The following is a 252,430-nucleotide window of genomic DNA, read 5'->3' as shown; positions in this document are numbered from 1 at the left end:
CGGCCGGGTTCTAGGAGCAGCCGGTGGGGACCTCGGGGGAGGCGACAGGGCCCAACCTCCTACCCGCCTCCGACGCCGGGCTGGGGACCCTGGAGGGGCGCCTCGGTCGGCTCCTGGCCAGGAACGCGGAGCCTGCCGCTGGGTGTTAGGTTCACCTTCAGTCTCTTCCGCCCCGCACTTGCTCGGAAAGTCGTCGTGAGACAGGGACCCGGGAAAACCCAGCCGCGAGGGGCCTGGGGGGAGGGGGGGCCGGGCTTCCTACCGACCCGGGTCTGCGGGGCTGCTCCCGGAGGCGCCTGCAGAGGCGGGATCCCCATCCCAGGCTCGGAAGAAGAACCGAGGCCGACAGAAACCTGTGCTTACTCGAATTCTTTTTTCCAAAACTGGACCAATCTTTGGTTTAAAACCTTCTTGAGTGCTACAGAGGAGGCGCCACTCTGCAATCTCTCCTTGAGTTTTAGAATAAATCATGAGATTCGTTTGCGGGTAACGACTATCTTGTTAATATCCCAGAACACAGAAACAGCAACCTAAATCGATTTATATCTATTTTTGAAAAACTAAAGTTGCTTTAATGAAATCCAGCTTTTGGGGAGAGTGAAACCGTCTAGCTCAGCCAGAAAAATTCAATTAGAAAGTTTTTTTTCTCCATGCAAATGTAGAAGCAAGGCTGAAAGGGGCCCTCAGCCCGGCCCCAGGGCCAGGCCTGGTGTCTGCTGCGGGATCAGCTCTTTCTATATTCCAAGATGGATTGCCCCTTACTAATGTAATAAAGATGTTCTGAGTTGATTGAAGATAATTGCATCATTAAAGCATTTTCTTTGAAGGTCTCTCTCCTGGTAGTTTATCTTTAGCAGGCCACTCACGGGAGTGTTTGAAGAAGAATTTTAATAAGGATGACAGCCAGCTGCCCCAGCCTGCCCCACATCCGCTCAGGACTCTGGAAAGGTGGTGTCTGGGTGGATGAGTGGGTGCCCGAGCTGTGGCCTGGTTGGCAAAAGGGAAGGGTGGGGTGTCAGGGCCAGGCATAGGTGCCAACCTTCGTCAGTCGTGCCCTTTCTTGTGGGTGTCTGAATTAGTGTCTGACCCTCCTGAAGAGAGCAAGGCTGGGCCGGTGCTGACCAAGCCCCTATCTGGCATGGCACCACAGGGAAGTAGAGGAGGGAGGAAGGATGCAGGTGGGGCAGAGCCCCTGGGAGGGAAACGGGGGTTGGCCATGCGAACACAAACGCAATGCTCAGCACAAACAGCCTTCGGCACACCAGTATCTCCAGCCCCTGGGGATGGGGGGCTGGTCAGAAGAGGCCCTGGGAGGTGGGGCATGGGGTGGTAGGGGTGAGAAGGGACCCCACTTCTGTCATATGGTGGCTTTGGGCTCAAAAACCCATGTCCCACGTGGAAAGGGATCCTAGACTCTGTCCCTGGCTACCAGGTGGGACAAAGAGCAGGGCCCAGGAGCAGGCCAGCCAGGTGTGTTGTGTGGACAGGGGGCTGGGCACAGCTGGTCCTTCTTGAGGCGTGTAGATGCTCAGGCTGGTGCCCATCCCCATCTCAGGTGTGCTCCTGAAATGATGGCAAACCCTTTCTTCTTTTCTAATATAGCATTCAGTACTATGAATTTCCCCCTAGGTACGGCTTTAGTGGCATCCCACAGTTTTGATATGTTTCCATTTTCACTCAATTCTAAATATGAATTTCCCTTTTGATTTCCTCTTTGACCCTGAATTAGAGTGTATTTACTTGGGAATTTTCCAGGGATGTTTCTGTATTGATTTTTAGTTTACTTCCATGTCAGAGAACACACTTTGTCTCACATAAGTCCTTTTACAGTTTTTGAGACTTGTGTTATGGCCCCAAATATAGCCTGCATTAGTCAATGATCTGTTGTCCTTGAAAAAAATGTGGATTCTTCTGGTGCTGGGGAGCGGGGGCGGGCAGTCAGTAAGTGTCACTTGGGTCAAGTTGGTCGATATGCACCTGTCACTGTATCATTGCTGATTTTCTGCCTACTTGTTCCATCAATTATTGAGAGAGGGGTATTGGAATCTCTAATAGTAACTGTGAGTTTGTTTATTTCTCTTTACGGTTCTATTTGTTTTTACTTCCTTTATTATTAGGTTCATAAATGTTTAAAAATGTTATGCCCTCTTGACAAACTGACTCCTTTATCAATATGAAGTAGTCTTTATTTCTTTAATTTCTTGGTTCTGAAGTCAACTATGTCTAATATTAGAATAGAGACTCCAGTTTCCTTTTGACCATGTTAGCATGGTTTCTCTTTTTAATGTTTTTACTTTAAACATAGTTGTATCTTTATCTTTAAAGAGTTCTTCATGCCCTGGCTAGTGTGGCTCAGTTGGTTGAGTGTCATCCCTTGCACCAAAAGGTCGCTAGTTCAAGTCCCAGTCAAGGCACTTGCCCAGGTAATGGGTTCTTTCCTGGGTCGGAGTTCATGTGGGAGGCAACCACTGGATGTTTCTCTCTCACATCAGTGTTTCTCTCTCTCTCCCTCTCCCCTCCTCTCTCTCTAAAAATTGGGTATTTAGACTACTTACATTTGTATACTTATTGATATGGTTAGGTTTAAATCCGTGACCTTTATTTTATAAATTCCCATCTGTTCTCTGTTCAGTCTTTTGTCTTTTTTTTTTTAATCAATTGAATATTTTTTATTATTCCAACATATCTCCTTCATTGACTTATTTAGCTTTAATTCTTTTATTATTATTTTAGTGGCTGCTTTAGGGTTGACAGTATACATCTTCAGTTTTATCACACTTTGTATATAGTACAAGAACTTTACAGTAGTATCTGGGGTCCCCATCTCTCCCTCCAGAGCCTGATGCTATTGTCAGAATTTTTACTTCTATATGGTATAAATCTCTGATTGATATGGTATCAATATGGTATCAATATGGTACCAATATTCTATATGGTATCAATCACTGATTGATGTCATTTGTTTAAATGGTCAGTTATCTTTTAAAGAGATTTTTTTAAAAAGTCTTTTCTATTTCTCCATGTAGTTACCATTTTTGGTGCATTTGCATCACTCGGAGCAGAAGCCATAGGGAGGCCAGCAAGGCAGTGCTAAGGGTCCATTCTGAGGGCAAGCCATGCAAAGCAGCCTTGGTACAGGCCTTGACTTGGGAGGAGGAAAGGGAAAGCTGGAACAAAGAGAGGTGTTGAGGGCAGGGGCCAGGGCCATGGTACTCAGAGGAGGGGCCAGGGGACTCACAGGGAGGGTCCACAGTGGTCAAGGAGGAGAATCCAGGGCGCTCAGAGCCACCAGGTGGAAGCCTGAGACGCTGTCAGTGTCTCTCCATCAACACCCTCCCAGGAGTTAAAAGGGCCCACCCAGAGAGGATGAAAGGGCCTGTGTTATTCTGGCCGTTTTTGGAAAACGCAATGCACATGGAAGGTCTCTCTGGGGAAGAGCCCTTTGACAGCACCCTCTGGCTGAGGAGGGACTTGTGGGAGCAGCAGGGAAAGGTGAAGATGCAGGGCAGCAGGAGGCCCTATGGTGGAGGGTAGGCGTGGGGGGAAGGTGGGAACTGGGGCGAGAGGGTGGGTCCTGGGCTGTGGGTCAGGGTTTTATTCTGGAAGCACATGGAGGGACTGGGGTGCGCTGGGGCCCCTCTTGCCTCCAAGTCACCCGCAAGCCTACCAGGAGGACTCTGGGAAGTTCATGGACGTATGTCGATGGCACTTGGGCAGAGGGATGATGTGGCCACGTGGAGAAAGTGGCAGCCTGGAGGTTGGTGTCCCAGCCAGGAGTCCTGAGGCAGCCTCCACCTTTGGGAAGAGGGAAGGCAGAAGGCAGACCTCAGTAGTTCGAGGCCTTACTGCTTTTCTTGGCGCTGCAGGAAGAAGTGGCCCAAACTGGTTGTTGCCAGGTACCAGGCTTACCCCTACCCCCAGCCATCTCACTGTTAAAGGGACCTGCCCTCGAGGACCGTGGATGAATGCGCCCCGAATGGGTGCCCGCTCAGTAGTATGGGTTGGGAAGGCAGACACTCCAAACCCCACCTGAGGAAGAGACAGAGGGGTCTTCCTGGGCCACTGCTCCCCACCCGAAGGCCTTCTCCCAGCCCCGCCTGGAGCACCCCAGCACCTTCACTCGCATCCAAGCTTCTGCTGTGGTGCCTGGCTCCTTTAACCATGGCTGGGGGTGTCATCTGGGGGAAGCAGGGCTCTCCCAGGCTTGCCCACAGTGTGGGAGGAGTGTTCAAAGGGACTGAATAAACAGGCAGTACCTAGGGGACAATGGGCAGCTTGGTCTCCAGGCGGGGAGGGACCTGTGGAATCCCAGTCTGCCTGGGCTCTGGAGGGGAAGGCAGGGCTGGGGCCTGGGGACACGGTGCTTTGTGCTCAGGGTTAATGAGCTGGAAAATACAATTGGGCATCCCGGGCTGTGAAAATCGCTTTGGGGCAGCGGATCACTTAGCTGCTAGGAGAACCCAGAATTGATTTCCTTTGTCCCGAGGGCCAGCACATCCTTGCAGAGGCTGCAGCCCCCCAGGGCCTCCTCTGGGAAGACCTCAAAGAGCTCAGGCTTCGAAGAACTCTGCCTTGGCCAGGAACCCCGGAACAAGAAGGCTCTAAAAGCAGACAAAACAGCAGACGCCTTCCTCCTGCCTCTCCATTTTCTGCACTCCCCCCACCCTGTCCCCGCTTTTGTAAACTGGAATAACATACCCCTGAAGGCAGGGCCTGTGGGAAGGACAGCCCTGGGACCCTGGACCAGGCTCCGAAAGGCTCCTCTGCTCCTGTTTCAGCCCCTAGAGATGGACACTGTGGCCTGGCCCCTTCCCCAGGAGGTCAGCTGGGCCAGGCCCACCCACGGCCCCAGGAGAAGGGTGGTCACTTGCCACTCAGCCCCTGCGTTGCCCAAACACCATATTCACTACACGATGAATGTCCCGGGCCCATGGTGGGGCGGGAGGTGCTGTTCTGGACAAATCGCAGGAAAGGTCCTTAACGGGGTCACAGAGTCATGGACATGTCACCGATTTCTGAGCAGAAAGTGCCTGACACTTCTGTGCTTATTTGTTCTCACCCAACGTTCTGCTTCGACATTGAAGACGTTCTTGAGGGCTGGCTCTTGCGGACGAACATGTTCTGTAAAACAGTCTGACTCAGGGCAGCTGGCCTCAGAATTTTTGTTACAGGCTTCCTGGTGGCCTAGAGGGATGGGCCAGCCAGCTGAGCTGGGGAGGGGAGGTCCAAGGTGCTTCACCTCTCTCGGCTGCAGAGCAGCTGTGCCCCAGGGCCATGCCATGGAGGGGCCACCACAGGCAGTCAACTCAGACCTTCACGTGGAGTCCAGAAGATCTGTCGGTCATTTCCTAGGTGGGCCTGGAGTTCAGAGCTGAAACCTTGGCTCCAGACCCCCACTCCTGTGGTTTCCAGAAGCCCAGAGAAGCTAGAAGTGGTTTAAGGAAGGCCTGTGAATCCCAGGGGAGTGGTCTCAAGACAGAGGGGTATGGAGGGGCTCTGGCCTCAGCAGGGCGGGCCCTGGAGTAAGACACAGGAGGACAGTGCCACCCTCAGAATTCCATACCTACCGGAAACCGGAAGAGAAGAACCCCCACAGCCTGAGGGCTGACACAGCCCCTTCTTGAATTCTCCTCATTGCTAGTCACTGACTTTAAAAACCATGTTGTTTCAAAACAAATGCCGCCTCAACTCCTCTAATGTTCATTTCCTCCAAAGGTTTTCTGTTTCCTTCTCCCTCCATCCCCAGGGACAATCTTTGTGTTCCCCGGGAATGAGCAACATCAGACTGTGAGAAGCCTGAGGTTGGGGAGATGCCTGGGAGCCGCTGCTTAGGGCTGCCCATCCACCCACCGTCCTGGGCCAAAAGCAGGCCGGCCCAGCTCCACACACTGGAGGATCTAGCTGCTGAGGCCTGTGGGCATGAATTGGCGTGTGAGAGGTGCCCACGTTTCAGGCCCTCACCCGCCCTGAGCACTCCCTGCATTGCCCGGCATGTGCTATCTCTGGTCTCTCCCACTTCCTGGAGCTCAGAGCTGAGCACAAGGGCTGGTTGTACATGGGACTCAAAAGAAGCGACAAGGGGGGTCCGAGGTGGTGCATGCAGCCTCCAGACCTGAAGCTCAAGTTGCATTCCTGGTTCATCCTGGCTCTGCTCAGAGGCTGTGACACCTGACCTGCCATCTTAACCTCTCTGGGCCTCAGTTTCCTGTCCAGTCTCCCCCACATAAGCAGAAGCAAACTTACAAAGCAATCCAGTAGTCTGGTCAGCAAGGTCCCTGCCCACTTCCCTCCCATCTCCCCCTTCCCCCCATCAGCCAGGCCCAGAGGCCCTGAGGAGGATGGGTAGCCAAAAACAGATGGTTGCAGGTGGGCTCACGGAGAAGAAGCAGGTGCTACTCGGTCCTACCGCTCAAAGCAGGGAAGGGTGTAGCCATCCCTGTCCTGGGTCTGGTGCCAATGGTTCTGGCTCTGGCTGCCTGGGCTTTGAGGGGAGACGGTACCGATGGCTGGTCTCTGGGTCAGATGACGAACAACAGGCTCTCTGCCCACTGAGAAATGTGGATTCTGCAAAAGTGCCCTCAGCCCTCCCTGACCCACCTTACAGCAGGGATAGCGCCCAGCCAGGATAGGCAGGCAGGAGGCCACTCAAATTGCTGAGCCTCTGTGGGAGGCTTGTAATCCTGCCTAATCCTGTTGGGCCTCAGATCCCTGCGAGGGAAGGAAGACCACACATGTGGCCTCACAATGATGCAGCCTGGCCATGGCCACAGGCCAGGGCAGTTGCTCTCACTCAGCCCTGAGCCCCTTGGGGTCCTGGGGGTCTGGGTCCAGGACTGGCACACAAGGCATCGAGCTGACAGGCCAGCTCTCTGCGGCTCATGCTCAGCCTGGTCGAGGTCCAGGACCTCCAGGCTCCAGAGCTGGGGCCTCCACCTTGGGCGGGTGGGCCAGGACCAGATGGGAGATCTTGGGGCTGCCCTGGAGTTTCATTCACACTGGACACTCGGGAAGTCCATGAAAAGAAGTGTGTCTCTGAGCTGATGGCCTTAGTTCCTGAAAATGGCTAAGTTGGAAGCCGTAACTTGGTATGGGAGCCAAATAGGCCAGCCCTAGAGGGGGCAGCCTCCTCAGCACACCCCTTACCACCTGGGCCCATGCCTGGTCATGGGGACGGTGACCTCAGGCCACTTAGGCCTTGTCCACCCTCTACAGTGGCTGCTGGGTAAGTGCCTCCACCTCTCCAGGGACAGAGTAAATGAGGGTGGCACTGGGCAGCAGGTCACCTCAGCACAATCCCCACATTCGGGAAATGATAGGTTGGGGGAACCCAGAGAGTGAAATCTGAGCAGAGACTCTAATGTCAGGAGTGTTGCAGGGACAGAGGCTGGGCCAGGAAGGCCATGCGGAAGGAGAAGATGAGGCCGGAGGGAAAGCAGGATCACAGGGTCATGAAAACCATGGTTCGGACTTTGAGTTTTGTTCTAAACGTGTGTGTGTGTGTGTGTGTGTGTGTGTGTGTGTGTGTGTGTGTGTCAGCATCGCTCTGGTGCTCTCATCAGAGGACTGTTATCTGCTCTTGCCCAACAGATCACTCCAGCAGTTGACAGTGTCCGCCTGTCCTCAGGGACTGCTGAGACCTGACCCAGAGCCCACCCCCTCCCTCAGTGGGTGGGAGGAGGGGGCTGCAATCAGGAGTTCTGCAGGGAGTAGGGGCCAATTAGGGCCTGTGGAATTCCTCTTGATCAAAGAGAACAGGCAGTGGTGTGTGTCTGCAGATGGTTCATGGCCCAAGGCTGGTTACTTTGAAAACAATCTAAGATACAGGGACATTAACAATCAAGTATCTAATTTAATTCTGGTTTAAAAGACCACTTAAGACTGAGCAGCTGAGTGAACTGTGGGTCTGCCCGCCCACTGTTTTATCCCCAGTCCTGGGGGCAGGAGGCTGCTGGTGGGTGTCTGGGCTGGAGATGGGGACAGGGCCCAGACCCCAGATGGGGCGGGGTGACAGGCACCTAGTGGGGGAAGCTCACCGCCAGCATGGAAGGCGGCACCTGTCTGCCTGGAGTGTTTGGGCCCCAGGTGCCATCATGCGTCCCAGACCCCTAACCCACACGTGTGGTGTCTGTGCAGCTGGGGCCCGGCAGCCAGCAGCATTTATACTGTGCATGTTGGGCCAACCAGGGACTGGGCCCTGCCTAACGCCCAGGTTCTGGATCATTCTTTACTCCCTTGATGGATCCCATTCCTTGTGTCCCTGTTAAACTGTTGCCCCTTGGCCTGGCACCAAGTCACTGGACCAACTCTGGGACACGTGTGAAATCCTGGAGGTGCCCATCCAACCAGAAGCTGGCAGCAAGGAGCCCGGGATGCCGGAGTTGTAGGGCCAAGGCAGAGGGCTCCCTGTATTCTGGGTCCACAGTGCTCCAAAGGGCACGGCGCCGGGACAGGATGGGGTGGTTATGGGATGCAGAGGGCCCAGCTCAGGCAGCAAGCTGAGGCTGGGTCCCAGATACCCGAGGGGTGAGCACGAGTTTAGGTGCCCCTCCCCAGGGGGCTCTCCCCGCTCCCTGGGTACCCAGTGAGGACACTTTGGTGAGTAGCATTTCCACTGCCCTGCCTCTCCCCAGAGCCCCGGAGCAGCCTTCCTGCTCCTCCTTCAGGGTGTGGGGTGGTGCTGGGCTGTGGGAGGCGGGAAGTCCCGCAGGTCCAGCACCTCTGGGTCTATTAACTGTGATAGAGGGGTGGGGGAAGTTGCTCTCCCCTCCCCCAGGCTCAGGTTAGAGCCTCAGCCCTCTTGCCTGCCAGTCTTTCCCCAGGGCAGTCTCAGGGGCAAAAGGAAAGCCAGGCTCCCTGCTTCAGGGCGCTGTGGCCACAAGGGCTTGGAGGCCCACATTCTCCTTTGTGGGTTCCCAACAGGCAGTTCAGGTTTGGGCCAGGTCCGGGATGGCCCCGGGCAACGCTCCTCCGCTTCCCGAGGGAGGCCGGACTTGGAGACCGTCGGCATCCCGCCAGGAGCGCCCTGGAGTGCGGGGCTAAGGGTAGCCCCGGCCAGGCCCGGGTCACGGCCGGGCACAGGGCCGGGCTCCACCTCGGGGTGGACCCGCCACACTCGAGCGCACCGCCGCCTGGCTGGGACCGTCGGCTCCCGGCCCGCGACCGCGGCCCCTTTGTCATGCACATGAGGGCTCCGCGGCTGAGAAAGGGTCCCCTTCAAACGCGGAGTCACCGATGAAGAGCACTTTTCTTTCCCAGCCTGCGGGCTTGGCACAAGCCTGCTGTTTCCAAGTGGCCTCTCATTCATTGTCCCCCTAGGTGCCCCGCCGACAGCCCCTGGCAGCTGCTGTGCTTTCAAAGGCTCTATAGAGCCTCGCTGCAGGTGAGCCCTCCTGCCAGGGGGCTCCCCGTCAAAGGCTCTTTGAGACGTCACCGGGGAGCGGGCTCTGAGCGTGTCGCCGCTCGCAGCGCCGGCACAATGGATGCGCCACTCAACGGGCGACCCGGCGCGCCCCGCCCGCGCGTGCTCCCGTGGGGAGGGCCGCAGTCCCGGTGGAAGGCGCCGGGCCCCCCCGTCCTCCTGCGGTCTCCCCTCCCCCAGCCCGGCCTCGCCCCTCCCCACCTCGCTGCCCCGCCTCTCGGGCCTGGTCCCCGACACTCCCTCCCCCCTCCCGCCCCGGCATCCCGCCGCCCGCCCGGAGTAATTGCTCCTTTGAAGCCCCAGCCGACGTCGCGGCGCCCAGAGCGCTCCCACCCTGCGCCCGGGGCTGCCGTCCGGCCGCTCGGTTTCAGCTCCTTTTCATCCTTTCCTTTTCAACTTTATTAAAACCAGCCCGGGGTCCAGGGCTGCAGCTCTGCTCAGCTGGGCTGCTCGCTGGAGGGGCCGGCCGGGCAGGGGCGGGGACCGGGCGGGGGCGGGGCCGTGGCTGGGGAGGCGGGGCCTAAGCTCTTGGAGGATGCCCCGCCCATCCCGGGCTCCTCCTATTCCGCGAGTTGGGGCGCGGCCCCGGGACCCCATATGACCAGATGACCCTCCCCGGACTCACTGTCCAGAAGCAGCGTGAGAGCTCAGTGCTCTGATCCTCCGGGCTGTTTTGTTCTTAGTGTTTATTGAAACGAGAAGGGGAAGGCGAGAGAGAATTCCGAGAGCTGTTGTGGAAAGTGCCACCCCGCCCCCCCCCCCCCCCCACCACACACACACCTCAATCGTCCTGGGTGGGATCTCAGACTCCAGAGGCTGTGCGGGGCCCACCTGGAGGGGGTGGGTGCCGTTGGACCTTTGTCCCTGGGACTTGAGCGGGTGGCTGAAGGGGATACAGCTCCTCTCCCCCCAGCACCCAGCTCTGCCCTCTGGGGTGAGGCCTGTTCAGCAGAGATGGGGAGGGGGGAGGTCGGAGGGGTGGCACTTGCTGTCTGCACACGTGTTCTTGGGAAATCTGTTCACCTGGAACAGGTCAGCTCTTCCTGCAAGTGCGCTCCTCGTTACAGGAGCCTGAGGATGGCCCAGTGTGGGAGGGGTGGGGACCCTATAGCTTCCACGGAGAAGGACTGATCTGGCCACCTCTGGAGAGGCCCAGGTGAGGGGCCAGACTGAGCAGGTGCTGCTACTGGATGGGCAAGGGTTGGCTGCTCAGACCTGTAGCTTGTCCTAGAGCAGTGGTTCTCAACCTTCTGGCCCTTTAAATACAGTTCCTCATGTTGTGACCCAACCATAACATTATTTTCATTGCTACTTCATAACTGTCATGTTGCTACTGTTATGAATCGTAATGTAAATATCTGATATTCAGGATGGTCTTAGGCAACCCCTGTGAAAGGGTCGTTCGCCCGACAAAGGGGTTGCGACCCACAGGTTGAGGACCCCTGTCCTAGAGAGCTCCCATCCTGACCGCCACCTTGCTCTCCCTCCCGTGGGCAGGGCAGCCACAGACAGTCACAGGGGACACTCCTTGCTTGCCAGGGCCCTTGCCCGGGAGCACATCCAGGTTGTGTGGCCTGGCAGCACCAGGACTAAGTGTGCAAGCAGCACTGGGGGGATTCTAGGCCCTTGGCCTCCAGCCCACAGGAATTCCTTTCTGCAAAGCGAGGGCAGCTCTCAACAACTCTGTTGCCCCTCCCCCCCCCCCAGGAGACAGTCAGAGAATGAGGGTTCCTCCAGGCCAGTCCTGAGGCCCTGCCACCCTTTCCTCTGAGCATCATGGGACCCTGTCCCTGCTCCCTCTGTAGCCTCTAAACCAGCCGTGGGCAAACTACGGCCCGCTGGCCGGATCCTGCCCGTTTGAAATGAATAAAACTAAAAGAAAAAAAAAAGACCGTACCCTTTTATGTAATGATGTTTACTTTGAATTTATATTAGTTCACACAAACACTCCATCCATGCTTTTGTTCCGGCCCTCCGGTCCAGTTTAAGAACCCATTGTGGCCCTGGAGTCAAAAAGTTTGCCCACGGCTGCTCTAAACCCTGCTAAAGCAGGGGGTGCTGCCCATGTGTCAGCCCCTCATTCCTGGGGCTCCAGGCTGCCCAAGGGCCACCAAACTCGGGCTCTTCCTCACCAGGTGAGGGCATGTGGCTGAGGGCCTGTTCCCCTCCCGCCCCCTCAGTGATCAGAGAGGATGCAGCCCACATGGGATCACCTCCAATTTCACAGGAGACTCACGTGCCACATCTGTGTGTCTCCAGCGGAAGTAACTTCACTTATGTTGAATAAATTATTTCCTTTGAAGGGTAGCGAGATCAAGTTGCCTGCTATGGACACCGGCCAGTGCCATCCTTGGCAGCCCCAGCACCCTGAGCTGGAAGGTCCACGCAGCCCCAGAGCCAGGTGTTCTCCTGGAGCCAGGTGGGCATGGTGTTGCTCTGGCTCTAGTGGGACATTTCAGCTGGTTGTGGGCTGTGACCCTAAGGCCCTGACTTCCGAGAGCACATTCCCTGGGCAGGGGGGCTGTCCCTGGGTGGGGGGATGCCCACAAAGCCTATCCCACCCTCGTGTCCGGCTGGGCCCACGTTACAGGTGGTGGATGTGTTTTGAGTCGCTGGCATGGGGAAGGGGCAGAAACATCACGCCATGGGGCGGTGGGCACTGGGCCTCACAGAGGGCATGGAGCAGCCAGGCTCTTGGCAGGGCTGCGCTTGGTGTTTGCAGCTGACACGCCCCCAGGCAGAGTCCCGTCAGGACTGGCGGGGATTCTGCCCCAGGAGCTTCAGTACCAGTGTCCCCTCCAGCAGCTGCCCCAGCCTGGCTTGTGGGGCTCTGGCCTTTTCTCCAACTTTTCTTTTTCTTTCTTAAATATATTGATTTCAGAAAGGAAGGGAGAGGGAGAGGGAGATAGAAACATCAATGATGAGAAAGAATCACTGATTGGCTGCCTCCTGCACACCCCACACTGAGGAATGAGCCCGCAACCAGGCATGTGCCCTGACCGGCAATGGAAATGTGACCTCGTGGTTCAGAGGTCGATGCTCAACCGTGAAGCCACACCAGTCAGACTCTTCAGTTTTTCTTTTCTTTCTTTCTTTTTTTTTAAAAAAATATATTTTATTGATTTCACAGAGAGGAATGGAGAGGGATAGAGAGTTAGAAACATCTATGAGGGAGAAACATCCACCAGCTGCCTCCTGCACGCCCCCTACTGGGATCGAACTCGCAACCAAGGTACATGCCCTTGACCGGAATCGAACCCAGGACCCTTTAGTCCACGGTCGATGCTCTATCCATTGAGCCCAACTGGTTAAGGCTTCAGTTTTTCTAAAGTTGCACTCAGACTCATGGGGTCCTGCTCTGGTCGGTACCAGCCTGCCCAGGGGTGCATCAGGACAGTGCTGGGGCCCACAGACAAGGAACCCCTCATGTCCTTCCTGTCCTCTGACCTCAGGGTTGGCCCTGGCCTGTCCCCCTATCTGTCCTACACTTGGGCACGGTGCCACAGGTGTCCTCATGGCACCTTGGTAGGGCAGTAGACATCCTTGAATCCTTGGCGAGTCTTCCCCAGGAGAAAGACCAAGGACCAGTGCCGAGAGGGACACCCCAATCATGGGAATCTCTCTGTTGCCCAGGGCTCCTTCTGTGCCCCCAGGGCTGTGGCTAGGGAGGACACCCAGCCCAATGCCCAGCGTCCCTGCTTGGCTGAAAGCTGACTTGTGCTTCCCGGCTCGCCAGGAAATGCCAGACCTGGGGCTAGGGGCAGATCCCACTGTGGCCTTGAAAACAGAGAGGAAGTGAGTGTCCAGCTCCCCACAGCGAGGAGGGAAGAAAAATCCACCCACAGGAATTCCAGAAAGTGAGAGGCAGCGCTGAGTGGGGCGGGGCTGGGGGAGGGGGGAGGGACAGGCTGGGGCCAGACACAGACACAGTGTCCACCTCATGGGGCCCAGCCAGTCAGGGCCAGTGAGCTGGGGCGCAGCACCCATGCTGGGGAGAGGGTGAGATACTGGGGGCCTAACTCCGAGGCTGAACCTGGGATCCGGAAGCAGAGAGCGGTAGGGCACCAGCAGAGGGAATGGAGGCTTGGCTGAGGGGGTGAACCTGGGGACAGAGCACGTGGTGTGGCTGCAGCCCTGGAAGTGAGGAGTGTGAAGGAGGAGGGGCCATGGCACCCTGGGAGCCCAGGGGGAGCCAGTTCTGGGTCCTGTAGGCCAGTGGGGTCCCAGTACCTACCCCCTGCAGCTCCTGTGGCTGTCCAGACACTGTCCAAAGAGGCTCAGAGGGCCGCGGGCTGAGGTCATGCAGTCCAGCCTTAATGAGGAGGGGTGACCACCAACCTCGGGAGGGAGTGGTCAAGCGAGATTCAAGGCCAAGATGGAGCAGGACAGACAGGCTGGTTGGTGGCTGGCCATGCCCGTGGGGGTGGTGTTTCCCAGGTCCCCAGGGCCAGGGGAGGCAGAGAATTGCAACCCCAGCAGAAACAGAAAGCCCCGTCCCAGGGAGACGGAGCCCTCTTGGCTCCGTTTTAAGAAAACACGGAAAGGCTCAGAGGGACTGGCTGCTCGACTCCAGCAGGTGGCACTTCCTCTCCCTGGATTCCAGCAGCATCAGCAAGATCAGCATCTCCCAGGCCCTGCGTGTGACCAGCGATCAGCGGTGGCGCGCAAGGCTCTGGTTACCAGAGGGCTCCACTAACTTCTTCCTCATGTGCCATCTTGGGGTTTTTTTTTCCAGTTGAGATGTCATATACCCATAAGATTTACCCTTTTATTTTTTTTTCTAAAATATATCTTATTGATTTTTTACAGAGAAGAAGAGAGCGGGATAGAGAGTTAGAAACATCGATGAGAGAAGAAACATCGATCAGCTGCCTCCTGCACGCCCCCCAGTAGGGATGTGCCCGCAACCAAGGTACATGCCCTTGACTGGAATCGAACCTGGGACCCTTTAGTCCGCAGGCCGACGCTCTATCCACTGAGCCAAACCGGTTCGGCCATTTACCCTTTTAAAGTGTACATTTCAGCGGCTCTTACAAGGCTCTAACTCCAGAATACTTTCGTCATCTTCATAAGAACCCCCATCCCCAGCAGCTGTCACTCCACATCCCCTCCCCCAGCCCCTGGTGACCATGAATCTGCTTCTGTCTTCGCGGACTTGCCTGTTCTGGACGTTTCCTGTAAATGGAATCGGACGCTGTGCTGTTTGGTGTCTGGTTGCTTCCAGGGCCCCCCACACGCACGCACGCACAGCAGGTGTCCGGACTCCCAGCTATTGCGCGGTGTGGCTTTTCCACATTTTGTTTGCCCTGCAGCAGCTGGTAGGCCTCGGGATTGATCCCACTTTCTGGCCATGGTGAGTAATACGTCATCTTATTTTGTGAGCAGGGTCGTAGAACAGAATGTCTTCGGGACCCTGTAGAACACTGTGGGCCGAGCCACCCTTCTGTCCTAGTCCTTCCTTCTGCAGACCCCCTCCCCGTAGCTTCCCAGCCCCCGCCCCTCCACCAGCCCTGCCTCCACCCTGACTCTGAGACCTGGGAGTAAAGGGGGAATCTCACTTCCCATGCCCAGCAAGGAGGGAGGTTCCCCAATTCTGGGGCCTGGCTCCCCACGACCCCGTGCTTCCAGCTGCCCCTTACCTGGCCCCAGCTCCTCGTCCAGCCCTGACTACTATGCACCCTCTGAGACGGGCCCGTATGCTCTTGGACAAATGTCCATTTTACTTCCTATTTTTCCGTTTCTGTGTTCAAGGGACGTCTCTTGTAAAAGCATGTAGCTGAATTTTACTTGTTCGCCAATCTGAGCATCTCTCTGTTGTAACTCATATATTAAATACCTTTGATATTTAATATAATTGCTGATCTATTGGGATTTAGCTGTGGGATCCTTTTTGTGCTTTCTGTGTGCTCCACTGTGTCTTTGCTTATTTTTCTCTCCTCCTCTGCTTTTCTTTAGATACTTTAAAAAAATAATTATTTCCCTGCCAGTGGCTTGAAAGTTGAACACTATTTCTATTGTTTATTTCTGTTTGGGATAGGTTGTGTTTTATGAAAATACAGGTCAATTTTTTAAAGTAATTCTGAAGAAGTTGTTAGCAGCTACTTTTTCAAATATTGCTATTTCCCTACTTTCTCCCCCTCTAGAGCGCCAACAAAAATAGGCCTGGTCTTCTCACTGCGATCTATTGGTCTCCTAACCTCCTTACATCTTCCATCTTTTATCTCTGTCCCCCATGCTGCATTATGGACCATTTCTTCAGCTGTACCTTTCACATCCCCATTTTTTTTTTCTCCAGCTGTATTTAATGGTTTTTTAACTGTCCTAGTGTTTAATTTTCAGTAAATATATTTTCGTTATTTCTAAAAATTATTTTATTCTTTTTCAAATTTGCCTGCCTTTTTAAAAATGCATTTGACCCTATTTTGTATTTTCAGTTCTTTTATTTCTCAAGATTTTAAACACAAGTATTTCTTCTGTAAAACCTCTAATTTCACTTTCTAAAGATTGTTGAGTCGGCTGTTCCTGCTGAATTTCGTTTCCTGTTTATATATTCTGTAGCGTTGGCTGTGAGTTCACATCTGGATGGCTTTGTGGTGGAATCCTGTGCAGTGAGTGGTTGGAGGGCCACACTCTTCTAGAAGGGACGTGGGCTGCTCCTGTCAGGGACCTAGGACCGCTTGCTTGCTGAGCCACACAGTAAATTACAACCCAGCCCTCCACATAGGTCCACTGTGAATGCAGCCCCCAGACCTGGACTGAAGCCGACAGGATAGCTTGCCGTGGGCCTTTGCTGCGTGGATTTTCTTTCCAGCCCAGCTCCCCCCTGGAAGTACCACCTTTTGGGAATTCAGCTTCCGGCAATGGCTTCAGTCCCAGCATCTTCTGACCTCCCAGAACCACTGGAAGCAGCTCTTGGCAGCTGAGACAGCAAAGCAGCCTGGCATCTCCATTCAGGTTTCGGCTTCAGGCTCACGTCCCTTTGGGTCGAAAGATGTCTGTCTGTGCACCTGTGTAACCAGCCAGACTTTCCAATAGTCACCCCCAAGCACGTGGCCCATCACTGCCTCCATCTCACTCCCCCACCCTCAGGTTCCCTTCCCCCTCCTCATCACTCCTGTTTCCTGTTAAGGTATTTTGCTTGTTTGTTTGTTTTTTGGTTAATCCTCATCTGAGGATATCTTTCCATTGATTTTTATTTTTATTTTTTAAAAATATATGTTTATTGATTTTAGAGAGTAAGGGAGAGATAGAGAGATAGAAACATCAATGATGAGAATCATTGATTGGCTGCCTCCTGCACGCCCCCTACTGGGGATCAAGCCCACAACCTAGGCATGTCCCCTTGGCTGGAATCAAACCTAGGACCCTTCAGTCTGCAGGCCGAAGCTCTTACCACTGAGTCAAACCAGCTAGGGCTCCATTGGTTTTTAGAGAGAGTGGAAGGGAAGGGGCGAGACAGAGAGAAACATCAAGGTGAGAGAGACACATCAATTGGTTGCCGAGCAGGGCCAGGGATCCAGCCTGCAACCGAGGTACATGCCCTTGACCAGTATCACACCCAGGACCCTTCAGTCTGAGGGCCAACGCTCTATCCACTGAGCCAAACTGGCCAGGGCTAAGGTATTTTTATTATGGAAAGTTTCAAACATACACAAAAGCACACAAACTCATGTGTGTTAGGATGGATGTGGGGATGGTTGCCCTAACCCGACAATGCCTACCCCTCTCACTCGCAGCAGGACGGGACTTGTCCCAGATCATGGGACTCATGAGGGAGGGGAGTCAGAGGGGACGGCCTCGCTCCGGGGCTTTCTGTTCATTTCAAAATGGGGCCGTGGGCCTCTGCTCCACGGCCTGGGCCTTCCCACCAGTGGGCCTGCCAGGCCAGGTACCCAGCACACAAGGGTGATGTGTTGGCTCCAAATGAACCCATGAAGAGCTGGTCCCCACCACAGGCCCTCTGGCTGCAGGGTTCACTCAGCACCTGGAGGCCCCTGGCCCTGCAAACCCAGCTGCCTGGTTCGTATCTGCATAACCGCTGGGTGAGGGGCTTCCAGGATGTCCCCATGTCTGTGCCACCAGGACCAAGGGCCCAGAGCTTCCCCAGACTCTGTCCCTGGGACCAGGTGGGTCTACCAGATCCATAGTGGAGAGGGCCCACAAGGTGCTCACCTGCAGCCTTGCGCCTCACTAAGCCATGGATGTGCACCCACCCTGAAGCCTGTGAGTTATGCCCCAGCCACCCTCCCCTTGGAGCAAAGAGCAGCGACGCCCTTCCCTGACGTCACCCCTGCCCCCCTCCCAGCTGGCCTGCTTCCCTCCCTTCCTCCCTGGATGCCTGCAGGCATAATCCACCTCGGACCCCCATCAGCCTCTGCAGAACAGATGAGGAAACTGAGGCAGGGCCCAGAGGGACACAGGTGGCCAGTCCCTTGGGTGTGTTAACGTAAAAAAACCATTGAAACCTGTAAAGAATTTTTGTGAGTTTATTTGAGCCAAACTGTCGACATATGCCGGGAAGCAGAACCTCAACGAATTGAGATAGTGCTCTGGAGAATGGCAGGGTTACATCTGTATTTATACATGAAATTCATTGGTGACAGATTTAAGGAGGTGGGATTAAGCGAAGCGGGGAAACCTCTGTGATAGGATAAAAAGTAAAATGGACACATACTTAGGTGGGTGCAGGAACAATTAACATGATGATGAAGGAATTTGTGGTATCTGTCCTGGGACCCAGCACACCTGGTTGTGCCCCAGGGGCTCCATAAAAAGGGAAGTCATAAGTTACCCAGACATCCCAAGGGTATGTTATCTTAGATGCCAAAAGACAGATAGGCTCAGTTACGGTAAAGGTTGGCCCTATCAGTGAAGATATCGGCTTAGGCTGCCCACCATCACTGCTTTTAGTTAAGGTTTAATTTCAGACCATCCTTTGTGGTTACTTTAGATCTCTGGTCTGCAAAACTGCCATGCAGGCCTCTCCTGAGCTTGTCAGGTCAGCATGTGGCCCCTTTCGTCCACAGGTGACTCAGCAGAATTGGTGAAGAGGCCAGTTACAAGCTGTGGATGGGTTTGGGGGAGCCACTAGGAGGGGCATAGGTTCCAGGCTGCTTGCTGCCTGGCCTTGGACCCCAGAGTATGGCTGTTTGGGGAGGGTCACCCAGAATCTTCCCTTGTTGGATGCAGCCAGGCCTGGGGACACAGAGGGTGATTCTCACTCTGATCCTGGCTGGACGTGCTCCGCTGAACCCAACCAGGAGCTCCCGGCTCCCAGCGGCCCTTCCTGTGCCTGCCTCCCGCTGGAGGAACTCGAGCTCTGGTGCCCTGGGAACGCCCAGCATCAGCTGCTGACAGATTCTGAGAGCTCCTGGCCACTTCGCCTCAGATTCCCTGGGGCTGAGGCAGACTTTCGTCTTCTCCCAGACTCCTCCCCTTCCCAGGCGGGCCCCTCCCATGGCCCACTTCCTCTTTCATTTCCCACTCTTAGTTCTAGAAGAGAGGTTTCTGGAAAGCGTAGTTCACAAACTGCCTTCTGTCTGGGACAGCTCTGCAGGAGGGCCCCTGGCTGCCCACTAGCTCTCTGAGGACTGAAGTGACAGGTGGGCAGTGCTGCTGCCTGAGAGCCTGAGACATTTCCGTGCCTGATTTGGTGAGATTCCTGTGTGGAGGGCTGCGGGGTGCCAAGGGCTGGGACATGGGTGAGGAGCACCTGCTCTTACTGTTCGGTGAGATGAATGGCAAAGGGAGGGCTTTCCGACCATGTCCCTCAGAGCCTTGCTCACGTGATGCTCACCTCCCACCTCTTGGAAGGGACAGGGCATGTGGGCTCGCTGAGCAGAAAGGGTGGCGTGGAGGCCTCTTGCAAAGACTCCTGCTGTGCTGCGCTGTGCTGTGCTGTGCTGTGCTGTGCTGTGCTGTGCTGTGCTCTGCTGTGCTGTGCTGCGCTGTGCTGTGCTGTGCTCTGCTGTGCTGTGCTGTGCTCTGCTGTGCTGTGCTGTGCTCTGCTGTGCTGTGCTGTGCTGTGCTATGAGGCAGTGGTCGGCAAACGGCTGCTCGCGAGCCACGTGTGGCTCTTTGGCCCCTTGAGTGTGGCTCTTCCACAAAATTCAAGGTGCGGGCGCACACGTACAGTGCGATTGAAACTTCGTGGCCCATGCGCAGAAGTCGGTTTTCGGCTTGGGTGAGTCTATTTTGAAGAAGTGGCGTTAGAAGAAGTGGGGGGTGAACATATAGAGAGGATGAACGAAAGGAGACAGACGAAACGAGTATACAAGATGAGTGTGGATGGGAGAGTTGGAAAGGGTCGTCCTCAGAGACTGTACCTCAATCAGATTGAGAACGTTTTTAGCAAAGGCCAGCTTAGGAGTACCCTAAAAAAGTTAATAACAATGTACCTACCTATATAGTTTAAGTTTAAAAAATTTAGCTCTCAAAAGAAATTTCAATCCTTGTACTGTTGATATTTGGCTCTGTTGACTAATGAGTTTGCTGACCACTGGGCTAAGGAATGAGTCCCTTCCTCATCCCATGCAGGAGCCTTCCTTCTGGCGGCCAGGTAGAACAGGTGGGGCTCAGGGACCCTGGGGAAGTGGGGAATGGGCAGATGGGCTTCCTCCTCCTTTGCTTCCCAGAGGGGCCGGTGAGAGGGTATGGGGCCCTTACAGGGCCGGCTGAGCATTCCTCATGACTCCATGCTGCTCGCCTAAGTGGGGAAGGTTCTCAGCTGGGGACCACCAGGCAGAGTGAGGTCATTTCCAGCTGGTGCCTGCGGAGCTGGCTCTGAAGCCAGGACCACTGGCTGGGTCCACTGATCAAGCCCCCAGCGGTGAGTCCTGGGGAGACAGCAGACAGACCCCAACTAAGGCAGTTCAAGCTCAGCCCTCGACTCACAGGGTTTGAGCTGCAGAATCTCTGTTTAAGGGTCTTGAGCTGTGTAGAGAAAGTTCTAGTGCTTTCTGGAAGGTGTGACTGCTCTTCCCAGAGCAAGTGCTGTAGAGGAGGTCCCGTCTCAGTCGCTTGGGCTCCTCAACAGCCACAGACAGGGCGGCTTACGCAACAACATTCATTTCTCAGTCAGAGGCTGGAGGGCTGAGCTCCGGGTGCCCACATGGGCGGGTTCTGGCAAGGCCCACCTCCTGGTTCCTGGCTGTGTCCTCACAGGGAGGCGGGTAAGAGAGCTCCCTGGGGCCTCTTTTACAGGGCACTAACCCCATTCTGAGGGCCCCATCCCAGGATCTAATAAACTTCCAGAGGCCTACCTCCTACCACCATCGGGAGTTAGGATTTCAACATACAAATTTGGTGGGGGACACAAACATTCTGTCTATAGCAACCTCCCAGGACCTCATGAGCCACATCGGAGGAAAAAGAAAGGACTGGAAAGTGTGGCTTCTGTGTGCCCTACCCCTTTCAAAGTCAAATGTCTTGTGGACATGAGTGAAGACACCAGGTGAGAACAGCAGAGGCTACCACCTCAAAGCTGCTTGGGGCTGGGGCCAGCGTTAGGGCCAGCGTTAGGGCATCACAGGTATTGTTTGTGGCTTCCCAGGCTGCTTGCTGCAGGCTGTGGACCTGGTTGCACCTTTATGGATGGTTGGCCTTGTCTTTCTGCATAATGAGTCTGCCCTGATCTCTTGCAGCCAGGGGTGGTTTTCTCTGTGGGAGAACAAAAGCAGCTCAGGGGCAGCGCCTATGGATTCCAGTTCCATGGATTCCAGTTCGGAGGAGAAAGGTGCAGCCATGGCCATCCCCCCGCTGAAGCCCAGCGAGAAGTTCCACCTGTTTGTCAGTTACAGCAGCATGGATGCCACGTGGACACATGGGCTCATCGGCCGCCTGGAAGCCGACCACGCGGGGCTGCGGGTCTGCCTGCACGAGCGGGACTTCACCCCAGGCAGGAACATCCTGGAGAACATGGCTGAGTGCATCCATCAGAGCCAGAAGGTGCTGCTGGTGCTGAGCCAGGACTTTGTGCAGAGCAGGTGGTGCCTCCTCGAGGCCGACCTGTCACTCTTTGGCTACTGCCTGGAGAGGAAGCCGGTCATCCCCGTCCTGCTGCGGCCCTGCCAGGTCCCGCTGCACCTCAGCCACCTGACCTACCTGGAGGCCGTGGACAGCCGTTTCTACAGCAAGGTGGTGCGGCTCCTGTGCACACCCAGCCGCTGCATGGCGCGATCCCTGCCCGGCCCGCGCCCGGTCCCTTCTTTCTACAGCGGGAAGACCCTCCTGACCCTGAACTGTGTCAACAGGGACAGGCTGCCCTCGTGGAAGGTGGGGACCTTCAGCACCCTGAGCGTCCCAGACCCCTTGGAGGAGGTGTTGCCGGACGCCGAGGTGTACAAGCACGCTGTGGGCATCCTGAATGGGGTACAGTCCCCCAGGTCCTGCCTCCGGTATCTGGGTTGCAGGATCCTGCTCAGCATCTTCCTCCTTCTTCTCTCCTTGTTGTTGATCTTGCTCTTCGTGGTTTTCGGGCTCGAGCTCATAAAACCGGGTCTGCGGTTCCTGCTAATCACCACCAATGTGTTCTGCTGTCTCCTCAGCATAGTCTTAGCAGTTAACAGTCTGTGCTGGTTCAGAAGGTTTTCTAGGAGGAAGATGCAGGAGCTGGGCCTCAGGGTGGGGGAGGCCAACCTGCTGCTGGCACCGCACTCGGTGCTCATGGGCTGCCAGACCCTGAACCAGCTGTCCTTCGTGTTTGTGCAGCTGGAGGACTGCAGGCGGACCTTCCTCCAGGCCCCCGAGGGCGAGGCCCTGTTCCGGGAGGCCCTGCTGCACTTCTCCTGTGCCTACGCGTGCTGCCTGGTGCAGAAACACTTCCCCCACTGCGAGGACACCGCCGCCGCCCGGGGCCACCTGGAGCCCGGCCTGTGTTTCTGCCAGTACGTCTCTGTGCAGCTGGAGAGAGGTTAACCCCATGTGGCGGTGGGAGGACCTGTGGAAGGGCCTTGTGTGGACATCCAGCCGCCCCGTGGCCGGTGCTGTGGATGTGGCCGCCGTGAGGCCTGGCTGGCGCGCTGCCTCTCACCTCTGGTTAGTTGTGCCAAGCAGGGCAGCCTGCACTGCCTGCTCTGAGGGCAGAGGTGACTGCTCTGTCCCAACAGACTGGGGAGGGGGACTTTGGTCAAACCACCTGAGAGACCCTTAGGGCTGGCCTGCACCTCTCTAGATGTCCAGGGGCCAGAGCAGAACGCAGCTCCTCCAGGCACCTGCCCCTCGTTCTGAGACACGGAGATGAGAACAGGTCAATCCCTAGGGACTTGGAAACACACACACACACACACACACACACACACACACACACACGCTGCGCTCCAGCCTTCAGTGCTGAGAGCTTGCAGGGTGCTTGCCACAGCCATCGTTGGCTGGAAATGGGAGACCTGGGTTGTACTGGGCATGGTCAGATTTGCGTCTGTGGCCGTTGATTCCAGACCGGTGAGCCCTTTCTGCTCTGCATGGCCCCAGGTTCTGAAATAAAGACCCCAGCCTGTCTTCATCCTCCCTTCTGGGGAGGGTGTGCAGGGGCTGCAGCAGCACCTCCCAGAACCGTGGCCAAGCATGGCGGTGCAGCATACTCATCCTCGCTGCTGCTGCCAGTTATCACACAGGAACAGGGCAGCGTCCCCGGGAGGTAACTAGGAACTGGTTCTGGACGTTGGGGACAAAGCAGGGAGCAGCAGCAGGCTGAGCCCTCCCTGAGCTGCGCCCCCCGGAGAGTGAGATCCCCACACCTTACGCTTCACACCTCTCCCCAAGACCCCTCTCTGTTCTGGCCCAAGCACAGGCAGGACCTTGGAGGTGATGGTTGGCCCCAGGGTAACATGGGCAGGCTACCCTCTGTGAAAGAGCAGTTGGCAGGTGATGACCTGCCAGACTTAAAGTCTGGTGCTGGGCAGATTCCCTGGCAACCTGCGGAGCCTTGGGTGGGCCCTGGCCAGATGCTACGCTGGTGAGAGTAGCTCATTGGTTCTGTGGTTTCGCTGCCTGCTTGGCCCTAAACTGACCCTCACCCCCTCCCACAGGCCCAGGCCCAGGCCCAGGCCCAGGCAATAGCTGCAGAGTCACAAATGTCGTTCCTCATTTAACGTCCCACTGCCCTGGGCGTGACCTTCCTGTGGGACTGGGCATGTGGACTCTCAGCTTGACACCGACATGTGACCTGCCCAGTCCCACAGGAACCTGCAGTTCTGGGAGGTGCTGAGCACCGTGGCACAGGCCTGGGGTCACCTCATGAACTGGCCTCCTTCAGATCACCCCCTCCAGAGTCCCAGGCTCCTCTTTCTTCCTGCAGCTCCTTCCCAGGCGCCTGGCAGGGGAGCCTGCTCTGTGACCTGACAAGCTGGCGTGTGTCTCTGGGACAGCAACCTCGGTGAGGGGCTGTGATGACTGACCTGAGAGGGGGCTCCACCTCCTGGATCCCATCCCTGTGTCCCCAGGCCCGGCTTTAGTGAGTGTTTGCCTGATGAAGAAGGGCATGTAACCTTGAAACGACCTTGAGGACATCTGAGGGTTATGCTTGTGATTTCCTGAGAAGGGCTGGAGGATGTGACAGGAAATAGGGAAGCAGAGCGGGAGGCGGCCAGGGGAGGTCAGCTTGTAGAGGACCAATAGGTTGCACACAGTCTGACCCACAAAAGGATGACCCCAAGGCCCTGGTTCCCCCTGTGCCACTGTCCCCAGCGTGGTCTCTCTCTCTCTGAGGGTCCAGGTCTCTTCTCAGATGAATACATGGAAATTCACATTTTCCTTGAAACCGTTCCCATTATCATCGGGGCCCTTGCCAGGGAGCCCATCGACCTGGCACACACTGTATGTGTAAAAATTGTGTTTGACTTTTGGCATTTTATCTGACACGATTAAAGCCTCACCAGCTGTTATACCTTCTTCAAGAGACTCCTTTGGGCTGTGAGCTGGACTCAAGGTCCCGGATACCACACCACGCACCTCACCGATGAGACCCACAGTCAGCAAATTGCGTGTCTCAGTGTTGACTCCTCTGAGGGCCACACCTGGGACAGGACTGTGGGCAGGTGGCTGATCTGGCTTGGGGTCCTGTGGGGGCATGTCATCCGGGTCACTCCTGCAGGCCAGCTGACAGAAGCCAGCTCGGGGTTCTATTCAAGGGCGCCTGACTTGTGAGTTTTTAGAAGAGGTTTCTGTTAAATATGAACGTGAACAAATGTAAAGGATGCCTGGAGGCTGCAGGGACCCCTGGGTTGCAAACTGGAGCCTGACTCTGATTGCAGGGGGCTCAGCAGGCCCTCCCTCCCCCCGCAAACTCTGACCCTGGTCACACTCAGGTCCGGCAGAGCGCCAGCAGGGACACTGCCTGCCCTCCGGAGGGACACTAGGGTATCGTGCCAACGGTGACGGGTGACACGCACCAGAAAGGCATGGAGCTCTGCTCTCTGCCTCCGGCGAGGCTCACCAGAAGTCATGGGAGCCTTGCAAATGCATGTTTGCTACTGAAAACCTGTGAAACTCTTAAGAGGATGTGGCATCCATTACTTGTTTTTTTTTTGTTTGTTTGTTTTTTTAAATATATTTTATTGATTTTTTACAGAGAGGAAGGGAGAGAGATAGAGAGTTAGAAACATCGATGAGAGAGAAACATCGATCAGCTGCCTCCTGCACATCTCCTACTGGGGATGTGCCCGCAACCCAGGTACATGCCCCTGACCGGAATCGAACCTGGGACCTTTCAGTCCGCAGGCCGATGCTCTATCCACTGAGCCAAACCGGTTTCGGCCACGACTTGTTTTAACTTGAATTTTGTCTCAGGGATCTTGGGGTTTGGTTTTAGGATGTGAGAGAGCATTTCAGTTTAAGATCTGATGAGACGGCGAGTCGCGTGCACAGCCACAGAGGTTTTGTAAGATAGGTTTGGCGGTCTGCAAATTGCAGGGTCAGAGCACTCAGGAAGATCAGGTCTGAGCATTTATGATGAACATTTAAAATACTAGGAAATCTAATCGATCAAGCTTGTCAAGAATGTGTAATGTCTTAAAACTGTTAGAGAAATTGATTATATCGAGTATATGAGTTAGGAGAATATTCATTAAGAGTAAGTAAAGACATACACGAATACAAAAGTTACTAGATTTATAAAGGAGCTTTTAAATTGAGCTTTAAAACTTGAGAAAAGCTGTTTTTAAATTTATATTTATAAATTTTTATAATTGTATAAATTAAAAAAATTTAATGCAGGGTCTAGGAACTTGACCCTGAAGATAAATCTCCAAGAATAAAAAATATATATGTGGCCCCAGCCAGGTGGGTCAGTTGGCTGGAGTGTTGTCCTGTACACCGAAAGGCTTTGGATTCGATTCCCGGTCAGGGCATATACCTAGATGACAGGTTCGATCCCTGGTGGAGCTGGTATGGGAGGCTACTGATGGATGTTTCTCTCATCAGTGTATCTCTCTCACATCGATGGTTTTCTCTCTCCCCCTTCCTCTACCTCTGGAACCAATGGGAAAATACCCTCAAGTGAGCATTTTTTAAAAAGTATAAATTACTCATTGAAGCATTGTTTTTATTGCAAAATATTATAAACAACCTAAAGGCCAAGTGCAGGAGTTTATGTTAATGAGATAACTCAAGATGGGGCAGATAGCGTCCGGATCGGGGCTCAGGGAGGGCTGGTCTCCAGAAGACCAATGCATGAGAACGTAGGCACCTCTCTTTGGGGAGAGGGCTGGATACTGGGTTATGAAAGCTCTTGAGCAAGGAGATTTGGATGCCAGAGAGGGCACAGCAACACTTCCAGGGATGCAAACCCTAAAACACAGCTTCTCCGGCTGATTGTGACCGGGTATCGCACAAGTCAAGGTCAGCCTACAGTGTCTGCTCACTTCAGACCTGCCCAGGTCATGACAGCCTGAGCTGTCCCAGATGGAAGGGTGAGACAACACAACATGGGTCCTGGGTTGGATCCTGGGTCAGGTGTGTGTGTGTGTGTGTGTGTGTGTGTGTGTGTGTGTGTGTGTTGGTTTTGTGGGAGGGGGGTGTGGGTGTTTGCTACAAAGAACATTATTGAGACGATTAACAAACTATTAATAAGGTATGTAGATTAGATATGATTGTTTCAAAGCTAAATTCCTGATTTTGATAATTGCATGGAGTGATGTAAAAATATGCCCTTGTTTTAAGGAAATCCACATTGAGGTATTTAAGGGTAAAGAAGTAGTTGCCTCTCAACTGACTCAGAAAAAACTTTGGATAAATGAAAGCTAGAGAAATGATACAGGCCAGATAGATAGAAGGGTAGATGAATGGGTTGATAGATAATGATGGATAGACTGAGGGATGGATGGATGGATGGATGGATGGATAGATAGGAGTCCAGCGATTAAGGACACTGTGCATAGCCAAGCCTCTCCTGACCTCCCAGAACCACCCTCCTCCTCACACCCCAAGTTTGTTCCCACTCCACTACCCACCTGGCCTCCGTTGTGCCACGGTTTCCCTCACAGCCCACTTCCTGGACACTACCCACTGTTCCTAGGCTGCCCGGACCCCCCACCCCCCCTTGCCACCCAGGCCTGGAGGCTCCCTTGGGTGCAGGTGAAGTTATTGTACTGTAGCCGCCCAGAGAGACCACAAGCCCTGTGTACAGGTGGCTTTGACCCCAGGCCCACCGCGCAGGGGCCCCCTCTCTCCAGGTGCAGGTCCCAGCTCATCATCCCACCTAGTTCTTCGGGGGTCCTTCTGCTGGTGGGGACATGGGGGGGGGGGGCTCAGCCACATGGGGGTGGGGACAGGAGAAGGGCGGAGCGACCGAGGATGCTCAGGGTAACCAGGAGGCCAGGTGGGTGTGAATCTTTATTTAGAGAAAAGCGACAGAGCTGGAGGCTCCTGGCGGCAGGCGGCAGCGGGGGTCCTGGGAACAGGGGCACGACCACGTGGTGGGACAGCATCTGGCGGGGCGGTCACGGGTGCCGCGGGCGGGGGCGCTGCGGAGAAGGGCGGAGGGGTGAGACCACCCATTTCCGTGGGGACCCCCCCTCTCCCGCCACGGGTTCACCTGCCCCGCCCTGGCCCCCCTGCCCCCCCACGGGCGCGCAGACGCTGTCACAGCAGCCGCATGTGGGGGGCGGGGGGCAGCACCCCAGGGTAAGGCTGGCAGGCAGAGTGGGTCCCGCATGGGGTGGGGGTGCAGGGAGGAGGTCCCTGGCTCTGAGTGGTGGCCGGAGCCAGAGCCCCCGTCCGGCGGCTCACCTACTGGGCTTCGTGGCTCCGGGCGCGGAGGCCGTCACTGCGGGGCCGGGGCCGGGGGCGGGACGCTCCCCTCCGCCTTCAGCGCCGCCTCCTTCTCGGCGCCCGCCGCCAGCTTCCCGGGGGCCTCGGTGGTCGCCGGGCCCGCCTGGGTGGGCGCCTTGGGCGCCTCCTTGAAGGCGGGATGGATCTTCCTCCAGACCACGGGGGGCTCGGTGCCCTGCTTGCGGCTCAGCGGGTAGGCCCCCATGGCCGCCAGGATGCTGCGGTGGCGCTCGGGGCCCATCTCCGCGTAGTACATCTCCAGGGACAGCGGGGTGCACATCTTGTGCTGCTGCAGGGGGCAGGAGGGGGGCGGGGCGCGGCGGGTCAGGGGGCGGGGCTGCTCTTGGGCTCAGGTGTGCACACGGGGGGGGGGGGGCGGGGGGGGAGCTCCCCTGTATGACACCGACCACGAAGCACGAAGCGGCAGCCACATTGTGCGCCACAGGAGGGGTGGGTCTGGACCTCTAGGCCTTCCTGTCCTGCTCTGGAGCAGCTCAGTAATACTGCGCACAATCGCCAGAGATACATTTGTTTCTGCCCTAATTTCCAGCCACCCAAGTTAGCCTCCAATTCAGAAGTGGGGGCTCCATGGAGCGTCAACCCCTCTCAGAAAGGGGGTGGTGGCCCGTCCCCAGGAGTGAAGGGGAGGGGCTCCGCGAGCACACCCCAGCCCACCCCCACCCAGAGCACATGGAGGGAATCCCAGCCAGTGAGGGACAGGGAACCCCTGGGAATGCAGACAGGCCTCCCAGGCTCCAGGAACGCCGGGGTTAGGGTGAAAGTAGATTTCACTACTGAAAAATTAGAGGCGTTAGGAAAATACACTAAAAAGGCTAAAAACCCTTACTAAAGTTAAGAGAGAGAAAAGAGGAGGGAGGAAGTATTTGCCAACTGTGGGAGAAGGTTAATGTCATATCACATAGAAGGCCCCGCACAGGTCAGCGCGGGAGAGAGCAGCACCTCTGGTGCAGAGCAGATGCTGACCCAGGAGGGCTGCCTGGCCAGCTCACCTCTGTCCCTGCACCTCCTCCCTGAGGTTTACGTTGTTCTTACTCACAGGACCACAACGTCTCTTGCTAAGACACCTTTTCCTTGAATCTTTCAAAAGAGGATTTGAATGTTTTCTGGGAAGGTAACCGGAGCACAAGGTGCTAGGAGATCCTAATCCCACAGGAGCAGGACACGCCCTGGGCTCCCCCGGGGGTACCCGTCCCCATGCTTCCCCTGGACCCCCAGGGCCCCTCCCTGGTACTCTGCCTGGGGACCCCCTCCCCACTCTGGGCCCAGCTTGCCTGCCTTACCCGAACCAGGAAGCCATCCGGGCAGGTGAACTGGTCGTACCAGAGGGCCTTGTACATGATCAGGAGGCAGCCCATGAGCGCCATGACAAAGGCCAGCATACGTGCTGGGGGCATCTGCAGGTGAGGGAGAGGAGAGGAACCCATGGGCGGCGGGGGCGGGAAGGGGGCACGGAACCCAGCCTGGGCTCCTGGGACAGTCCTCATGATGGGGCTGCGAACCCAGCTGAGCCCCACAACCGACCCTGCTAGCCCGTGCGGGGGAGGCTTTCCTTCTCAGAAACAATAGGGGGAAGGGGCAGGTTTTACTATGGAAACATGAAAGGCTTTAGAAATAGTACAGGGAAAAGGAGAGAAATCATTATTCGTAAAATTAATAATGCTAAAAAAAAAGGGTGGGAGAAAGTATTTGCCAGAGTCCCTATCAGGAAGAGCGACTGTCTATAGAGAGATTCCTGGTCGGGCACATACATGCCCAGGGTGCAGGCTCGATCCCCAGTGTGGGGTTTGCAGGAGGCAGCCGATCAATGATTCTCTCACTGATACTTCTATCTCTCTCTCTCCTTCTTCCTTCCTCTCTAAATTCAATTAAAAAATTTTTTTAAAAAGAAAGGAGGAGACAAATGACCTGCAGGGAAGGCGGCTGCACACATTGCCCACAGTGGCTGTCACCCACTGTGCAGCCGGAGGGAGGCTTTGGGTCCCACTGGCCACAGGTCAGTCTGGCATTGCTCAGCCTCAAGTCCCTCAGCACCCCCACCCCTAAGCACCCAGCCTTCGTTCCCACCCCACCGTGCCTCTGAATGGGCGCTTTCTTGTCCAACTTCCCTGACAGCAGCAGCCTGAGAAAGGGGGCCCAGCCCTGGGTGCTCAGGGCCTGTGGCTGCCTCAGCACCTTGATCCTAATCTGACTCTCCACGGGACTGACCCCCCCCAGAAGCACTGGGTGGCAAGGGTTCGGTTACCCCGCGTCCTTCCTCTGGGTTGGGGGAGGCCAGCTTCTGGGCCTCTATGTCTGGGAACTTCTTCAGCTGTTCTGTGGAGGGCAGTCCATATTCCGTCTGTGTCTTGATGACCACCTGTGCAAAGAGATGACCCAGGAGGACCCTGAGCTGGGAGGGCTAGGAAGGGATGGGGCAGGGGCTCAGCGGCCCAGCAGTGGTGTGGGTCCTGATCATCTGCCAGGACTGTCCAGTGCCTGGGCTCCAGTGACTACAAGCTGAGGCCAGGGCAAAGTGGGTGCTGCAAGTCTGCTGGGTCTGTGGCAGCCATGAGGCCTGGCCAGACCATGGACGGAGCCCCTCTGTCTGCTGGCTGCCTTCAGCTCCAAAGGTCCCACCTCTTCCCACCAGGCGCTTCCCCTTCAGTGGCCCCACAGCTTGCCTCCCCTTCCAGGGAGTCACCCTGATTCCTCTTCTGGGTCCCAAAGGACTGAGGGCCCTTCCATAGAGGGCACAGGCAAGGTGCGGTCCCATGCTCTGTGTGTTCCTAGGAGCAAGGACTGGGCCTTCCCAAGTTGTCCACTGAGAACTGGGTCCAGAACCGAAGTAGATGTAATGGAAGCCCAGAGCGCTGGAGAACTGCCCTCAGCCAATGCCTGGGGTGGGGGTGGGGGGCTGTCCTCATGGTCCCCAGCCAATAGCTGACAGATATGGGTACAGATGGCCACCTCGCCCCCAGTTAGGACAACTCTTGGTGTCACTCATACTCCGGAGTTCACATGGGATCAGGCAGGGCTACGCTGAGCTCTGCTTCTCACAGATTCCCACTGAAACCTCCCTCTCCACCAGCCACTGTCCCCAGGACCCCATCTCTGGCTTGATCCAAGACACAGTGTGCCCAGCAGGACAAGGTGGGAATTTTGCTTGCTGAGTCCCCGCTGGGCAGCATTATGGGCTGGGTGCTGTCTTCTAAATGGTGCGTGAATCTTTAGTCACTTGTGGCCAAGTTACCCCGTTTACAGATGAGGACAGGGTGGCTCTGGGGGATGAGGGAGCTGATTGCATGTGGCCCTGGGTTCCTACCCAGCTGGCCCTTCCTCTGCCTGCCCTCCTGCACGTTGGAGGAGGCCATATCCAAATAAATCTCTCTCTGCACCCCTATGTTCCCAGCGCAGGCTGAGAAGGATCCCCCACTGGCCCAGGTCACTCACCTGGTCAGAGAATGGTGGCTGGAGCTGGCTGACATCCAGGGGGCTGATCAGAGGGACGCTGTCCATGGTAACCCCATCCTGGTACCCGAGGTCTCTGCCGAACTTCCCGAAGCTGAAGCCCAGCTTCACCATGGTGGATGGTGGTCCTTGTCCTGTCCAGAGGCAGACACAGGGTCACTGCACACTGGCCACCTAGCAGATGTCCACCCAGCAGGCCCTGGACAGAGAGGGTTCAGAGAGGACTGGCGCCAATGCTCCTCATACCAGAGCTGGGGTGGGCTGTGACTGGCCAGGCCAAACTCCCTTCCCGGCCCCTGGGCCCCCTCGGGGCCCCACAACCGTGCAGGGATGGCACCTCAGACCAGTGACTGTCCAGACACACAAGGGCAACAGAGTCTTCCACTGGCTCACCTGCTAGAGGACAGTCTAAAGGCAGTAACTCCGGTCAACAGAAAACAATCTCCGATAGAAGCCTGAGGGTAGGGTGGCCAGACTTAGCAAATACAGGACACCGGTTAAATCTGAATTTCAGACAAAAAGGATTCTTCTTCTCTTTCTCCTTCCTCTCCTCCTCCTCCTCCTCCTCCTCCTCCTCCTCCTCCTCCTCCTCCTCTTCCACTTTTAGTATAAGTACATCCCATGCAATATAGGACATACTGATTCTAAAAAGTTATTTGTTGTCTATTTGAAATTCAAATTTAACTGGGCATCCTGTGTTTTAACTGGCAACCCTCCTAAAGATGCAAGAAGTAACAAGATCTACAGAAGAGGACGTCGGTGAACGCTAGCTGGGAGGACAGAGTAGCAGTGGTGTACGCAGGGCTGGGCCACCTGGAAAGCGGGCATCCCTGACAAGAGGAGAGAGTCAGGAGGATGAGCGGGAGATGGAGACAAAAGGCCCTTTGCCATGAGCTCTGTAAATCATGGTGCTAGAGGACTTAGCCACACTGTGGGGCAGGGAAAAGGAAGAAGAGGAAAGGCCTGGACAAGAGAAGGTCAAACACGCATTATTCACAGGCAAACCATCTCTTGTGAATAGAAAACCCAAGAGAATCTACAGGTAAATTATGAAGATTGAAAAGTGAGTTCAGTGTGGCTCAGTGATTGAGTGTAGACCTCATGAACCAAGAAGTCTTTGGTTCAATTCCCAGTTAGGGCACATGCCTGGGTTGTGGGCTCAATCTTCAGCATGGGGAGTGCAGGAGGCAGCCGATTGATGTATCATCTATGTTTCTATCTCTCCCTTTCTCTCTAAAATCACTATAAACATATTTTTAAAAAGAGCTCAGCAAGCTGATGGACTTAAGGTATTCAGAAATCAATTATATTTCTATATATCAGTGACAAAAAATTAGAAAATGCTTTTTTTTTGAAAGATTCCTTAAACAGTATCAGAAATAGCAACTGCTCAGGAATAGGTCTAACAAGAGGTGAGAAGGATCTCCATGTAGAAAACCATCACCACTCCCAAACACTCTCCCTGTAACAGCCCCACCAGCGCCGGTACCCACCAGGGCCTCAGGTGACCACTGTCTCATGCCCCGGCGAGTTCCAGGTGTGGGCAGGCTGGGTGGGAACAGAGGAGGAGGCCTGTCCAGGCAGAGAGGCAGATAGATGCCGGGCAAGGAGGCCAGGGCTGTGCGGAGCTTGTGTGGCGGCGGGGGAGGGGGTGGGCAGTCAGGAACCGCCACTGTAATGTGGACTGAAAGCCGCAGGCTAGGCAGAGAGAGGCCGCCCCCATCATGGACTCTAAGGCACTCTCTTGGGGGTGTGCGCCTAGCCCAGGGCCCTTACGGATCCTCACAGCGCCCCCAACGCCCACCCCCAGGCTGGGGGCGGGGCCCGGCCGAGGCTTAGCCCTGGAGGGCGCGGGGCACCTGGGACCTGGCCCAGGCGGGCGGGTGGGCGGGCGGGCGTTTGTCAGGCGGCCCCTGCAGACGACGTCGTCGGCGCTCAGTGACGCAGAGGTGGTCGGGCAGCCATCAGAGTAAATATAAAGAGGCCCAGTGCGAGGAAGAAATAGAACCCCCGCCGCGAAGACCACTGGAGATGCAGATGGGGGGGGGGGGTGGGAGGTGGGGCGGCGAGTGCCCAGGGCTTGAGGGGAGGTGGGGGGGCAGGGGTGCGCCACCCCGGGAAGGAGACTGGAGGCCTTCACGTAGTGGACGCCCCACGTGGCTCAAAAACCCCGGCCTGCGGCTGAGAATTGAGCGCGGTCTGTGTCAGGTTGGCGACCGTGCCCGCTGGAAGGCCGAGGGTCCCCCCGCCCCCCCCCCTCCCGCGCCCATAAGAAGCTCCGCTTCTGGGGTCGGTCCCCTTTGAGCCAAACGTAAGGTCCAACGCAGCTTGACGTCCCCATTACATCATTACATCATCGCGGGTTTCCACAGCAACGAGGCGAGCTTTTGATGCCTGGTCTTCAGGAGAAGCTATTGGGGGCCCTTGGGAGCTTTCGCGTCTAGTTCCAGGCCCCGTGCCCCGGGGCAGAATGCTGGGGGAGGGGCTGGCTGCGTGTAGGTACCCCCTCCCCCCAACACCACGCCATTCCTTCGCTGTCATGGGACCTACTGGGCGGGGGGTGGGGGGGTGGGGGGGGAGGGGGCACATTCACATGACGGACACAGAAGTCCACGGAACCGGGGGGGGGGGTCGTTTCTATCCTCCCGCCCGCTCCGCTCCTTCTACACGCGGGGTAATTGTGTCTTCTCCGGGGGCCGCCTGCTCCCCACCCGCTGCTGGCTCCTGGGAGGATGGGGGGGGGGGCGGTGCAGCCTCCTCTCCGAGGCTTGGGGAGGGGGTATAGGATGAGCGGCAAGTCTGTGCTGATGGGTGGATGGATGCGGGTGGCCACGGGCTCTTAGGTGAGAGCCCACGAAGCTCGGATACAGGTCACGTCACCGACTCGCTTTCGCACCCCCCACCGGGATGCTGCGTCAGGAGGCGCGCGCCCCTGCGCACGGGCACCAGCCTCTGCGCGCCTCGGGCTGCAACTGCGTAGCGCAGGGGCCTGCGATCTTAGCTGGAACCCAGCAGCGCCCCCCCCCCCACCCCCTGCCGCCCCCCCGCCCAGCCGCCCTCCTGCCCCTCACCCTGCAGGCCGAGCGTGGGGTTGGCTCCTGCTTCAAGGGCAGGTTGACTTTGGGCTAGCAGCCCAGCCCTGAGGGCCCAGGAGCGGGGAGGGGTACGGTGGGGTGGGGAGACCTAGGGCTGCACCCGGCCTTGGCTTCCCACGTCCCAGTCCGTCACCTGTGGCCCGCACCCAGAGCTGCCGCGGCAGGTGGTTCCCGAGACTCCCCTCCCTGCTCCTGGCCCCACGCAGCCAGCCCACCCCCTCCCGAAGCCCGATGCGTTTCTCGGTGCTGGGGCGCGACGCTCCTTGGTCAACCCCTTACTCCCCTTTCCCTACCCCTTACCCCCTTACCCCCCCCCCAGACAGACTGGGGTCCTGGAACTGCCCACCCCCACCCCATCTCAGGATGGCCCCCCACCCCATCTCAGGATGGCCGCAACCACTGACTCAGATTTGCGGGGCTGGAGCCGGTCACGGGGAGGGGCTGCGGTCACCATGGCGGGGCTGATGTCCAGTCGTCCTAACCCACCCGAGCTTCCCCGCTCCGCTGAGGACGGGGGATGTGCGAGGCTAGACACCGCGGCCCTTCTGGACGGTCCAGGCCGCAGTTCGCCCCGCCGCCCCCCCAGTCCGGGTCAGCGCAGACCCCACAGGAGGACCCCGTCCGCCACGGGGCTCCCCTCCATACACTCCTCCTGCACACGCACCTGCACACCCGCACACCCCCGCCTACCGCCGCCCTCACCCCCACCCCCGGGCTCCATAGGGATAAATGTGGAAATGGCTCACAAGCGGCTCCAACGCGCTGCTGCGGCAGAATGCGGTCTCCGGAGGAGGATGCGGTTCCAGACGCTTCGCAGCCGCAGTCGGGGTGGGGCGGGGGAGGGGCCGAGCCCCAGACCGAGGCTGCTGTTGCTGGGGAGACGCAAGCTGGGGGAGGGGAGCCCGGAGCCTGCCCCCCACCCGGGCTGCACCGGGCACCGCAGCCTCACACCCCCTCCGACGTGTGCGCGCACACACACCTCACGCAGGGCACAGCGCTCTGGCCAGCGGAGGCCTGACTGCTCCTGCACCTGGGCGTGTCGGGGCTCTCAGTCCTGGCTTCCTCAGGCTCTCAGACTCTCCCTCCCGCCTGCCTTGGTCAACTGGGTTGAGGTCCAGCTGGGCATGGCCCCCACCCACTCGGAGGAGGGCCTCCTTCTCCTGTTTCAGCGTCTGGAGCTCGGGGCAGTCCGCTTTCCTTGGGCAAACCAGTCACTCCTGGTCACTGTTGCCCCGGCACCTGCTCGGTGCTGGCAGAGAAGGCGCTCAGCAGGTGTTTGGTGAGTGTCATGGGAGACGTGACCCCCCTCCCCCAAGGGCTCAGCCCCGCTCACAGCTGGAGGACAGCGACGGCAGCAGCTGGATCAGCACTCCAGCCCTCTCGCTGTTGAATACCGTCCCATGTTCAGATGGGCCTCCTTTTATCCACCCATCCACACAGGCCTCTGGACCATTCCTGGTTTTGTCTGTTCGTGTTGCATGGATGCTCTTGGAGTCCTTGTGCGGACACAGCTTCATTCCTCTTGGGTGGGTACCTAGGAGTGGAGTTGCGAGGTAGGATGGTAGTTCACATTTCACTTTTAAAGAAAATGCTAAAATAAAATTTTTTTCCAAAGTGCCTGCACCATGGTACATCCACCAGCCATGTATGAGGCTTCAGTTTCTCCACATGCCCTCCTCAGCACTTGCTACTGTCTGTCTTTTTTAAAAAAAATTATAGTCACCTCTATGAGTTTGCTAGTCCCACCCCCTGACCTCAGAGGAGGGGAGAGGGGCTGGAAGTTGAACCCATCACCAGGGCTAAGGATTCCATCAATCATGCCTATGTAATGAAGCCTCCATCAAAACCCGAAAGGACGGGGTTCGGAGAGCTTCCAGGTTGGTGAACACATGGAGATTTGGGGGGACGTTGCCCCAGACCTTGCCTATGCATCTCTTCCATCTGGCTGTTCCTGAGTTGTATCCTTTTATAGTAAACCAGTGATCCAGTGAGTAAAACGTATCTGGGTTCTCTGAACTGTTCTGGCAATTTGGTCCAACTTAAGCAGGGGGTCATGAGAACCTCCAACCTATAGATGATCGGTCATTGTTATTGGTGACCAGATTCATTAAAGGCCTCGGTGCCAATACAAAATGGGCAAGCATTCATGTCACCAAAGAATTGAACCTAACACCTTTCAGTGCATGGGACCACACCCAACCAACTGAGCTGCAATGGCCTGGGTGATGTCCAAATATATTTCATTGTACATTTGAAATGTGTAGTTTACCATTGGTCAATCAAACGTCAATAAAACTGTTTAAAGAAAGGCCCTTGTGTGTCTGGCAGTGGCCAGGGGTCTGAGGTTGAGCCCTTGCAGTGATGGGTCCAAGACAGAGTCCCTTCCCCAGTCTGAACCCCAGATCTTCACTCAATGGCTTGCCAGCCCCTCAGGCTCTCTGAGAGGTCAGGACACCAGCCCCCACATGGGAGCCTCTGCCAAGCCCTGAGGGACAGAGACCCAGGAGCCCCCAGTCATCCAGCTCCCACAGTCACATGGCTGTAGGAAGGTCTGGAGGAAGAGGGACCTCAGGGACACTGGAGTCTGGGCCAATGGCTGGCGGGAATTTCTTCCAACCTGAGACCCAGTCTGGCATCTCGCCAGGTGCCATCAGAGCCTCACAGACTCCCCTTCAGGCCAGCCCTCTGCCTGGGCAGCCCCTACCCTCCCATCCTTTGTACCACCCCGCCCTGATTTCCTAGGACAGCTCAGGCTTCTTTAGTCAGTAGGCACTCAACCACTGGGCTGAGGGAACACAGGCATGGGGCCCAGCTGACACCCCAGGCAGCTCAAGCCCTCCACCCAGGGCCATCCTACCCCCATCCCACCAGCACCACCTCCAGACCAGCCCTGCCACCTGCCCTCCTACCTTGGGGCCTGAAGAAAGGGCCTTGGTCCCCTCTCTAAGGGCCACCCCAATGTCTGCAGCTGGAGGAACTGATGCATAAGCCTCCACTCCACTCAGGGCCACCTGAGTAGCAGCTGTACCTACCTCCAGGCGTCCTGCAGTGTGTGGTCACCATAGCCCCCCACCCAGGTCCCCAGGTCCTTAGGTTGCAAGAGGGTGTCTACCTGTGTGACCTCTGGTCTCACACCCAGGAACTCACCGAGTCAAGAGGCCCAGACCTACTGGGAGGTGGTGGCCTACTTCCCATCTGAGGCTCCATCTCAGGCAGCTGGGGGCTGCTCTCGGGAGCCAGCAGCCTCTCTGTGCTCTGCCTTTGTGAGTGAGAGTGGTACTGTTGCTTAAAACTTTGGACTGAACATTGACACTTTTCCATCATATTTCTTTAAAAAAATTTTTTTTAATTGATTTTAAAAAGAGAGGAAGGGAGAGGTAGAGAGATCGAAACATTGATGAGAGAGAAACTTCAATCAGCCACTTCTGCATGCACCCATTGGGGATTGAGCCCGAAACCCAGGCATGTGCCCCGACTGGGAATAGAACCAGTGACCTCTTGGTTCAATCACTGAGCCACACCAGCTGGGCTCCATCATTTTTCAGATAGAGAGAATCCCAGCCAGTCAGCAGCCCCCCAAGGACCTGCCGGTCACACGCCTGGCTGGGTGAGGTCTGCGTGCTGCCAGGAGGGCAGGGCCTGCTGGTAGTGTTGTCGGGCTCAGGGGTCCTGATTCCTCACCCGTCTAGATCAGGGCTTCGGGGGCCAGCACCCCCTTCTTGAGGATGAGGTTTCCGTAGAGGGCTGTCTCCCTGCACAAGGAGCTGAGCTGAGCCCAGAGCCGAGCCAGGGTGCCCAGATCCCTGCTGTGCACCACCGCTGGACAGCTCAGTGACCCCATTCCCTGGGGACCATCTGTCTCAGGGGGGCAGGGGCTGAACAGAGGGTAGGGGAGCTCTGGAGTAGGGAGAGGGAAGGCCTCACACTCAGCCCAGACCCAGTTGGACCCACGCAACCCATCAGGACCCAGTGGATCCAGCCAAAACTCACCCAGTTGCTACAATAGCAAAGGCCTTCTTGGCTTGCTGATAAAACTCAAACCTCTCTATCTTCTCAAGGGGGCTCTGGAAGGCAAACCAATGTGATTGAGGGACCCTGCCCAGAAACCTCATGGGCCCAGCAGGGGCATCAGGAGGCATGGTCTCTCTGAGCTTCATTTCTGGTTCTCCAGGCCAGGGTCCCAAGGATGCTCGGCCTCCTACCTGCAAGGACCAGGCACTGGGGGGTGGGGTGGGTTGGGGGTGGAAGGGAGGCAGGCTGTGGTGGGTGAGATGCCTGCTGTGCTTGGTGGCCGCTTGCCTGGGACCCCCTGAGCCCCTCTGATCTGCCCCAGGGGTGGGGTATGGGAGCCACTGTCGAGGACAGGAGACCCAGATGTCCTCTCTTCAGGTAGGTCCTACCCAAGACCTGCCTGTGTGGGTGGTCCCGGGAGGACAGGCTCGACCCCTTGCAGGGTGGCATGGCATCGGGGGTGTCACACAAAATCAGACCAGGCCTCTGACCACAAGATGGGGGCCTGTGGTGCCCTACTTGCCCTGGCTCCACTTGGAGAGGCTGGGGTGGGTAAGGGCCCTAGGCAGACAGGTCAGGATCCTGGGAAAACATAGGAAGCTGGGGGCTGGAGGGTGGTCCCACGGTCACGCTCCCACTGTGGGTGAATAGGCGCTCACACAACCATGGGGCAGAGTTTGGGGCCTGTCCTTCCTTCCTCCCAGGCCTCCAAGGAAGCGTAGAGGGTCCCAACCCCGTTCTCGGTGGGGGCAGCAGGCTCACCGAGCAGCCAGCCTCCAAGAGGATGGACTGGTAGCTCTTCCACACCGGGGTCTGGAGGCCCCTCTCCTTGTCACTGGATACCAGCTCCATGACAGCAGCCTGGGACAGAGGGGCCAGTCTGTCTCCGGGTGCCTCCAGGCCCCCCTTGTTGGGTGATGGTTAGGGCTCTTCTGATCAGGGTTAGAACCCTTTGAGGACACATCCTCCCCCCAACCCCCCAAAGGCAGGTGTGCCCTCTGAGGTCTGGAAAAGGGGCCCTCACCGGACTCTCCACATAGGTGTCCAGTGGCAGCAGCTTCAGCACGGCCTCCAGGAGCTGCGGGATGCCCAGGCCTGAGGGCAGAGTGCTGGCCTCAGACTCCAGCCCTCCGAACCCAGGTGTCCACAGCGCCACCTGGTGACTGGGCCTGGCCACACGGTCTCACTCAACCATCAGGGACAGACTTGGGCCCAGGATAGAGGGGCCACAGGCCAACTGCTGCCCCCCTGGTGACACTCATGGAGGTCACACTGGTGTCTCCTCACCCTGGCCGCTGCACCTGTCACTGTCTAGCACTGGGCCAGCCCTGACTATCCCCTTCACCCTGCACCATGCAGGTTGTTGGGGGTACCCTCAAAACCTATCCACCAGGAGGAGCGCCCTGCCATCTCCTTGACCCCAGAGGCTGGGAGTTGCCACCTTTAGCCTGTGACAAAGACAGTGGGGTCTGGGAAGAGGCCTCTTTTGCCCAAGGTGCCCCCAAACCTGTCCCACTTGGCTCCCAGGCCCGTGCTCTCCCATAAAGTGAGTTTCTGATTGTTAAAGTAACGCATGCTCATTGTACAAAATTGGGAAATACAGAAGCCTATGAAAAGGAACCAGCTGTAATCTTACCACATAAAGGGAACCTGCTGCCATCGAAGTTCACCTTCTTCTGCACGATTAGACTTTTCTGCCTGCTTTCCACTCTGAATCCTAATTGCTTGTTCTCCACTAATGCGCACGGTGTGTGTGTGTCACTTTTGGTGGCTGCACTGTGATTTACTTGAACGCCCCTTATGTTCCAGCTTTTCCCACGGCCCACCTGGTCCCACCCTCCTCGGGAAGGAGAGCACCTGGTCACCTGGCCCAGGATCTAGCCAAGGCCGGCTGGTTCAGCTCCCTGAGTGGGGAGTGGTAGCCAAGGCAATGGGTCAGGATGGGGCCCTCACCCCAAGGCCCCCCTACTCAGTACTGCTGGTTCTGCTCCTACCATCCTCTCTGGAATCTGGCTCAAGGTCCCTCCCAGCCTCACCTCCCATCCACCGTGAGGGCCAGAGGCTCTCTGAGTATGCGGACACCTGGGGCCTGTGAGGTCAGGTCACCAGTACTGGGATTTTTGCATCAGGGTAAAGGCTGAAAACCTGACTGACTTGGGGGAGGAGGGGGCCCCACTGCTCAGTCAGCCAACACGATGCCTAGCCTCCATTCCCCCATTTTCAAGAAGTCACCAAGGGGTGTCAGAAATGGAGCAGGAGGCCCAGGTCACCTCTGGGGGCTGGGGGCTGCAGGGAGCACCTTGAGGGTCCTGGCACACGGGTCACCGTGGGTGCTTGGGGAATGGGTGGAGGTGGGGGCAGAGCTGTAGCACCTGGGGAGCTGGAGCCAGGACCCCCCACCTTTCCGGCCCCGCCTTGCAGGAGGTGGCCTGCTCACCATCTGCGCGGATCTCCTCTGGGCCACACTTGCAGATGGAGGACGTGGGGAAGTTCATGTCTGCAAGAACTGAACGGCAGCTGGGTTAGACATCCTGGGGGCCACATGGGTGTTATGTTACACCATCTCCGCTAGCCTCCCCGCCCTTTCCCAACAGGGAAATCCAAGGGCCAGGGAGGAGAGGGAGTTACCAGGTGAAGGAGAAACTGTACAGGTGTTAGCAGGATGAGGGCGGAGCTTGGACCTGCAGCCTGCACCCTGAATCCCGCCCACAGCCCAGGAAAAGAGAAAGAGCCCCACACACCGGGACGTGACCCCTCCGGGGCCACATGGGGAGAGGTCGGGAGCATGAGCAGCACACAGGGCCTGAGGCCCCTCCCCACCCCTTACACTCGGCTGCGGGAGCGACCAGCCCGCCCCGACTTAACCCTGTCCAGGCCAAGGGCACTCGTCCTCGTGACCGCCTGGGGCCAACCAAAGCCTGGGCTGCGGCCTGGGCCAGCCGGAGCCTCGGGAGGGGGTGGAGTCCTGCTCCGAGGAGGGACAGGGCCGCCAAAGCAGTGCCTCCACCTCCGGACCGGTCTTCCGGGCATGGGGACAGTCTGGGCCAGGACCCCGGAGGGAGTCCCCACCCCAGCCCCGGCGCCTCCCCTGACTTCTGCCGCGAGGGTGGGGCTCCAGATCCTGAGGCTCGGCCCCCACGCCAACTCACTCACCGATGGTGTCCCCGTGCCCCATCCGCGCCAGGGCGTAAAGCAGCTCTGGGGACAGAAGCGCCGGGATGCCCTTCAGCACCACCATGCTCGCAGGAGGAAGGGGTGTGGCCGTGGGCGGGGCCTGCACGGAGGGGCGGGGCCTGCACGGAGGGGCGGGGCCGCTGGAGCTGAAAGAGGATGGGGCTGCGCCCGGGTGTGTGGTGTGGGACCCAGCCCAAAAGGCACCCTTCAGGGCCTCGCATCCCTGGCCAGTTCAAGACCCCGACACCCGCGTGTGTTTCTGGTCGGGGCTCCCTGCCCCCTCCCATCCCCGGTGTCCTGGGGTAGGAAGACCCCGTGGTGGACTTACTCCCTGGGCCTGCCCTGGAGAGGACCCCAAGGGCTGTGTACTGGGAGCACCTGGATGGGGCTCTCCCAGCACCGCCCACCAGCTGAGAGCCACTGTGGCCACTGTGGCCTGTCTGGATTCCTGACCCACTTAGACTGTCAAAGAATAACTGACTTAGGGCTAAGCCTCTAAATTTAGGGACCATTTGTTATGCAGCAATAGCTGACCAATGCAGGTGGCTCCTGTGCCCTGCTGACACTGCCCTTGGCCTCCAGCCTGTGTCTGCTCTCCCAGCCCCCTCCCCCCACTCAGACTGTGGGGCAGACAGCAGCACAGGCCCCTGAGTGCACCGGCCTAGTCACACCCTCACATAAGAACCCACCACCAAACTCAATGCTCAGCCTGAAGATGGGCGCCTGCTTAGCTCTAGTGGGCCTCAGCCCGCCCTGCTCTGGCTCCTCAGCCCTCATCTTGCAGGGCTGCCCTGCTTACCTACCCACCTACCTGCCCTGCAGCCCAGAGGCCAGCCCAGGCCAGGCTGTCTCCCATCAGAGCCCGCCATCCTCCACTTTGTTCCCAAATGGACACTGGGCTGTGCGGCCAGTGCTCTGGCCACAGCCCTCAGCTGTGTGGTGACACAAGATGCTCAGAGCCTGGCAGCTCCTGGGAAAGATCTGTGTGTACATCAAAGACAACGAAGCCACAGGGAAACCCTGAAGGAAACTCCACGTCTTACAGCTTGGCTCTGGGAGCCCGCTGGCTGAGGGAGCCCGGTGGGAAACCCAGTCTGGCGTCCGGCAGTGCCCTGAACACACAGCCCTGGCCGGGTGGTGCAGAGGGTGGCAATCAGCAGGGCCAGCAGCCGATTCCACCCAGGGTGAGGGTTGTACCTGAGCAGTTTCTACTCTAAGTTTAAGTGGGGAGACTTACAGTCAACATTCGCCAAAGCTTTATCTTTTCAGTAGAAATAGATGAGGGAAAAGCTGATTTTATATAGATGAGAAGGAAAAGTTTCCATTTCAGAAATAAACCAAACCCCTAAAACAACCTGAGGCCAGAGGTCACTTAACTCAAGAGGGAGTGGAAGCTCACGCTGGGGTTTGTGGTCCGTCAGGCACAGTAGAGCACATGGCCACACACTATAGTCTCCTGACAGCCCGAGGTCCCCACATACCCCAAGCCCCGGGCCAGCATGAAGCCTGAGAGAAGGTCCCATTCCACCAGGCCTGGGGGGTGGGGGGTGGACTCCTTTTCCTGCAAGTTCTGGAACCCAAATAAGCCTGTGGTGACAGACTTCTGAAATAGGCTGGCTCAGTGTGAACCATTCTTGGCTTCCGACTGAGCACGGCGAAGACAAGGGTGTGAGGTCTCAACAAGATCCTCAGAACCGGCACCACTCCACTCTGGGGACCCGCAGCTCAAAATCAAAGTATGGAGGCCACTGCCCAAAGCATGTGCAAAGTAAACCAGTGAACGAACAGTTCTCTCAATTTTATTCTGTAATTTACTTATTTATTTTTTAAAATTTTTATTGATTTCAGAGAGGAAGGGAGAGGGAGACAGAAACATCAATGATGAGAGAGAATCATTGATTGGCTACTTCCTGCATGCCCCACAGTGGGGACTGAACCCACAACCCGGGCACGTGCCCAGTCCTCCTGGTTCATAGGTCGACGCTTAACCACTGAGCCATGCCGGCCGGGTGGTTTTCTCAATGTTAAGGCTCCATCCCTGGATACTCGGCTTGTCTACTCACATCTAGGATAGGTGGCACGTCACACAGCAGATCCCTGGCCACACATTCAGCTTCAATGAGTGAGTATTTCCACATCTACCTTCATGCAGAACACCCTGCCTCCGGGCCCGCTGTCCCAGGGCCGGCCCACTGTAAGCAGCTCCCCTTGTACCTACTTCTGTAATCAGCACGCGTCAAAGCGTAAAGACCCGAGGCTTCTCTGAAAAGAATGTCTCTGTTCTCAGCACCGGGAAGCGGGCTGATCACAAAGACACCACCACCTCCTTCTCAAACTGCTCCCTTCTGAAGCCTGATCTGGATTTCGGATCACAGCACAGAACAGACCTGGTGGAGACTGAAGAGCTAATACCTGCCAGGCAGACAGTCTGCACAGCACGTCAAACTCTTGTTCTGACCGGTGCCCCACTTGGCTGCATAAATACAACCAAAACACAGGGCATGTGATCTAAGGCAGTCAGACAGCTGAAGCTTTCAGATCGTTTCAATTCTTTCTCAAATGCAGGTGGGTTTCTCCTTGGTGTTCAGCTCCATCCCAGCCCCAGGCCATGACCCACACATGAAGTGACCTCAGCCATGGGGCCAGACTGGGGGGCACGTGGCAGCCAGCAGGGCCGCACTCGCTGGGCCTGTCTATTACGTTGCTTTGCTTTGTGCCCCCACATGGAAAGCCAGCAGGGTCCCTCACCGTGGAGGGTCTAAGGATGTTCTGGGGCTCCCAGGAAGCCCTCCCAGGTGGCAGGACATGGGTTTCCTTCCCGGGCCCCAGGACTTGTTCCTCTCCCACTGGACGTTTACGCGAGAGCCTGGTTTAGGATGGAGGGTCCAGAGTTCTGAGCGGGGCTGTGATGTGGGAATTAAACGGCGGACATCCAGAGGGAGCAGGTGGCTTCCTATAACTAGGGTCACCCGGTTACCCAGTGTCCGATGTGCTTGCTGACACTGCACAGTGACCCAGGGGATGCAGCCGCCCGCCCCAAGAATGAGGCCAGCAGAGGGAATTTAGTGCGTAGACTGTCTCCCCCAGCAAATGGCACTAAGTGTGACAGCCGCCACTCACATTTCTGTTCGGGCACCTCCTACACCACGCATGCAGCAGCTCTGATCCAGGCCGGGGAATGGGATCCCGATGCAAGTCCTGACATCAGGCTTGGAGACTCAGCCAGCCCAGCACTGAGAACAGGCCCTGCTGACCCACAGCCCGAGTTCCCTCACGCGCAGCCCTGCAACGTGCAGGCTCCTTCTCACAATCTCAGACATGCTCCACTCAAGTGCAAGGTTTCCTGCTCACAGTGTTATCCATGATCGTTCCGACAGCAAGAAACGATGCAGTCTACATACTCAACACCTGGGAAAGCGTAAATTACAACATACCAACATCATAAAAACATTCCAGGGCCATTTAAAAGAACGCTAGTAGGAATACTGTTCCGCAATGAAAAGAAACTATTACATGTTATGGCCTTGATGGACGTTGAAAACATTATACTAAATTCAGAAAGCAGTGTAGAGGGTGCCAGGGGCTGGTGGGGTGGGGAAAAGGGAGCTGGAGTTCATGGAGATAGTCTGTTTGGGTTGATGAAACAGTTTGGAGGTGGATGGTGGTGATGGCTGCAGGACTCTGTGAACACACTTAATGCCACTGAAATGTACATTTTGAAATGGTTAAAAATCCCCAGCAGCTTGTATGGCCGGAACATATTTTACCACAATTAAAAAAGAATTCTAGCCCGGCCGGCATGGCTCAGTGGTTGAGCATCAATCTATGAACCAGGAGGTCATGGTTCGATTCCCAGTCAAGGCACAAGCCTGGGTTGCAGGCTTGATCCCGTGTGGGGTGTGCAGGAGGCGGCCGATGAATGATTCTCTCTCATCATTGATATTCCTATCTCTCTCCCTTTCCCTTCCTCTCAGTAATACATAAAAACATATTTAAAAAGAAAAAGAGAAGATACTCAGGTCAGAATGCGAACAGTCTCCAGACACCGATTCTCACAACTCCACACCGTTGGAGAGAAAGTGCACGCACCTACACTGCTCTTTAAAAGAGAGGGTTTATTTGTTCTAAAATAATTTGTCCTCTTTCAATGGAGGTTTTAAGGCAAAGGCGGCAGCTCTTACTGGTCTTTGAAGTTGGCCTTTCTCTTCTCCACAAATGCAGTCATCCCTTCTTTCCGGTCCTCCTGGGGAAAGGGAATAAAGCAGAGCTGGACGTCACGTGTCCTAGTGGGTCAGGCGCAGGGCTCTCCACACTCACAGGCGGGGGTCCTGCAGCAGGACCACCTGGAAGCCTGGGAATGGTCCGATTCCCTGAGCGAGTAGGGCTGGCCTGGGAATGGGTATTTTTACATACCTCCTCCCCTCACGCCCAGGTGATGCTCTCTCAGGAACCACGAACCTCTGTGTCAAATAAACTCTCATCTACAGAGAACCTCAGATGCACGCTATTTGGGTCATTCACCAAATCATCTGAATTCAGCAGTACCCTGGGTGTCATGAGGCAGGAATCCAGACTCTACCTCTGCCTCTTTTCCTGTGTGTACACGTGTGTATACACACATCTGCACTTCCTCAAGAGCCAAAGCCATTTTTTATCTTTCTTTCATAAAAAACCTATATATGACCTTCTGATAATAGAAGAGGTAAATCTGTATTAGAAGAATGATTTCCTTTGTCACTGGCAGAAATCCTAGAAAACATTGTCCTAAACCCCATTTCAAGTGACTGGAGTGATAGGAAATCATGGGTAAATGGACTGCATTTAAGGGCCACCAGGAAGTCCTTTTGTGACAGGAAATGGCCTTGCTCTGTCCGTCCTTCTGAACTCCCACTCACGATGGAGCCCCTGACCTAGCTACGGACGCTAGCAGCTCCGACCAAAGGGGAGTGGGGTTGGCTGATGAAGTCTACGAGGACATTCCCAGCAGCTTGTGTGGCTGGAACACGTGTGATTCTTTACTTGAATGTTGTTTACTCACAGTAGCAAAAGTTGAATAGAAGATTTTCTTTTCCAACTTATTTCCCTCTGTTAATGTCATTTCAAAAGCTGAAAAAGAAAACCCGGATGTTACGAAGTGAGATGCTGGAGCTGGGAGTGCTTTTCTGTGGTGGCAGGAAACAGTCTCCAGAGCCCCATGCACTTGCACCTGATGTAGAAATTGGCCTGGGAAGGCCTGACCACCCCAGCTCAGTGCCTCTCCCAGAAGAGAAGGTGAGAAACTGCATGAAAGGTGGGATGCAAACGGTCCAGGTGTGAGGCAGCCCATGAAACTGTTTTAAAAGTCTCAAAGGTCCTGGCCAGGTAGCTCCGTCAGAGAGAATGGAGCGCAGGGCGACAGCAGCGTGTGGCCGGGAGTCTCCGCCCCTTGGGCCAAGCCTCAGGCTATTTGCACAGCCCCTGACCACTGAGGAGCAGTCTCTCCACCCAGCTCCCAGGAAACGGAGTTCCTCAGAAGCTGACATCAGGCCTCCCCCCTGCACAGCCACCACCTGTGTCTGTCTGTCCCCCAGGATGACATATTCTTGGTCTCAGTACCAACGGGAGCTCAGAACAGAATTTGTGAGCGAGCAACTAGAAACAAAAACTCTACAAAGAGCCAAATTCAAAATACTGAGAATCCCAACAATTTTGTCCAGGATGGGCACCTAATTCAGAGCCAAACTGCTGAAGCCGCATAAGTCCTGGTGGCCTCTCCTTCCCCCGGCGCAGCCCTACCTGCATTCACCTACCTGCATTCACTGATTCTTTGGCCATCGCTGTTATAATTTTAGAATTGCTGGCAATTTTTTCTGCGCACTGGATGGCTTCATCCACCAGTTTCTCAACAGGAAAAATTTTGCTTACAAGACCTAAAGCACAGAAAGGTGAACAACATGAGGAAGCGGCTCTGGTTATGTGTCGACACTTTGAGAGCAGAGGTCTTTTGGGCTGTTAACAAGGAGCTGCAACAACACAGGGAGGGTTCCACCTCATCCCCTCACTGGGGCGATGCTGCGGGCTGCATGCGTGGTCACTCGACTCTGACAGACCACGTCACGGAGCAGCGGGAACAGGGTGCGCTGCCAGGTCTCAGAGAATCCCCATTGCTTACACTGAGCTCGGGAAATGAATGGTTTAACACCATTCTGTAACTGTGCATATGCTTCAGCTACTCTTTTTACATATGGGGTGTCCATACAGGCAGCGGTCCCTTGGGTTGTCAGGACCCCTGAAAGCACTGTGCTGATCGCCCACAGGGGCACCTGCAGGAAACTCTCCCCCCTCCACTCCTCATGGGGGACCCCAGCCTGTACCTGCTTGCTTGGCATCCTGGGCTGAGATCCGGTCACCAGTGAGGACCATCTCCATGGCCAGAGACTTTCCAACAGCTCGGGTCAGCCTCTGGGTGCCCCCCGCACCTGCAGGGGCAGAAGGCTGTGGGTCTCAGCGGGCTGTGGCCAGTATAAGCCAACATGCACAGACACAAGTTCTGAGGGGCTGAAGATGGGTCTGTCAGGTGGGGCGAGGCAGCCAGCAGGGGGGAGGCAGGAGACCCGAGGAAGCCTGGGAGGCCTCCTTTCCATGCTCAGTGCCCCCCTCCACCTGGCACCCCAGTGCCTACATAAGCACCTCATACAGGAGTCAGACTCCAGACAGATGCACAGAGCTCGCAGCTTCCGGCCTCAGACCTGGCTGGGGGGAGGCCTCTGATCTGACCTGCTCCCCTCAAGGTCTGGGCCTAGAGCAGGGCTCCCGCCTCCTGGGGCACTCTGAATGTGCCCCTCTCCCCCAGCGTTCTGCGGGTGTCCAGCCTATGGAGCTCCCCTCCACGTGCCACCGACCCTCCACCAGCTGGAAAGAGAGCAGTCTGCCAGTCACCTGCTCCATGGTGAACCCCAGGCACCAGGGCGAGTCAGGGGACCACCTGAGGGAGACAGCACAGTGCAGCAGACTCCGGCCTTGGGAGCTGGGACAGGAAGAGCCCCCTGGCCGCAGAGCTCATGTGGGCTGCCCTTGCCCTTAGCCAATGGGACACACTTTCCTGTCCACCCAGCTGGCTCAGGAGATGCCCTGGGCAGAGACATGTGGGGCAGAGACCTTGTGGGGACATAGGCCCGGAATCTTGACCAGGTGGACTGCAGGGGCAGAGGTTGCACTGTTTGCCCATTGCTCCTGCCGACCTCCGTGTGGGGGGGGTCTGATTTCCTGTGCTGCTGAACTTGGATGAGGCCATAAACTTGCTCTGGTCACTGGAACATGAGCAGCTGTGACATGTGTGACCTCCGGGCACAAGCTCTCAGGGCTGGCCCTCAGTCACCATCTTCCAAGCTTCTAACCTACAAGGACTGTAAGCCAGGGTGTGGTCTGCCTTCTTAACAGCATCTGACACGGATGTGGCCATCACCAAAAGAGCTGGCATAGTTCCGTGACCCCCATGGCCATCTCTGAGTGCTGCTGTGACCACTTACACTTAGTGAGTTGGGGGGCAGAGGGCGCAATAGGCAGACACAGGCAGCCACCCGTCCAGTGCTCACACGACAACCCCACGTCCCTCGTCATGTGCAAGCCACATGCTCTGCCTGTTCCTGGAAAAGTCCTCAAGTCCCTAAGAGGTGGGCAGACTCTGGGGAGTGACCTGAAGAAGAGCTTATGCTGGAGATGTCACTCTGCTTTACCTGGGATGGTTCCCAGTAGGATTTCCGGCTGTGCAAACTGGGCTTTCTCTCCAGCATAAATGATGTCACACATCATAGCAAGTTCACAGCCGCCACCAAGCTGCAAAACATGAGGTGTCATCAGGGGAGTTCAATCACAAAATCACTCTATTTTCTTACTTAAATATTCTATTAAAATGAAACACAGCCTTGGCCAGTGTGGCTCAGTTAGTTGGACGTAGTCCCATGTACCAAAAGGTTGCAGGTTCGGTTCCCAGTCGGGGCACAGGCCCGGATTTCAGGCTCAATCCCCAGTAAGGGGTGTGTATGAGGCAGATTGCTATTCCTCTCTCTCTCCCTGTCTCTCTAAAATCAATAAAAACATATTTTAAAAAATAAATTAAATAAGTAATTTTTCTAAAAAAAAAAAAAAAAAGAAAGAACGAAAACAGTCTGGGGTATAGCAAAGATTAACACAGCGGTGCAAAGTTGTTAAGTGTTCCCAAGAAGCTGTAATAATAAAAGTGTAATATGCAAATCGACCGAACGGCCGAACAGTGGAACAACCGTCCTGATGACCTTCTGGATGAAGCCAGGGCTGCGAGGGCGGCCAAGACAGCCAGGGCTGTGAAGGCCTATTCTTGCACGAATTTCATGCATCGGGACTCTAGTTTCTTATAAAATGGCTGAGGCGGCCCAACTCTTTCTGTAAATGGCCAAACAGCAAACACTTTCGGCTTTGTGGGTCCTAAGATCTCTCTGAGAGGCTTGAAGGCAAACCAATGGGCATGGCTGTTCCAATACGCTTTAACCGCTGCCCCTGGCTTACCCCAAGGGAGCTTTATTAAACAGTCACAAAGTGAAATGCTCTCATCACTTCTCTTCAGGCTCTGACCAGCCCAGCATCTCTGAGCAGTCGACACGCCTGCAGGAGACCTCAATGCACCAAACAGAGGACACAGAGCTTTCAATGGTAGTTAAAGAGGTTCGTTTATAGGTGCAGTGCAGGTCGGAAAGTCATCACAACTGTACAAAAAGCCAACACTATGCCTTTAACATAGGAGAGGGGAGGAACATTACAGGGAGTCACAGGGGTCGTCATGAACACTGGGGGAGAGGGGGCGCTGACAAGAGCAGATCCTGAAACACCTCCCCTCCTTACAGTCCTTGGCTCTTTGGCATTGAGTGGGAAAGGCCTCCTGGCCGGGGAACTAGACTTAGGCCTTTTCAAAATGAAACCGGTTACATGTCACACTCACAAGGACAGTTCCATAAGGAATTCTGAGCGAGAGGGAGAGTCGGGCTGACACTCACAGCGTAACCATTGACAGCAGCGATGACTGGCTTCTTGACCCGGGCGAGATGGTCCCAGTGGCTCAAGAACCCAGTGGAGTAACAGTCCTGGAATCGCTGGTTCTGCATCTCTTTGATGTCGGCTCCAGCTGGTGGAAGTGAGGCCACAGTTACCAGAGTGCAGAGACCCCAAGAGGCAGCTACGGAGTGTCCACTGTGAGCAGGCACTGGGGCCCCTGGGGAGACCTGGCTTGCGCAGTGATGGACGGTGGCAAATCGCTGTGATACGTGAGGGGAGCCGGGGCAAGAAACAGACTCAAGGTGGACTCAGAGAAGGCTGGGCTTATTCATTGGTCACTTGAGCCCTCAACACACGACACCTGACTATGGAGGACCGGAATAAAGGTACTCCGCTGGCAGAGCACGCCTGAGTGTTAAACATACCGAGCAGCTCAGCCAAGCAGTTCCCCGGCCCATTTCCATTTTACATGTAAATCAACCCCAAGTTGTCTGAGCTTTTCCGACCCTACCTCAGAGGTGTAAGTCTGTCTGCAACACCGCACCATGGGCGTGATCACGGTCGGACCCCCACCTCGTACACCTGGGTGACCTGCCACCACGCTGCCCACCGCACCTGCAAACGCCTTCTCCCCGCCCGTGAGGACGATGGCCCCCACGGCTGGGTCCTTCTCGAAGGCCTCCAGCGCCTGGTTGAGCTCCTTGATCAGGCCGTTGCAGAGCGCATTGAGTGCTTTGGGGCGGTTCAGTTGGATCAGCCCCACGCTTTGGTTCTTCCCCTTCTTTTCTGTGATGATGTACTCAAAGTTAGCCCCTGGGACAAAGAGAAGAAAGGAGACTTCTATTCATATAGTGTGGGGAGCGGCTATAGGGTCAAGCCTCGGGCTGACCTGTGGCAGAGCCACATACAGGTCCCAGCTTGGAGGGCAGAGCCCTTTTAGCACAATTACTAGCAAGCTTGACCTTAACGTCCTCCCTTGTTCCTAGGTAGCTAATGGGCTGTGAGGGGTGCAGCAAGTGCTGCCAAAACAAGGCTTGAGTAATGAAATAGTCATGAAACTCCCCTTGCTTTGCTTTGTGTGCTCTGACTATAAAGTAAAGCTTCAGCTTACAGGCTGTCACTGTTTCCTCATCCAGGCAGTGGTCCACTTGGCCCCAACTGGAATCTCTTGTCAGGCTTCTCTAATCCTTCACCCGCCCCTCCTCAGGTTCACCCCTGGCCTCAGGTTCACCCCTGGCTGTGCTGGATGGAGGTTCAATACAGGCATCAAACAGGGTGGATGTGTCCCCGTCAGTGGACACAGTGACCTGGACAGACTTGAGGGCCCCCTGACCGTCCCTGGTGGCTGCAGCACCCAGCTCTCAGCCACATGGGTGGCCGTCCCACCACGCTGCTTCCACTGACGTTTGAATCTTAAGTTAAAAAAACAACAACAAAAACCCCAGCAATGAACAGCCCGCAGCAGCCTTCCTTCTGAAGGCCTCCGCCAGCACGAGAGACTTGTGATTCTGCAGAAACAAGGGAAGGAGGAATCCGTGTTTTCAACCAGTGCCAACTAGGTGACGGGACTTGGGCTGTGAACTGGACAGAGCTCTGGCCTTGCTGAGTGGACCGTCTGGAGGGAGGCACGCACAGGCACGGGTGACTCCCACCCCAAAACTGTCCGCCCAGACGTGGGGGTCAGCATTGACCTGGAGAGGAAGAGGGTTGACCTGGGGCGGCAAAGGCGTGGGTGTGTGTGTCTGCACGTAGGGGTGGCCGCTTTCGTGAACGGGATCACAGTCCCTGCCCCGGGGGCGTGCTGGGGAGAAACTGGAATAACAGGTCACCTGTCGGGGGACCTGGAAACGGTTGCTGATTACAGCCAGGGTGCAGGAGGGTCAAGGAGAACTCAGGGTAACGCCGACACGACTCGGTATTTGGGTCGTGAACTGGATACAGGGGTGAAGGGAAAGGACCGGGCAGGACTGAACACGCGACCACTGCGATGCCCGCGGCGCTCCCTGCACAGCCCCTTAGAGTCAGGCAAACCCGCGGACTCCCACATCCCACATCCGGCTCCAAACACGACGTGGCCCCGACCGATCCCCAGGGCTCAGCGAGCTCGGCGCGGCGGCGGCGGCCCCACCCGCACTCACCCGAGGCGAAGGGGCGCAGCGCCGCGCGGCCGGGCCGGGGGAGCAGCGGGCCGCGGGCCCGGAGCAGCAGGGCACGCACCGCGGCCATGGCGCTCAGGGGACGACTCGCCCCGCCCCCGGCGCCGCCCCCGGCCGAGCCATTCAGGGGACGCCCCGCCTACAGGCCGTCCCACCACGCTGAGCCATTCAGGGGACGCCCCGCCCACAGGCCGTCCCACCATAGCCCGGCATCGCGAGACCGCGTACGTATCGCGAGATTAGTCCGGGAGACGGGGGCGTGGCCACGAGCCGGAGGGAAGGACAGAAGGGTCTGGGGCGGGGCCGAGGGTCTGGGGGCGGAAGTTGGGTCGGTGGTGTCACACCCCCGCCCGGGCCGGCTGCAGTCTGACTCTGAGCGGTTGGAAGTAGCCCTGAGACCTGTGAGCGCGGACCCATGGTACCTTGGTGGCCTTTCCGCGCGTGGACCCCGCGCCTGCCCAGGGCCGTGCCCCTCCCCGCCTGGAGGCCGCCCGCCCGAGCCCGGCGGGGTCTAAGCGTCCTCGGGGGACCTCGGCGACTCCAGCTGACCTAGGCTCCGGACGCCCGGCGTGGCCCGCGGCTGCTGTCCGGCGCCGCGGCCTCCACCTGGCGGCGTCGCCTCCTTGCTTGTCTTGGGCAGAGGTGGGTGCTAGCTTGGCCCTCGGCCCTTGCCCCACCATATTCCCGGTGCCTGAGGGCCAGCCACACCTGGTTCCCAGGAGGCCCGGACTTTGAGCTGCACACAAGCTGTCAGGCAAAGAAATCCAGCCATATTAGGGAATGAATAGGCTCTCGAGCGCCCTCCTTACAGCAGGGACACAACCTGTGAGCCTGAAATCTGCTCTCGGGCTCAATAGCTCAGGCTCCCACACTTCCCTTCTTATACCCAACGTCCTCCATGAAGAGCGGCCGATGGTAGAAACCAGGTGAATTTGCTGTGCGGAGAGCTGAGTGTTGAGACAAGGAAAAGACAGACATTCCTTTTCTTGTTCCTCTGCCTGCCTGTCTGGTGGCCCGAGGTACTCATGAAGTAGGGAGTTATTCACAGCAGTTGCACAAGGTGACTGAGAAACATTAATGCATATCACTCTGAAATGTATGTATTTATAGGTGTAAATGGAGCAGGCATGAAGCGCAATGCCGATTTTTTAAATAAATTTTTATTAATTTTGGAGAGGAAAGGAGAGTGTGAGAGAGAGAGAAACATCAATGATGAGAGAGAACCATTGATCCGCTGCCTCCTACATGCTCCCCACTGGGGACCAAGCCGGCAACCCAGGCATGCACCTTTGACTGGAATCGAACCCGGGACCCTTCAGTCTACAGGCCGATGCTCTATCCACTGAGCCAAACCGGCTAGGGCAATGTTGATTCTTTTTAAAAAATATATATTTTTATCTGTAATACTCTCAACAATAAAGATTAAAAAATATATTTTATTTTATTTATTTTTTAAAAAATATATTTTATTGATTTTTTACAGAGAGGAAGGGAGAGAGATAGAGAGTTAGAAACATCGATGAGAGAGAAACATCGACCAGCTGCCTCCTGCACATCCCCCACTGGGGATATGCCCGCAACCCAGGTACATGCCCTTGACCGGAATCGAACCCGGGACCCCTCAGTCCGCAGGCCGACGCTCTATCCACTGAGCCAAACCAGTCTCGGCTAAAAAATATATTTTAATTGATTTTAAAGAGAGGAAGGGAGAGGGATAGAGAGAGAAACATCAATCAGCTGCCTCCTGCACACCCCCAAGTGGGGATTGAGCCCGAAATTCAGGCCATGTGCCCTGATCAGGAATCAAACCATGACTTCCTGGTTCATGGGCCAATGTCAACCACTGACCCACACCAGTTGATTCTTTTTTTTTTTTTTTTTTACAGTGCTGATTCTTTACATTGGCAACTAAATAGCTATTGAATACTAGATTATGAAAAGTTTTATTTTTACAAATATAAGCTTTAATTAAATTTTAATAATGAAAATTATTTATTTAAATAACACTTGGAATGCAATAACAAGAAGACAAACTCATTAAAAATGGGTAACATATTGAACAAACATTTCTCTAATAAAGACATACCAAAGGCTAATAAGCACACGAAAAGATGCTCAACATGATTAGTCATTAGGGAAACACAAATCAAAACCATGAGGGACTGCTTCAAACCCAGCAGGATGGCTAAAAAGACAGACAATGTTACGTGTTGGTGAGGGTGTGGAGAGACTGGGATCTCCATGCACTGCCAGTGGGAATGTAAATGATGCAGGCGCTTTGGAAAAGTGTGGCAGTTCCTCAGAAGTGAAAGATAGTGCACCATATGACCCAGCAATCCCATCCCTACATAACCTTCAGAGAAGTGAACACATATGTCTACACAAAAATTCGTACGTGAATGCTCGTAGCATTATTTGTAACAGCTGAAAAGTGGAGGAAAATTGTCCATCAATTCATGAATGAATACACAAAATGTGAGATAGCCATACAATGAGTGGTACGTGAGAATATACAGTGGAATGTTATTTGGCAATAAAAAGAAATGGAGTGTGCTGATACATGCTACGTGCTCTGATGTGGATGAACCTTGAAAACATGATGTTGAGTGAAAGAAGCCACAACGTGCACGGCTCCATTTACATGAAATGTCCAGAGCAGGCAGATCCACAGAGACAGGAACTGGGCTATGGGTGCCGGAGGCGGAGCGCTGTGACAGTGTCGTGTTTCTTTTCGGGGTGATGGAAATGGTCCAGGCCTGATAGCGGGGGTTGTTACACAGCTCTACAGATATACTGTGAAATGGTGAACCGTACACGTTCAGTGGGTGCGATGTATGATATGTGACTTCTGATCCGTTGACCAAAAAAAAAAAAAGGGCAGGCTGATTTGGTTCAGCCCAATGGCAGTGTCGGCGAGTCCGCAGGCTCCATGGCCAGAGGTGGCCCCGGCGTCAGGAAGGCCCCGCCCCCCGGCCCGCCCGCTTATCTGCTCCTCGCCGCGGAGGGAACGCGCAGGGACGGCCCGGGACCGCGCGATGGAGCCGAGCGGCGGCGACGAGGGGGACCCGGGCCGCGGGCCGCGGGTGCTGGTGGTGGGCGGCGGCATCGCGGGGCTGGGAGCGGCGCAGAGGCTCTGCCGCTACCCGGCCTTCCGGCACCTGCGGGTCCTGGAGGCCACAGCCCGCGCTGGAGGCCGCATCCGCTCGGAGCGCAGCTTCGGTAACGGCCTCTCCCCGAACTCCCTTCCCGAGCTCATGCCCAGATCCCAACCGGTGCCGCCGCCTGGCCGGCCTGCGCCCTGGCTTAACCGACCCGGAAGCCTTCCCTGCCCCCTAAGTGAACCCCCGCCGCGCCCCAGTTAATCAACCAAAGTTCACTGGTCCCCGAAACTCAGCTGCCCGTGGCTGGCAGGGCGGTCCCTGCGGGGAGGGAACCCCATGACTGTACCCACCGCAGCCTGTGCTCGGTCCCAGGTCATCCCTCCGGTGTGCTCCCCAGGCTGGTGCAGGCCAGCACACCCCCTCCTCTGGGGTCCCCCTCAAACTAGGTCGGGCCAGGCCCTTCGGTGAGGGACTCTGGTCCTCAGGGACACGAGGCCCTGGGGCTGGTTTTCAGAGCATTTTGGGGAAGGGCAGAGCTGGCTGAGGTCCAGGAGAAGGGCTCAGGGTTCACCTTCGCGGGGACAGAACCTCAAGGTGCCATCTGTGTCCCCTCGCAGGTGGTGTGGTGGAGGTAGGCGCTCACTGGATCCATGGGCCCTCTCAGGGCAACCCCGTCTTCCAGCTGGCTGCCAAGTACGGGCTGTTGGGGGACAAGGAGCTGTCAGAGGAGAACCAGAGGATCGATACCGGAGGTCACGTGGCGCTGCCCTCGGTGTCCTATGCCAGCTCCGGGGAAAGTGTGAGCCTCGGGCTGGTGGTGGAGATGGGCCATCTGTACTACCGCCTCATCGACCAGTCCCGGGAGTTCCTGCACGCGCCCGAGGCCCCCGTGCCCAGTGTGGGGGAGTTCCTCAGGAAGGAGATCCGTCAGCACTTGGCCAGCTGGACAGAGGATGAGGAGACCAAGAAGCTCAAGCTGGCCATTCTGAAGAACTTCTTAAACATAGAGTGCTGTGTGAGTGGCACCCACAGCATGGACCTGGTGGCCCTCGCACCCTTTGGGGAGTACACCGTGCTGCCGGGGCTGGACTGCACTTTTCCTGGGTATGTGTATGCCACACCCACCCAGCCCTCCATGCTCCCCATGCCCGCTCCACGCTCCCCAGCCCCCCTCCATGCGCCCACCCAGGCCCCCTTCACCCACCCAGGTCCCCTCCATGCTCCCCAGGCCCCCTCCATGTACCTCTGGTGAAGCTTTGGGAGGCAGGGGAGTGGTGGGAGGGTCAAGGGGGACTTTTGTCTTCTCTTTTCATTATTATTTTTAAAAATATATCGTTATTGATTTCAGAGATGAAGAGAGAGATAGAAACATTAATGAGAGAGAATCATTGATTGGCTGCCTCCTGCATGCCTCCTATGGGGGATTGAGCCCGTAACCCGGGCGTGTGCCCTTGACCAGAATCGAACCTGGGACCCTTCAGTCTGCATGCCAACGCTCTATCCACACAACCCAGGGCTTTCTCTTTTTAGAAAGCTGGTCATTTGTTTCCCCAATTTTTCTCATTTAAGAAAAGGGAAATAATGATTTTTAAGAAAAAGTGATTAAAAGAAGGAAATGCATCTTGTAATGCTTTCTTCCTCCCATGTTTACGAGGCCCCTCAGGTGCTCAGCACTGTGTGAGGGGTCCTTCCCTGGAGGGGAGTGGTGGGAGGGTTAAGAGGGACTCAGTCTGGCCCCGGGCACTAGTGAGACATTCCCACTGGGCTCTCCCAGGTGTCCTCCCAGGCCCCATGCACAGGGAAGGGCCTTTGTGCAGAACCAGAGCACTGGGCAGGCAGCAGGGACCTTGTTCACTACCTTGGAACTTTGCCCATTTCGTCCTCCCATTAGCCGGGAGGCAGGTATTAACATTCCTGTGGTGGATCAGAAACCACAGGGCGGAGCCTGGCTGGAGGCCCCCAGGCCCTCCCTGACCCTTCCCAGCCTCCTCTGTGGAGCCTGAGTGGGGACAGAGCTGCTGTAGCTTCTTGGAGGGCTGTTCTTGTCTCCCCTCCAAGCTGGTCCTCTCATCAGTGCCAACACCCTTTCTCCCCCAGGGGCTACCAAGGACTCACAAACTGCATCCTGGCCTCCTTGCCCCAGGACGTGATGGTTTTTAACAAGCCTGTGAAGACTATTCACTGGAATGGGTCCTTCCAAGAAGCTGAGTCTCCTGGGGAGAAGTTTCCAGTGTTGGTGGAGTGTGAGGATGGAGACTGCTTCCCAGCACATCACGTGGTCCTTACTGTGCCCTTAGGTAAGGTCACCATCCAGTCAGGGTTTCCTCCCTTCTCAGCCCCAGGTGCCCTGGCCTCTGGCTCTCTCCCTTGGCGCTGGGGTTTTGCCTGGCTGCTAAGCTCACATTCTCATTCTAAGCCTTGGATAGAATGACCCTGTGGTGTTTTATAGCAATCCCAGGCTTTGGGAATAGGAGTGTCACAGAGAAAAGGGAAGTCAGCTGTTCTCATCCTTTGGAGGTCTTTTCTGGAAAGGTTGGGGGATCTCCTGATGGAGGTTCACCTGGGAGACAGCATGAAAGCCAAGCCTCAAAGTTAGGTCCAGCCATCATCAAGGAAGGAGTTAAGTACATAATCTGTTTAATTCTAGAGCTGATGCTTTCGACAGAGACTCTGAGTAGGAGTGTGCAATTTGGTAAAAGGTGGAGATGATTGAAATCAAAGTTTTGCCAGAGTTGTCTCATTTACCCCTGAGGCAGCCTGAGAACTTACCTGGCCCCATCTCCTGTTTGACAGATGTCAACAGAGATAAGTCAGTTGCCCAAGTTCACAAAGCTAGCAAGAGCCAGAGCTGACTTAAAATCTCCTCCATCTCCTACAAGTGGAATCTCGTTCTGCTGCTCCATTTGCCTCTTCTCTCCTCTCTCCCTTCCTTTCTTTTTTTTGTTCTTTCTTTCATTCCCCCCTTTGTTCATTCATAGTTGCTGGTGCTTACTGAGCCCTTGCTGTGATCAGTAGGAGCATTGTTACGACTGTCCATACTGGTCACAGGGAGCCAGGCCTGTACCACACTTGTTCTTTACAGCCACATAGAATTTTCTTCTATGCAGGTGCCATTGCTTAATATTACTTAACTAGAAGCCCGTTGCATGAAGATTCGCACAATAGGCCTTCCTTACCCTGACTGCTGGCACCAGTTTACCTCTGGCACCCGGGACCCAGGCCTTTGGTCCGGCTGCAGCAGTGAGGCTTGGCTTCAGTCTTCAGTCTTCACTCCGGCCGGAGCCTCCAGTCTTCGCTCCGCGCCTGCGTAAGCAAATTAACCGCCATCTTTGTTGGATTAATTTGCATAGTCGCTCTGATTAGCTGGTGGGCGTAGCGGAGTGACACCAATTTGCATGTTTCTCTTTTATTAGTGTAGACTAGAGCCTGATGCACAAAATTTGTGCAAGGGTCTTGGCCCTCATAGCCACAGCGGCTGCCTAGGCCCTCCTAGCCCCAGCTTCTTCCAGAAGGTCTTTCCACTGTTTGGGCCATCTGGCCTAATTAGCATATTATGCTTTTATTATTATAGATATGGATGGAAATTTAGGTTACTTTTATTTTTTCTGTTTCACACAATGTTTTACATGTGTGTTTAAGAATGCTTGTGCAGCCCAGCCAGCATGGCTCAGTGGTTGAGCATCGACCTATGAACCAGGAGGTCACGGTTTGATTCCCTGTCAGGGCATATGCCTGGGTTGTGGCTCAATCCCCAGTGTGAGGTGTGCAGGAGGCAGCCCATCAATGATTCTCTCTCATCATTGATGTTTCTATCTCTCTCTCCCTCTCCCTTCCTCTTTGACATCAATATATATATATATATATATATATATATGAAAGAACACTATATGGATATTTCTGTAGGACCTGAGTTGAAGATCTGGACAGGTGGGGATGGCTGTGGAGGGTGTGGCGACCCCTTCTGGTCCTCCCCACCCCCTGCCTCACTTCCTGTGGGTTGTCCATCCTTTTCTCATTGACTAGCGAGTTATGTGCATCTTAAGGGATTGGCTTCCACAGTGGCTGATTTTTCCTGTTTTGTTTGACTTGGCTACATTAATTTTTTCGTCTGGCAGATTGTGTTTATGTGGCCTCTGAAAAGGCCTGTGCTGTGCCTCTTACTGCTTCTCCCCACGATCCTGGGCGCTGTGTTTTCCAGGGGGTGAGAGGCAGAAGGGTCAGACACGAGCCTCCATCCCTACAGAGGCCTCTCTCTGACTCTTCTGCGGGCTCAGGGTGAGTTTCTGTGGTTGCTGATTCCAGTTACGGATATTTCTGTGGTGTAAGTCGAGTCCAATGATAAATTCCAGGTTTTCTTAAAGAACATCTGGACACCTTCTTCCAGCCGCCACTGCCCGCTGAGAAGGCAGAAGGGATCAGGAAAATGGGCTTTGGGACCAACAATAAGATCTTCCTGGAGTTTGAAGAGCCCTTCTGGGAGCCGGACTGCGAGCACATCCAGGTGGTGTGGGAGGACACATCGCCCCTGGAGGACACCGCTCCCCCGCTGCAGGACGCCTGGGTCAAGAAGCTGATTGGCTTTTTGGTCCTGCCTTCCTTTGAGTATGTCTGCTCCCATTTCTCTGAGGAAGCCTGCGTGCTGAGAGGGCTGGCTCCTCGGCGTCGTTTGGGTTGATTCACTGTGAGGTGTCTGGAGGGTTTCATGGTGGGGAGCCTGAGGGTTCCCCAAGGGCTGATGATAGATAGACCGCCTGGGCCTAATCCCTGTGGGACAGATGGGCACACTGTGTGGCTTGTCAGCATTGCTGAGGCGCAGAATGTGCTGGTGGATGGCAGGCATGTTTAGTCAGTAAGAAAGTATTTGCTGAAATACAAGCTGGGGCTTGTAGGTCACAGAAGAAGTCTGAAATGTGGACATGTCTGTAACTGGGAGGCAGTGCTTAAACCCAATGCAGTCATTGAACAAAGCATCCTTGTAAGTCATGGGATCAGAGAGCCTCACTTGAAGGGCTAAGTCGTGTGTCCCAGACATGCAGCATAAGCAAAGCAACGCGTGTGGGCTTGGTGCTCACTCAGAAATCAGAACAGGAATCATTAGGGAGGGAGGGACTGATTTTTCCAGCAAAGCCCAACATGGGTTGTCTCAGTGGTGTGTTCTCCGCGTAGGTCTTCCCATGTCCTCTGTGGGTTCATCGCTGGACTTGAGTCCGAGTTCATGGAGACACTGTCAGATGAGGAGGTGCTTCTGTCTCTGACACGCATGCTTCGCCGGGTGACAGGTACTGACCATGGCCATGGCTCTGCCTTGTGCTCCTTGTTGGATGACCTCTAAAGGGGAACCAAACTTCCTAACAGTGAAGAACTGAGTTTGCCTCTGAGCCTCCAGGGACGATCCTTCCTTATATTGGTGGGGTCACTTATCTGAGTTCTTGTTCCTGAGCAACTGAGATGGCTTTGCAAACACTTTTCACTTCCCTTTTCTAAAATATGCCACCAAAATAAATACAGCAGCCCTTAACCAGGGCTTTAAAGATGAGACATGGAGGCTCAGACAGCGCAGTGACCACATGGTCACGTGGGGTGAGGATGCAATGATGGCGTCCCCAGTCGGACAGAGTGGGTAAGACTGGGAGAGCCTCTTATTCATACACTTTGTGGCTTGGTTTTCTTCCTGGGCAATTTCTTTCATTTTAAACTGTTCAGTCTTGAAAATGAAGGCCCAATTGCAGGCTTGTGGGAGGAGTCCCGGTTCACGTGTGGCATCTCTGTGGTTCAGGGAATCCACAGCTTCCTGCGCCCAAGAGTGTGCTGAGGTCTCGCTGGCACAGCGCCCCCTACTCCAGAGGCTCCTACAGCTACGTGGCCGTGGGCAGCACCGGGGATGACATTGACCTGCTGGCTCAGCCCCTCCCTGCGGACAGAGAGAAGGCCCAGGTATGGTGTGGCCCCTGGATGGGAAGGCACCGGGGTCCTGCTGAGCACAAGAGAGTGTGGGTGGGGCTGGGGCCCCTGAGACTCAGAATCCCTTTGCTTTGTATTTTCATTGATTTCAGAGAGGAAGAGAGAGACAGAAACATCAATGATGAGAGAGAATCATTGCCTCCTGCACACCCTACTCTGGTGGTCAAGGCCACAACCCGGGCATGTGCCTTGACTGGGAATCAAACCGTGACCTCCTGGTTCATAGGTCAACGCTCAACCACTGGGCCATGCCAGTCAGGAGAATCCCTTTTCTTTTTGGAAATCAAGAATACTTTTAAAATGTATTATCTTCATCAGAATTCTACACATACATAGCCGCAGGGCACATGCTCGTGTGGCTTCCCAGGGCTCCAGTACAGACGTCCCAGTGGAATGGGCGCTGCATCACCTCCTGTGACCACGCTCAGAAGTCAGAAGGCACCATTCTGGGGCAGGACATGGGCCCCACCTTTCTGTAGGAGTCTCCTAGTTTGGGTATAAAATCGTGGTTTGAGAGTCATGCCCCTCAGGGTTTAGAACATTTTCCACTGTTGCTGTTGGGAAGTCCAAAGCCACGTGGAGACCTTTCTTCCTTGTGTCCCGTGCTCCAAACTCTTAGGAAGCTTAAAAGAGCATTAGGCTCCAACACCCACGGAGTCCAGAGGCACGCCACCCTTGGCAGGCATCCACTCCCTTCACATGGCTTGTCTTGAGCCCCTCAGTCAGCTGGGAAGTTCTTGTGAATCATCTCATCTTCTCTCTGCTTTCTTTTCTTTTCTAAGATTTCTGTTGTTTGAATGGTAGACTTCTGGACTGGTCCTCAAATATTCTTATCTTTTTCTCTCCTAATTTCTATCTCTGTTTTTCGGTCTGCATGTTGGGGGATGTTCTCCGCATTGTCTCCCAGGCCCTCTGTTGCATTTTCCATTTTGTGATCATGTTTAATCCTGAATGTTTGCCGTTTGAGCCCTGTTTCCGTGAGAAGCACCCACTCTTGTTTTGTGGCCACATCAGGGTGTGGGGTTAGGTGAAGAGCAAAGCCACCGCCTCATCATCAGCTCTGTAGCCACAAGTGGAAGGCATAGGGCCTGTTGCTGGGCCCCAGCACCCCATTCTAACCCCACCCTTCTCTGCAGCTCCAGGTACTGTTTGCAGGAGAAGCCACACATCGGACGTTTTACTCGACCACACACGGGGCTCTGCTCTCTGGCTGGAGGGAGGCTGACCGGCTCATCGCTCAGCTGGACCCCCAGGCGCAGCTGCACGGTCCCAGGCTCTGAGCCAGCCCTTTCCCCCCTTGCCGGGGGAGGCTGCCACCATCCTTTCCTCTGTTCAGCCTGGCTGGAGACTTGGGATGTATTGTTACGGGTCATTGCTCTCATTTTTCACGACTGTCACTGGGTCTGGCCATGGCTGAGCTGGAGCTGGGGTGGGGGGGAGTCTTCCTGGAGAAGTGAGACACAGGTGTGACCAGCTGCTGGTGGGTGGCTCACATAAAGCGTGTCAAAACCTCTGTGTCCAGAGTCGTCCTTACGCCTCAGGGCTCCAGCATCTGTGGCTTCTGCCTTCAACTTGCGCCAGGCCCAGTCATTGCAGGGCCCCTGGACTCTGGGTGCTGTGGTTGCCCCTTGTTCTGGGCATCTTCAGGTGTTTCTGAGGGCCAGCAAGTGGGGAGATGGGAGGGCACAGGAGGCACCCCATCCTGAGGGTTTCTGGAGGAAGTGAACAAACAATGAGGCCTCAAGAGTGCGGAGGGTCAGGGTAGCCGGTGTGTGAGGTGAGGGAGGAGAGCGCTAGGGGTGCACTGGGCGATGTCGGGGTGTGTTGGCATACCAGGGGTGGGCAAACTTTTTGACTCAAGGGCCACAATGGGTTCTTAAACTGGACCGGAGGGCCGGAACAAAAGCATGGATGGAGTGTTTGTGTGAACTAATATAAATTCAAAGTAAACATCATTACATAAAAGGGTACGGTCTTTTTTTTTTTTAGTTTTATTCATTTCAAACGGGCCGAATCAGGCCCACGGGCCGTAGTTTGCCCACGGCTGGCATAGCCCCTTATCCTTCCTGTCTTGGGTCAGATTGCCCCTCCAAAGGGTCTTCCTGCCCCTTGCCCAGGAGTTGTATGTGTGCCAGTGCTTTGTGTCACTGGAGTGGTTTTGCTTGGACCGCTTCCAATCAAAGCTGTGCAAGAAGCCCAGACTTCAGCAGGGGTTTGTTTGCGTTTCACCGCCCTAGGCTAAGAAAGGTTGCAGCTCCAATCGGATGCATAAATCTGTATCGTTAACGCCCACAGTTGCATCAAGGCATGAGGCCTGGGGAGGTATTTCTGTATCCCAAGAGGCAAAGGCAGGATGCAGGCTGCTTCCTGGGTGGGAGGCGGCTCAGTGAGAAGGACTGGGGGCTGAGTCCCCACCGGTTCTGACTCATCCGGAGGCTCACTCAGCGGGGAGGCCACCTGGCAGGACTTGTCTCTGGTGGTGGGCACTTGTCTCAGCCCCAGGAACCTTTAACGCTGCGTGTTAGGAACTTTAAGACCATCAAGACCACCGTGAAGATGTTTTCATGTTGAGAATCTGAGCATGTTGAAGTTTAGGAGCTCGTTTCAAAAATCCCGTTAGAGAAGTAGTTTTGTAACTCGGTGTGCGATTGAGTAGTTGCTGGGACCCAACTACGTCACACGGACAGTGAGGACTCACTGTCTAACTCAGCCGTGGGCAAACTACGGCCCACGGGCCGGATCCGGCCCATTTGAAATGAATAAAACTATTGAAAAAAAAGACCGTACCCTTTTATGTAATGATGTTTACTTTGAATTTATATTAGTTCACACAAACACTCCATCCATGCTTTTGTTCCAGCCCTCCGGTCCAGTTTAAGAACCCATCGTGGCCCTTGAGTCAAAAAGTTTGCCCTAACTCATTGTATAGCTGCAGTCAGTTTTTGCAGAGGGTTTGTTTGCCATATTAAAACCTGGAGTACTTGGGGGAGGCGGGAAAGGAGGATAATACATTTACACGGTAAATCTGAAAATACTTGAAAATTTTAACCAGGTTTGTAAACAGGACCCAAATGAGAACGCTAAAACCCCGCCCCGCGCGTGGCCCCGCCCCCCTAGGTCCCGGCCGCCACTGGAGGCAGCGTTGTACGCACGCGCGGGTCGCCCTGGGGCACTCGAACGCCGGAACCTTCGAGGACCGGAACCTTCGGCGGGGGTTGCTGGCCCAGCGGAGAGGTCCGTCGCGGGAGCGGCCCCCCGCGCTGTGCGGCGTACGGGGACGCGACGCGATGAGGCTGGCCCCGCGCGCACTGTGCAGCGCCGCCGGGGCCGTCTGGCGGGAGCGCTTCCCTTTGGAGGGTCACGATGTGGCGCGCTGGTTCCCGGGCCACATGGCCAAAGGTGAGGTCCCGGCAGGAGGGGGCGGCGTCCCCGGTGCCCGGCTGCTCTGGGGTCGCCGCGAGCGCGTCGGCGGGGGTGACCTGATCCCTGACTCCCAGCAGGGCCCTTCTGAAGCCTCAGTTTCCACATCTGTTCTTAAAATGAAGCAATATTCCTGGATATTATGTTGAGGACCAAAGGAACTAGGAGTAGGAGAGGACTTCCCAGGTGCTTTCACTGCGGCACCTTAAAACGTGGTCATTTCTTGTCTTCTGCCTTAACCTGCGGGAGTTTCTTAGCGTTTGTCAAAATGTGGCCCTAAGAGACGCCTGGGACCCGCCCAGCTCTTCTCTGTGCCCTGCTTGCCACTGGCCTTCCTGCTCCGGCCCTCGGAGTCACTCAGATTCACCCTAAACAGTGACCCGGTGCCCGCCACGCCAGGCTCCTGCCGAACGCCGTGCGCGTGTGCCCCGAGTGACGCGCGGAGTTGGGGGGGCGGGGAGGTTTGAGGCCGCCGCTGCTGCTGAACTTGAGGAAAGCCCAGCACAGGGTTACCCGTCGTCATTACTGGCCCACATCACTCAGACGTTCTTCTCGGGCGCTTGGGGGGTCGTTGTGGGCCCATCAGCTAAAGGTCGTGGCGCCCCGAAAGGCCGCGCGGACCCCTCGCCTTAGGTGCTCTGCTTTCCAGGGCTGAAGAAGATGCAGAGCAGCCTGAAGCTGGTGGACTGCATCGTCGAGGTCCATGATGCCCGGATATCCTTTGCTGGCTGTGATCCTGGAACTTCCATTAACAAATACACAGTTAGTCTCCATTCTTGGTGGGAGCTCCAAAAGCTCTTGAAATGTCCTAGGGATGAGAGAGACGAAGGCCTCCGTTACGTTAATGAGGCGACGTTTGGAAAGCTCCTCAGGACGGGTTGGTTCCTGGGGACCCACTGTCACTGCTAACCCCTGGCCCCTCGGAGCGGAGAGGGGCTGGGGGTGGACTTGATCTGCCGTGGCGGGTGCTCCCATCAGTCTCGCCTGAGCAATGACGCTGCCATAAAATCCAAAGGATGAGGTTCGGAGGCCTTCCGGGTTGGTGGACACATGGAGATTTGGGGAGAGTGGTGCTCCCAGAGAAGACGTGGGGGTCCCCGTGGGGGGAACCCTGTCTCCTCAGTGGGCGCCGGAGGAGGCAGCGATGGTTTGGGACACACTAGTTAACTTCATTTTCTGAGTGATCAGATTCGCATTTTGAACGTTTGGACCTTGACAGCCTAGCAGTGGTCTAGTTTTAAGACCTCCCACTGAGCTTTGTTTTTGTCGCCGTCATTCCCACTTGAGAAGCCACCTCGGGAGAGCCACTGCCGGCCTGCGGCCCCTTCTCTATGGGAAGCGTGTCCGTGGCTCCGTGGCTCCGTGGCTGGGAGGGGAGGGCAGCACGCGGCCGGCCTCACAGCTCCGGGAAGAGGAGGCTGGGTGTGCGCTCGCCCTGAGACGGCGTCAGTTCCTTCTAAAGATTTCCTTCTGAGGTGGTGCCGTCTGGGCAACAAGACAAAATCAATTAATCGGCTGGTAAAAGCTCTGAAGGAATTTTTGCCTTAATTTGGCCACATCCCGCTTTCGGGCCGCAACCCTCTGTTTCAGGAAACCCTCGGGATTAAGCCTCACTTGCTCGTCCTCAACAAAATGGACTTGGCGGATCTGAAGGAGAAGCAGGTAAGGCCCTCCGCTGCCTGGGCCCTGGCTCGCTGGGCCCTGATGACAGTCACCACTGACAGCCTTGCGTTTGCTGGCCAGGCAGGCTTACCTGGGCACTCCGCCCTGCGTCTGCGGGCTTCCTCTAACGTTTAATTTATGGTCGAACCATTCGTGTGTGTCTCCCGGGGAAGTGGCCGGGATGTGCTGCCGGAGCCCAGTGCCCACAGGTGACTCTGAGCACGTGAAATGCGGCTCTTGTGGCTGCAGAATTGACTTTCGCATGATTTCATTTTAATTAGTTTAAATTTCAGTGGCCATAAGAGGCTGTTGGCCACAGGCCTGGACAGCACTGGCCTGGTGGCCTCCTGTGATGGCTGCTTTCCCCCAGGTGTCCACATGCACCAATTCCAGGGCCGTCCAGACCCCCGCCTGGCCTGCAGATCGCCTCCCGCCCACTGTGTGATCTGAAGGTGGGGAAGGCCCAGAGTAGAGAATGGATTCTCCAAAGCCAGGCAGAACCCGGGGACACAAGTGATCAATTGGAGGACATTTCCCTTGGGTCCCAGAGGTAGAGAAACGTGGTGATTCTGGAATGCCCTTCCCTTTCCTTGCTCTGTTGTCAAATCCTTTGCAGAGTATGTGTTAGAGTCTTTTGAATTCCATTTGTTTTCAAGTTGTTAATGGTGCAGAGATTTTCCTTTCACTGCAGCCTCAGGAATGCATTCCAGGTTTCTTGGTACGTTGGAGTTATTTAAACCCCAACCCCAGCCTCCATAGTTTTCCAGGAAACCTTCACATGCTGAGCCACATGTCCCCTGACTCCCACCCACTGCACAACCCAGGAGCCCACCTCTGATCAGTTCAGTCCGTCCTGTTGTGCGAGGCTCATAGCTTCACGGCTTTCCGTGGCTTCATCAGTGAAACGTCAGTCTTATCAGCGAATGCTTCTGCCCCTCGATGCTGATTTTGTTGTGCTGGCCGCACTGAGGTTACCTAACAGGACACAGCGGTGGTTCACCTCGTTGGGAGGCAGCAGGAGTGTTTGCTCTCAGGTCCTGCTTCCCCGAGGTCTTGGAGGGGAGAGGGAGGGGGGAGGGGCTCCCCGTGGTGGTCCTCAGTGCAGTGGGTGGGAACATCGTGCGAATTTATACACTTCAGAGTGGCTTCACGTATGTCTGTTTTGGCTGTTTCTTCATCTGCATCATTATACGAGTAACTGAAATGCATAACTAAGATTAACTGAATTAGTGACTTTTTTGTTCATCTAAACATCAATCATGTTTAGGTCAATAGCTGACCAAACAGTACCATGTTGGTTTTAACAAGTATGATTTATATGCTGATTTCACTTAATGTTAAGACCAGTGAACTCATATTAGCCTGAGTTTACTTTTGGGCTTTTAAAGTATTCCATATACTTTGTAACCAGATTGGGTTCAAACCTTAAAGTGGATTTCACTTTGTGAAAGCTTGTTAAAATACACAGGAGTGACGAAAATACTAAGGGAAAATGAAACTGTATTATTTCAGTGCCGGATGTGGCTTCAGAATAACCTAGGTCAGCCTCATTTTATAAGAAGGTCCTGGGGTCCCAAGAAGGCAGGACGCTCACCTCCGGTGGAGCCTAGAGCCCTCAGACTGAGACCGGCTCTTCCCTCCTGTCCTTTCACGGAGCCAGCTGCTCTGGGCCGTGATGGGGCCAGGCTGTCCTCTCAAGTCCCCTCACAGTCCGTACTGCCCTCAATCCCCCCTGTGTCCTCAGATCCTCAGACCTTAGGGTGTTATGCCACCCCTATTTTTACTTAGTATTTAAAATAGAAATATCTCTTTCAGAAAATTATACGACACTTGGAAAGAGAAGGCCTAAAAAATGTCATTTTTACCAACTGTATCAAGGATGAAAACATCAAGCAGGTGGGCTTTTCTGTTTACACTCAAATGCTTCTGCTGAAGGACTGTGAGAAAACACTGCAAAATGTTCTATGCTTTCATAGGAGGAGAGTTTTGGAGGCAGTCCACAGATTGGCTGGGACTCCCGGGGCACACTTGTCTCCTGGTGCCCAGAGCAGATGGGCCTGGACAGTCCGATGGTCTGAAAGGGCAGAGTCAGGCTGTAAAATATGCTCCTGCTTATAAGTAGGAAGGGCCTTTGGGAAGTCTAGCACCTTATTTGTGCCAGTTGTGTTTGGAGAATTTCACTGGCTGGTGTACATCTTTGTTACAAGGAGTTGGCACCCTCCTGGGATGGGACAGGACAGGGCACAGGTAGTCCCCTGCATAGGGGAGTCAAATCCGTGCCGTGGATAGAGCCTGAGTGTGCCACCTCCAGAAACCAAGGGAGAAGCCGGTTTCCCTGTGAAAGTGCCTGTGTGGTTGTTGCAGGTCATCCCGAAGGTCACGGAATTGATTGGAAACAGCTACCGCTACCACCGAGGAGAGGTTGGTTGATGGGCCAGTGCTGGCCCTGGGACAGTCCCTTCTGCTTAGGAGCCCGAGGCTCACCTGCTAAACACAGTGGGCCAGACTGAGCCCTTGGCATAAACATGAGCCTCTCGCCTCACTGCTGCCCTGCAGGAAGGGTTGGGGGCTGTCAGGGTGGGCAGGCCTTCCTTCCCCCTTAGCTGGCCTAGGCTGCTGGGTCCTGTGGCGTGGGCTGTTGGGGTTCCCGGTGGGGGTCTGGGTGTGTCCCTGATAGCCACTGTTCTGCTCTGCAGAATGTGGAGTTCTGCATCATGGTGATTGGAGTCCCCAACGTGGGCAAGTCCTCACTCATCAACTCGCTCAGGAGACAGCACCTCAGGAAAGGTACTGCCAGCCACATCGGCTGAGGTTGCGACGCCCTCATCACTCCTTCAGAGCAGCTGCTCTTGTCCTGAGATGAAACTCAGCCCATAAGGCCTTGGGCACAGTCCTCAGCTTGTCCCTTTCCACCAAAAGGACCCACTTAGCAGCCTGCTTGTGGTTACACGGTGAGAGCGTCCTCCCGTGACATTTCACACTTAATTTGTTCTCTCTGCTTGATACATGGGTGACTATTCTAAACTTTGATGATTTTGCCTTTTTATTTAAGTTTTTTTAAAAAAATATATCTTTATTGATTTCCGAGAGGAAGGGAGAGGGAAAGAGAGATAGAAACATCCATGGTGAGAGAGAATCATTGATAGGCTGCTTCCTGCACGTCCCACACTGGGGATGAAGCCCACAACCCAGGCATGTGCCCTTGACCAGAATCGAACCTGGGACCCTTCAGTCCGCAGGCTGACACTCTATCCACTGAGCCAAACCAATCAGGGCTTCATTTAAGTTTTTGATCCATTGTGCCCAACGTGTTACACAGCCCATAGGGTCTGTTGTCAGGCGGGGGTGTCGGGAGCCTGCTTGAGGATCACATCCGGGAGCTCCTGGCTATCTCCCTGCTTCATGCATGTTCTCTGATTTCGAGGCACACAGGAGGGTCCACAGCACTCTAACTGTGCCTGCCCCTTTTTCCTTAAGTATTTGGAAGATTAAAACGGTGTCTGCATTGGCATCACCCCGTCAGTGTCAGCGTGTGGTCTTTATTAGCTCTGTTTCCAGTGTACAACCCGAAGGCTGTAAACTGCACTGCACTGGGATTGACAGGCGCTGCTTCGGGTACTCTTTGGAGGATGGTCATAGTCATCTATTTTTTAAAGTTCCTTTTTCTTTAATTGTGGCTTAAAAAATCGGTGGCATTAAGTTGTATAACTCAACACTCCACTCTCTCCCAGCCCTGGGAACCTGGAATCTCCTTGCTGTCTCTGGGTCTGTGAATGTAGCACCTGTGACTGATGTCACTGAGCATAATGGCCTCCAGGTCCATCCACGTTGTGGCAGGTGCCAGCCCTCATATATTTTAAGGCGGAATAATACTGCGTTGTGTGGATGGACCACATTTGCTAACCATCCACCAGTGGACACACATGTCCCTTTACCCTCCAGTTGATTTGGCAGAGGGTGCAGAGTCTGCTTGGGACACACCCTGAACTGGGCCCCAAAGCACAGGCTGGCCCTTGGTCGGGTCATCCTCACAGACGGCCTACCCTGAGCAGTGCTGGGGGCAGTGCCGTAGGGCAGATTAGGAGGGTGCAGGGTCAAGTTTGGGAGGGAGGGAGATGACCGCTGAAAGGAGCAGCTGTGGTCTGACCTTCACAGTCAGGTCCTTGCCCCTTTCCCTCTACAGGTCTTGGAGCACCTGTGCAGGCAATGGGGAGGCATTGCTGGAACCTGGTTGAAAAGGTCATTGCCATGAGCTGGTTTGGGGCAGAGCCCTGAACTCAGGTTCATTTGGGCCTTTGCAGGTTTCCATGTGCTTCATTGCTTGTTCTGTACCTGATACGCCAGGTGTGTTAAATGTATATTGACAGCCCTGTTTCTCCTGCAGGAAAAGCCACCAGGGTGGGCAGCGAGCCTGGGATCACTAGAGCTGTGATGTCCAAAATTCAGGTAGGTCTTCGGCTCCTGGGCCCAGAGCTCCACACACACAGATGCCTGTCACCCCCTGAGGGCTTGCGAGGTGGCGTGCTCCTCTCTGACCTTTCCCTCAATCTCCATTCCCACGAGTGCTCGCCACGGGCCAGGCGCTGCACCCACCTCCCACCAGACCGATGGGGAGGGCACACTTGTCCCTGTTCACAGATAAGCAGACTGAGGCACAGAGGTGTGCGTCTCGTGCCCAAGGTCAGAACGTAGTCAGGGCAGAGCCGAGCTGCGTTACCTCTCTGCACATTCCCTTCCTCCTGGGAGGAAAAGATGGGGCTGTGGGGGCTCTTGCTGTTATCTCCAAATTAAATGGGAGCTTGTGAAAACGACCCCATCAGGGTAGGTTCATTCGGGAGTCTCCCGCTTGAGGGCTTATCCAACAGGCCTGGTGGGAGGGCTGCTTGACACTTCCTGAGTGGTGAGCCAACTGCCCTCTGCGCCCACAGGTGAGTGAGCGGCCGCTGATGTTCCTGCTGGACACTCCTGGAGTGCTGGATCCTCGGATTGAGAGTGTGGAGACGGGCCTAAAGCTGGCCCTATGTGGTGAGCCACCCTCAGGGTCCCACCTGTGGCCCCGTGTAGCCCCAGCCCGGTGGTTGTGCCACACTAACCTGCTGGCCGCACTGTCCCTTGTACAGCCGGGCAGAATGGTCAGGCCTGGGCATGGCCTTCTCCTTGCAGCCTCTGGCTGAGACCGAGAGCGTGCACTCACCCTCACTGCCTGTTTCCAGGAACCGTGTTGGACCACCTGGTTGGGGAGGAGACTCTGGCCGACTACCTTCTCTACACCCTCAACAGGCACCAGCTCTTTGGGTGAGTGCCGGGTGCAGGGCAGGCCAGCCCATCCTCTCTCCTACGCTAGCATTGTTTCCCAAGTGGCACGGTCAGGGTATTGCAGACAAACAACAGTTTGGGCATCATTTGAAGCAGTGGTCGCCAACTGGTGGTCCATGGGCCACTGGTGGTCCGTGAGGTCCGAAAGGTTGGCGACTGCTGAGTTAGCCCTTTGAGTGCCAGCCAATATCCTAGGAACTATGTTAAAATTGCCAAGGCATTTTTGCTGATTCTACAGCAGTTTAGGAAAAAAATTATGAATCGCAAGTACCTGTAAAAAATTAGGCAGATAAGTGCCAGTGGTCAATTTTAGAACTACAAACATTCGGCATCATAAGTATTATCTGCACTTAGGTGCCATCTGTCAATAAAGAGTGAACTGCTAACATCTAATAGTGACACTGCAGGAGGAGCAGGACAGCGCTCCCTGCACTTTTGGTGAAAGACAGGAGTGCGATCACACTCCCCGGCACTCTAGGGGTTAGCAGGGGGGGCAAACTTTTTGACTCGAGGGCCACAATGGGTTCTTAAACTGGACCGGAGGGCCAGAACAAAAGCATGGATGGAGTGTTTGTGTGAACTAATATAAATTCAAAGTAAACATCATTACATAAAAGGGTACGGTCTTTTTTTTCAATAGTTTAATTCATTTCAAATGGGCCGGATCCGGCCCGCGGGCCGTAGTTTGCCCACGGCTGGGTTAGAGTGTATCGAGTGGGATGCGTTTGATACAGACACAGCTGTGAAGCTGCTTTGTAATTCCTCCTCATACCTTGTCACCTACACTGACACCAGTCACCCACACTCACGAAGGTCCCTGTGGAGCCAGATGTGACCTCACAGGCCGCCCTGGCTCCTGCTGGCTGACGGTTGCTCTATTTAGGTACGTGCAGCACTATGGCCTGGGCGAGGCCTGCGATGACGTGGCAAGTGTGCTGAAGCGTGTGGCCATAAAGCTGGGGAAGACGCAGAAGGTGAAGGTGCTCACGGGCACAGGTGAGACTCGGGGCTTAGGGGGCCTGTCCTTGGAGCAGGCCTGGCTGTCCAGGGAGGACACTGGGGGACTTGAAGCTGTTGTGGGAGCGAAGGTTCTTGTCCAGCCTCCCTGCTGGGTGCACTCCATGTTCACCCTTTCCCCTGCAGCCTCCAGAGGCTCGCTCTGTTTTATTTATTTATTTTTAAATATATTTTATTGATTTTTTTACAGAGAGGAAGGGAGAGGGACAGAGAGTTAGAAACATCAATGAGAGAGAAACATCGATCAGCTGCCTCCTGCACACCTCCTACTGGGGATGTGCCCGCAACCCAAGGTACATGCCCTTGACCGGAATCGAACCTGGGACCCTTTATCCGCAGGCTGACGCTCTATCCACTGAGCCAAACCGGTTAGGGCTGTTTTATTTATTTTTTAATTTAATATATTTGTATTGATTTCCGAGAGGAAGGGAGAGGGAGAGAGAGATAGAAACATCAGTGAGAGAGAACCATTGATTGGCTGCCTGCTGCACACCCCACACTGGGGATGGAGCCCGCAACCTGGGCATGTGCCCTGACCAGGAATTGAACCGTGACCTCCTGGGTCAAAGGTTGACTCAGCTCAACCCCTGAGTGACACCAGCCGGGCTCTCTGTTTTCTTTTTGGGTGGGTCCTGGTGCCTGAGCTCCGCAGGGTCGCTGCTCCTGAGGGCAGGCTGGGTGGGACCCTGCATGGGAGCCCCTTCCTCACCAGACCCCCTTGCCTTCCCCAGGCGACGTGAACGTCATCCAGCCCAACTACTCTGCAGCGGCCCGTGACTTCCTCCGGGCCTTCCGCAGTGGGCTGCTGGGCCCCGTGATGCTGGACCGGGACGTCCTGCAGAGCTCCCCCCCCACAGACCCCAGCCAGGCTCCAGGCCCCCGCGACATGTAGTGCCCCAGACCTTCATGCCTGGGTTTTGACACTCAGGGCTTCCTCTTCCGAAAGCTCTATGCCAGTCACTACACTAAGGTCTCTGCTCCAGGAAGGGGCTGCGCCCTCCTGCTCCACAGCCAGGCCAGCTCCTGGTTCCAGGGGACAGTGCCTGGGGTGTGGACGTCAGGCACCGACGTCCCTGAGCAGTCCTGCGTGCCTGGCCTGGCGAGGACATTCACTCCTGCTCACTTCTCGTATGGAGAAGCGGACATTGTCCCGGAAGGAGTGAAGCTATAATCTAATTTAAATGTTTTAAACTAAAAGCCTCATCTCTGTTGTTGGCCCAGTCACCCTCAGCACCTTGAGTGCTTGTGTCAGGGCCCCTGTCACCAGGGAGAAGTGGGAGGCGAGCTGGTTAGCAGCTGAGGGATGTGGAGTCACCTGATGCAGTGTCCTGGGTTCTGCAATGAGGAGGCGCTGTTGCCAGGACAGTGTTTATTTCATGACGCTATTGCAATGTGCACACAAATGTGGACAGGAGGGTCCAGTACTCGTGGCAGAACCCAAGGACTAGCCTGTCCCCTCGGTAACAGTACTGGCCGGGAGGGTCTCTGGTATGGTCAGCGGGGACCTAGGGCTCCCACTGCTTCTAAGCACCTTCTAGCTGACGGACAATGGCACTTCCCAGGTGCCTCCCAGCATTTGTCATTGCACCTGAAGGGGTCCACGGGGCAGGAAAAGAACAGAGGAAGAATGGGTGGGGTGCGGGGAGCAGATTCCCTGGTCAGTAGCCCCGGCTGCTCTGTCAGGGTGGCCTGACCTTCCTATAGGTCTCACTACCCATGTGGGTTCCCTTCTAGTTCCCACTATTCATGTGGGTTCCCCCCAGGTCCCACTACCCACGTGGGTTTCCCACATTCCACAAACCCTGGTTAACCCCGAGGTGGTCCACCCTGAGCACCCTCTGCCTCCTGCGGGAACCCTGAGGGATTCAGATTCGGGGCCGCATCAAACGCCAGACGCGCTCCCAGGGTTGGGGATGAAATGCGCTCTTGACTGGAGTGTGGCATCTCGATTCCAGAGCGAGCTGATGGCTCAGTCCTGGTGGTCATCTGAGTGGCTGAGTGCAGCCACACTGGGCCCACATGTCGGGCCCTTGGGGAGAAAGCTCGGCCCTGTGCAAGATGACTTTCCTGCTCCCTGCCGATAAAGTAGCAGGACGGTCACGCTGCCTCTGAGGCCCTGGGCAGGGCTTGGCCACAGCTCACTGGTCTTTGGTAGCATCGAGCTTGGTCTGGAATGGAAGGAGGAGCGTCTGGGCTCGCTGCACCCCAAGAATACTGGCAGTGTGGACACAGGAGGCTGCTGAGGCTTCCTCCTGCAGCTTCGTGTTTTGGAGAAAAACACTTGGTCCGAGTCCTGTGGAAAGCCTAGAGGCCCCTGGCCCCTGACCAGAGCCAGCTGTGGGAGGCCGAGGAGGCCGCCGCGGCCGCCACCGCCCCTCCGCGTGCGCCTCTCGTGCGTGCTGTCTGTCACTGAGTCCAAAGGCCCTGGGGTCCAGGGGACGAGGGCGCACTCTGGGAGGCTCTTGCTGAGCACCGGGAGGGTGAGGTCCCCAGGAGCCAGCCTGGGAGCTGCCCTGCCTCGGGGTGCGGTGGTGGTAGAGCTGGAGTACAAGAGCTGCTCCCCCAGGGCTGAATTCACAGATGCACCAGAGGCTAAGGGTTGGCCTTATACTTAGGGGTGTTGGGTGCCATAGGCAAACCCTGTGTTCCCTTAGAAGCTCCTCGACATCAGCCCTGTGGCCCTACCTTCAGAATGTCTGGAGTGTTTAGACACCCCGAGATGGTAGAGGAGCTCTGCCTCCTGGGTGCTTCCTTCTACTGAGGGAGGCTCTCATGCCTTGCTGGGTCCTGGGGCCCAGCCACCTCCGCCTTCCTCCAGGTACTGCCCATGGTCATGTGACTAGAGCTCCCAGCCTCCTCCATTTGCACCACAGCCTCACCTTGGAGGGGGTGCTGCCCGCTGAGGGTTGCTACTGCCTACTTGCTACCTGTCTGCCTAGAACACAGCGAACCAGGCAGGGGAGGGCTCTTCAGTGGGAGTGGCAGTTGCAGTCCCTGAGCACAGGCCAAGGCTCTGGGTCCGGGATTTGAACCTGAAGTTCAAAGGGAATGGAAAGATCTTGATGTTTAAACAAAATGTTTTTTCCAAAGTAGGTCCCAAGAAGAGTCAAGTGACTTGTTTCAAGTCAGAGCATAGTGGCTCCAAGGGAGTCCCTGGCAGTGGGTCCCAGAGCATCTGCACAAGGTGCCGGGGGGCAGGGGAGCCCGTGGGCACGGTGTCCTCCTGGGAACTGTCCACAGAACCACGAGTGGGCAAGCCTGCCTCTGAGATCCACGGAGGGTCAGCACCTGACATTCTCCATGCATCAGTCTGTGAGCAGGAACCTCTTCCCTTCTCCAAATCAATTCCTTTGGTCCATTGTGACAGCTTCTGGGGGGGAGGCCACCACAATCCTCTGTGCACTTCCGCCTGGTGGTCGGCACTGTCCACACCCCTCGAGTGTCCAGGGTGGGTTCCAAGGAGACGGAGTGGCTGGAACAGCCTGGTCTTGGCGCCTGTCTTTGAGGCAGCTCTGGAGAGATGGCAGGCAGCTGGCCCAGACGGTACAGGAGCCACGGGACACCTGCCTTTCTGGGGGAACCCCCTGACCTGTAAATGGTGGGTGAGGCATCCTGGAGCTGATGGTGGGGAGGCTCTGGAGGGGCTTGGGCAGGATGGTGAACAGGAGGTGGCGCCTGGGTCTCAGGGAAGAGAGGATGCAGCTTCTGCTGGGACTGGCAGGCATTACCCACACAGCCTTTCTGGACACCGGGACCGTGGGCTGTGGGCTGCGGCCTGCGGGGAGGGTGCGGGCTGGGGGGCCGATTTGGCTCTGAGCCCTGCCATGCCTAGGGCTGCAGCAGCCCCAGGGCGCTGAGGGCCCCACCCAGCAGCAGGCAGAGGTGCAGGCTGCACGTAGGCCCCGCATCCGACGTCCATGCCCAGTAGCTGTAGACAGCGGTCCTGTTGCCTCCGGATGCAGTGTCCTCGTCCCCCAGGTCACTCTCCCAGGGCCCCAGGGCCCTCCTCCAGCCTGAGCCCGAGGAGGCCGCCGCCGCCGCCCCCGCCGCCGCCGCTGCCGCCACCGCCCCCACGCGCAGAGAGGACCCAGCGTAGCGGGGCGCCGGCCTCACGCGCACCCTGGGGACTCCGCGTGTGCCTCCGCGTGCGCCTCCACGCGCGCTGCCGCGGGCCCCTCCTCGGCCACCCTTGGTCTCGCCGCTGTCGCAGAGGAAGGCGGCGGCTAGCAGCAGAGCCCAGCACGTCGCTGCCATCCAGTTCATTCTCGTGGGGCAAAACCTGTGGACGACGGAGGAAAGGCCCTCAGCTTCCGCGGACAGGGGGCTGGTGCCGGGGGCGGGGACCCACTCCCCTCTCAGGCTGGTAGACTGATGAGGGGCTTGGAGGCCTAGGATTCGGGACTCAGGCCTGGGGAGGGGTCTTGTTCAGTAACCTGCGAGGGGTCAGCGCCTGGGGTGCAGTGGGGGCAAAGCGGGGGTGGTGAGCACCGCGCGGTGGTGTCGGGAGGCCGGCGCGGCTCTCCATCCTGGGCGGCTCCGGAGGACCCACCAGGCCCGCGCTGCGGCGGGGGGAAGAGGGGGAGATTGTGCTTGGTGGCCGCAGTCCGAGGGCCCCCAAGGACCCAGATCGGGGTCTGGAGCAAGGACCCGTGCGCCTCTGCCTGGCTCTCCGGGACCCTTCCCGGCTGCGCGCAACCGTGGCGAGGCCGGAGTCTGGGGAACGCGCGACTGGTGACGCGGACTGACTCCACCCCCCAGGCCGGCACCTAGGGGATCGGTCCCTTCCCCCAACCCCGGCCCCGCACTCCACCCCTCCTCCGACTGCCTGGCCCCACAGCCGGGACGGGACCGGGACCAGGACCGGGACAGGACGCCGGCCGGTTCCTGGCGCAGCGATCTGGGCTCGACCCTCTTCCCGGACCCGCCGGTCCCTCCATCCCTGGTCCCGCGGGCACCCGCCCGGCCTTACCCTCCACGGGGCTCAGTCGGAACTGCGGCCGAGGTGGCGGCTCCAGGGGCTGCAGGCGAGAGGAAAGCCGCGGGCTGTGGGGGAGATCCTTCGCCCGAGCGGGGCGCTGGAGCCCGGATCCGTGCGAGGCCGCCGCCCTAGGATTGGGGGCGGGCAGACGCCGAGGCTCGGCTGGTCCCTCGGGAGAACGGAAGGGAGGAGAGAGAGGCGGCTCTAGGAGCGCGCAGCCCCCTCCCTTCCCAGCACCACCCTCCTCGCTGCACCCCGTCCTCCTTCCCACCCACCCCTGCCTCCCTCAGCTGTCCCCATCCATCCCCCTCTCCACCCCCGCGTGCACTGTGCCCACATCTGTCCTCACTTCACCCCCTCCTGTCCACCTTTCCACCCTCCACCCCATTCCTACCCACTTCACATCCTCATCTTCATCCCTGTCCCAGGGGGAGTCCCTGACACACGGACCTATTGCCATGGCAACCTGAGCTCAAGCTCCTGGTGACCAGGCCCCCAGCGGCTGCCTCGCCAGCACAGCAGGCCCAGGTCTGGGATATGGCCCCTCCTCCGCCTGCAGTGAGCATCGGGTAGATCCGTGGGGGTGGCCACTCCATGGCAAGGTCACCTGTAACCCCACTGCCCAAGCCAACAGGCTTCCAGGTGCTTCCAGGTGATCAGGGGCACTTCCTGAAATGGTGCTGTCTTGCCTTTGGTCCCCTTTCCCCTCCCACCTTGGACAGTAGGTCTTCACCCAGCCACTCCACTGGCCAGGCGCTTAGCAGTGGGTGCAGGGACCTCCTCGGCTGCACACAGTTGTTTATGTGGTTGGCGTCTCTCAGCTCCATCAGGTCCTCATGACTCCAAAGGCTAAGAACCACCGCTCCACAAGCTCCTGGCCACTCTCCCTTCCTTTCTCTCTTTCTTTCTCTCTTTCTTTCTCTCTTTCTTTCTCTCTTTCTTTCTTTCTTTCTTTCTTTCTTTCTTTCTTTCTTTCCTTCTTCCTTTTGTTAATCCTCACCCGAGGATATTTTTGCATTGAATTTTTATTTTTATTTTTTAAAATATATTTTATTGATTTTTTACAGAGAGGAAGGGAGAGAGAGATAGTTAGAAACATCGATGAGAGAGAAACATTGATCAGCTGCCTCCCGCACGCCCCCCACTGGGGATGTGCCCGCAACCAAGGTACATGCCCTTGACCGGAATCGAACCTGGGACCCTTCAGTCCGCAGGCCGACGCTCTATCCACTGAGCCAAATCGGTTTCGGCATGCATTGAGTTTTAGAGAGAGTAGAAGGGAGGGGGAGAGAGAGAGAAACATCAATGTGACAGAGACATCGATTGGTTGCCTCCTGCACACACCCCCACCCAGGGCTGAGATGGAGCCTGAACCAACATACATGCTCTTGACAGGAATCGAATGTGGGACCCTTCCGTCCACAGGCCAGCGCTCTATCCACTGAGCCAAACCAGCGAGAGCAAATCCCACAGTTTTTGAGATGCTGTGTTTTCATATTCATTTTAAAACATTTTCTTATTTAACTAATAGATTATTTAGAAGTGCATTGTTTCCAAATATTTGGAGATTTCCCAGAGATCTTAATCTTTTAGTGATTTCTATTTTAATTCTATTCTGGTCAGCATACATGCTTTGTATTGCTTTTAATTCTTTTAAATTAGACTTAGTTTATGGCCTAGAATATGGGTCTCCCTCGGTCCCTGTGCTCTTCTGTGCTGGGGGAGTGCCAGTCAGTCAAGTGAGTTCGCCTGTATCCTCCCGACTTCCCACTTGTTTTATCTCCCTGGGTCTTGTACACACGCTTGTTTTTGAGTTTGTTTCTGGAAAGTCCCACACCTGCTGCCACCCTGCCCTTTCATCGGTATAGATGTGCCAGCTCCCCGTTGATTGCGCTGATCCTGTAAGAGAAGAATCACCTGCTTGCAGCGCACTCTCGGGTGTTACCTTCCTCCCTCCTGACGGGATTTTCTGTTTGTTTTTACTTCTTCCAGACGCAGGGTGGTGCTAGTTGTCCAGACGCGTGTGACTCCGGACTCCCAAGTGATTTGGAAGTACTTTTTCTGATCTAAAGGCCTCTCTCGTGGAACATTGGTCTCGTCACAGCGGCTGGGACTCTCGGAGCCGGGTTAGCTCCAGGTCTATCTAACAGGAGGCCCCTCGGATTAGTGGTTGGTGTTTTCGGGGAACCCAGCATCTGTGGACAGTCCTCCTGCTTCCCAGGGCCCTGTTTCCCCAACCATCTCAGACACCTTCCCACAGACCCAGCTTCCCGTTGGCCAGAGCTTCCCCCCCTGGTCCAGGCGTGAAGATTAAGGCCCTTTTCTCAGGTCGCTCCTACAGATTCCTCAGCACCTCAGTGAGCGCCCCAGACCTGGGACCCGGGAGGCCCTAACTCCCAGGTCAGCGTGCCCAGCCCCTGCAGGGCCCCCCTCCGTGCCTGCAGCGGAACCGCCACAGCTTCCCCACAGGCTTCCTTAACTGCACCCCCTTCTCGGAAAACAAGCCAGGGCAGGGGCACCACTTCCTGCCTTTTCTGCAGAGATCTTATCTTTATCCGCACACCTCCTGGGGCCTCCTGCCAAAGCCGCAGGGCTGGCCTCCTCCCAGGAGGACCCTTCCCCTTCTTTCTCTCCAGCCTCCTGTCTTCTAAACGAAAGGGAAGGAAACCCCACCCCACAGCCTCCCGCTCTCTGCCCCCCCACCCCCGCCTCCCCCCCTGCTCACGCCTACTGGCAGGATGCCCCCAAGCCCCTGTGACTGGCCCTGGAGGGGCTCAGACTGTCCCTGCTGCCCTTCCATCCACACTCCAGCCACCGTCATCCTAACCCGCGTGGGGCCTCCCAGTCCTGCTGTATTGACTGGATGGTCAGTTTGCATTTCCATGTAAACTGTAGAATCATTTTTTAAAAAATGTATTTTTATTGATTTCAGAGAGGAAGGGAGAGGAAGAGAGAGATAGAAACATCAACGATGAGAGAGAATCATCGATCAGATGTCTTCCGCACGCCCCCCCACCCCCGACCCCCCCAATGGGGATCAAGCCCGAAACCCGGCCATGTGCCCTGAGCGGGAATCGAACCGCAATCTCCTGGTTCATGGGTGGATATTCAACCACTGAGCCATATGGGCTGGGCGATCCTTAACATTTTTGTTGCCTTTGTAATAACTGGCTATTTAAAAGAATTCTCCACGTAGAAAAACAAGTGACTTTCATTCATTGACTGTGTCCAGAAGCATGCTAAACTTTCTTGTGAATTCTACTAACTATGTGCAGATTCTTCTGGATTTTTTACAACCCCAGTGGCATTGTCTGGGAGTGATGAGGACTTCACCCTCCTTTCCAACCCTACGACTTCTCTCCCTGGGTCTTGTACACACACTTCACCCTCCTTTCCAACCCTACAGTCACAAGCACTTATCATTTGGGAAGTTTGCAGCCATATTTCTTAACTTGCTGCCCTGGCGAAGGCCTCCAAGGCAAAGCCCAGGTGAGCGTGGGCCCGGCTGGTTCTGACGTCAGAAAGTAGGGCACTTGCTGTGGTTTATGTTGTGATGATATCTGTTATCAGATTAAGGAAGTTCTCTGCTATTTCTGCGGCAGGCAGCTAGACAGACATGAGCAGAGCAAGGACGCTGGGCAGGTCCAGAAGGTCACGGGTGGGAAGCCCAGGTGCCTAGCAATGGACAATCCGCCGTAGGGGAGGATCCTGCCCCCAGGTGACTTTTCCTCCCCTGGCATATCACAGGTCACGAGGTTGGGACCCCCTGGCCTTTTCTCCAGAGATGAACATCTAGGCCTCAGCTCCATGTCAGCTCCAGGCCCCAAGAAGCAACAAAACCCGTCGCTGCTGGTGTCAGGACCAGTGGCTTTGGATAATGGCCCCCTGCCCTGGTGCCGCCAATCGATCAGTGGAGACCACAACGCTGAACGGACACACCTGGAAAGCTACCAAATATTCTATTGAGACAGTGGTTCTCAGCCTTGGCTGCACATTAGAATCACCTGGGAATGTTTTTAAAATCCTGATTTCTGGGCCTCATCCTCCAGAAATTCTGTTTCTTAGCTACTAATGTTGTGGCCCCACCCCATAAATAAACAGAATTTCCGCAGGATGAGGCCTGGAACTCAGGATTTTAAAAAGATTCCCAGGTGGTTCTAATGTGCAGCCAAGGTTGAGAACCACTGTATTAAGATCTTTCCCTGGAACCGCTCCTAAAAGCTCCGCCCTTAAAACCCTTAGGAGGAGGACCCAGTGCCCACCCCCCTCCCCGCCACAGGAGCACACCCCTGCCTTTTCCTTTCCCTTACCACCACCTCCCTCCACTCACCAGGCACTTTATCCTTAGCTTCCTCACTTCCAAGCTCCAAGGGCCCTTCCTTTATCTCTAGAATATAATCACGGTTGGTAAATGTTCCATGTGTGCAGGAAACACATGTACAGTCTACTCTTGCGATGCCGTGTTCTGTGAATGGCGGTGATGTTCCTTTCTCTGAGCTCCCTGCTGCTTTTCTGTCCAGCAGGTCTACCGACTGCCGTGAGTGGGCCTGTGCACGTGTCTGTTCCTCCCTTCAGCTCTACCCGTTACTGCTTCATGTACTTCAGGGGTCCTCAAACTTAAAACAGGGGGCCAGTTCACTGTCCCTCAGACCGTTGGAGGGCCGGACTATAGTTTAAAAAAAAACTATGAACAAATTCCTATGCACACAGCGGTGGCAAAAACACCCGGCGGGTGGGATAAAAGTTTTCGGCGGGCCGCATGTGGCCCGCGGGCCGTAGTTTGAGGACCCCTGATGTCTTTGGATGCTCTGTGGTTTGGTGCATTCACATTTAGGCTTGTTCTACCTTTTTCGGGTGGATTGGTCTTTTAAGCATTAGATAATGTCCCCCTTTCTCTCGAGTAATTTTCTCTTATCTGAGATCTCTTTCTGATATCAATATAGCTTGTAAATTAATGTTTACAAGAGATATCTTTTTCTACTTTATTTTCAACCTACCTCTGTTGTGTTTGAAAAGAGTTTTTTATAAACAACACATATTTGGGTCATGGCTTTATTATTTTTCTGTATGCACTTTGCCAATATCTGTCTTTTGAGTTATATGTTCAGACCATTTACATTGAAGTATTATTGACATGCTGGGGCTTACGTCTAGCTTTTGATTTTTGTTTTAGATTTGTCCCCACTGCTTCTCATGCCTCTGTTGTTTTTTCCGTCTCCCTGTGAGTTCTATTTTAATGTATTTATGTTTTTGAGTTTTGTGCAATTTTCTTATTGATTGCCCTAGATGTTAAATACATACGTAACTTATCACAACCTAAGAGTACTTACAATTTACTAGTTCAAGTGGAATATAGAAACCTTACTTACATTTAGGTTCTTTACCCTCCCACTTTAAAAATACAGTTGTCCTAAATACTTCCTCTGTGTACATTGAACACCACTTCAGGTAGTAGTATAGCTTTTGCTTCAAACATAACATTTTTTTTTCCAAATAATACACAGTGGAATATTACTCTCAGGTGTATAATACAGCAGTTTGATATTTACATAGCTTACAATGTGATCACCCCACAAAGTCTGGTCAGTTTTTGTCACTGTGCAAACTTATCACAATGTTATAAATTTCTACATTTCTTAAAAACAAACAGAAAACACGAAATACTGTCATCATCGTTGCAATTATTACCGTGACCATTTCTATTACTACCTATGGGTTAACCCAGTCAAGTTTTTCTGCCCATAAAGGTACCCACTTGACAGAAAATGACATGGAGGGGGCATGCTTTGCTTTGGGGAAATTCCTAAATCCTTCTGGGAACCGCTGGCACCCTGGTGAGCCCAGGTGATATGTCAAAGTCCACTGGACAGCCTTCCTCAGCACAGGAGAGGGGGAGGGGGGTGGAGTCTGTGGGGGGGGGGGGAGAGATCTCATTCAATGGAGAAACTCACAAAGCGAAGGACAGTCTATCACAGTGGTTCTCAACCTTCTGGCCCTTTAAATACAGCTCCTCATGTTGTGACCCAACCATAAAATTATTTTCGTTGCTACTTCATAACCGTAATGTTGCTACTGTTATGAACCGTCATGTAAATATGTGATATGCAGGATGGTCTTAGGCGACCCCTGTGAAAGGGTCGTTCGACCGCCAAAGGGGTCGCGACCCACAGGTTGGGAACTGCTGGCAGGTTCACTCTGCTCTTACCCACTGCATCGCTGCCTCCCTTCTTGGAAGCCCCGTCTCAGTGCTGGCACTTTCTTTCTGCTTGGAGGCCTTTGTCGAACCATTACGTACAGGTGTGCCTACCAGCAACACGCTCTCTTAGTTTCCCTCCGTGTGAGGGTGTCCTTGTTTCCCTGCATTGCTGATGTCTGTGCGGTGGTTTCACAGACACAGGGTGAGGCTTGGCACACTTTCTTTCAGCTCTTCCACCTGGCGTTCCTCCGCCTGCTGCCTCCGCGCAGATGAGAAATGAGCAGTCGTGCACGTTGGTTTTCCCTTGTCGATAACGTGTCCTTTTGCTCTGGCTGTTTTTAGGATTCTTTTCTTTGTCTTTCGTTTTCAAAAGATTAGTTCTGATGTGTTTTGATGGGAATGTCTTTGGGTTTTATCCTGTTTGGAGTTCGCTCAGCTTCTTGAATCTGTAAGTTTATGTCTTCCACCAAATTTGGGAAGTTTTCAGCCATATTTAAAATTTTTTTTTTTAGTCTCTCTCTTCTCCTTTTCAGATCTCCAGTAATAGAAATATAAGAACTTTTGCTACTGTCCCAGAGGTCTCTACTGCTCTATTATTTTTTCCTATTTTTCTCTCTGTTGTTTACACTGAGTAAATTCTATTGGTTTGTCTTCAAGTTCACTGACGCTGTCCTTCGTCAGTAAAATTTCCATTTTACTAGTGAGTCTATTCAGTGAATTAAAAACACACTGAAACAAGCATGAAGCAAGCAGTGGCGCTGGTAAATGCAACAGGTATAGGACGGTTTCCACGATTGCTCAACCCGATTCTTCAAACTTCACCTGAAGGCTGAGAGCAGTTTCAGTGAAGAAGAGGAAGGAAAACGTGAAGCTGCATTTTTTTTCTAGACAAGATCCTCACCTAGTTCTTGACACAATATCATTCCTTTTAGAACAGGCAGCATATCGCCATGGGAAGCCAGCAGCTTTGCAGCAGCAGGTAGACAACATTCATCTTAGACAAGACAACGCAGAAGCATTTGCCAGTGCTTGGTCTTCCACGGGCTGAGAAACAGTTAAAAAATTCAGGCAGAGCAGTCTCGCTTCCCACAAGCTAGCGACTGCCGACTGCCTGCCAGATGGCAGCTCGATCCTCAGAGGGCTCCCTCTGCCCCAGCAGAACAAAACCTCCTCACGCTGGGGCACAGCCAGGGTGCGAGAGGAGGATGAAGAGGGTCTGGAGGGAGTTCCTGTGGCATCCAGTCACAAGGAGCCGTCGGATTTCTGTAACAAGCGAGAGGCCATCCAGCAGAGCTGGGCTCCCTTCCCTGATGTTCTCAAAGACTGGTTTCCCCGTCACACTCCTGCCACCTCATTGTCTTGCTTTGAAGATAGACGGCCAGGCTGTGTTTCTGAAGGAGTCAGCAGTGTTCTTCTTGTAAATTAAGTGGCTCATCACTTCTGAGACTAATAATAGCCAAGGGGAATCATTTTCTGAGGACTGGTTTCTAATAGAGAGGGTGTCACAAAGAAATGGATGCATATGCCGACTGCCATTTTAATTCCAGTGGGTTAAATCTGAAAAGAAAGAAACATCAGTTGAGCTATCAGCTATTAAAGTGTGTATATGTTTGCGGGGGGCACCCTGTATATTCTCTAATTCCATGAGCCAGTAGCAAGCAATTGTTAAGAACACTTTTGCTTAAAAAAAGAAAAGAAAAAGTATTTTTTTTACTGTCCTATTTTTGCTTTATTATCTAACTAGTTTATTTTTTATATATTTGAGGACAATACAGGTGTCAAGGAGGGTCCATGGATACAAGGTATAAAGTATACCTTAGAATACAGAACTTCAGTAATTACATTAATAAAAATAAGAAAGCAGCCACCTGCAATCAAACACATTACAGTATTTTTCTTTTAAATATAATGAGTATATTTTGTTTTGGAAATAATACAGGAAAGAAGTGAAAAATAGAGCTAGTAGTAATATATCAGATAATCCGTGTGAGTTTCTCTGTGCACTTTTTTTAAAAATATATTTTTATTGATTTCAGAGAGGAAGGGAGAGGGAAAGAGAGATAGAAACATCAATGATGAGAGAGAATCATTTGATTGGCTGCTTCCTGCACATCCCCCACTGGGAATAAATCCCGAAACCCAGGCATGTATGTGCCCTTGGCTGGAATCGAACCTGGGACCCTTCAGTCTGCAGGCTGACGCTCCATCCACTGAGCCAAACCAGCTAGGGCTCTCTGTGCACTTTTGTTTTTTCTCTGAGTGTAGTGATTTAATTATAGTCCAGGACTTTGTATGCTTTTCTTTGTACTGCAGATTAATAATGATTCACTTTGTAGTGTGGGAGTCAGATTCAGATCATGGATTAAAAGAATTATAATGAGCACTAAGTGTGTATCCTTAAAATTTCAAAAGAGGTAACTTTTACATTCTCTTTCTGTAAATATGTTAATTTCAGTCAATAAAATTTTTGTCTTAGCATTACTTAAAAAATAACAGCTTTATTATGATATGATTCATATGCCACAAAATGAATCTTTTATTTCGTTTTTTAAAATATATTTTTATTGATTTCAGAGAGGAAGGGAGAGAGAGAAACATCAATGACAAGAAAGACTCATTGATTGGCTGCTTCCTGCCTGCCCCACACTGGGATTGAGCTCACAACCTGGGCATGTGCCCTGATTGGGAATCAAACTGTGACCTCCTGGTTCTGAGGTAGATAGATGCTCAACCACTGAGCCACACCGTCAGGCTATGTTGGATGCTGTTCTGAAATCTTTTTTTTTTTTTTAAGCTTTTTTAAAAAAATATATTTTATTGATTTTTTACAGAGAGGAAGGGAGAGGGATAGAGAGTTAGAAACATCGATGAGAGAGAAGCATTGATCAGCTGCCTCCTGCACACTCCCTACTGGGGATGTGCCTGCAACCAAGGTACATGCCCTTGACCGGAATCGAACCTGGGACCCTTCAGTCCGCAGGCCGACGCTCTATCCACTGAGCCAAACTGGTTAGGGCATGTTCTGAAATCTTGTCAGATAATTCCAACATCGAGTTCACCTTGGCACTGCCATCAGCTGATTGTCCTTCATCATCAAATTGTGTGCTTTGTGTGGTGAGGGATTTTCACGTGTATCCTGGGCATTTTGGTTATGGTGTTGGGGAGACTCCTGATTCTTTTCAAATGTTCTGTTTCAGCAGCTGGTCACCTGTTTCAGCTGAGGGTATAGGGTTTGGCCTTCTTTTGTGGACTTTGGTTCCAATGACAGTTTAGTTTACAAAGCCCCTGCAGAACTCCCCGGGCCCGTCTCGCTGTCCTGGTGCTGCAGCCCCCGCTCAGTCCCGGCGGGTCCCCAGGAGCCCGGGGTCGCTGGTCACTGTCTATGGGGTGGTTTTCCTGCTGCTGTCGCTGCGGGCAGACAGGACCACTGGCCTGATCATGGGTCTGGGGGAAGCCGCCCCGTCAGCAGTTCCCAGCAGGAGAGGAAACCCACAGCTGGGCCCTCTGCGCATGCCTGGCGATGCTCAGAGCTGCCGAGGCCATTGGCTGCTCTGCTCACAGACCGAGAGCAGGAGCCACAGATAAGCCCTGGAAAGGCTCTCGCCGTCTCCACTGGTCCGGGAGGCCACTGGCAGCCCCCACGCCTGTACATTTGACTCTGGGCTCCATCCCTGCCATTGCCCCAGCCCAGTGGCCAGAGCTGGCTGACGCCCTGGGGGCGGAGGGGCCATGAGGGCAGCTCTCTGGGCCTTGGGAGTCGGGCCCCTTCTCCTCACTCTCCGGGCAGTCCCCATTGGTGAGTTTCTTCTTCCTTCATCCACGGAACCTTCTGGAGGCAGCGGCTCTGTAGATGCCGAGGTGCTGAGTGTGAGGACCCCCTGCTCTGACCAGCTGCCGGGGTCTCGCTCAGCTCGGAGGGGGTGGGAGATCCTGAGGTAGGAGGGTATGTGGACTCCAACTTTCAGAGCAGGTCCCATCCCAGGGTGAACCCAGGGCCTCCCGTCCCACTGCTCAGAGCCTAGGGTGTGGGCTGGGTCAGAGCCTGGATGAAATGAGGGAACATGGTGGGGTCTGGTCTCAATGACTAGACTGACAGGAGGTGCGATGGGTCCAACAGGGGGCTGTTCCACCCCCTGTGCCCTGGAGCAGGGCTGGGAGGCGGGGGTGGGGGACGTTGCTACCCCTGGCGGTGAGGCTGAGCATCGGGCATGGTGCTGGGACATGGAGGACAGCTATAGCCCCAGGGAGACGCCACACCAGGCTGGGGGCACAGGGGTGTGGGAGCTGCCGGTCCAGAGGCCAAGAGGCAGAGTCCTGGGCAGGAAGCTGCAGAGAGGAGCCTGCATGCAGCCCTGAAGGAACAGCATGGAGAGGACGGAGGTGAGGCCGAGCCCCTGCGGGACCTGCCTACAGTAGCGTGGGTGCGTGTGCATGTATGCGTGTGAGAGAAGAATGTGAGCGTGTGTGCATATGCATGTGAGTGTGCATTCATGTGAGTGTGCATTCGTGTGAGTGTTCGCGTGTGAGTGTGTGTCAGGGCAGGGAGGCAGGAGAGGGTAGCAGCATTCGGTACCCTGGAAGCTGACGGAAGAAAACGTCACTGCCCAGGCTGACCCGGGGTCCAGCGAGGAGAGGACTACACAGCTGGACAGAGGGGGCACCCAGGTGGTGGGGTGGGAATCTGGTGGCAGGGAGGTGGGGGCGGGGGAATGGCACCAGGGGCCCTGTTGTGTGTTAGGGACGCGGGCACTGGTACAGTTCACAGGCTGGGAGGCCGGGAGGAGGCGCGGGTGGAGCAGTGCCCCGATGGCTGAAGGCCCCAGCGGGAGGTGGGAGGGCCTGCTTCCTCCGGGCCCCGCGGGCAGCCCTGGTGGTGGTCTGGGGTGACCCAGGCTGGGACGAGGTGGGCCCCCTCTCAGGAGTCCTGGGGCCGCTGTTTTATTTCCCTGCACCAGCCCAGGACTGGGGCTGACGGTGGAGGGTCAGGGGCTGTGATGAGGTGGGGGTTGCCAGGGGCTGAGGAAAAGACCAGGGTGCGAGGCCTAGGAAGGGTGTGGCTGGGGGCAAGCTTCCGGGTCACTCTTCTAATCTGGCTCTACCGGCAGCAAGGCCTTGGGGGTGGCCCCGGGCAAATGCAGAGGCATCATCACTGGGCTCACCCTCCACCTCCCCTCCCCTGGCACCCAGTGGTCTGGCCCGCTGAGGCTGGCCTGTCCCTCCGCAGGCGGACCGGGCAACCTGAAACTGGCGAACAGATACAGTGAGTGTGACGGATTGGTGCTGGTCCAGCACGAGGGTGTGTGGGGACACGTGTGCAACCAGGAGTGGACGCTGGCGGAGGCATCGGTGGTCTGCAGGCAGCTGGGCTGCGGCCAGGCTGTGGGGGCCCCCAAGTATGTCCCGCTGCCCCATGAGAGGCGGCAGCCCGTGCTCCACAACGTGTCCTGCAGGGGGGACGAGTCCTCCCTGTGGGAGTGCAGCCTCGGGGCGTGGACGCAGACCCAGTGCCCCCACGAGTGGATGGTGGTGGCGCTGTGCACCAGTAAGTCAGTGCTGGGACCGTGGGCGAGGGGAGGAGGAGGGAGGGGGGGAGTCAGGGGAGGGGGGATGGGAGGAGAGGCAGGCAGGTCTGTGGCTCTCTGGGTGGGCTCCTTTTGGGCACAGGAGCCCGCCTGGCCCCTCTAGCCAGGCCCAGTCTCATCTCCATTCCATGTCCTTGCGAGGCCCTGTTCTAGGTGCTGGGCATGCAGCTGGGGATAACCCGCACCTTCCCGCGGGGCAGAGCTGGGCTCCCGGGGAGAGACAGGGAAAACCAACGACCCAGTAAAGCAGCAGCTGGAATGAGGAGCAGGGGTCGGACAGAGGGGTGGGGGGTTGGGGGGGTGGGGGGGACCGCCCGGTCTTCTAGACACTTGAGGAGGCTGAGGGGCCCACGTGGGTATCTAATCAGGATTTCTCACCCAGAGGCAGGGTGTCTGTCTGTGGGCACTTAGGGTCCCGCCTCTGACGCAGCCCCACTGCTCGGGTTGTGGGGTGCAGGCGCCCTTTTCAAAAACGAGTAGGTTGTCAGGAGCATGACAGCAGCGCATCACACCAGGCGCGGCCCCTCTGAGGGGGTCCTTCTGAGCGAGGGGCCCTGTGTGACTGCCTGGTCGGAAGGGGCCCCCTCAGCCCAGCACTGACACCCGAGGAAGGAGCAGGGCCCGCCTCTGGGGCTGGGACCCCAGGCAGGTGGAGAGCCTAGGAGCTGCCCTGCCCGAGTGGAAATGTCTGTGGGGGCGGCCGCAGCCCCCCCTGAGGCGGGGACAGCAGCGGCTGCCCCTTCTGAGTGTGGCTCGTGCTTTCCAGACGGTACTTTCCGGGAGATCCGGCTGGTGAAGGGCCGAAGCCCCTGCTCCGGGCTCCCCGAGATCCGGAACCTGAACGGCATTGACCGCCTCTGTGGCCTGCATGAGACGGAAGCCACAGTCTTCTGCCAGGAGCTGGGGTGCGGCCCCGCGCTGCAGGCTTCCCGCCAAGACGCAGGCCCTGGCGGGAAGTACATGACGTGCCAGGGCACGGAGCCCACCATCCGAAACTGCAGACTCAACAACAACCTCCGCAGCGGCTGCGACTTCCAGCAAGACGCAGAGGTGGTCTGTTCAGGTGAGGCCACCCCCGCCCCTGCCCCCTTCCCCTCGCGGGCACCTGTGCTGCTTGCTGCGCAGAGGAAGTGGAGCAGGTGGGGGGGGAGAGGGGGGAGAGAAGAGGAAAGCGCTGAGTCAGAGGTGAGAGGGCATTGCCCACATCCACCCCAGAGTAGGGGCAGGCTGAGGCAGTGCCCTGTGGCCTGAGGGCCTTGACGTTGCCTCCAAGATTGGACAGGGCCTTGATGCCACCACCTGGGCAGGCGCAGGCTGTGACATGCATGGGCGCCTGCAGCAGGTATCTCTAACCTCTGTCCTGGGGGAAGCACCCAGGGACCCTGCTTTGTACTGCGTGCAGGGCGCACCGGCCTCTGGCTGTCAGTCTGTCCACTGCTTGGCGGACGCACTGCCTGGATACAGAGGACCTCCTCTGGCCGGAGCGCCCTGGGGTCCAGGGAGATGGCTCCAGGTGAGCTGTTTACCTGAGAACACCGGCTCCTGACGGAGAATTTGTCTCCTCCCCCAGGACACATTGAGGCCCGGCTGGTGGGCGGCGAGCACCCCTGTGCTGGGCGCCTGGAGGTGAGGCGTGGCCTGACCTGGGGCACCGTCTGCGACCAGGACCTGGACCAGGCCACAGCCCACGTGGCGTGTCGGGAGCTGCAGTGTGGCATGGCCGCGTCCACACCCCCGGGCGCGCACTTCGGCCAGGGCTCTGGGTCCGTGTGGACGGAGGCCTTCCGCTGTGCAGGCAACGAGTCCCTGCTGTTCCACTGCCCTCGGGCACCAGGGCACCAGTGTGGGCACAGCCAGGACGCCGGGCTCAGGTGCTCAGGTGAGGCCAGGAGAGTTGGCTCTGAGGCTCCCCTGCCTACTTTCCCGCCAGCCTTCCTCTGGGATTCCTCCTGGGTGTTCCAACCCAGCGCACAGAGATGCCTCCAGCCAGGAGGGTGTCCTGTTCCGATTAGAGGAAGTGGCTGCTGTGGGTTGAGGGAAGGAGAGGAGAGGGGGGTGGGGGCCTGGTCCTAGAGGAATGTTCTACCCCGGCCCCCCCCAGGGCAGGCCACGAAGTGTGGGCTTCTCTGCACAGATGTGTGAGCCAGTGCTGAGCCTGGGGAATAGGGGGAGCTGGTCAGAGCCAGGCGACAGCTCGGTGGCCACCACACGGGGTGCAAAGAAAGAAATTGCCCTTTGCTGGGTGTCCGGGTCAAAGGGAGCCTGACACCCCGTCCCCACAGAGTTCCGGCTGGTCAACGGCAGCAGCAGCTGTGAGGGGCGCGTGGAGCTCCAGGTTCAGGGGGCCTGGGCACCCCTCTGTGCCGCCCACTGGGACCTGGCAGACGCCACCGTCCTCTGCCACCAGCTCAACTGTGGCAGTGCCCTGGCCGCACCCCAAGGAGGTCACTTTGGGCACGGAAGCGCTCCCCCCTGGCCCGACAGGTTTCACTGTGCGGGGACAGAGCCCTATTTGTGGAATTGCCCGGTGAGCACCCTGGGCGCCCCCGCCTGTGCCCCGGGAAACGCGGCCTCCGTGGTCTGCTCAGGTGGGTCAGCACCAGCCATGGGCAGAGGGGCTGGGAGTGGATGGGGCTGAGGCGGGGGGCGGTCCTCTCCCCTTTCCAGGCCCAGGGTGTCGCCCCTGCCCCTGCCCCTGCCCCTGCCCCTGGCAGCCCCTCCCACGGCCCGCCTCTCTCCCCAGGTCTCCGCCACGCCCTGCGGCTGCGGGATGGGCAGAGCCGCTGTGACGGCCGCGTGGAGGCGTCCCTGGACGGCGTGTGGGGCCGCGTCCTGGACGACGCGTGGGACGTGCGCGGCGCGGGCGTGGTGTGCCGGCAGCTGGGGTGCGGAGAGGCGGAGCGGGCCTACGATGCGGCCGCCCCGGGGCGCGGGGCCGGCGTGGGGCTGAGCCGCGTGCGCTGTCTGGGCAGCGAGGCCCGCCTGGCCCAGTGCAACGTGTCCGCGTCGCGGCTGGTGCCGGCGGGGACCTGGCGGGACGCGGGCGTGGTGTGCGCTGGTGAGTGAGGCCCGGCCCGCGCATCCGTCCGCCCGGAGCCGGAGCTGGGCCGCGCTGACCGGGTGTGTCCGCAGGGAGCCGCCGCGTGCGCCTGGCCGCGGGGCCGGGCCGCTGTGCGGGGCGCGTGGAGGTGCTGCACGGGGGCGCGTGGGGCACCGTGTGCGACGACGGCTGGGACCTGCGGGACGCGCACGTGGTGTGCAGGCAGCTGGGCTGCGGCCACGCGCTGGGCGCCCCGGGGGCGGCGCACTTCGGGTCCGGGTCCGGGCGCATCTGGATGGACGAGCTGGGCTGCGAGGGCAACGAGTCTGCGCTGTGGCGGTGCCCGTCGCGGGGCTGGGGCCAGCACGACTGCGGGCACAAGGAGGACGCCGGCGTCTTCTGCTCAGGTCAGTCCCGGGAGCTGAGTTCTCTGGGCAGCGGGTATCTGAGGGTCGTGGTGTCTTCGTGGTAACAGCGCGCACTGGCTCTGCGGGCTCGCTCCTGTGTCCAGGGCCTCCGCCCTTCCCCGCAAGGAGAACTCCACAGTGGATGCTCGGTGTCCTCCGGCCCCGGCGACGCTGCAGGGCCAACACCTTTCCCTGTTGGCGGGCGGGGCCTGGGGTGGGGGGTGCGTGGGGGTGCGGCGGGGAGGGGCGCCTGCTCCTGTGGTGCCGGTGGTCCTGGAACTGCAGTGCCTGCGGTTTCCCCCCTTCTCAGAAGGTCACCTCACACTCCGTCCGAGTCCCCCTGTGCCAGCGTCTTTGGGTGTATACTTAACGGGCTGCAGGACTTTTTCCGGACTATCTTTAAGGCTTTTAGTTCACACACATCTGAGGCTCTTTATGGGGCTCTTGTCTGGGTGTGATGGTGGTTGAGGGAGGAATTTTGCCGCTGACTGGGGGCGTGAGCCTGGAGACGCCTGGGGAGGGGTTGGGTGTCCAAGTGTGATCTCTTCTTATTGCTTTTGGTTCCTATTTTGCTTTAGGAAAGTTTTCCTAAACTATGTTTAGAAGATTACATCTATTTCCATCATTCTGTTGTGTGTTTTTTAATTATTATTTCAGAGAGAGGAAAGGAAAGGGAGAGCTAGATAGAGACATCAGTGATGAGAGAGATCCTCCCTCCCCCTACTGGGGACCAAGCCTACAACCCAGGCACGTGCCCTGACTGGGAATCGAACCATTGACCTCCTGGTTCATAGGTCAATGCTCAACCAGTGCGCCACGCTGGCCAGGCTGTCATTGTGTTTTTCATGTCCTTACAGTTCTTCCTCTGACTGGTGGACTCCCCAGGCAGCTGCTGCTGCTGGGGACCAGCTTGGCAGGGGCGGGGGATGCTCTGTTCCTGATAGGACCGAGCCTGGCAGCAGGGCTCCACAGCAAGAGGCCCAGGCGTGAAACAGCACAGTCACTCCTGCCCACTCACTCCGTTGGCCAGAGCCTGGAGGCCAGACTGGGTGGGCAGGGAATAGGCTCATTCATTGCAAGGAGCGTGGACACAGGCAGATCTGTGACCACCTCTGTAATGTGTCACGGATGTGTTTCCTTCCCGTGTTTTCTCTAAGCCTATTTTAATCAGTTATGACTGTCACATGCAATTCATACCCAACTTTCTTCATTGATCCTGGTATATAGATATATAGGCCCTCATAACAATTTTAAAGGATTGTCTAATACTCTGATATGTGGCAATATTTAGTCCCCCTGTTGGAATTACACTGGCCAATGGTATTATGACGGTCCTTGGACACTGGCCAGCCTGGACTGGTGCTGTGTCCCAATGCTCCGGGCTAATTCCTTTTTTCTTTTTTTAAATTTTTATAGTCACTGCTAAATGGGTCATCTTATGCAAAAATATTATTTTGTATTTCAAATAATTTCCAAGGTTGGGTTTCTAGACAATCAGCTGGCACACCTGCTAAGACGTTACAGCTTGGGCGTCACGCTGGTGACCTGTGCTTAACTGCTGGCTGCTTCCTTAGGTGGGAGATGGCTGTGGGGGTGCGGGGTCGATGCCAGGGCCCCTCTGGTCCGATGGCTTTGAGCGGCATTGGTCTCAGTGCTGGGGCCCCTCCTTCAGAGACTTCCCCTGGCCTGACTGTTCTTGTCTTGCAGAGTCCGTGGCCCTGAGGCTGCAAGGAGGCACCCAGCACTGTGCTGGGTGGCTGGAGGTGTTCTACAACGGCACATGGGGCGCCGTGTGCGGTAACTCCCTGAAGGAGAACTCCTTGTCCATCATTTGCAAGCAGCTGGGCTGTGGGGAGCAGGGCTGGCTGGAGAACAGGCCCGTCCTCACTGGCTTGGGCATCTCCTGGGTGGACAACATTGAGTGCCGCAGGCTGCAAAACTCTACGCTGTGGCAGTGCCCCTCAGCCCAGTGGCATCCGCACTCCTGTGCCCACGGAGAAGAGATCTGGATCACCTGTACAGGTGGGCCCCTGGCGGTCTCTGGCGGGTCTGGTCACCCTCAGGGGCTGCCACTGGCCCATGGCTGCGGGCCCGGGCATCACTGGGGCTTCACAGACTTCATTCTGAAGCTTTTCGGGGCATTTACTCTGGGACGGCCCCTGTTTAATCCAATAGGATTATCAGCGAAAACGACGCAGGACCCCGGGGAGACCCTCAACTGCTCAGCCACCCGCAGCTGCCCAGGTACTCCCCTGCCCCTCTGCCTGCCAGGCCGCACCCAGCCCCGCCCTGCAGTGACCACAGCCCCCTTTTCCAGAGGAAGGCTCGGTGCGCGTGAGCGGGGGCGAGGACAGCTGCTCCGGCCGCGTGGAGCTCTGGCACGAGGGCTCCTGGGGCACCGTGTGCGACGATGCCTGGGACCTGGCGGACGCGGAGGTCGTGTGCCGCCAGCTGGGCTGTGGCGGGGCCATCAGCGCCCTGGCCGGGGCCGCCTTTGGTCCGGGCTCAGGGCCTGTGTGGCTGGACGAGGTGGGGTGCCGGGGCAGCGAGGCGTCCCTGTGGGGCTGCCCAGCGGAGCCGTGGGGACGTGCGGACTGCGGGCACAAGGAGGACGCGGGCGTGCGCTGCTCCCGTGAGTGGGCAGGAGGCGGGGGGGGGGTAGTTGGGGGCTGGGAAGGGGGTCTCAGGAGAGCTCCTCTGGCATGTCCCCCCACTGTGGGTGCTCCCAGGGCCCCGAGGCTGCCCCTGTGCTAGGTCGCTCTGAGGGGTGGGGCCCAGGCTGCCTCTGTGGGAGTTCAAAGACATGACAGGCTCAGGCTGAGTGGGGTGGGGGCGCTGCTCAGAGGGCCTGGGCTGCTCAGGGCTATGGCCGCCTCTTCTTACTCGCCCCAAGGTCTGGCCCGTTTCTCCTGCAGGTGACAGAGGGACCACGGTCCGCCCACCAGCATCAGGTAGGCGTGCTCTTCCCCACCCTCAGTCCACACGCTCCGGTCTGACCCTGACCCAGAGGAGCTTGCAATGGGGTTACAAGGAGGGGCGCCCTGGAGTCTCCTGTGGGCACCTGTGCCGCAGTCTGGGGGTGCTGAGGTCATCAGGGGCAGGGCCGCAGTGCCGGAGACGCCCTGTGGTTGGAGGAACACGGCTGCCCGTCCTTGCCAGCCGGGTGGAGAGACGTGAGGAGGGACAGCAGGCCTGGGCCCTGCCCCAGCTACTTCTGGGGTCTTTCCCTTGCCAGCTGGAGGTTTTGGCCCTCGTGTGTGCTGTAGCCTCTTAGAAACGTGGCTCTGTCCAAAGCACAGGTGAGGGCAGTGGCTATCAGGACTGTAGGAGCTGCCCTTCTGCCCCTCCCTTCTGTGCCCTCCCCCTTGGCCCTGAGCTGTGTGACCCCCTCAGGGCCAACTCTGGGGGAGGAGCAGGACAAAGCCCATCTCGCCTCTGGGTGCCCCGCCCCCCACTCAGGTGGTCCAGGCCAGAGGTCACAATTCCCCAGGCAGTGCAAGCGCTCAGGGAAGACCCGCCTCTCACTGTCCCTACAGGCCCTGCCTTGGCCCCACTGCCTTCCCTCAAGGCTGGGACCCTGCCCATGATCTTCTGCTTCGTTCTGGGAACCCTCCTGGGCTGCGTCTCCCTGATCCTGGGGGTGCAGTGGTACCGCAGAGGAGCCTGCAGAGGTAGGTGGTAGGCATGGCCTATGAGGGTGACACAGGGCCTGGGGATGGGAGGGCTGGGTGTCACCCGATCTCCCCTGTGATGACTTGTCGGGGACCCACGACTTGTCGGGGACAGGGGGCTCTGGGCGCTGCTCTGCTTCTGAGAGGAGCTGGGTGAGAAGATTCGTGGTCCTAGGGCTGCCTGGGGTGGGACAGGCTCGAGGGTTCCCTATTCCTGGGTCACCTGAATAGCTGGGGAGCTCTCTGGTCTTGGGTGCCCACAGAAGGGTGTGTTCCTTGTGCTCCTGATGGGCACCGAGGCAGGAGGAGCTGAGGGGCCGAGGGTCCCACCCTGCGGGGGGCCGGCAGCTGTGGCCTTGACAGCAGCAGTGTCAGGACTGCAGGTGTGGGTGTGGCCTTTGCAGGTTTTGGAATGTTGGGGACTCGGCCCTCAGAAGTTGTTTATGAGGACATTGGAGCTGTCCCCATGGGGGAGAAGGTTGAAGGGTCCAGTGTGCCCCAGGACCTGCTGCCGGAAGAGGACTATGACGATGCCTGGGAGCCCGAGCCAGGCCCTGAGGAGCCGGAGGAGGAGCCAGAGGAGCTGGAGGAGGAGCCGGAGGAGCCGGAGGAGGGGACGGCCCTGAGCTCCGTGGGTGTGCACCTGTGCGCCGCGGCGTCCGCTGTGCTTGTCCTGCTGTACTGCTCCTATGTCCACGGCTCTGCCCTGGCCAGCGCCTACATTTAAAGATCCCAGGAGCCCCCTCTCTGTGTCTGTAACCCTCACTGCTGTCGGGCTTGGGCTTTGATACGCGGCTGTCCCTTCAGAGTTGCTTGTTACCCTGGAATCTTATGAGCAGACGTGGCGTTTAGGGAGGGCCCTAGATTTTTATTTGGGCATCTTTTCATGGCTGTGCACAGAGTCCTTCCAGAACCCTGTTCCCAATCAGCTTTGGGGGGAGCAGATGGTGGGAGGAGACACGTGTGAGCACCGCTTTACTCTCACCCCCACTCACTGTCCATCCTTGTCTGCCCCTCTGGCTTTGAGGTGCAATGACCAACCAGGGCCCAGACGTCCTGGAGGCTCTGAGGAATTGCTGAGAACACCATGCATGTCTCTCCCCTTAAGTACAGGTGGACTCCGCACCCTCTGGGCCCCAGAGGGCAGGCTGGGACGGAAAACCGCGGTGGCCCCGGCTGCAGGATGCGATGCCCAGGAGCTGGCCATCGGGGACACCAGCAAGACTCCTGGGGGCTTTCATGTTTCTCATTTCTAAAAAAGATGCTATTAAACTCCCTTTGAACGCATTCACCCATCCATTTGTTCACCTCAGAACATGCCCCAGACATCCACCGTGGCCAGGTTCTGTTTTCGACCCCCCAACCCTCTGCCTCGCTCTGGCCTGATATGGGCTCTGAGTGTTTTCAACTCTCCTCACCCACAGCCTTTTGCCCGAAGGTTCTACAGGGTGTGGGGTGGGCTCCCTGTGAACCAGCTCCTGGCCACTCTACTCTCGCCTGCAGACAGCCCTCCCCCTGGCTCAGGTGCTGTGCCAGGGTCCCCAGCACCCAGAGCTGTCCTGCCCTGATGACCCACCAAGCCCTTTGTGACCACACCTCCCTGACCACACCTCACACACCCTCTGTGGGAAGTGTTTCTCTGTGTCCTCTTCCCTGTGTGGGTCTGGGATAGGTTCACACATGACCACATATCTGACCTCTGCTGACTCACTCTCCCACGTAAATGTCTTGGGAAGGACCAGGTTAAATCATCCTGTGAGTCCCTCATCTATAGGGTCTCCCAGTGATGGCAGCAATTACCGCCCACCTCTCAGGGTTCCCTTAAGGGTCTGGCCAGCCGGCTGGGGGTTCTCTCTGAGCACTGCCTCCCACCCCCTGTTCTCCCCCTGTGCCCACCCCCTGGGCTGTGAGAGAGGCACAGCTTGTGCTCTCCAGGACCACTGTGCTGCAGACAATGAAAGTCCCTTCTGGACAGGAAGCCCAGTGAAGGAGATGGGGTGATGTCCACAGAGGTTGGACGGGGCCTCTGGGTTGAAGTGGGTGAGGAAGGCTAGTTGCCGGGCCCTGGGAATGTGGCAGGAACAGCTCCTGACAGAGCCTTGGGGCGACAAGGAGTGTCCTGGATGTCTGAGCTCACCTTGCACCTCTGTGCACACCCACAGGAGCCTCCCTCTGGCCTCAAGAGGTGGCCAGCCTGGCTCGCGGTGAATGCAAGGTGTTCCCGAGGTCCGAGCTGGGTGCTGGGCCAAGTGCATGGCCAGGCTGCGGTGTGGGAGGGGCGGAGCCTCAGCACAGAGGGTCCTGCCCACAGGGTCCGCCTCCCTCTCGGGAAGGGGCGGAGGACCGAGCTGCCCTCTCTTAAACTGCTTCTCTGGCAAATCTTTTGGAAAATAATTTTCACTGAGGATATTCTGGTTAGAAAATAATACACATGATTATAATTTTTTTAAATATCTCTTTATTGATTTCAGAGAGGAAGGGAGAGGGCAAGAGATAGAAACATCATTGATGAGAGAGAATCATGGATCAGCTGCCTCCTGCATGCCCCCTAGTGGGGATCAAACCTGTGACCCAGGCATGTGACCTTGACTGGAATCGAACCTGGGACCCTTCAGGCCGCAGGCCAACGCTCTATCCACTGATCCAAACTGGCCAGGGCATGATTATAAATTTTAAAATTCATGGAACCAAGGAAGAAAATGAACTGCCCGCCCCCCCGACACACACAACCATGCACACACACACACACACACACACACACACAACCATGCACAATAAAATAAACAAAAAGAAAATGAAAACCATTCTCTCTGGAATGAATACATCCACTCTCCTTGGTTTGTATCCATTGAGAACTTTTCTTTGAACAGAGGCACAGATATAAGCATGAGCTACAGCGATGCATCGGGCGCACATTAGTGCTTCCTGTGCGTTTCCCACCGGAAACACGCGCTAACATACGCACTCGTCAACCGTCATGTGAAAGGGCTTCCCAGCCTTCCTATCTACGCGTCTGCCGTCGAGTGCTCTTCCAGGGCTGCCTCCTCGCAGACAGGTGTCTGCCTCCCTTCCTGCTGCTGGTCGCAGGTCACGCACGTTCCTGAAGGTTTTGGTCCAATTGCTGGGTGCTGATGACACACTGAATGATCCGTGTTCATCCACACGCCTTTTGTGTGAGGCAGAGAGAGGTGCGTCTCCCACGGCGCCAGCTCCTGGCTCCAAGGTGGTTGGTCGCCCGCCCATCTCTCACCTGGCCCTGCAGGAAGTCCAGCCCCGGCCTCGCCACGTGCTGCGGGGCTGCTGGGCTCAGGCCTGGTGTCTGAGCCTCTGCTCCACGTGACAGATGGTGGCACTGATACGGGGGAGGCGGGCGGGGCTCACGGGCTTCCTTCTCAGACGGCTCAGCACTGAGCAGGAGTCCACCGCCTGCGCCCGTGCGGAGCACACCTCCCGGGCCTGAGGGGGCTCAGCAGCAGAGGTGCCCAGGGATGGCATCGTCCCCTCTGCGGCTGTGGCCCCTCCTCCTGGCCTGCTGGACCCTCCCTGCGGGTGAGTGCTGCTGTCCTGAGGGCTGGGGGCTCGGAGGACGGCCTGTCAAGGGAGGGGACACTGTCACGTGGTGTGTGCATCCCGGGAGCTCGGCTGGGGCCTGGGGTGGGGCTGGGTGCAGGCCAGTGAGGATGGCCCGTGAACGTGGGAAAAGCCACGGGGCAAGGCCACTCCTTTTTGTTACCATTTTCTTTCATAAATGTCACCTACCCCGAGCGTGAGAGAACGAGGAAATTGAAGTGAAGGGTACAGATGAGGAGGGAAGGCGAAAATTCGATTGCAAATTTTTGAAAATTCTGGACAAAACGTTCTCGAGCGGGCCACGCACGACCTCCACCTCCCTGTGTTCTGTCCCAAGGCCCCGCGGCGGAGTCCGTGGCCCTGCTGAGAGGCGGGAACCGCTGCGAGGGCCTGGTGCGGGTCCAGCTGGGCGGCCGGCGGGGCCCGGTGTGTGGGGACCACTGGGGCCTGCAGGAGGCGGCGGTCGTCTGCCGGCAGCTGGACTGCGGCGGGGCCCACGTGGCGCCCACCTACGTGATGTGGCCCCAGGAGAGGCAGCCCTCCTTGCTGCAGGGCGTGAGGTGCCAGGGCTCGGAGGCCTCGCTCTGGGACTGCGCCCCGGGGTCGTGGGAGAAGCCGGAGGGCTGCGCGTGTGAGTGCATCGGCGCGGTCCACTGCACAGGTAGGAGGAGGGGGCAGGTCGGAGGCAGCCCCTGGGTGGAAGCCCAGGACCCAGGACTGTGGCCCTCAGGCCCGCGTGGCATTGTCCTGGCCCCATAGGAGCAGGGCCCGGGATGGCCCAGGTGGGGGGCACTGTGCTTCCCAGCTGCGGGTTGCACACCCAGGGCAGCCCTTTCGGGGTTCATTTGCCTCCTCCCGCCAATGGTCAAGCATTGGGCCCCAGGGGGACCACACGAGAGAAAAGGGAGCCTGTTTCCCTCTCCCACTGGCCCCTCTGCTCTGGCGGGGCTCCCAGGGCGCCCAAGTCCCGGAAGCTGGAGTGCTTGGAGCTCAGTCCTGCCGTCCCTGTTGGAGGCCTTCGGGCAGCAGGAGGGGGAGCAGCCGCCCCTCCTGAGGGATCCTGGGTGGGAAAGAATTGCCTCTGCAGAGAAACCCAGGGCTCTGCCTCCCCGGAAGGCCAAACCCTCCGTCCGGGAGCCGCTGTGTGCAGAGTGGGGTGCGCGCCCCAGGCCGGTGGGGCGCAGGTGAGCAGCAGGCGGGTCCTGTGCTTCTGCAGGTGGGGAGCTGGCGAAAGTGGGGCTCAGCGGCGGAGGCAGCCCCTGCGCAGGGACCTTTGAGATCAGATTGCCTGGAAGCCCTGGTATGACGTGCGGTTTGCACGTGGAGGAGGCGAGTGTCTTCTGCAGGAGTCTGGGGTGTGGCCCCGTGCTCCAGGCGTCCAGACCCCACCTCACCGGGGGCTCTGGGGGCTGGGGACCTAAGATCGTGACCTGCCGGGGAACAGAGTCCAGCATCTTCAACTGCAGGTTCAATATGAACTCTCAGGACCAGTGCAACCTGCCGACAGATGCGCAGGTCGTGTGTTCAGGTAAGGACGCGTGGTCTGTGAGGGAGGCATCCTTTCATAGCTGTGTTCGGGGGACTGAAGGGGACAGCCACTGACTAGAGAGGCGGGGTGGGGGGTGGGGGTTTGTCCACGCCCTGCCACCAGCCTGCATCCCTGCCCTGGGAGGTACTGGGTGCAGCTAGTGCTGGGGTTTAAACTGACCAAGTGACTAAAGTGCTGGCCGGACCCAGAATCCAAGTCAGGGGAGGGTGTGTGTGGCGGGGTGGGGGGCAGACGTGGGAGCCCTGAGCCCTTCGAGTGCATGGGCATGGGGGCTGTGCTCACTTACCCCGGCTTGGTGGAGCCCCAGGGGGTGGGAAATGAATGTTTGCTGTCAGAATAGGAGTGAGATGCCAAGGGATGGGAGGGTCCTCCCTGCCTGTAGGTCCCATGTACCCCTGTGCCCCTCAGAGCTGGCCCAGCAGGTGGTTCTGGTCCTCCTGTCCTTCCTCCCCCTGGGACTGGAGGGCGGGAAGGCCTGCAAAGCTCCAGCCCTGCCCCTGAGCGGCTGTTTCAGCCCAGTGTCTGCCCCCAGGACACATTGAGGCCCGGCTGGCAGACGGTGAGCACCCCTGTGCTGGGCGCCTGGAGGTGAGGCGTGGCCTGACCTGGGGCACCATCTGCGAAGAGGACCTGGACCAGGCCACAGCCCACGTGGCGTGTCGGGAGCTGCAGTGTGGCTCAGCTCTGTCCACACCCCGGGCCGCGCACTTTGGCCAGGGTTCTGGGTCCGTGTGGACGGAGGCCTTCCGCTGTGCGGGCAACGAGTCCCTGCTGTTCCACTGCCCTCGGGCGCCTGGGCACCAGTGTGGGCACAGCCAGGACGCCGGGCTCAGGTGCTCGGGGGAAAGTAAGTTTTTATGTGATTGTAAGGGGAATTGTCTCTTATTTTCCTTTCGGATTGTTTGTTGCCAGTCTATAGCAATACAACTAAAGTTTGTGTATTGATCCTGTACCCTCAACTTCCCTGAATGTATTAGCTTGAATCGTTCAATGTGGAGTCTGTAGGATTTTCTGTATAGATCATGTCTCTCAGGCCCTGATCACTATGAACCTCAGCAGATAGGTTTATTCCTCCGCTCCATCCTGAATGCCTTTTACGTCTTTTCTTGCCTAATTGTTCTGGCTGGAACTTTCAAGATAAAGTGGAACAGCAGTGGTGAGAGGAGTGCTGACCTGGGGAGAGGGGGAGGCGGGGGGGGGGGTGTCGTTTTCAGCTTCTCACCATTGAGTATGCTAGCTGCGGGTTTTTCATAAATGCCCTTCATCATGCTGAGGAATGTTCCCTTCTTTTCCTAGTTCATTGAGTGTTTTTATCATAGAATCTGTTGGATTTTGTCAGATGCCTTTTCTGCATCAATTGAGATGCTCATGCTTTGTTTAGTTTTTTTAAAAAAAATATGTTTTTATTGATTTTTAGAGAGAAGGGAGAGGGAGAGAGAGAGAGAAACACTGATGAGAGAGAAACATCCATTGGCTGCCTCCTTCACGCCCCACCCTGGGGATCAGGCCTACAACCCAGGTATGTGCCCTGTCTCGGAATCAGTGGTAACCTCCTGGTTCATAGGTAGATGTTTAACCGCTGAGCCACACCAGCCAGGCTCCATTCATTTTATTTTTAAAGTCAATAAATTCTCTTTAGTTCCTTTTAAAATAATTGATATCTCTTTATTGAAATTCCATATATCATGAGATTTCATTAAACTGGTTTTCTTCAGCTCTCTGAGCACATTTAAGACACTTATTTAAGGTCTTTCTCTAGTAAGTATAATGATTTAGTTTCCTCAGGGACAGTTTCTGTGTGTGTTTTTTCCATGTGAATGTGTCATAGTTTCTTGATACTTTGCATGAAGGAGACATTGCTAAATTACTATAGTATGGTTACTTTAAAAATCAGATTCTCCCACCCACTGTTTGTTGCTACAAATTGCTGTGGGTCATAGTTGCTTGTTTAGTGACTTTTTACACCCTTTGTGTAAAGTCTCTACTCTTTCTCGTGTGTGACCAATGAGGTCTCTTCTTATTTTATTTTATTTTTTTGTTATCTTAGTGGTGATAGCAATTTGACAGAGATTTTCTTAAATGCAAAACAAACAAATAAAACATAAAATTCATCCAGTCTTTGCATATTAGCTCTTTGTTGGAGCATAGCTTCAAGGCTGGGGCAGGCCATTTTTTCAACTCTGCTTTAGCATTCCTTCCTGCCTGGCAGAGCCAGACTTGCCAAGTTTTTGCTTCATTAAGTGTTTCTTAGTTGTAAGTTTTTGATTAGATACTAGAGCTTCAAAAAAGTTGGTTATAACAGTTTTACAAGCCTAAACATTATTTATTTGTGTTTCAAAATTCATCTTTATTGTTGAAAGTATTACAGAGTCCCCCCCCCCCATTGACCCCCTCCCGCTGGTTCCACCCTCTCCCCAGGCCGTCACCCACGATTGTCTGTGTCCATGGGTTATGCATACATGCATATAAGTTCTTTGGTTCATCTCTTCCCGTGCGCCCCCCCTCCCCACCTCTCTCTGAGATTTATCAGTGTGTTGCATGCTTCCATGTCCCTGAATAAGCCTAAACATTACTTAGAGGAGAGGTGCAGTTTGGGGGTTCCCTCCTCTGCCATGTCTCGGGCTTTCCTTCCCAATTCCAGGGTGCAGCGTAGGTTGAGGTTCTAGTGATCAGGGCCTGAGAGCACGGCCGTGATGCTCTGCTGCTCCGGGGTCCTGGCGGGTCAGTAGAAGCAGCAGCTGTGCAGAGAGCGGGGTCTGCCTCAGTGTCCCCTTCCTGCCTGCACGGAGGCAGCACTCCACCACTTGGCTGCTCACTGGGATCCTGTTTCTGCTTGCACGTCAGGCTCCTGGAGAAGCTGATTTTGCCTGTTTCCCCAGGTTAACCATCACTGCAGTGGAGGGTGCTCCATCTTGGCGTTCTCTATCTGCCATTGACAGCGATGGCACTCCCCAAAGATGTTTGCTTGCTCCCAGCTGTCCTTCCCCGGTGCGGGGGTGGCTGTGTTGAACGAAGCCTGCACTAAGGAAGGGTCTGCAGGGTCGGGAGCAATGCTGACACCCTCTTCCCTCAAACCCCCCCACCCTAGGGTTCCGGCTGGTCAACGGCAGCAGCAGCTGCGAGGGGCGCGTGGAGCTCCAGGTTCAGGGGGCCTGGGCACCCCTCTGTGCCGCCCACTGGGACCTGGCAGACGCCACCGTCCTCTGCCACCAGCTCAACTGTGGCAGTGCCCTGGCCGCACCCCAAGGAGGTCACTTTGGGCACGGAAGCGCTCCCCCCTGGCCCGACAGGTTTCACTGTGCGGGGACAGAGCCCTATTTGTGGAATTGCCCGGTGAGCACCCTGGGCGCCCCCGCCTGTGCCCCGGGAAACGCGGCCTCCGTGGTCTGCTCAGGTGGGTCAGCACCAGCCATGGGCAGAGGGGCTGGGAGTGGATGGGGCTGAGGCGGGGGGCGGTCCTCTCCCCTTTCCAGGCCCAGGGTGCCGCCCCTGCCCCTGCCCCTGCCCCTGCCCCTGGCAGCCCCTCCCACGGCCCGCCTCTCTCCCCAGGTCTCCGCCACGCCCTGCGGCTGCGGGATGGGCAGAGCCGCTGTGACGGCCGCGTGGAGGTGTCCCTGGACGGCGTGTGGGGCCGCGTCCTGGACGACGCGTGGGACGTGCGCGGCGCGGGCGTGGTGTGCCGGCAGCTGGGGTGCGGAGAGGCGGAGCGGGCCTACGATGCGGCCGCCCCGGGGCGCGGGGCCGGCGTGGGGCTGAGCCGCGTGCGCTGTCTGGGCAGCGAGGCCCGCCTGGCCCAGTGCAACGTGTCCGCGTCGCGGCTGGTGCCGGCGGGGACCTGGCGGGACGCGGGCGTGGTGTGCGCTGGTGAGTGAGGCCCCGGCCCGCGCATCCGTCCGCCCGGAGCCGGAGCCGGGCCGCGCTGACCGGGTGTGTCCGCAGGGAGCCGCCGCGTGCGCCTGGCCGCGGGGCCGGGCCGCTGTGCGGGGCGCGTGGAGGTGCTGCACGGGGGCGCGTGGGGCACCGTGTGCGACGACGGCTGGGACCTTCGAGACGCGCACGTGGTGTGCAGGCAGCTGGGCTGCGGCCACGCGCTGGGCGCCCCGGGGGCGGCGCACTTCGGGTCCGGGTCCGGGCGCATCTGGATGGACGAGCTGGGCTGCGAGGGCAACGAGTCTGCGCTGTGGCGGTGCCCGTCGGGGGGCTGGGGCCAGCACGACTGCGGGCACAAGGAGGACGCCGGCGTCTTCTGCTCAGGTCGGTGAGCCCCCCGGCCCGCGGCCCCCTGCACGGCGGGCGGGCGGGCGGGTTCTCGCGGAGCCTCTCCCCCTGCAGGGCTCACAGACCTGAGGCTGCGGGACGGCAGCGGGCCCTGCGCCGGGCGCCTGGAGGTGTTCTACAACGGCTCCTGGGGGGGCGTGTGCCGGCCGCTGAGCCCTGCCTCCCTGGGCGTCCTGTGTGGCCAGCTGGGCTGTGGGCCGCAGGGACAGCTCCAGGCGGCGGCGGGGACCGGGAAGGCCCCCGGGACGCTCTGGGTGGCCTCCATTCAGTGCCGGCACAGGCACGACCTGTCCCTGTGGCAGTGCCCGTCAGCCCCCTGGGACCAGCATTCGTGCTCCAGCCAGGAGGAGGCCTGGGTGGTGTGTGCAGGTGAGGGAGCCGCGCGCGCGCGCGCGCGTGTGTGTGTGTGTGTGTGTGTGTGTGTCGGGGGAAGGGGGTGGGGGGGGTGGGGGTGTGTGTGTGGGGGGGACGGTCTGTAAGGATCGAGCCCCAGGGCTGGCCCGACATGGATTCCCTGCAGCGGTCATGGCGCAGCCCCTTTGCTCTAAGGCAGTGGTTCTCAACCTGGGGGTCGAAGGACCCTTTCACAGGGGTCGCCTAAGACCATCGGAAAACACGTATATAATTACATGTTGTTTCTGTGATGAATCACTATGCTTTAATTATGTTCAATTTGTCACAATGAAAATACATCCTGCATATCAGATATTTACATGACGATTCATAACAGTAGCAAAATTACAGTTATGAAGTAGCAACGAAAGTAATTTTATGGTCGGGGGGTCACCACACCATGAGGAACTGTATTAAAGGGTCGAGGCGTTAGGAAGGTTGAGTCTAAGGGATGACGCTACCACCCTCACTTTGCCTTATAGTCCCGGGTGTGCTGGTCCAGCACCGGGAGAGTCCTTGCCCTGAGGGTCTGAGCTGGCGGGTCATCCGGAGTCTTCTGAGACCTCCTGACTCCCCCGCAGTGGGGAGCAGGACCCCTGGGTGCGCAGCTTCCCGTAGGGAAACGTGCTGCAGGGAGAAGCCCAGGCCAGTGTGGGGAATCCTCACCCTGCGTGCCTACCCCTCGGCTAAATGTATAGAGTCTATACTATAGACCTTTCCTCATCTGAGGCAGGCATTCCGGGTGCTGGGAGGAGAACAAGGAAAAGTATTTCACAGAATTTGAAACTGCCAACCTTGCAAATATCCGATGGGTCCTACTTTCCTACACAGAAAAGGCAGGAGGAACTCCTCCGGACCCCGGGGAGACCCTCAACTGCTCAGCCACCCGCAGCTGCCCAGGTACTCCCCTGCCCCTCTGCCTGCCAGGCCGCACCCAGCCCCGCCCTGCAGTGACCACAGCCCCCTTTTCCAGAGGAAGGCTCTGTGCGCGTGAGCGGGGGCGAGGACAGCTGCTCCGGCCGCGTGGAGCTCTGGCACGAGGGCTCCTGGGGCACCGTGTGCGACGATGCCTGGGACCTGGCGGACGCGGAGGTCGTGTGCCGCCAGCTGGGCTGTGGCGGGGCCATCCGCGCCCTGGCCGGGGCCGCCTTTGGTCTGGGCTCAGGGCCTGTGTGGCTGGACGAGGTGGGGTGCCGGGGCAGCGAGGCGTCCCTGTGGGGCTGCCCAGCGGAGCCGTGGGGACGTGCGGACTGCGGGCACAAGGAGGACGCGGGCGTGCACTGCTCCCGTGAGTGGGCTGGCGTGTGATGGGAAGTTTCCTCGCTGGGTTCTCTTGGGAAGAAGCTGAATTGCTGTGGTTTCTGCTAACATTTGGGGGACATCTCTTGTTTTTTACCCCCAACTCATGTCTACTCCGGGGGAGTTGGGGTACCTTGTGTCAAGTGCAGTGTGGCAGCCTCATTCTGTTTGCAGAGAACAAAAATGACCACAGCGATCCCCACTGTGCGTGTCTCCCTGAGCAGGAGTAGCTAGCTCCCTGCGCCATGCCAGGGGGGCGGGGGGTGGGGGGCTGCTCAGGAGCTTCTGTTTTGGACCCATGATAGTCACTGTTTTAGAGCGGAAACCTCAAGCCCTCACCAGCACACACCAGTCAATCATGGGGTGCTTTGCCCAGCAGATGCCCCCTCAGCAATTCAGAAGCACATGGTGGCCCCTGCGGGTGAGGGTGTGGGCCCTGGGGGCTGCCTTCTCCCCCTCAGCCACCATGAACCGCTCGTGGTCTCTCCTCCACAGAGCCTGGCCCTGCTCCCCTGAGGAACCCAGAGCCCTGCCCGATGCTCAGGGCGGTCGGCACCGTCCTGGGAGCGCTTCTTGGTCTTCTCTTTCTGGGCCTCCTGGGCCTCCTGATCCTGCTACGAGTCACACAAGCCAAGCAGAGCGGTATGTGCACCCACCGGGGCCCGATGGCCAGCATGGCAGAAACCAGCGGAAACTGAACACTGGTGTTGGGGTCCCTGACGTGGGGTTTCACTTCGAGTGAGTGGCCTTTCTTGGCCAAACAGAGTGACTTAGAAATTAGTCAGCCTCAGGCCCTGCTGAGAGCGGCTGGTGGCCAGGGGTGGGAGGGCACGGAGGGCCTGGTCCCATCACTGTAGCCTCCCAGGCCCTGCCCAAAGCATCCTGCCTTTCTGCTGCCGGAGTGGGGTTCCCCCCTGAAAGTCCTGCCCCCGCCCCCAGCCCACGGACTCATCCATACCCGGGGGTCTGAGTGTGACCCTGCTCCACTCCTCCGCAGGCCTGGGAAGTCCGGAGGTGTCTCCTGGAGAGCCCACCTATGATGTCATCGGGGAACTGCCTCTCGCAGGGCTGTACGAGGAAATCGAGGAGGAGCCCCAGGGTGAGGAGGATCAGGGTGTCTGTGCTCCCAGCTCCAGAAGCCAGGTGGGGGGGTCCAGCAGGTGGGAACCTTGGGGAGGGGGTGTGCTTGTGCTCTGAGTGGCTGGAGCTCGCAGCCTCAGTGTCCTCACCTGGAGGATGAGCGTGACAGAGCCAGTCATGTGCTGTGACCGGATGGTTGAGGCGCCCCCGTATCCAGATGCCTGGAGGTCTCTGTCAGGTGGTGTTTTTTGGTTTTGTTTTTATATTTTTATTGATTTCAGAGAGGAAGGGAGAGGGAGAGAGAAATAGAAACATCCATTGATCTGATTGTGCCTCCTGCACACCCCACACTGGGGATGGAGCCCGCAACCCGGGCATGGGCCCTGGCCAGGAATCGAACTGTGACCTCCTGGTTCAGAGGTCAATGCTCAACCGCTGAGCCACGCCGGCCGGGCTGTCAAGTGTTTCTGGTGACATTGCTAAGCTTTCCTAACAAGAGGGACGTCATCAGGCCAGGCCCCTGGTGATGAATCAGACGTGGCTTCTGGGGGATCCGTGACCCGGCGCCTCGCGTGCCTGTTTCAGAAGGGGCAGCGAGCCTCACGGACGGACAGTCTGGGTCGGAGGAGGGTTACGACGAGGCTGCGTTTCCTCTGGAGGAGATGACGCTGTGAAGACCTGGAGGTAGAGCTGCCGCTGACAGAGTGGAAAGCACAGTTCGTGGTTCCCCTTTACGATGGTGTTGATTCCAGGACACACAGGAGCATTTTGGGGACTGTCCTCAAGCCTCTAGGTGAACCCCCCGTCTCCTCTCACCCCTGTCCCCTCGCCCCCATTCCTTCTGGGAGACACACGCCTGCGGGCTTTCTGTGCATCCACGACACAAACACAAACGCCTGTAGAAATCCATAGTTATGTTCGCCATTTCTTTAACGACATCCGTGGTGAGCCCTGGTTGGTGTGCTCAGTGGTTAGAGCATTGACCCTCGCACCTGGGTTGCAGGCTCAATCCCTGGGCCTGGTGGAGGCGTATGCGGGAGGCAACCAATCAATGTGTCTCACATCCATATTTCTCTCTCTCTCTCTCTCTCCCCCCCCCCCGCCTCAGCCCCCCATTTCACTCTCTCTCTAAAAAAAAAGAAAAAAATCAATGGAAAAACATCCTTGGGTGAGGATTAACCAAAAAAAAAAAAACCCCCCAAAACAAACTTATTTGGCAACATCTTCAGGTACCACCCACTGGAGGGCTCTGTGTCACTGGGCAGGCATCTGCTTTCCTTTTTTTTTTTTTTAATCCTCATCTGAGGATATGTTTATTGATTTTCGAGAGAGTAAGGGGGAAAGAGAGAGAGAAACATTGATCCGTCACCTTCAGTACTTGCCCAATCAGGTACTGACCCTGCAACTTAGGCACGTGCCCGAATTGGGAATTGAACCCGCAACCTTTGTGGTGTATGGGACATCGCTCCAACCCACTGAGCCACCTGGCTGGGGCTGCTGCTGCTTTTTTCTTGTAAACTCTCCTTAATTAGGTCCAAAGTGTCCTGTAGCTTTTCTACATGTGTAATCATGTCATCTGTGAACAATGACGGACCCTTTCCTTTCCTTTAACCTCTTCTTGTTGTGCCTTATTTCAAGGGCCAGGCCCTCGGCCCCATATCGAATGTGGCAGCACAGTGGCCACCCGCCTCCCGATTTCCTTTCACCATTAAGTACAGTATTGGATGTGTTTTTGTGGTCAATGCCACTTATCAGAGGAAGGGAAATCAGCCTGTTGCCAGTTTCCTAAGGGTTTTGGTTTTTATCATGAAGTGCTGACTTTAATGCTTGTGCATCTGTTAAGATTATCCATGATTTCCTCCCCTTTGTGGTCATTGTGGTGAGCTGCATCGATTGGTTTTCAAATGTTAATCCAACCTTGGGTTAAGCAAACTAACCTCTGTCATGACATATTTCTTACTCATTATCTCTATTACAGGAATCAGTTTGGCAATATGTTGGATCAATATTTAGAAGAGGGCTTGATGTGTAATTTTCCTTTTCTGTAAATGCTTCTGTCTCATTTCTTTTGGCATGAGGATAATTTAGGTCTCATAAAAATTAGGAGGTTTCCCTCTTTTAAGAAGTAATTGTGAAATTTTGTGTGGCCCTTGTTTTATATCTTCCTTAAATGCTTGGAAGAATTTGACAGTGAAGCCATCTGGGCTGGGCCTAGAAGTTTCTTTTCTGGGGAATTTTCCTTTTCAGATTTAATTTTTAAAACTGTAGATAATTGAATTATTTGTGCTTTCTCTTTCTTCTTAGATCTTGTTTGTGAATTTCTTTTTATCGATGAACTGACAATATTATCTACATTTTAAATTTATTGACATAAAGTTATTGATAATATCTTTGTACTATCTTTTAAATGTCTACAATACATATACTTATGTGCCTTTTTTCAATGTCGATAGTGGTACTTTGTGACTGCTCTGTTATTCTTTTTTTTTGTTGTTATTCTTGATCAGTGTTGCTAGGGGTTAACCATTTCACTAGCATCTTCAAGGCCTTAGGAAACATGTGCCTTTGACTTCCTTCATTTCTTTAAATTGAACATCTGATTTCAGTTTCACTTGTTTCTGCTCTGATCTGTATAATCTTTTTCTTTCTACTTATTGTAGCTTTTTGGTAGTGATATTTAGACCACTTATTTTCCACATTTCTTCTTTTTAATGTGTACATGTAAATTTATAAACTTTCCTTGTAATGTCGCTTCAGTTACATACCAAGAGTTATAGGCTGTATGTTTGTTTTAACAGCTTTGAGGTTAAATTAGCATACAATAAACTTCATATATTTACAGTATGTAAATGGCGATAAGTCTTGACACACGTGTACATTCAGGAAGCCATCACAGCAATCTTGGGAGTGGACTGGTCCTCAAAGATTTTTCCTGTCCTTTTGTATGTCTCTCTCCACCCCCACAGCTAATCATTGTTCAACTTTTTGTCACTGTAGTTTGTACTTTGGGGAATTTATATAAGTGGAATTAATACAGAGGTACTCTTCTGGGTGTTGGGGGGACCAGCTGGCTTTTGTTCACTTGGCATAATTATTGTGTTTAGCAAGTTTCCTTAGAAAATTTTGTTAATAAAGTTTGCAGCTAAATGTATAAGAGATATTGGTATTAAGTTTTCTCGTTATGTCTTTCTCTGGTTTTAATACAAGGTTGACACTGACCTCACAGAATGAGTTGGGCAGTATTCTTTCTTGTTTAATTTTACGAAAAAGTTTGTGTTGAATTGGTTTTATCTATTTCTTAAATTTTTGGTAGATTTTACCAGTGAAGCCATCTAGGCCTGGAGTTTTGTTTGCAGGAATGTTTTTAACTACAATTTCAATTTTTAGTGGATATAAGCTCACTGATGTAGGGGGGAGGCGGATTGGGAGATGGTGGAAGAGGCCATAGAGGGGATAAATGGTGATGAAGAAAAAAAAGACTATTCATGTAATTTATTCCTTTTTGTATAAGCTTCATTAGATTGTACCTTTCAAGGAATTTGTCCATTTTGTGTATGTTTCTGAGTTTATACAGGTATAAAGTAGTTCATAATATTCCCAATTGTCCTTTAATATCTGTGCACTGTGAGTTGATAATAATACATCAATATTCACTCATTAATGACACAAACATGCCGTACTGATAGACGGTGCTAATGATAAAGGAAACTGGGTGTGAGCCTCAGCTGTACTTTTCGTGTGGTCTGCTCAATTTTTATGCAAATCTAGAAATGATCTCAGCAGTAGTCTATTTAAAATAAAAGCCCGTCTTTCCTGCAGGGACTGGCTGTCTGCGACACATTGAGGGGAGAGACCTTTGGCAAGCCAGTGGTCAGTGAGCTCACGCTGCCCCCCCGGGGCCCTGAGGGCCCTGGCCCTTCCCTTCTCTGTGCCCTTCAGGGTGCTGGCTGTGCTCAGCCGGGACTGTGCTCACAAGGGTCCCTGTTTACCTGTGGGAGGGAGTCCCTGCTCCCAGCACCTCAGCGTCCACCCCAAGGGGACAGACTGTGCTTTAAGATCAAAAGCAAATGAAGGAGTCAGCACTGCATCTCATTTTCCGCCAGAGTAAGAATTCCCTGCGTCTTCTCCTGAAAATGTCAACGTCTTATATTTAGACAGGAGACGATCCGGGGCATGCCATTACATTCCAATCTTGCCTTTTGGACAATCATCCCTGATTGTCTTCTAGGTGTTTCTGAAAAGACAAATCTGTTTTTGTCTTGACCTATTTTATTGTGGGGAAAAAAAAAAAGTGATACCAGAATCGCTTTGCTATGCCTTTTACTTCCGTTTGAAATGGCAGAACCCCCAGGACCTCCGCACACTGCTCATCTGCGGCCTATCTGAGCCAAAGATCAGCAGGAGGGGGAACCAGCAGTGTGGTCTGGGCTCCAAGTAGGTCAGGTTCTTTAAGAGAAGCCTGGCCCAGCAGGGAGCCTGCACCCGAGCCAGGCCCAGTCCTGCTCCAGGAGGCCTGGGTGGGTCCCGGGAGGCGGGTGCCAGGAGGTGGTGGTGTACAGGCCTGCGAGTTGGGTGGAGGGTTAATCAGGGACAGGGGGCTGCACTGAGCTGAGTCTGTGCCTTTCTTCCCTGAACCGCAGCTCCTGGCCCCGCCTGACCCTCACTGGGGACAAGCTTCCCACCTAGCCCAGGAGCAGAGGATGAGGTTAGAACCAGGAGCCAGGATGCTCCATACTCCGCCTCATGGGAGTCTTACCTCCTCGAGGAAACGGCCTAGAGTGGGCCAGGCAAGAAGGGGCAGCTGTGGTTTCCACTAATGGGCTGTGGCCAAGGATGACCTTCCCAAAAGAGCTGGAGGAAGGGACAGGGAGAGAGAGAGAGAGCGTGAGAGAAACCTCAGTCAGCTGCCTCTTGCATGCCCCCTACAGGAGATCCCACAACCCAGGCATGTGCCCCGACCTGGAATTGAACTGGTGCCTCTCTGTGAAATGGATGGTGCTCAACCAACTGAGCCACACTAGCTGGGGCTAAAAGATTGATCATTTTAAAGTATCTATTTATTTTTAAAAACATAGCACAAATACTGTGGAAAGATGGCCCAAAGAGTTGAATAAAATCATTGCAACACATACAACTGACAAAGGACCACGAAGCAATACGAAGCATTCCCGTAAGCACTGGACAACAGAAACCCCGCCGGCCGACGAGGAGAGCCCAACAGAATCAGACACTTCATAGAAGAGGCTACAAGCATAGAAGGAGATTCTGCGCTTCATTCATCATCAGGGCGATGCAAATTGGGGCCGCAATTAAATACCATTTTATACTCACCAGATGGGAAAAAATAAGAAATCTATTAGTATTAAGTGTTGGAGAGGCTGTAAATCAACAGGACCACTTTGACACACTTTGAAAGACCGTCTATTTTTCAGTTTGCAGCTGGCATCTCCTATGGCACCTTGGTGAGCTGCAGCCACCAGCCAGAAGTCAGGAGGGCTCCTTCTTCAACCCGAGGGGCTAACCTTGCACACAGTGAAGTGCTGCTTGCTCCCTGTTCTTGCTCAACAGCTCAGAGAGGGAGGCCGCTCTGAGCTCAGGTCAGAGTACACCTGGGTCACCTCCAGTCCCTTTGATTCGGGAACATTTGTTCCTGGGCCAAGCTGGCTTTGGACACTGCGATACTGTGTGTTATCTGCTTTTGTGTTACTTGGAAAAGATTTTTGGTTTTTGTCAAGGTCATTATTTTTTTTTCTTTCTTTCTTTTTTTTTTTTTTAGTGAGAGATTCCATCTAGAAGGAGTACCTTAGGGGAGGGGGCATTGCACTCTTTATTTCTATTAGTTACACTGTGCTTTTAATACATTACAGACCCTGTAGAGTGGGTGCAGTCCTTGGTGAAGTAAAGGGGCAGGGAAAACTTCAGAGAAAAGCACAGCAAAATACTAGTGTTCTGGAAGAACTGCAATAATAAATTAGAGATTAGGATGAGATAATAAGTAGTCAATATACCCATAGCTCTCCCAATATTCTCTCTTGATGTTCTCACCATCTTTTAATCTAGATAAACATGTACACATGGTTATGCTGGGTGAGGTGAGAGTAGTATACAGGTGTGACAACTCATCCGAGAGGTTTTTGAGCCTGAGTCTGAGAGACAACTGTTCAATTGGCTTTGTGGAGAAATCCAAGAAGATGAGGTCAGAGGAATGGGATGGAAAACACACACATGGTGCAACTTCTTCACTAAGTTAGGCAACCTGCTCTCTGGAAAAGGACCATTAAGCCAAGACATTCTTCAAGACCGAGGCTGACCAGAGATGCCTTTTAGCCCACAGGGAGTTATCCTGTTATTCTTTCAGAGTTTGAGAAGGCTTCTCAGGAGCTAGGAACACATTACCTTATTCCCTGTCTCTTCTCCCCAATTTTGTCGGAATATTTCTGAATATTAGAGACATGGAAAAAAATGACATATTCTCCTTTTCTCTCTCCTCATGTAGGGATTTCACAATTGAACTACAGGGGGCCTGTAGAATTCTTTCTCTCTCAGTGATCAACAAGAGGTAAATGTGAGTGCTTTCACCTCAACAAGTGGTCTTAGTTGAATCTACCAGAGAAAAGAAGGTGATTGAAACTCGCCTCTTCTCCTCCCTCCCTCCTCCCCAGAGGCGAGGGCTTCGGGAGGAGCGCCACTGGGGAGGAGGGAGGGAAGGAGGCGCCACCTCTTCGGAAGGGGGGCCATAGCTCCTGCCCTGGCTGGGCCCCTTGACTAGAGGGCAGAGGTAAATGAGCCCCTGTTCCCTCTTCCTGTTCCTTCCTCACCAGCCTCACCCCTATGGTGGGCTTTTTAAGAGGATTTCAACGGGTTGTGGGGAGGGAAGAGAAGGAAGGATGGACGGGGTTGGGGGCCTGTGGACCTCCTATCCCTTGGCCCCCTTCCCTCGCCCCAGACCGCCCTTCTCCAACCCACCCTCCCTTCCTGTCTCCCTTGTAAATAGATCCAGCCCAGCCCATCCCCTCTCCTCTTTCCTGGCCCCCAGGTGTAAATAGATTGTTGTAATTTTTTTCTTAAAGAAAACGTTGATTGGCACCGTCCAACCTGGCTCCTCCCCCTCCTACAGCTGTGTTCCCCTCCTGTCCTCTGCCCTAAGGTCTCCTCCCTCCTCTCCCCACCCTGGAGGGCTAGGTTAGGGATGGTGGGGGGGATCCTGACGTCTTAGTTTCCACAGTAAGGTTTGCCTGTGTACAGACCTCCGTTCAATAAATTATTGGCATGAAACCTGAAAAAACCTGCTGCTGGGGAGGAGGGAGGGAGGAGGAGGAAGAGCCAAGGTCATTATTTTAAACCCGATGTGCATTACACTTTATTTACTTGTCTGGGTCAATTCTATTTGGGGTTCTCAACCCTTTTACCAAACAAAAGAAGAGGACATTTCCTGGAATGACATTTCCTGGAATGACATTCCTGAGCGTGTTGTCAACTCCATCTCCACTCTGCGCCCTTCTTGCTACCCCCAGCCTTTTGGCTGCCTAGGGAAGTAATGCTCTCCCAGGCTTTCCTGTGTGGTCTGAGGACTTAGGGCTACTGAATTGCCTCCTGAAGAACTTCTGGGATAGTTACACTGCCTCCTTGTGAGTGTAAAGAAAGGGAAACCACTGTGTCTACCTGACAGAAAATACCTTTACCCCTGAGGGGAACTCGGCCCTGGGGAGGAGGGCACGGAGCCTGCGGGGAAGGGCTCCATGTATCTCCCGCATGTGCCTCTCCTCTAACCCGGGCTGTCTGCATGGCGCCTGGCTGAGCATAGAGTTTACACGCTTAGGAGCAGGGATCCAAGGGAGATGAGATGTCAGGTGGAAGTAACAGAGGAAGACATTGTAAAGTGAGTATTTCAGGGCAGATAATTGGTAAGGTGGCTATAAATAGCTAAATCCAATTTATAAGACAGGAGAAAATATCTGTGAGCAAATCTAAAACGAATATTCTAAAACTAAGATTCCTGAGAGTGGAGTGGTATGTTGCACGGAGAGTTACGCCTTATGTTAATAGTATATAGTGTTACATTACAATATAATCTACATAGATACATCAGGTTGTTTTGTTTTTTTAAAACATCACTATCAAATTAAAGTAGCATACCTGGAAATATCTATTTAACGCACACACACACAAACGCACACAAGATAATAGAGCAATAAAAGACCAAAAAAGGCACACCCAAAACTAATAGCCATCAAATGAGATGCAAGACAAAAGGCCTAGCTTCTAAAGGAAGTGCTCGCCGGTGTCGGCCAACGTCTTCCCAAGACATGTTTCCTGTGCTTAGAGTTTGATGTAGTTTGGGCGTCCGACCGCATTATGGCCGGAGGACCTAGAATCGCGGGCCCGGCCTCTGCCCACAGCTGCACCTGGGAGGTCCATGCTCACCAGCGCCTGCCCTCCCTCCCTCGGCGCCGAGCACACTCAGGTGAGCTGCGCGGGTGCAGCTATTCTTAGCCAATGGGAGCCCCAGGCTCTGCTGCGCCTCACACACATCCTGTCTCCACCGGTGAGAGCTGAATTCCAGCCTGAGCCAGGCAGCCTCTGGTTCTCCCTCCAGCAGCAACAGGAGGGACCAGCGAAAAGGAGACATGCTCCGTGGACCACACAGGTGTCTGCCCAGGCAGGCCTCACCGACAGAAGAGAGCAGAGGGGTCAGGCGGCTCTCCATCCTGGGCTCTCGCAGGCCGATGCTCTCTCCACTGAGCCAATCCAGGCAGGGCCGGCCTTGTGTTTTTTAGGTGAATGGCTCTAATCACACGCACCCAAAGCTCTCCCAGAAAGGGGGCGCTGGGCCTGGGGAAGGAGGCAGAGTGACACGGAAGATCTAAGGAGCGTGGAGGTATAGTGTTCCCAGACAAGCCAAGGTAAGACGTCACCAACACATCTACCCAAGTTAACTCGTTGGCTTACAGAAAATCCGATAAAAATTCTAATGTAACCTTTAAATAATTTGATTAAATGATTTTCTTTTTTTTTTTTTTTTCCTTTTTTTCTTTTTTTTTTATTCTGGGATTTATTTACCTTCTATGGCTGTCACTGGAACTGAGAACAGGCTTTAGCTCTGAGGCTCGGCTGCTGAAAGCAGGTCTCTGGCTTTGTTTAGCCTCTATAATTGAAACACTGTTGCAGCTCCAGCTCTGAGGCCAGCTGGCTGAAAGCAGGTTTCTGGGGTTTGTTTAGCTTCTATAATTTCAACATTGTTTCTTGGAGTGCAGCTCAGAGGCCGGTGATTAAATGATTTTCAAGAATAATTATCTCCTAATTGTTTATCATAAAAATATACCTTTTTAATAATGAGATGAACTTTTTCCAATTGGGTCAACTCTCCCCACCCCACCCCACCCCACCCCATCCCATCCCCGCCTTTTACTCCACTGATTTTTCCAATTGATCGGACCAAGTGGAATAGAATTCAGGTGGTGAATTTCCATCTCTGGCCTATGAGTTTGGCTGCCGGTGACTGAGGTACTGTCGGAGGCTGCCAGACAAGCCTTCTGATCAGAGGTTAAGAGAATCGAGCCTGAGATCAGGCACTCTGCCATGGAGACAGCACAAAACCGATGTTGTGTAAACCCCGGCCCAGACACTCACAGGCAAACATTATCCCAATCCTCCCTGCCCAGCTAGTGTCAAAGGGGAGGACAGTTTGTCCAATGCTTTCCCTTCCCACAGCCAGTTAGCAGCTGGACCGCAGGGCACTGCTCTCTGCAAGGTTTACTTTGGCGGGCTTACGTTTTGTGCGCACTAGCAAGAAAGGCTGTTTCGGGGACCCTTCCTCATTTCAGTGCTAAAACACGCAGTCCTGGGTGGAGACTTAGCATGCTTAGGAGACATGCAGTGCATGACGAAGCATGTAGTTCCACTGCTCAGGCTCCGGAGTCCCCATCTCTACATACTCTATGTTACACTTAGATGTCTTTCCTGCCTCATCATCTGTAAAACTGTCCCCAGCTTTTGTTTGGGAGCAACGTGTCTTTCTTCCTTAACGCTGTCTCCCTCGGCGCTGGAGCTGTCTGTCAGAAACCTCTCACCGGAGCGCCACTTTGTGGTGAACTCTCTGGATTTCTATCCCAAGAACTTGGGCTGGTTCGATGGTGGAGACCTGGCATGGAGCCCTGGTTCGATCCTGGCCAGTGCACCAGGCTCGCTATCAGCTTCTGGTGAACTTTAGATTTCTATCCTGGGAGATCACAGGAACCCGGGCGCCAGGAGCAACCCCACGTTCTGACCTGTGGGCTGGGGCGTCCGGAAGCTGCGTTTACTGATGTGGATGAAAAGTGGGCTCCTAATAAACCCACTGAGAGGAGCCTCACTGGTGACCGATCATCGATTCCTAGCTGGGTAGGTCATGTGGGCAGGCCATACCGCGGGTCTATAGCTTCTTTGTTGTGGTTTATCTTTGCTTTTTTTTGTGTTTTTTTTTTAGATTTATCTTTATTGTTTGAAAGCATTACAGATATCCCCCTTTTTCCCCCCATGGGCCCCCTAACCATCCCCCCAGCCTTCACCACAGTGTTGTCTGTGTCCATGGGTTATGCATATATGCATGTAAGTTCTTTGGTTAATCCAGTGGTTCTCAACCTGTGGGTCGCGACGCCTTTGGGGGTCGAACGACCCTTTCACAGGGCTCACCTAAGACCATCGGAAAACACATATATAATTACATATTTTGTGATGAATCACTATGCTTTAATTATGTTCAATTTGTAACAATGAAAATACATCCTGCATATCAGATATTTACATGATGATTCATAACAGTAGCAACATTACAGTTATGAAGTAGCAACGAAAATAATTTTATGGTTGGGGATCACCACCACATGAGGAACTGTATTAAAGGATTGCGGCATTAGGAAGGTTGAGAAGCACTGGTTAATCTTTCCCCACCCACCCACCCCTGCCTTCCCTCTGAAACTCTTTTAAAAATATATATATTTTTTATTGATTTCAGAGAGGAAGGGAGAGGGAGATAGAAACATCAATGATGAAAGAGGATCATTGATTGGCTGCCTCCTGCATGCCGGCCCCCCCCCCGCCCCCCCCCCATCCCCCCCGGAACTGAGCCCTCAACCCAGGCATGTGTCCTGACCAGGGAATTTGTCCTGACGGGGAATCAAACTGTAACCTCTTGTAATCGAACCTGGCTCATAGATCGACGTTCAACCACTGAGCTGTGCTGGCCGGGCCGTCAGAGACTCTTTTGCTTTAAGTAGCTTTCCCACTGTTTCTGTGCATCCTGAAGCCTTGGAAATGCCAGAGATCCTCCTTTCAGGGTCTCAAAGGAGCACGTGATTTTGTTAGCGATCTTGTAATCTCCCACCTGAATTTAATCTTCGTTCTGTTCCTTCCTTCCTTCCAAATGCACGAAAGAAGCTGCAAACTCATTCGTGAAAGCATTCTTCTCAGTCTGTTGAGATCTTGCTTCCGGGCTTATCCTGTTTGGCTCAAATAAATTTTATAAAAATTCTCTACAGCTTTGGACGTTCTTTTTGTTGTGGTGGTGACGGTGTTTTTGTTTTTGTGAATCCTCACTCAAGGATATTTTTTCCATTGATTTTTAGATAGAGTGGAAGAGAGGGGGTGGGGAGAGAGAGAGAGAGAGACAGACAGACAGACAATGATGTGAGAAGAGAGATCCCTAGATTAGTTGCCTCCTGCACACGCCCCCAGGGGCCTAGGAATGAACCTGCAACCCAGGTACATGCCCTTGACCGGGAATTGAACCCTCAGGCCAATGCTCTAACCACTGAAAAACACTGGCTAGGACAACTTGGACATTCTTTTTTTAAAAATGATTTTATTGATTTCAGAGAGAGGAGGGGAGAGGGGGAAAGGGATAGAAACAGCATCGATGAGAATCCTTAATTGGCTGATACCCACACACTGCCTACTGGGGGATCACGCCCACAACCCAGGCACGTGCTCTGACCAGAATCAAAACACGACCTCTGCTGGGACAGGATTCCCCTAGGTAAGCCTCCCCCCCGATTGAGAACCCCACACTCGGGGCGGTTAGGACTCCATCAGGGTACTGCAGACCCCCCTATAGAGGATAAGTAGGGTAAGAAGGTGGATAGTACAGAACTTAGATTGAGAAGATGTGCCATACTGAGTCCAAAGAAAGAAGACTCTGTATTGATCTTTTAACACATATGCTTGCTAGCAGAGGAATTAAGGTTACTCCCAGTCAGATAGAACGTTTTACACAAGAAGTATGTCCATGCTTTTCTGAGGAAGGAAAGGTAAATGTAAAGGCATGGGAGGAGGTAGGCCCAAGGAGCCTTATCCTTAACCCCACTGCAGCCTTTCCACCCCGGGAAAGTGCAGGATTGGCAAGCTCTCCCTGGGGTGATAGATCAGGACTCAGGTAATAGCGGAAAGCGCCAATCCTACTCTTAAAATGGATACAAGAGAGCATTTGGGGTTTTTCTTTTTAATGCCTGCTTTTAACAAATAAAAAAGGGGGAATTTGCCGGGAGCCGGTCCATCCTTGCTGCTTGACACAGTCGCTACAGGGAAGAAACATCTGCACAGCGTATGTTTCAAGGGACCTGGCATATATGGCATACTGTTCTTAATATGTTTGTTCACCTTCTTGGCACTATGTGTTTTAACCAAGGTCACCTCTCCGAGAAAGGTTGTTTCCCCAGGTAGGGATTTTCCCCTGAAGTTAGGGAGGGAATAAAACCCTTAACTAAGTGCCAGGCGGGTAATCACTTTAACTACGAACAATCACGCTTAAGCTACATAATCTTTACTCCCTGGAATGGAGATTAGAAACGCCCTAACCCTTGGAATAGAGATTGATAGGATTGGGATCAACTGGTATAAATACAGATGTAACAAGACAACAGGACACAGAAACTGGAGACAGAACCTAGAGACAGAACCTAGAGACAGAACCTAGCGAGAGAACATGGAAAAGATCCTGGACAGAAACTGGCCACAGAACCTAGAGATAGAACCTAGTGAGAGAACCTGGCTGAAGAACCTAGAGACAGAACCTGGCTACAGAACCTGGATAGAACATGACAAGAGAACCTGACTAGAACCTGGTGACTGAACCTGGCTGGAGAACCTGGACAGAACCTGGCTGGAGAACCTAGCGAGGGAACATGGCTACAGAACCTGGCTGGAGAACCTAGCAAGAGAACATGGACACAGAACCTGGCTGGAGATCCTAACCAGAACTTCGCTGGAGATCCTGACCAGAACTTCGCTGGAAATCCTGACCAGAACTTGGCTAGAGATCCTGGCTAGTCTGCTGATCAACTGAACGCTGTCTCTGTGTCATTCCTTCTTCGCCGACTCCGTCCACACCTTTGGGGACCCCTGGACCTGCTGGGGTTGGACCCCGGCAGAACTCCTGGTTCATTGGTCATGGCTCAACCACTGACCCACACCACCCCGCGGTTTGGATGTTCTTAAGTCAACACTGGGATTGGTGCAAGTGCCAGCAACCAGTGTCAACAGAGCGTGGATGGGGCTTCTTGGAAGCAATCACTACAGAAATCAGACTCTGAAAGGCTGGCCAACAGCAGCTAATAATAAACTAATATCTTGGGCCAGAGGAGAAGGAAGGTGGCATTGGCTGGCCAGTCCCCCTCCTTCTCGAGGGTGAGTTATAAAAGCATTGCCTTTCCACAGAAGTGCTCCAGAGCTTGGCAGAGACCACGGCAGGTGCCATGACTGCCCTGGGTATCACAGTCGCCCTGCTGGTGTGGGTGACAGCTCTGCTGTGCGCCTTCCTCTGGAAGCAGATGTACAGTAGCAGGAAATTGCCCCCAGGCCCTTTCCCACTGCCCATTGTTGGGAATGTTCTTCAGTTGGAACTCAAGAATATACCAAAATCCTTCACCAGGGTAAGAGAAATATTGTTGACTTGGGGGAGGAGAATTTGGGAATTAGATGTAATACGTGTGCATTCAACTCATTGTCAGACAAATTGTTCCGAATTAACTGAATTAACAGTAGTGTCCAAGAGCAATATTCAAAATATTTAGCTGATGGTAGAACTTGGGCACAGAGCACTCAAAGGGGGATCGGCCGTAGATAGCCTGGAGGCCCCTGCCTGAGCCGAGTGTTCACTGCCTCCGTCATTGGCTGGCGTGGTGAGGCCACCACCATACATGGTGTCATGCATTCACACCAGGTGCACAAGGGCTGGTGTCAACTTGGAGTTCTTTGTAGATGCCAAAGACAGAGTGAAAAGTGAATTGCTTGCCCGACCAGCCTGGGACCTCCTCCCATGATTGTGGTGAACAGTGGATGAGCTAACAGATCTGAAAACTAAACGAGTTGATAAACCTACTAAATGAGTTAGTAAAAGTATGCCACACGGCACAGGGCAGGTTTGGAAAATGTGTGAGGCGCAGCAGAGCCTGTGGCTCCCAGGTTTGGTTCCGGTCAGGGGCATGTGCCTTGGTTGCAGGCACATCCCTGGTGGGGAGTGTGCAGGAGGCAGCTGGTCCATGTTTCTCTCTTATCAATGTTTCTAGCTCTCTATCTCTCTCCCTTCCTCTCTGTAAAAAATCAATGAAATATATTTAAAAAAAATACAACTAAAAGACAGAACGGACATCATTCAGAACCACAGGAAGGCTGGCTGAGTGGAAATTCTACAACTAGAAGGAAAGAGAAAAGCATACCAGGAATCAGAGGAGGCGTAGTGCGGAAGTAAAATACTAAGGTACAGAGGCACACAAGGAGCGGGCTGGCAGCTGAGGGCACAGTTGTTGTTTTCAATCGGGAGGGAGTCTCAGGCTCTGAGCTCCAGTTCCGGGCGAGTCTCTGGGGACCCAGACTAATACGGGAGAAGCGGGACTGTCTGGCATCTGTCGGAACTCGAGGGCAGCTTTCTCTCAGAGGGGCTTGCAGTGATTGCCGAGACAGGGAGAAGCAGCGGGGCCTCTGAGAGCAGCCATAACTGCTAGCCCCGCCCTGTTGATCCCGTGGGACCCGCCCCGCCCAAGCCCTGCAGGGAGGCTTTTGCTGGATAGCCTAAGGCAGAGGCTAGATTAGCACCTCCCTAGAGATCCAGGAGCCAGTGTACCCAGAGGTCAGAGTGGGACCATCCAGTTTGCAGCTCCGTGGAACCATAAAGGACACACTCAGGGGGCAGACTCAGTGAGCACCAAAGCCCCATTGAAGCAAGTCTTGCCCCGGAGGGGTGTCTCCAACACAGAAGTTCTCCCACTGCAGACACAGCTGATTCTCACAGCCAATTGGCCTGGAGGTCAATTCCTCCCAGTGATACCTACAACAATCAAGGCTTAACTACAACAAGACTTTGCACAAAGACCACAAGGGGGTGCACCAAGAGTGTCCTCCTCAGGTAATTGGGGAGGCTGAACCACAGGGCCCTAGAGGACACTTAGCACAGAAAACCACTTTATCAACACAGGGAAGCATAAAAAATGCGGAGACAAAGAAAAAGGACACAAATGACAGAAATGGAGGAAAGCAAACTACTGGATATAGAGTTCAAAACCACACTTTGAAGGTTTTTCAAGAATTTTCTAGAAACTGCTGATAAACTCAATGAGACCTACAAGAAATCTAGTGAGACCCTCGAGGTTGTGATAAACGACCAACTAGAAATTCAGCATACACTAACTGAAATGGAGGATATTATACAGACTCCCAACAGCAGACTAGAGGATCACAAGAATCAAGTCAATGATTTGAAATATGAAAAAGCAAAAAATACCCAACCAGAAAAGCAAAATGAAAAAACAATCCAAAAATATGAAGATAGTGTAAGGAGCCTCTGGGACAGCTTCAAGCGTACCAACATCCGAATTATAGGGGTGCCAGAAGAAGAGAGAGAGCAAGATATTGAAAACCTATCTGAAGAAATAATGACAGAAAACTTCCCCTACCTGGTGAAAGAAATAGACTTACAAGTCCAGGAAGCGCAGAGAACCCCAAACAAAAGGAATCGAAAGAGGACCACACCAAGACACATCATAATTAAAATGCCAAGAGCAAAAGACAAAGAGAGAATCTTAAAAGCAGCAAGAGAAAGACAGTCAGTTACCTACAAGGGAGTACCCATTCGACTGTCAGCTGATTTCAACAGAAACTTTGCAGGCCAGAAGGGAGTGGCAAGAAATATTCAAAGTGATGAATACCAAGAACCTACAACCAAGATTACTTTATCCAGCAAAGCTATCATTCAGAATTGAAGGTCAGATAAAGAGCTTCACAGATAAGAAAAAGCTAAAGGAGTTCATCACTACCAAACCAGTATTAGATGAAATGCTGAAAGGTATCCTTTAAGAAGAGGAAGAAGAAGAAAAAGGTAAAGATACAAATTATGAACAACAAATACACATCTATCAACAAGTGAATCTGAAAATCAAGTGAATAATCTGATGATTATAATAATCAAGTGAATAATCTGGTGATTATAATAGACTTGAGGGCATAGAAAGGGAGTGGACTGGCTATTCTTGGGGGGGGGGGGAAGGGGTGAGGGGGATTCGGGAAGAGACTGGACAAAAATCGTGCACCTATGGATGAGGACAGTAGGTGGGGAGTGAGGGAGGAGGGTGGGGTGGGAGCTGGGAGGAGGGGAGTTATGGGGGGAAAAAAGAGGAACAAATGTAATAATCTGAACAATAAAGATTTAATTAATAATAATAAAAAAAGAGAGAGGTGTTGCTGGTGCTTTACGCACCACGGGGGGTGGGCTCCCAGGGGTTAAGATGGTGCGGGCTCTGGGTCCCGCTGCAGTGCCCTGAGGCCCGTGGCCTTGACTGGACACAGCCAACTGTGAAGGTGACCGGGCAGCTGTGGGCAAAGTGGCCTCAGGGGAGGGACTGGAGCAGCAGACCCCTAGGGAAGGACGGCCAGGTGGGGATGGCTCAATGGGCAGCTGTACTGGAACCTGTGGGGCGCTGTTTCTCTCTTTTCCATGTCCCGCATGGAAAAGGAAACAGTCCATTTGCTGAGTGGAGGAGCTGGGGATTAAGAAATTAAAGAAAGACCAGGATGCAGAAATAGATTTTAAGCTGGGGCCAGGTGGGCGCCATCCTCTCTGATGGAGAGGCGGCAAAAAGCGGGCTGAGCCACACAGCAGGTTTATTTTAAAGGCCTAGATTTACACATCTAGTTCCGCCCCTGCCTGATTAACATGTCCAGCCTTACTGGGGAAGCATGTTCCCAGGGCGTGGCTCTGCCTATGCTCTGAGTTCAGCTGACAATAATTATAAGAAAATGCCTAGGTGCCTCCCAGGCGGCCCTCTACAGAACCAGACTTCCCCGCGAAGAAAGCCATGTGGGGAGGGTCTTCCCACATCAGGCTGGACGTAGACAGGCTCTCCCCAGGTCCCCCTGGGTCCTCATGGTCCACAGCCATGACTTTGGGGGTCCGTTGGAAGCACAGCGCTCCCGTCCCTCACTCCCCGCCTGCGGGTCTCGCAGCTGGCAGAGCGCTTTGGGCCGGTGTTCACCGTGTACCTGGGCTCCAACCGCGTCGTGGTCCTGCACGGCTACCAGGCAGTCAAGGAGGTCCTGCTCCAGCACAAGAACGAGTTTTCCGGCCGAGGCGAATACCACGCGTACCGCGCCCACAAGAACCAAGGTACCTCCAGCTGCTCTTCTCACGATGCCCCGGGGCTGGGGGGCGGGGCAGGTGCTTGGTGCCTGGCGGCAGGCGGGTGCTTGGTGCCTGGCGGCAGGCGGGTGCTTGGGGCCTGGCGGCAGGCGGGTGCTTGGGGCCTGGCGGGGGCTGAAGCCACAGTAACATAACAAGAAACAGTGAAGTCAGAAAGGTCAAGAGATGCCAGTCCATTGGGGGATGGTTGGTCCATTCACTCAGTCGGCACACAGCGGGCATCTTCACGAAAGCGGCTGTGACCAGGGCCTGCAGCACCCTGACAGCGGGACAGACTTTTATTTTATTTTACTTTAAAATATATGTTTTATTGATGTCAGAGAGGAAGGGAGTGGGGGGAGAGAGAAACATCAATGATGAGAGAGACTCATCCATCTCCGCGGCCTCTTGCACGCCCCCTCCTGGGGGTGGAGCCCAGGCACGTGCCCAGAAGGGTGACCTCCTGGTTCATAACTTGACGCTCAACCACTGAGCCACGCCAGCTGAGCTATTTTATTTTATTATTTTATTTATTATTATATTATTTAACTTATTTTATCATTTTATTTTATTTTTAAATTTATTTTATTATTTTATTTTGTTTTGTTATTTTAATTTATTATTTTATCCCCCTCGGACCCCGCCTCCCCGCACCCCGCCCTCCCAGGGCAGGGCCCCTGCGCGGAGGGGGCCGCGCTGGAGTCGTCCCCACGTGCGCGGAGCCTGTGACTCTGTGGCCCGCGCTTAGGGAGGGCACTGTGAAGCCACAGCGATGCGAGGGGAGGCGCTGGTGGAGTGAGGGTGACCATCAACGAAAAGAGCGGCTTTGCAGGGATTCCGCCCCGGGCAGGAAGGGGTGTCGCGGGGAATGTCCCTCGCGGAAAAGGAAAGGCACAGTGAGTTGCGGGGGTGCACAGACGACCGGGGACGACATGGATCCAGGGATGCCCTTGCTAACCTCCGGACGCTTGCGTTTCACTCTTTAAAGTTAGTCCCTACCCAGCCAGCCCGGCTCAGTGGTTGAGCATCGACCCAGGAACCAGGAGGTCCCGGTCCTAATACCCTTCCGGACACATGCCGGGTTGCGGGCTCGATCCTCGCTAGGGGGCGTGCAGGAGGCAGCCGATCCCCGATTCTCATCATGGGTGTTTCTATCTCTCCCTCTCCCTTCTCTCTGAAATCAATTAAAAAATATATGTGTTTTTAAAAATTAATCCCCACTGTACACTTGACACATGACACAGGTGCGACCGGGTCGGGCAGTCGCCGGCCGAGATGGGCAGGGGAGCCCGCGCGTCCTCCGCTGCCCCCTGGCGCCGGGTCTGGGCGTTGGCGGGAACTCCTCGCTGTCCCTCTTCCGCAGGAATTACTTTCAATAACGGCCCGACCTGGAAGGAAACCCGGCGGTCCGCCCTGACCATCCTGCGGGACTTCGGGATGGGGAAGGAGGGCAACGAGGCCCGCATCCAGAGGGAGATCCCCTTCCTGCTGGACGCCCTCCGGAAGACCAACGGTGCGGATGGCCGCCCTGGCCAGGGCCACGGGGTCACGGGGTCACGGGGTCACGGGACAGCCCTGCAGCAGCTGGGCGCACAGGGCCACCTTCATCCTGACTCGCGGGGTCCTCTGTGCATCGCAGGGGGAGCAGCAGTGGTGGTCACGTGTGTGACTGTTACACCCGAATCGCTGAGAAGGAAAGAAACCCGAATAGGTCCTAGCATCCCTATCTTCCGAGAATTGCCCTGTTTTTAGGGCGGCTCCTCGCAGGAGACGGCCTGGCGGTCTCCCTCTCACAATCCCCGTTTTCCAGGCCAGCCCTTCGACCCCACCTTTGTGGTGGGCTACGCGCCCTGCAATGTCATCGCCGACATCCTCTTCCGCAAGCGCTTCGACTACGAGGACCGGACCAGTCTGAGGCTGCAGACCTTGTTTAACGAGAACTTGTACCTGATCAGCACCCCCTGGCTGCTGGTGAGGCCCCTGCCTTCCTTTTTCACTCCTTAGTCGGCGCCCATCTTCAGTTACATCGATTCCATTGGGAAAAGGAGAGGGGAAGCTCGGGTTGTACGGACAGGCAGGCCTGCAAAAGCCAGGGCTCCTGTCCGGAGTATTCCTTCCGGAGGCGTCCGTGGGCCCAGCGCTGCCTTTGCGGACACTCCCCGTTTCACTCTTTCAAATTAGTTCCCACTGGACGCGTGCGCTGTGTTCACATCCCCCACAGCAGAAGCACCGCCTAACAGAGGGGTGCCCAAATAATACCGTGGGCCCAAGGATCACCAATACAATGGTAGCAGCCATACGTTTAGGCTTGGAGGAAATAAGCCCAGTACACAAAATGGTGTTGCATGGGGGGGGGGGGGAGGGAATTATATATATATATAAAGAAATTCTCTCCTTTCTCTTTATTGTTCTAGCTTCATAATAGTTTTTCAAGCTTGCTAAACTACCTGCCTGGAAGCCATAGAAAAGTAATGAAAAACGTGTCTGAACTAAAAGACTATGCTTTCGCCAGACTGAAGGAGCACCAGCAGTCGCTGGCCCCCAGCTGCCCCCGGGACTTCACGGACTGCCTGCTCATGGAGATGGAGAAGGTACCCTCCCCCAGGCCCCGGGAGCTGAGTGCTTGGTGTTCCCAGGTGGTTGGGGGGGGGGGGGTCAGATTTATATTATAACCTGCACTGCTGGTGCCCAGACTGCCCACACTGGGTACATTCTGATGCTTTTGGTTTTACACAAACGCACTGGCTTCGATGTGGCTGCACACCAGATCTGCTCCCACACAGCCAGCCTGCCTGGCTGCCTTCCACACCACACAACCGTCCCCTGTGGTCTTATTTGGGGAAGCTGTCAGGGGCTGTGGAACACACTCTGAGACCCCTCCCATCAGCTCCCTCCAGACCATGCTTCCTTTTTTTTTTTTAATTGATTTTTAGAGAGAGAGGGAGGAAAAGAGAGGGGGAGAGAGAAAGAGAGAGAGAGGAACATGGTTGTAATAGCGAAACATTGATCTGCTGCCTCCTGCATGCCCCCATAGGGAATCAAGTCCAAAACCTAGGCACAGGCCCTAACTGGGAATTGAACCAGCAACCTTCCGGTGCATAGGACAATGCCCAGCCAACTGAGCCACACCTGCTTCTTGTCATAACCGTGTCTCCTCTGGGGAGAGGCCCTCAGCGTTCCTGGTCAGCATGTGAACTCCCAATTGTGCATGACTTCAGGGGGCTCCAGGCCTAGCCAGCATCTATCTTCCTGACAGCTTCTTAGGACCCCCAACCCACATAGGTCACATTCACCTCTGTCCTTTGAAGTCACTGTGGTTCTAGACCAGCAAGTGACTTCCCTGGATAATGGCCCCAGGTTATCTGAGAATCTCCTCCATCGATTGGACCCCTCTCATTGCCGTTCCAGGTGTTTGGCTCCCCTGCCTCCTGGGACCCAAAGGTGCTGGGTCGTAGCAGAGGCCCCACAGCTCAGCCCTGGGTGGAAGGAGGTCATGGCACAGGATCAGCTACATTGCTGGTCCTCGCCCTGGGAAAGCCCTCGGTGCTATAAAAAGCAGAGCCCCACGGCCTGGGCCAGGAGCCCTGCCCCTCACCTTTCTGGCTGGCCGTGTGCACACCCGCCCCTTCCTCCCTGGGAGCTGGCAGGACTGTGACTTCTGTGCTGCTCAGGGGCGCAAGGGTCTCTTTCTCATTCTCCTGAAGGCGTCCCTTTACCTGTCTGTCCCTGACATCCACAGGAAAAATACAAAGCAGAGCCAGGGTACAACTTGGACAACATTGCCGCGACCGTGGCCGACCTGTTCTTTGCAGGGACAGTGACCACCAGCGCCACTCTGAAATACGGGCTCCTGGTGCTCATGAAACACCCAGAGGTGGAAGGTATGTAAAGGGCAGGCAAGGAGCCCCGGGCCGTGTGGCTGTCTGACCTGGGCAGTCAGCCTACCGCATTAGGCATCAGCTTTGTCTGCAAGTGGCGCTGCTTGTTAACCCTTGCAGGACATCAGACACGTTCTTTGAGGGGACATGTCCTTGTGCATGACAGCCGCCTGGCACTCTTGAACACACATCCTTCCTTACCCACTGACAGCCGGATCACGGGAAAGGAGAGCCAGCACCAGGTTGGGAAAATTCGATGCCATCTGCATTCTGCTCCATAGTAGGACCTGTGTATGACCCTGAAAATAATGTCTGCATTGCCTACCCGCCCTGAGGAAGACCTGGCCTTCTGGGCAGAGCAGGGATGAGGAGGAATGCGAATCAGAAGAAAGAAGCCCGAGGGAGGAGCTTCCCAAGACTGCCCGCTGCCTTCGAATCCCTTCACTCCTTGTAGGTGCGACTCCGGGTGCCTGGAGGAGAAGACGTGGCTTCCAGTGTGGAAACACCTACACGGGCATGACTTTGTGCATTTAACATTTACTAAGTATCAGCACACGATCTGTATTGTTTACGTGTTTTACATTTTTCTTCTGGTAAAACACTGGATGTAATTTTTCAGTTCATGCTACATATTGTGAAGGCCCACGGGAAACCTCAGACCCAGGGAGGCCAAGCAACTTGCCAAAGGTTGCCGCTACCTCTGCCGAGAAAAACGGGGACTTCAGACCCCTGCTTCCAAGGACTTCTCCAAGGAGTAGACGTGCATGTCTGTCTTCATTCTGCCATTCACTGTCAGACTTCTTAGAAGTCATTAACACAGAGATTCCACTCCCAATAGAGATTTCCAAGTCCACTTTGTTAGTCTCTATTTCTGACATAAAGACAAGAGCTGGGTTCGTCCTGATCAGATGAGAGAATGGACGCTAACAAGGAACTAAGTGGTAGTGGAGGTCAGGCCTGCAACCCCAGCCCCCTTGCCAAGGCGGAGCCCAGGGCCTCAGGCCCTGCCCGTGACTGTGGTGGCGCCTTCAAACCTGACAACCCTGCTGGTAGCAGAGAGGCTGGTGATCTTGGCATCAATGCCCATTACCACAACGACATCAGCAGCAGCAAGGCGCCAGCAGCTTCAGCGGCATTAAGAACAGCAAGGGCTGCCCCTCTGGCAGAGGCAGTGGAGGGGGCAGTGCCACCTCTCAAACGTGAAGCAACTCAGATAAGAGAAACCAAAAACGTGTGCTGTAGCGCCACCTACTGGAAGAAAGAACAAGGTCTCTAATCACCGACCTGTTGAATCTTGGAATTAAAGTAAACAACGCCTTACCTAAATAAGAAAACTGTTTGCTACTCCAAATTCACTGGCAGAGGAACCACTCGTCAAACACCATGAGAATGAGAATTCTCCAGAAGTCAAACTTTAAGTCACAGAAGATTGTAACCGAATTGATAGCAAATTCAAAATAGCTGGCATGAAGAAACAGCAAGCTTTGAGAAAACTCAGAAGAACCATTTAACATGCTCCCGAGTAAAATTAATGAACAGAAACACACGTTACCCAAGAGACTGGAACTCTACAAAAGAGCCAAACAGATATCCTGGAGCCGAAGAACTCAATACATGAGGTGAAGACTCATCAGCAAGCCCCGGAAATAGGGCAGACCACAGGGGAGAGAAGACAGAAATCCAGAAATGATCACGTGAAAGAGGAGAGAGACTTAAGATTTTAAAAATGAAGAAACTATCTGACTCACTAAAAAAAAAAAGGAACATCTTCTTATCTTGGTATCCCAGATAAGAAGAGAGTAAAAAGGGAACAGAGAACTTATTTAAAGAAACAATAGCTGAGAACTTCCCAAACCTGATGAAGGAGCTGGGCATACAAGTATAGGAAGCTATTAAACAACTAGTTACCTCAACACAACGAGTACTTCTCCAAAACATTATATTAAAACTGTCAAAAGTTAACGACATAGAATTTTAAAGGCACCGGGGGGGGGGGGGGTGAGATAGTAACCTACAAAGGTACCCCCCATTAGGCTATCTGCAGATATCTCAGCAGAACTCCACAGGCCAGAAGTGAGTAAAATACATATTCAAAATACTGAAAAATACATATTAAAAATACATATTCAAAATACTGAAAAATAAACACTGCAAGCCAGGAAGATTCTATCCAGCACAGGTATTCTTCAGATATGAAGGAGATAAAGGCCTTCCCGGACCAACAAAAGCTGGGGAGCTCACCATCACTAGACCTGCATTATAAGAAATGTAAAGAACTCTTCTCCCTGAGATGAAACTACACACAACTTCAGTAAGGTGAGAAGAGACAGACGGAATCAGAAAATTGCAAAGCTATTTCAGAGTGGGGTGTTTAACACTAAATTACAGCATGACGGTTAAAGGGGGAAACGCATTAAAAATAACTATAGCTATTTCAATTTGGTAACAAGCTCACAACATAAAATGGGATAGTTTGTGGCAACAAAAAACATGAAAGAGGAGATGGAAAAGGACGAGATCTGTATAGTTAAGTAGTGTTAGGAAAAGTGAATAGCCACATGCAAAAGAATGAAACTAGATCACTACATTACACCATACACAAAAATTAGGTCAAAATGGATTGAAGATCTGAGCCTAAGACCTGAAGCCATAACATATGAAGAAGAAAGCATGTACTAAGCTCTTTGATATCAGTCTTAGTGATGTTTTTATGGATTTAACTCCAAAGGGAAGGGAAACAAAAGTGAAAATAAATAGAACATCAAACTAAAAAGCTTCTGCACAGTACAAAATGAAAGGCAAAAAACAGAATGGGAAAAGATATTGGCAAATCACATACATAAGGTGTTAATATCCCCTGGGTTAGGGGCTAATTGTATGGTGATGGATGGTGATGAGCACAATATAGTACATACAGATGTTGAGTTTTAACACTGTACACCTGAAATTTGTATATATAATGCTACAAACCAATGTTACCTCAATAATAACTAAAAAAAGAGTGGATGCCAAAACATGCTGTAGACTAGAACCTGACGAGCTTAGCTCTCACTGACATTTATGGAGGGGTTGTCCAACAATCCCAGGCTCCTGGCAGCCTGAAGCACTTGGCCTGGAGGGCTCCCTAGATGGCTGGCTGGCTGGCTGGCTTGCTGGCTGTTGAGCCAGCCTAGAGTCAATCCTTTACATCTTTCCATTCATATCTTGGCAGAGAAACTTCATGAAGAAATTGACAGGGTGATTGGGCCAAACCGAATCCCTTCCATCAAGGACAAGCTAGAGATGCCCTACATGGACGCCGTGGTGCATGAGATTCAGCGGTTCACCAATCTCCTGCCCTCCAACCTGAATCATGAAGCAACCCAGGACACAGTGTTCAGAGGCTACGTCATCCCCAAGGTCAGATGTGAGCTGGACTGCACACCCCTAGTCCTATCCTACCAGCTCAGCCACTATCCTGCCCGGGGAGAGGATGGAGGGCCCAAGGACAACTCCTTCTGGCTGATGTGGCTCGGGCACCCCTGGCTGCAGGGTGCCCCTTCCCTAGCCGTCCTCCCGTGGACCTGGTGACCACAGAGATCGGGGAAATATGGAAAATGGGCTCCTGAGATAGTCCCTGCGGTTGGTGGTATCACCTGAGGATATTTTTCCATTGAATTTTAGAGAGAGTGAAAGGGAGAGAGAGAAACATCAATGAGAGAGAGACACATCGATTAGTTGCCTCATGCAAGTGACCGGAGTCTGCAGCCAAGGTACATGCCCTTGACCTGACTTGAACCTGGGACACTTCAGTCTGTGAGCCAACGCTCTATCCACTGAGCCAAACAAACTGGCCAGGGCTGTTGGTGGGATATTCCAACACCAGAAAACAAACAGCAACAACCAGCCCTTTACTCCAGTGAAAAGGTTAGCGCTCCCACTGCTATTTAGACCTGACACCTGAGTTCTTCCTATCTGGTCCCCCACTGAACACTTTCCTTCTTGCACAGGTAAAATTCAAAACCCCCTTCTTCACTGGGGGCCTCCAGATCAAAGCCCATGCGTTGCTAACTTGACTGAGAAGCTTTTGTTCTTCTAGGGCACAATCCTAATTCCGACACTGGACTCCCTCTTGTTTGACAAACAAGAATTCCCTGACCCAGACAAGTTTAAGCCAGAGCATTTTCTGGATGAAAAAGGAAAGTTCAAGTACAGTGACTATTTCAAGGTATTTTCCGCAGGTAAGAAGAGTTCAGTTGTAGCACCCTCCCAGGATTTGTCCCGAATTCCCGGGGTAACCTGCCATCATCACAGACCTGCATCACGTCCTTATTCACAATGTGACCCAAATGCGTGCCTCCCTGTTCAGAGAGGTTAATGACATCTTCTCACCAGAAGTCCTGGGAATGAGGTGTTGTGGATGGATTATCTTTCTGAACAGTAGATATTTCACTTTATTCAGGACTAAAACTCTTTAATAGAACTTAGTAAAAAATAAAAATCTTTCAAAAATGGTATTACCTAATTCTCTATCTGCTACTAAACAGAATGTAACGTTTGGCTACCTGGGCCATCATGGGACCCTCAGCCTTTCCTGGGCTGTCACCTCTGGGCCTGGGTCCCCTCCCCAGGTCTTCTCTCAGCTGTTGGTGTGAGGGAAGGTCCTATAACCAGCTCAGTAACTTTAACACCTGATGGTATAGCATTGGCTTCTTGCCTGCGGGACATGGGTGAGCATGGGGTGGGCAGAGACCATTCTCCAACCTCCCATGGGTTTAGGCGGCTGCGTCCTGGTGGTTGAGGTGTGTGAAGGCTGGTCCCTGAATATGTGTTACTGATACTCTTACCCTGAAAACGTTCTGTGCTTCCTTTCAACGGGCAGAGGGGTCCATCCCGCCTGTCTCATGTACACTGTTGTCACTGCAGGGAAGCGGGTGTGTGTCGGAGAAGGCCTGGCTCGCATGGAGCTGTTTTTGTTCTTCACCGCCATTCTTCAGCACTTTAACTTGAAGTCTCTCGTCGACCCCAAGGATATTGACCTCACCCCCATCGTGAATGGGTTTGCCAGCATCCCGCCCGATTACAAACTCTGTCTCCTTCCCCGCTCGCAAGCGTGAGGCCCGGGTGCTCTGAAGATGGTAAAGGGGCATGAGGAAGCCCCTCTCAGCGGTGCTAGTGAGGGGGGAGCGACTAGGGAGGCAGGGCCTCCGGACACCGTGCACACACTGTCCTCAATAAACAGCTCATGCTTCAAAGCCAGCAGTGGTACCATCTTCCAGTCTCCCTGACGGACCGTCCTGCCTCCCTCTTGTAGGGACCCTCCCAGACGGCCCAGGACAGCCTCCCCATCCCAAGGCCCTCACCACATATTCAGAGGCCCCTTTGCTGGGTAAGGTAACATTGTCACAGGTTCTGGGATTAGGATAAGGATGCCATTGGGCCTGCTGTTCAAACCGAGTCTCGGTTTCAGGTTTGATGCCTCAACTCTCCTGCTGACGGGAGAATTCCCACTGGGGCCTGTTCTTCCTTTTCCATGGAAACAGTGCTGTGCAGTCTGGGGCCTGTGTGGTCTCTCTCCACCCCCACCATTCACTGTCCTACCTGGGCATGGGAGCCTTTCAAGACAAGGAATCTCTTTGTACTTAATTTGCTGGATTTTGACCTGGAGCACAGACTTTCATGCCCAACACTGCCTTTAACCGGGTTGATGCATTTTGGTGGATTTGAAACAGGCCTCAGAAGCACACAGTCCCGAGTGTCTCCCAGCACACTGAGCGTTTCTAACATCATATTCTTATAACAGGGTCTCGGTGATACATTTTGTGCCCATGAGGGCACACACTACACTCAGCCTCCACCTGCATTTCTTTCTCAGCCCGTCAGTGGTGAGTGTGGGCATGTCACTGACTGGCTGAGGTCTCCAGCACCCTGGTCCTCACTGTTGGGATATCGGGGATGCTGTGTCATCCAAACCTGGCTACGGAACGGAAGAAACAGCCACAGGGTGGGTTCTCAGGACCCTAGACCTATCGTGAGAGGCCTCAGGCCTGCATCCCTCGGCCTGGGGACCCAGCGCAGTGGGTCCTGGAGGTGAGCAGACCAGAGACTGGGAGGCGAGGGAACCATTGATTCAGTGTCCTCTGAGGCCAAGAGGCCGAGTGCGGCCAAAACTTCACCCAGTCCCAGCGGCCTCTCCTCCCCTTCCCCAACCCCCCAGCGCGGACACAGCTGAGGCAGGTGGACAGAAATAGTGCCTTTATTTTCTGAAGCCCAGCCATATGCTCCAGGGAAGGGGGGACCTCCTCGCCTAGGAGGGCATCAGGCCTGCTCAGTGGGCAGCTCTGGGTCTTTCTCTTCACTGACTCCAAGGGGCTTTGGATTAGCCTGTGGGAGATCAGGGTCTGAGATGGAAGTCTCCCCAAATCTGTGTACCCACACCCTCCCTGGGGCCTGCCCCCCTCCCCGCCCCCCCCCCCCCCCCCCCACTGACAGACTCTTCTAGAGGCTAGACTTTGCCTTGGCTGTGCCCCTGTGGGAAGATCATCCTCTGAGGACCCCCTGGACCCCCTCCTTGCCTCCTCCCCCCCCCCCCCCCCCCGCCCAGTTCCTTTCATGATTCCAGGGCTCACAGCTTCTTCTGGGCTGGCCCCATCCTCTTGTTTGCTCTGGGCTTGAGCAGTGACTTGCACTCCGAGCTTTTCCAGTTCCTCCTTCAGCCTGGACATAAAGGGATGGATTTGGGGGGGGGGGGGGAACGGGAGGGGAGGAGAGGGAAAAGAGAGCTGGAGAGAGCAGGGGACAGAGGCAGGAGACTCCCTGAGCAGCCTCCCCTTACAGACAGGGAGAGGGGCTCCATGCCCACCTCTGCCTCCTCTGCTGCAGCTGCTGGCACTCCCCCTGCAGCTGCTCGTGGCGCTGGGCAGTGTCCTCCAGGAGCTCCTGGGCCTTTCTGGTCTCCTCCTCAAACAGATGGCTGAGGGTGGGGCCATCAGTGCTGTAGCCCCCCCTCTGCCCTTCCCCACCCCGCCCGTCTTACACAGCAGCCGCTGCCTCCTTGCTGCGGAGGAAGAGCCCCTCAGTGATGGCAGAGCAGCCCTTGGTACCAAACTGGGAGCTCAGACGATTCTTCACATCTTCCAGCTTGGCTTCTACCAGCTTCTCTGCAGCAGGAAGGGGCAGATGGGCAGGCCAGGGCAGAGCAGAGCAGGGCAGGGCAGAGCCGGGCCCCCCGATTCTCACCTTCCTTGAGCAATTGCTCATTGCTGCTGTCCAGGGCACCAATCTCCTGGGCCAGCTGCTCTGGACTCTGAGGGGGTAGAAAGGAGGCCCATGCTTACCTCCCACTTCCCCTCATTCGCCTCCGAGAAGCCTACTTACATCTAGTCTTCACTCAGCATGACTCACTTCCTACCACCCTGGCCCTGCAGACATGCCAGGCACGGTCCAGCCCCAGGACCTCTGCACTGGCTGCTGCCTCTGCCTGGAACGGCTCTCCCAGCTACCTGTGGTGCTGTGCCGAGAGGCTCAGGAGGTCGTCCTCTGGAGAATCGGGGACCAGCCAGCCCTGTTGCTCTTTCTCATTCCTCTGCGTGGCCCCCTCATTGAGCCCTTCCATCCTGACATTCATTCTCTCTGCCTAGTTTCTGGTTTGGAGGTTGGGATCCCTTGGTGGCAAACACTGACCCCCACCCCCTACCTGTGATGTCCCCAAATATATCTATGGGTGTCCTTGATGGATGACCCCTCCTTAGCTCATCAGGATTCCTCCTGACCACTGAAGGGCCCTGAGAAGGCAGCAGGGATGGGTGGGCAGGACCAGCGAAGAGGATGAAACTGGGTGGCAGTGAGGGTGGTGATGAGGGTCTGACTGGAGGGGATTTTGAGGTATGGCCGTCACAGCCTGCTCAGACACTGGGTGTGGCGGGTGAGAGGAATGAAGCCCGAAGGATGACTGAATTTTGGGCCTGGTTCTGCCAAGGAAGATGGGGGGAAATGGGAGGAATGGATTTGAGTGACTCACGTGGAATTCCCAGAGGTCCTTGTGCTGGCTCATCAGTTCTTCCAACTGTCCCTCGAAATCCAATCTGGGGGCCAACCACAATTGGATGAGGGGTCCTGGGTTGAGATGCCCCACATCCTGGCCCAGGCCAAGGGTCTCCATGTACAGTCCTGGGGAGGGGGGCTTGCCCATACTCTTTGCTCTTCTGGGGAAACTTCACTACCTTGACCCTCTGGGCCTTAGCCTGGCCAGTTCCTCTTTTAACCCCCATCCCTGATATCACCCCCATCTATAACCCATTCCAGCCCCCAAAGGCCTCAGGCACCTGGCTTTACCTCAACTGTCTCTGTTTGCTCTTCTCTTCCTCAATCTGGAAGTTGAGGGCACAGATTCGCTCCTTGCACTCCTCTAGCAGGGTGTGCTTCCTGGAAAGAGGCAAGACAGCCCTCCATCATGTTCTCCGAATGTCTCCCCAGGAAAGGGCTGGAGCGAGGCTTCTGCTTCCTTCTCCTGAGATCTGTCCTAGGCCTCTAGGTGGAGTCCTTCTCTATAACTTGTGTGTGTGTGTGGGGGGGGGGGGGGGGGGGACATGAGCACATGCCCCCTGGAAATATCTTGGTGAGGATTAGGGAGATCAACAGGGACATGGCCAAGTGCAGAAGCACACACACATTCATCTCATCGGAATTTCCCAATCTGAGGATGCCAGGACTTGGTGCCTCTGGTCACAAAATGAGCTGAGTAAGTGTTCAGGAGGTGGAGAGATGGATACACAAATGGTCAGGTGGATGAAGAATAATGGATGATTGATGAGAGGCTGAGTGGACAGACGGTTGAAGGGACAGATAGGCAGGTGAGTGAACAGCCAGTCATGGAACCGGTGGAAAGAGTAAAAAGCTTAGAAGAAAAACCAGCTAGAAGAATTGAATTGGTATTCTAGCAAAAAAATGATTATCCCCCGTGAGTGAGAACACCCACAACAGGCCTGCCTATTGCGAGAGCTGGGGTGAGAAGACACTCATGGGCCTTTCCATTTGACAGGAGAGCTGTGATCTACAACATTCCCCTCACTTTCTTTACCAGAATGAAGGGCAGGGCAGAGTGAGGCCCAGGTAGAGCGCTTACCTCTGTGCCTCACTTTCCTTTTCCTGGCAATGGAGCCGGAGGATCCTCAGGGTCTCTGCAGGGAAAGGAACCATCAAGGCATCAGGTTTGTGGAGAGGTAACAGGGTTCCATCATGTGGAGTCTCGTGGACACGTGGTGGGACTTTGTCATTTGCTACAAATCGGGTGGAAGCCACAGGAGGGATGCCAGCTGGTGCAAAGGCTCCGGTGCCCTGCAGGGAGTGAGCTTCCGCAGGGGCAAAGGCAGAAGCCTGGGGCAGCGTAGCTGTCGTTACCTTGCTTTTTACTCAAGATCTCTTTCAGGCGCACTTTCTCTCCACTCACTGGAAAACACAGCAACAGGTTCAGGTATCAGGGACCACCCACTGTACCCTCAGGGACACGGGCAGTTTGGTACAGCACTCCTTCGAAAACAAATGTGGACCCCTCAAGGCAAACCCCCTCCCCTCTTGTGCCCACACTCCCTGTGAGCACCAAGGGCTCTGATGTGATACAGGGTGACTGACCAGAGGACCCCGTGGAATGCAGGCGTGTTTATATGGAGGGAAGAGAAAAAGGAAACACATCATCTGAAATGGGTCAAGACTGTGAGGAAACATGTCAAGCAGGAAGGGGCATGTAATCAGGTGGTGCTGTCTTTGGATGGGATGATTGGGGAGGGTCTCTTTGAGAATGGAAATCTGAGCTAGAGCTGAATGATGATGTGAAGCAATGGGAACCGATATTATCTGGGGGGAACAGCCTAGCAAAGGCCGTGAGGTGTAAGTATGCTTGGAGGGTGTTTGGGGAATACTCCTACCCACAGTAGGCAAGGGGGAGTTTGGTTGGCTAGGACCTGCGGCTGGAGAGGGGGCAGGGGCCCTTGGCCACAGTACACATGCTCAGTGCCTGGAATACTGGGTTCAGGGAGGCATGACGTTGGGGACCTCTGAGTGAACCTTGGCACACTTACGTGAGTCCAGTTCCTTCTGCAGGCCCTCCCAGACAGTCCGGGCCTCTCCCAGCTCCTCACTGGCTTTCTTTTTTGCTGCGCCAAAGAGCAGGACAGACATCGTCAGGGCAGCCTCCCGCTACACCATTCCTTGCAAACAGTGACATTTCACATTTGTCTTCGAGCAAACCCAGAGCGGCCCAGATTTTATTGAGCAGAAAAATGAGGCTTCCAGAGGCCTTTTTGTTGGGCTCTGTCTGCAGCAGGGCCAGGATAATGGGCCCGGACTAGAACAGCTGCATTTGGATGGACCCGTGCTTGGTTTAATGCTCTGCAGTTGCTGTTGTGAAATACTTAGTAATTTCTGAACAAGGGGTCCTGTGTTTTCATTTTGCACCGGGCCCTCCTGGCTGACAAGCTAAAATTCCTGAGCTCACCTTGTTGCACCTCATTAATCCGGTTAATCAGGACCTCAACCCTGGGCTCTAGGCTTCCCGCTGCAGGGAGGAAAGGAGTTTGAGTGAAGACGATAGTGCAGGCAGAGGCAAATGGGGACCCCCCCAGGGGCTCACATTCAAGGTAGGGGCCATGAGGAAGAGATAAACCAAGATATTGACTCGGGCTGTGGTACCTGCAGTCAAGAGAAATAGAGGGGCTAGGGATCAAAGACTGAAAGAGTGGGACATGCTTCTTCAGATATGGGAAGGCCTCTTGAAGGCCCCAAATCAAGGGAGGGGGCAGGCCCTGCACTCCTGGGGTGGGAATGGGAGGCAGTGAGTGCAGAGGTCTGCCCTGAGATGGCAACATGGCTGGGAGGAGCCCGGTGAGCAAGCAGAGAGGAGCAGAGGTGAGGTGGAGGGAAGGGAAGTGAAGGTGAAAACCTGAGTCTAACTTTAATCCCTTTCATGCAGTGAGTCAAGTGGGTGGATAGTCAGCGAGGGGGTTGCAACTGGGTTTTGGGAAAATGTTTTGCCTGCTATCCCCTTATACTTTAATTTTGGATCATAGGTCTATACTTTTATTTTCAAGAATTAAGTTTTAGAAGTAAGAGCGAATGAATTGATTTCCAAAGGTTGTGAACTGTGGGGCCTGGAGTTGAATCCACTTCTGTTTGAGCCTCAGGTATAACGGAGACATATGACCTTTCTGCAACTTCTTCACCATATCCATCAAGTTTTCAATTTTCTGTGAGGACTTGGCCTGCCCTGTGGAGACAAAACAGAACATTTCAGATCCTGTAGGAGAGGCTTGAGGAAGGATCCGACAACCTTGGGCTGGGACTGAGATGGGCTGAGGGCAGACCTCCAGTCAGAGAGGTGCCCGGATGGCTCCTTGTCTCGAGGCGGACACTGCACGAGAGATAAACTGAGCTCCTTCGTGAGCAGCTTTCACTAACAGGTAAATGACACCGCAGATCTCCCTTTACTAAAACTCAGGGTGCGGGAAGGGATGCACTCTCACTGCTGCTACTGTTCAAGGCTGGGTCCGCGCTCGCGATGCAATAGTGAAAGGAAAGAAAGGAGGGATGTAAGAAACTGAAACAAGGAGTCGGAAATCACTGCAACTGGCAGACACCATAATCAACCAGAAGATGCTAGAGATCTCATTTTTAAAACCCCACAAGGAATAGGAAGAACACATAATAAAACGCCTCATTTAAGCGTATGTAAATATAGAGCTTCCCTGTATACAATCAATTGTTATTCTGAAGCCTGCCAGTAAAGTATTTCATGCTGACTTGTTATAACCAATACAGGCACTTGTGTTTTTCACTCCCTAATAAAGTAGTAGATCTAGGTAATTATTACTAATGGCATTAACATTACAATGAAGATAACCGGACATCATGAGACACTTAGGTAAAAATACAAGGTAGGATTCTTGACCAAAAATGACACATACTTACTAAGCCTCTCAATTTAAATATCAAGTCAGAGGAAACACGGGGACAGGGGAACATGTTAACTGGCTCATGAGTATGAAATGAGCAACAATCTGATTGGGAAGCTCCACAGGAAAAGCAACCCAGCTTCTTTAACAAGTAAATTTTGGGGAAAGGGGAGAAAGGAAGACCCTTACAGACTAAAAGGGATTAAAGAGACATGTTAACCAATTTCAGTAAACAAACTGCATTTAGATCTTGATTCAAACAAATGCACTTTAAAAAATACTGATGACACAATCAGGGAAATTTGAAAAATGACCAGATAAGTTGATGAAACAAAAGAATGATTGTATCTCTTACAATTTCAGAGGCCACAATGGTATTGTGGTGAGCTTTCTGAAAAGAGTACTTATCCTTTAGAGAACGTTTAGAGATGTGCATGGCCGTATCTATGGGTTACGTGCTTTGATGCCTGGGATGCTGTGAAATGAAACAGTGGAGGGGTGAGGAGAAAAGAGCAAACCAGACTGCCCAGAGCTGATCATCGTTAAAGCTGAAAGATGGGCTCGTAGGGTAATTATACGTTGTTCTCGACCTCTGCATAGGTTTAAGTCTTTTCATAATAAAAATTTTGAAAAACAACCAACCAACTAATCAATCAATCAATCTAGAGAAGCTAAACAACCATTTCTGCATGAGAGTGGCGAAAAGAATGGTTAACCAAAAATTACACAAATGGCCAAGAAACATTTTGAAAGAGGCACACCCTCGAATCATAACGAAAGAGATGGAAACCACGCCTTGTGCCCCGGAGGTGGGTGAAGATGAGGAAGTGTGACAGCGCCCGTTTGGGCTGCCGTGGGACATGGGCCCTTACACCCACGGGCACACTGGAGACCAACGCGACCTCTGGCAACCAGTGTCTTCATATTGAAGACAACCCCACTTCTAGGAATTTACCCATCAGACATACTCAGATAAATATTCAAAAGGGCACGCGAGATGACACTGAAGCAGTGTCTGTTGATGTCAAAGTGGGAAACCCATGGAGAACTTAGGCTTCACCCCCACGACAGGGCTCTGTGCAGCCGTCAGTCCCCAAATACGCGTCCACTGCGTCCACGTAACCTCTGGCTGGAAGGACGGGAAAGAGTGTTTACTGTTCACATACACTTCTGCGTATAGTTATATTAAGTTAATAAATTTCTGCGTATAGTTATATTAAGTTAATAAATTTCCCCGTAACCCCAAAATGGCTTTTTAAAAAAATATATTTTTATTGATTTCAGAGAGGAAGGGAGAGGGAGGGAGAGAGAGAAAAATATCCACGATGAGAGAGAATCATGGATCGGCTGCCTCCTGCATGCCCCCTACTGGGGATCGGGCCCGCAACCCAGGCCTGTGCCCTGACCGGAATCGAACCGGGACCTTGAGTCCGCGGGCCGAGCCATCGCTCCTTTCGGGCCTTGTCCGTTCTGTTTCCATTCTCCGGCGCTGGTCCGAGGAAGGGCGGGCCGGGGCAGCAGCAAATCGCTGTCCAATGAGCCAACGACTCTCTCACAAAACAGCCTGTGTAGTATGAGTCCCCTATGTTTGACCTTCTATTTTAAAACAATTCCACATTTACTTAAAAGTGGTAGAAACAGAAGCCACAGCCCCTGCACGCCCTTTCCCGGGCGCCCCAGGTGTGCGGCTGAGCTGCAGACACCCCGCTTGGTTACCCAGCACACCCTGCGGGGTCGTCGGAGGTCAAGGGCACTCGCCCTGCAGGGACCCCTCGTGACCGACATTAACACCGGACCCTCGAACGACGGTTAAGAAATGTGCCCAAGGAGTGCCTAGACCGTCCCCCCAGAAAATCAAACAATAAGATTTAAAATGTGTCCTCACTTGTGTGTTCCCTTCAGAATCCAAACCCCTTCTCCGCAGCCACCGGACAGACGCCCTCTGTGCACCCCGCGCAGATAATAAGCTTTTCCCGCAGATGCTAGGCCGCGGCCTGCGGATACGGAGGGGAAGCCACCTGCGCTCCCGCCCGTCCCCGACGGAGGCCCGCATACACCCCCCCCGCCCCCCCCCCCCCCCCCCGCACTACCTTCGGCCTTCCCAGCCTGGTCCGTCGTCCCGGTCCCCGAGGACTCAGACCTCGAAGGCCCTGGGCGCCCAGCCATTTCCTCTCAGCTCGTGGGCCTCTGGTTGGCACCTCCGCTGGGATTGGACGGCACCCGCGAGGGGGCGGGGCTTCCGTAGCACGCCTGCGCAATGCGCTTCACACCACCTTCCGGGAGAGCTACCGCAGGATAATGGCTCTGGGCAAACGCCGCTGGTGAAAGTCCTTAAGGGTAGAAGAGGGGAGGGCCGCGTGCCGACTTCCGGGCTGCCGATTGGCCGGTATGAGGAATCTGATCTGCGCATGTGCAGAGGCCTCCCGAGAGCGCGCCCCTCTGGACGTCGCTGGCGCTGCAGCACGTGCTCATGTGCAGTCCATCGGAACGGAGCTAGAGCCTCAGTTCTGAGATGCTCCTCGCTGCACACACCAGAGCTTTACAGTGTCACCGAAGACTCCTCGCTCAGGCATCGGGAGCGAGGCAGACGGTGTCAGCTCCACGGGACTAGCCTTGGCTGCACGTCTAGGTAGGATGGAGGGGAGAGTGCAAGGGTGCAGCATGACCCTCCTTCCTCCTAGCTTGATCCCACGGCTGGCCCTGCTACCTGTGGACAGAGAGCGGCCGAGATGGGGCCGAGGGGGTGAACCATCTCGGGGTCTGCCGGGAGGGCAGGGGGTGCGGGAAAACCCTGCCCATAGGGGACGAGGTGTCCTACCCCAGCTGCAGCAGGTGGTCACCTGGGGTGGTGCAGGTGTAGATGCAGGTGGAGGCGCGGAATTCTCGTTTCTGGGGAGAAGCATGGCTGCGGGGCCATCCCCGGGCCAGTGGACCTGGGTGCAGTCAGTGCAGGATAGTTTCCAGCCTGTTCACTGTATACAAAGTCTGTTCTGGGACAGGCCAACCAGAAGGAGCAGTCTCAGCGCTGGCACCTCTGTGTTAAAGCCCTCACCCATCTTCCAACCAGAGAGGTGAATGCTGACAGTGGGGGTTCCCAGTGACTGAACTGGGGTGGCATGATAGGAAATGAGGCCAGGAGCGCCAATGAGCCTGATAGTCTCAGCACTGTGGGGATCATAGAACCTTTCTTCTCTAGGCTGGGGGCTGGGGGCGGGGCAGGGGGACCCCGTTGGTAGTTCTTACACTTGGGAAACAACAGGATTAAGTCCTTAATTTTTTTTTTTTACCCTTTTTAATACTTTAAAAAATTAATTACAAAAAAATAAAATACATGTAAATAGAAAAAAAATTATGAATATAACCTGTACACCCCGCCCCCACCCCCACCCTTAATTGCTGTAATTCGGAGGGGAGTGGCCCCCAGCCAGCACGGCCCCACCCACCCCCACCGCCTCTACCCGAAGTCCCGGCGGTGGTAAGAGTCGGGGTCACAGTATTTTGTGACAACCACTCTGTTGGCGAACTTGCGACCTGTCAGGCCCTGCATGGCTTTCTGGCAGTCACACACAGAGGCGAACTCCACGAAGACCTTCCCGCAGCCGGGCACCTCCACGCCGTCCACGGGCCGGGGGATCTCGATGGACCTGACCAGCCCGTGCTTGCTGCACTCGTCCCGCACGTCCTCCACGATCTCCTCGTACTCCTCGTCGTCCAGCAGCTCCTCAGGCAGCACCATGTTCAGGAGGCACAGGACCTCCGTGGGCTGGCCGCCCATCTGCACCTGGGAGCTCAGCAGGCCCGGCACTTGCAGGGTCACGGGGGTCTCGTGGATGGTGCTCGGCGTGGCATTCTTGGCCCCCACACTTGCCCTCTGCACCTGCAGTGTCCTGTCCCCCAGCTGCATCCTGTTCAGCCCCACCATGGCCTGATCCGTGACGCTGATGTCCACGTACTCACAGAAGGCGTAGCCCTTGGAGAGCCCGGTGGCGCCGTCCTTGACCAGGTGGAAGGCCTTGAGAGGCCCGAACGATGTCAGCAGCTCTTTCACCTGGTCCTCGTGCAGGTAGTTGGGCAAGCCCCCCACGAACAGCTTGTGGGCAGAGTCCGGGACCACGGTGGACACCACACCGGGCAGGTAGACAGAGGGGTTCTCCGACAGGCCGGGCAGAGGCTGGTAGTCGTGGGGCCGGCGGATCTTCAGCGACTGGCCCTGGAAGATGATGCCGTCGAAGGCCGTGGCCTGGGTGGTCTCGTCCACGGAGCGGAACTCCAAGAAGGCAAAGTTCTTGTCCTGGTTGATCTGCACGGCCAGGACGGGGTGGCCCGGGGCCTGCGTCAGCCCGCCCAGGCGCATCTGGGCGTTGAAGAAGTCCACCATGGCCTCCTCGGTGACGCCGAAGGGGATGTTGCCCACGTAGAGGCGCCGGGCCTGCCTAGTCATCTGGCTCCCCACCCCAGGCACCGGCGTCGGGGTCACAGCCAGACCGCCCGGGGTGGTGGTGGGGAGGAGGGCGGTGGCTGGAATCTGACCCACAGCTTGCATGGCCTTGTACTGCAGGGGGGTGACGTGCTCAAAGCCGGGCGGCGGCACGTCCCAGTATTTGCGGACCTTCCTCTTCTTCTCATGGCGGGGGGAGCGAATCAATCGACCCCGCTCCTCTTTAGCGCCTCTGGCCAACGGTTTGCTTCGTCGCCACCGGTCCCGGGATGCGCTCCGCTGGTCCCGGTTGCGCCTGTCGTGGCTCCGGCTGCGGCGCTTGCGGTCCCGGCTGCGTGAGCGGCTGTGGCTGCGCTTGCGGTGCCGGTTCTCCTTGTCTCGTCCTTGCTTATTCTCGATGAGCTGCCGCTGGAACTCCTGGGAGTCCGACATGCTGAGGCTGCCGCCTAAGGGCCCTGTGCAGCGCTCACCTCGCCTGGCCGCCTGCCCGCTCTAGCCGCTCGCTCCCAGCAGGTCCAGGGGTTCCCAAAGGTGTGGACGGAGTCTGCGAAGAATGAAGGACAAGGAGGCAGTGTTCAGCTGATCAGCATAGCCAGGTTCCCCAGCCAGGTTCTCTCCAGGTTCTCCAGCCAGGTTCTCCAGCCAGGTTCTCCAGCCAGGTTCTCCAGCTAGGTTCTCTCTAGGTCCCTAATTTTAAAAGGTCAAACTGGTCACAGTGTGGCGGTAGGACTGAACAAGAGAGGCACAGTGAGTACACCGGTGAGAGGTGGTGCTGGCCTGAGCTGAGGCAGGGACCATGGGTTTGGAGAGGACAGGCGTGTGAAGACCAGAGAGAAGCCGTGGTTAACAATGTCCTGAAGCCAGCACAGGTGTAGGAGCTGGTACCTAGGCGGACTTTGGCTCTTGGGACATGAATGGAAGAGCTCGTTCTGCTCAAAGGGGGCTAGTTGCTATACTCTTGGTTTATCCCACACAGAGGGTAGGGAAGACTAAGAAGGGAGGAGGGCGGGAGAGTGGGTGCGGATCACATGTTGGGCAGGAGCTGACACACTTCGCGGAACCCTTGCAGCCACCCTGAGAGGTGAGGAGACTGAGTTTCCATTTATTTGCCTGAAGTCGCACAGCCAGTAAGGGATGGGGCCAGAAGTCAGTTCTGCACCTGTCCCCCTAGACTCCATTCTGAGCCCCTAGGAAGCTCTTGTCAGGTGCGGCCTCAGAGGAAGGTCACGTGGGCAGAAGCAGACCTGTGCTCTGGACTAAAGAATAGATTTTAAACGGCTGGAGGGCAGCCCCTGTTATAGGCCTCTGGTGCTGGTTGTGCCCCTGTAAAGGGCCAGGGCACCCCCTCCCTCCCTCCCTGTCCCCTTCCCCAGCTGCCTGCCCAAGTCCTACCCCAGACACCAGCTGGGGTGAGTGGATGGCAAGGTGGACCATTCGGTAATGTGCAGATTTTCTTCAGATAGAATGACCAGGATTCAACCCAAAGCTGCAAGGACTGTGTGATTCCTCCATTTGTCCAGGATACTGTGTGTGCTCGCTCTTCTGGCCCATCTTGGCCCATTTAAGGCCTCAGTTATGTTAGACTCAGTCTTCAGCTTAAATACCTGCAAAATGGAGATAACACATCCCCTGCCTCATCTACCAAATGGGCGCAATAGGTCAGATGAATATGTGAGGATCTTAAAACAGGACTTATATCAAAGTGAGCTTATTACCAGGGGTCTACATCCTCATTTTAATGCAGAGTGGGCAGAGCCCTCAAGGCAGGAAAATGCTCTTTTCTTCCAGCTTGTGGGCACCTTGGGAGGAACACCTGAGTGAAGGTCACCAGGAAGAGTTTTTCTCTGCTGCCAGCTATTTCCGGCTTGAAAATAACCAGAAATGCTATTCTCTGCTGCCATCTCCTGTGCCTCTTGGAAACAGCACCTGAGTAGAGGTCAGAAAAAGTTCTCTGCTGTCTCCTGTGCATGTTGAGAACACCTTAGAGGAGATTACCAGAAAAAGCTGGTTCAGAGGCCGGGCTAGGACCTGAGGCTAGCATCAGTCTTTAATGATGTCTCACTGCACGCTGACAAGTCACAGGCTTTCGTCTTGTGTTGGCCGTGGCAGCTCACAGTGAGTCTAAAGGTCTGAACACCACACTGGCCTGCAGGGAACAGACACTCATTCCAAACCCCTGTCTCCATTCCTTCTGAATTCTATCATTGACCTGTCCAGAGAGCAGTAGCTGCCGATGACTGGTTTCAGTTAAGTGTATGCCAACTTAAAACAGAATTATAAAAACATATTTACAGACATTTCACAGTGACCCTATAGTCAGGAGCAAAGACCTTTATATTTTTATGTTATTTTTATTAATCCTCAACCAAGAATATTTTTTCCATTGAGTTTTAGAGAGTGGAAGGGAGGTAGAGTGACACAGAGAGAGAAACATCAATGTGAGAGAGACACATCGATTGGTTGCCTTTCACATGTGGGATCAAGCCTGCAACCAAGGTATGTACTCTTTGCTGGAATCGAACCCAGACCCTTCAGTCCCAGGGCCAACACTCTATCCACTGAGCCAAACCCGCTCGGGCAAAGACCTTTTTATAAAAAGGGTTATATCTAGGGCTGTGCAAAATTCAAAACGATCAGATCCCTTTGAAAGAGTCCAGAGTCCATGAAATGAAAACTGACCATTGGGAAGCCCCAGTGTGCCAAAGATTGCCTTCCAGGAAAGGACCCTTATTGAGCACACTTGGCCTTGGAGCCAGAGGTTGAAAGGGCTCCTGATTCTAGAGGGAGAGGTGGCTGTGCAAGTCACTCTCACTCACTGAGGCTGGCTCCCTTGGTCGTGCTGGAAAGAGGTATTGTTTGTGGGCACTGGCTAGGCAGTTCTGCAAAAATACTCTAGGACTAGGTTCTCAATTTAAGATGGCAAAAGATGGAGTTCTTCAGAGGAGAGCAAGACATGGGGGACAAATACAGAATAAATACAAACTGGTCACACAACAGAAACTGAAGAGCATACAGGGAAGGTCTGGTAACCAGGGAGGCAGGTTGACATCACCTAATGGCTACAAGCAAAGGGATGACATGCCCTCATGTTCAGAGAATAGGGCTCCTGCAAACCCAGAAGCAGCAAGGCCAGGTGGGCGACACCAAGGCTAATTTCAGGACCAACTGCATGACTAATGACCCCCCTGGTACTGGCTAATCAGTGGAGACCACCACCCTGAAAGGACACACCTGGAAAGCTGGGAGTATATCTAGGGCTGTGCAAAATTCAGAAGGATCAGATCCCTTTAAAAGAGTCCAGAGTCCATGAAATGAAAAATGACCCATTGGGAAGCCCCAGGGTGCCAAAGATTGCCTTCCAGGAATATTCCATTGAGATCCTCCCCAGAGACCTCCCCTAATTTCCCCACCTTTAGAGAGCAGATAAGAACCCTTAGGACAGAGGACCCAGCCTCCATCTGTCTCTCTCGCTCACCCTTTCTCTCTTAGGCCTTTCACCCTCTCCTTCCCCCAGGCACCTATATCCTTGTTTTCTTTCTCCTAAATTCCAAGGGCCCTTTGACTCTCTAACTTGTTTCCTGAGCCCACACAGCCTGGTTGTCTCACTTTTTCTATCTCTGTGACTTTCTAAATAAACTTTGTCTTGACTCTAAACTTTCTTTCTTTCTTTCTTTCTTTCTTTCTTTCTTTCTTTCTTTCTTTCTTTCTGTGTGTGTGCGCGCGCCGTCACTCGGATTCTAAACTTTCTTAGCCCCAGAACTCAAGCACTGAGGTTGCTGAATCAAGGTTCAATCATTGAATCTGGTGCCAATTTGCCTCTAGGAGATCAAGGCTAGATGCTACAGGGCCTTATAAGTTAAGAGGGAAAGGAAATCAGAAGGGTGTAAAGGAGGTGGAGAAATAATATTGCTTTGTAGAAAGTTCACTCTGACTTCAGTGTTATAAAACAGATAAGGACGGGGCAAGCCTGGGAGCAGGCGAGCAGCTGGCAGGCTGTGGCGGTGAACCAGCTGAACAGGGAGGGTGGCTAAAATTAGAGTGACTGCAGTAGGGATGAACAGAAACAGGAGGAATTCTCAGGAAAGATGTTAGACTGAACAGATATATCTTCATTTTCTTCCTCCTGAAACTTTAAAAACACACATGGGGTTGTTTGTTTCAAAAACATTTTGGAAGGCACCAAAAAAATGGACAAGTACTAGATGATTTAGAAAACCAGTAACGAGGATAACTCAAAGGCAATTTTATTGGCACCATAGACTCACCAAGAGGTTTAGGACCTGATTGCCTCAGGCACCTCTGGAAGTGGCAGTGAAGGGGAAGAGAGAAGTCCTATAATTAGGATTTGTCCCTTTAAAAAAAAATAGAATTGGTTAAAACTGCTTAAGAAGCAGTTAAGTCCCCTCCCTGACTTGAGTTACTGGAATACTACCCATCCCCCTTCTTGGGAAAAAGACTGTAAAACAAAAGGAAGATTATGCAAAAACTGTACATACTGAATAATAAAGCAGTTTATCTCACAACCCCAGCCCAATTTCTCTACTCAGCTCAAGAACTCTAGCTGCCGAGACTTCAGCCCCTAGGCAGGAGGATATTAGGAGAATCTTCTTTGGGTCATGGGAACAAAAGAACTAGAGATACTGAAATCAGGGTTTCCCAATAAGAGGACGCAGCCAGATCCACCACAACAAGCCCCAGAACACACCTTCCACTTGCCCAAGTACTTCCTCAGCACTGGCTTTGGATCTTCTTGTCTTACCTCAGCTCGAAATGAAACCCGACTGTTCCTGCTGGGTGGCCCCTGCCCTTGCACTGCTCCTGCAAATGCAAAGAGTACAAATGCATCTCCTGCTAGAAGAGCCGCCGCGCCTGCTGATCCACGTGTTGTACCACGTGCGCCCAGGGCTTGTACCAAGTCTGCAAAAGGGCATCAGACAAGTGCAGACGCTGAGCCTGACGTTGGAAAAGCCAGTTCCCACATGGAAAAACCGGTATTTTTAAATTGTTTCCTATTACCCTGACTTTGGTTGGTACATTCCTGTTTCTATGAAATCTTTCTGACAATAAACTCATATAGACTAAAACAATAACAACAATAAAACCCCACCAAGGCCTATTTATATGCTCTGAGCTCCCACACTTTAAAAAAGATCTTTTAACATGAACGAGAGCAAAACAAGACACACACAAAGGAACAGGAAGTAGCAACTTAGAAGAAATAGCCCACTAGGGAAGGCAAAACAATAAAATACCTACGGTCCGGCCAGTGTGGCTCAGTGGTTGAATGTGGACCTATGAACCAGGAGGTCACAGTTTCATTCCCAGTCAAGGTGTATGCCTGGGTTGTGGGCTCGATCCCAGTGTGGGGCATGCAGGAGGCAACTGATCAATGATTCTCTCTCATCATTGATGTTTTTCTCTCTCTCTCTCTCTCTCTCTCTCTCCCCCTTCCTCTCTGAAATCAATAAAAATATATTTTAAAAATATCTATGAATAATATCTTCAGAGGGATAAAAGGATCAACAACCAAGAATAGCATCAGGTGCATTTAAAAAGAAAAGAAATTCAAGAAACAAAGAAGAAAGTCAATAACCCCTGGCGTGAAGAGAGGCCCCACTTTTGAGTGTTGTGTGCCGGAGGTCATGTTGATTAGTTGAAGAGAATTCAGAGGCTAAGATTTTTAAAAAGAAAAAGTAAAGAAAAGTGAAAGTCAATAGAAGAAAAATAAATGTAAGAAAATTCCCAAAAAGTAAAGCAAAAAAGACAAACATGGAAGCTAAGAGACAAACCTAAGAAAATTAGAAATTTCTAGGCAAGGAAATCCTGTATCTGAATATTAAGAGTTCTGCTGCCGATACCGGTTTGGCTCAGTGGATAGAGCGTTGGCCTGCGGACTGAAGGGTCCCGGGTTCGATTCCGGTCAAGGGCATGTACCTGGGTTACGGGCACATCCCCAGTAGGAGATGTGCAGGAGGCAGCTGATCGATGTTTCTCTCTCATCGATGTTTCTAACTCTCTATCTCTCTCCCTTCCTCTCTGTAAAAAATCAATAAAATATATTAAAAAAAAAAAAAAAGAGTTCTGCTAAGAATAGGCACAGAGAAAATGCAGGGGAGGGAATCACCAAGGGGAAAAAATTTTATTCCCAGAAATGAAGGATACAAGTTTTCAGATTGGAGTTGAGTACCCAGTACAGTTGGTGAAAACAGACACACACCAGAGTGTTAGGACTATAGGGCAATATAACCTTAATGGCCTTTTGTAAGCTTCCCACCACAGGAGGACAAAGACCAGAAAAGCTTGCAGGACACCAGGAATCAGACCAGATAGAAATTGTCCTAAAGACACCTGATTGCACACCCGCATTCCATCTGCATTCCAAGCCCACCAACTCAGCCCCCAGACCCACTGATGACAAGAGCTTCCCGCCAGTGACTACATATACGGACGAAACTCCAGCTCCTGGGTGCTATATCCATCATCTACCAAATGTCTCCTGTGCAGCCCTTCCCTTCGGATACCCCACCCCCCACCCCCTTTCCTTAAATAAATTCAGTTTTCTTTCATCGCAGTCAGAGATGGCTATTCAGCTTGCCCACACACCCCGATTTTAGTATTTCACAGAGCATGGAGACAAGATCCCTAAAGGTTCCAAAAGGAGAAAAACGGGTCAAAGGGAAAGGAATTCAGCTCCGAAACTATTTACCTCCCAAACATACTGTCTAAGAAAGCAATGGAGAAGATCCAGCCAGTTTGTGTGTCTTGTTTTGCTCTCGTTCATGTTAAAAGATCTTTTTTAAAGTGTGGGGACTAAAAAGGTGATTGGGAGCTCAGAGCATATAAATAGGCCTTGGTGGGGTTTTATTGTTGTTATTGTTTTAGTCTATATGAGTTTATTGTCAGAAAGATTTCATAGAAACAGGAATGTACCAACCATAAGAAGATCCTTATGAAGGAATAAGCTAAGAGAGTTCTTCCTCTGTGGGATAGAAAACATGATACTGCTGAAGAAAAGGAAACGGGCCCACAGTGGAGCCCCTAGAACGCAAATCAAGACTTACTTGCAGTTTGAGCTCCTCCCAGGAATGTGGCCTTAAACCAATCAGTCTGGAATTTCCTGATCGACTCTAGTGAGGTAATCTGCTTGATAAGATCCTCAGCCGTTCCCAAAAAGTAGGTGACTTCACCTGAAACCGTCCTTTTCTTTTGCTAATACCTCGTCCTGTCTTCCTGCCTATAAAAGCCTTACATTTTGTACAGCTACTAAGATTACCTCTCTATTTATTAAATAGGATACCGTCCAGTTCATGAATTATTCAATAAAGCCAGTTAGATCTTCACATTTACTCAGTTGAATTTTTGTTCTTTTTTTATTTTAGTTCTTGTTCTTTAACAGATTTGGTGGCAGCAATGGGATTTGAAGTGAATTTCTGAAGGTATTCGGGGACAACAAGAAACACAGGCATGGGACCCCACAAACCCTTCGAGTTCAAGGTCTTTCTCATCATCTTGGAGGGCCATGTTTATTTTTAAACTATAGGCCCGGTGCACAGATTCATGCACATTGAAAGGAAATTAATTAGAAGAAATATTTTAGAGGCTGGGGAGGGACAGAAGGAGATTGGCCAGCCGGAGAGGGACCGAGGGAGGTTGGCTCCTGGTCATGTCCGGCCTGTCTCACCAAGTCGCACTAGGCCAGACCCCAGCAGCAAGCTAACCTACCAGTCGGAGTGTCTGCCCCTGGTGGTCAGTGCACATCATAGCAACTGGTCAAACTGGTCAGACACTTAGGCATATCTATATATATAAAAGCCTACTATGCTAAGTGTCTGACCAATTGGTCGACTGTTTGGTTGACCACTCAACCAGTCACTGTGATGCACACTGACTACGAGGGGGCAGACGCTCCGACCAGTAGGTTAGCTTGCTGCTGGGGTCTGGCTGATCAGGACTGGGTTAGACGGCCCCGATTTACCTTGATCACCAGCCAGGCCGAGGGACCTCAACCATGCACGAATTTGTGCACCGAGCCTCTAGTGCAGGGGTGGGCAAACTTTTAGACTCGAGGGCCACAATGGGTTCTTAAACTGGACCGGAGGGCCAGAACAAAAGCATGGATGGAGTGTTTGTGTGAACTAATATAAATTCAAAGTAAACATCATTACATAAAAGAGTACGGTCTTTTTTTTCAATAGTTTTATTCATTTCAAACGGGCCGGATCTGGCCCGTGGTCCATAGTTTGCCCACGGCTGCTCTAGTGTGTATATACATATATGTGTGTGTGTGTGTGTGTGTGTATGTATATATATATATATATATATATATATATATATATATATATATATACTAGGGGCCCGATGCACGAAATTCGTGCACTGGGTGTGTGTGTGTGTGTGGAGAGTGTCCCTCAGCCCAGCTTGCACCCTCTCACATACTGGGAGCCCTCAGGCGTTGACCCCCATCACCCTCCAATCGCCTGATCGGCCCCTTGCCCAGGCCTGACGCCTCCGCCAGAGGTGTCAGGCTTGGACAGGGGACCCCCATCTCCCCCCGATCACTGGCTCTGGCCCCCTCCCAGGCCTGAGGCCTCTGGCCCAGGAATCATGCCTGGGCAGGAGACCCCCATCTCCCTCTGATCGCTTGCTCCACCCCCCGCCCAAGCCTGATGCCTCTGACCCAGGGTTCAGGCCTGGGCAAGGGGACTATCATATCCCCCCAATCCCCGGCTCCGCCCCCCACCCAGGCCTGATGCCTCAGCCAGAGGAGTTGACCCTCATCACCCTCCGATCACCAATCACCGGATCGGCCCCTTGACCAGGTTTGAGGCCTCCGGCAGAGGTGTCAGGCCTGGGCAGGGGACCCCCAGCTCCCCGCGGTTGCAGGCTCCGCCCCTGCTCAGGCCTAACGCCTCTGGCCTAGGCGTCCGGCCCAGGCAGCGGGGACCTGCAGTGGCAGCGGGGGGCGCCGCGATCGTGGGCTTCGCTTTAGGCCCAGGCAAGGGACCCCTAGCTCCTGGGACTGCCAGCTTCGACCGTGCCCAGCTCCCATCGCTGGCTCCACCCCTACTTCCTGCTATCACTGGCCAGGGCGGCAAAGGCGCCTGATTCTCCGATCATGGCTGGGGGGCAGGGCAAAGGCAGCCCCAGGGCCGCCTTTGCCCTGCCCCCCAACTCTTAGCTCCCCCCTGGGTTTCCGATCACTGTCAGTGGCAGGGGGCTTCTTCCTGCTTTCCCTTTCGCCTCCCTGCATTGTGCCTACATATGCAAATTAGCCGCCATCTTGTTGGCAGTTAACTGCCAATCTTAGTTGGCAGTTAATTTGCATATAGCCCTGATTAGCCAATGAAAATGGTATCACCGTACGCCAATTACCATTTTTCTCTTTTATTAGTGTAGATATATGTATATATACACACACACACACACACACACACACACTAGAGGCCCGGTGCACGAAATTCATGCACAGGTAGTCCCTAGGCCTGGCTGGCAATCAGGGCTGATCTGTGGGGCAACCAGTGGGGCAATGGGGGTGGGGGGTTGCTGCTGGCACCCGTGTTGGCTGGCCTAGGGCCTGCGGGCTGGGGGCAGCTCCTGCATTGAGCGTCTGCCCCCTGATGGTCAGTGCTCATCATAGCAACCAGTCCACCAGTTCCACCGTTTGGTTGATTTGCATATTAGGCTTTTATTATATAGGATATTGCCAGTGCACATCATATGTATCGGCCGGTTGGTCAGTCAGATGGTCAGATGGATGTACAGTCGGTCACTTAGCCTTTTATATATACAGATGAGATGGTGTCGAACAATGCATACAGTTGGCTGTCTGCATCGCAGATTTCCAACCAGATTGAAAATACTGTCCTGTTAGCGGTGAAATGGCACCAGATTGTTATCAGACCTCAATTCAGCAACCTCAGTACTTGAGTTCAGTAAAAAAAGAATTCAGAGCCAAGGAACTCAAATTATAAGAGAAAGTTTATTTAGAAAGTCACAGCGGTAAAAACCAACAAAACTGAGCCAGCTGGGCTGCATGGGCTCAGGAACTGAGTTACAAAAGCAGAAGAAGGGCCCTTGTTGCTTAGGAAAAAGAAGGGCAGAAAGATGTGCCTCAGAGAAGGAAAAGGGGAAAGAGGAGGTGGAGAGAGAGAGAGAGAGAGAGAGAGAGAGAGAGAGAGAGAGAGAGAGAGAGAGAGAGAACACACTGGGTCCTTGGCCCTAAGTGTTTTTATCCCCTCTTTAAAGGTGGGGTCTTAGGGGAGATCCCAGGGGAGGATCTCAATAGAATATCCATCAGCTTTTCCAGGTCTGTCCTTTCAGGGTGTGGTCTCTACTGATTGGCCAGTGCTAAGGGAGGGTTATTAGTCATTGCATCTGAGCCTGATGTCAGCTAAGGTGTCCCTTCATCTGGTTTTGCTGCTTTTCTGGGTCCTGAGCTGAAACACATCTGTGGCCTAAGTGTCATCTCTAGTTTGACCAAAAACTCAGCAGACCCGAGGCTTTGTTCTTAAGATTACTTGATGTGCAAAAAAAAAGAAGATGACTTGATGTGGGTCAGAACCTCACGTCCTGAGGATTTGATGCTTAAGGGAGTGGTCCTGCAAGGACGTGTATGGGAGTCCTGTGAGGCTACTCTTCAGTCCCCCTGTTCCTCCTTTAAGGGGGGCTATCACATGACCAGGATATGCGAGGGGAGGCACGGTCACCCTGGGGCGAGGTCCCAGCCTAGTTTGTCCGGTTGCTGGGACCTGGGGCTTTCTGCCCTGGTGACTTCTATACCTGGCTTATTGTTCCTGCTCTTCTCAAGTCTATCTAAATGCCTACTATATCAGTTCTGTCCGCAGGTGGTTAACCTGAGGATGCAAAACCTGGGGATATGAAGGGCCGACTGTATATTCATTGAAAAAAAAAGAATCCCAGTATAAGAAGACCCAAGTAGTTCAAACCCGTATTGTTCAAAGGTCGACTGTGATTTGCCATGAAGCTAAAGTATGAGACGTCTCCATTTACTACCAGGGACTTGGCAACCCTCTCCGCTAAACAAATGAATGCGTGAGAACGTGGTGGTAATGCTCTGGATTTGCAACTCGATTTTGTCAACTCACGCAGACTCACAAGAGCCGGGTGTGTAACCCAATGTGCCAATTAATCAGGTCACAGCGGGAAATGCAGGGACCCCCCTCGGCCCTAAAGAGGGCTGGAGCCCCGAGTTCCCTTCTTTTCCCGCTTTCAAGACTCCGTTCCCATCACCCGCCCCCCTCACCGCCCCCCCCCCCCGCCCCCAACACACACGCACCCCGTGCACATGCCCCATTTCCAGCCGATGAGACTGGCCCCTTCAGGCCCAGGCAAAACAAACTGAACTTGGACATTTCCCAAACTTCCTCATTGAAAGGTGATCATAGATGTGATCTTCTGTGAGTGCTGACATGGTGGGGTGGGGAGGTGGGCGGGCCCGGAGGGCTGCTGCACCCATTAGTTTTGCCCGGAGTCGATTCGGAGGGGGGTGTCTGGGCTGCGCCTCGGGGCTGCGGTGCCTCCGCCCCGAGCACGGCCGCGCGCCGGGAACTAATTAGTGGGACTTGGTGTCGCCCTCGTCGCTTTGGCGCCGGGTGTCGAAGAGCAACACGGCTCTGCCCGCCGGGCCGCGACGCCGGGCGCCGCGCCACAGCCTCCCCGAGGCCGGCCTGCCCGTCCCTCCGCCCGCTTCCAAGATGGCAGCGCCCTGCCGTCGCGTCGCGGCCCGCCCCGCCCCCGGGCCCGCCGGCCGCCCCGCCTCCTCGTGCGCGGGGCCGCGCCGCGCGCGCCCGCCGCCCCTTCCGCGCGAGCTCCACCCAGGTCGGCAGCAGCGCGGTCGGCGGCGCCTATTTCCCGCCATTGTGCGAAGTGGAGGTTGGGGGCCCGGACGCGCCGCCTTCCCGTGGCCGGCAGCTCCCGGGCGGCCGCCGTCACCGCCGCGGTCCCCTGAGGCCCGGCGGCCCGCGCCACGCGTGTCGCCCTGCGTGGGAGGGCGAGGAGCGGCCGAGCCCCTGAGGAGGCGCCGCGGCGCGGGACGCCGCTCGGCGAGATGCCGTGCGGGGAGGACTGGCTGAGCCACCCGCTCGGGATCGTGCAGGGCTTCTTCGGTGAGTGGCGGCGCGGGGCGGGCCGGGCCGGGCGGCGGCCGACTGGGCGAGCCGGGGGCCGGGCCCGCGCGGGGCGACCTCGGGGGCTCGCGCGGCCCAGACGGACCGCGCCGCCGGCGCCGAGACCCCGTCCCCGAGCCGGGCCGCAGGTGCCTCCCACCTGCCGGATTCGCGGTCCGCCGGCGGCCACGGGGACGCCGCGAGGAGCGGGCGGGCGGCCGGCCGTGATTGACGGCGGCGCTCCCTGCCTGCCCCGCCGGGGCCCGAGCCCGCGGGCGGGCGGCCGGGCTCGGAGGGGTCCCGGAAGCCGCGGAGGGCCCGCCGGGACGGGGCGAGGAGCGCCCTTCGCCGGGGAGCCTGCGGGATATTTCAAAACTTCCGGTGTGGCGGGGCGCCGGCCGCTCGCCGCCCGAGTTGGCGCCGGCCGCCGAGACCCAGCCTCCCCGCTCGGGACGAGCCGGGCTGGGACCGCTTCCCGCTTCTGGGAGGGCGACTGCAGACCCGGCCCCGGGGCCGCTCCGCGGGCCGAGCTCCCGAGCCCCCGCTGGAGACGCGCACACGCTGGGCGTCGCAGTTGCAGGTGCTGTGACGGCTGCTCTTCTGCTCGGGGCGCGGGGGATCAGGGAAGGTTGTTGACGGTTAACTCGGCCGCGGCGAGGAGCGGAGGCAAACGCGTGGGAAACCCCTGGCGGAAGGGGAGCCCTAGCACCTGGCCGCCCGCAAGTCACTCAGACGGGAGAGTGGCCTTCGCCCCCGGAAAGCCTCGTGCCTCGTGGGGTATCGCCGAGAACCACCCGTCAGAAGCTGAACGCTCCCCCGGGGCCAGAGCTGGTGGCGTGGAGGGGCTGCGTTCCAGCCCTCGATCGCGGTCCCTATGATTGGAACTCGTTTAGTTACCTGGTTTCGCAGCCTGAAACTAGAGGCAGCAAATGAGAAGACATCCCGGGTACCCTGCATCCCCCTGGTAACCAGTGAACGCTGACAGCCTGATGAAGAAGAAGTGGAAACTGTATACCTGTATTTTAAAAACTAGACTAGACACCCCCCCCCCCCCTCGCTCCCCAAAAAATCATATATCCATCAAGGGTGCTTTGAGGAAGGGGCAAATATCCCTCCACCAGATCCTAGTAATTGATGTTCATGATACTGGAACCCGTAATTGATACCCAAAATAATGGCCCCAAAATGTGGAGTGAAGGTTAAATTGCATAGTCGGTTTATCAGGGTTCAGACTCATAGATACTTTATCTGAAAAATCCTTCAAAAGTATAAACTTTCGGTGCTTAATGGGTGCAGTTCCAGTTACTGATCTTTAGAAAATTTACTTATGAGAAATACTCCATATCCTAGTTATGCTGAACCAATAAGATTATATTTGATAGAGATTTGAATATCTTTGTATCAGATTTTGTCTCAGTGTGTATAATCCTAAGGGGCACATCTCATCATGGTACAGAAATGATATAATTTGGTTATAAAATACTGGCTTTACAGTAGTTGGAAAATTTTGTGAATTGTGGGGACCTGGACCTTGATACCCCCCTCCCCCCCCAAGAATAATTTGTTCCTATATAGGTTGTGTCTTACAGAGAAAAAACTAATATTGGGTTGTGATTTTTTTGTAGAAGCTGTTCGGAAGTATAGTATATATATGTTTTTGCTGTGTTTTCCTGTCACGGAATGTATTGAATACCTTTATAAAACAGCACTGTGGGTATGTTTGTGTGAGAAGTATGTCAGGTGTTAACTTCTAAATTCTTTTTGCTTTAGTGGGAAATTGTTTAAATCCATTCCCCCCACCCCCCCTCCCCCAGACAGAAGAATAAGGCAGCACATCCTTGTAGTTTTGGTTCCACCCCGGCCTCACTGTCAGACCTCCTGCTGCCTTGCCCCTCATGTTGAACTCTTTCACATTGACTTTGAGCCTGGCCTTCGGCATCAGCTGTTTCCTTGTGCCTGGTCCCTCCTTCCCGTCCCACCTCACTCTCCTGGCTGAATCTTACTCTTCCTTTGGGAACTTAAGTACTTCTGCTCCCAGTTACTCCAGGACCCTGTGTGTCCTGGAAATGAGCATGTAAAGCAGCAGGCTGTAGAAATTTCTTGTTTTGGGTTCCTTTGCTGGATCTTGACTCTGAGCAGTCTTGGCCTGTAGCTGCCTGATTCACGGGCAATATCCTAATTGCCTGGAATATGTTTTGTGCAACGAAAGTGCTTGGTGACAGTTGAACAGAGGCAGTGGATGGTTTCTGGACCACACATCTCAAACTTAGGGCAGTCCTGGCAGACCTTATATTGATTCAGAGAATTTGAGGGTGTGCCCCATATGAATTACTTTTACATACAAATCCTAATTCTTTCTTCTTGGCTCAGATAAGAAACTTTGAAATTCTGTGAGTGGCTACTCATAACTATATGAGTCTTAATTAATCTTTATGAACCAATCTATACCTTGCATTTGTATTTGCCATAATACAGTTGTTCATATGTAAAGGCTTTTCTGCAAGCCTTCATAAAATGCATTTAATGTTTCAGTTCCAGTTTCTAAAAGATTTTATATGCAGGACATTGGGGTCCAAGGCTTAAATTAAGATTTAGGAATGCTTTAGTTCTGCAGATTTCTGTTGGGCTCTGTCATGGGCATAATGCTGGAGTCAGTCCCCCCACTATTTCTCATTTCGTGATCCATAGCAGATAGCTTTCCTTAAGCAAAGGCAGGAATCTTCAAAAAAGAAAGTTTTGTACACTTCTTTTCTCTTTCAATCATTTTTTATTTAAAAGAAATTTTCTTCATTGAAATTGATTAAAAACTTGAAGTAATAACTGCTGTTAATTTCAGAAGTAGGAATGCTTGTCAACTCTGACTTTTTTATTTTTTTTAAGTTGTTGGTTGAGTCAAGATCATTATTTTTGGTTATATTCAAGGAACTTTGGTTGTATCTGATAGAGTTAGAACTAGCGTATCTCGTACAAAAGAGCAGTGGTGTGTGAAGGAGGGGAGGAAGGAGTATTTTCTAGTATTTTAGAGAATTTAAAGCAGTAAGAAAATTGAAAGTTGGTATGCCTTTTTATTGTCACCATAATTCTAAACAGGCAATTAATACCCTTTTGTTTGTACCCACCTTGGATTTCTCCTGCCATCACACCCTTAGTAGGCCACTGATAAGAAGAAATCTGTTATGAGTGTTACGGCCAAAGGTGATCCTGAGTGGGGGGGTGAAAGGATTGAGAAAAGACAGACAAGAGAATGAAAGCTGGGTCTCGGTGGGACGCTGCTCCCTGATGAGACAGCGCCAGCGCCCACAAGCCGTGTCTTTATTTTATAGCAGGGGTCCTCAAACTACGGCCCGCGGGCCACATGCAAATACAAATATTATATTTGTTCCCGTTTTGTTTTTTTACTTCAAAATAAGATCTGTGCAGTGTGCATAGGAATTTGTTCATAGTTTTTTTTTAAACTATAGTCCGGCCCTCGAATGGTCTGCGGGACAGTGAATTGGCCCCTGTTTAAAAAGTTTGAGGACCCCTGTTTTATAGCAAATGCCACGAGGCAAAGTAAGGGCGTGATCAGGGTGTTTACAGCATTCTTGTGAGTTTCAACCCCACTCAACTACATGCACCTGAACTCTATCGCACAGGCACGTGGCCACGTGTTTGGACCATAGGTTCAAGCTTACAACTATGGCCGTTGGCTATAATTGTGCTGGGAGGGCCCTGCCCTCCAGCTGGGACTTGCACGTGGCAATGAGAGGACCCTGTCCTTTCATTAGTCCGAGGCTTGAACCTGGCCAAGACACTGTAGCCGTGCCCCACAATGAGGCTGTGGAACCCCAAAACACAGGAGAGTGGCTTGGTATCCAAAGAGACTACTGAGCGGATCAGGAACTGGGAAACTAGCAAGAATCCAGTCCAACTTTATCTCTTCTCCACATAGCTCCCACATTCACTTGTTCATAGTTTCAACCCACACTAGTTAGCACCTCCCATTTAATCCCAAATTCCAGGGTTAGAGAAACTGATTGGCCTGGCCTAGTATGGAGTCAGGAGTTCACTCCTACACTAGTCAGCTATGGCCAGAGCACAGCTATGTTATGTAGGCAGTCATGACTGGGGGGGGGGGGGGGGGGCGCGCAAAGTTCTCAGAGAAGAATGGATTGGGCAGCTATGGCAAAAGGCATAAATATGGATATATGCGTTTTTTAACTCATTACATAATAGCTGGCACATGGTTACAAAAAACATAGCAGTATTAAATGAAGAGTAAAAGTATGCCCTTCCTGTACTGAGGTAACCACTTTTAACTGTTCTTACTTTTAGTTCTTTTTTCTTTGCAAAAATTTTCATTGAGGTGTAACTCATAATATTCACCACTTTAAAATGTAAGTTCATTGGTTTTTAATATATTACAGTGGTATGCAATCACTATCATTTAGATCACCCCAAAAAGAAATACCATACCATAAGACCCAGGATTTCACAGGGAATTCTTATACATACACAGTACATAAAACAAAAACTTTATAAATTGGGCATCATCAAAATTAAACACTTTTTTCTTTGACCAGTTTTCTCAGTGGTTAGAGCATCAGCCCGTGGACCGGTTCAATTCCCTGGTCAATGGCACATATCTTGGTTGCAGGTTTAATCCTCCACCCCTGGTTGGGGCGCCACTAGGAGGCAACCAATGAATGCATCGATGCTTCTTTCTCTCCCCGGTCTCCCATCCTTTTCCTTTTCTAAAAATCAGTGGAAAAAATATTCTCATTGGGTGAGGATTAAATAAATTAAAACCTTTTGTTATGCCAAAGATATTTATTAGGAGACTGAAAAGACAAATTACGAACTGGGAGAATGTTTTTTGAAAATCATACATCTCATAAAAGAACTTGTATCCAGATTATTTAAAAAAATACAATGATAACCCAATTTTAAAAAGGAGCAAAAGATTTAAATAGACGCTTTACCAGTTCAGTATTGTTAGCCACTAGGGAAATGCAGATTAAACCACGATGAGCTATTATGCACCTATTAGAACAGCTACAATTGGGAAAAAACAATAGTGACAATAGCAAGTACTGGCAAGGATACAAACAGCTAGATTCTTATACATTGCCAGTGAGAAAGCAAAATGAAGCAGCCACTCTGGAAAAGTCAATCATAAAGTTAATCACACATTTCCAATATACCCAACTGTCCTATTCCTCGGTTTTTGTCCAGAGAAATGAAGGCTTATGTTCACACAAAAACCTATATGCACATGTTTATAGTTGTTTTGTTCTTAGTTATCAAAACCTGGGGAAAATCTGTCCTAAAATAGCTAATTGGACAAACAAATTAATGGTTCAGCTATATAGTGGAATACTATTTAACAATAAAAATAAATGAACTATTGATACACGCCTGGCCTTAGAGATTCACTAGGACCCATGAATCAGTGTATAGATGTACACATGGCTAAGATTTATTACAGCAGCACAGTGAGGATACGTAACTGGGAAAAGACACAGATAGAGTCTGGAAGAATCCATATGTAGGCTTCTTTATGCTTTCTCCCTTGGGAGAGTTCATAGATTGGAAGATGTATTTTTTTTTTTAAATATATTTTATTGATTTTCCACAGAGAGGAAGGGAGAGAGATAGAGAGTTAGAAACATCGATGAGAGAGAAACATCGACCAGCTGCCCCCTGCACATCCCCCACTGGGGACGCGCCCGCAACCCAGGTACATGCCCTTGACCGGAATCGAACCTGGGACCCTTCAGTCCGCAGGCCGACGCTCTATCCACTGAGCCAAACCGGTTTCGGCAGGAAGATGTATTTTTAAAAAAATACGTTTTCATTGATTTTTAGAGAGAGGAAGGGAGAGGGAGAGGGAGAGATGGAAACAGCGATGAGAGAGGAACATCATCAGCCTCTACATCAGCCGTGGGCAAACTACGGCCCGGATCCTGCCCGTTTGAAATGACTAAAACTATTGGAAAAAAAGACCGTACCCTTTTATGTAATGATATTTACTTTGAATTTATATTAGTTCACACAAACACTCCATCCATTCTTTTGTTCCGGCCCTCCGGTCCAGTTTAGTCAAAAAGTTTGCCCACCCCTGCTCTAGATAATAGCGTTGCAAACACAGCATCAGCATCACTTATGTAGAAATCTGACTGATAACACATACCTGCAGTTAATCTAAGAAAACATCAGACAAAACCAAAATGATGGGCATTCTATGTTTTAAAGGCCTGTGTTCTTAAATATGAATGCCATAAAGATGGGAACTGGTCTAGATTAAAGATACATGGTAGCTGAAAGCAATATGTGATGCTAGCAGGGTTCTGTACTGAAGGGGTAAAATGCAATAAAGGATATTTTGGGTCAGATGACAAGTTGGAATATGGATGGTTGGTTAAATAAAAAGTATATCAATTTTTAACTTCTTGAGGTCGACGGACAGTACTGTGATCTATTGTTAGGAAACACATTGAACTACTTAAAGTTAAAAATCTGTGATATGTGCAGCTTAATCTCAAATGGGTCAGAAAAGTGTACATGAGAGAGCAAATGAGAAAGCAAATGAAGCAAAGATACAGGTGTTCTTTGTGCTAGTCATGCGTCCTTTTGGAACATTTATTCCAAAATAGAAAATTCAGAAGAACAGCAACAACCCCAGCTCTTCATTTCAGTCTGTAGAGAAGTGTTTTCAGAGAGCCGTGCGCTGAGCAAAGGCTGCTGGAGGTGCTGCTTTGCCTGGGTGCCCCCTCTTTCTGTGGGCGTCGCAGCCAGTCCTTGGCCCCTGAGAACCCGCAGGAGGGCATCACGCCCTGGTGTGTAGAGCCAGCCTGCGGTGGGCAGCTTCTTGTCTTGAATGTGCCACTTACCTGAACAGCCTATTATTGTGTAGTGTAGCTTGACCTTTGAAAAGTGTATTTGTCTTTCAGCCCAAAATGGAGTTAATCCTGACTGGGAGAAGAAAGTAATTGAATATTTTAAGGAAAAGCTGAAAGAAAATAATGCTCCTAAATGGGTAAGTTTATTGCTCTTTGTGGGGGAAGATGGTTGGGCTGACTTCCAGTTCTCTCAGTAGAGTTGTAATCTATATATAATTTTAAAATATATAAATTAATGTGTACTGCCTTCTGCCTTAAGTGCCGTAAGTACATATATATTAAAAGATTTTGATCTCTTTTACAACTTAAATTTAAAATCAAGTAATTAAATGTTTCTGTATTGGGGCCTCTAGATGGCAGTAACTGACCATGTTACTTTCTAAGACAAAAAAATTGGTAGTTGTGAGCTTTGATTATTTAAAAAAATTGGCATGTACTAGTCTTTAAAAAAAAATTTTTTTTTTATTGCTTTTTAAAGAGAGGAAGGGGGAAAGAGAGAGAATAAAACATCACCCTGGCTGGCTTGGCTCAGTGGAGAGAGCGTCAGCCTGCTGACTGAATGGTCCTGGGTTCAATTCCAGTCAAGGACACATGCCTGGGTTGCGGGCTCAATCCCCAGTAGGGGGCATGCAGGAGGCAGCCGATCAATTATTCTCTCTCATCCTTGATGTTTCTATCTCTCTCTCTCCCTCTCCCTTTCTCTCTGAAACCAATAAAAATATTTAAAAAAAAGAGAGAGAGAGAGAATAAAACATCAGTGCAAAAGAGAAACATCAGTCAGGTGCCGCCCTGACTGGGGATTGCACCTGCAGCCCTTTGGTGTACACACGATGACACTCCAACTAACTGAGCCTCCCGGACAGGGCAGTATGTACTAGTCTTAAAAGGAGAACTCAATAAAACAAATGCCTTTCTGCTACTCAGAAAGTGTTCAGAAGGAAAAGCATTTATTTTTACACTGTAGTCAAATGCCATTACACAAAGTTGGAAGAACTCGGAGGTATTCTTGTCAGCAGTTATGTTGACTCTTGAGAACATTGGCTTCCTAATGGGGCTGATTTTTGTGCCTGAGTTGCGGTTTGGGTGTGGATAGGATATAAAGTCTTATGTGTGTATTTGAGCTTAATGTTTTATAGACAGACTGCCGTGTTCATTTTCCTTTAAGGTACCGTCATTGAATGAGGTTCCTCTTCATTATTTGAAACCTAACAGTTTTGTGAAGTTTCGTTGCATGATTCAGGACATGTTTGACCCTGAGTTTTACATGGGAGTTTATGAAACGGTGAACCGAAACACAAAAGCACGTGTATGTATGGCTTTTTATCGTGGAACTTTCTGTTTATAATTAGTGTTTTTTTGGTATTTTTGAATTAGATGTATTGCTATAATACTCTTATCCTTTGTTTTGGGTCATAGGTCCTTCATTTTGGAAAATATAGAGATATAGCAGAATGTGGGGTATGTATTTTTAAGATCTATAAAACATTTTTAATAAGAATTTTTCCCTAAGAGGAGAATTTATTTCTTTTGGTTTATCTTAAATTTATCTTTGTATAAATAAATTCTAAGAAGTCATGTGGAATGCTTTTGCTCTTATTTTCTCTGTTATATTTTTGGTCTTCTAAAAATCTCTTAGAATGTAGACTGTTATAAATGACAAAACTAATTTGTTTCTTTTCTCAGTATCTATGTATTTGGTTAAAAAAATTACAGGTTGTGATAAATTCTTTAAAAAATGAAAGTGGAAGATTAACTGAGGGCTTAACACTTGCTTAATTAAGTTGGATCAAGTTCTGCTCTCTTTCCCTGGAAAGAAAATAGTTTTTAATAAACTTAATCCTTCTGTGATGAAAGGAAGCACTGGGTGCTCTCTTACATATCAGTGATGGGAAGGGTAAGAAGGCAGATCCTGGTGCAATTATAGTTGTGAATGGGACAGTCTTGAGGTAGAAACTTAATATTAAGCAGTTACAGTGGAACACAGTATATCCATTTTAAACAACTGCTTTTCTGATCATGAACAACACGCATAATTAAATTTAATTTCACAAAGAAACCTGTTCAACATACCTGGCATTATAATGGAACAGTTTAAAATTTATTTCTAGTTTAATAGTAGAAAAAGATTATCAGCATTTCAAAATAGATATGTCAGCCCCCAATGTCTCCCATCATTTGCTCTCCCTGTGTTTTTAATGTGGTCCCGTTGAAACAGCAATTGTAAATGTTGGGAAAGAAGCCAAGTGTCCCAGGTGGGGATGGAGGAGGCAGGAGCTTGGGCAGGGCCTCAGGAGAAAGGTGGGCCCTCGGTGGAGCCATTGGGTCTAATTCTCTGCCTTGCAGACCATCCTTTTAAATCAGGTTTTCTAGGGCTTTTTTCACTCTGGGAGTCTGGCTCTTGCTTACTCAAACCTCAAGAGATTGGTTTATAAAGCCTAATCCCAGCCCATTTATTCATACAAGTTCTTCCTCATTGAGTTAAAGTGTTCTGGTTCATTGGCCCAATCTGGACAGAAAAACAACCCTAATTTGGAAGGTTGCTGAAAAGATTTTATTAAACAAAAATGTAACTTCCTACAATTATCTAGAGAAATGGACTCATGAAAGATGAATTTGTTTAATCTTACACATGATGACCTTCAGGTCTCCCAATGTCGTTTTTCTTTCAGAGTGTTTGCATAGGTAAAATGTTTGCCAAGTCTGACGAATCAACTTTTAAATGCTTACTGCATCTTTTGATTTAGGAGCCCTAACCCTCCTCATATGAGGCTAATATTTTAATACACAACTTTTCCTGGTACACAGTAATGCAGTCTTACTATAGCTCAGTCACCGTAGTACCTGGGAGTAGGAAAATAAAATAGATGAGACTATCCATCTGTGACACTACCAAAGGCAAAGATAGTTCACACCGTGTGGCTCAAGATTCATACGTAAAAGCACCATCCCAGGAAAAGGGGACATCAGGCCTGGAAAGAGAAACAGAAAACCCTGCTTAGACATATGATCTCAGGCTCAAACCTGATGTCTTTGAGAGGATTTTTTGTACTATAAAGTTATGTGTTTATTAAAGTAGTTTTTAAATGTTACATATTGGGTCCTTTAACACTTTCTAAGCATATATGAGATAGAGAATATGCTTTTTTTAGGGAATAATAGCTGAGACTTGGATTGCATCTCAGCTACCTTGTAATGAGTATTTCATTAAATTCCTTATATATAGGCTGATTCTGATATGTTTTCTATGAAAGAGATAGTGGGGTTATCATGTGCTTTGTCTTTAAAAAAAATAAAGCACCCTGTTTATTAAAAGGATTTAATTTTGTAACATAGGGTGCTGTGTATTTTGATTTGAGGGAAGGTAAAGTATTGATTATTGCTCGCAAAATTATTTTTATGCCAGTTTTCTTTTAAAAAATGATGGTTTGGATTTAGTTAGCTGCTTGTTAATTCAGTTTACTCAGTGTGAAATAATTATTATGGTTTTATGGTAAATAGCATAAAAATGTGGTTGCTAAGTTAATTGTTTTGTTTTTCTTAATTTTTAAAAATACTTTTATGTACATCACAGCCTCAACAAGAAGTTGATTTAAACTCTCCACGAACTACCACTTTGGAAAGACAGAATTTCTATTGTGTTCCAGTGCCTGGGGAATCTGTGTGGGTAAAAGAAATATCCTTTATCTGAACTTTCTTATATGGTCCTTGGTTATTTTAATTGAAAAGACCATAATTTAGATTGAGTTTTTAAAAACTTAGTCTTTTTATCCTAGTGAAGCTAACTGGAAAAAAACCCTATAAAGCAATCTAAGTATTCATCCCTGAGAAGTGATAAAATTGGTACATTCCTATAGTGAAATACTGTTAAAAGGTTAAAGTAGATTTAAATATATTGAAAAAAAAGAGTACCATGATAATTAAGTTAAAAAGTTTTAAATTACAACTAATTCTAATTTTCTTAAGGGAAAACAATATGTTGGTTCTTTTGAGAGGTGACTGTGGAAACTATTCATCTCATTTTTATTTTTTATTTTTTTAAAATATATTTTTATTGATTTTTTACAGAGAGGAAGGGAGGAGGATAGAGAGTTAGAAACATCGATGAGAGAGAAACATCGATCAGCTGCATCCTGCACACCCCCTACTGGGGATGTGCCCGCAACCAAGGCACATGCCCTTGACCAGAATCGAACCTGGGACCCTTCAGTCCGCAGGCCAACGCTCTATCCACTGAGCCAAACCGGTTAGGGCTCATTTTTATTTTTTTTATTTAAATTTCTAGTTAGTAATATTTTTTAGGCATAGTTGATATACACTGAAATGCATAGATTTTAAGAGTACACGTCAGTTATTTATACCCCAAAGTGAAGAACTAGTTCCAGAAAGTTCCTTTCTGCCTTTTCTAGGATTGCAACCACTGTCCTGATTTTTCATCATAGCTTCCTCATGCCTGTTCTTGAATGTCATAGCTTAGTTTTGGGATTCATAAAGGTGGGTTTGGAGTAACTTGCTATATGGGACATAGTTCTTACTCATGCCATGTGCTATTTCTGGGTCTCACCTAAGTGCCCGGAATGTTCAGCAGGGTCCAGTTCTAAGTGTTGTGCAACTTCCAGAACCTCCATTTAGCTCCTAGCCAGCCAGCAACTGTTCTTAGCTACACTTCAAGGAATCTGGCCTTGTGCATCCGCTGTTTTATATTCAGCCAAAGACCCAAATGGAACCTGCACCGATTTCTGGGTCCTCTTCTGTCTTCTACAGGGGAACTCCTTCCCAGCTAGTACCAGTCTGTGTTGTCTCTACCCAGCAAGAGATGCGTCTCCACTTCTTTTTTGTTGCGATTTAGAAAATGCCCCCTAGAGGGAGTTGGGGATAAAGTGGAGTTCACTCAGTATATTACTCATTCAAGGATCATAACATTATGCTCCCTGTTGTCTAATGATTGACAACAGACCCTAACCAGTTTGTCTCAGTGGATAGAGTGTCGGCCCACAGTCTGAAGGGTCCCAGCTTTGATTCCAGTCAAGGTCATGTACCTTGGTTATAGACTCGATCCACGGCCCTGGTCGGGGCATGTGTGGGGGACAGCCAATTGCTGTGGCCCTCTCACATCTCTCTCTCTCTCTTCCTCTCCCTTCCACTCTCTCTCTAAAAAAATCATTGGAAAATGTCCTCGGCTGGGTGAGGATTAACAAAACAAAAAAAGAGAGAGAAATAGCTGCTTCATGTCTTTTGTCCAGTGTTACAGTTCTTTACAGCAACGGTAGGTAGGGGGCATAAATTAATCCATTAGCCTCTCATGACCAAATCTGGAAGTCCAGCCTTTTAAAAAAATACATTTTTGTTTTGAGCAAATTGCCAAATTAGCAATCTTTTATTAGTCATATAATTAACATAACTTAGGACATTCCTCAGTACATAGTGGTCTTTTTCTTAACTTTTTATTTAACGCCTATATTAATGCAAACCAAGCTCGAGTCAGTCCTTCAACATCTTACACTCCCAGTCGTCACAAGAGGAGTTATGAAGATGATGAAGACATGGACCTACAGCCTAATAAACAGAAAGAGCAGCATGCGGGTGCCAAACAAACAGGTAGTGTATGCTCACAGGCTTTCTGTAGACTTCTGCTCTCTCATTAGGTGGTTTTCAGAATGAGCTGTTGTATAATACAGTTCTAGGTTTAGGAGCTGGTAATGATTTGACAACCTTGCTTTCACGGTTATCAGACTTGTAGCTGGTTCTGTGCGTTTTTACAGTACCCTGGTCAGACTGCAGTTAGGCATCCAGTAGGGAGAAGTGGCTGCTCTGCTGTCAGTTTTTAAGGGTCTCAAATGGTTAGCTGAAAAGGGTCTTTTCTCTTTATTTTATTTTTATCTCAGCTCAACTAATACGGAAACAGTGGTTTATCCTAAAAAGGATTTATTTATATCTGAAAACATTCTTCTTTTCTTTCAGAATAGTGGTACTTTTAATTTAGTAAGACTGAAAATGTCAGGACATTGTGATACATTCCTAAACTCCAAAGAAGATAGCCCTTAGAATGGTCACAGTTCTGATCTATTTACATATGTTTGTAGTGGCTTACTTCTTAAAACACAACTAATTCTGATTAGAACAAGTAGACAAAAAGTTGAAAATTTTCTCAAAGCAAGAGAGATTTTTGGAATTGGTATATCATTATTGATTTTACCAATAACAGTTTTTATGCATGGTGAATTTCTTTATTATGCCAGGTAGATATGTTTGTCTTTCTTTCTCTTTTTATATTCAGTTATTTTTCTTCAGCACCTTTAATTAGAGGACACGTTAAAGAGAGGAGGTAAAACAAATTTAGTTAATTGATCTCTGTCAGATTGGGTCGAGAGGGCAAATATGAATCAGTGGTAAACAAAAATTACTAAAGAATTTCATTTAACTATATATTATTCTATTTTACTAGAGGCCCAGTGCACAAAATTGCACTTCGGCGGGGTGTCCCTCAGCCTGGCCTGCGCCCTCTCGCAGTCCGGGAGCCCTCGGGGGATGTCAGACTGACAGCTTAGGCCTGCTCCCCGTAGGGACAGCAGCCAGACATCCTTAGCACTGCCTCAGAGGCGGGAGAGGCTCCCGCCACCGCTGCTGCACTTGCCAGCTGTGAGCCCGGCTTCTGGCTGAGCAGTGCTCCACCTATGCGAACACATTGATCTCCAGTGGGCATCTCCTGCATTTGAGTGTCTGCCCCCTGGTGGTCAGTGCACATCATAGCAACTGGTTGTTCTGCCCTTCGGTCAGTTTGCATATTACCTTTTATTATATAGGATAAGTTCATGTTACTGTCTTTTCTTAATGCTAAGGAATATTTTAATATCTTTAAAATTGGAATGTTTTACAGTAAATATATATAAATGTAGTGCTCATTTTCTCCACCTACCCCAAATGTTTATTGAAATTAGTGGTGTATCATAACAATAAATGATAAAATCCAGATCTTTGGTAATTCTTATCATTTAAGCAATTGATTCTCCTATTTCTTGTCTGATTGTTTGAATGCCATACTGCCGGGCTTTTAATTTTTTATTTGAGTACATTATTTATGTAAAGTTTAACTTGTTGGTTTCTAGGCAGTCTTTCAGGTTATAAATAGTTTTAAATTTTTTCTGAGGTAAGTGTGGATTCACAAGCAGTTGTAAGAAATAACACAGAGATCTTGAATACCCTTGACCCAATTTTCCCCAGTGGTGACACCTTGTATAATTATTGTAGAATATCATGACCAGAAAGTGGGCATTGATACAATCCATTTACCTTGTTCAGAATTCACATTCTTTACAGGCATCTGTTTGTGTGTGCGTATTTAGATCTTTGCAATTTCATCACACGTGGAGATTCATGTGCCCACTACTATAGTTAAGATGTGGAGCAAGTCGTTACTTGACTTATCATATTGCCCTTTTATAAGCATGCCCATCTCTCTCCTGCCTCTGCTCTCCCTCCCCAAGTCCTTAACCCCTGGCAACCACTAATCTATTCTTCATCTCTGTAATTTTGTCATTTTAAGAATCCCATATAATAAAAAGCTAATATGCTAATTAGACCAAACAGCAGAACGACCGTCTGGATGACCTTCCGGAAGCTGGGGCTGTGAGGGCCTATCCTTGCATGAATTTCATGCATCGGGCCTCTAGTGTTATGTAAATAGAATCTTTTTTTTTTTTAATGTATTTTATTGATTTTTTTACAGAGAGGAAGGGAGAGGGATAGAGAGTTAGAAACATCGATGAGAGAGAAACATCGACCAGCTGCCTCCTGCACATCTCCTACTGGGGATATGCCCGCAACCAAGGTACATGGCCTTGGCCGGAATCGAACCTGGGACCCTTCAGTCCGCAGGCTGACACTTCATCCACTGAGCCAAACCGGTCTGGCCTATGTAAATAGAATCTTACAGTATGTAAACTCTGTGATCAACAGTTTTCATTCAGCAACATTCCCTTGAGATCATCCAAGTTGTGTGTGTCAGCAGTTTATTTCTTTTTATTGCCGAGCAATATCCGTATGGCAGGCTATATATTGATTCTAATTAGTTATTAGCCCTAAACTGATTATTTCATGGCTAGAGGCTCTCTTTTAATCATCTTTGTATCCCCAATCACTAGTATGATTCCTGGTACATAATGGATGTTAATAAATGCTTGGTAAGTGAATTTATTGCTATATGGTTTTATTCTGCTTAAAAGTAGGAAACTCTTCTACCAGGGTGATTCTGTTGTCAGTAGGCCATATATGCCTTAGGTCAGAGATGTCAAAGAAACCATATTAAATATTAACTTTTAAAAATACTTATACTGAAATTTGATGGGGGGAATTTGTTGCCATTTTATTGTAGGAGAAACAATGACTCAATAAGTCAGAGAAAGGGCTTTGCTAGTATGTGTTATTTCCTTAAGAACAGTAACAAGTTTGTGAGCTCAGAAGCATCCTTTATAACAAACTTGAAATGCTCCTGAGGGAAGGTTCTTTATCTGCAGAAGGCCCTAGAAATGACATGAGTGCAATGCTCGCTTCCCTTTGACTTAGGGAGTGTTGGCGGTCTTCAGGGGTGTGGCGAGCCAAAACGTCTAGAAACTGAAGCTTCTACTGGACCACAGCTGAGCTCCCTGAATCTCTCTTCTCCTTTTGACCTGAACTTCCCACTGCCAGGAGAGAAGGGCCCTGCATGCCTTGTGAAGGTAAACCTTTCACAGACCGGACATTGACAGACGTGTTCTGTGTCTCAGAAATTAAAATGGAAAATTCTTAGCGTTTGTGTTAGTTTCCTATTGCAAACTTGGTGGCTTAAAAGAATACAAATTTACCCAGGCTTTTAGATGAGAAGTCCGACATGGACCTTCCTGGGGGAAATCACATGTCAGTGGGGCTGCATTTCTTTCCGGAGGATCTGTTTTTGTTTGTTTGTTCTTTTGTTTGTATTTTTCCTGTTACTGTTTCTACAGGTGCCCACCTTCTTGGTTTGTGGTCCCCTCCTCCATCTTCATAGCCAGCAACAGTGCATCTCTCTGACCATTTTCCTTTTTTTTTTTTTTTTTTTTTACAATACCCGAGGATATTTTTCCATTGATTTTTAGAGAGTGGAAGAGAGAAATATCTATCGATGTGAGAGAAACACATCGATTGGTACCTCCTGCACAAGTCCCGACCAGACCTCAGGCCGGGGAGGACCCTGCAACCAAGGTCTGTGCCGTTTATCAGAATCAAACTCGGGACACTTCGGTCTGCAGGCCAAAGCTCTATCCACTGAGCAAAACCAGCTAGGGCTGACCATTTATTCAGTCACATCTGACCGTAGGTAGGAAAGATTCTCCAACTTTAAGGGACAGTGTGATCAAATTAGGTCCACCCAGATAATCCAGGGTACAGTTCCTTAATTTATGCAAGTCACTTCTGCTTTTAAAAATAAACATAATCACAGACTTCAGGGATTTGGGTGGACATCTTTGGGAGGTCCATTTTTCTGTCTACCATAACATTCTTAAAGAATATTTCAGTTTGGCCAAGGTGGCTCGGTTGAGTATTGACCCATGAACCAAGAGGTGGGCACATGCCCGGGTTGCTGGCTCAATTCCCAGTAGGGGGTGTGCAGGAGGCAGCCAGTTGATGTTTCTCTCTCATCTATGTTTCTATCTCTATCTCCTTTCCCGTCTCTCTAAAATCAATAAAAATATTTTTTTTAAAAAGTATTTCAGTCAGAAGTGGAACAATATTTTAATTCATGTCTTTTCCCTTCCTATATTGTTTCTAACTTTCTAATACTATTTTCACCATTCTTCTCTTACCAAAATCCATTTCTGATTTGCATTTAAAATAGAAGGAAAAAATTTTAATAGCTCCCTTATCTTGCTTATCCCCTTTTTAATCCTGATAAGTGAACAAGTGATGTAAGTTTCAGAAATGATCGATGAGAATCCATTTTTATTTGTGGTTTTAACTTCAATGACACGTATGTAACACGAGGACCAGAATCCCAGTATTTTCCTACCATACTTACATCGGGTGTCACCAAGGGGGCTTTGATAGTTATTAAAGACCATCGTGGTGTACAACTTTGAAAGTTGGTTTTTTTATAGTGAAAGACCTCATGGCCAATTTAAGTTTTTTGTTAACCTCTTAATCCTGTGTTTTGTTTCCCCTTCTTTGGGTACGGGTGGTAGATTTTGAGATTGTGCATGTTTCTGGTTTTAGTTGGAAACTAGAGGCCCAGTGCAAGGATTCGTGCACCGGTGGTGTCCCTTGACCTGGCCTGCAGGAATGGGGCCACAACTGGCTCTCCGACATCCCCCACGGGTCTCGAATTGCGAGAGGGCACAGGCCAGGCCAAGGGACCCCACCGGTGCACGATCGGGGCCGGGGAGGGACGCAGGAGGTTGGCCAGCCGGGGAGGGACCGCAAGAGGGCTCCAGGGTGTGTCCGGCCTGTCTCGCTCAGTCCTGATTGGCCGGACCCGAGCAGCAAGCTAACCTACTGGTCAGAGCATCTGCCCCCTGGTGGTCAGTGCATATCATAGCGACTGTTTGAATGATCGGATGGTTGGAGGGACAATTAGCATATTAGGCTTTTATATATATAGATCATCCTTGGGGGGAAGCCTCTCGTTTGTAGTGTGTTATATTGAAGATACGTTGGTCGGGGATCAGTGTCCCCCCTTTTACTTCACTTATTTGCTAACTAGAAGAATAACTTCAGGCAAGCACTTGACCTCCCTTGGTCTCAATTTATGAAACAGAAGAGTTGTTCCACTCTCTCTAACCTTCTAGGATATTATTACTTTATTTCAAGACTGATATCTTACACTTTGTTGGTGTTATTTAGTCCTAACAACACAATGTCATGTGGCCTCTTATTAGGTCTATGAAGATGGGGATTGTTTCAAAGTAAATGATGTGCTTGAGCTGTATGGCATCCTCTCTGTGGATCCCGTGCTAAGTGTACTGAACAATGATGAAAGGTGAGTCTTTTGTTCTTTTTTTTTGGGGGGGTGGGGGGATAACTAATAAATAGCAGGATAGAGAAGAATAAATTTTCCGCACACTGAATAATAGATACCTGATGGCTTTTGAGAAAAAGACCCAGGTTTTTGAGACCCTCTGTGACATTTGACGTTCAGCTGGTAGCTCAAGAAAGAGTTTGTTTTGAAATGACCTAGTGAGTAGCCAGACTATATCCCGCTGAGTCAGGTGACAGCACACTGAGTACAAACATTACTCTGCTTGAAAAGAATGAGTACGTGTATCATAACATGACCCATCCAGCCTGAAATCTGTGAGGTAACAAAGGGGAGCCATTTTCTGTTTTTTAAAGATCCACAGGTAGAACTTGTTCTTGGCTTGAATTCTCACTTTTTTCAGAGATGTACATTATTGTTACATCTCTGTAACGGGCGGGTCTGTGAGTTGAAGCGCTGTCCCTCTCCGCAGGGACGCCGCGTCACTCCTGGATCCAATGGAATGCACAGACACAGCCGAAGAACAGAGAGTGCACAGTCCTCCTGCTTCGCTAGTGCCAAGGATTCATGTGGTTTTAGCCCAGAAGTTGCAACACATCAACCCACTGTTGCCGGCCTCGCTTAACAAAGAGGAGAGCAAAACCTGTAAGTGTAAGTGACCCCGAGATGTCGCAGTGTGTGTCGGGAGCTACGTGTGACGTGTGCTCGTGGGGAACTGAGTCAGTCAGGGTCTTGTTCCTCGGAATGGCCACTGTGTCTTTGCTCTGTTGTCCTTTAGGTTAATTCATTCTCTTCGCTAAAGTCTTGACACGTATACTGACTTGTAGTGGGTTTGTTCCACAGTTGCCTTTTAACCTAAAACACTCGAGAGGAACTGGTATGTTTATTCTGAATCTGGTCTCCTTTCCTTCTCCAGTTGTTTCAAGCTTCATGTCCGAATTGTCTCCAGTCAGAGCAGAATTGCTTGGGTTCCTCACACATGCCCTTTTGGGAGATAGTTTGGCTGCTGAATACCTTATATTACATCTCATCTCTACGGTGTAAGTGTCATATTCCTGGTGGGGGTGGCGAGAGTTGGTGCTTTGTTAAAAGGGGGGAAAAGCAGGAAGGTTTCTGAGGATTTCAGCATCAAGTCATTTTTATTTGTTCAGTGTAATGAGTGTTAGAACAAATTAGCGATGAAGTCCTTTTTCCACCTCTTCTCAGTTTCACATTGAGCATTTTGATGTTCTCTCTCAATTTAAGAGCCGATCCTATGTAATAAAGAGCTAATATGCTAATTAGACTGAACAGTAGAATGACCGTCTGGACGACCTTCCAGGTGAGGCTGCAAAGGCTGAGCTCCTTGCACGAATCTCATGCGTTGGGACTTTAGTATCAGTTAAAGGACGTGGCTGATGAGTGAAATGAACTGTTTACCCTTTTTGTATTCGTTATTCTCTAAGTCAGCAAGGTGTGTTGTGTGCACATCTAACTTAGGTGTGGATGTGAGCACCCCTTGCTTTCACGTCACTATAGTTCTTTGTTTTCTGGTTTCAAAAGTAATATGTGTGGGGAAAAAAGTAGTATGTGTGCCTTCAACCAGTTCCAAGAGCATAAAGAGGAAAATAGAAATAATCTATAATCTCACCATTTAGAGATCATCTTAGCTATTAATACATTTTGGTACATGTTCTTGTCATTTTTGTTTACATTTATATACATTTCTGCATAGAACTCAGTTGTAATCTAAACACAGATCCATACCTTGCTCTTATCATTTAATATCTATTAAACATTATCCCATCATAATTCTTTTTTAAAAAAATATATTTCTTTACTGATTTAAGAGAGAGGGAGGAAGAGATAGAAACATCGATGAGAGAGAATCATTGATTGGCTGCTTTCCGCACGCCCCCTACTGGGGATCAAGCCTGCAACCCGGGCATGTGCCCTTGGCTGGAATCGAGCCCGGCACCTTTTAGTCCGCAGGCCGGCACTCTATCCACTGAGCCAAACCGGCCAGGGCTAATTCTTTTTTTTTTTTTGAGGATTTTTTTTCATTGATTTCTTTAGAGAGAGTAGAAGGAAGGGAGGGAGGGAGGAAGGAAGGGAGAGAAATATTGATGTGAGAGAGACACATTGATTGGTTGCCTCCTGCACCCACCCCGACTTGGGCTAGGGATTGAACCTGCAACTCAGGCATGTGCCCTGGACTGCGAATCAAACCCTTGATCCTTCAGTTCATGGGCTGACGATGCTCTTAACCACTTGAGCAAAATCAGCCAGGGCCATTATTTATTTCTTGATGAAGTTTTTAATGGCTGTACAATATTTCATTGTAGACAGTTGTACTATTTCCCTAAATGCTAGGTTTTCCTATTTTTTCCCTATTTTTAATTACACCACAGTAAACATCTCTGTGCTAGAAGTCTTTGCTCGAATAGAATTGGACACAGTGATATTTAATGGTTGCAAGCACAGACCTGGAACCAGACACCTGTGTTCAAATCCTGGCTCTTCTACTTCCTGGCTGTGTACTCGGTCATATTACCTAAACTTTCTCATCTGTAAAACAAAGGTCATAGCACCTACTTCAGAGTGTTTCAATGAGAGGATTAAATGAGAAAGCATTTAAGCACTCAGAACAGTCCCTGGCACATAATCAGCACTCATGTAAGTATTGGCTGTTATTTTTACTGCTGTTACTCTGATAAATAAAATAATTTCAGAGTAATCTATCTTTCGTGATACTATTAAGCTAATTTTTCCATGTTTGCTTTTTGATGGAAATCACCTGAGTATCTTACTGGTTAATATCTTTTTTTTTTTTTTCTAGATATACAAGAAGAGACGTTCTTCCACTAGGAAAATTTACGGTTAACTTGAGTGGTTGCCCACGGAATAGTACCTTCACAGAACACTTGTATCGAATTATTCAACATCTTGTTCCAGCAGTAAGATCATTATAAATACATCTTACAGATTTGAGCACACTTGAAAAATCCATCTAAATGTCTTTCATTCAGCCCAAATATTTATCTTTGAGGTTTTAGTAGGTATCTTTACAAGGAAGCAAGGCCTGCCGGGCTCTATAACTTAAAATGTACTCCCCCCGAAACATTCACTTTTGTTGCCTTAGCAGCAATTTCTGTAAATGTAACAGTGAGCCCAGTTGCAGTTACTCGCTCAGAATTGCACTCGCAGTTGAGGCCATGTGCTTGTGGAATTTGGTATCCTTCGTGTGCCTCCGAACACCTGCCTCTTTAACGTCTTGTTCACACAGGCCGAGTGTGAGTAACCTGCTCATGTGGCGCAGGGCCATCGTGGGGCTCACAGCCATCCTTTGTTTGGACAAGATGCTGCTCTTAGCGGTGGTTTGCTTGTGTCTATAATGTGGCCTCCCTCCCTCATTTTCTTTGGCTTCAATGAAGCCAAAGTACAAAAGTCTCTCCATTTTGAAAATATACCTTATCTCTTCCTCGACACCCTTCTCCCGCACCCGCACCCCCCACAACACTGCCGTTTAGGGAGGGAGACAGAAGAGCAGATGGGAGTGAAGAGCGGGTGCAGAGGGCGTTGGGGGGGTGGGCTCTGGGAGATGGGCGAGGAGGCGGGTGCAGCCGGGTGGAGCGAGTAATGAGACCCAGTGCCCAGCACAGCTCAGTGTGTTCTGCTCCTTGGTTTTTCTAGAAACAGTTTATTCAAGAATCTGTAGGATATGAATGAATATGATATAAATTCAGGGAGCATAGAGGAAAACTAGGCTTTTCTCTCCCCATCTTGATGAGTAAACAAACATTTTATTTTCTGTTTTGTTGCCCTGTGCACTTAAGCTGCTGGATATTTGTTTTTGGTTTTCTGGTAAAACAAGAATCTTTAAGAATACAGTTAGAATAAAGACAGTTGAGAATAAAGCAGCTCAGAGTCAGTGAAGTTATTTTTGAGGATGTAGATAATCGTTTTTGCTTAACACATTTTGTACCGCTCAGGAGTTTCCTCGTGGTTCGCGCGCCATCTGTTAAGGACCGCTCACGAGTGTTCTCGTTTTTCACGCCCATGGGAAAAGGAGCGAATCTAGATACTTACGTAAATTTTGTTTGGTCCCTCTTCATAGAGGAAAATGTTTTACGCAGTACCATACGTTAAAAAAGTACTAGGAACTTTAATTGTTTGTTTTTGTAAATAAAAATGTTATAATTATTGAAAAACACCTAAAGTGCATTATGATGATTTAAATAATGTGCAGTTTGCCCAAAAACGTGCGGTCCCTGGCATATGTCTTAGAGATTTCTATGTGGTACGCAGTGTGTTAAAAGGGCTCAAGAAAACATGAGATTTCTCTTGGGAGTTGATAGGTTCTTTCCATATAAACACGGTGTTTAACTCCAAATATATGTTTTCTTAAAACAGGAAACTTAGTTCCTTGCTCATTAAAAAATCTCTCTTGCAGTCTTTTCGTCTGCAGATGACTATAGAGAACATGAACCATTTGAAATTCATTCCCCACAAAGACTATACAGCCAATCGCTTGGTCAGTGGGCTCCTCCAGCTACCCAGCAACACTTCCCTTGTAATCGATGAAACTCTTCTGGAGCAAGGCCAGCTTGACACCCCAGGTACGTACGTGGGTGTTTCCCTTCCATTTGTAACCTCCTGTCAAAGCCAGATCTGGTAATGACTTCTTAAAAGAATAACTAAACAAATTGACATCTCAGAAATATTTAAGGCAAAGGCTTGCCGTATGAATGTAAAGCACCTAGTGTAAGTATAAATTGTGTACATCCACTGTATGTTGTTATAATTATATGAAAATTTACAGTTTAGACCAAATTAACAATGACAGAACATTAGGGGAATAGCTTTAAAAATAAAAAGAGGTTTTGCCTTTAGTCATATATTATCTTTTAAAAAAGGTGTAGAAAAGATATAATAAAACATTTTTACTGCCCAATATGAAGTTTAAAATGTTTATTTCAAAGCATCTCTGAAAAAATAAAAAGTTTAGTAGATCATATGGCTTGCACTGAGCCCAGTTATGGAGCATTATAAAATTACAAGGGCCCGGCTGGTGTGGTGCAATGGTTGAGCTTCGACCCAGGAACCAAGAGGTCACTGGTTTGATCCCCTGTCAGGGCACATGCCCAGGTTGTGGGCTCGATCTCCAGTAGCAGGCAGGCAGGAGGCAGCCAATTAATGATGTCCCTCTCTCATTGATGTTTCTATTTACCCCTCTCCCTTCCTCTCGCTCTAAAAATCAATAACATAAAAAAAAATGTCTTTTTAAAAAAATGTATATTTTATTGATTTTTTTACAGAGAGGAAGGGAGAGGGATAGAGAGTTAGAAACATTAGTGAGAGAGAAACATTGATCAGCTGCCTCCTGCACACTCCCTACTGGGGATGAGCCCGCAACCAAGGTACATGCCCTTGACCCGAATTGAACCTGGGACCCTTGACTCCGCAGGCTGATGCTCCATCCACTGAGCCAAACAGGTTAGGGCAAGAAATACCTTTTAAAAAATAAAATTATAAGGAAGCAGATAGCTTTACCTGTGCTCAGATGACATGATGCTGGTGATATGTTCAAGAGGAAAAGAGAATTAAAAACAGTGTTGACTGGGTACACATATGGCAAAAGTGGATGGTAGCAAATCAGTAAAATTCTGTAACCTTATCCCTGTGGATAAATGTAATTTTAGTTCTACCGTATTATTTTAGCCTTCTTGAACACACCACCTAGAAAGTAATCATACTTAATTGGGAACCTATTTTTTGCCTAATTGCATACCATATGTTAGGTATCAGATACCATGTGGGAAGTATTACCTAATGAACACTCAGCTTAGTAAATTGGACAGTGCTTTATATACTGTTTAAAGCAGTAGAAGAAACCTCGTGTCTTATAATCAGTGTCAGCAAAACTAATTTGTTTAGGTGATTAAAATCAAATGACTGAAAAAATATTTCCTGCTTTTCTAGGTGTTCATAATGTGACGGCCCTGAGCAACTTAATAACTTGGCAGAAGGTGGATTATGATTTCAGTTACCACCAAATGGAATTCCCCTGCAATATTAATGTTTTGATTACTTCGGAAGGGAGATCACTCCTACCCGTACGATGAGTTATTTTTAAATGGAGGGAGGTTATATTGCAAAGATATTCATATATTCTTTGTCTCTTGGTTACTGCATATTACTTCAAAATTGTAGCTGCTGATTAATAAGGGAATTGATTACTTTGTTTTTGCCTTGGAATGAAAACCTTAGATCTACGAAGAATCAGTTCTCAGCAAATCACAAGATAAGCAAAAAAAGCTGTTGGGGTAGTAACTCCCACATCTAGGTATAGAAAGTAGAAGCTGTCAGTAACTTGCCTGATTAATATCCACACCTTTTTTCTTGCTGCCTCTGTCCCATTGATTTCTGCCAATCTTGTGCGCGAAGTATTTTAGAGTTCCTTTTAAAGTGTTTCTAATCCATCTGATAATTATTATTTTTTGCTTGATGGTGAAATTCTCTGGTAAATCATCAGTGTGACTGACAGCTCTTACTGATGGGACATATGCTATTCAAAAGGCATCAAGTTTCTGTGTATCATAAATCACATATGTTCACTTGTGATGTATGAGACAACTACCTGTGAATGAGGATGAAATGGCCCTTGGTAAGTTTTCCGTGGGAAAGTGTGATTAAGATACAGATTACATATTCTGTGGTTAAGAAAACATCTAAAACATTTTAATTAGCTGCTTTTCAGACACTGGCGCTCCCTTACGTGTTTGCTGATACTGGTGAGGAAACATAAGTAACCAAGATAAGGCCAACTTTTGTAATCACTGTTGAGGTAGAGATAGTGTATGCAAATTTATGTGTAAAGTGACCTCCCCCCAATAATAAATAGTAGTTTTAATTCTCTTAGGGGCTCGTAGACATGATGCATCTATTCTTCTGAAATTTTAGATTAATTTAAGAACTTGGAAAATACTGTGTACTATTTCTCTTTTTTAGGCAGATTGCCAGATCCACTTACAGCCACAGCTAATTCCCCCAAACATGGAGGAGTACATGAACAGCCTTCTCTCAGCTGTGCTGCCTTCTGTGCTAAACAAGTTCCGCATTTACCTGACCCTTTTGAGGTTCCTGGATTATAGCATATCTGATGAGATAACCAAGGTATGTTTGGGATAAGATAAAGGATTTCCCTGTGTTGAATGAAAGTAATCAATTTACATTTATTGTATTTACTGATAAGGTAATTTTGCCATTTGTTTTCTATGTCGTGTGTCTTTTTTGTTCGTCTCTTTCTCTGTTATTGTCTTGTGTTTGAAATACATATTTCTTGTATACAATTTTAATTTCCATGTCTTTTATAATTTTTTTTCTTAGTTACCTTGGGGGCTACAGTTAACATCTTTTTTTTTTTTTTTTTAAATATATTTTATTGATTTTTTACAGAGAGGAAGGGAGAGGGATAGAGAGTCAGAAACATCGATGAGAGAGATACATCAATCAGCTGCCTCCTGCACATCCCCCAGTGGGGATGTGCCCGCAACCCAGGTACATGCCCTTGACCGGAATCGAACCTGGGACCTTTCAGTCCGCAGGCCGACGCTCTATCCACCGAGCCAAACCGGTTTCGGCACATCTTAACTCTTAACTGTAACCATCATTTGGGGATTGATGCCAATTCAATCACAGTAGTACACAGAAACTTTGCTCCCTTACAATTTCATTTTCTCCCTTTGTGCTTTATTATCATACAGATTACATCTTTATACACTCTGTGTGCCCATCGACGTTCATAATTATTGGTCTATACAGTTGTCTTTTTTTTTTTTAAATATATTTTATTGATTTTTTTACAGAGAGGAAGGGAGAGAGATAGAGAGTTAGAAACATCGATGAGAGAGAAACATCGATCAGCTGCCTCCTGCACATCTCCTACTGGGGATATGCCCGCAATCCAGATACATGCCCTTGACCGGAATCGAAACTGGGACCTTTCAGTCCGCAGGCCGACGCTCTATCCACTGAGCCAAACCGGTTTCGGCTATACAGTTGTCTTTTAATCAGAGGGAAAAGTTACAAAAGAAAAGTCAGTTATACTGCCTTTCATATTTACTTGTATAGTTCCCTTTACCAGTGATCTTTATGTGCCTTCGAGTTACTCTGCAGTGTTGTTTTATTTCAGCTTGAAGAACTCTCTCAATATTCCTTGTAGGGCAGATCAGCTCATGACAGATTCTCTCTACGTTTTTTTGCTTATCTGGAAATGTCTTTATTTCTCTTCCATATTTGAAGACTAGTTTTTGCTGGATGTAGAATTCTTGATTTGTAGACTTTCTCTCAACCCTTTTGGGTTATTTAAAAAGCAATATGTCTCCTTAGCTGGTTTGGCTCAGTGGACAGAGCGTCGGCCTGCTGACCAAACGTTCCCAGGTTCGATTCCGGTCAAGGGCACATGCCTGGGTTGTGGGCTCAGTCCAACATGCAGGAGGCAGCCAATCAGTGATTCCCTCTCATCACTGCTGTTTCTATCTCTCTCTTCCTCTCTGAAATCAATAACAAAATATTTTTAAAAAAATACAATCAAATAAAAAATAAAAAGCAATATGTCCTCCCACTGTCTTGTGGCCTTCATCATTTCTGATGAGAGGACCCTCTGTACACGAGTCATTTTTCTCTTGTTCTTTCAAGTTTCTCTCTCTGGCTTTTGACATTTTAACTGTGATGTGTCTAGGTGGGAATCTCTGAGATTTCTCACTTGGAGTTGAGCATCTTGGATGTGCAGACTAATGCACATTTGGGAAAGTTTTCAAGAAATGTGGTAAGTTGTGAGTCCATTGTTTCTTTAAATTACTTTCTTTCCCTTCCCCCTGGCACTCCCCTATATAAACGTTGGCACCCTTAACGGTGTCCTACAAGCCTCAGGCTCTGTTCATATTTCCTCATTCTTTTTTTTTTTTTTTTAATATATTTTATTGATTTTTTACAGAGAGGAAGGGAGAGGGAGAGAGAGTTAGAAACATCGATGAGAGAGAAACATCGACCAGCCGCCTCCTGCACACCCCCTACTGGGGATGTGCCCGCAACCGAGATACATGCCCTTGACCAGAATCGAACCTGGGACCTTTCAGTCCGCAGGCCGACGCTCTATCCACTGAGCCAAACCGGTTTGGCTTCCTCATTCTTTTTGCTTGACATTCCACAGACTGGATGATCTCAGTTGTCCTAACTTCAAGTTTGCTGAGTCTTTTTCTGCCTGCTCAAATTTGCTGTTGCCTTTCTAGCTAATTTTTAATTTGTTAATGTTATGCCCAGATTTCAAGATCCCCAAAAGCCCACCAGGGAGCCAGCCAAGTCTGATGCAAAAGCAAAGAGTCTTTATTCGAACTAGTTTGGCTTCCCGACCACACTCACCGAAGCAACGGCAAGCCAAGTGGCAGAGAGAGAGAACTCTGTGTGGAGAGAGGTTTTATAGGGGGTTGGAGTAAGGGGAGGAGAGAGGACTGGGGGCCCTGACGATTGGCCAGGCGCAAGTCAGTGTCTTGTTACACAGGATGTGGTCATATCTATGGCAACTTCCCTTGATTGTCATTGGTTAGTTTAAAGAAGTCCTGGGTGTGGCTAGCAGAGGCGTGGGCTTCTGGGAAGAAGCCTTGCTGAGCACATGGCCAAGGCAAGATGGAGGGCGTAGCCCTTGCCCTTTCATTAATATTTTTCAACTTCAGAATTTCTATTTGTTTTTTTAAAAAATATTTTTTATTGATTTCAGAGAGGGAGGGAAAGGGAAAAACAGAAACATCAGTGATGAGAGAGAATCATTGAATGGCTGCCTCCTGCTTGCCCCCCCACTGGAGATTGTGCCCACAATCCGGGCATGTGACCTGACCAGGAATCAAACCATGATGTCCTGATTCATAGGTCAATGCACAACCACTGAGCAACATTGGCTGGGCTCTATTTGTTCCTCACCTGAGGCTGTTTTTCCATTGATTTTTAGAGAGAGGGAAAGACAGAGAAATATCGATGTGAGAGAAACACATCAATTAGTTGCCTCCTGCACGCACCCTGACAAGGGCCCAGGCAGGGGAGGAGCCTGCAACCAAAGTATGTGCCCTTGACTAGAATTGAACCCGGGACCCTTCGGTCCACAGGTTGTCAGTGCTCTATCCACTGAGCCAAACTGGCTAGGGCTGGCTCTGTTTGTTTTCGAAGTAATTTCTATTGATATTTTCTATTTAGCAAGACATCATTCTCCTGTTTTCTCTTAGTTACTTATATGTGGTTTCCTGCAGTTCTTTGAATATATTTAAAATGGCTGGTTTCAAGTTTTTGTCTAGTAAGTCCAATATTTGAGTTTCTTCAAGGACAATTTCTATGAACTTTTTGTCCAATGAATGAGGTTGTACATTCATATTTCTTTGTATGTCTCCTAATTTTTGTGTTGAAAACCAGATATCTATATGTATAAAAGTCAAGTGACCAGAATGACCGGTTGCTATGACACTGTGGCCTGCCAGCCAACCTCCTGCGGCCCCTCCCCCCAGTCAGCCTGACCCCACCCATGCACAAATCGGTGCACTGAGCCTCTACTTTTAAATAATATAATGTGACAACTCTGTTGACAGATTCCCTCCCTCTCTAGGGTTTGTTGTACTATGACTTCCTGAATCCTACAGTTTGGTTGTATGTGGGCACTGAAGTCTGCCCTCTTAACTCAGTGGTCACTCAATGAATGGATAGAAATTTAATTTCCCTAGATGCCTGTTAGCAATATGTCTCCCAATCTAAGTCCTGTATCCATGTTGGGGCAACCCTTCAACACTCAGCCATGCAGATTACAACTGCTCTATCCTTCCTTCCTTTTCTGCTTGCATAGAGACTCAAGGTTATTCCTAGGTGAGAGCTTAGGGCCTGCTCAGATCTGAGCATGCACAGACCTGTGCAAGCATGTGACCTTCTAAATTCTTAGGAATTGATTTATATAGCTATCGCGTGTGCACGCACACACATGGACATCTCATTCCCTGTTTTTCTTTTTAAGGAATTTGGCTAGCCAGTGCCCGAGGCAGCCAAGATGTTCAATAATTGCTTCTGATTTTTTTAAAATGCCCTGGGCAAGCCCCATGTCAGGTTAAAGACAACCTTACAGATGGGTTCTTCCAGGGAACCACCAGTCAAATGATAATTCCTGAATGGTGCTTTGGGAGACCTCCAGCCCCACTACCTCTTCGGTGGTTGCCAGGCGGGACATTCTCAGGGCTGCCTGGAGGTGGGGTGAAGGGTGCAAGTTAAAATTCCTCAAAGCTCAGTGTTCTTACTGCCTTTCTTGAGTAATGCTCCTCAGATTGCTGCAAGCCTCTGGTTAATTTCCAGAGCTTTGATGAAGCTGATTTTGACCATTTTTACTAGAGTCCTTATTCCCTTTAATGGAATTTTCTGAGGTCCTTGTTCTGCCATTTTCACTGACATCATCTTCCCTGTGTTTACAGGCATGTTCGCCTGATCTTATTTTGTTTGGAATACTTTCATCGGTAACATTATATGTATTAAGTTTGGTTCTCAATCATTTCATCCATGTTATCTCATTTTTCTAAAAAGCAGGGCTGACTTCATTTTAACATCAGTCAAGGGACCATGTTCGTTTTCTTTTCCCTATTAAATGCAAGTGTCATGTCCTCTTTTGATAAAGGCAGTTGAAGATGACTTCGTGGAAATGCGCAAGAATGACCCTCAGAGCATCACTGCTGATGATCTCCACCAGCTGCTCATTGTCGCTCGGTGAGTAGGACATGTCCATAAGTGCTTAACGTAGCGAGGAATAAAGCCCCTAGTTTATAGAAATGAACTTTTCCCTTTTACAAACCCTTGTGAAGTGGCGCATTGAAGTGAAATTGCATTTGGCCAGTGATCACTTCAATGGAACCAGGCATGCTTCTCAAAGTGAGTCATCTCCCAAATTTGACTTAAGGGATTCCTTTGTAGACATCTAACTTGGCCCTTGCCCTCTTTGTGGCCCGAGCACAGGTCTGTCCCTAAGCCCGTCTTCCTCGGTCGAGACCTCAGTTTGTTTCTCATCTCCAACCAGGTTTCTGTCTCTCAGCGCTGGGCAGACAACCCTGTCGAGAGAACGATGGCTGAGAGCAAAGCAGCTCGAGTCTTTGAGAAGAACTAGGCTTCAGCAGCAGAAGTGTGTGAATGGAAATGAACTTTAAACATGTGATATCTATCGAAGAGTAATGGGCAAATTACAGCCATTCTTGTAAAATGCAAGTATCATTTATACCATTGTTTTGTAGATACTTTGTATTAAAAACCAAGGACTTTTCCTGAAATCAAGCCTGGTCACATCTGAAGTTTATATAATATTCAGTAAGGGCTTTTACCTTACTGATTTTATGGAGCTTTTGGAGTTTGTTTTATAATTATATAAATTAGTAATGTACAAAACTGTATTTGATATTAAAAGTTTAATATTGATAACATTGCTGCTTATACCATTTCCTTAGCTGAAGCTAAGTTATAGGCCAGACTTTGTTCATATGAAAATAGTTGCAATTCCATTCAGGAATTGTTCACTTAAGATTTTTTACGTCTTTCCAATTAACAGTGGATCTGAATGTGTTTTGTGATCACATGTTTGGGAAATACTACAAAATTTCATATGATTTCCCAAACATTTGACCACAGCAGCTTTTTTTCTATTTAACAGTTGTTAATCTGCAACACTAGTCTTTAACGTGGCAGTGGTTCCCATACTTTTAGAGTTCACGGACCAGTAATATTTCCCAAAATTTTGGGATCGACAAGGATGCCAAGTTATCTGAAAGAAATCACTGTATTATTACATTTTCATGAGGACAATCTTAGAAAACAAGATAGTCCTTTAAGTGGAATAAATGTAGCTTTTTGAAAGAAGTACTCCCATTGTCCTTGTTCTCATTTCACCCCAGTCCATGTGGGAACCACTGTTTACGGCGCTCACTCAAGGAAATTCTGCCCTACTTAGTTGTTTTCCTAAATACGAGAGTAAAATAGTTAACATTTTTAATTTTAAGAAATGCCTTCTTTAGGAAAAAGGTTTTTAATTCTTTTCCTAATGTCATTTACTTGCTTTGATGATTGTATTAGATTTTGAACTTTATTTTATTAGGTTAACATTATCTGCTCGTCCAAACACCATGATAAAACTAAGTGGGCTTTCCCCAGACCAACTACAGCTCTAACAAACATCATTGCTCATAGTGCAATTGTGGCTCCCAGAATATTTGGAGAGGTCAGAACATCACTTAAGCTGTGGTTATACATAATTATTTTTAGTCAGTGACTTACCTAGTTGGAAACATTAATGGTTCAGTTAAATGATTCCTTAAATTCCACCCCCACATCTAAATTGATATTGTTAACCAAGGAAACAGGGTGAGCCTTGAAAAGCAAGGAATTTATTATGCCTCGCAAACGGGATTATTAGTTTAACTTTTCCTAAACTCAAATCTATTTTTTTATAAACTAATATGAATAATCAGTTTATATTTAGTATTCTAACTGGTTTTCATTTTTATAACTGGTAGACTAGACCATCCTTGAACTTTTAGGAAATGAAACCTCACCTGGATTTGTGGGAATAAAATTCAAGAGATTAGTTACCGTGTGTTTATTGTGCCAATGTGAATTGTAGTTTACCAAAGAGAAGAACTAAGTAGCTTGGTCTGGCAGAGAAGTTGCCTTGAAAGGAAAACCCTTCCAGAGAACTGAAGCTCTTCCCATGTGCCCTCAGACTCCAGTGAGCAGGTAGGAGAGAGAACCCTGGGCTTCAGAAACCCTTTCCTCCCTTGCTATACATGTGGACATTAAAGTTGTCAATCTAACATGATTTTAACCCTATTTTTGAATCACCAGAAAACTAAACGAATATTATAGAAAACTTACCTTGCTTACAAATTCTTTAATCCCATTAAAAAATCAAACCCTTATCCTTAAAATGTTATTCAAGGAATTCTCATACATTGTCACTTTAAATCACAATGGTATTTTATTTTTTAAATAGCCACAAGATTTGACACTTCACACACACACACACACACAAAAATATACCACTAATAAATAACAAAAGTGGAAATACTTAGCAAAGTTACAACAGACTTAAATGTTTAGCTGAGAATCACGTCAACAGAGTAAGGCTCTAAAGATACCAGACAAACTAGTATTGGTTTGGAATAAAGTAGCTTTCTTAATGTATGGGCTTATAGAAGAGTTTCTATGTGGTCAGGGTTATGGTCATAAAACCAATTTTAACACAGCTGTGCTTCAGACTAAGTTTCAATAGTCTACACAAGATGTTAAGGAATGCCCCCTGCTTATAGAAGAGTTTCCATGTGGTCAGGGTTATGGTCATAAAACCAATTTTAACACAATTGTGTTTCAGACTAAGTTTCAATAGTTTACACAAGATGTTAAGGAATGCCCCCTACAAAAGAATTACCAATATCCGGTAAATGTACATTCTTACCTGAAAATACCAAAATTAATAGGTGCTGGTATTCAGATCTGCTGTCTCAGGTTTTATGACTGACATATCTTAATGCTCCTAGACTTTGGGGTATACAGAGTGGCATAAAATTTAAAATTGTTTAAAATACAGGGAGAATTAAAATCCAATGGGCATACATTTCTTAACTATGCCAGTAATCCTCAATTCTTCATAGGGAATGGTTAAGCCATCAAAACAAAACCAAGTTTTTTATATTCAAATGCTTTTCCATACTAGTAACACTTTTAAAGTCACTAAAAACTAAATGTATTGACCTTGTAGAGGTAATACACAGAAATGTACTGAGAAAAATGTTACAAAAAAATGCTAACCCCCTCAATGTATCCATGACCGTCCTTTCTGTGTCTACTTCATACACTCAACAGCTCCCTCCGCCCACTCAAAAAAAAAAAAAAAAAAAAAGGTTCAGGTTCAGGTTATTATACCCCAAAGTGATCTGTTCCTGAATTACATTCAGAGACAAGCAGCTCTGTGGTGTTCGCTGCTTAGTCCACAGTCTAGGATGGTGTACCTCTGTTGTCCTGACTCCCGAATGTGGAAATCTGCTCAAGTTCATATTCCTTTTAAAACCTTTCCCAGTAAACAGAATCTATTATCCCTAAATTCAGAGTCAGTGCAGGTTAAAATAGTCTCATATGTGAAACCTTTTTTTTTTTTAATTAAAAGCCATAGGATTGTGGCTAAAAACTAAATCTGAATTATTCGCGTCTGGCATTGTGTAAACATACTTTTAAGTTCATTTTGCTGGACCTCATTAACCACTTCAGGTTCTGCAGGGCTCTTTTGAACCTTTGCCACTGCAAAGCTTATCCCCTGGGTTAACCCGGCTTGAGTAATATTAGCAACCTGGACCATGGAACTCCGAATCTTTGCAAAGGGAGAGACGGCTCTGCTGCTGCTCTCCGAAGGAGAAGGAGTTACATGAAGCCCTGCCTCAAGGTCAAGCATGCTGGACCCAGAGCCGGGGGTCTTCTGAGATACAACTGAATGCACTGGTTCGACAGACAAAAACTGTGGGCCTGCTGCAGAAAAACACACGTCTAATTGAGATGGTCGAGAAGGTATGTGTTCCGTTGATTCAGATTGGGTTTCTTCATTGGAAACTTGATTGGTTGTTTGATTTCCTTCCTCACTAGCCTGCTGAGAAACACATCTGGTTTCGGACAGTTGGGTCATTTTGTTGTGTGCATCTTGTACAAATCGGTGGCAGTAAATATCCATAGGCTTGGCAAAGCCAGTCAGTGTGTGTATATTATCAGCAGAAGGACTTTTTTTTAAAGGAGACTCACAGCCTTTTCCAAACTCACTTCCATGAGCAGCAATAGTAATATCTGAAGGAGCATGAATGCTAACATCAGTATTGCTAATAGACTGGGATCTGCCTAATCGAGGTGCTGAAGCAATAATGCCACAACTAGGAAGAACATAGTCTATTGGCCCCACGTTCTCTAGAGAATTAGTTAGCTGCCTGTCCTCATCAGACTTGGAATTTGTAAGGAATTCATCAGAGTGGTAGGAGTCATTATCTGAAGACATTTCCCCATCAGACTCTGCCTGGACTGTATTATCCATCACACCTGTGTTTTCCATGGTTTCAAGACTACTATCTGATTTCCAAAGATTTACTTTTAAGTTTGGTTTCAGAAAATTAACTTTCATTTCAGGTTTTGCAAAGTTTCCCAGCCTTCGTAAATTGCCAATATTTACATTGGATTTGGTCTGTTTCACTTTTTGATTTAGAGATGAAAATTTGCTCATTAAAAACTTTTTTCCCTGGGCCAGAGACCCTTGGTTTTGAGATCTGATGCCAATTATGTCTTCATGAGGTTTACTGCTCTTCCTACAAAGTAGAAGAGAGAAAAGTTAATTCCCCATGTAATTCAGCATACCATTTCCAATTATTAAAGTGAAAATTCTATTTAAATTGGACCCCATTTCTTGAAAACTGCGCATTGCTAATTGATAAACCCCTTGGAGTTGACACTAGAAGAGACTGTCCAATAGAAATAGACAAGCTGTAGATGTCATTGAAAATAGCCACATTAAAAATGTGAAATGAATTTTAATAGTATTTTATTTAAACCCACAATATATACAAAACATTGTCATTTGAGCTTAGAGTCACTATGGAAAAATAGTGAATGAGGTGTATTTTTTGTGCCGAGTCTGAAACAGCCAGCGGGTAGGATGTTACAGGAGAGCAGCAGAGGCCCTTAATGGCACTGGCACCTTGTTCCAGGCGCTGAGTGGAAACGGGGGTCCGGCTGTGTGACTTCAGCCCCAGTCCCACACAGGCCAGAGGCATCTCCCACAGGCGCTCTGCCCTCACCTTCCTCAAGCAGGCCACCAGGAGCAACCCAGAGCCACCCTGTGGGAACTACCACATCAGCATTTTAATTCTGCTTGGTGACATTCTTTCTGGTAATTGGCTTAATCGTGTTGAGTTCTTTTGGACCAAACCGTTTGTCTTTGGAGTTATCACTGCTGCTGCATGTTTCCTTCAGTTGTGTTCTCCTAGGCACGCAGAGAGGAGCAGGCAGCGGAGGAAGGGAGGGAGGGAAGCCTCCCAACAGTTGCCTCCGCCCATGTTTTTGTGCAAACACAAACAAAAAACCAAAAACCCACACCCAAAACGCAGACTAATCACCTTTCAGAGGCTCCACCTCCACAATCTAAAGGATGGCAAAATCACTGGTTGTAAGTGGGAATCTACTGCACCGTAACTAGAGCTGTCTACACGCATTCCAATTTGGCTGAATTCAGGAAGGGGGGGGAATTTTGTTTCTTTAAATTCAGATAACCCACTGGGAACGTATTTTTAAAAACTTGGGACATTGAACATAACTTATTGGTTTCTCCCTTGGCATCCCTCACAACAGGCACAAATGAGAAAAAGTAAGTTGTGCTATTCATCACACATATCTTGAATGTTTGACCTGGTGGTCATGAGGGATTACTGGTCATGAGACTTTTGTAAAAACTCTAACATCAAAGACAATGGAAACAATATTCTCTACTAACAAAAGACTGAACAATTTTTTTCTAGATGACCAAATGACTCTCTTCTCTAGTGGAATGTGGACCATGAACCTGCTCATTAGATGAAAACTCACAAATTTAAATGTAAAATAATCTGTTTAAAGCATAGTGGCTAGTTTCTCTACAAAGTTATTTAAATTGAAATGCTCCCCTCTAAAGTTTTACCTTTAATCCACAGAAATTTGATACTTCTCTCTCTAAATACCAACTCATTATTCTAATGCGACCCGCCCCCTACCTGTGCAAATATTTTTAATGACTGGATAATAATGTCTTTATTCGTGAGAGAAAATCAAAATAAAGTACTCACCTCTCAAGTTTTTTCTCGATTATAGGCACATCCAGCCCCATGGCTTGCTTGGTGATCTGCAGCATCTCCGCAATGCACTGAAGCGTATCTGAAACCCAAATAGAACTGCCGCCACTTTCCCCAGAAACATACGAAAAAGTAGCAGTTCTAACTCAGAACCCTAACTGAAATTTGTGGTCTTTCAGTTAAAATCAAACTTATTTGCTTCAATTTACAGGAAACTGCTCCTTACTCATTACTTCCCTCACTAATTCAGTGTTGTAAAACCAATTTTAACAAAAGAGTAAGTAAAGAGCAAAGGAACCAAATCAATTGGAATTTAAGTGCTAGATGCTGAGGGTAATAGCTGTGAACCAGACAGACACGGTCCTTGACTACTACCCACACGAGGCATATATGGTGGGAGAGCCCCGCATCCATACGGCCACACAGGATTCCCATTATAGCTTCCCTTGCCCCAAACCATCATCAGTTCAGATCATCTGTCTCCCTGTGCTGCTGAGAACAAAGATGCTATTTCCCTGGATCATTAGTTGGTGATGGTATGTACTGCCCCCAATTCCATTTGTGCTTAGAAGAGCAGATCAAAAGTGTACACTCAGTAAATTCATCTCCTTACCTTTCCCATCCTCTTCTGGATTGCGCATTACAGCTCTCAGTGTGTGGAAATAGCCACTTGTTTCTTTGTATCTGTAGTGCAGCCGCATGCAGGAGAACTTTGGCTTTCCAAAAAGAGTGGGTTCAGGACCTAAAGACCAGAGGAATATGTGTAAATCTTTCACATAACCTTTACTTTCCTCTATCTTCAAAAGACAAACACATTCATCCATTAGGTTATTTAGCACATTTTTCCTCACAATCTAAACAAAAGCATATAGCTTAGTGTGACAGTTTGGTTTGATGAAACTAAATACTAGTACTTCAGCCTCAAATATGTAAACTTTCTTGATCTCTGGTTTAATCTTCACAAGATAATAAAATAGAAACTTACTATTGGATTATATTCATTAATCTCTAAAGAATAGAAGGGAGACCTACAAAACGACTGGGAATACCCCTCTCTGATTCTAGTAAGATGCTGTGCCGGTTGCATAAACAGCTTGACCTACTCTTGGAAGAAAAAGTATTTGCTTTCTATGACTTGATTAGTATCTTTAAATTTACCTATTTCTATTTTTTCCAGGTCTTCTAGACTTAGTCGTTGATACTGGTTTACTTTATCAACTTCATCATCATAACTAAAGGAAAAGGGATTTAAAAATTATTAAAATCGAAAGCATATTTATCTTATAGCTGAAGTATAATAGTAGTAACTACTATGCAGTTAAAATCTGTAGCACAATACAGTTATTTTTCAAAGTTAGATGTAATGAGATAACATACATAGTTCAATAGTTAAAATCAGTTTATAGATCTTACACTAAAATTCACAGCAAAAATAATTTGTTTTATAAACATTTTGGGAAAAAAAAAAGACAAACTTAAACCTTAACCTAAAAGGAAATTTAAAAATACAGAGACATGTATTCTGAAGCTATGTATTTGGGAATAATACAGCAGATAAATTATATCCAAATCAATGTGATCAATGCCAATAGGCACCCAGGCCAATGACAAGAAAAAACAGTTCACACAAGGTGGGGGGAACAACCCTCAGTTCTGGCAAGGCTATGAAGAAGCACTTGTAATTCATCACTATAACCAAATGATAACCTTGCACACACAGTTATCTGTACAAAGACTGCTGTATCATTCACAACAGCAAAACGAAACTACAAAAAAGGGAATCCTTTTAATGCCCAACAATGGGAAATCATTTATGGCATAATAATAAAACAATACTATATGGTCACTAACATTAAAAATATGTGAAATACACCAAAACCTGGGATATAACTCTAAAAATCATTTTCAAATTAAAAAAAGGAAGTCTGACGTAACAGTTATGTAAGGTAAAGGGGTTCAATGACATTTCTTTAAAAAAAAATAAAACCAATTCTTAATTTCCTAAAATGGAAACTTACTCAAATTTTAAAACAAAATTTAAAGCTTTAAATCAATAAGCAACTTACTAGGCAACGTAGTAGGCAGAGTTAGAAAGCAGTAACAGCACATCCACATCTCTGTGAGTAGCATCAATGAGGCTAAACAAACATGACACAGGCAATTACGTATTTTTACTTTCATCTACATTTTTGCCAAGCTTATTTTTAAAGGAGAACCACTTGTGATAAAAGATGGGGGGGAGGGGAAGAATCAATGCATACATTTAATTTCAGAAGTAGGACACAATCTATCCATTTGGATATTTAAAAAAGAATCTAGTTTGGGAGGGTGGAAGAAAGGATGAGTTGAAGAGAGATGCCTTCTCACAGCCAAGGAGGAGGGGGAAGTGGATAATGGGGGGAAAGGGGAATTGAAAAGAAATGTGAGGTTCAGAAGGAAGAAACAGTCTAAATGATTCACTGTCATAACCTGATCTTCAAAATGACACTGCACAGTAGAGTATTTTACTCTGCAGAATGCATCCTTTGAAAGGATTTTGCATGATATTCACCTAATAACAGCCTTTCCAAACAAAAGGTGGAAATTAATCTGGCTTCTTAGATTAGTCCCAAAAGCCTCTGTACCAGTGATGGCGAACCTGTGACACGCAAACTCTTTTTTGGTTGATTTTTCTTTGTTAAATGGCATTTAAATATATAAAATAAATATCAAAAATATGTCTTTATTTTACTATGGTTGCAAAGATCAAAAAATTTGTGACACGGCACCAGAGTTAAGTTAGGGTTTTTCAAAATGCTGACACACCGAGCTCAAAAGGTTCGCCATCACTGCTCTATACAAATGCGTAATTCTGCCTTAGAATTACACGCCTGTTTGCCTGTTTATCAAAATGCGCAAAACACCCTTTGCAGATGGAACTGGCGTCACATGTAACCTGCGTCAGAATGAGGTCATGTAGAACCCGTGCTGCCTGCGGAGAAAACAACCCAAAACCCCAAGTGCAGCACCTCGTTGTAGTGCAGCTAACAGTCTTAACCTAAAATAAATTCTCAATTTTCGCCGAAAACGCAATGAGCGACCTAAGATGGCGGGCCCGTCATCAGTCCCAGACAAGCACCCTGCATCCGGGGAAGCCAGCGCGGGTCCGGCTCTGGCCTGTACTTACGGGCACTCCGAAAAGCGTTGCTCCAGCCAAGCCACGAAAGTTACGTCACAAGACATTTTAACACGGAAATATTTTACCATTGTTGACAATATTTACATCAGTCAGGAGTGGGCCTCACCACTGACTGCTCTGGGCGCGGAGGAAAGGCGGCTCCGTCTAGCGCTTCCGCCCCCGCCACCCGGGCCAGCCGTCCTCCGGCCACAGAACAAAAACAAAGCCGCAGATCAGCAGGTGGAGGCCGATCACCGCCACGACGAGGGCGTAAAAGCCGCTGTCCTCAGGGGACATTAACAGGAGGCTTTGAAAAAGGACTATTTTAGAATAAAAATACAACGCCACCGGGGCTTTCAGCGTAAGCCCGGCTAGAAGGAGAACCATCTTGAGCGTTGTTGTCAAGCGATCCAATTCAGCAACGTGCTCTGCGATGCGCTCGGCTCGCCCGTCGGGCCGCCGGGGGCCCGGCAAGGGCTTGTAGGGCCGCGGCATCTGGTCGGGGCGTCCGTTTGTCTCTCGAGGAGTCAAAGCTGTCAGAGCCGCAGCACCCAACCGCACGCATGAACCGTCTGCACCAAACTGCACCCGTGCACCGACCGCGTGATTGAACCGCGCCACGCCCCGCCCCGGAACACGTCATGGCGGGCCACTTCCGCTGCGCACCGTCCAGTGCGCATGCGCATCCCGCTAGACCTGCCGCTGGTTCCAGTGCGATATTTAAGTGGTTGCCAATAGCCATCAAGATAATTCTTAACCACCCTAACCGGTTTGGCTCAGTGGATAGAGCGTCGGCCCGCGGACCCGAAAGGTCCCGGGTTAGATTCTGGTCAAGGGCATGTACCTGGGTTGCGGGCACATCCCCAGTGGGAGATGTGCAGCAGGCAGCTGATCGATGTTTCTAGCTATCTATCTCTCTCCCTTCCTCTCTGTAAAAAATCAATAAAATATATATAAAAAAAAGATAATTCTTAACCACCCTAACCGGTTTGGCTCAGTGTATACGGCCTTGGCCTGCGGACTCCAGGGTCCTGGGTTCAATTCTGGTCAAGGGCACATGCCCGGGTTGCCGGGTTGCAGGCTGTCCCCAGTAGGGGGCGGGCAGGAGGCAGCCAATGATTCCTTCTCATCTTTGGTGTTTCTCTTCCTCTGAAATCAATAAAAATATATTTAAAAAAAATTTTTTTTAACCATTTGTAACAGCATTATGGTCCTGGAAAGCATTATGCTAAGCAAAATAAGTCCGTGAGAGAAAGATAAATATCACATGATCTCACTTGTGGAATTAATGTACAACATAAACTGATGAACAAAAACAGATCCAGATACAGAAGTATCGATCAGATGCTCAAACCTCAGAGGGAAGGTAGGGGAGGGTGAGGGAGGATAAGAGATCAACCAGAGGACTTGTATGCACACATACAAGCATAACCAATGGACACACACACCAGGGGGGTGGGGGCATGAGTGGGTCAATGGGCGGATAAGGACACATATATAATACCTTAATCAATAAAGAAAGAAAGAAAAATATATCCAGAGACTGGGGTGGTGGGAGCTTGCCCTTAGGGAAGGAGACATATGTAATACTTCAAACAATTAAAAAAAATTTTCAGTGCAATATATATATTTTGTTAGCCTTCACCAGAATATATTTTTGCATTGATTCTTAGAAGAGAGAGGGAGGGACACAGAGAAATATCCATGTGAGAGGGATTGATTGATTGTCTCCCGCATGTGCCCCAGGCTGGGGATGGAGCCTGCAACCGAGGTACGTGCCCTTGACCAGAATCAAACCCAGGACCCTTCATTTCGTAGGCCAATGCTCTATCCACTGAGTTATGTGCATTAATACAATAAACCTAGATTCTGAGGGGGGGAAAACCCACACAGCCACTAGCGAACCATAGTTTTACAATTGTTTTTTATATCAATTACTAGAGGCCCAGTGCACGAATTCGTGCACCAGTGAGGTCCCTAGGCCTGGCCTGCAGGATAGGGCTGAAACCGACTCTCCGACATCCCCCAAGAGGTCCCCGATTGCGAGAGGGTACAGGCCAGGTGGTGAACGATCAGGGCTGGGGAGGGACGCAGGAGGTTGGCCAGCCAGGGAGGGACTGCCGGAGGGCCCCAGGGCATGTCTGGCCTGTCTCGCTCAATCCCGATCAGCTAGACCCCAGCAGCAGGCTAATCTACCAGTCGGAGCATCTACCCCCTGGTGGTCAATGCACATCATAGCAAATGGTCGACTGTCTGCCCCCTGGTGATCAGTGCACATAATAATGAGCGATTAGCATATTACGCTTTGATTGGTTGAACGGCCGACCAGTCGACTGGACACTTAGCATATTAGGCTTTTATTATATAGGATTGCATTAAAATAGTTCTCATTACTGAGTTTTTAGTGTCAGCTCTGTACTTGAAAAGTGCCATGCATCCATGCCCACGGCTTTATGGATAAGTCCTAGCATTAATTACAGAAAACTTATCAGAAATGTAAGCACATTAGTTAGCAGGACATCACTCATTACCTGGGATCACAGTCAATGAGGGCCCAGCCCCCGTGGAACTTTTCATTATCAGGCAGCAGTAACTTCATGTAACTTTGTAAAAGCTGGCTAATCAGTTCCTGGTGACTTCTCTGGTTTTCTTTATGCAAAGCTTCATGCTCTTTCTCTTTGTTAAATATGGAATAAAGATCTTCTGTCACTGGAATGCCTTGCATCAAATCTAGAGTAGAAAGTGTCAATATCTATCATCATCTTAGTTTCCTAATACATTTTTTTAAAAAACAAAAGAGAATGAAGACCTAAACCATAAAACTCTAAGAAAACATAGGAATAAATCTTTGAGACCTGGATTAGACATGGGTTTTTTTAGTTTTTTATTTGGTGTTGGGGGGGTGGGGAGTGTTGGGGGGGGGGGGAATGGAAACTAACATTACAAACAAAAGAAAAAACAGATAAACTGAACATCATTAAAATAAAAAACTTCTGCCCTAACCGGTTTGGCTCAGTGGATAGAGTGTCGGCCTGAAGACTGAAGGGTCCCAGGTTCAATTCCGGTCAAGGGCATGTACCTTGGTTGCGGGCGTATCCCCAGTATGGGATGTGCAGGAGGCAGCTGATCAATATTTTCTCTCTCATCGATGTTTCTAACTCTCTATCCCTCTCCTCTCCCTTCCTCTTTGGAAAAAAATCAATAAATTAAAAAAAAAAAAAAGATACTGGCCTAGGATGTAACTACCCACCATAACTGCTAAAAAATAAAAATAAAAATAAAAAACTTCTGTATTTCAAAGGGAAATAACATGATAGTGAAAAGAGAATTCACAGAATGGGAAAGGATATTTATAAATCACCTATCTAATAATGGACTTGTATCCAGAATTCCTATAACTCAATAAAAAGACAAATAAGCCCAGCTGATGTGGCTCAGTGGTTGAGCATCGACCCATGAACCAGGAGGTCATGGTCTGATTCCAGGTCAGGGCACATGGCTGGGTTGCAGGCTGGATCCGCAGTGGGAGGTGTGCAGGAGGCAGCTGATCAATGATTCTCATCATTATGTTTCTCTCTCTCTCTCTCCCTTCTTTTCTGAAATCAATATAAACATATTTTTCTGAAATCAAGAAAAACATTTTTTAAAACAGATCTAAATATACTAGCTAACTTCTTCCTAGTGTGGCATGTGGCTTAAACTTTAACAAGTCATTATAATCCCATTCCCTATAGTTGTTTGGGACAATGAGACTGGAGGGGGCTTCCAGGAAAGATCTGCCACTGCTATCACTACAAGGGGAAGCAATAGCCCAGCCTGCTATGGGCCTCTGTCTCAACCTTGAATAGATCAAACTGCAAAAGGGACAAAACCTGAGTCCTCAAGGACATAACTGAGTCACCAGATCGACCAACACAAGGAAGATATCTTACTTTTCTGTAATAATGTGCTAAAAATCCAGTTTTCCAGTCAGCACACCCCCATCCATGGCAAATGAACCAAACTTCTTTACACCAGACTTCTCAAATTACTAACTGGCCTGTGTCTAGGCCCCATTATTTTATGAATGATAAATATCAAGTTTAAAAACAGGATTTAAAAAACAGTCTCAGAGACCATAAGATAAAGTGTTGCATTTGGTTCTAATCCACAACATTATATGTTTATTTAAATACTATAAGGTAATATTTTAATAAAAATTAAATTTAAAACATGCCAACACATGAATTCCACTGGGCAATCTACCCTCCATTTACTCTTCAAAAAAAAAGGACTGAATTGGGTAGGATAAATTTTTTAAAAATAGTTTTATTGATTTCAGAGAGGAAGGGAGAGGAAGAGAGAGATAGAAACATCAATGATGAGAGAGAATCATTGACTGACTGCCTCTTGCATGCCCCCCTCTGGGGATTGAGCCTGAAACCTGGGCATGTGCCCTTGACAGGAATCAAACCCAGGGCCCTTCAGTCCACAGGCTGACGCTCTATTCACTGACCCAAAACAGCTAGGGCTTAATGTAATCCTCTTTAATATGCTATTTAATCACACCCATGGAAAGAAAGGATGGTGTTTTTGTCCACAGCAAGAACATACAATGTCATGGAAAGAAAGAAAATCATCTTGTTACATCTCTCAGCCGTGAGTAACGGAAAAACAAATAGAATGTGGAGTTTTTAGTTGAAGAGGTTTTAGGGTCTCTTATTTCATATTTCAGGAGCCTCAACCATGCTTTCTGTTACATGAACAGCAAACTGACAAATACATATGGAAACGAGTGGTTTCTTTTGTTGCTCCAGCCTAAAAAATTTGTCAAGTTCTAATCTCCTAAAAATTTGAATTTGATGGTAAGATGCTCAATATAGAAGTATAAGTATATTATAAAACATATGAACTATGTTAATAATGTTGGTTTCGGTAAAACAGTCACAGAAGGCATAACAAATTTTAAAAAAAGGTTTTTACGTTTCTTACCTATGACAGCTTGCCTATAAGCATCCTTAAATCGATTCAGGTAATACCTATTTGCGGAGTTAACACCGTCTTTCATGACTCCTGCTAACTTCCTTTCCCCTGTCCTTGTAAAGTCACCCTATCAAGGAAAACATTTTGACAATTTAAACAAGAATGTTCCCGAAGTCAAGGTGGGCTTATAAGACTGTAATTTTGTAGGCTTTTATAATTCTAAGTCATGCAGCTGAATTAAAATATCTATTAGTATTTGACTCTGACCAAAGCATGTCAAATAATTAAACATACTATTTGTAACAACGAGTCTTCAGCTAGATGGAGCTTTAAGGTAAAGCCATTCTTGGTAATCTATAAAATTTTGAAAATTTACAGGTCTAAATTTATTACATAACAAACAAAAAAGTCTTTCAATTCATTTATACGTTCTAGTAGTTTATTGATGGAATCTTTAAAGTTCTCTCTATATAGATCCATGTCATCTGCAAATACTGAATTTTTCTCCCCCCGACCCCGCCCCGCCCAAAATCTGGATGGCTTTTATTTCTTCTGATCACTGTGACTAGAACTTCCAATACCATGTTGAATAAGAGTGATGAAAGTAGACATTCCTATTTTGTTCCTGATCTTAACACTTTTCAATTTGCCCATTGAGTACGAATAATGTTGGGTGTGGATTTGTTAGATATGGCCTTTATTATGTGCCGGAAGCCAGTCCATCCTTGCTGCTTGACACAGTCGCTGCAGGGAAGAAACATCTGCACAGCGTATGTTTCAAGGGACCTGGCGTATATGGCATACTGTTCTTAATATGTTTGCTCCCCTTCTTAGCGCTATGTGTTTTAACCAAGGTCACCTCTCCAAGAAAGGTTGTTTCCCCAGGTGGGGATTTTTCCCTGGAGTTAGGGATTAACAGGACTAAGGAAGGTAATAAATCAGTAAAACTCCTTCACTAAGTGCCAGGCGGGTAGTTAATCACTTTAACTATGAACAATCACGCTTAAGCTACATAATCTTTATTTAGGATAATCTCCTTCAGTTACTTCCTTGTAGCTTAACAGAACAATAGAGTAGTGACCTTGGAATGGAGATAACAAACGCCCTAACCTTTGGAATAGAATGGATAGGATTAAAATCAACTGGTATAAATACAGATGTAACAGGAGAATAAAGACAGAACCTGGCTGGGGAAAAAAAAAAAAATAAAGTCTTCCAAGCCTCAACTTAATATATTGAAAAATCACAAATTTCTTATGTGGAAAAATGTGGACAGCTTCCCAGAGTTTTGAGATTTGACCTGTTTATGTGGATGTGTGTAAATACAGAGAAAGCAGGTTTCTCATTATATGTTACAATTCCTGTAGAATGAGCCAATGAGGATTTAAATTGTTTTTTCTCTTGCTTTTAACAACAAAGGTATCAGAGCAACTCCCCAGAGAGGTAGTGATTTAAACTTTTAAGGCAAGGAAAGCATAGTCCTTTTTTCCTCCATCCCAACCCCACTATTTCTATCCAAGGCCATTCCTGAAACAGACCTCGTCCTAACACTGATAATTTTGGAGAAGATACTGCCAACTAGTTAAGTCATTCACAGGAAACAGTAATTAAATAAGAATCTATTACAGAAGAGAGAGACATGAATGTTGAATCCAAAAAAGTTTAATATCAAAGAGAAAAATATTTCTCTCCTCCCCAACTTTGAGATAAAATTGATGAGTAATATGTGTAAATTTTACGGTGCACCACGTGATCACTTGGTATATGTGTGTGTGTATACAGCGAGCTGATTACGTTAAGGTTAACACATCTATCACCTCACATAATTCCTCCGTGTGTGTGTGTCTGTGAGTGTGGTGAGAACATTTAAAATCTACTTCCTTAGCAAATTTCAATTATACATTATTGTTAGCTACAGTTATGATGCTGTACATTACATCCCCCAAACTTATTCCATTTGTACCTTTTGAACAACATCTTCTTTGCCCCGAGTCCTGGTAACCACCACTCAACTCTTTATTCCTAGAAGTTTGACTTTTCCAGATTCCGCACATAAGTGAGATCATGTAGTACTTTGTCTGTCTGGCTTATTTCACTTAATTATAATGCCCTCAGGGTTCATCATACTGTCGCAAATGGCAGGATTCCCTTCTTTTTCATGTCCGAATAATGTTCCATGACACACACAAACACACATTTTCTTTAGTCATTCATCCTCACTGAACATTTAGATTGTTTTCATGTCTTCATTATTGTTAATAATGCTGCAATGAATATGTAAGTGCAGATATCTCTTCAAAATAGTGATTTCATTTCCTTCAGATATACTACTATACCCATAAATGGGATTGGCGGATCATATCATAGTTCTATTTTTAATTTTGGGGGAACTTCCATACTGTTTCCCATAATGGCCAGGCCAATTTACGTTCCCACCAACAGTGTATAAGGGTTACGTTTTCTCCATATCCTTATCAACACTTATCTCTTACCTTTTTATAACAGCTATTCTAACAGGTAGGAAGTGACATTGCATTGTTGTTTTGATTTGCATTTCCCTGATGATTACTGATGTTGAGCACCTATGTATGTACCTGTTGGCCATTTGTATATCTTCTTTGGAAAAATGTCTCTTTAGGTCCTTTACTCACTTTTTACTCAAGTTATATTTTGCTGTTGAGTTGTATAAATTCCTTACATATCGTGAATATTAACTTCTTATCAGATACATGTCTGCAAATATCTTCTCCCATTCCATAGCTTGTCTTATTATTTTGTTGATTTAAAAAACATTTTTTTCTTACTGTGCAGAAAGTTTTTTTGTCTAATCTACTCCTACTTATTTACTTTTTCTTTTCTTGCTCGTTTTGGGAATCACACCCAAAAAATCATTGCCAAGACCAATGTCATGCAGCATTTTCCCTATGTTTTCTTTTTTTTTTTTTTTTTTTTTAAATATATTTTATTGATTTTTTACAGAGAGGAAGGGAGAGGGATAGAGAGTTAGAAACATCGATGTGAGAGAAACATCGATCAGCTGCCTCCTGCACACCTCCTACCGGGGATGTGCTCGCAACCAAGGTACATGCCCTTGACCGGAATCGAACCTGGGACCTCTCGGTCCGCAGGCCGACGCTCTATCCACTGAGCCAAACTGGTTAGGGCACCTATGTTTTCTTATAGGAGTAATTATAAAGTTTCAGATCTTACATTTAAGTTTTTAATCCATTTTGCGTTAATTTTTCTATAAGACAGGGGTCCAATTTAACTTTCTTGCATATGCCTATTCCATTTTTCCAGCACCATTTATTGAAGAGATTACCCTTTCCCCATAATGTATTGTTGACACCCTTGTCAAATATAATCTACAGAATTTATTCATCTTATAACAGACTATACTAGTTATACAACAGCTGTCGTTGACTATATGTGGGTTTACTTCTGGGCTCTCAGTTCGATTCCATTGATCTATGTGTTTGTTTTTATGTCAGTGCCATATTGTTTTGATTACTATAGCTTTGTAGTAAGGTTTGGAATCAAGGCCTCCAGCCTTTTTCTTCTTTCTCAGAAATGCTTTGGCTATTGGGGGTCTCATGGTTCCATACAAACATTAGAATTGCTTTTGTCTATTTCTGTGAAAAATGCCACTAGAACTTTGATAGGGATTGCACTGAATCTATATATGGCTTTGGGTAGTATTATAAACATTTTGAGAATATTAATTTTTTTATCCATGAACATAGGCTATCTTTCCATTTATTTGTGTCCTCTCAATTTCTTTCATCAATGTCTTACCGATTTCAGTGTACAGATCTTTCACTTTCTTGGTTAATTTTACTCCTAAGGATTTTACTGTCTGTGATGCTATTGTAAAAGAGATTATTTTATTTTTTAGCAGTTTGTTGTTATTGTACAGAAGCGCAACTGACTTTTGTAGGTTGATTTTGTATTCTGCAATTTTACTGAACTCATTTATTAGTTCTAACAGTTTTCTGATGGAGTGTTTTTAGGATTTTCCATATATAACATTATGTCATCTACAAAGACAAATTCACTTTTGCCTTTCCAATCTGGATGCTTTCTATTTTCCTTTCATGACTGCTCTGGCTAGAACTTCCAGTACTATGACAAACAGGAATGGTGACAGTGGGCACCAAAGTCTTGTTCCTGATTTTAAAGGAAAAGCTTTTAAGTTTTCACCATTGAGTATGCTGTTAGCTGTGGGTTTGTTATTATTGCCTTTATTATGCTGAGGTACAGTCCTTCTATACCTCATTTGTTGAGAGTTTTTATATAAAAGAATGAATTTTGTCAAATGCTTTTTCTGCATCTATTAGATTATGATATTTATCTTTCACTCTATTAATTCAGGATGTCCCATTTATTGATTTGTATATGTTGAATGATTCTTCCACCTGATAGATAAATCCAACTTTATTATGGTGTGTGATACTGTTACATTTAGTTTGTTAGTATTTTCTTGAGAATTTTTGCATCCACATTCATCAGGGATATTGGCCTGTAGTTTTATTTCCTTGTAGTGGTATCAGAGCCTCATAAAATTAGTTTGGGAGTGTTTCCTCCTTTTCTGTGTTCTGGAAGAACTTGAGAAACATTGGCATTAATTCTTCAAATGTTTGGTAGAATTCACTAGTGAAACCATCTGGCCCTGGGTTTTGTTGCGAGGTTTTTGCTTAATGATTCAATCTTATTCACTGGTCTGCTCAGATTTTCCGTTTCTTCATAATTCAGTATTGATAGGTTGTATGGTTTCTAAGAATTTATTCTTCTAAATTGTCCAATTTGTTCTCATATAATTGTTCCGTATAGCATCATGACCCTAAGTATTTCTGTGGTATCCTTTGATTGTTCAGGAGTGTTAATATCCTCATATTTGTGAATTTTCCAACTTTCCTCCTGTTAATGATTTCTAATTTCATACCACTATTACTAAAAACAACAACAACAACAAAAACACACCCTGATATAATTTTTGTCTTCTTGAATTTGTTGAGACTTTGTGGCCCAACATATGATCTATCCTGGAAAATGTTCCATGTGCGCTTTCTTAAGAATGTGTATTCTCCTCTTGAGAGAGAAATTAAGCGACTTGCCCAAGGTAACAGAGCTAGTAAAAGGCAGGATGGGGCTACAAATTCACGGGGCAAATGATCATACTAGGGGCCAAATCCCATCAACAGACATGTTTTGTTTTGTCTATTTAAAATTTTAAAAACCCAGTATTTCACACAATTCCAGATTGCCGACTGCCTTGAAAAAACCAGAAGACCTAGCAACACTGCGCCTCCATCCTCATAAGGAAACAAGACAGCACCCTCCTGAGACAACATATGCTCTTCCTTAGGGCCACACAGCTCCATCTCTCCCTTTCACCTAATGGGTGCCTGCCTGAGCCACCTAGCCCCAGCCCCAGTCCCAGCCAAAAGATGAGTGTGTGACCCCTGCCTTAGCCAAACATTCCAGAAAGCAGTCAGCCACCACCTGTAGCCGCACACCTTTATCTCAAAAACAAAGATGGTTTTTAACCACATTCTGAGTCCCACAGAATGACCTGCAAATGCTCGCTGCAGGGATTTACCTTCAGAGCAGCTGTGCCCGCGTACTGCCTGCTGATGGAGTCACCATTGTTGGCCCACATTATCTGATAGATCCGATTGCATTTCACCGGCAGTGGCTGCTCTGGGGGCATCACACCTAATTTTTTCAGCTAAAATTTACACATTGGTGGATTAATTACATATAAACCAAGACACCATAGCATAAAACATACTGCAGAAAAAGGAATTACGTTCATACATAATTTAGAACCCTTAAATCAAAGAAATGGTGTTTTCATCCCTGGTCGGCATGGTTAGAGTGTCAGCCTGTGCACCAGAGGGTTACAGGTTTGATTCCCAGTCAAGGGCACATACCTGGGTTGCAGGTTCGACTCCCGCCCTCCAACCCCACATCAGAGCTCATACAGGGGGCAACCAATCGATGTATCTCTCTCATCAAAGTTTCTATCTCACTTCCTCTCCCTTCCTCTCTGAAATCAATAAAAATGTATTTAAAAACAAAACAAAAACAAAAACCCTAGAAACCATGCTAGGAATTTCCACCTTTGAATTCATTACTCAGGTGTTAGGGCCAAAAGATCTAAAAGGGGACCTGGGCAATGACATAAGGATCACAGGAAGCAGTTGCCAGCAACTGGGGCATCAAGGCAAGAGGCTGGTTCTGTGGTGCCAAAGGGACCAGCAGCCCAGTGATGGCACTGCTGGCAGGACTATAACCAGATGAAGAAGCTAGTCCCTTTTTTCTCCTCCAGCCTCATGATCTTCCTTTAGTGTCCACTTCTGGCAGAGCCTGACACGAAGCCAGTCGGCTCAGCAGAAATGAAATGTACAGACCCCCAGCTCCAAACACAGGAGAGAGGGTTTAGAGATGAGCTAAAAAGGTAATTGACCGTACAGTGACACCCGATAAACTTTTAAATATTGGGCCTCACATTCTGAAATGTGTGCTTAAGAAAATGCCACTTGGCTCAAGCTATTTCTAGTGGAGGTTGTGCTTTCTAGATTTTAATGCAACAGGAGTTTTATGCCATAAATGTTCTAAAGAACAAACATTTTAGTTATTAGTTTACCCTTGAAAAAATTAAAAATGAGTATTTACAACCCAACGGATCCCAAGTTACCTGCTGCTCCATGACCACGCGTGCGATGGCAGCTTGAACCACGTTGGTGCGGTCCAGGCAGTCCATGCAATTAACTCGAAAAATCCCTTCTTGTTTACATATGACCCCAGCTTGATCAACCCTTTTCAAAAACAGTATGGGATTATTTCACAACATGAAATACTTAAATGCGTTTTTCAAAAACCAAAATTCTTTCAGGCACAGCGATAAGAACAGCTGCACTCGTTATCAGCTTGCTTGGAAGAGCACGGTGTGCAGGCATTATTGAGTCCTACGTAGACACTGTTGATTTACACAATAACTCAACAAGGAAGACATTACTGTCCTCATTCTGGAAAGAAAACTGCGGTACAGAAAGAGTCACTTGCCCCAAGTCATACAACTACTAGGCAAAATGGACCCGTTACTCTTTTCTGCACATTTAAAATCAAAAAGCACTTTAAAACACCATCCTGACCCTCCTCTTCGACTCCAAGAAGAAATACATCTAAATCAGCTCATTCACTTTACCACCTAATACAGAGTCATGCAGCATGCCTTGCTCATCTCATTTCTCTTGCCATCTGTGGCCTTAAAATCTAATAGAAAGTTCTGTTCTGTCCTTTAAGCCAGTTTTTCTTCCTGCCTCTCCCTCCTGTAATCTGAGAATTTTCATCCTTCCTTGATAATTTTAAATGCCTGACTACTGAGACCAGGTACCTCTAAGCCCTCCTTCCACGTTAGGGATGGCAAGAAAGAAGAGAAAGAAATTCAACTATGAAGTATTAAATGAATTAAATAATAGTCATTGGGCATTTCACGTCCCTTTGCCCAACCACTTGACACCTCTTCCCGGGTCACGGCTACAATGCCTAATGCCTGACGCTCTCTTAGAAAGGAGACTAGGAAGCGGGACACAAAACTGGAAAAACAAAAATGCGTTCTCAGCTTGCTGCTATTACTAATGCTAATGTTCCTAAACAAATGCACATGGATCCACAGACCAGAGTTTGTTCCACTGATTTCTTATGAAATAAATACGTACCAACACCACTTCATGTCAAGAATAATGTCATAAATAGCATCTGTTAGTGTTTGAACATTCTCAAACTTCATTCCTCGGCTAAAACACAAGCCAAAACAAAGAGAAAATCTTTAACTTAAATATGATATTTAAGATAGCCTGAAAAATTAAAGAAAATTATTACTTTAAATAAATGAGGTTTACACTATTATAATTTATATAGGCAATTACATAAACGTTTAAAGCTAATCTGTCATGTGGAAGAAAATATACTGAAAAATAAAGATATCTAAAGCTCCCCACCAAATTTTCAACACTTAGATAATTGAGCTCACGTTAGAACCAGGGTCATGATAAAAGAATCTTGCTTTCAAAATACACACAAGTTAAAGTTATCATCAAAATGGTTCACTAATTGTTGATTTTCCAGGCAAATTCTAGTGACCTTTATCCGTAGAGAAAGCAGTGTTCCTAATAAAGTATGAGAATGAGCCGGCAGGATGGTTTTTATTAAGGGGTTTCTGTTACTTCTGCCAGGCTCAGGCTTAAGCAGAAAGGTAAAGCTCCAGAAATTCTTTACTTGAGTAATAAAAGGAAAAATGAACTCTAAGTCTCCAAGTTATTTAGGAATAGAAAAACTATAAATATTTCAGGAACAATTAAGTTAAATTTTTAGCCAAAATAAAATCCATATGAAAATGAAAACAAGTAAACAAATAATATTCCTTCCCTTTCCAACAACGAGAAGACATTTTCTTCCCAATAAAGAGTAACTTAGGTCCCTGGGGCAGCATCGTACCACAACCATTGGAACTGGTAAAAAAACTCATCTCAGGAAGCACCTTACCAGTGCTCATGGAAGTCAAATGAAACGTAAGTGAGGTGCGCATTGTTAAAGAGCAACACCTGCTTGAGGTAAGCGTCCCCAATAATTTTCTCTCTTCCTGCTTGGTCTACCAAGTTAATAATAACCTGTAAGAGTAAGGAGAAAAAATTCAGTTTAACCAGATGATAGAATCATAATGGATTTATTTGGAATTATGTTTTAGAAATATTTTCCAGCTATACTTAGAAATCCACTCAAGCATCAATCTTTTTCCTATAAATTAGGAAAAAGATTAGGATTTTCATTTGTTACATTTAGGTTTATGATAACTGCTTACATCAATGGCATTAATAGTTTTTATATACATTATACATTTGTAATAACCAACTAGAATAGACAATGAAAACAAGGTCCTTTAAAATAGCAAATCTTGAAAATATTTAGAATACTTTTTTAAAAATTTTTTTTATTGATTTCAGAGAGGATGGGAGAGGGAGAGAAAGATAGAAAACATCAATGATGAGAGAGAATTATTGATCGGCTGCCTCCTGCTCAATCCCCGCTGGGGATTGAGCCCACAACCCAGGCATATGCTCTGACTGGGAACCAAACTGTGACCTCCTGGTTCATAGGTCTACGCTCAACCACTGTGCTGGTGGCAGCAGATCAATGATTCTTTCTTATCGAAGCTACCCCCACCCTTCTTTCTCTAAAAAAAAATAACATATTTATAACATTTATAATAGTATTTATACTTATGATAAAGTTTCAAGAAATAAAATTCTAATAAAAATTTACAAATTAGTAAGGCCAATTTTATCCATTCAAAAATTATGGTTAGTGCTTTTTAAGTCCAGTTTAAGACCCAAGGTCAAAAGATGTTCTATATTTTCCTCTAAAAAGTTTTGTTAACTTTACATATTTAAATCCATATCCACCTAGAACTGATTTTTGTATATGGTATGTAAGATAGATATCAGAAAGCAAAATTACTGGGTTAACAGTAGAGCATATTTTATTTTGAATAATACCATTCAAAATGGCTGTACCAACTTATGCTCCAACACAGCGGTTCTCAACCTGTGGGTCGCGACCCCTTTGGGGGTCGAACGACCATTTCACAGGGGTTGCCTAAGACCATCGGAAAACATATATATAATTACATATTGTTTTTGTGATGAATCACTATGCTTTAATTATGTTCACTTTGTAACAATGAAATTGGGGGTCACCACAATATGAGGAACTGTATTAAGGGGTCGCGGCATTAGGAAGGTTGAGAACCACTGCCCTAACAATATGTGAGAGTTCTCATTTCCCACATTCCTGACTTCATCTCTTATCATCAAACTTTATAGTTTTTTTTCAATCATTTCCCTGCTGGGACTTTCTTTGGGATTGCACAAAATTTATATATTAATTTTGGAAGAACAGAAATCTGTTGAATATTGAGTCTTTCCTTCTAAGATTATTGTATTTTCTCTCCATTTATTCAGATTTCCTTTTGTGCTCTTCAGTAACTCTCCCCTGGACCCCTACCACCACCACTGTCATGGTATCCTTTTGTATGGTTACAAGATTTTAGGTTATTTCTTCCTATTTTATTTTTGTTGCTGTTAGAAAAATACGTCCTATGGCACTACACATTCAGACTGGTTATTGCTAATGGATTAGTTATTGACAGTTCTAGCTCAATCCTGCATCTGAAATCCGGTCATCTTATTGAACGTGTATTTCATCTAACAGCTTTTATCTTACTTTGGTTTATATGATCACATTCCTACATGACTGTATGAATATATAAGAAAGGTGGGCAAAGAAAAGATACTGAAAGATACATATTAAATTGTTATTTCCAGGAGGTAGAACTAACTAAATGGATGGTACTGCGAGATGCCTTTTATTTCTTACTCTAGAAACTTCTCAAATCATAATAATTGACAGATTAATCTCTTACCTAAAAATGGTTTAGTCAATTGTAATTGAAAAATAAAACTGATTTTAAAAATTAAAATTTTAAAAAATAATAAAAATGGTCTAAAGTAGGTGACCAATGATATTTCTTTAAAAATATTAAGAATATTCTTAGCTTACATGTGTTCTTTAACTTCATGAGAAATGCCATTTTGCTTAATTATGAATAGTACATTGTTATTTTCATGAAATTTAAACAGATATACAATCATTTCAAAATATAAAGGAACATTAACTACTAGAGATCAAAGCCCACCTGTTTTTTGTAAATTTTCAGTTGTTCTTCAAAGTGGGCACAGAAATAGGCAACAGTTTCCTTTTCACCTACAAAGAAGTGATATAAAATCGATTTTTTCCTTCCCCTGTTTAAGAAAAAATTAGTGTCTATTCCATCGTTATTCTTACTTTAAAAAAATTGACAGCCCAAAAGTAAGATTTTCTAAAATTATTTTAAAATGAAATGCTAAGTCAAAGATCTGATTTCTTCCCCCCGAGTAGACTAGATTAAAACAAAGTACAAACTGTGAAATTATAACATTATAATAACAAGCCAGCCAACTTATCAGAAAAGGTTTCATGTAGTTTATAATAAAAAAATAAAAACTTCTTTAATCAAGGATATTAAAAACTGAAGTTTTACCAAATTCTCATAAATATAAATTCAGTTTTGAGAGAAAAATATTTTGTAAACAATTTTTAAAAATCAACCTAATTCAGTAATCTAATTAGGCTGACATGATTTAGCTATTCCAGTGTTAAAGTTAAAATACAAAAATAAATTAAATTCTCAATAATTTAAACAATAACAAACACTTCACAGTGAGGCATTTCAATAAAGGCATCTTGTATAATAGATGCCATCTTAAGATATTTCCCCCTTCTACAAATATTGGCTTCATTTACCCTTTTCCAAAATTAAACATCCAATAAAGTATTCTTCAAAAAGTCAAGAATTTAAAATGTACAATAAGCTGTTTTGCTCTATTGTTGGGGAATTTTTGTTAAATTGTCAACAACCACTATTGCTCTTATGTTTATATCACTTTCCACTAAATTTCACTGTATGAGTTATTGTTCTGAATGAAGCATCTAGCAAAGCAAATCCAAATCTATAAAGTATCTAATATCTGTCTGACATCATCATTTGCAAACCAAATAATGGACTTGCTTACTCTTGTCCAGCCGAGGTCTTGGATTGTATCGATAGCCAACCTGGCTCCAAAAGACAGGCACAGAGCCTCGGGTTTGAATAAATGACAAGGTATGATTATGGACATGAATTAGCTGCTCAGTCTCCACATAATTTGCAACATTTCCATTTTTATCCACCCCTCTTCGTTTATAGCGCATTCCTAAAACAAAAACAAAAAACAAACAGAAAACAGCAACATTTTAAAAAAATTTAGCCTAAGTAGATCATGCTCATCTCACTTTCAGGATAGCCTTGGGGATCTAATGTGCAACTGCCAGGCAGAACTGGATCAACTTATCCCAAATCATAACTGCATGCATCATGATTTTTATGAAGTGAAGCTACGAGAGCTCCTACGCACTGAAAGAGGAGGCTTTTCCCAAAGGCGCTAGCACTCAGGAGGGACTTATTACTGTGACTGTGATCCAGCCCATCCGTGGGAACAATGGTATTTTAGAAGCACATCCCAAGTGACTTTCTTCTCTTCTTTCTCCTGTTAACGCTTCCCAGTTCGCCTCTATCCAATAATTGGTCCCCAGTCACATTACAAAGTGACTGAGCGCTGAAACGGACTGTTTCCGATCCACACGGTCACCAGCATTTCCACACCCCGCAGCTTTCCATTCAGCCTGGACTGATTTGCAGGTGATCACAGCCTCCCACACACCTGCTCTGTGCCGACTGCGACGTGAAATGAGAGCCACTAGGAATCGTGGGTGAATGTCATCTACACAGGTGGACTCCTGAGGCGGGGTCTCTGGGCTGCTTTTCTCATCATCAGATGACTCACTGTAATTTACCACAAGTTCTTCAATCTGCACAAAACCTTGGATAATGGGGATAATCCAGAAGTCCACATCTGGTGTCTGAAAACAACAGGAACATCACGTCGTTTCTACGCTGTACAGCACTGATACTTTCTTAAACCCAAACAGCAGCCAGCACATACTTGTTAGTTTATTGGGAACAGAAACGTTCCATTCTTGAACCCTGGATTCTGCTCGCTGGAGAACACAAGGGAGTGGAGGAGGGGTGCAGGTGGAGCAGACAGCATTCCCTTCGCTTTATAATAATCGCTCAAAAGAGAGCTGCCTGAGAGGGATCACACCATAAGAGCCAGACAGCGGCGTCCAAGTTCAAGCTCCGCCATTTACTAACTCCCCCAGGTGAGTCACTGCACCTCCCCAGTGCCTGGACACTCTGCTTTGAAAAACAGGAAAACTACTACCCTAGTAGGTTGCTGTGAAGATGAATGAGGAAAATGGAAAAAGTCGTTAGCATAGTGCCTGCCTGCTGACCGGAACTGGTTAGCAATAGCACAGGATAAACAGTGAAGGCTGAAAAGCTTCCCAGAGAGTTGTTCTTAGTCCCTCTTTCTCTCCTGTCTCCATAATCCTATCTAGCCCTAATCTCAGCCTCAACTTCAAACCCACCTCCTCTTGCATAACCACACGCTGCAGGTCCTATCTCATGGTTCTGTTCCATGGAGCCTGCAGGTGGGATCTTGGAAGGTGGCTGAAAACAGTAAAGGGTCAACCTGCCTTCCTGATTCTTACCATCGCCCCCATTATTTGCTTTTTCCCTCTAGCAATACAGGCAGAACTCTTGGGGGAACAGAGACGTGGAAGTGGCTAAATCCCACCTTTATAGCAAGTCACCAGTTCTCAGTGGAAATGCAAAATATCTGCAAAAACTCTGCAAGACAGAGCTCAACACGTCAGCAAGCAAGACAATATTCATTACAGACACCCTTACTGCTAATGCTGCCACAAAGTTCTGGTGGTCCCAGTGTCAGCATCATAAAGAGGCAAGAACTCTTTCTCGATAGAGACATGATGGATAGCTAGTGGTAGGCATTATCTACCTACTAACTCCCACCAAGGAAGAGAAATAGAAAAAAGGAGAAAGGTTTGAAATTTTTTTTTTTAAATATATTTTATTGATTTTTTACAGAGAGGAAAGGAGAGAGATAGAGAGTCAGAAACATCGATGAAAGAGAACCATCGATCAGTCGCGTCTTGCACATCCCCCACCGGGGATGTGCCCGCAACCCAGGCACATGCCCCTGACCGGAATCGAACCTGGGACCTTTCAGTCCGCAGGCCGACGCTCTATCCACTGAGCCAAACCGGTTTCGGCTGAAAAATTTTTTAAATAATATACTTATTTAATCCTCACCTGAGGATGTGTTTATTGATTTTTATTTTTTAGAGAAAGGAAGGAGACAGTGAAGGAGAGGGGAGGGGAGGGGAGGGAGGAGGAGAGGGGAGGGGGGAGGAGAGGGGAGGTGGGAGGAGAGGGAAAGGGAAGAAGGGAGGGGAGGGAGGGAGAGAGATATCAATTGGTTGCCTCTCCTATGTGCACCAACCAGGGGCTGAAACCATAACCTAGGTATATGCCCTAACCAGGAATCAAACCCGAGACCTTTCTGTGTAGGTGACAGCGCTCCAACCAACCGAACCACAATGACCAGGACAAAAGGTCTGAAATTTCTGAAAGGCTAAGAAAAAGATAATATATGATCCTAATCAACTATCTGCCCACTTTGTGCCCAAAATAGTAACTGGCACATAGCAGACCTTCCACAAATATTTGTTGATTGACTGAATAAATTAATTAGTTGTCCTTGGACAGTCATAATTCTCCAGCATAATGTGACAGAGTAAAGAAAGACTGTAATCACCAAATCTCAATAACCTCAGCATATTCCCTATCTTCCCTGATTCAAATACTGGCAGTACTAGAATGTCCTTGGAGATCTGTCCAGATGAGGAAACAGGAAAGTTAAAAAACTTGGTATTGCCAGAATATTTGCTTAACTATAATTATCTTAGAATATTTTAGAAAACTACTCACACCAATCTCAGTAAGATCTTGTATCATATATTTATTCCAAAAAAATCGATCATCAACCTGGAAAAGGTAGAGAATAAACAGTTCAGAAACCTGTTGTTTCAGTTTTCCGATAAAGCCAAATAAGTCCATAAACTACTCCGGGGGCAAACCCTGCTCTGAACCGTGAGCGGTACCTTCTGCCAGAGGGGCCGGGGGTCCCTCTCCACAGCGCTCTGCCTCTGCACTGAGTTGGTCAAGTCATAGGTCAAGCTGTAGTAAAAGGATTCTGAGTCCATGAACATCTTCAGCAACTCTTCAAGTAATCTTCTCTCCAACTTTTCCTTTTCTTTACTTTCCTTGACCTGTAAAAATGTGGATCTACTATCACTGCAGGAATGAAATGTAAAGACAGCCTATGTGGGTAATACACACCTTCCTAGGAAAGAGGTGAAGCTAATCACTAGGACAGTGGTTCTCAACCTTCCTAATGCCACGACCCTTTAATACAGTTCCTCATGTTGTGGTGATCCCAACCATAAAATAATTTTCGTTGCTACTTCATAACTATAATTTTGCTACTGTTATGAATCGTAATGTAAATATCTGATATGCAGGATGTATTTTCATTGTTACAAATAGAACATAATTAAAGCATAGTGATTCATCACAAAAACAATATGTAATTATATATGTGTTTTCCGATGGTCTTAGGCGACCCCTGTGAAAAGGTCGTTCGACCCCCAAAGGGGTCGCGACCCACAGGTTGAGAACCGCTGCCCTAGGACATGCAGAGGCAGTGCTGGAATATGACAAGTGGTTTCAAAATAAGTTCACCGGCAGGAAAATTACCCCTCACTTTAAACCTAATAAAAAATAAAAATTCCAAGCCCATATAAGTTAAATTCTTTTTTTCCTTATTAAATCTTTATTGTTGAAAGTATTGCATATGCCCCCCACACCCCCCATTGACCCCTTCTAGCCCGCCCCCTACCCCGTCCCAGGCCTTCCCCACACCATTGTCTGTGTCCTTGGATTATGCATATATGTATGCAAGTTCTTTGGTTAGTCTCTTCCCACCCACCCACCCTCCCCCGCCTTCCCTCCAAGATTCCGCAGTCTGTTCTATGCTTCTATGTTTCTGCATCTATTTTGTTTGTCAGTTAATTTTGTTCATTAGATTCCACATATGAGGGAGATCATGTGATACTTGGCTTTCTCTGACTGATTTTGCTTACTTTCTTTTTATTAGGAGCAGATACATTGGACTTAATATGCGTAAAGGTCTTCAGTAAAAACTTTGAGTCATCAGGAGATGGTATAATCTTCTCTGGTTTGTTAATTCCAAAGTGATGCTTCTTACAGAGCTAAATAATAGGGACAGAGAGAGAATTCATTATTAATATCTACTTGCTAAATGTTCAAATGTGAGTGCAGCAGTGGATGCTACTGTAAACCTCAAGAGGTAGAAAAACGACCAAGCAGACAACTGGTAACAGGAAACACAGCTGTGCTGTCAGTGGTTAGAAAGCTACAGGAGAAGACAGGCAAAGAACACAGGGCAGGATATACTTAGGATTTAGGGATGGAAATTCAGGTTAGGGTCATAATTATGGTTAACATAACTGAAAAATAAAATGCTCCAGCTGAGGTTAATTAATGCTTTAAAAATTGGCATCTAAAATTTTAAATTTTAAACGTGCAAAATGCACGTTTTCTATGCTCCAAGGGCATTACTCCACAGCTGTCTGTGCTAAAAATTCATTCATGCCAGTTAACTGGGTGTTCTGGTTTAGAACATGTCAAGAGTCTGCTCTACTGGGAACTTTGAAAGCTGGACAGGTCAACTGCTTCCTCTCCTCCTATCCTCATACACTAACCAATCAACAAAAAACATAGTCTTTGGGTCCAGAGATTAAATCTGAAGAAGCAGTATGTAGAGGCTTCCGGAAATGTGTGGGCCAACTGGCAAAGGTGAGGAAGAAGATGGGGATGTGTTAAGACCAGAGAAGGGCACAGAAGTTCTGAAGAAAACTACCTGGTTAAGATCAAGTGTTTTACATATAATTTCACACACCCCCTCCCAGGTCTTCACTACCCTATTGCCCGTGTTCATGGTAACTCCAATCTTTTGTTCTGAGCACAAGACCCAAATATATAACATCTGCCTGCTATTGACACACCAGCCCCTCGAATTCAGCGTCTTCAAAACTGATCAACATCTGTTTCTCAAATCTATCTCGGGCAACTACTATAGCACCCACGGGATCACTTAAGCAAGAAAGCTAGGAGTCATCTTCCATTATTCTCTTTCCTAAAGTCTCTCCTATCAAACCCAACCACTTGCTGCTGATTGCTACTGTGTTAATTCAGGTCCTAATCTCTTGCCCAGACCAGTATTTCTCGAAGTGCTTAACAGACAGAATTATTTATGCACAATTATCTATCCCATTTAGTGCAATGACCTAACAGCTTCCTTTCATGAGCTGGGGAGTCTCACTCTAGCACCAGGCTTTCAGTACCAAGCGTGGCTTCAGGCCCCCATCTTTCCTGTAGCCCTTCTAGTTCCCCTTATTGTGTAGGGGACAAGTTTCTACCTGGAACTGCCTGCTTCTGGATCCAGAGTCCAGGAGGCCTATGGCCCCATTCAAACCACTGTTCTGTTTATGGTCCATTAAGATACTACTTCTCTCCAGGCCTAGCAATATCTTCTTTTTCTTTTATTTACTGATTGATTTTTTAGAGAGAAAGGAAGGCAGAAGGAGAGAAAAACATCAACGTGAGAGCAGAATAACCACTGGCTGCCTTCTGCACATCCCCCAGCAGGGATCGAGCCTGCAACCAGGCCCGGGCCCTGACCGGGGAATCACAGCAGCAGCCTTCTGGTGCATGAGACGACACCCAACCAACTGAGCACACTGGTCAGGGCTCTTTTCTTTTGTTAATCTAACCTCTTCCTGGGATGGGCCCAATACCCCTTAACTTCCTTCCTTATCAACAATATGCCAAAATGTACCCTAAACTGGCATGAAGCTACTGATGTCATCACTTACCTCCCTTGGTATGAACATTCTCCTGATTCATTATTCTTTAAGAAATATTAATGTGGCCGAAACCGGTTTGGCTCAGTGGATAGAGCGTCGGCCTGCGGACTGAAAGGTCCCAGGTTCGATTCTGGTCAAGGGCATGTACCTGGGTTGCGGGCATATCCCCAGTAGGAGATGTGCAGGAGGCAGCTGATCGATGTTTCTCTCTCATCGATGTTTCTAACTCTCTATCTCTCTCCCTTCCTCTCTGTAAAAAATCAATAAAAATATATTTAAAAAAAAAAGAAATATTAATGTGTTGTATTGTGGAGTAACACCTCAGACTCACAGGGCATATATAAAATAAATGGAATAACCTTCTCAATACCTCCCCACCCTCCAAAATAAAAACTTGAACTCTAAAACAAAGATGGCCCCAAAGGTTTCAGATAACCATTGTGATCTGTATAGGGAAGCACAAACACTACACCATCTTCCCCAGAAGTCTATCTCTACCTCTTAAAACTGATTTTTGTAAATAGAAATTTAAAATTACTATGAACATAAACATTTTCAATGAATATTCTAGAATCCTCCATACAGTTACTTTTAGAAAAAAAAGTATAGGCCAATATCTTTTTAAAAAGGTTAAATGAAGTCCTACACAAAGTATGGATAGAGAAAATGAAGTCTGAAATCCTTCCCAGTCCTAAAAGGCTTTGTTCAGACAGGGTTCTGGGGATTACAACACACCGTGCTGACAGTGGATCACTTTCCCTTTTCCAGAGGCACAGCCAGGTCTGTGCCGTGTGTGCTTAGGCCTTTAGCACAACCCTGACACACGTGATCTCAAAGAGAAAGCCACCGCCACAAGCCCCACGGTGCTCCCTGATATCTTCCATTCTCTAGCAACTTACGTTTCATAATCAAGATTAAGTAAGAGCTGCTGTGGCTGCTGTCTAAGAAAATAAAAATAAATGATTTTTACTTTAAAAGTTGGTATCTATCTGTGTCCATCTGGAGCTAAAATTTTAAATAGATGTCTGATGGGAAACTAAATATGGGAAATGATGCAGTTATCTATTAAGGCAATGAGATACAGCAAATACGATATGCAGACATGGAACATCAAGCCTATAAACCTTTAAAGGATTTTTTTTCCCCCAAAAGAAAGAGCACCTCTGTTCTCATTTATTTGAACCCCACCGATTCTTCATACCCTTGTCTAGATTTTTTTTAATGGCACACTGCTTTGAAAAACAGCCTGGCAGTTCCTCAAAAAGTTAAACATAGAGTTACCACATGACCCAGCAATTTCATCACAAGGTATATACCCAAGAGAAAAGAAAAGAAACGCCCACCAAAAATTTGTACATTAATGTTCACAGCACATGCCCACGCCCCATCACCACCTCAACCAAAGCAACTCTGATCTTATGCATCTCATATACTGGATTTCACCGATTTGGAAATAGTTTCCACTACTAAAATGGAGTTTGAAAACCATAACATTAAATTATTTTAAAGACATTATCTATGTCTAACATTGTATGATTCTGGTCTATTAAACCAAATCCTCATAATTGCTATTATATTCATATCACGTTTCCATAAAATTTCCTGAAAAAGCACCTTACCTCTAGCTCAAGATCCTGAGGTTCCATTTCAGAAAGTGACAGCACAGCAATTTTGGTAACTTTACAGACCTCATGGTCTCCTGGAAGTTTGCCCACCAGCGCTTTCTGCCTAATTAAAATAAGCCACCATGGAAAATCTGAAACAGAAAAGTCATTATTAATGGCTAGTCTCTATAAAGTGCTACTGTCCTGGGAGGATGAAGGTGAATAATCCAACCACAGCGTGCATTAGATATAACTCGTTAAAGCAGCGGTTCTCAACCTGTGGGTCGCGACCCCTTTGGCGGTCAAACGACCCTTTCACAGGGGTCGCCTAAGACCATTCTGCATATCAGATATTTACATTACGATTCATAACAGTAGCAACATTACAGTTATGGAGTAGCAACAAAAATAATTTTATGGTTGGGTCACAACATGAGGAACTGTATTTAAAGGGCCAGAAGGTTGAGAACCACTGCTTTAAAGTAAAAGGCACAACAAAATATAAACATGGCCCTTAAACATATGAAACGGTGTTTAATCTCACTCATTAATTAGAGGAATGCCATTTTCACCCATCAGATTGGGAAAAATAAAAAAGTAAGGTAGTACATTTGCTGGCAAGGCTGTGGAGAAGCAGGCAACCTCATACAGTATTGGTGGGAGTACACACAGATACAATTTTTCAGGAGGGAAATTTAGTGGTACCTAACAATAAAACATTTGCACTTACCTTTTAACCTAGCAATCCCACTGTTGTAAATTCACCTTAAGATACACAACAATATACAAGTATATACAGTTAAGTCTATTCATTGCAACAATTTGTAATTGCAAAGTACTGGGAAGAACCTGAATGCCAAGACACAGGAGAATGGTTGAATAAACTAAGGGACATATACTCAATGGAGTATTAGGCAGCTATGAAAAATAATTAGAAGTGTTCTATGACTGATAAGGAGTGATTCCTGGATATATTAAGTGGATAAACTGGATATATTAAATCAAAGTACAAAAGTAGAGTATTCCACACTTTATACAAGAAAGAAATGAGAAAATGTTGAGTATCTGCTCATTTGTTCAATAACAAGAGGCAAGATAAATCAGAAATTAATGAGACTGGTCACCTACAGGAGACAGGCAGAAATGGAACGAAGAGGGGCAATGGGGAGAGTACAAGGGAATGAAAAATAACAGTCCTCTGAGTATACTCTTTTGTTAGACATGGTAATGTTTCATGTTGCCTCAAAAATGAAGAAATTGTTCAAATAACCAGGATGTGGAGGAACCCCAAAATGAAATGCAAACAGTAACCCAACTCAGCTGCAAATGGAGACTGTAACCCACTACAGGAGGCAGGGAGGACAAAAACTGAATAACTTTGGAAAAGAGTATTTTGTAAGGATAAAGGTAAAAACAACTGAGCACGATACTGCATTCTGGTTAATGAATTTGTTCTTCAGAAGGGTATGGATTAACAATACCGAAACGACTTTATGTGTACACTAGAGCTGAGCAAATTAGTAAATATCTTGAGGGGAAGAGTGAGGAAGAGGGTAAAACAAATGAAAGAAATCTTAATACAAGCAAGAAAAAAGAAAAAAGAAAAAAGCTCTAACCAGTTTGGCTCAGTGGATAGAGCGTCAGCCTGCAGACTGAAGGGTACCAGGTTCGATTCCGGTCAAGGGCATGTACCTTGGTTGCGGGCACATCCCCAGTAAGGAGTGTGCAGGAGGCAGCTGATCAATGTTTCTCTCTATCCCTCTCCTTCCTCTCTGTAAAAAAAAAAAAAAAAAAAAGAAAATACTCAGAGGCCTAATAGTTACCTTTCCAATCCAAGTTTTAACTTCTCACAAACACTTTTTAATTAAATGAGAAATAGTCTATGAAAGACCGCATGTAAAATCAACCTTTCAGTTTATGAGTTTATATCCCTAAGAAAAATATCCCAAAAATAAAAATAATTAAAACAGTTGTTTCAGGAATTTCTTATTGTAGAAAAATAACATGATATATATTTCCCATATGAAAAAAGTTTTTTAAAGAGATACATAGTATTTCAATTTCCCCTACTTTTTCTTCCAAATATTAATCAACTCTCACATTAGGAACAGTGTTTGGAAGATGCTTTTTTAGGCATTTCATAAATGCAAGAGTTTGAAAGTGTTTTATAATTCTTTATAGAGTAGGGTGTAAATCTACTCCAAAGTTTCAAGGCTTTTACAGGCCATTTCATTATTCATTATCATTAAACATTAACCAAGAACCTACCATGTGCTGGGAAGGCATGAATCAAGGTTACCAAGCACCTAACACACAATAACCCTAACACATAATAAAACATAATACACTGTAGAATGTCAATACATTTATTGAATAAAAAGAAATCCTGCCGAAGCCGGTTTGGCTCAGTGGATTGAGCATCGGCCTGCGGACTGAGGGGTCCCAGGTTCGATTCCGGTCAAGGGCATGTACCTGGGTTGCGGGCGCGTCCCCGGTGGGAGATGTGCAGGAGGCAGCTGAGGCGGCTGATCGATGTTTCTCTCTCATCCATGTTTCTGGCTTTCTATCTCTCTCCCTTCCTCTCTGTGAAAAATCAATAAAATATATAAAAAAAAGAAAAAAAAAGAAAAAGAAATCCTTGCCCGGCCAGCGTGACTCAGTGGTTGATCATCAACCTGTGCACCAAGAAGTCGCTAGTTCGATGCTCGGTCAGGGTTCAATCCCCAGTGTAGGGCGTGCAGGAGGCAGCCGATTGATGATTCTATCTCATCATTGATGTTTCTATCTCTCTCTCCCTCTACCTTCCTCTCTAAAATCAATAAAAATATATTTTAAAAAAAGAAATCCTTACCACAGGTTCTTAACCTCAAATAAGTAATTTCTATTTTACACTGAACAATGCAGAGTGTTGGCAGCTGACCAGACAAGCCAGCATTAGAAAGTCCTCTTCCATGCTATGCCTTCTTAATGCAGTTTACTTTGGATTCATTTGTATTAATAGCATGAATTGTAATCTTAATAAGTTACAGTATGACAAACATGATATGCATAATCAAATGTAATAAATTTCTAATAAACCATCTAATAGTATAATACCAAGATATAAAAATACTAACTTTCCAACACAGAAGTTTTACCCCCTACATAAACTCACGTGAGAAACCAAAAGGCATCCTTTTTTCCACAAAAATATTAGTATTGCCAATATTGAAATTCAACTTATGAACTCAAACACATTTAAAAATAAAATATGCATATTTTAGAGTTTAGTTAGCTACTCACACAGAATAAATCTGAAAAGTGGAAGTGCTCCTTTTAAAAAACTATTACAGATCAAAGTTCAATATACCTGGGGTGTTATGAGAAAGATTAAATCTGACAAAATATGCCCTGCTGCTCAGCAGTTGAGCATTGACCCAGGAACCAAGAGGTCACTGGTTTGATTCCCAGTCAGGACACATGCCCAGGTTGTGGCTCGATGCCCAGTAGGGGATATGTAGGAGGCAGCCAATCAATGATGTTTCTCATCATTGTTTCCATCTCTCTCCCTTTCTCTTTCTCTCTAAAAATCAAAAAATATTTAAGAAAATGAAAATCTGACAAAATGTAACACAAATAATCTCAACAGAGAAGGAATTTTGTAAATAGTACCCTCCCGTTTCAAGGAGGCTTCCATGTTCTGGACTTTGAGGTCGGAACTCAGACTCAAATTCTAGCTCCATCACTTATTTCCGTGTACTTGGCAGCACGATACTTAACTGCTCTGTGAAATGGACTAAACTGCCTACTGCAGAGAGTAGTTGTGAGGATGAAATGACCTTTTAAATTCATATTATCATTACTAAAGCTAATGTTTACCAGACAGCAAACCATACTAAAGCTCTCATTGCAACAAAAGCAGTATCTAAAGCAGTGGTTCTCAACCTTCCTAATGCCGTGACCCTTTAATACAGTTCCTCATGTTGTGGTGACCCTCAACCATAAAATTATTTTCGTTGCTACTTTATAACTGTAATTTTGCTACTGTTATGAATCGTAATGTAAATATCTGATATGCAGGATGTATTTTCATTGTTACAAATTGAACATAATTAAAGCATAGTGATTCATCACAAAAACAATATGTAATTATATATGTGTTTTCCGATGGTCAGGCGACCCCTGTGAAAGGGTCGTTTGACCCCCCCAAAGGGGTCGCGACCCACAGGTTGAGAACCGCTGATCTAAAGCATGTCCCGAGAGCCAGGTCTCCAGCAGAGGTTGAGCTCTGCAGGGGCCCTGCCAGGCTCCTCGTCCCATCTCTCCTGTGCCTTGAGGATGGGGTTTTCTAGTGACTTTTTAGAAAAGTATACAGCAATGTTAGTGACACTCCATCACTGAAATATGTAAAATATTTCATGTCCTTAGTGTCATAGCAAGAAGTCTCTATAGACAGCAGAGGACTGAAATTATACACTTAAAACCCTGTGCATAATCCACTTTACATTTTAGTGACTTAGACATCTTCTCCACTTCAAAGGGAGAAACAGGCAGATGGCGAGCACCACTTTAAGGAGTGAGAGCTCCTTGATGAACTGTCTGTGACTCTTCAATCCTACTTGTAGTAATTCCCTTAATTACTAAATCAAGAGCCTCCACTGCCAAATTAATCAAGATTCCTGACAATTTTCAAACTATTTCTGAATCTATCATGGAATATATACTTTTGCTTTTTATATTCCGTTATTTCTTACCCCAACAGAGCTTATCCTTGTCCTAAACTTCAAAATAATCTCAATTTAAAGAGCTTTTGTGCTTGGATTCTCCAGCCTAAAGCAATCTTTTCATGAGTAGCTGTGTGAAGATACAGCTATTTCCCCAACATTACACAGAAAATAGAAACTACAGACACTCAGAGAAGATAATGTGAAGACACAGGGAGGAGATGGCATCTCCAAGCCAAGGAAAGGCCGCAGGAGAAACCAACCCTGATGACACCTTGATCTCAGCCTTCAAACCGCCAGAATTGTGAGAAAATAAATGTGCTATTACAGATACTCAGTTTGCAGAACTTTGTTATATGGCAGTTCCAGCAAACAATACAGTTCCTACGTCACACCTGCTTAATATTTCCAGAGCTCAGAGTTCAGTGACGGTCATGAACAGAGCACCCACGCCCTTTTAAGACTGTCAATGACATCTGTTCAAATAAATGTATGTTCCTATCTCACCAGGCAAGAACAAAAACTCATGTATTAATATGTAGAGAGTAAGTAGGAGGATGAAAACGTTTAAGCACGTAAGTTTTATTCCCCTTGTCCTCTCCCCTAGAAGGTAAGCTGCTCCCATGGGAAAACAGGCCTGCAGTGATTACCTGGTTCTGAGGCAAACCGAAAGCACACCTCCCCTCACCCAGGCTGATGGTGTGTGCCCAGAGCAAGAGACATAACGGGGTCCAGAGAAGGGAGGAGGCATCCCCAGGACAGAATGAAGAAGAGAAGGCAAGGAAGAGTAAGATGAATGCTCAAAGGGCGAGGAGCTGGGGGCGGAATGACTCATACAGGGTGAGGCTGCAACTGTCTCCACGGGTAAAAAGCAGCAGGGAGCCCAGAAAAGATTCCCCTTCGTTCCCCCGCCCCCCAACTCCCTTTGTTAACAGCCAAACCTTAAAAGTGATGTGACAAGGGGGAAAAAGGTAGAGATTAGAAAAGGGAAAAACAGATACTTTCCCTGTCCAACTTTCTTTTTAAATAATTTTTTCTTTTTCCAGTTCACTCTATTCCCCACCGTTACAATATAAATATCCTATATAACAGGTATCCCCACTGCCTACCAACCACTTGTTTTTGGTCCAGAGAAAGGCAAGTGGTGCAACAAGGGGAAGCATACGTAAATGACCACAGGAGCTGACCATACTTTCACAGCACCATAAAATCATCAGCCAGTAAAATATTTGTTTATTGCTTGGAGGAGATAACTTTTGGGTTGTCTGCCACGTCCAAACCCTGGCTGCCCCTCCCGCCTAGAGGGGCACACCTCTGGAAAATGTCTGTGACCAGGGAGAAGAGTCTGTGTCTTAGGGGTCTGAACTACACTCACCACTCAGTCGTTGATAGCTAGTCAGTCTCCAATGGTTGTAAGAAACATCAGCCCAGCCAGTGTGGCTAAGTGGTTAAACGTTGACCCATGAACCAGGAGGTCATGGTTCGATTCCTGGTCAGGGCACATGCCTGGGTTGTGGGCTCAATCCCTAGTGGGGAGCATACAGAAGGCAGCCAATAATGATTCTCTCTCATCATTGATGTTTTTCTCTCTCCCTCTCCCTTCCTCTCTGTGAAATCAATAAAAACATTTTGAAAAAAGAAAAGAAACATTAGATGTTGGTTGCTTTGAGGGCTGAGGCTGGTTTGAGTGCCATAAGAGCAAAAATTTTGTCTTACATACACAGAAACAGAGAAAGGCGAACAAAGAGAAGGAGGTAGGACAGGTATAGGGAGACGCAGTGGTGAGAGACCACCTGACCCAGCAAAAGTAATCTTGGATCCCTATACAATGTCCACTTCTTTGTTTTGGTCCCTAAGATTCCTTATAAAAATTTGGGGTTTTTTCTTCTGTTTTGCATAAGCTGATAGGTTTGTATCTGCAACCAAGAGTCTTGATAAGCTGAAACCGGTTTGGCTCAGTGGATAGAGCGTCAGCCTGCGGACTGAAAGGTCCCAGGTTCAATTCCGGTCAAGGGCATGTACCTGGGTTGTGGGCATATCCCCAGTGCGAGGTGTGCAGGAGGCAGCTGATCGATGTTTCTCGCTCAACGATGTTTCTAACTATCTCTCTCCCTCCCTCTCTGTAAAAAATCAATAAAATATATTTTTTTAAAAAATATATTTTTTAAAAAAAAGTCTTGATAAAATAGTGATCTGTAATTTATGAAGCACCTTCAGGTACTATCTCATTGGAGGCTGGCAATACCCTAGGAGAAAAAGAGGGAGGTCAGTTTTACTCTTGTTTCACTGCTTACAAAGCAGAGGCTTGGAGATATTGTGGACCCAATGAGCCAGCCTCCTGGGATGCATGCCCTTGTGACATCCCCTCCCATGTCAACTCTGGATTTGGCTTTGTGACTTCCTTTGGCCAATGGGACACTAGTAGACTCAGTGACAGAAGCTGATGCTTAATAAACCCCTGCCTGTTGCAGCTTCTCTTCTAGCCACCACCCTAAAAGGATAGGTATCCAGGAGAGAGAAAACCCAAGGAGATGCTATGTGAGATGAGATATGAAGGAGATGCCACAAGTAGGAAAACTGGGACACCTCAGGCAAGCTCCCTTCCAGCTCCAGGCTGCCACAGTAATGACCTTGGCTAACAGAATAAATGAAAAGGATGTTAAGCAAATTCCCTTTTATCTGAAAGCTAATAAATAAAGCTGAATCCAGGTTTTCTGATTAAGTTCAGTGATTTATTCACTGCTCCAAGATGTGAAGAAAAATAACTCAAAAATTTCATATACTTCACTTAAACAATAGAAAACGAAATTAATTCAGAACACTCAGCTGTGAAATTATCTTGTCAGCATATAAATGAATTAAAAATATATGTATGTAAATGTAGTCAGGTAGGAGAGTGTTACTAAAATACTTAGCATGGTTACAGAATCTCTAAATGCTTTTCTCTTCTGTATTGAAAAATTTTTTTAAATATCAAAGGCAGAATATACAAAAATGCTTGGGGCAATATTATTTCTAATAGTGAAAAAATAAACAAAAAACCCACACTATTACCCAGTGATAGGAAAAAGGACAAATTATGGTATATTCATACAATAGTGTAAACAAGGGACTAAAGTTTCATACATCAACATGGATAAAGCTAAAAAATGTAAAGTTGAGTAGGAGAAAAAGTGAAAGAATACAAACAGCTTATCACTTATTAAAAAATTAGCAACAGATCTGTTTAGGAATACATATGTAATACAAGCAATAATGAAAGGCAAAATTCAAAATGGCAGGTTCTCTTGAATGGAAGAAAGCAGGATATACTTGGAGAAAGGCATGGTGAGGGCTCCAAAGACATTGGTCATATTTCATTTTTTAAGTTGAGTGGTAGACATAAATGTTTGTTTTATGATAACTATACTTTATATGTGATAAACAGCTTTTGTGTCTAAAATATATTTCAAAATGAAAACAGATTTTTAAAAAACCACCAAAAAACCTAATAAAGGAAAATTAGATCATCTCCAGCAATATGTGCTTTATACCCACAAATCAACTTAACTCACAAATGCTCAATAATTTTATTTTACAATAAAAAGGGGCACACTTTAAAAAAAACATGTTTATACTGATTTTTAGAGAGAGAGGGACAGAGATGGAGAGAGAAACATCGACATGAGAGAGAAACATTTATCAGTTGTCTCCCGCACATACCCTGACCAAGGATCACTAGGGATTGAACCCACAACCTGGGCAGGTGCCCTGATCAGGAATCGAACCAGCGACCTTTCGGTGCCACAGGACAACACTCAATCAACTGAGCCATACTGGCCAGAGTAAAGGGCACACTTTTTTACTCCTAATTACACAGCAATAATGGTAAAGCCGCCAAGAGCTCAAAACTCGTATTAAAATGGATACGAAAGGAAAAATAGATATTTAAGTATAATGCTTAAACTATTTCATTTAGTCATTTTCAGGATATTTTGCGACCCAACTATGTAACATCTATTTTTTCACGAACAAAATTCCCTCTGATCCCAGGGCACAGGTGTCTGTCCTTCCAAGAGGGGGCCTGCTGAATTACCTAGACCAGCGGTTGGCAAACTGCAGCTCGTGAGCCACATGCGGCTCTTTACCCCTTGAGTGTGGCTCTTCCACAAAATACCACATGCGGGCGCGCATGTACAGTGCAATTGAAACTTCGTGGCCAGAAGTCAATATTTTGTGGAAGAGCCACACTCAGGGGGCCAAAGAGCCACATGTGGCTCGAGAGCCGCAGTTTGCCAACCACTGACCTAGACCTTCCATCAATTTGTCTGCCCTGGATAGGGCCCCCGGAATGGACCACACCCCATACTAAGAAACCCACACTCTTCCCTGGCCAGTTAATTGTATCAGGAATGGACAGCTGACCCAAAGCCAACAACAGCCATGGTCTGCCACTGCCTAGCTCTCTAGCCTTGTTCCTACTATCCTCTCCTTTGAAATCAGTGCAGTTGGGGGGCTATCTTTCCATCAGAGCACCTACCACCATTATCAAATAATTGTATGTTTGTTTCGGTGATTATTCACCGATGTCTGTTTTCTCTCCTAAACTAGAAGCTCCACAAGGGTGGGAATGGGTCAGGTTTTGCTCACCACTGCGTTCTACCAACTAGCACAATTCCTGACACATGCTAGGCATTTGATAAGTGTTGTGTTTTAAGAGGAAGAAACGGTTGTAATATTATACCTCCTTTTTCTCTAGTTTTATTTCATGAAACTTATATGGCAATATACCCACTTTGGGCAGACCCAAAATTAAGGCAAAGGAATCAAAGCCATAACAAAATCTACATTTATCATCAAAGAAAAAAATGTCAAAATGCCACAAAAAATTTGACAAGTTTAAGGAGTTTACAGAAACATACCTGAATGAAGCTGAATTTTCCCAATAACACCTTCTACCAAACCCAAGCAAATGGGATTCCAGGCAAGAAGTAGATCAGTAGCTAAAATAAAATAAGAAACAATCATGAGAAAATATTCATCAGAATACAAATTAAAACAGTGTATTAAAAGTAGTATATTAAAATATGATCAATGTCCAAAAAGAGCAGTTATGAACACCCAGAACTGAATACATTACTATCAAGCAATTTTTGAAAAAGCGTTAAATCAAAGCCTGAGAAAGGCTTCTGTCAATAAGGACAGTTATGGGGAAAGAACTGACATTCTGAAACTCTGCTCAGTTGGAGGCAGTACTCTGGCGCCCTTCAGTGGGGGAAAGAGGCTGGTACACTACAAGACAACAGATGCCGGCAGTCTAGAGTCATAGCTAGTCCCAAATCCAAAGACAAGGCCTGAGAAACTGCCATACAGAGATGTCCACTTACTGGATCTCAGTCTGGAACATGCCCTTTCCCCGAGAATCATACACCAAGCAAAGAAATCCAGAAAGCCAGGGCTCTTTTATGGGACTTCCAGGGCAAAAATAATAGGAACAAGTACTGAGTGCCTGGTGTGCGCCAGGCATCCTCATCTCAGGCTTCCTCATCTCAGCCATAAAACAATGATGTGGGTGACTGTTTTCTCAATTCTCACAAATAACTTATGCCATTCTACACACATAGGAGACAAGTTAGTTCATTACACACATTGGCTGCCTGAGGACATTAGAGCTTAATTCTCTTGTGGAACCCAGGTTGTAAAAGGCTGTGAAATACATGGATATAAATGTAACATTAATGGTAGTTCAATAGGTTACAGGTTCAATCCCTGGCCCAGTTGTGGTGTGTGTGGGAGGCAACCAATCAATGTGTCTCTCACATCAATGTTCTTCCTCCCCTCTTTTCCCTTTCTCTCTCTCTTTCTTTCTCCCTCTCTCTCTCTCTCTCTCTCTCTCTCTCTCTCTCTCTCCCCTCGCCCCTCGCCCCTCGCCCCTCGCCCCTCTCCCTCCTCCCCTCACATCCTCCCTCCCTCCCTTCCACTCTCTAAAAATCAATGGGAAAAATATCCTCAGGTGAAAATTAAAAACTACAAAAACTGAAACAATAACCAAGTTTTGTGGTATAAAGACTAAAAATAATAGTTACTGATAATCTTTGAGGTTCAAAATGAGAACCAGTTAAACCCATTAAGACTGAGTTCATGGTGGGATGGTCAAGGACAAATGTCTAGCTGTAAGAACCAGAGATATGAAAGGAGGACAAGAAAACAGAAGATAACGACATTAAAATTCCAGGTGTAAAAGTTAACCTTTGAAAAGGAAGGATACCACTTTTTTCTAAGTCTAGAAGCAAAGATGAAAGACTAAATACAGAAATGGAGAAGAAAAGCAGATGATGTATTGGATGGCCTTGATTCAGTAAAAACAGGAGTCAAGTCAACTTTGCTTTAGCAGGGGGAGGGACAGAGAGGAACAGAGAGGCGGCGGAGGCTTGGTGTGGTGAAGAGACTTCAGAAAGTCAATTTGTGAATGTTCTGTGTGTGTTCAAAAGCATGCATATTTTTAACTTAGTGTTTTTAAGGAAAAAGGGTATCAATCCATTAGTGGATCATGAAATCAATTTTGTATGAAATTAGTATTAACAGCAATACAACAGAATAGAGCAGAAAACAGAAAAACTGTACCATGTAGGGAAATATTTTATGAAACATTTGTTTCTGGTACATACATATGTGTTCAACAGGTCATGATTTTTAAAGTATTTCTTACTATGGATCTGAAACATTTGAACACACTATTTAATTTTGGGGCTAGGCCTCATTATATCCACTTGGTTGATTATTTTGTTCAGCTCCTCCATGTATTTGCTAATTTCCTTGACTGCTAAGCCTAATAGGTTGTTGTTGTTTTCTTTTAACTCTCATGTTTTCTGTTTTTTTTTCCATTTTTCTTTCTTAAGCTTTGTTTTACACTTGAGACTATGTTCAGGATTACTATATCTTCCTGGTGAACTGCTCTATCAGGATGTAATAACTGCCTTTATTTCAAATAATGTTCTTTGCCCCAAAGTCTAGCTTGCCTACCATTATTATTGTGAAGGAAATACATTAGGTATTAAAAGGGATAAATATGAACATTGCTAATCCAATTGTATTACTTCTATTCCCCACAGCTTTAGAAACTAAGTCCAAATTCCTCGGAAAGGCTTGTAAGGCCCTGCATGGGCGGGTCCTGTGCACCTCCTCCTGCCTCCCCACACCCAGCATCCTGGTCTTCCTGCAGTCATCCCCAAGTGTGCACAGGCTGTGTGTGGAATGCTGCTCCCCACCCACTTCGGCCTGCTCTTCACTCCAGACTCAGAGCAAGGGTCACTGGTGTTCGCTGACACATTCCCCTCTCCACCCTCCTAGCAGAACGGAGCAGGATCTCTTCTGTGACTCCCCTGAACCTTGCTCAGATTTCCATCACAGCAACTTATTTTGGCTTAATGCACCTAACTATTGACTTGTCTGTCTCTCTGACTGAGCAGGAAGCTCATCAAGAACAGGAAGCTCATAATACCTACTCTCATTTAGCTTTATATCCTCAGTGCCTGCTACACAGCAGGCTCCAAAATGCTAAGTAGACAAATGAACATATGACACAGAATGGAGTGGCAAGTTAAAGTCAGATAATTTGCTGTGAATCGTGTTAGAAGGGCTCACTATTTAAAGTGGCAAAGTTAAAGTCCTCTGTTCTACTTCAGGTAAAGGCTTCAGGGCTGGCAGAGACACAGGGACTGTCCAATACCACATAGCTTGTCAAAATCAAAACACCATTTCCCGTTCTCAGTCCAGGGCTCTTTCTAGCATACCTCTAACACCATAAGTTTCCCTACCAAATGTTCTCAGGTGTAATATTCTCATTTTATTTTTGTATGGGACTTCCAGCTCACCATCATTCCAGCTGCACAAGCAGGATGTGGGTGACATCCAAAATGCTTTTCTTCCTCACAGAGTCCTATTGATTCTATCCCCTCAATACCTGATGGATGCTTTTCTCTCCATCCCACTGCCACTATCTTTGCCCAGGGTCTAGACCTCCCCCATCTGGATCATTAAAAAGCTCTTGTCTGCTCTATATCTAGCAGGCTGCTTAATACATAAAAGGCATTCAAATATGCATCGAATGCAATGAGGACTCCAGACAGTTTGGTTCTGCAGGACCCTAACGTAAAAGGTAGGGAGCTGCAAGAACACGGCTGAAGAACTACACCGGGACCCATTCAGGAGGACAACAGAGTGAGTTCAGGGCTGTTTCCTCCAGACAGGGCAGATTTACATTTGAGATTGAACATCAGGGTCAGTGTGTAGAGGATGAACATGAGAGGGCAGGCCTAAAGCCAGAGATCCAGATAAGCGTGTGTACAAGGACAGCCTCGAGCTGACTCTGGAACTGGAAGCCTGGACAGAGTCTAGAGGTGCAGGCGAGATGTGGGCACAGCCTGAATACAGTAAAGAGTCCTGGCTCTACTACTGTCTCTGATGGCCTCTCAGTTCTATTTTCTCTTGTGTAAATGGGAATTTCAACTAACTTATAGGGTTTTTATAAGGATCCAATGAGAGAATTATATGAAAGTGTCCAGCACAATGTCTGGCACATAAATGTTCAGTAACTTTTAGCTCAAGTTAGGAAATGTATATGCATTTAAAATTCTAGGTTCTTACCACTCAGTAAATCTCTCCATAGATTTTTATTTCAAGGATCTACGTACAGCTTAAAAAAAAAAACAAAAAAAAAACTAAAAAGAAAAACTTCAATTTTTTTACTTATTAAATCTTATGGTAATGCCATGATTCCTGAAAGCCTCCTCGAAGTAAAAATTTTTAATGAAAATCTCAATATCTAGATATGTCCCCAAAATTGTTTTCTCTAATATGAAACAGATCCACAGCTCTGATGCAGCTCAAAACTAGGCATCCAGTCTTAGTCCCAGCAACCCAGTTCAGGTTCAGATCCAAATGGCAAATCAAGCATGACTGCCAGCTTCCTCCCCTCTAAATCCCCCACACACAGGGGTGGCGGGGGGTGGAATCTGGAAGTATAGGCTAAAGGGAGGTAAAATTATGCCTGGGAAAAAGACATGGATATTGATAAATTTTAGTTATGTATGTGAAAATAAATACTGGGTTTTAAGAAACCATAGAAAAATATAAGTAGAATATGTAACTTTTGATCAGCAATAGAGAGGCACCTAACAAATATTTGAGATATCCAAAGGAAGACAGGAAAGGTGATAGAATAAAAAGAAAAAGCACAATAAATGGAAAACAAGGGTACACAAGAGATAACTCCTAATATATTAAAATAAATGTGAAGTTTCAACTAACCAATTAAAAAGACAGACTATTACTAAGTCTCAACCCTTCTATCAGTTTATTTAATTCTATGCCTACTTTGTGTCCTACTATATACCTGAGGTCTAGGACAGTGTTTGATGCATAGCAGGCATTCATTCAATAGTTATTGAACCAAATGAATCAATAAATGAGTACAAGCAAGCATGAAAAATGGACTTCTACCAATTGCTTATTTTCACTGACTTTTAATAGGGCTACCAACTTAAATTGTTATTGTTTTTAAAGGAAGTCCTAAAACAACAATCTCTGCTATACAAGCATTTTTAATAAAAGCATTTATCTTTCAATAAATATAATAAACGATGAGCATGTGATTTCTCACAATGAAAGACTTATCTAAACATTCAAGGGAAATGATCTTAAAATCTATAGCTGGTGCCCATGGTTTCTCATACCAATATAGAGACAAGTGACACAAAACAATAGAGGAAGGCTTGAAGCAGGCAATATAACTGGCACAAGAAAAGAGGCTCAGTGTGTCTTTGAACCGATGTGCCTTTGCTGCCCAGTACAGTGCCTGGGACACAATACATACTTCATAATGTGTGTGTGTGTGTGTGTGTGTGTGTGTTTAAACCTCACCCAAGAATATGTTTATTGATTTTAGAGAGGAAGGGAGAGGGAGAGAGAGAACTAGAGAATCACTGATGTGAGAGAGAAACATCAATTGGCTGCCTCCCACACGTGTCCCAACCAGGGATCAAACCCGCAACCTAGTTATATTCTCTGACCAGGAATCAAACCCACAACCTTTTTTGGCATACAGAACGATGTTCCAACCAACTGAGCCACCCAACCAGGGCTGTGTGCATCCCCCTCCCCCCAATCTGTTACTCTGTAAAAAGCAAGCAGAATCAGTTGGCATTAGTGGATTCTGTATAGAGGAGATCTGAACTGATATTAGTCTACGCATATGTAGCAAGTACACTTAGTAATGCACACTATCACTACTCAGGAGGCAGAAGGCATTGGAATGGCAAAGAAAATGGCCAGTGGCCTTATACTATCCTTCCACAAAGAACAGCCATGTAACTGATCTGCTCCAACAAGCATATTGCTTTCTAATCTTCCCTTCAAAAAGTATATTCCAATGTAGCAGATAAATTCAAAAGAGAAATGTTTGAAATTTGCAAGTAGGTTTTAAAATTTAGGATTATCAAAGTCACATAGTAAAGAGAAAAGTTGCTTACAAATTACAAAAGTATAGCATTTTACAAATAATGCCAACTTTTAATTAGTGAAATAGAGCAACATACACTAAAAGGCATAAATATTTTGTTATAAGCTCAATTGCTTGACCAATTAGGTCTACCCTTCCAGGTTCATTTGGCAGTATAGGGCTTCTATTTTCATAGGCCCTCCTCTTCCTGGTACACAGAAAACAAGTGATTAAATACTGGGTGCCTGCAGAGAGTATGAGTCATTCATTCCAAAAGCCCAGAGTGACGGCACTCCCTCAGCCCAAGAACAAGCCTGGGTTTTTCACAATTGCTGAAGTTTATGGGCAGTTGCGTTTGTTTTAGGGGGAAAAAAAAAAAAAAGGTACTAAGGTATAATCAGACCCAAGTTTTATTTCCTGCTAAATACAATGGATATTATTGGTCTGAAAAGACAAACACTAAAGTCAGACAGATGAGTAAAAAGATTCTAAAATGAGAAACTGAAAGTTCCCATTGTTAGCTCTTCCATGCTTCAAACCTCAGAATTTAATTTGGCCAGGAAAACAGATAAAGTAGATTCAGGTGTCATCTTAAAAATGCAAAATTTGATACATTTCTTTGAACTCTAATGGTGATGATTTTCTGGCATGCAGCAAGTTAAAAAGCTAATCCAATTTAGAAGTTCTAGCAGCTGGTGATTTCCCAGTGTGAACTCCAATTCAATGTTTGCTCATCCTGGCTGTTCATGGTCATCATCTAGGACACTGCAGCTGGCGAGCCACACGCGGCTCTTTGGCCTCTTGAGTGTGGCTCTTCCACAAAATACCGACTTATGAGCATGGGCCACTAAGTTTCAATCGCACTGTACATGCGCGCCCGCACATGGTATTTTGTGGAGGAGCCACACTCAAGGGGCCAAAGAGCCACATGTGGCTCACGAGCCGCAGTTTGCCAACCACTGATCTAGGAGCTTTATAAAATACTGCCGAACCGATTTGGCTCAGTGGATAGAGCGTTGGCCTGAGGACTGAAGGGTCCCAGGTTCGATTCCGGTCAAGGGCATGTACCTTGTTTGCGGGCACATCCCAGTAAGGAGCGTGCAGGAGGCAGCTGATCGATCTCTCTCATTGATGTTTCTAGCTCTCTGTCCCTCTCCCTTCTTCTCTGTGAAAAATCAATAAAATATTTAAAAAAAAAAATACTGATGTCTGTACCCCAGCCCTCAGCAAGTCTGACTCAATTGGTTGGAGTGGGGCCCTGACATAGGTGTTTTTAAAGCTCCTCCAGGTAATTATAATGTACAGCCAAGTGGAGAATCACAGTAGCCTCCCCTTATCTACAGGGGTGGAGTGGCACAGTGGATGCCTAAAACTGCAGACAGTAGGGAACCCTATATTTACTATAGTTTTCCCTATACTTACATACCTATGATCAAGTTTAATTTACAAATTAGGTGATTTCATGGTCAAAAAATTTATTCTTATCATAGATCTTAGCAACTTCAGCAGACGATTTTTTCGTTCCTTACTAAGTGGAGAATTTTCACCTTTTTACTTAAAGAAAGCAATTTACAGCTTCTATGGCATATTGAATTGCCAGCACCACTACTCCTGCGCTCTATGGCCATTAATAAGTAAAATAAGGGTTCTTTGAACACAAGCACTGCCATACCTCAGCAATTATCTGATAACCAAGATGGCTGCTAAGTGACTAACGGGACAGTATGAGATTTCATCACACCTCTCAGAACAGAGTGCAACTTAAAATTATAACTTATTTCTGGAATTTTCTATTTAATATTTTCAGGCCTCAGTTGACTGGGAGTAACTGTAACTGAGGGACAGGAAACGTCGGATAAAGGGGGAACTACTCTATTGGTCTAAGTCAGTGGTTCTCAACCTTGGCTGCACATTAGAATCACCTGGGAATCTTTTTAAAATCCTGATTTCTGGGCCTCACCCTCCGGAAATTCTGTTTCTTTGTTATGGGGTGAGGCCACAACATTAGTAACAAAGAAACAGAATTTCCGGAGGATGAGGCCCAGAAATCAGGATTTTAAAAAGATTCCCAGGTGATTCTAATGTGCAGCCAAGGTTGAGAACCACTGGTCTAAGTGATTATAGGTCATTGGATGGAACATGCATGAGTAAGTTTACTTTTATCCTATCAGTCTGATTCAAAAATGATACCTGTGTCATGTACAACTTTAAACTCTTTAATGTAATAAAGTACCATAAATTGCGTAAAGATCTCATAATGCAGTGAGCTGGCGTAAGCTAGTACAAAGAATTATACTTCAAAAAATAACCCTAAGAGTACTTAAAAGATAAGAGATACTATCTAGGAAGGGCATCTTAAGAATATCTAGACTTTTCTATTAAAACAGGCATCTAATTATAGCAAAGAGCCCACAAACTTTTGATCATGATGAAGGATATTAGAAATTGGTTTTTAAACTCTATAATATCTACACTAAAAATTATTGATTCCTTATCTGAAGTATAAAGTCCTAATAATCACATTTCAAGAAAGACCCAATGCAATTCAAAAAAGAACAGAAGATAACTAAAGAAAAAGATTTTCATGAAAGGTCAATCAATGTAGAAAGGTCCTGGGAAAACCTAGTGGAAATGTATAAAATTATGAGAGGTATGGAGATTACAGTACATTCAGAATAAGAGTAGGAGACGCGTGTTTAGGAATAAATGAAGGGAAGTAGGAAGCACAGCCTGTCACAACTTTCCAAACTCATTACCTACAGAGGCTGAAAATACAACCAGTTTAAACAAGGATTAGATAAATCTTTGAATAATAAATGCATAATGCATCACCCAAGAAACATAGCAATGTGTTTAAATATGTCTCTCACCTTCTGCTCCCCCCAAAAACTGTCCTTTGATATAACTTTCAGAAATAGTCTTCTGAGAACTAAATCAGAGCACAGCTGAGCTAACAATTGGTATTTTCCTTTCCTCACTTTAGAGCTCTTAAACCAAGATGTATAAAATTAGCACTTCCTTCATTAAATAAGTGCAACCTTTCTCCCAGCTGCTATTTAAATAATTTCCTAGCTTTCCCTGAAAACTTTGTCCAAAGTTAACTTATCCTCTCCCATCTAGGATTGTCTGCATAGTAGTTTTGCCACCATAGGGCCTCACCAACAAAAAGCTCTGCCTTCAAACCCACCATCAGATCAAACGAAGAACTCTACTAGATCAAACAAGGACCACCAAAGAGTGGAAGAACCTGCACTATTTCAGTCTAGCCAGGTAGGCACTAGGCATCCTCATAAACTGTCATTTTGCTTTGTTTTGGTGTTTTGCATACCTAATTAGAATGAAGGCACTGCGCATACAAAGAGTTATTTCTGGCAAGACACACACACAAAAGTCCATACGTGCACAGAGCCATTTCTTCCAGGGCTTTCCACTCCTATAGAGAGAAAGAAACTCTCACAGACTACGTCAAGAAATTTTCACAGAATCAAATAAAGTATTCTTCCTTCTCATTTTATTGGAAAAAAATAAATTTTTACCATCTCAGAAAAACAAACACACAGAGACCTTGAACTTCAAGACAGCTCAAATCTTCCACAGAACTGTCTTATATAGCTCTATCACAGTATCTGTCACTCTGGACTTCTGTGCGTATCTGTCTCCTATTGGACTACATCCTCGGCTAGGGTAGACAGTGTTTTAACCATCTTTTCATTTTAGCACAATGCCCAGCAGAAGGGCTTCAATAAATGTTTGTTGAAAGGATAAATGACTTCACAGAAACTCAGCCTTAATATATTTGGAAGGAGAAAGAAGTAGAATACTAAAGTAGTTAGAAGTGAGAAGGGGGGCTGCTGCTTTGAGATGAGGGAATTTTTGAAAGGTGTAAAGGGGAATAAATGCAATAGCTACCAGAGGAGAGACAAATCCTGAAAGTTAAGAAGCACCACTGCCCAGAAGGGAGACGGGCAAACTGTGACTCTGCCCATCACAGCTATTCCACAGAGGGGGAAAAAATGTTTATATCTGCCATAAAAGCAATGTATAATACTGCGAAGCATCATCATTATATATGCAAACTACTAAAATTAAAAGCTTATGGCATGTTTAAAATTTCCTAATATTTCACTTTGATGCTATGATTGCTTCAGATGGTATATACTGACCATTGCAGAAACTGTAGAATTTGAAGTTCAGTGTAAATGAAAGCTGATTCAAAGAATAAGATTTATAACGAGTTAATGTATTTTTAAATATCCCACTGTCAAGTTGAAGAAATGCAAAGTTAAACTTGAAAGAACCTGAAATCAAAATGAAGTAACTTAAAGAAGGAACACTGACCTAAAATCAACTTGTATTTAATTCAGCCAGCCTTACCAAAGAAAGCAGGCAGGAGTAGATGCTTTTTCTGAATGAGCAGTTTTTTTAAGGGTCTCACAGCAACCAGAAAGTGAGTCATTCTAACAAAGCACGGGCTTTAATTAAGATACTATCAGTGTGTCTTGTAATAGTACTACAATGCTAAATGTTCAGTGTTTATCCTCACTTCTAAAATATTATTTATATATTATTATCAACAACTACTGATAAAAAAATATTTCTCCATTTTGTTAAACATTCTCTAACTCAAATGTTCTTTTCAATTCAATTATGGTAAGTTGACACATAAAGATGATTAAGATGAGCTAAGGAGTAATTAATTATTTGTTAGAGGTTCTATGACACTGCTGTTACTTCTTAAACTTGTGTTCGTTTGAAAGGCTAGATTTTAAAAGGTGATATTTTAAAACATATTTGAATATGAATAGAACAGTTAACAAAAAGATGCAAAGAGAGGTAGTAATACAGCTTATAAAGATCTAACAGTTAAACCCCCATAAAACCACACCAGACTATAGCTCTGAGAATAAATAGCACAGCCAAACTAGTTTGATTTTTCCAATAGTCTACTATCTACCTGTAAATACAACAGTTCATTTTGTCATAAATCACAAGGACCAAATCATTAAACTTTTTTTGCATAAGAAAAATAAAAATGTCTTCAGGTCCCATTTATTTTCATTCCAAAAGAGAATAAATTTCTTGAATCTTAGACTTAAAAGTTAAATATCCCCCCTTTACTGAATAAAATGAGAAATTAGTTTTCAATTCATTCAGACAATTTTTACGTAAGACCTGCTGAGGGCCAGGTGCTAGGGATATGGTGATGAATTTACATCTCCGCCTCCTTGCTCAAATGAGTTAGGCTGGGCAGGTAGGACTATGGGAAGCCGTGCAGCTAGGCATCCTGGAGCAGCACCAAAATAGCCAGGTTCCAGAAAAAAAACAAAACAAGCTATCAGGATACCCCGTTTGCTGGCACCTGCATGCTCTACCCTAAAAGGCCTTCCTACTTCCTCTCCTCTGAAGCTAGTGATTCTACAAAGGCCCCTCCCCTTTTTGAAGGCAGTTGTCCTAAAGGCTTTTCCCTAACCATTCCCACTCCGCTTTATATGCTCTGAAAAGATGCCTGTGAAATTAGAGCTAGGACTCATGCAGAGCTAGACTGAGGAAGGCTTCAGGTTGCTCATCACAGGCTGAAATACTTCCCATCCCGTACATATCAATGTTTCTGCACAAAGATCTACCCTATATCTATTCCCTTCCCCAACTGCAGATGTTCTAAAAACTTGAGAGAAACCTGATAAACTGACCCTAACCTGGAAAAACAACTAGTCAATCTATTACATAGTGACATTCCCTGTAAGTATATAAATTAATTTTGGAAGACAGAGTCAGGGATAGGTGTTGGGTCAAAGAACCAACCAGCAGTCCCATTATCAACCTTTTCCTTCTATATAGATCCTCCCTCGGTGTACGTGCTTTGACATATGAGAGGCTATTTTATTCTCTATAAAGGCTGTACTATAACGATGATAGTGAAAGACACATTTCAGATATTATCCATAAAGTTATAAATACTATAACTCTGTAGTCAAGAAGATAGAAAGGTTTATAAAACAGGTTTGTCAGCATTGAGAGGTTTCTATCTGGCTTTGTAGTCACATATTGGGTTAGAAGCCCATCTCTCTGCCTCTTAACTTGTGAACTTGGACATATTACTTCTCTATGCCTCAGTCTCCTCATCTGTAGGAAAATAACAAAACCCTCCTCCTGAGGTTTGTGGGGATGAAATGCACCAGTACAAATAAAGGCTTAGCACAGTGTCTGGTTCAGAAAAAAATGCTCAATAAATAAAACTGTATTAGCTACTATTGATCTCAGTTAACAATGTAGACAACAAAATATGTTCAAAAACTTCCTTCATCTGTAAAACCTGATTCCAAAAATTGTTATCTGCCCCATTAGCAAGACCCTGTCGTTCTTTTTTTTAACCCCAGAAGAGAGAAAAAATATTTTAGATAGATGAGTCTTTTCTATTTTGCATGTATAAAAATAAGTGTTCATAAAAATAAATATACAGACCTCTTCAACCTAACAATGCTAGATTATTAGAAATATACTAAATTATGGAGTAAAAAGTAGTTCAGAATATAAAAACTGGTAAGTCATGCCGAAACCGGTTTGGCTCGGTGGATAGAGCATCGGCCTGCGGACTCAAGGGTCCCGGGTTCGATTCCGGTCAAGGGCGTGTACTTGGGTTGCGGGCACATCCCTGTGGGAGATGTGCAGGAGGCAGCTGATCGATGTTTCTTTCTCATCGATGTTTCTGACTCTCTGTCTCTCTCCCTTCCTCTCTGTAAAAAAATCAATAAAAAAAATATATTTAAAAAAAAACAAACAAAAAAAAAAAACTGGTAAGTCATTTAAATAAACTGAAGGGTAAAGACACTAGAAAAAAAACCTGGTTATTCAACAATGACAAAAACAAAGATTTTTACAATATATTTAATAATTTTTTAAATTAAAATGCCCTATTATATTTTGTCATGGTAATTTGTGTTTATTAGCAAATATTTTTAGTTCAAAATCTTGTTCAAAGTCAATACCAAATAAACTCTAAAATACACTGAATGTATATTAATAAAATATGATCCTGAAAAGATAAAGTTTCATGTGGATCTCATTCCATAACTATAATTTCTCATTCAAAGAAAGTTAACTTCATATGGCATACTAAAAATAATTTCATTATAAAAAATTACGTTTTTTTTTCCTTTTTATTGCTTAAAGTATTACAAAGGGTATTACATATGTGTCCCTTTTTTTTCTTTCTTTTTCTGCCCTTGACAATTCCCTGGCCTCCCCTACCCCCAGTGTCTTATGTCCATTGGTTATGCTTATATGCATGCATACATAAAAAATTACTAAGAAGAACAGAAACACTTTTCATGTTTCTGTGAATTCTAATTGATAGCTAGTTATCTCCTCCAAAAAAATATTCACTGGTATTCATCATTCAGAATATCATTTCTCTCTCTCCAGTTTACAGGCTATGAATGTTATGTGTATGACAAATGCTTTAACATCTTTTCATGGTCACTCAGTCTCCAAATAGTATGAAGCATAGACTGCAGTAAATTACATAACACCGTCATATCAAAGACACAAGGTCTAGTAGAAGCAATTTTAAGACCGAAGAGGTAAGACCATATCACCCTTCCCAAACAGTGGACTGTTTAAAGTCTACAATCCTTATTCTCAGATAGTAAAACTTCACTCTCAGGAAGTTATTGAATGTTTACACAGTACTTTATAATTTTCCCTGGTAGACAATAAAACTACCTAAATATTTTTCTCTAGGGGTCACCTTGCAATAGACATAAGCATTCACCAAAAAGCACTGCTACAGACTAAAGAAATGAAAACATCAGCCCTGGCAGGGTGGTTCAGATGGTTGAAGCATCCTCCCATACACCAGAAGGTTGAGGGGGTTGGATTCCCAGTTGTGGCAAGTAGGGCAGGCAATTGATCACATCAATGTTTCTCTCTCTCTTTTCCTCCTTCTCCTCCCTCCCTCTCTCTAAGAATCAATAAAAACATATCCTCGGGTGAGGAATTTTTAAAAAAGAAAGCATCAGAAAAAATAATAGTATCAACTCTTTAGAGGAAACAATTTTTACAAATTAAACAATGTAAAGAAGAAAATAAGGAATACAAAGATTTTTCTTTTAAAAATGGTGATGCTAAATCAGATAGAAAGGGAAAAAACACACACAAGCGGAAAGCCTCACATTTATTTCCTCACCCAGCTGGACAGAGATTTTCCGCCCCAATTAGAAGATATTCAGAACAGGGCCTAAAATGGGTAATAAGCATAACACAGCATCCGATTTTTATGGCAATGATATTGCTGAGAGAAAACTTGGACTTAAAATTTAACTCGGCTCCACTCAACCAAAAATGCTTTCTGCATCCTAAGCACTCTAGATAGGAGCCCAGAGATACCGAGATGAGTCAAGCACGGTCCTTGCCTAGGGAAATGCACTGTCCCCTGAGGAGAAAGGAAGGAAACTATTATTATACGGTGCAGTAAGGGCTATAATCAAAGTGTGTACTAGGTGTATAAAGCACCTGGAAACACAATAATGTGTTTATTGTGACCACAATTCTGCCCTAGGAATGCGGGCTAGGGTGAGCACACATCTGAGCTGGGTCTTACAGAATAAACTAGGCAGGAAAAGAGCTGACAGTAGCAAACATTCCAGGATAAGGAAATGGTCATTTTAACCTAAAAAATCAATGCTGACTCTTTGGATGTCTCTAAGAAAAAGGAAAGTCCTGATTCGGGTTGTTCAGTAGCCATAAACATAAAAACCACAATGTCCATAGGCTTGTTTGGTCTTATACTAGTAACACCGCCCTTTGGAAAAGATAAGGACTTGGTCAATAACCTATTCAGTTGAACTATCAATTGGAAATAATGGAATATTTTAAATGCTTTCATTAGAAACAAGAGCAAAACTGGCAATAAAAGCAAAGGGAAAAGGTGCGATAAAATGGAAAGAATTTTGAATGATTCTATAGGAAAAAAAGCAATTAAAATACAATTATTAATAGTCATTCTTTAAAGAGCATCTTAAGTACTGGATAGGACAAACAAGTTGGTAAAGTACATGGGATTTTTCATTCACTGGCTATACTTTAACACCTGAAGATCAAAACAGGCTGTTACTTCTGAAATATAATGGCCTCTTCCTTCCTCTAGATTTTCGGTCTACTTCAGTCTGTGGTTGCCTACATCCTAAGACATGAAATAAATGTAAATGCAAAGACTACAGCCATTTATGTAGAAAGGAAGTTTTTAACTTGCCTTCTGATGTGGACTTTGAATATATAAACAGTAACTCAAACCACGTGGCTTAATCCAAAATCTAGGCCGAGGTTACCCTGGGGATATTTCTTAAAGGCTTAAACCTGTGGCTCATCTGAGCTTCTTTAGCTCAGAAGTATGGAGTTAAGTATCCTTCCACAGAAAGGTAAGACACTAGCCAGCAGCCTAGAAGAGTTGACTTTCTTCGCTTGAGGGGAGTGATTTATCCCCAAACAACCATTAGGACAGGAGAGCCTCCATGTATAAGAACTGAACACAAACCAAACAGAAAGTCAAATAATTCACTTAAACCCGCTCCTCTTCAGAGGACTCCTGTGACTGCACCGTGTTCCGTGTAATTCCACCAGCTTGGTTCATCTCTGTCAATCTTAGGGGCTAAGAGAAAGAAGAGAGTGGCCCTAGAAATGCAGACAACCCAGGCCACCTGACTTACATATGCCTGAAGTCACTGCCCAAACATGCTGGTGACTACCTAGATATCCTGAGTTTTTTTTTCATGAAACACACCAATATCAACTCCTGTCCTCTAAAACGTACACTGAACAAATTGGCATTGTTTTAAAAAAACATTTTCATCATGTACAATGACCCAAAAGCCCAACCCTCACTTTATAGTTGAAGAAATGAGGCGTGGAAAAGTGTTCTGTTCCATGGGTTGGCGATGATCTCAATTTCCATCCAGCTGTAAAAGATCTACGGTCGGCTCCCTAACAGCTTGGGGAATTTTGCAGTCTACCTTCCTTCAAGCTAAACTTGGAACCGTACCCAAACGTTGGGGGTGGGAGCAGGGGGAGGGCTAGGCAAATGGTCAAATCAGGAAAAACAGAGAAAAGAGAATGAATGGAGACTGGCCAAAATTAGCCTATCTACAACAACTTCTGTCCCAAGACCATCCAGAACCTTATCTGGTTGCCTAGTTTCTCCTCCATTCTGAATAGAGGAAATCGCACGTAATTGTAAGAAAATACACCGAGCCGAGGTGGAAAAAATAAGTTCTCCTTCACTGCTCTAGCAAATCAACCGGCAGGCCTTCCAAAGGAAGGGGCACCTGCCAGACAGTGTTCTGGGGCCAGTTCTACCCTCTCCCGGACCTCAGGGCCGTGTCCAACCTTTCCCACCTGTGTCCTCACGGGGACACGAGGACACCATCAGCTGCTCTGTAAGGATGTTGTGGGGACAGTAAGGACCACGACCTTGAACGCCACCCATAAATGGTAGCTGCTGTGACGGAAAAGCTTAGTTGGATCTCTTAGACCAGTGGTTCGCAACCTTCCTAACGCCGCGACCCTTTAATACAGTTCCTCATGTTGTGGTGACCCCCAACCATAAAATTATTTTCGTGGCTACTTCATAACTGTAATGTTGCTGTTATGAATCGTAATGTAAATACCTGATATGCAGGATGTATCTTCATTGTGACAAATTGAACATCATGAAAGCATAGTGATTCATCACAAAAACAATATGTAATTATATATGTGTTTTCCGATGGTCTTAGGCGACTCCTGTGAAAGGGTCGTTCGACCCCCAAAGGGGTCGCGACCCACAGGTTGAGAACCTCTGTCTTAGACTTTCCAATTCATGTAATTCCTTTGTCGAGATTAGGCACAAGAATTGCTAGTAAATTTGAAATGCTCTATTTCTTTAAAGAACTCTATTCTCTCACTTCTCGAGTGAAAGATGTCTGAGGTGATTAGGGAAAAGGACTGGCAACCTCCAGGGGGGCGGGGACCCAGCCCCCCTGCACCGCCGGCCCGGAGGGCGGGGCTGCCGTCTCACTCCCCACGTGAACTAGTTTTCCCAACGCAAACGGAACGTCGTGGCCTTCGGCGTCTCACAGCATCTTCACACCCTGACTCGGACCTACGATACACTCGGCATCGCACACCACTGAACCCCACAAAAATAGTAAAAGTTCAACATGACGAGACGGTTTCATTGCAACAACACAACCAAAGCAAAGGAGCTTTAAGCCAGGTGCCCGGGGGGCAGCCGGAAGGAATCACGCCTTTAAGAAGGTCCCAGAAACAGGTGGGCAGGGAGCGAGGCTCGACAGCTCGTGCCGCTGCACTGGGGTCGCTTCTGGCCCGAGACGGGGCTTCGCACCCAGACCCTGTCGCGGGGGCCGGGCCAGAGGCCACTCTGGACAGGAAGAGGCCTTCAGGGCCGGGTCCCTCGCTCGAACTTCCCGGGAGAGCCGACCGGACCCCGGCTGCCGGCAGCCCGGGTCTGCTCTCCCCTCCCGGGAGGGACGAGGGCCCTTTGTCCGCGCGGAGGCGGGGGCCGGGGGCCAGGGGCCAGGCGAGCGCCCTCCGTCGGGAAAGTAGGACAGCGCGCACCCTCGCCGAGCCGCCCGCCCGCCAGGGCCGCAGGCGGCGCCCTCCGCTCCCGCGGGCTGGGGGGCCCGGCCGCGCCCTCCCGCCGCCGCCCGCGCCCCGCGCCCAGGGTGACCCCGCGCCGCCAGCCTCACCGGGTCGGAGCTCGAGGCCGCCATCGCGGCGGCTGCACCACAGCGCGCGCTCGCCCTGCTGCAGGATGTAGTGGTCCTTGGCTTGGAAGAGCTCCATGCCGGCCCCGCGCGCTGAGGGCGGCGGCGGCCCCCCGGCCCGGCAGGCGGCGGCGGCGGCCCGCGGGGGGCGCGCGGAGCGTCCTCGGCAGCCGGGCCGCCAGGGCCCGCGCCCCGGGGAGCGGCGTCTGAGGGAGCGTCGCGGCCGCGGGGTCCGCGAGAGAACGCACCCCGAAGGCGGCGGGCGGGCGGCGGCGGCAGCCGTGGCCTTAGAGGCCTCTCCCCGGCTCCGCCCCTTGTCCGCTCCGCCAGGCCCCGCCCCCGGCTCCGCCCCTCCGAGGCCCCGCCCCCGGCACCTCCCAGGCTCCCCCCCTCCCTGCGTGGCTCCTCCTCCGCCTCTTGCTCCTTTGGGTCGCGGGCCCCCCTTTCCCGTCGCCTGAGTCTCCTCCAGCTTCTGCCGAGTTCCCTCCCCGGGCTCCTGCCCCGCCCCCCAGGCTCTTCCCCCTTCAGCCTCGCAGGCCGCCCCCTCCGCCGCCCCCTTCTCCTCCCCCTCCGTCCGGCCTGCCTTCCCGCCCGAAGCAAACGCGGGCAAAGCTCGGGGAGGGCTGAGTCGGGCGGGCCGCCTTCCTCCCTCGTGGCCGTGGGAGCAATGGCCCACTCGTGGGGCCTCTCCGCCCATGCCGGCGGGGGATGCGTTCCTTTCACCAGCCCTGAGAAAAGCCGGGCAGACTTCCTAAGTCCAGCTCGAAACCCCTCCTTCCCGGAGGCATGAGCTTCCCGGGTAGCGGGGTGGCGCCTGGGTCGTGGGGGGAGAGGGAGGGCCCCAGCCGGGCTCTCTGCCCGAGCGGGGCTGCCTTATTTTGTTTGGTGTTTCCTCTTAGAACCTTCTGACGTTTGACAACAGCAGGCGTTCAATAAGTGCACATCCACGAGGAGCGTGTAGCATAGGAGGTACACAAGTGTTAGCAGCACAGGGCTCTCAACAGCGGGAAGGAAGGCGCAAAGCTCAGACGCCCCCAACTGAGCAGGATGGACCTGAGAAGACGCCATAAAATAGGTCAGTTAATGAAGTGGAAGGGATTTAGATCGACGAGGTGAGAGAGCTGAAGAACCCCTGCGGAAGGAGGAAGCCCCAGTATCTTTGAGCTGTCTATCTTGCAAGGCTAGGTGGCTTCTTGAACAGCCCAGCTCCAGGTGCAGTCTACCTGGATGATTTGGGGACAGTCTTTTGGTCTCAGATGGTAGTTGAATTAAATGACCTTGAATTACACTCCCAGTTTTGTAGATCAGGGAATACTTTCTACCTTCTGCTTTGATAAAAGTAAGAAGGCCCAAATGCAGGAAGGAGTTCACATTATTAATTATTCCAGTCCACACTGATTGGTGGTTGGATTGCCATAGCACAGGAAGTCCCTTGATGACAAAATGTCCTGGAGCCTCTAATAAGTACCACGCTTTCTGGGCTGCCCAGACACCTCAACATAAAGGTCTTAGACGAGTGATTACTAGACCAAATCTTTGTGATGTGACTTGGACATGTAAAATAATAGAAATAAGGAGATGAGAAGTTTCAGTGGAACCATCAGTTTCAGATCTGTTGAATTCAGGCCTATGTTGACTTTCCTTAGCAAAAAAAAAAAAAAAAAATGTATAAATAGATAATAAGAAAGTCCTTTGAAGACAGCTCTGCAAATTATTTCATTTTTTAATGAACCACGTTGCCTGATGTGAAGAAAACAATGCTACTGTAACTGTTTTAAAACAATTGATTAGTTGATTGAAACTTGGCCTGATGTTTTAAATCAGTGGTTCAAACCCTAGCTACTTTTTAGAACCACTTGGGGCTGAGGGATTTTTCAAACCTACCAGGGTTTGGATCTCAAACCAGTTAAACCCGAATTTCCCTGTGGTGGGCTCTGGTGTCCGTATTTTATTCGAAGCTCCCCAGAGGGTTCTAATGTGCAGCTGAGGTAAGTGTTAGGGTCGCTGAAGGAGGAACGCACCAGGCCAAAAGGGGTGAAGAATTATGAATTAATTAGGTCATCTGGATACCAGATGGGCTGAGCCCCAAAATGGTGCTGGCACCCAGGGACAAGGGGTCAGAGATTTTAAAGGACTCTAAGCGGGCTTTTTCTGGGCAGAGAATTCCCTGGGCGGGCTCCTGAGGACAAAGATAATGGTCTTAGCAAGTGGAATGTGGTCTCAGCAAGTGCTAAGCAAAAGGGAATGTCTGTTGTGGAGTGGTCTAAAGGTGAGTTCTCAGGAGAGGGGGAGTCCACTCAATTATTCAATCAGACCTAACAGTAAGCACCACGATTTTAAATGAAATTCATTGCAAAAGTCTCCCTGACAGCAGCTTAGCAGAAAATAGCAGTCAATCATTAACTGATACCATTTTGGGGGGTTGCTTGCTTACCTGTAAATCCAGAGTTAACAAGCAGAGACCTTAGGGGAAAAAACCTGAAGGAAAGATGCTCCTAGAATTCATCTGGCCTAGTCACTGCTCTCCTCCTCTCGCTCTGAAAACATGCTTGACTTTGGCGTAGTTAGAGCCCTGGCCGAGCTGAGCAGAACCAGTAAAAGAGTAAATATTCTGTCGTTGGCCGAATGCATGTCCCCAGCTACTGCCTCAGCTGGCTTGCCTGCCAGGTGCTCATAACCTTGCCGCTTCTCCACTCCCTGGCTGGCCTCCCCGCCCTCATCACTCTCCTCCAGCTTCCTAATTCAAGGCCACGTGGCTCTTAAATGGTGTCACCCAGGTTATAGTGGAAAGTTGGTGATGCTGTTCTGTTTTTTAAACGTGAATGAGTATCATACACATTATGCATCTTCTTTTACTTGTATGGTGTGTTTAGACTAATGTAAGTAACTCACAGGTTAGGTTCTAGCCCCAGGGTGGGCAAACTTTTTGACTCGAGGGCCACAATGGGTTCTTAAACTGGACCGGAGGGCCGGAACAAAAGCATGGATGGAGTGTTTGTGTGAACTCATATAAATTCAAAGTAAACATCATTACATAAAAGGGTACGGTCTTTTTTTTTTTTTAGTTTTATTCATTTCAAACGGGCCGGATCCGGCCCGAGGGCCGTATTTTGCCCACGGCTGGATTAGACTTTAGTATCCTCTGGTGCAACTTGACTTTTGACATCATCTCCTCTCACACTTGACCACAGTCTTGTATGGTGTTTGTCTATTACTTTCCTCAGTCATGTTTGTATATGAGAAATCTCCCAAAGGAGAGATTTTTTAAAATACACATACAGTGGGGCCTTGACTTACGAGTTTAATTCCTTCCGAGACCGAGCTCG

The 252,430-nt window shown here is 49.5% G+C and overlaps 13 protein-coding genes across 20 annotated transcripts; 6 read left to right on the top strand and 7 right to left on the bottom strand.

Moving 5' to 3' along the window:
• Positions 1-18,927: 18,927 nt before the first annotated feature.
• On the top strand, positions 18,928-22,333 carry LOC308528759 (uncharacterized protein; the record flags this gene model as incomplete). Its single annotated transcript, XM_081104536.1, has 3 exons — positions 18,928-19,146; positions 21,061-22,039; positions 22,127-22,333. Exons 2-3 carry the CDS (start codon positions 21,113-21,115, stop codon positions 22,331-22,333), a joined length of 1,134 nt encoding a protein of 377 aa, XP_080960662.1. The 5' UTR covers positions 18,928-19,146; positions 21,061-21,112.
• Positions 22,334-27,231: 4,898 nt separating this feature from the next.
• On the bottom strand, positions 27,232-35,203 carry CALY (calcyon neuron specific vesicular protein). 2 transcript variants are annotated; one of them, XM_081104602.1, is made up of 6 exons: positions 34,992-35,203; positions 31,133-31,284; positions 29,946-30,059; positions 28,984-29,097; positions 27,641-27,971; positions 27,232-27,375 (listed from the first exon to the last, which is right to left on the bottom strand). In XM_081104602.1, the coding sequence occupies exons 2-5, from the start codon at positions 31,262-31,264 to the stop codon at positions 27,675-27,677; spliced, it is 657 nt and encodes a 218-aa protein (XP_080960728.1). In that variant the 5' UTR covers positions 31,265-31,284; positions 34,992-35,203; the 3' UTR covers positions 27,232-27,375; positions 27,641-27,674. The 2 variants fall into 2 exon arrangements, with proteins under 2 accessions (XP_080960728.1, XP_080960729.1); XM_081104603.1 differs by having other exon boundaries at positions 27,645-27,971; positions 34,992-35,128.
• Positions 35,204-35,333: 130 nt separating this feature from the next.
• On the bottom strand, positions 35,334-41,506 carry FUOM (fucose mutarotase). 2 transcript variants are annotated; one of them, XM_081104604.1, is made up of 6 exons: positions 41,410-41,506; positions 40,694-40,762; positions 39,281-39,351; positions 39,019-39,117; positions 38,236-38,309; positions 35,334-35,779 (listed from the first exon to the last, which is right to left on the bottom strand). In XM_081104604.1, the coding sequence occupies exons 1-6, from the start codon at positions 41,492-41,494 to the stop codon at positions 35,650-35,652; spliced, it is 528 nt and encodes a 175-aa protein (XP_080960730.1). In that variant the 5' UTR covers positions 41,495-41,506; the 3' UTR covers positions 35,334-35,649. The 2 variants fall into 2 exon arrangements, with proteins under 2 accessions (XP_080960730.1, XP_080960731.1); XM_081104605.1 differs by lacking the exon at positions 35,334-35,779 and adding an exon at positions 37,578-37,997.
• Positions 41,507-44,960: 3,454 nt separating this feature from the next.
• Positions 44,961-52,692, bottom strand: ECHS1 (enoyl-CoA hydratase, short chain 1). Its single transcript, XM_081104449.1, has 8 exons — positions 52,575-52,692; positions 51,052-51,249; positions 50,439-50,566; positions 49,146-49,245; positions 47,784-47,888; positions 47,220-47,339; positions 46,469-46,536; positions 44,961-45,673 (listed from the first exon to the last, which is right to left on the bottom strand). Exons 1-8 carry the CDS (start codon positions 52,660-52,662, stop codon positions 45,608-45,610), a joined length of 873 nt encoding a protein of 290 aa, XP_080960575.1. The 5' UTR covers positions 52,663-52,692; the 3' UTR covers positions 44,961-45,607.
• Positions 52,693-55,586: 2,894 nt separating this feature from the next.
• PAOX (polyamine oxidase) lies at positions 55,587-63,615 on the top strand. The gene is made up of 7 exons (XM_081104417.1): positions 55,587-55,811; positions 56,311-56,797; positions 57,791-57,990; positions 60,043-60,295; positions 60,860-60,972; positions 61,470-61,627; positions 62,791-63,615. The coding sequence occupies exons 1-7, from the start codon at positions 55,628-55,630 to the stop codon at positions 62,932-62,934; spliced, it is 1,539 nt and encodes a 512-aa protein (XP_080960543.1). The 5' UTR covers positions 55,587-55,627; the 3' UTR covers positions 62,935-63,615.
• Positions 63,616-64,775: 1,160 nt separating this feature from the next.
• MTG1 (mitochondrial ribosome associated GTPase 1) lies at positions 64,776-74,300 on the top strand. 2 transcript variants are annotated; one of them, XM_081104713.1, is made up of 11 exons: positions 64,776-65,053; positions 65,724-65,788; positions 66,632-66,736; positions 68,552-68,632; positions 69,101-69,157; positions 69,433-69,523; positions 71,121-71,182; positions 71,665-71,761; positions 71,950-72,031; positions 72,936-73,048; positions 73,801-74,300. In XM_081104713.1, exons 1-11 carry the CDS (start codon positions 64,942-64,944, stop codon positions 73,959-73,961), a joined length of 1,026 nt encoding a protein of 341 aa, XP_080960839.1. In that variant the 5' UTR covers positions 64,776-64,941; the 3' UTR covers positions 73,962-74,300. The 2 variants fall into 2 exon arrangements, with proteins under 2 accessions (XP_080960839.1, XP_080960840.1); XM_081104714.1 differs by having other exon boundaries at positions 64,918-65,053; positions 65,732-65,788; positions 73,801-74,292.
• A 131-nt stretch (positions 74,301-74,431) lies between these two features.
• Positions 74,432-77,335, bottom strand: SPRN (shadow of prion protein). Its single transcript, XM_081104715.1, has one exon. The coding sequence runs from the start codon at positions 77,330-77,332 to the stop codon at positions 76,898-76,900; it is 435 nt and encodes a 144-aa protein (XP_080960841.1). The 5' UTR covers positions 77,333-77,335; the 3' UTR covers positions 74,432-76,897.
• Positions 77,336-88,347: 11,012 nt separating this feature from the next.
• Positions 88,348-109,786, top strand: SCART1 (scavenger receptor family member expressed on T cells 1; the record flags this gene model as incomplete). The annotated part of the gene is given in 28 exon segments (XM_081104535.1): positions 88,348-88,432; positions 89,468-89,785; positions 90,592-90,888; positions 91,396-91,704; positions 92,108-92,413; positions 92,569-92,888; positions 92,890-92,988; positions 92,990-93,272; positions 94,980-95,117; positions 95,120-95,190; positions 95,194-95,205; positions 95,243-95,294; positions 95,448-95,516; positions 95,590-95,904; positions 96,188-96,223; positions 96,809-96,943; positions 97,348-97,641; positions 100,851-101,174; positions 101,730-102,041; positions 102,595-102,909; positions 105,151-105,456; positions 105,612-105,926; positions 106,002-106,316; positions 106,395-106,699; positions 107,709-108,021; positions 108,528-108,674; positions 109,030-109,131; positions 109,698-109,786. Coding segments are annotated over 28 exon segments (5,982 nt in total).
• Positions 109,787-122,839: 13,053 nt separating this feature from the next.
• Positions 122,840-135,727, top strand: CYP2E1 (cytochrome P450 family 2 subfamily E member 1; the record flags this gene model as incomplete). The annotated part of the gene is made up of 9 exons (XM_081105093.1): positions 122,840-123,016; positions 126,582-126,741; positions 128,117-128,266; positions 128,564-128,724; positions 129,168-129,344; positions 130,493-130,634; positions 133,843-134,030; positions 134,710-134,851; positions 135,537-135,727. The coding sequence occupies 9 exons, from the start codon at positions 122,840-122,842 to the stop codon at positions 135,725-135,727; spliced, it is 1,488 nt and encodes a 495-aa protein (XP_080961219.1).
• A 1,122-nt stretch (positions 135,728-136,849) lies between these two features.
• SYCE1 (synaptonemal complex central element protein 1) lies at positions 136,850-151,894 on the bottom strand. Of its 3 annotated transcripts, none has more exons than XM_081105079.1 (13): positions 151,753-151,894; positions 141,808-141,870; positions 141,103-141,162; positions 140,687-140,761; positions 140,010-140,057; positions 139,735-139,789; positions 138,945-139,034; positions 138,631-138,694; positions 137,850-137,916; positions 137,647-137,770; positions 137,473-137,583; positions 137,240-137,327; positions 136,850-136,994 (listed from the first exon to the last, which is right to left on the bottom strand). In XM_081105079.1, exons 2-13 carry the CDS (start codon positions 141,833-141,835, stop codon positions 136,929-136,931), a joined length of 876 nt encoding a protein of 291 aa, XP_080961205.1. In that variant the 5' UTR covers positions 141,836-141,870; positions 151,753-151,894; the 3' UTR covers positions 136,850-136,928. The 3 variants fall into 3 exon arrangements, with proteins under 3 accessions (XP_080961205.1, XP_080961204.1, XP_080961203.1); XM_081105078.1 differs by having other exon boundaries at positions 141,238-141,870; positions 151,753-151,884; XM_081105077.1 differs by lacking the exons at positions 141,808-141,870; positions 151,753-151,894 and having other exon boundaries at positions 141,103-141,696.
• Positions 146,010-147,425, bottom strand: LOC308529067 (splicing factor U2AF 65 kDa subunit-like; the record flags this gene model as incomplete). The annotated part of the gene is made up of 1 exon (XM_081105076.1): positions 146,010-147,425. One exon carries the CDS (start codon positions 147,423-147,425, stop codon positions 146,010-146,012), a length of 1,416 nt encoding a protein of 471 aa, XP_080961202.1.
• Positions 151,895-158,805: 6,911 nt separating the features above from the next.
• Positions 158,806-190,605, top strand: MCMBP (minichromosome maintenance complex binding protein). Of its 2 annotated transcripts, none has more exons than XM_081105390.1 (16): positions 158,806-159,118; positions 166,051-166,136; positions 167,165-167,305; positions 167,416-167,457; positions 169,571-169,672; positions 171,450-171,594; positions 174,559-174,710; positions 176,883-176,983; positions 177,453-177,625; positions 177,897-178,020; positions 179,799-179,916; positions 181,413-181,578; positions 182,942-183,075; positions 183,971-184,135; positions 188,658-188,746; positions 189,054-190,605. In XM_081105390.1, the coding sequence occupies exons 1-16, from the start codon at positions 159,061-159,063 to the stop codon at positions 189,178-189,180; spliced, it is 1,923 nt and encodes a 640-aa protein (XP_080961516.1). In that variant the 5' UTR covers positions 158,806-159,060; the 3' UTR covers positions 189,181-190,605. The 2 variants fall into 2 exon arrangements, with proteins under 2 accessions (XP_080961516.1, XP_080961515.1); XM_081105389.1 differs by having other exon boundaries at positions 158,826-159,118; positions 177,453-177,631.
• Positions 190,606-190,971: 366 nt separating this feature from the next.
• Positions 190,972-249,183, bottom strand: INPP5F (inositol polyphosphate-5-phosphatase F; the record flags this gene model as incomplete). Of its 2 annotated transcripts, XM_081105387.1 has the most annotated exons (20): positions 190,980-193,356; positions 194,866-194,953; positions 195,485-195,613; positions 196,030-196,103; positions 196,938-197,009; positions 200,560-200,758; positions 203,000-203,117; positions 208,590-208,718; positions 209,691-209,811; positions 210,715-210,792; positions 211,541-211,665; positions 213,750-213,817; positions 214,666-214,845; positions 215,353-215,551; positions 217,542-217,598; positions 217,715-217,882; positions 218,756-218,884; positions 222,181-222,317; positions 231,770-231,850; positions 249,087-249,183. In XM_081105387.1, 20 exons carry the CDS (start codon positions 249,181-249,183, stop codon positions 192,204-192,206), a joined length of 3,402 nt encoding a protein of 1,133 aa, XP_080961513.1. In that variant the 3' UTR covers positions 190,980-192,203. The 2 variants fall into 2 exon arrangements, with proteins under 2 accessions (XP_080961512.1, XP_080961513.1); XM_081105386.1 differs by lacking the exons at positions 200,560-200,758; positions 203,000-203,117; positions 208,590-208,718; ... (10 more) ...; positions 231,770-231,850; positions 249,087-249,183 and adding an exon at positions 198,038-198,620 and having other exon boundaries at positions 190,972-193,356.
• Positions 249,184-252,430: the final 3,247 nt, after the last annotated feature.

Source organism: Myotis nattereri, assembly GCF_964212035.1.
Source record: "Myotis nattereri genome assembly, chromosome: 13".
NCBI lineage: Eukaryota > Metazoa > Chordata > Mammalia > Chiroptera > Vespertilionidae > Myotis > Myotis nattereri.
The sequence above is the reverse complement of the archived record's forward strand: the minus strand, read 5'-3'. Positions and strand labels throughout refer to the sequence as shown.

What these genes read in the sequence shown, in the direction of transcription:
- FUOM (XM_081104604.1), bottom strand. Translation starts at nt 41,494, where the DNA reads ATGGTGGTGCTGAAGGGCATCCCGGCGCTTCTGTCCCCAGAGCTGCTT. An exon ending in ACACCTATGTGGAGAGTCCG is followed by an intron (nt 39,118 to 39,280) that starts GTGAGGGCCCCT and finishes CCTCTGTCCCAG; the next exon opens with GCTGCTGTCATGGAGCTGGT. An exon ending in TTTGCTATTGTAGCAACTGG is followed by an intron (nt 35,780 to 38,235) that starts GTGAGTTTTGGC and finishes CTCCACTCCTAG; the next exon opens with GTACCCACCCAAGAGGAATG.
- CALY (XM_081104602.1), bottom strand. Translation starts at nt 31,264, where the DNA reads ATGGTGAAGCTGGGCTTCAGCTTCGGGAAGTTCGGCAGAGACCTCGGG. An exon ending in AGCCACCATTCTCTGACCAG is followed by an intron (nt 30,060 to 31,132) that starts GTGAGTGACCTG and finishes CTCTTTGCACAG; the next exon opens with GTGGTCATCAAGACACAGAC. An exon ending in ACCCAGAGGAAGGACGCGGG is followed by an intron (nt 29,098 to 29,945) that starts GTAACCGAACCC and finishes CCTCACCTGCAG; the next exon opens with ATGCCCCCAGCACGTATGCT.
- MCMBP (XM_081105389.1), top strand. Translation starts at nt 159,061, where the DNA reads ATGCCGTGCGGGGAGGACTGGCTGAGCCACCCGCTCGGGATCGTGCAG. An exon ending in GATCGTGCAGGGCTTCTTCG is followed by an intron (nt 159,119 to 166,050) that starts GTGAGTGGCGGC and finishes TTTGTCTTTCAG; the next exon opens with CCCAAAATGGAGTTAATCCT. An exon ending in CAGCTGCTCATTGTCGCTCG is followed by an intron (nt 188,747 to 189,053) that starts GTGAGTAGGACA and finishes ATCTCCAACCAG; the next exon opens with GTTTCTGTCTCTCAGCGCTG.
- ECHS1 (XM_081104449.1), bottom strand. Translation starts at nt 52,662, where the DNA reads ATGGCCGCGGTGCGTGCCCTGCTGCTCCGGGCCCGCGGCCCGCTGCTC. An exon ending in GCTGCGCCCCTTCGCCTCGG is followed by an intron (nt 51,250 to 52,574) that starts GTGAGTGCGGGT and finishes TCTTTGTCCCAG; the next exon opens with GGGCTAACTTTGAGTACATC. An exon ending in CCAGGATGCCAAGCAAGCAG is followed by an intron (nt 47,340 to 47,783) that starts GTACAGGCTGGG and finishes TCTGTGCTTTAG; the next exon opens with GTCTTGTAAGCAAAATTTTT.
- SYCE1 (XM_081105077.1), bottom strand. Translation starts at nt 141,472, where the DNA reads ATGTTGCCATCTCAGGGCAGACCTCTGCACTCACTGCCTCCCATTCCC. An exon ending in GATTAATGAGGTGCAACAAG is followed by an intron (nt 140,762 to 141,102) that starts GTGAGCTCAGGA and finishes TCTTTGGCGCAG; the next exon opens with CAAAAAAGAAAGCCAGTGAG. An exon ending in TGAGCAATTGCTCAAGGAAG is followed by an intron (nt 137,771 to 137,849) that starts GTGAGAATCGGG and finishes TTCCTGCTGCAG; the next exon opens with AGAAGCTGGTAGAAGCCAAG.
- PAOX (XM_081104417.1), top strand. Translation starts at nt 55,628, where the DNA reads ATGGAGCCGAGCGGCGGCGACGAGGGGGACCCGGGCCGCGGGCCGCGG. An exon ending in CTGGACTGCACTTTTCCTGG is followed by an intron (nt 56,798 to 57,790) that starts GTATGTGTATGC and finishes TTTCTCCCCCAG; the next exon opens with GGGCTACCAAGGACTCACAA. An exon ending in TTGGTCCTGCCTTCCTTTGA is followed by an intron (nt 60,296 to 60,859) that starts GTATGTCTGCTC and finishes TTCTCCGCGTAG; the next exon opens with GTCTTCCCATGTCCTCTGTG.
- MTG1 (XM_081104713.1), top strand. Translation starts at nt 64,942, where the DNA reads ATGAGGCTGGCCCCGCGCGCACTGTGCAGCGCCGCCGGGGCCGTCTGG. An exon ending in CTGTGATGTCCAAAATTCAG is followed by an intron (nt 71,183 to 71,664) that starts GTAGGTCTTCGG and finishes CTGCGCCCACAG; the next exon opens with GTGAGTGAGCGGCCGCTGAT. An exon ending in AACAGGCACCAGCTCTTTGG is followed by an intron (nt 72,032 to 72,935) that starts GTGAGTGCCGGG and finishes TGCTCTATTTAG; the next exon opens with GTACGTGCAGCACTATGGCC.
- SPRN (XM_081104715.1), bottom strand. Translation starts at nt 77,332, where the DNA reads ATGAACTGGATGGCAGCGACGTGCTGGGCTCTGCTGCTAGCCGCCGCC.